The sequence below is a fragment of the Lynx rufus genome, unplaced genomic scaffold (genome assembly GCF_022079265.1).
Source record: "Lynx rufus isolate CCGP_SWC_20201006 ecotype Redwood Valley unplaced genomic scaffold, mLynRuf1.p SCAF_45, whole genome shotgun sequence".
Classification (NCBI taxonomy): domain Eukaryota; kingdom Metazoa; phylum Chordata; class Mammalia; order Carnivora; family Felidae; genus Lynx; species Lynx rufus.
The window spans coordinates 1,010,243-1,279,383 of NW_025814862.1; the positions used below are offsets into that span (position 1 = coordinate 1,010,243).

Consider the following 269,141-nt stretch of genomic DNA (forward strand, 5'->3'; position numbering starts at 1 on the left):
TGGTTCTGAGTCATATCACTGCTCCCATGAGCTCTCTCCCAGGCTGCTAGATGTCTACTATGCCCCCTCCCCCAGGAGCAGTGACTGCGGGACTGTCTCTGAGTGTCCCTGTGCTGTCCCTGAGCTGTCCAGTGACTGTGCAGAAAGGCCTGCCTGCTGAGCCCTTCCACACACATCACCTTGGAGATGGCTGTATCCTGGTGTCACTATCCTACCCATCCTTCAGGTGTGACTTCCTCCCAGGGACCCTCCCTGACCACCCCTGATCTGAATGTTGTCCCTTCACCACACTTCCATAGATATTTAGGAATTGTGCTATCACCTGTTCATGCCTCTCTCCCCTACCACCTGTCCTGCTCAATTCCGTGTGACAAGCGCCTGGCAGAAATAATCGTGTGTTGAAGTATAAATGAAAAAGCAAAGTTCTGAAAGAGGAAAAGACTTCTCCACTGTCACTCAGCAAATCCATGGTGAGATAAGACCTAGTTCACCTCTAGGCAGCAGCCTGGACATGGGAATGGCAGCTTTTCAGGAACCTGCTGTTCATAAAAACCGCACTGTTTTCAAAGTTGAGCATATTTGGGGGAAAGCTATTGTGAGCATTGCTGACATGTTATTGGCTCAGTGGTCCAGCCCTATCTTCGGGAACCTTCCCCCCCCCAGCCCTGCCCGGGAAGCACCTGGGCTGACCTCACTCTCCTGTCATCCAGCAGAAGACAGTGCATCCTGTGCTGAGTCCTCCAAAAGCAAACACAGCTCTGCTCTGAGAAGCCAGGAGCTGGGGCCCAGCCCTGAGCCTAAGGAGACTCTGCATGCTGCAAACGAAGACAGCCCCCACCCCCAGACCCAGCTCCTGATGGCACAACAGGGACTTCTTCCCCAGAGAGGAGAGTGGCCCTGACCCCACCAGACACAGGGAGGCATGCTTGGGTCAACAAAACTTGCCACAGTCCCCACAGTGTGGGGACACCTACATCGAGTCGGAAGACGGGCACAACCCTTCTGTGGTGACTGCTGGTGGGGGGGGAGGGACTGACCGGAAAGGCAGAGAGGGAAGCTTCTGAGTGCTGGAAATGTCCTATCTCTTGATGGGAAGTGGATTTCATGAGGGTGTTCACCTGTCCAAGTTCCTCTAATGGGAAACAAGATGTGTGCATTTCATTGGATGAAAATTATGCCTTATTTAAAAACAAAACAAAATAAATCCACCCCACCCCTGTTAGGGTGGCTGCTATAAAAAAAACAAAAACAGAAATAGCACGTATTGGCAAGGGTGTGGAGAAACTGGAACCCTTGGGCACTGTTGGTGGGAATGTAAAATGGTGGAAATTTTTCCTTCCTCAAAAATTAAAAATAGAGGGGAGTGTGAGTGGCTCAGTCAGTTAAGCATCCAACTTTAGCTCAGGTCATGATCTCACGGTTTGTGAGTTCGAGCCCACAACACTCTGTGCTGACAGTTCGGAGCCTGGAGCCTCCTTCAGATTCTGTGTCTCCCTCTCTCTCTGCCCCTCTCCCACTCACACTCTGTCTCAAAAATAAATAAACCATTAAAAAAATTAAATATAGAAATACCATAGGATCCAGCACTTGTAGTTCCTGGTATAAATCCCAAATAATTGAAAGCAGGATCTCAAAGACATATTTGCACACCTATGTTCATAACATCATTATTCACAACAACCAAGCATTGGAAGCAACTCAAATGTCCATCAACGGATGAATGAAGAAGCCTTATGATAAGCAAAATATACATATGACGGCATGTTATTCAGCCTTAAAAAGGAAGGAAATTCTGATACATGCTACACAGTGGATGAACCTTGAAGACATTATACTAAGTGAAAGAAGTCAATCACAAAAGGACACATACTGTATGATTCTACTTATGTGAGGTACCCAAACTAGCCAAATTCGTAGAACTGTCATTGCCAGGGGACAGGGAGAGGGATAGGGAGCTGGTGTTTAATGGGGACAGAGTCTCAGTTTGGGAAGATGACAAAGTTCTGGAGATGTGTGGGGCGACGGCTGCACAACAGCGTGGATGTGCTTCATGCCACTGAACTGTGCCCTCAAAAATGGGTAAGGTGGTAAATTTCATGCTATGTGAATTTTACCACAATAAAAAAATGGGAAAAAAATACAAACAAAAACCCAAAACCAAATAAAGAAAACCACAGTGATGGCAAACAGATGTCTACAAACAGTGTGGGCATTTTGCTCTGCTGCCAACGAGGGGCCCCAATGAACTATGGTAAATCCAGTGTATGAAACATTTGTTGCAAGTTTTCTCCTACTTCATTAGGTTGCCTTTTCCATTTGGTTGACAGAAGGGGAGGTTTTTTTTTAATGTTTATTTATTTTGGGGAGAGAGAGCAAGTGTGAGTGGGGGAGGGGCAGAGAGAGAGGGAGAGAGAGAGAATCTCCAGCAGGCTCTGCACTGCCTGCACAGAACCCAATGCAGGACTCGATCTCATGAACCATGAGATCATGACCTGAGCTGAAATCAATAGTCGGTTGTTAAACCGACTGAGCCACCCAGGCACCCTCAATCATACGGAACATTTTCAAAAGAAAGAGTATTTTAACAGGATAGTGTTCAGGCAGATGGATGGCAAATCTTGAAAGTTTAACTGTGTTTATGGCTGGATCTTGTCCAAGTGTGCATTTTAATACATTACTAAGTTAATTTCTTCTACTGAAGAGATAATTCTACAACCAGCCTGGGCTACCTGTGAAGTAATAAGCTTGTGTCATGATTTTTGGTCCTATTTAAGATTTCAGACATTCTGAGCTTGAAACAAATACCCTTCTTTCTAGGTCTGAGAAGCTGTAGGCTAGCAGACCCTGGACTTTTCCCACCAACTTTAATGGTAAGCATTCAATAATTAATCTGGGAAATCTGTCTGTCACATAATAGTTGTTGTTTTGTATCTTTGATGCCCAACATACTGCCCAGTATACAGTAAGTACTCAATAAACATTTGTCAAAGGGAGGAAATGGTTAAGATGGTAAATTTTATGTGTATGTATTTTATCACAATTTTTTAAAAAGCTGCCCAGTGAAAGGGGGCAAAGGGTCTTTGCAAAGCCCACTGTGTCCTCATCATCAATTTTTGCGTGAATGCTGAGGGGGCACCGAAATGCCACATGGCTCTGGCCCTTCCACGTGAGTCCGGCTTTCAGAGGAGCTACAAGTCACCAAGGGCTGACTCCAGTCCTGCTTCTCCACCGACTAGCTCAGGCCCTGGCCAGGCCCTCAGTGTTTTCTCAGCTCTAGCTCTTCCTGCCATCTCAAGAAGTGGCTTCCCAGGGCAAATCTAGAAATGCTACCTTAGGAGCAGACAGTGCTGTGAAAGACATGGAGCCATCGTCACATGGGTGGACTATTGTCACACACACATTTACACACACACACACACACACACACACACACACACACACAGAGATAGGTCAGGACAAGCGGTTCTATTGGGATCATTCCAGCAACACAGGGAAGTCTCCCCAATCAGCGTGCCTTTGAAGAACATCCCGTGAGCTCTGGACACAGGCCTGACTGACTACTGGGGCCCTCCAGCACAGCCCAGTCTTCTCAGTGAAATACATGTGACCCTAATTGGTCTCAGGCCCTGAGCAGTCAGAGCTGGGGACCATCAGGGCACCCATGAACCCTGCCGTCTCTCTGGGAGCCCAGAGGTTCACCCTCCCCACACCTTCCATTTTTTTCCACTCTGATTAAGAGCTAGAGATTTGAACTGACCATGTAAAACTCTACTACCAACCTGAATTTCTGTCATCACAGGAAGGAGGACTCTGTTCCTGGGGTTGGCAAACTTTGGAAAAGGCCAGAGAGGAAATATTTTTTGGCTCTTCAGGCCACATAATCCCTAATTGTACTGAGAAAGCAGCCACAGGCAATCCCTAAACAAACGTGTGACTGTGTTCCAATAAAGCTTTATCGTGGACACTGACATTGCAATTGCATATAATTTGCAGGGGTCATGAGATCTTCTTTTGTTTCGAACCATTTAACAATGCAATGGCCATTTTGAGCTCCTGAGCCATTGCAGAGTGACTGGGGGGATCGGGCGGTGGTGGGGGCGGGGGCTTCAGCTGGCTGGTGGCCTGCAGTGGGCCCTCAACACCCCTCTCCCCAGGGACTAGCCTAGGGCAAAATATGAAGTCACAATGACATCAGCTGCAGAGGAAGCAGAGTGGATAAACACAGAGACAGCGGGGCCAGAGGGTCAAAGCCCACGTATGCCTTGGCCTGGAGCTGCTCCCAGAGCTGACGTTGTCAGTCACTCAGAAAGTCAGCTGCTCCAGCCCCGCCCGAGATCTTCGACATCATTCTTTCCCTTTCCCGAAGCTGCTCACAAAACACACGTACTGATTCATGTCCCTGAAGGCCTGTAGTGGGCCTTTGTACTAGAAAATCAACCCAGAAATGACACGTCAGTCTCTGTCCCCCGGGGGGGAAGCCACTCTGAGCACACACTCTGGGTCTTGAGGCAGGTGGTGGCCCAGCCCCCTGACAACTCAGGGGCGACAAAGGTCCAGAGACACTCTGGCACGGTCTGTGGCACAGGGCTGAGTCGCTTCCGCACCAGCCTCGCCTCCCCTCCCTCCATCCATCCACGCACACCTGTGGCAGGTGTAGCGGGACCCGAGACCACTCCGCAGCTGCCGGCCCCCAGCTTACGCAGGAATTGCCAAATGTAGAAGAATGTCCCCTTTGACTCTTGTCCTGGTCAGGATCCAGAAACGCACCCTTAGATTTAACTTCTCTGTGCCTATTTTCTCGGATGCAAAATGGCAATGAGATATCTCTGGTCCTCATGGGTCGTTGTGGGGATTGGGACTGAAACAGAATAAAATAAAACCCCAGCCTGGCCTCGGAGAGCCGCTCCCTCTCCTTCACTCCACAGTCAAAGGTGTGAATTAATGAAACTGGCTTCCTGCTGCATCTATTCTGTAAGGACTAGACCAAAGCTGGTTGAAAGACAAGAATTGCCTGCAGAGGGCTTTAAGACAGTGCCTGGGAACACAGGCGCTCCACGGGTTCAGCTTTGACCTCTATAAAGATGACTGACATCTGACAGATCCGCTTCCTTAAGATGCAAGCAGCTGTCCTCAGCTCCATCCAGGACCAGGACAACGGGTGGCCAGCCCACGCCAGGAGGAATTTGGGCCAGGACACAGGGTCACCCTGTATCCCATGCATGGCTGCAGAGATGATACTTCAGCTGTAGCCCCTGGGTGCCTTGGGTGGGAGGCGGCCCTCAGGCAGGCTCCCCAGAGAAGCATGGGGATCAGGGAGTTCATGTGTAAGGGGGGTAGTGTTTCCACTGAGGAAGATAAAAAACTTCTGGAGATGCATGATGGTGACGGCTGCACCAGAGTTTGAATGTGCTTAATGTCACTGAATTGTGCCCTTAGAATGGGGAAATGGCCAATTTTATGTTATGTATATTTTACCACAATAAAAAAAAAAAAAAAAGAAGGAAAAATCACCTTGGGGGAAAAAGTTTTTAAAAAGAATACTGTCCGGGAGCATTTCCAAGGTTATGCTTAGGTTTTTTTTTTTTTTCTTCCTAAGCCAGGAAACATGTAACTTGGCGTTTGATTTATTCCGTTCCCATCTTATCAGCACTTCCAAAGAAGTGAAAACGGAATTGGAGCGCTCACAGCCTCTGAGCGAAGACAGGCAAAAGATGAAAGTGCCCAGCACCCGCCGCAGCCTGCCAACCCGCTTCCTGTTAGGCCTGCCCCTGCCCAGTACTGGGACCAGGACGTGGCCAGCCCCTCAGGTCCCTGAGCGGAGTGTGGGGGTTGTGACTTTCACTCAGGGTCCTCATGGCCTCTCTCCAACTCATGTTAGGTCAGATGGAAGCCCCGCCAGAAAGATGCTGTCCTGTCCGCACTGCGCTCCCGAGAGGCCTGTGACACACACACACTTTGCTAAGCCTGCACATCCAGGGGCTCTTGGTTAGAAGCCTCTTCGTGGCTCCCCCAGACCATGATGCTAGTAGGCTCCTCTGGGCCACATCCAGCCCAAGGCATGCCCTGTGTGTGCCCTGCACCCCAGGCACTGATTGGCATCTGGCTAGCCCTGAGTGACCCCACCCCCAGGCACTCACCCATGCTCTTCCCAGCAGGAGAGAAGGGCTTCTTGCCCGGGTCCAGCGCGGCAGTGTGGTGGCCACATGCATACAAATCTTCCTCTGTTCCCTGCACGTCATGCCAACCAGCAGCAGAATGCGTGAATGGCCGTCAGGGCCGAGGGCGGAGAGGCCGGCAGCACGGGCTTGGACAGGGAGGCTGAAGGGCCCCAGCAGAACCTTGGGGGACTGTTTGGTTGTTGTTGTTGTTGTTGTTAATAAGTGAACTTGCTTCGGAGTCTGGTATGGTAACATCTTTGCCCTAACATCTTGTGTGATGGGGATCTGCCCTGCACATCCCTGGGACCACTGGATTCTGAAACCCACACACCCGCAGCCCTAGGAGTTCAGTTCTGGGGAGAGGCCCCGCCCGAAACAAGCTGCTTGTCTAGGTGGAGTTTCCTAAACCCGATGAACCTGCAAGAAAACCAAGCGATGAGTAAGTAGTTTTCTTTCCACTGCTCTTTGCAACAACCTGCCATTTGTGATAAACATTTCAGAGAACAAGTTAAGCAGTGTTAGAGAAAACAGGAAAAATAAACTCCGAGTCTTTATATAAATATATATTCTACCAAAGCCTAAATTTAATCTATGAACTGGCACAAGACAAATGTAAAGGTCACCTGGAGTTCTCTGCGGCTACTCACACAGAAAATAATATCCCAATGTTGTACCAGTTGCTTCTATACAATACGAAACTTTGAACTGTTTATAAAATAATACAACAGACGCCCAATCACTCAAGAACATAGTTACTCTGCCCTTTGAAGCCTGCAGCTCAAGTATTACACAGGCAGGAAGTAGAAATCAGTGCTTTGATTTGTTTAAAATAAATTAAACACAAATGGCAACCATATTTCCTCTTATTCAGAGGAAGTTACAAAAGGTACAGAAGACCAAAAATACCAGGTGACTTTGAAATGAAGAGCCAGTCTCTTCATGTGAAAAAACAACAAAAAACAAAAAAAAAAACCCAAATACTCACCTTTAGCATATATTGGAAGATCTTACATGCACAAATTTTAAAGCGTTATTGCTGTTCAAAATAATTCAGAAATCACTCTGGGTTTCTTTCAGTTTTAAGAGTAAGTCGTTCAAATAAATGTGCCTCAACATTTTAGAATCGAGTCCTTTTTTTTTTTTTTTCCTTTCAAATCCAAACCTATACTGTGTTTCACTGCATTGGACCTAGCCACTTCCAAACCTATGCATGGAGGAAACCGTGAGAACTTGGTGCCAGAGGCAGAGTGTAGGAGGCGGAACAGAGTGCCGGGGTTCAGTCTGAAAGCCAGCCCTCCAAAGACAATGGGGGGCGTCTGTTTCTGAGCTTTAGGGAGGCAGGCAGCCCAGGGCAAGGGCCAGAAACCTGAGACCAGGGTTCATTGGCCTATCCTGTACTCCGCCCGTGCGATCAAGACAGATCCATCCATGCTCATTGTGGGCAGCACAGTGAGGGGGGCCCAGACCTGGCCTTGAACCTACCTGTACCGGGTGTGTGGCCTTGCGGGGTATCAAGAAAAGCAGGCACAAGGTGCAAATCCCCAGGGGCCTCCTGAGTCATTACTTTCATCATCCTAAGCCAGAGCAGCAAAGCATGGTATGGAAGGGCATGGGCTCAAAGCCTAGCGTCACTGTGCAGAACGTGGCTTCAGTTCTCTCATCTGTAAAATGGGGATAATTGTACCCACTTCAGAGAGTTGTGAGGGCAAAGTGATTTAATATTTATGAAGCTTTTAGAGTAGCGTTTGGCACCTAGAAAGCCCTCCAGATGGTGGTGGGGGAAACCACATGGCAGTTTGGTTCCTTCCGTGCAAAGCAGAAGGTGACAGTAGGCTGATGTGCAGCAGCCACTGTTTGTACATGTACAGGTTCACGTTGTTTACACGGTCCAGGCCTTGCTCACCTGTCTTCCTCTTCTTTATCTCTGGGGCACCTGCTTCTGCCCCTATTGCTCTCTGATCCTGCTTGTGCTTATGGGGAGTCCCGCCTTCACATATGTTCAGCATTAAATAAAGGCCTGTCTCTGCCTTGGATCCTTCATGGTCCAGTCACCGTCCCATTCCAGATTCAGAATGCCATCCCTGGCATTCTCCTCCATCTTCCTACCAACTTGGGGTGGTTGTTGCCTTCCCCAAACTTGTACTTCCACCTCTAATTCAATGACTCCCCAAATTGTGTCTCTGCAGCCCAGAAGCCCTCCCTGAGTTTCAGACCATCTATCCTTCTGACTGACCTTTAGATGTCCTGCAAAAACTTTCAAGCCAAAACAATCCATTCTCCGCTGAACTGGTTTTATGTTTTGTCAAAAATCAATTGACCACACCTGTGTGGGGCTATTTCTGGACTCTGTATTCTGTTCCATTGATCTGTGTATCCATCCCCTCTGCCATGCCACACTGTCTTGATGACTGTAGCTTTGAAGTCTTGAAATCAGATGGTGTGTGTCCTTGGAAAGCCCCATGCAAACCCATAGAAAGGGTTGTTCTTCTCCTCTGAAGTTGTCTTTTGGTGTGAACTTCAGAATTGGCTAGCCAGTGTTTACAAAAAAGGCAGCTAAGATTTTGATTGGGACTCAGTTTACTCTCTACATCCATTTGGGAGAACAGACCTCTTAAAATAATGACTACTCCAACCTATGAACACAATATATCACTCCATTTATTTAAGGAATTCTTTGATTTCTTTTCAGCAGTATTTGGCAGTTTTCAGCAAAAAGCTTTTGCACCTATTTTGTAGGTTTTATTCCTAGGTGTTTCATGTTTTCTGGCGCTATTATAAATTGAAATGGTTTTTATTTACATTTATTTATCTATTTTGAGAGAGAGAGAGAAAAAGCACACAATCAGGGTAGGGGCAGAGAGAGAGGGGAGAGAGAGAATCCCAAGTAGGCTCCACGGTGCAGAGCCCAATGTGGGGCTTGGACTCAAAAACTGTGAGATTGTGACCTGAGCTGAAATCAAGAGTCGGACGCCTAACCAACTGAGCCACCCAGGCTCCCCTATAAATTGAAATGTTTTTAATTTCAACCTCTGATGGTTCTTTGCTAGTACACAGCTAAGTTCACTTGTTAGTCTTAGCTTTTGCATAGATTTCATTGGGTTTTCCTCATAGAAAATCATGTCATCTGCAGATAAAAATGTTTTTATTTCTTCCTTTCCAATCTGTGTGCCTTTGATTTCTTTTTCTTGCCTTTGCCCTTGCTAGGACCTCCAGTACAATGGTGAATAGAAGCGGTGAGGTCAGACATCCTTGCCTTGTTCCTGATCTTGAGGAAGAGCATCCAGTCTTTTACCTTTAAGCATGGGGCCAGCTGCAGGCACTTGCTAGATGCTTTTTGCCAGATTAAGGAAAATCTCTTTTAATCCTGGCTTGCTGAGTTTCTTTCTTTCTTTTTTTTAAAATCACAAATGGGTGTTGAATTTTGTTAAAGGCTATTTCTAGATCTATTAAGATGATCATAAACTTTTCCTTTTTGAGTCTGTTGATATGAAGAATTCTGTTGATTGACTTTCAAATGTTGAACCAACCTTCTATTCCTGGGATAAACTCTAGTGACCATGATGTATTATCCTTTTTATACATGGCTGAGTTAAGATTCGATAATATCTTGTTGAGGATTTCACATCCGTATTCATGACAGACCTTGATCTATAGTTTTCCTTTCTTCTGTGTCTCTTTAAGGTGGGAATTTAAGTCCCTTCCAGATTTTTTTTAAGTTAATTTATTTATTTTGAGACAGAGAGAGAGAGAGAGAGAGAGCACAAGCAGGGGAGGGGCAGAGAGAGAGGGTGACAGAGGATCCGAAGCTGGCTCTGTGCTGACAGCAGAGAACCCAATGCGGGGCTCGAACTCACGAACCCTGAGATCATGACCTGAGCCAAAGTCAGTCGCTTAACCAACTAAGCCACCCAGGCACCCCACATCCCTTGCAGATTATTAGCTTGACCCTTTCAAGACTTGTTTTTAAGCTTTGTTGGGGAGGTTCAACATACACTCACTCTAGGGCTTATTCATCCCACTTCTAAAGTGGAACTCTTTGAGAGTCTCTACAGCATGCCAGCAGGTCCCTGAGAGCTGTCCGCTGAGGTTGAGCTCCTGGAATTGGCCTCCTTGCAGCTCCCTGGCATTTGCTCTTGGTCCATCTCCATGGCATCTCACATTGCACATGCACAGCTCAGTAACTCACGAATGCTCAAGGCACCTTGAGGATTTCTGGAGCTCCTTCCCTGCAGAATTCCCTTCTCTCCAGGACTCTGTCCCACAAACCACAGCTGAGTCCCTGCACTCCCAACTCCACTTCTCAAGGCAGCTAAGCTACCAGACACAGCTTGGGTCCTTGTTCCCCAGCTGTGGTCCACGCAGTAGCCCTGGACAGAAACCCACGGCAACATTAGCACTTACCTTTCTTTTTCTTTTCTAAGGGATCACAGCCTTATGCTGCCTAGTGTTCAATGTCTGAAAATAGCTGATTTATGAATTTGTCCAGGTTTCCATTTGCTTAGGGCAGCAGAGTACACGTGGTACAGTTACTCCAAACTGTTGACCTGATTTGGTATGGCCAATACTAGGACAGTCCAGTCATGGACCTGTGCTTGACCAGCCTTATGGCGGGCACTGCCCCAGAGAGCCATGTGTCCAGCCCCGAGAGTGGCCCTCACTAAAAGGGTATGTCTTTCCAAAATGCTGCTTCGGGGGCACTCCTTGCTGGTGGCTCTCTCTAGAGGTCTGATACAACAGGGATGAAGGAGGATGACCTACTTAGAAAAGTTCCAAAGGATAAATTATGAAAAATGATTTGCATTATTCAAAATAGATGTCAGTAGAATCATGTCAGTCATTTGAATACAATTGAGTCTGGGGCTCATTTCAATTAGTTTAAAAAAATTTTTTTAAATGTTTGTTTGTTTTGAGAGGGAGAGACAGAGTGTGATCAGGGAGCAGGCAGAGAGAGAGAGGGAGACACAGAATCTGAAGCAGGCTTCAGGCTCTGAGTTGTCAGCACAGAGCCTGATGTGGGTCTCGAACTCACAAATCGCGAGATCGTGACCTGAGCTGAAGCCGGTCGCTTAACTGACTGAGCCACCCAGGCACCCCATCATTTAACAATTTAAATGTAAGCCTATATTTGTTACACACTGCATAAAACAATAAAATTCATGATCGTAGAAGATTGGGAAAAATTAAATGCCAGTTAGAGAAGAATATCTAAATAAATGATGATATATTAACCCAAAAGATTATCATACAGCTATTAAAAATAAGTAAAGATGGAAAAGATATTTATGAGCAAAGCTGAGCAGAAAGAACCTAAATTTCCCATGTACAGTGGTTACAACAATGTAAAATATGTGTCGGTAAGAGAAAAGACTAGAAGAAAGTCTGGAGAAATGAAGGCAGCTATTGTGCTGTGATGGTGGAAATATGAGTGACATGTCCTTTTTTCATTTTTTTTCAAATGCTGTGATAAATTTTAATAATTAAAAAGGTTTTAGAAAAACTACCTAACGCTCAGCCAGCAGTCCTATTCAAACTTAGCAAACAATAATAATAGGAAAGAGCCAGGAAGTGACCCACCAGCTCCCACGAGGGTGAGAGCCAAGCCCTTGTTGGCAGACTTCCTGTGTACCCGGCGGGCAAAGCCCGTGCTGCCCTGTGGACTCAGCAGGAGTCAGAACACACAGCAGATGCGTTAGGAGTGAAGAGGAACAAAAGTACCGGTCCGACCCTCCAAACACAACACACATATTTTTGCCTTGTAAATGCCAATTTTTAAAAAGTGAACATTTATCCTGCTACAGAGTTGGAAGTTTACCATTTGAGGGCTTTCTATAATATATGAACAGCCTACAGATCTTCACTGTAGACAAGCCTGCAGGAATAGCAGTGACAATTGGGTGTCAGCACCACACAACACAGAGCACTCACTCTTGTTCAAGAGATCTTGAGAGAATATGCATATACTGTGACCACAGTCACCACATTGCTGAAAACAGTCCTGAGGCAAACCACATATGTGAACCCCATGCTCAGGTCATGGTCAGGAGCACCTGCAGCAACATCATGGGCTTGCTCTCACCATTAAGGTGATTCCATCAGGCTCTTTGCACGCACCTGGCACGCATGGGAAGCAATGTGCCTTGCTGCCTGCTGTGCTTTCCAAAGCACTTGTGAAAAGAGAAGGGTAGGAGCCAGGACCACTCAGCCTCTTGAGCCTCCCCTTCCTGCTTCATGAGAGGAAGGGATGTGCTGCCACTCCCCTGTGCTATGTGGCCCCTTCCATGAAGTCCACACCTCCCGTCTGTTCATTGTGCACATCTCCAGGGGTTCGTCTGACTCAACCTCAGCTTCCGGCCCCTGGCCCACTGTGCTGCTTTTCTACTACAGTCTCCACAGAGCTCTAGGAGACCCAGGGAAGGGGCATGGATGGCAAAGTTTGCAGATTTCAGCCATAGTGATCTTCATTAGTAGTGACAACGGTGATGATACCAGCTAGCATTTATTATAGCATTCACGTTTACAGGCATTTACATACATTTACATACATTTGTGGTTTGTTTGTTTTTTTAAATTTTTGAATGTTTATCTTATTTTTGCCAGAGAGAGAGAGAGAGAAGGGGAGGGACAGAGAGAGAAGGGGACAGAGGATCCAAAGCAGGTTCTGTGCTGACAGTCCTATGCAGGGCTTGAACTCAAGAAATGTGAGATCATGACCTGAGCCAAAGTCGGACGCTTAACCGGCTAAGCCACCCAGGTGTTCCTACGTACATTTGTTCATTTAAATTTCTTAACCACACTAGAATGATAATATTAGCATTTCCTGCATTTTGGAATGGAGGAAAACAAGGTGTAGAGAGCTTAAGTTGCTGAAATTGTGTTTCACCAGATCAGAGATTTTAGAGAGATTGGAACCCTCCTGCACAGTTGGTGGGAATGTAAAATGGTTCAAACTGCTGTGGAAAACAGTTTGGTGGTTCCTCAAAAAGTCAAACACAGAATTTACCACATGGACCAGCAACCCCACTCCTAGGTATATATGCAAAAGAATTAAAAGTAAGGACTTGAAAAAATGCTTGTACCCCAATGTCCATAGCAGATTATTCATAATTACCAAAAGGTGGAAATAACCAATTGTCCATGGATTAACAAAATGTGGTCTACCCATACAATGGAATATTATTCAGCCACAAAAAGGAAGTTCTGACATGGAGGAAACTTGAAAACATGCTAAATGAAATAAGTTAGACACAAAAGGACAAATAATGTATGATTCCACTTGTATGAGGTTCCCAGAACAGCTGAATTCATTCCGGTTTAAAGATGGATAATGGATGGCAGGTGCAAAACTAAAGCAAAATGGGTTTCTGCAGTAATTCGGGTGAGAAATGAAGACTTGCTTGTAAGTGGCTGACAAGATTGATTTGAGAGAGATTAGGAGACTGAACTGGGCATGGTGGTTCTTGGATTTGGAAAATAGAAGGAGGAACCAAAAATGATCCCTAGGTTTCTGGTTTGGTCAACTGGACAGGTCACTGCTCTGCTCACTGGTTTAATTATCCAGGAAGCTCCCATTCATCGTTTTCCAGGAGTTATTAGCAGGTAATGAGGAAGCAAGTAATGATTTTTAAAAATCATTTGAGGAATACTATACTACTCAGAAACCAAAGGAATGCATGTGGCAACATGGATAAATCTGAAGAATATTGTGTGAAAAAAAGGTGCCAGACAAGAAAAAGTATACATTGGATAACTCCATTTATGTGAAACTCTCGAAGAAGATAAATCTGATCCGCAGTGTCACAAATTTGATCAGTGTTTGCCTGGGGCTTGAATGTGGAAGCTGAGGGAGACTGGGGCCCAGGGAAGTTTTCCAGAGTGATGGGAATGTTGTATATTTTGATGGTGATGGTGGTTACATTGGCCACTAGCATTACAATTTACTTAAAACAAATGCATCTTATTGTATATAAATTGTACTTCAATAAATTTTATCTTAATTTTTTTTTAAGAATTAGAACTTTAGGCAAATGTATTCTCTTCCTTTGGAGCAGAAATTGTCCTAGATAAGGTCATGGAATTGAACTAGTAACAAATCTTTGCAGTCACATGGATTTCTACTTCTTGAACCTATTACTTAATGAATCTAAGGTTTAAAAAAACATATATATGTGGTTCCAAATCTGTGAGCTTTTCTTTACATCCCACTCACTGAAATAAGTTCAACTGTATTCTTGAAGTTAACAAAATTTAATTTCTTGGATAACTGTTGTTTTAGATTATACTGAGTGTCCATGACTGGGATTACTGCATTGCAGCCAGCAATGTGAGAGGACAGATGGAGCGTCTTGCTTTGAGAGGCATACAGCCTCTGCTTATGTGAACACCCTTATATTTAACCCTCGTTTTCAAAAGAATTGGATTTTTGCTGTGACTTGGGTATGATTAGGAAAGTGTGGATGGGAGCAATATGGGGCTGACCAGGGCCACACCACCTGCCAGGACACACACTGCCCCTGGCTCCCAGGGCCGTGCACAGGAGGACACTCCTAGCAAGACTCCCCCTCATCACTCAGACTTGAAGTCTAGCACTGCACTACCCAGCACTTCGGTTTCCTTAGTACTGTTTCCAAGTCATTTGGCAGTCCCAGACTGAACGGCACATTTTTTAGCGTCATCAATTGTAAATCAGAAGTTTTGGTTTCTGTTAGGGAACAGGTGCCCATGATGAAAAATTCAAGTGTCTCTCCCTCTCCGCCTATCCCCCATTACCAGGGGAACTTTTACAAGCAGATTGTGTACACTGATTGACATGGACAAGCATATGGGTAAATAGATACTTTGAAAAATGGTAGCAATCTTTATGTACCATTCTGGGTTTCCATTCTTTTTTCTGATATAAACTGTAGTTATTTTAGAAAATCCATAGTAGAGGGGCACCTGGGTGGCTCAGTTGGTTAAGCATCAGACTCTTTGACTTCATCTCAGGTCATGATCTCACTGTCCTGAGATTGAGCACTGCATCAGGCTTGGCACTGGGTGTGGATCCTGCTTAAGAGTCTCTCTCTCCCTTTTCTACTTCCCCTCCCTTGCTCTCTCTCTCTCTCTGTTTCAAAAAAAAAGAAAAAAGAAAAAGAAAATAAAAAAAGAAAATACAGAGTAACTATACTACTGTACATAAGTTTTTTTTTTTACCTTGGTTGCATACAAAATTTTTGTGAATCAACTTTATTAAGGTATTGTCTATATACAATAGAGAGCACTTAGTTTTTTTTTTTTTTCAACGTTTATTTATTTTTGGGACAGAGAGAGACAGAGCATGAACGGGGGAGGGGCAGAGAGAGAGGGAGACACAGAATCGGAAACAGGCTCCAGGCTCCGAGCCATCAGCCCAGAGCCCGACGCGGGGCTCGAACTCACGGACCACGAGATCGTGACCTGGCCGAAGTCGGACGCTTAGCCGACTGCGCCACCCAGGCGCCCCGAGAGCACTTAGTTTAAGTGAGTTTCACGAGTTCTCACAAGCGTGTATACCTGTGTAAGTAACCATTGTCACAATCAAGACATAGAACACTTCCATGGCCCGAAAAGTTCCTTTGTGACTCTTCCTGGTCAATCCCCTCACCTCCCAAACCATGCCCCAGGGAATCACTGACCTGTTTCCTGTCACTCCAGATTGGATTTGTCCTTTTTAGAGTTTTCTATAGATGAAACCACGCCATCTGTGGTTTGTTTGTTTGTTTGTTTTTACTTATTTTATTCAACATAATGTCTGTGAGATTTATCCACTTGTGGCATCTTCAGTAGTTTCTCCTTTTTATTGCTAATAGTATTCCGCTGCACCACTATACCACAATTGTTCATCACATGTTGATGGACATTTAAGTTGTTTTCAGGGTTTTTAAAAAAATTTTTTAATGTTCATTTATTTTTGAGAGGGAGAGAGAGACAGTGTGAGCAGGGGAGGGGCAGAGAGAGAGAGAGGGAGAGAGAATCCAAAGTAGGTTCCAGGCTCTGAGCTGTTAGCACAGAGCTGGATAGGGGGCTTGAACCCAAGAACCATAAGATCATAACCTGAGCCACGGTTGGATGCTTAACTAACTAAGCCACCCAGGCGCCCCAGTTTTTGACTATTATTAAATAAAGCTGCTGTGTGAGTCTTTGCAAGGACAGATGTTTTCTGTTATGTATTACATAGCAAGGAATTGCTGAGTTGTAAATAGGACATAAATGTTTAAGAGTGAAGAAAACTGCCCAACTTTTTCAAGCATACCATTTTCTTTTTTTTTTTTTAATGTTTATTTGTTTATTTATTGAGAGAGGGAGCTCAAGCAGCAGAGGGGCAGAGAGAGAGGGAGAGAGAGAAACCCCAAGCAGACTCCATGCTGACAGCACAGAGACCGAAGTGGGGCTCCATCCCACAAACCCATGAGATCATGACCTGAGCTGAAACCAAGAGCTGGAAACTCAACGGTCGGAGCCACCCAAGAACCCCACCAATCATATCATTTTTCATTCTCAACAGTAACGTATATCTCCTTGGCAAAACTTGACATGGTTGATCTTTTAAATTTCAGCAATTCGAATGGATGTCTCATGCTATCTCACTATGGTTTCAATTTGTATTTCCTTTATAACTAGAGATATTAAACATCTTTTCATGTGCTCATTGGCCACTGGTATATCTTCTGTAAAACACCTGCTCAAATCTTTTGCTTAATGCATAAGGAAGTTTTGCTTTTTTCTGATTTTTGAGTTATACATTCTTCATGGATTCTGCATAAAAGTCCTTTGTCAAATGTACAGTTTCTGGCTCATCTTTTCCTTTTCTTAAGGGTGCTTTTAAAATAAGTTTTTAATTTTGATAAATTTAAATTAATCAACTTTTTTTCTTTTATGGTTTATGCTTTTTCATGTTCTAAGAAATCTGCCAAGGTGGCAAATATTTTCTTCTGTGTTTTCTTCTTCAAGTTTTATAATGTTAGCTTTTATATTTAGCTTTATGATCTATTTCAGGTTAATTTTTGCATACTTTATCAGATAGGGATCAAGATTCATTTCTTCCCATGTTGATATCCAACAGTCCCAGCATCAACTGTTGAAGAAAAAACTGTCCTTTCCTCCACTGAATTCCCTTGGCAACTTTGTCAAAATCAATTGACTATGTATCTGTGAGTTTATTTCTGTTTCATTGATCTATATGTCTACCTTAATGCCAGTACCACACTGTCTTGATGATTATAACTTTGTGTGAGTTTTGAAATAAGATAGTGTAGGGGCGCCTAGGTGGCTCAGTCGGTTGAGTGTCTGACTTCAGCTCAGGTCATGATCTCGCAGCTCGTGAGTTCGAGCCCCGTGTCGGGCTCTCTGCTGACAGCTCAGAGCCTGGAGCCTGTTTCAGATTCTGTGTCTCCCTCTCTCTCTGTCCCAACCCACTCGCATTCTGTCTCTGTCTCTCTCAAAAATAAACATTAAACATTTTTTTTAAAATAAGATAGTGTAGATTTTCCAATTTTGTTTTTAATTTTCTTTTTTTTACATAAAAATTTATTTTATTTTATTTTTAAAATTTTATTTTAGATAAACTGAATTATTTACATTATTTAAGATATGTAAGAATTTTTATTTCTTTCATTTTCTTTTTCTTTTTAATTTTTAATTTTTATTTTTTATTTTTTCAATATATGAAATTTATTGTCAAATTGGTTTCCATACAACACCCAGTGCTCATCCCAAAAGGTGCCCTCCTCAATACCCATCACCCACCCTCCCCTCCCTCCCACCCCCCATCAACCCTCAGTTTGTTCTCAGTTTTTAACAGTCTATTATGCTTTGGCTGTCTCCCACTCTAACCTCTTTTTTTTTTTTTTCCCTTCTCGGATGTGGAGAAATGGGAACCCTCTTGCACTGTTGGTGGGAATGCAAACTGGTGCAGCCGCTCTGGAAAGCAGTGTGGAGGTTCCTCAGAAAATTAAAAATAGACCTACCCTATGACCCAGCAATAGCACTGCTAGGAATTTACCCAAGGGATACAGGAGTACTGGTGCATAGGGGCACTTGTACCCCAATGTTTATAGCAGCACTCTCAACAATAGCCAAATTGTGGAAAGAGCCTAAATGTCCATCAACTGATGAATGGATAAAGAAATTGTGGTTTATATACACAATGGAATACTACGTGGCAATGAGAAAGAATGAAATATGGTCTTTTGTAGCAACGTGGATGGAACTGGAGAGTGTGATGCTAAGTGAAATAAGCCATACAGAGAAAGACAGATACCATATGGTTTCACTCTTATGTGGATCTTGTTTTTAATTTTCAAAAGAGGTCTGATTAAAAAAAAACTTGGCTTCAGCCCTTTGCATTTCCACACACTTTTTAGAACAAACTTGCCATTTTTTACATAAAAACTTCTGGGATTTTTATTTGGGATTGTATTTAATCTATAGATTAATATGGGGGGAATTGAAAACTTAATATTAAATTTTCTGATTCATGAATTTGGTATATCTTTTCATTTATTTAAGTATTTTTGAATTTATCTCAGCAATATTTTGTAATTTTTAGTGTACCTCTCTTGCATATAGTTTGTTATATTTCCCCTTTAGTATGTTGTGTTTTTGATGGTATTGTAAATGGTATTTTTAAACTTTTAACTTCCAATTGCTTATATCCAGCATTTGAAGAAACAACTGATTCTTGAATATTAACTTTGTGTCCTATGATTAGCTTATTAATTCTTAATAGCTTATTAATTCTAGATTTTTGATAGAGTCCTTGGAGTTTTCATGGTACATGGTCATGTCCTATTTAAGATGGACATGGTGTCTATCAAAAAAGATAGTTTTACTTCCTTCCAGTTTGTATACTTTTCTTTTTCTTGCCTTAGCCCACTGGCTAGCATTGCCACTAGAATGTTGAATAAAAACAGCAAGAACATCCCTGTCTTGTTACTGACTGGAGGAGGAAGTGTTCAATTTGTCCTATAATATTAGCTCTATGTTTTTAGTATTTGCTCTCTACAAGGTTATGGAAACTCTCTTCCTTAATTTGCTGTGCGTCTTTTGTTGTTGTTTTGATTTGGTTTGATTTAATCATGAACAGGTGTTGAATCCTGTCAATGCCTTTTTTTTTTTTGCAACTGTTGAGATGATCATGTTTTCTTAAATTATTATTCTGTTAATATAGTAAATTACATTGATTTTTTTAAATGTTAAATTAATCTTGAGGTGCCTAGGTGGCACAGTTGGTTAAGCTTCTGACTCTTGATTTCAGTTCAGTTCATGATCTCATGGTTTGTTAACTCAAGCCTTGCATTGGGCTCTGTGCTGACAGCACAGAGCCTGCTTGGGATTCTCTCTCTTTTTCTCTCTCTCTGCCCCTCCCCCACCTGTGCTCTTGCTCTCTCTCTCTCTCTCTCTCTCAAAAATAAAATTAACCAAAAAAAATCGATCTTGCATTACTGGGATAAACTCCACTTGTCCAGGTTAATAGTCTTTTTTTATGTGTTGCTGGATTCAATGGGCAAATATTTTGAAAGAGTTTTAATGTCTATTTACATATGAGATACTGGCCTGTAGATTTCTCCTAATATTTTCCCCAGGTTTAGGTATTAGGGTGGTGCTGGCTTCATAGCATGAGCTGGGAAGTACTCTCTCCTCTTTTGTTCTCTCAGAGATATTGTGTAAAATTGGCACTATTTCTTCCATAAATGTTGGGTAAAGTTAATCCTTGGAGTCACATGGGCTTGGAGTTTTCCTTGTGGGAAGGTTTTCAAATATAAATTTAATATCTTTAGTTCATGCAGGGCTACTCAGATTTTCTCTTTCCTCTTGAGTCCATTTTGGTAATTTGAGTATTTAAGTAGTTTGTTTTATCCAAATTTTTGGATTTACTAGCATAAAGTTGTTTATAATTTTCTCCTATTTCCCTTTTAATGTTTGTGGAATCATTTCCTGCCTTATTGCCTATACTGGTAACTTAGGTCTCTTTTTTTCTTAATCAGTCTAACTAGAGTTTTATCAGTTGTATTGCTCTTTTAAAGAACCAGCCATTGGGGCACCTGGGTGGCTAAGTTGGTTGAGCCTCCAACTTCAGCTCAGGTCATGATCTCATGGTTCATGGGTTCAAGCCCTGCTTTGGGCTCTGTGCCAATAGCTCAGAGCCTGGAGCCTTCTTTGGATTCTGTGACTCCCTCTCTTTCTGCTCCTCCCCCATTCATGCTCTATCTCTGGCTCTCAAAAATAAACAGCAATTTTCTTTTTTTAATTTAAAGAAACAGCCATTGATTTCACTGGTTTTTAGCTACTGCTTTTCTGTTTTATTTTATTGATTTTGGTTCTTTAATATTTTCTTCTATTTGGGGTTTAATTTTTTTCCCTCTTAAATGTGAGGCTTAGATCATGGTTTATAAGGCCTTTCTTTCTTCCCAATACAAAAATTTAAAGTTATAAATTTCCCTCTAAATACTGCCTTAACTGCATCCCACAAATTTTATTACTATTTTTTTTAATCATCATTCAATTCAAAATATCTTCTAATTTTCTTTGTGACTTCTTGAACTTTGGGGTTATTTGAAAAATGTATTAATTTCCAGATATTTAGGAGTTTTTTCCAGATGTCCTTCTGTTATTAATTTCTAATTTTTGTTGTGGTCAGAGATCATACTATGTCAATAAAGTCACACTGATAAGGTTGCTCATGTATTCTGTATCCTTATACTGATTTTCTGTCTACTTGTTCTATCATTTACTGAAAGGTGTTGAGATGTCTAACCACAAGTGTGTATTATCTACTTATTTTAATTTGGTCACTTTTTGCTTCATATATTTTGAGTCTCTGTATTGGGTGTATATATATTTAGAATAATTATGTTTTCTTGGTAAGTGTTGATCTCTTATCAATATGAAAAATCCCCATCCCTATTCCCCCTGCCCCTGGCAACCACCATTCTACTTTCTGTCTCTATGAATTTGACTGCTCTAGGATCTGCATATAAGTGGAATCATAAAGCATTTATCATTTTGTGTCTGGTTTAGTTCATTTAGCATAATACATTCAAGTGTCATCCATGTTGTAGCATGTGTCAGAATTTCCTTCCTTTTTTTATGGCTAAATTCCATTGTATGTATATACCATATTTTGTTCATCCATTCATCTGCTGATGGATATTTGGGTTATTTCCACCTTTTGGCTATTGTACATCATGCTTTCAACTCTTTTCAGTACCTAAGAGTGGAATGGCTGAGTCATATGGTAATCCTATGTCTAACTTTTCAAGGAACTGCCAAACTTCCAATTTTCCACATCCTCTGAACACTTTTTCATGTTTATTTCTATATTTTTGAGAGAGAGGGAGAGAGCAGGAGAGGAGCAGAGAGAGAGGGAGACAGAGAATCCCAAGCAGGCTCTGCACTGCCAGCACAGAGCCTGACAAGGGGCTCAAACCCAGAAACTGTGAGATCATGACCCAAGCTGAAATCAAGAGTTGGTCATCCAACCAACTGAGCCACCCAGGCACCCCTTGACAGTAGCCATTCTAAGGGGTGTGAGATGATATCTCATCATAGTTTTGATTTGCATTTCCTTAGTGACTAGTGATGTTGAGCATTTTCCATGTGCTTAGTGGCCACTTGTATGTCTTCTTTGGAGGAATGCCCATTCAAGTACTTTGTCTATTTTTCAATTAGGCTGTTTGGTTTTTTGTTGTTGAGCAACATTCTTTTTTTTTTTTAATGTTTATTTATTTTTGAGACAGAGAGAGAGCATGAATGGGGGAGGGTCAGAGAGAGAGGGAGACACAGAATCTGAAGCAGGCTCCAGGCTCTGAGCTGTCAGCACAGAGCCCGACACAGGGCTCGAACCCACAGACTGTGAGATCATGACCTGAGCCGAAGTCAGATGCTTAACCAACTGAGCCACCCAGGCACCCCAACATTCGGTTTTTTAAAAATACATTTTAGGGGCATCTGGGTGGCTTGGTTGGTTAAATGTCTGACTCTTGATTTCGACTTGGGTTCATTAGTTCGAGCCCTGCATCTGGCTCTGCACTGTCAGCATGGAACCTGCTTGGAATTCTCTTTCTCCCTCTATCTCTGCTCTTCCCCCACTTGTTCTCTCTCTCTCAAAATAAATAAATAAACATTTTTTAAAAACCCACATTTTATCTTGATTTGTTTTGCCAACTGAGAGATGTTTTATTTTCAGCATCAGAAGCTCAAAATAGTAAAAAAAATAATATCATATTCAAGGCCACATTTTTTCTCCTATAATTTTTAACAATTATTGACATTCCACTGAAGTGACTCAATGTGTATAAATATGAGATTTACATTTCCCTCCATCATTCATGTAAGAATACACATTTAGCAATGTGGCAGAAGACCTAAAAGCATACCTGTTTGTATATAAACTAAAAACAAAATCTGTTTCTTCCTATCCCACTGGAACATTAGCATTCCTCATATTACTGATACTCATGATTTTGACCACAATTTCTAATAAATATGTGGCACCAACTCTGAGAGTAAGTGAATGGTTATCAGATCAACATACCACTCTTCCTCTCTGTTTCAAAACCATGACAGGAAATGGAAAAAAGGAAAACCCCTCAGAGTTTTTGAGCTGGTGACGGTGTCCCTGACCAGCACAGGAAGGAAATGACCATGGAGACACCTGTGCAGTGGCTAGAGCCAGGCTTGACCCTTCTGGATGTCATGCAAATAGCACACACACCCACTCAGGGCGGGTAACATAGTATGCTGGGCACCATCCCACTGGGTCAGCATAACATGGGAATTAGCAGTTCATCTCTCCCTCAGACTTTCTTTCTAGAAGCCTCATTTTGAATACAAACTGAAATACTTAAGGATGGCATATCTGTGGTTTGCTTCTAATTAATCCAGGAGTGGGGACAGGGGGCTGGATGAAACAGGATGGGTGTGAATTGGGACTTGTTAGGGCTGGGGCAGGATCATGGGAGGTCACGTGCTATTCTGTTTGTGCATATATTTGTATTTTTCTATAACAAAGTTGTTTTTAAAAAGGAAGTTTCCTCCCTTTTTTCCTCCTTGGCACTTTCTAAATATCCAAATGTTAATCATGCTCTCTAAGCAAAAACTAAAGAGTGATCATCTCAGCAGAAATGACTCAACCCTAATCAGCCAGAAGTCTTACAAATGGGGGTGCCTGGGTGGCTCAGTTGGTTAAGTGTCCGACTTCAGCTCAGGTCATGATCTCAGTTTGTGGGTTTGAGCCCAAAGTCAGGCTCTATGCTGACAGCTTGGAGGCTGGAGCCCGCTTCAGATCCTGTGTCTCCCTTTCTCTCTGCCCCCTCCCCTGCTCACGCTGTCACTCTCTCAAAAATAAACAAATGTTTTAAAAAGAAGTCTTACAAATGAACTCTATACATTTGTTCACTCCATGTATATTTATTGGGAAACTACACTGTACCAGGTCCCCTTCTGTCACCAAGGAGCAGCAGGGAGCAGATGTCCTATGGAGGGGCATGAGGGACACAAAATGTGGGCAGAGTGGAAAGCAGAGCCAAGTGAGGGTGGTCCTCAAGGGCTGGGGGTTCTGGGAAGCCACAGTGTGGCCAGGCCAGGCTGGGTTGGGTGGGTGGGCCTGCAGGTCTGGAGAGACTGTGGTTTGTATCCAGGAGACGTGGACACCTGCCTTTACATAGGCCTGACTAATCACTAACCACATCTTAACCACAGCTCACCATTTTACCAAGGGATAAAGAGGGACTCCACCCAACTGGGATGTTGGAGCCCCAGGGAGAAGACAGGAAGAACCCAGCTCTGGCCCTCTCCACAGCCTGGCAGCCAACAGGTGCCAAACAATTGGCCCAAGGAAGGCTGTGACATAGGTCATGCCCAGGGTACAGAGCTGGGCACTGCAGTAGCGGGAGGAGAGCACTTGGCCTCCAGTCCCCTGCACAGACAGGCTTATACCCTCTGAGAGGCAGAAGCTGACTTCCTTTCTCCTGGACTCCATAATGTCAGAACTGCCAAGTGCATGAAGGAGCCAAACAGTCCTCATGAGGACAGAAACCCAAGGCCCAGTAGGACAAGGGACTCTTCCATTGTGGCCCTGACTTTCCATATTCACACTAGAGCTGTTCACTTCTTCTTCCAGCAGATACTTACTGGGTGCCTACTCACCACCAGCAGATACTTACTGGGTGCCTACTCACCAGAGAAAGCAGACTCTGAGCAGCCCTGGGAGAAGTGAGTTGGGGACAGAGCCTACTCCAGACAGCAAGGACAGTCTGCTGTAGGGAAGGTTCTGCAGCATGTCCCGAATCTTAAGGCACCAAGAACAGAGTTGTCAAGATTCTTCAGAGGAGAGCAAGCAGGACCTAGGGACAACAGACAGACACAGGGTGCTGGGGGTGACAGAGAAGAAGGGGAGCTTCTCAGACTGCCGTTAGGTTGGGTGCATCCTTAGACTAGAGCTGTTAATATCCATATCACATAAAGAACTGTTATAGCTCAGTAGAAAAAGGAAAGTAACCCTAAAGAAAAATGGGCAGGGGCGCCTGGGTGGCTCAGTCGGCTGGGCTGGGTGGCTGACTTCGGCTCAGGTCATGATCTCGCAGCTTGTGAGTTCGAGCCCCACATCGGGCTCTGTGCTGACAGCTCAGAGCCTGGAGTCTGCTTCGGATTCTGTGTCTCCCTCGCTCTCTGCCCCTCCCCCGCTCATGCTCTGTCTCTCTCTTTCAAAAATAAACATTAAAAAATTTTTTTAAAAAGAAAAATGGGCAAAAGATACAATTTTCTCATGAAAACTGGCTACAGCCAGTGGACATTTTAAAGGATACTTACATTTGCAAGTAATAGATGCAATGTAAATTAAAGTGTCGCTAAAATAAGACTTTTCACCCAAGAGACTATGAAAAACTCAGAAAGGTAAAGTCCAGGACTGGTTAAAGGGAAATGGGCCTTCTGGAGCAACTGGGCAATGTCTGTTAAAACTCTGAAGTGTGCACGCACTTTGACCCAGTGATTCCACCTGGAAGACTCCAGCCTGCCAAAATATTCACAAATGTCCACAAATGAAAACATGCCCTCAAGGACCCCCACTACAGTGCTACTTTTTAAATTTTTTTAATGTTTTATTTATTTTTGACAGAGTGAGAGACAGAGCATGAGCAGGGGAGGGGCAGAGAGAGGGAGACAGAATCCGAAGCAGGCTCCAAGCTCCGAGCTGTCAGCACAGAGCCCGACGTGGGGCTCAAACTCTCGAACCGCGAGATCATGACCTGACCCGAAGTTGGACGCTCAACCGACTGAGCCACCCAGGCACCCCAACACTACTTTTTAAGAGCAGGAAATCTGTAGACAGCCTAGGCGTCCTGTAACAGAGGAAAAATTAAATAAATAGCGATGCATCCGTATAACAAGATACCATACAAGCATGGAAGAAAAAGTTGAAGGAATATGTCAACGGCGATGCCCTCCGGAAGACAGGATTGTAGGAGGAGACTTTATGATACAGAAACATCAGGAAAAAAATTTTTCAAAGCAAACAAGCTGCTGAGTTGGTGGTGTGGGTAAATGCTGAGTAAAATTTAGGTAAAATGGAAAACCATGTGTGCATGCACATATGTACATATGCAGAACAGTACTGGGTCTGTAAGGGTATGTGTCTGGATGCACGTGCCATGGCTTAACATCTTTATGACAAGCATGCTCACACATAACCTGTTTGATTCAATTTATTGTTTTTATTTTTATGTTTACTTATTTTGAGAGAGAGAGAGAGTGAGTGACAGAGAGCAAGCAGGGGAGAGAGACAGAAAGAGAGAGAGAGAGAATCCCAAGCAGGCTCCTCCACACAGTCCACGCAGAGCCCAATGTGGGGCTTGAACTCACGAACCGTGAGATCATGACTGGAGCCAAAACCAAGTCGGATGCTTAACCAACCGAACTACCCAAAGGTCCCATAACTTGTTTAATTTTAAAAAGGAAACTACCCAAGGTGGGCTGGAGCTGGTCACCGTTGTCCTATCTTAGTTTCTCACGGAGGGTTCCTCTTTCCAAGCAGCTCTGACTCCCAGCACCATGCGCATGTGAGGAGTCACCGGCTTCTTCCCTCTGCCCACATCTCAGCCCTGAGCTCCAACCCCATGTGACCAACTGTCTCAGCATTATCTCCCTCCACCTCTACCAGACCAAACACAGGGCTTCTCCTCCACATCAGGCCCTCCCTTCTGGTGCCCATCTCAGCACATGGCGGACCATCACCATCACGCTGACCCTCCCTCTCCCTGACCCACATCCACATGGTCAGCAGCTTAGATTCTAGCTGTTAGACACACCTTTGTCCCCACCTCCACCCCAGACAGCCTCAGTGTCTCACCTATATGACAACTCCTGCCCCCCACTCACCCTCCACGCTGTAGCCAAAATGGTGCCTGGGAAGGGGAGGTGGATCCATAGCTACTTCCTGCTTCAGCTGCTTACTAGCTGTCCATTGCTCCTAGGACCAAGGGAAATTCTATAACAAGGCCTGGCAACATGCCCAGCCCACCTCCGAGCCACAATCCCCTCCCTTAGGACTCTATCACCATGACCGCTTCAGGTCCCTGGCACTACACAAGCCCATCTCACCTTCTAGAACTCTCTTCTCCCTTTCTCCTTGGCATCCAGTTAGTCACACTTCAGACTTCAACTGGGTAAATCCTTCTGTGAAGGAAGCCTTCCTCCCCCTAGCAGTTTCTACTATTCAAAGTTTTCCTAATACCTCATCTCTGTGCTTCAAAGAATGCCTCTCTGTTTGATATTCAGTATTTGTGTGATGTGAGATTCATGTCTGTCCCCCATCGCTCTGAGCACCGTGAAAGTAGAGAATTGTCACTGCACCCAAACACCCAGCACAGCGTTTGCAGCAGAGACAGGGTGCAGTGAGAATTGCACGGACCAAACATTTACACAAATGTTTAAATACCGCACATATTTTTAAACATACACAAAGAGTATGATGAATCCCTGTGTGGCCACTATCCGGCTTCGCTAACTATCAACATGCTGCCATTTCTCTCTCCACCCGCCACGCCTTTTTGCTTCTTTGTTCTTTTGCTTGTTCTACTCACAAAAACTTCACTATGTACACAGTGACACTTTTACACACACACACACACACACACACACACACACACACGCATGGACAGGAGGAGCTTTGTGTATCTGCTCGGAACACACCGTGAGCAGCCATCACGCAGCACACGGGGAGTGCCACATAGGGCCATCTGCTTCCCACATACTCGGTTTCTCAAGAAGCCGAGACTGGACCCCTCAGAAGAGCTGCCTCGTACCTCAGGTGGAAAAGTTATTTGGCTGTAAGCCGAGTATCTCCCAGTGCGCTGTCACACCCTTCCCGACCCGAACAAACACAAAGAGACGCGTCCCATCAAGTCACCTACTTGGCTGAACTGTGCACCTGGTCACCCTCTGAGAAGCTTCCTTCGTGGGTATTTTTCTCCCCTACACAAAGCATGCCTACGAAGTAAACGGAGAATGACAAAAACAGGAAAGCCCAATTTTGCAGAGACTGAGGAGCCAAGGCCTGCCTGATAACGGGGCCCAAACTCGTAACTTGGATCCCAAAGAAAACAAACGATGCCATGGTTTCTGTGTCCACTTCCAAACTAAGAAATACACTGCAGGGAATAAATCACAGTTTCACAGATAGGAACTGCTAGCACTTACCGATCATATAATGAATAGGGACAAATGTGTTTATCCTTAACAGTCACAAATAATTTCACAGCTGTTAGTTTTGGCAGCCACCGCTTTGGAGGCAGTATGGGCTTGTGACACACATCTCCATCACCGGCTCAGGCAAAAATCCCATATGCCAAAGGTATGTAATTGTCCGGAGGAAAAAGAGGCTTACATAATAAGATTTTTAATACTTAAGAGTGCCTGGGTGGCTCAGTTGGTCAAGTGTCAGACTTCAGTTCATGTCACGATCTCACGGTTTGTGAGTTCAAGCCCTGCATTGGGCTTGCTGCTGAGTGCCGAGCCCGCTTCGGATCCTCTGTCTCCCGCATGCGCGCACTCTCTCTTTCTCAAAAATAAATAAACATTAAATTAAAAAAAAAAGATTTTTAATAGTCAACACTTAAAAGCACATGAAAGTATTTTTTTAAGACCCATAGTAAATTCAGAGATGTGTGAGGATCAATGCTTTATCCATTTACCAATCCAGATCACATGGCCGCTTCCCACTGACTCTGTCAGGACACTAGGCACAACACTGCAGACAAGCCCAGGTTGTCTGTGCTTCTCCTGTGGCCCCCACCGAACCAGCTTACCTCCAGCCCTTCTGCTCTAAATGCTGCCCTGCCCCCCACCCTCCAGCCCCCCAGCCACCAATAGGCTCCATCTCTACCACCATTATTTATACCTGAGAGTCTGGAAGGCCAGACACTGGCAAGTGACGCTATGTGGTCAGAGAGGTGGCCCTCAGCCTTCCCAGATTAAGCCAGTAGCTGAGAAACTCAGAGGTGTTTGAGTCATTGGATCTTATTTTTCGGGGGTGGGGGGAGGCATTTCAGAAAATTATCTTCTACACACATGCCAAATCTTTCCGAGTTTTCAAACTAACACCATTCGCTGAACCGACCGCACTGCTGCCTACCTTGGGATGCCGGCTCAGATGTTTCCCCCCTGAGGGCAGAGGCCAACGCTCCTTACTGCCTCGGCTTCCGCAAACCCAAGGCTGTACAATTTGTGTGTGCCCTCAAATCCTCCAGCAAATTCCCATTTCAGTTCCGTCGAGGAGAAAAGCTGCCCCTTATTTAACTTGAACAACAAAGAAGGATAAGAAGGTGTACCGAGATCTTGCAAACAACAAAAACAAAACAGTTTTGGCTGCTGAATGATTGCTGTTCCTAGTTAAGATCTCAAAGACAAATCCTATCGGGGGTGATGTGCCTAGTGGTCAGGAGCTGAGGTTCTGGGCCTAATATCCTGAGTTCAATTGCTGGTTCTGCCTCTCACTGACTAAGTGACTTGGACCAGTTACTCTACCTCGCTTCTACCTCACTCCATTACTCCCCCTCACTCCAACCTTCCTCCCCCTCGCTCCCACCTCACTCCATCTCAATCCAAATTTACTTCACTCCAACTTTATTCCACCTCACTCCACCCCATTCCAATCTTACTCCAACTTTACTATCAGTAAAAATAGTGATAATGATCACACCTAACTCGTGAGGTGTTGCAAGATTAAATGAGAAAATGCACATGAAGTACCTATGGACGCATAACCCCTGAACAACACCGGTTTGACCTGCATATGTCCACTTAGACAGGGATTTTTCTTGATAAATACCAAAGTGTAAATGTATTTTCTCTTCCTTACGATTTTTTTTTCTCCAGCTTACTTTCTTGCAAGAATACCATCTACAATACATATAACACACAAAATAATTAACTAAGTGTTCATGTTATCAGTAAGACTTCTGGTCGACAGTAGGGCTATTCATAATTAAGTTTTGGGAGAGACTTAAGTTACATATAGATTTTTGACTGTGGGGAGTTTGGTGTCCCTACCCCCATGTTGCTCAAGGATCAACTGTACTATGTTTATGAAGCATGCAATAAATATTAACCACTATTTTTATTAGTCTTTGAAGATTTGAAATTCAGTTAAAAATTATGAAAACTCAAACTTTATTTATAAATATATGATAAATTATATTTATAAATTTATAATAATTTATAAACTTAAAATAAATTTATAAATAAAATATATAAATCATTATTGCTACTTCATTTTATTTTAAAATGTTTATTTATTTTTGAGAGAGAGAGAGAGAGAGAGAGAGAGAATCCCAACCAGGCTCTGTGCTGTCAGCACAGAGCCCGATGTGGAGCTCCATCTCATGAACAGTAAGATCATGCCCTTGAACCAAAATCAAGAGTTGGATGCTTAACCTCACTGACTGAGCCACCCAGGTGCCCCAAGCTACTTCATTTTAAACAAAACATTAATTTGTTATTTACATTCATCTGAGCAGAGCTTTGAAATACTCCTGGGACACAGATCAGATAGTCAAGAAAAAGAAAAAGTCCCTCAGATAACTGTGTCACCTCTGGCAAGGTACCTAATCTCTTCATGCCTTAATCTTCTCAACTATAAAACAGAACTACAGTTAGCCTACTCCGAATAGTGGTGATAGAAGTCAATATGCCCCTCTTAATGCACCTAGCAAGTACACGATCATTGGAAAACAGTGTTTTAAGAGAAGGCAGGCCCCTGACAGAGCTCCACAGAGCTGGAGTCCTCCCGGTAGACCCCTAGGATCTTGGTTCCTTGTGGCTAAACTCTTAGGGTCAGCTATTCCATGAACAGAAATGGAGGCATCCAGGTGATCACCAGAAGTTATGACACCAGGCAAGAGGTTAGAGATCGCCCCGTCCCAAATCATTCTTTTAAAGATGGCCTTGCCAAGACCATTCAGGCATACATGAATGCTCAGTTTCTTCCACAGCCAGCTCACTGTCACCAGGCAGCCTCCATCTTGCCCTACAACTGGGGGAATCTTGTTCACTCAGTGCTCATCTGCCTCTTTTCTGGGAACTAATGGGGATGACAGCCAAATCTGCTTGTGCCCACCTCTAATTGTGCCCTTTTTTTTTTTTTAACTTAATCTGTATGTATTTCCTCTATATTTTACACTGCAGCAGTTCAGCTGTATCTTGGGAATTTAGAACACTGGAAAGTGCTCAGTAAATTTGTCAAATGAATCACCCCAACATCATGAAGTGAATACTGCCATCCCTAGTTGGCATGTGAGGAGACAAGCTTATCAAGGTTAAGTGAACTGCCATTCTGCTTAGCCAGTAAACTGCCAGTAGGTATCTCTACTCCTCCTCCTCAAGGCCCCATGCACCACCCCCCTCCAGCCTCCAGTTCCCACCCCACTACCCCCACACCAGTCTTCTTCTTGCATGCCCCACCATAGCCCAGCTTCAGCCTCCACTCTAACTTACCAACACCTCCTCCATGGAGAATAAAACTCAAGCTCTACCTCCCACCTCACACTCCAGAACTTAGTTCTACTAGTTGATCTAGTTTTATATTCCCACATCTGCATCTAGTGCTCTAAGCATATCACAAATGGCCTGGCCTTCCCACCCGTGCATCTTCTGTGCCTCAGATGCCCACACTGCTTAGGAACTTCTGTTTCCCTGAAATGCAGGCCTCTCTCCTCCAGGAAGCCCTCCCTGCCCTCACCCCCACCTCAGTCTCAATAAAGACACCTGTAATGCTGTACACCACATGGATAAAGACATAACCATCTAGGTATGCATCCATTTTCTTTATTCAACTACAAACACCTAGAAGGCAGAGACTAGGTCTTTTCTGGTCTTGAATGTTGAATACCTGGCAAAAGGTCTGCACTTGGTAGAAACTCAAATGTATTAATGACTCATTCCCCCCTGGTTTTCCAGACCCTGGAGTCATCCTACAGTAGGCTGTACTGGGGAGACACTGAAGCCTGTCAATTACTATCTTCAAAATCTCCCTGAAATCCTGCTTCTGTCTCCATCCCCACTGCACTGCCAGGCTCAGGCCCTCATTACTCCCAGGACTATGAGATTAACTTCCTTCCTCCAACATCCCCTTTGTATAATTACAATTCCTGTCTGGTTCCTGCCAGAGATACTTTGCTGAAATACACATCTGAGGTCAGTTCCCTGCCTGTAAGACTCTCTGCAGTCTTCCCTCCCTGGCCTGCAGGGGCTTTCAAGGCTCTCCACACTCGTTCCTTACCTTCCCCTTTCAAGCCCACCTATTCCCTCCCCACACACCCCAACACTGGTCTCACAGCTATTCCCAGAACTCTCCAGACACGACGACAGCCTGCCTGTAGAGGCTTTCAGGTATCCCTGTGCCAGGCGCACCTCATTCCCATCTCATCCTTCAAGGCTCATTTCAGAGGTCATCTCCTGGGTAAAACCTCTGCTGACTCTCCCCCTCCCATGCATAACTCACACCTGGCCTCCACTCTGTCCAGTACTGTGCTTTCAACATTACTCGTGTCACCACAAGTTCCAGGCTATCTCTTCCCTCACGGGATCCCTGCAGGTGAGCCAGGCCAGACACAGGCTGTGACATCCAATGCAAGCGCATGCATGAGTCAAATGGCCATCTCATTTCCTTCAATTTAATAACCTGTCGTGTTGAACAGAGGCGCACCCTCCCCCTTTTAACAATGGGAATAAAGAGCTCAGGAATATGACGTGCCTGGCCCAAAGCCACCGTGTCAGGCAGAGCTGGCCCTAGAGCATCCGAGTAGAAATCTTATTCACCAACAGTTAAACAAAACCTCCGCACTGAAGGCGACGGAGGGTGCTAAGAAACCACCGGCGGCTTAGGAGTGGGCCCCAGCTGTTCCACACGGGGGGGGGGGGGGCGGTCCGCCCCTTTGCCGCTCCAAACCGCTGAGCCCGGGTGTTCCTGGGAAGTCTCCGCTTTGGCAGCCAAGGCCAGAGCTCGGGGGAAAGTTGCTGTTCAGGGTCCCGCGACCGCAGGGACAGGCCAACACCCAACTGACGGCCCAGCACACCTGAGCTAAGGGCGTCTCCTGTCTCCGGCTGCGCTCCGCGCGCATGCACCGCCCACCGCCCACCGCCGCGCGCCGGTGTACGCGCCGCCACGCACGCCCCGCTCATGCGCAGCCCTCGCTCTGGCACGAGCCAGGGGCTTTGTGGCCGCTGCCTGGAGGCGTGTAGCGGCCAACGTCGTCGGGAATTGGCCCCAGATCCGGGAACTGCCTTGGTCCCGGGAGGCTGGAGAGGATGGAGCGGTCGCTGCGCATCCCCGCCCCCTCCGCCCCCCCTCTCCTCACCCCGGGGGGGAAGGCTGTTGGATCCGCTGGGGGCCCTGAGCGCCTTTAACAGGATGGGCGGGTGCGCCCCTCGGGTAGGGGTGCTGGGCAGAGGGCGGGAGATGAGCGGGCTGCGCAGCGGGAAGTGGGCTGAATGTGGGGGGAGGGGGGTGTCAGGATGCGCGGGGGCTCCCCCTCCACCACCGTCAGCAAAGCAGAGCGACCAGTCGAGATTTGTACTCTTTTGCCCCCAACCGTGGACTTCCTTGTTCATACTTGACTTAGCCAAATACGCAGCTAAAACTTGGGCTTTGTGGGTACAGTTGTCTTGTGTCTTTTCTACGTGGAAGGCAGCACAGGTGGTGCCTCGCATTGTGGACCTGAGCCAGACCCGCTGAGTCAGATTGAAGCTCTGTGGCTCACTAGCCCTGAGAGATTGGCCAGTTTACCTTATCTCTTCTGTGCCTCAGTTTCCTCAGCTGGAAGAAAGGGGTTAGGGATCGTACTTCACAGGCCAGGCTGTTGTGAAGATCAAATGAGTTAGTGTAAGAATGAGATTGGTGCCTGGCAGACACTATATGAGCTTGTGGGTGTTGTTATTACTCTTTTTTATTAGAGCTGTGTGTAACAGGATGTTTAATGGGCCTTTTCCTGTTACCCTAGAATTTATGAGTCAGGGCACAAAGATGACCCAGAGGTGTTTAGTATCCTACACAGTAAAGAGAATATTGGACATATAAGCAGAGCTTATTAAAGGGCTGTGGAACCAGACCTGCCAGAAGAGAGTATGGAGGAGTTTGGGGACGGTGATGGGAATATTACATATCTTGATTGTCGCGGTAGATTTTGTAGAGCTCTAAACCTAACAAGAATGAGTGTTACTTGTGCAAATTAAACGTCAATAAACCTGAAGAAAATTAATTTTTTTAAAAGACCTGTTAAGACAATGTAAGGCAAGCCACAGACTGGGGGGAAATCAAAACACATATCTGATAAAGAATACATAAAGAACTCACTCAATCCTGTAATAAAACTACAGATAGAACAGATATTCCAACAAAGAAGTTGTACACATGGCAAGCACATGAAGGATGCTCAGTCATCATCAGGGAAACACAAAGCCACAGTGAGACACCACTGAACCACGACACATTCACTCAAATGGCCAAAATTAAAAACCCTGACAACATCAAGTGTTAATGAGGATGCAGAGCAACTAGCATTCTAATACATTGTTGGTAAGAGTGCAAAACAGTACAATTTGGAAACACTTTGGTAGTTTCTTATAAAGTTGCCATACACTTACCATTCACACCAATCCTATTCCTCATTTACCCAACAGAGAAGAAACATGCCCATGCTAGACCTGTAGGTACTAAACTGTTCACAGAAGCAATATTAATAGTCAAAGCTAGAAACAACCTAAATGTTATCAATTAGTGAATAGGTAAATTGTGATAGATCCATACAATAGGTTACTCCTCAGCAAAAGCAGGAACAAACTACTGATACACGAAACAACATGGATGAATCTGAAATTTGTTAGGCTAGATGGAAGAAGCCAGACACCAAAAGACTACCTACTGTAAAATTCCATTGATAATGAAATTCTAAAGACAAAACTATAGTGACAGAAGCAGATCAGCAGTTGGGGGTCATGAATCAGGGGAGTCAATTCTCTGCAAATACTGCAGTCAATTCTTGGCAAAGAAGGTGAACTCTGGGAGTGGTGGGAATGTTCTACATCATAATTGTCGTGGTGGTGTTTATCGGGTTTCATTTGTCAAAACTCATTGAATTATACTCCTAAGATTGGTGAGCTTTGTTGTAAACAAAGTATACCTGAATTTTTTAAAAAACCAATTAGTTTTTCCTGAGAGGAAACTACAAGCAGTGGCCCTTTAGGTAGCGAGATCTTTACTCTGCAGTAATTCATTCTCCATGACCCAACACCAGAGAAGCAAGATCCTAAGGCAGGTGGAGGGGAGAGGTGGGTAATCAAGAGGCAACCACATCCCACCCTTCGTCTTAAGGTTCTAAGTCATAAACCCAGCTGGCAATGAGAGTGGGCAAAGGTTTACCTTGTATTCAATATTGAAATGGCTGGACTTTGAATAACTGCTAGGCATTAGGAAGTTATATGTTCTGCCCAAAATATGATTAAGGGGAAATGTGGGAAATTTGATAGGGATTGATTGAAGGCAACAGAGAAAGCAATTTATATACCTCCTGAGATGAGAGAATTGAATCATTTGATTGCATATGTCATTAAGTTAGTATAATAAACTACAGAACATAGAGTGTGTGACTCATCATACATAATAATGTATTGTTAAATAAGATTTAATGGAGTAAATATTAAAGATATAATTGGCTTTATTAAGTGATTCATGAATTGAGCAGCGTCTCAGCTAGCAAGTAGAGGGGGGCTCCAATGGGCCACAGAAAGGGAAAGGTTTTTAAAGGCAGGACAAGGAAGTCATAAACAGAAAAAAGGATTCTTTCAAGTGAGATCACCTTCCTTTGGGGAAAAAAAGGGTCTTAGTTAGATTACTTCATCTTCCTTTGGGAGATGGAGAGAGCCCATAGGACTGGTTACCTTATTGGTGCTGCAGAAAATTCCTGATGGACCAGTTAAGACTACATTTCTGGGAGAGCTTGAAACTGCAGTTAGGTTAGGTATTTAAGCCCTGGTTTGGTGATGTGGCTTAGCGTAAGTGACTCCATTTTGGGCCTGTGGTTTTCTTTTTAATGGTATTTTTCAAGTGTATGTAGGCACTGTTCCTGTTAATAAAATACAGAATCACTTAAAATATTACTGAACTCATACCTTTGTCATTATTTATTCTCTTGATCAGCAGGTACTCCAAGTATAACTGCTATAAGGGGGAGTCCCTACCCGCCCCCCCCCCCCCACCAAATTTTGTCTGTAAAAAGGAGCACTTGTCCTTGGGAGCACTGGTACAGGAGAACCATCCCAGTCCTTTGGGAACAAGAATGAGAATGGATCCTGCTGGGGACTGGAGATATCAAGCAGGAGAAAAGAATGAGGATAATGCCATGTTGTGGACATTATAGGTGAAGAACTTTTCAAGAAATTGGGAGTTTGGGAGCCTAGTTCTGATCCTGAGCGCAGCCTGACCTGCCATCCTACCCACAGGCCCAGACAGGCTGACCAGTCACTGTGGCCGTCCAGCTGTATCCCTATACCTAGAACACTAGAAAGTGCTTGGTAAATATTTTCAGGTAAATAAACACTTCAATGTTATGAAGTGCGTACTGGCATCCCCATTTTGCATATAAGGAGATGTGTTCACTAAGGTAAAGAGAATTGCACTTAGCTAATAAATGGTAGACTTGAAGGTGGGGTTGAACCTAGCCCTATTGAACTCAAGAGCCCAAGTTCATGAGTGCTGTGCTAGCGGCCTCCGAAACATGCAAGGTACTGAGATGAGAGGCATACAGCAGTGTGGCTGCTGCTCTGTGTTGAACAGGGATATGCTTAATGTAGAAGTGGCAAGGACCCAGGGTGGGAGGGTGCCCTTAGAGCCAGGCTCCTAGTGGCCAGCCATGTGATGATGGCAGGTGTCTGGGGCCAGGATACAGAAAAGGAAGATGCCTTGCCATCACCAAGGCCACACACAAGCTTGGAGAGGGGGTTGAGTGGGAAAGGTATACAGCTGTCAGTGATCAAGGCCACAGGGCAGCTGCAGGCCTGGTTCTACAAGGACTCTAAGGGGAAATCAAGGCTGTACACCCATCCACCAACATCTGCCTCCTCCTATGCACCCCAAAGACCACTTCCCAGCCAGTCTCCACTCTCCCTGCAGGCTATGTGGCTGGGTTCCCCACTTGGAGGCCACTGTGAAGCACACGTCCCACTTTTAAATGAGGTGAAAAGGTCGGCCATGACTTTGGGCATGCTTACCTGTAATGGTTTGTAGAATGTTTGCCCTAACACATCTCGGGGACACTCTTTAAGAGACTTTTACAGGTGACCTTTGAACAATACAGCTTTGAACTGCATGGATCCAGTTATACGCCGATTTTTTACAAAGCAATGCTGTAAAAGTGTTTGCTCTTCCTTAGGATTTTCTTAATAACATTTTCTTTTCTCTAGCTTACTTTATTGTAAGAATGCAGTATCTGATATGTATAACATATACAATATGTGTTCATCAACTAACTGTTCATGGTATCATCAAGGCTTTCAGTCCACAGTAGGCTATTAGTAGTTAAGTTTTGGGGGGAGTCAAAAGTTATGTGTGGATTTTCAACTGCACAGGGGTCAGTGCCCCATCTCTTGCCTTGTTAAGGGGTCCACTGTATTTGAGAAACAAAAATGAGCAATTATAAGACTATGCTTTTACTTCTACTTTCTTTGCTAATTCCCCAGAACATGGTTCACCAAAATGGACTTATTTTCTGAAATTTAAAACTTCTAAAATTTAGACTTGAAAATATGTACAGTAATGATAAAACTTGACTCTGACAGCATCCTATTTTTGCCTTTAATTTTCCACGACTCCCCCATTCCTCTTTACTGTGGATGCTAATCTTCTCCCTCCACCTTCAGAAGGCAGCCCCTCAGGCATGTTTCTCCCCTGGTATTGCTGAGATAAAGCTCCCTTTGTTCTAGTGGAGACAGTGATGTTGGGAGATGGCAGCCACGCCCTGCCTCCACACTTCCAAATCACGGCACCACTCGGAATACCCTGCTCTTTCCCATTGTTAGGAAAGACTTGTCCCACCTTCGTGGCCAGCGCTGGCTTTCTCTTTTGGGTGGGCAGCAACAGCGTTGTTACTGACAGCTCTCTCTGCATTTGTGTATTCTTTGGGTTCAATTTCCCAAAGGCCTAACATGGCAGACAGAGCTCGGAAGGCAGACCCTCAAGATTCCCTTCCCCAGGTTATTCAGTCAAACAGGACTCCTGGTGCTCCTGTGAAAGGCCTCAGCTGATGGAGTGAAGGTTATGATAAGCTGACCTTAAATGAGAGCTGTCATCCTGAATGGCTCAGGACACAATGGAATCCCAACAAGCCCCTTAGAAGCAGCAGCAAGAGGCAGAAGACGCAGAGCCAGAGCTGCAGTGGAAGGGAGGAGACAATGGGGGTGAAAGAGAGCCACCAAAGGGTGGAAAGGACTCCACCCGCCACTGGGGGCTTTGAGGGGGCCATGAGTCAGGGAATTCGAGCAGCCTCTGGAAACTGATAGTGATGTCTAATTGACAGCCAGGAAGGAAACAGGGACCTCAGTCCTGTAACTTTGTGGAACTACATTTTGCCAACAACATGAATGAGTATGGAAGGGGATGCATCCCAAAGCACCCAGAAAAGAGCGTGGCCCTGGAAGCACCTTGATTTCACCCCAGTGAAACTCGAAGCTGAGAAACACCTATGCCTTTTGAGTGTTGAATGGGAGTAGAGTATGCCATCCCAAAATGTGCCACTTTGACATGTGGATTATTTTGAGCTAAAGTCAATAAAGACCTAGCAGACTCAAGAAAAACTTTTACCTCTTTCTTCATTACTTAAAAGAATTTAGATAGGGGGCCTGACCCAGAAAGGGAGCTATTACCAGAAATGACTTTTTATCTGGAAGACTGATTTGTTTGACAGGACACACATCTAATTACCAAACATCTGCTCTTTTTACAGTCCTGCAAATTACCCTCCTCCCTTTTTTAACATATGTATATTAAAAAAAATTTTTTTTTTAATTTGAGAGAGTGTGTGTGTGAGTAAAGCAGGGGAGAGGTGCAGAGGGAGAGAAAGAGAAAGAATCTTAAGCAGGTTCCATGCTCAGAGCAGAGCCTGACACAAAGCTCGATCCCATGACCCTGAGATCATGACCTGAACTGAAATCACAAGTCAGATGCTCAACTGACTGAGCCACATGGTGAGCCATCCAGGTGCCCCTACCCTCTTCCCTTTTGAAGCCAGGACCCTATCCCATTCTTTAGCTCAGGATGGCAAATAAGCCTCAGTTGTGTAACTTGCCCTTGAGTCTCATGCCTGTGGGGCTCCTGTACATATGAAATTGTTTGTTTTTCTTCTGTTAGTCGGCCTCATATCAGCTTAATTAATAGACCAGCCAATGAACCTAGAAAGGAAGAAAGGAAAATTTTTCTATCTCTGTAGTGTGCACACTGTTTCCAAATGTCTCACATTTTTGTTAAGATCTCCAATTATGATATGAAGGTTGTAGTTGGTCACACTGACTCAAGCACTTGTCACCATTTGTTTTATTGTGGCTCCTGAGGACATGTTGGTACCTTTCTATTAATTTTATTCATTTCCCTTGCCATTATAGTAACAGTCTATTTTATGTACTGGAGGTTTGTGGATTCTCATTTCCATTCTTTGGTTAGATCCTGACAGTGCCATTCCCTAGCCCCATGAAATGTCACCATGTCCTTCTCTTGGTGAGTGTGCTGATAGCTGTGCCCAAGCGTTAGAGAGTCTGTGATATTGTGATTTATACTAAATATTTATTTGGTCTTCACCTTGTTCCCAGCACAGAACTCATAAAAAACTCTTGGAATTTTGTAAATGAGAAGAGTACCAAAGATGTCTTTTGTTATCTTATTGAGGTGACTTTTGGAAGCACCAAAAGTGGGAGCTGGTTGCCAAGGGAACCAACCCTGTAATTAGAAGGTTGGAACCTTCATCCCCACCTCCCTGACCTCCAGGAGGGGAGAAAGATTAGAGATTGAGCTCAAGCACCAATAGCCAATGATTTAATCAGTTGTGCCTATGTAATAAAGCCACCATGAAACCCCCAAAAGACAGGATTCAAAGAACTTCAGGGTTGGTGAACACAAGGAGATTTGGGGCAAGTGGTGCATACAGAGGGCATTAAAACTCCACACCCATTCTCCAGACCTTGCTCTGTGCATCTCTTCCTATCTGGCTGTTCCTGATTTATATCCTTTTATAATAAACCAATAATCTGGTAAGTGTAATGTTTCTCTGAGTTCAGCAAGCCACTCCAGCACAATACTCAAACCTTGGGAGGGGGCCATGGGAACCTCTGATTTATAGCCAGTGGGTCAGAAGCATAGGTGACAACCTGGACATGTGGTTGGCATCTAAGATGGGGACAGTCTTATAGGACTGAGCCCCTAACCTGTGAAATCTGATGCTGTCTCCAGGTGGATAGTGTCAGAATTGAGTTAAACTGTAGGACACCTAGGAGAATTGCTTGGTGTTGGGGAAAACTCCATGTGTCAAAATTGGGAGGAGACTCAGAGAATCGTATATATGCATCACTCTGAACAGTGCCTGGTGTACAGCATATGCTGGGTGAGTATGCTTGTGGCTACTGTCATCAATAAGTCACTGACCAGTCAGCTCAGATGGGCTTTGGCACTGTGCTTATGAAACCTGGGACACACCTATTTGGCAGGTAGGTACAGAAGCTGGAGGTGGAAGAGGCTGACCACACCTTCTGAGAACTGAGGAAGAGCCAGAGCTAGTTCTCACCATCCACAAAGCCAGCGGGGAGAGTAGAAGAACTAACATCAACAAAGACATGAATTCTTTTTAAGAAGCATAGCATTTGGGGGCACCTGACTGGCTCAGTTGGTAGAGCTTATGACTCTTGATCTCAGGGTCATGAGTTCAAGCCCCACATTGGTTGTGGAGATTACTTAAATAAATAAATTTAAACCTTTGAAAAAACGCTTTAAAAAAAAGCAAAGAATTTGCCTTGTGGACTGGGAGCTGGCAGGGGCCTCTAGGTGGGACCATATCTGATGTTTTCTGTGGGGTTCCCCTGGCCTCCCTGAGCTCAATTCAGGAGGCCTGTAGAGCAAGAGTCAAGGTTGGCCTTAATGGCAAGCCATGTCATGTCACTATACCTTCTTGCCAGTTAAAGTAGGAACACTCCTCTCCCTTCCTACATCCAGAGCTTGGCTGCCAGGCTCAGCTTATGTGCTGTTTCTTCTGAGAAGCCTCTCTGCTCCAGTAACCCTGCCAGACTTCTCACAGTACTGTGGGAAACCCCCAACACTAACTCCTGAAGTATCTTGCTTAGCTCATCAGAGCACAGCATCACCCTGGCTGGGAGTACCAGAAGGCTCTGGTCCCAGTCTCACCTCCCATTGATCCCTCCCTCCCCATCCCTGCTCTTGAGTGGACTGTAGGCTCCATCAAAAAAAGCTTTTTGACTTTTCTGTTTGGAGGTGCTTCCCACGCTAGCACAGGATGTTTGGGAAGGGAGAAACACCTCCAACCATGGAAAGGACAACGAGTCTCTGGCATTTGCTTTGGATCAGAGGGCTTTGGGCTGGATAGTCTAGATAACCTTCACCCTGAAAACAACCCTGCAGAGCAGGGGTGCTGAGGGAGCCACATCCCTCCACTGTGCAGGGAGGAGCACAGCTGTCATCACCTATCCCTTCCCCAGAAGCAGCCATCCAGCTTGGCTCCCCAGCATATCCTGTCAGGTGGCCCCTGCCCAGGCCTCTGAAACAGTTGGCTGGTGAATCCATGGTGTAAGCTAAGCCAACTACCCACAGCCAGCTTCCAAGCAAAGTTTGTTTTTGATTTTATGCTTATGTTTTTAAGCTCCAAAGGCTACTGGTTCTGGGAAGGACTGGGTCACTATGTGACTTTGGGAAGATCCTTTGCAGCCTCTGTGACTCCAGGTTGTAACTCTTGGCTTCCTTAGATCATGGTGTTCTCCTCATGTTGTTGGCACACACTTGCTAGCACCCTCTTCTCTGAAGCAAAGTGGTTAGGGCATGGCCCATGCTAAAGGAGAGGAGCCCTGCTGGTGCCAGGATGCATGGTGCAGTTGCAGCCCCTGGCCAAGGAATGGTGGGCAGGACTGGGCTGGCCGAGGTACCAAGAAGGCAAAGCAGAGTTGTTGGCCAGTAGCCCCCTCCTACTGACTTCCCTATCACTTTTGTTTGTATCTGTTTTATTATAAAGAATAACAGTTGCATTTGAAAAAGGAAGTTCAGGGGCACCTGGGTGGCTCATTTGGTAAGTGTCGACTTTGGCTCAGGGCATGATCTTGCAGTCTGTGAGTTTGAGCCCTGCATTGGAATCTCTGCTGTCAGCATAGAGTCCACTTCGGATCCTCTGTTCCCTTCCTCTCTGCCCCTACCCTACTTGGGCGCTCTCTCTCTCTCTCTCTCTCAAAAATAAATAAACATTTAAAAAAAGTTCAAACTGTAAGGAAAAAAGTCAAAGTTGCCCTGTCTCACTCCAGCCCCCTCCCTGAAGGCCACCTCCCTTCACCATTTCTGTTTCCAGTTCTTACTATGGTTACCTCTGTAACTGTAACCCATACACCCATGTCTTGATTTCTCAACTTTAGACGGTTTCTCTTGGCTGTGGTCTATGAAAAATATGAAATGAGCACATTTACATGATCCTTTGCCTTCCAACTTGTTTGTTATTACTTTTCATTCTTTGAATCCAGTGCTTCTCAAGGGCCCACTGAGTGCCTGCCTAAAATGCAGACTCCCAGGCCTGGGGCAAAATTATCTGAATGTGTGATGGGACCTAGGAATACCCATTTATAATCATCACCTCTAGTTAATTCTTATGTACGTTACAGTTTGAGAACCATCAACCTAATGCCTACCTCTATAAACTAAATACATCTCTTATCAGTTGGGATGCTTTTGTCTACTCTATCAGAAACCCAACTAAGGAGCGATATCAGCAAAAATGGAGAAGTGGGGAACTCCACATTCCACCATGCCATAAAACAATGATAACATGGGCAGAAAATTTCAGGATCAACTTTTTTGGAATTCTGAAGACTAGCCAAAGGCTTGCAGCAACCTTGGAAAAACCTATTCCAGAAGAATAGCTGATGGAATGAATAAGTCACAAGAATGAAAAGTATAGCATAGGAAATACAGTCAATGGTACCGTAATAGCATTGTTTGGTGCAGATGGTAGCCACACTTGTGGTGAGCACAGCATATAGTTCAAACGCTATGCTGTACACCTGACACTAATGTAACATTGCATGTTCACTATACTTCAGTGAAAAAAATCAAGGCTGAACTCTTCCCAAATTTGATGAATTTTAGTTAGTAATAAAAAAATGTCTAACAAAAAAAAAATCCCAGGGCCAAATTATTCTAGTAGTGAATTCTACCAAATGGCAGTACTCACCAAATTGATCTTCAGATTCAGTGCACTACTATCCAAACTCAATCTTAAAAACAATTTAAAAAGACTGACTCTAAAGTTCATTTGGAATTATAAGGGATAAAAAAAAGCCAAAACAGTCTTGAACAATGTTAGAAGACTCATAATTTCTGATTCCAAAACTTAATACAAAACTATAGTAATCAAGACTGTGTGGTACTGGCATTTAGACATATAGACCAGTGGAATAGAATTGAAAGTATAAAAATAAATCCATACATTTCTGGTCAATTGATTTTTGACAAGGCTTTTAATGGGGAAAAAAAATCTTTTCAACAAACAGTGTTGGAACAACTGGATAGCCACATAGTGAAGGATGATCTTGGACCCCTACTTCATATCATATATGAAAATTAACTCAAAATGGACTACATACCTAAATGTAAGAGCTAAATAATAAAACTCTTGGAAGAAAACATAGGTGAAAATCTGCATGACCTTTGATTAGACAGCAGCTCCTTAGACATGACATCAAAAACCATAAAGCAATCAAAGAAAAAAAATAGATAAATTGCTCTTCACCAAAATTAAAAACTTCTGTGCACCAAAGGGCATTATCAAAAAAAGTGAAAAAACAACTCAGAATGGGAAAAATATTTGTAAATCATATATCTGATAAGTGTCAAGTATACAGAATATAAAAAGTACTCTTCCAACTCAGCAAAAAACAAAAACAACAACAACAGCAACAACAAAACGACGACTCAATTAAAATGGGCAAGGAACTTGAATTGACAGTTCTCCAAAGAAGATATACAAATGGCCAATAAACACATGTAAAGATTCTGAACATCACTGATCATCAGGGAAATGCAAATCAAAGCCACGAGACACCACTTCACACCCATTTGACTGGGTAAAATAAAAAAGTAATGACAATAGCAAGTGTTGATGAGGATGTGGAGAAATTGGAACATTTATACATAGCTAGTGGGAATACAAAATGGTGCAGCCACTATGGAAAAGTTTAGCAGGTCCACAAAAAGTTAAACATAGAATTACCATATGACCCAGCAATTTCTCACCTAGTTATTTGAGAGAAATGAAAATATATGTCCACCAAAAACTTGTACACAAATGTTCATAGCAGCTATATTCATAGTAGCCAAAAAAGTGTAAATAAGCCAAATGTCCATCAACTGATGAATGGATAACAAAATGTGGTACAGTAGTCCCCCATTATCTGTGGTTTTGCTTTCTACGGTTTCAGTTACCACAGTCACTTTCAGTCTGGAAACAGTAGTGTCAGAAGAGCAGTAGTAGCCTAATGCTACATCACAATGCCTACATCATTCACTTCACTTCATCTTGCCACATAGGCATTTTATTAGCTTACATCATCACAAGAAGAAAAAAGGTGAGCACAGTACAATAAGATATTTGGAGAGAGACTACATTCACATAACTTTTATTATAGTATATTGTTATAATTGTTGTATTTAGTTACTAGTTACCATTGTTAATCTTTTACTGCATCTAATTTATAAATTAAACTCTATCATAGGTATGTATGCATAGGAAAAAAACAGTATTTATAGGGTTTGGTATTTTCCACAGTTTCAGACATCCACAGGGGATCTTGGAACATATCCCCCATGGATAAGAGAGAACTACTGTATATCCATAGGGTGGAATATTTTTCAGCCATAAAAAAAACTAAAGTAGTGACACAGGCTACAATGTGGATGAACCTGGAAAACGATGCTAAGTGAAAGAAGCCAGACACAAAAGACCACAGTTTATATGATACCACTTATATGAAATGTCCAGGACAAGGAAATTCATGAGACAGAAAGTAGATTAGTGGCTGCCAGGGCTTTACTAGTATTTCATGTTGTCAAGCTTTCTAGAGTTTGCCTTTGTTCTCTCATTATCAGGCTTCCATCTGAGACTTCCAGATTGGCTCTACAGCCATTGCGGTGGCTGGCATGGGTTTCTCTCATGGTCATGCTGGCCTACCACTCCCAGCAGCTTGGACCTTGTGCGGGAGGGTGACTGTGGGTTGCGGGGTCCTGGGCAGGGCCAGGCTGCTCTATAGGATGTGTGGTGGGGGCTGCTGGTGGGGGCTCTGCCCCACATCATCCAAGCCCAGAGAATCTTACTTTATTTTGTCCTTTTATTCTGAATGTTTATTTATTTTTGAGAGAGAGAGACAGACAGACAGACAGACAGACAAAGTGTGAGCAGGGGAGGGGCAAAGAGGGAGATAGAGAATCCCAAGCAGGCTCCACACTGTCAGTGCAGAGTCTGATGAGCGGCTCAAACTCAGGAACCGTGAGATCATGACCTGAGCCCAAATCGGACGCTTAACCAACTGAGCCACTCAGGCGCTCCTCGCCTTTCTTTAAGAAAACATGCTTTTTTATTCTGAAAGATAACATTCAACATAAAGAGCTTCACAAATTATTATAAAGCAAACATTCATGTAGTCACTCCCCAGGTATCTCCTCAGGGTCTCCAATGTCCTTCCACTCACCTTTTCCCAGAGGTTAAAGCCTATCCTCACTTTCATGGTAATCATTTCTTTGTTCCTTATAGTTTCACCATGTGTAAACGCATTCCTAAACAATATGGTTTAATTTTGCCTGCTTTTAAACTTTACAGAAATAAAATCTGGTTATCTATCCCTGTGGAGCAAATATCCCAAACCTCAGGGGCCTGAAACAGGGATAATTCTGTTATTCTCTGGCAAGAGCTAGAGTTGATTGAGCTCAGGGTGGGTGATTCCTGCTCAAGGCCTTGTAAATGGTCATGGGGGTGAGGGGCACCTTTGGAATGCCCTCCCTCTATCCCTGGTAGTTAATGCTAGTTGTTGGCTGGATCATCCACACATGGCCTCTATGTCTGGTCTGAGCTTGCTCACTACACAGCACCTGGGTTCCAAGAAGGAGCTGCTGAGGGAGACTGGGAGGAAGCTGTATCACCCTTTAAGACCTAGTCTGGAAGTCACACAGCATCATTCCTGTTTTGGCCTTCCCAGATCCTAGGGGAAGAAACATAGACACCTCACCCCCACCCCGCCACCTTTCAATGGCAGGGGCTGGGGGTGGTAAGTCAACATCCTGTGAGAAGAGCATGTGTGTGTACCCACATGTGCATGCTGGCATATTGCAATAGCCTAAAGATGGAGGCAGCCCAAGTGTCCATTGATGGATGAATGGATGAACATAATATGGTCCATCTATACGCTGGAATATCATTCAGCCTTAAAAAGGAAGGAAATTCTGACCTGTGCTACAACGTGGATGAACCTTGAGGGCATTATGATCAGTGAACTAAGCCAGTCACAAAAGGCCAAATACTGTCTGATTCTATGTGCATGAGGGACCTTGAATCAAATTCATAGACACAGAAAGCAGAATGGTGGTTGCCAGGGACCGGGGGAAGGAAGGAATGGGGAGTTATTGTTTAATAGGTACAGACTTTCAGTTTGAGACTATGAAAATGTTCTGGAGATGGGTGGTGGTGATGGTTGCACAATGTGAATGTACTTAACTTTGCTGAAATGCACACCCCAAAATTTAAGATGGTATGTTATACGTGGATTTTACCACAATTAAAAAAACTTTTTTTAATGTTTACTTATTTTTGAGAGAGACAGAGACAGAATGCGAGTGGGTTAGGGGCAGAGAGAGAGGGACACAGAGAATCCGAAGCAAGCTCCAGGCTCCGAGCTGTCAGCACAGAGCCCAACACGGGGCTCGAACTCATGAGCTGTGAGATCATGACCTGAGCCCAGTCGGACGCTCAACCAACTGAGCAACCCAGGCGCCCCTTTACCACAATTTTTAAAAAATTAAGTTACATTTCAAAAAGGAGAGAATATGTGATAAACAATATCTTCAGATATCCCTGCATTTATGCATCTTTGGAAAATATAGTCTGCCACAGAACATGCAACTTACAGTTTGGGGTCTTGTATCTCTTACCCAACATTGAATCTGTAAAATTCCCACAAGTTGTGTGTTGCTAAGTTTCCGAGGCTGTACACTATTCCCCCATGTGGATATGTCACAAAATTTATCCCATCTCCTGTGGATGGACATTTGGGGGCACTCTAGCTTGGGGCTAATAAAAACAGTGCTGCTATGGATATTCCTGCACATGGGCACTTGTTTCTCTGGCTCATGGGATAGATGCTCACTTAACTTTTTGAGATAATAGCAAACTATTTGCTGAAGTGCTTGTACCAACTCACACCCCCATCAAGTGTGCGAGAGGACCTATTTCTTGATCTCCTCCCTGACACCCTAGGGGCACTAGGATACATTTAACTGACACTGCTTGGTTTCTTTCCTGGCAGGGCCTGCCTTTCTCACCCCAGCTGCCCTGGGGGTGGGCTGGCACTTACAGAGGTGCATGTCTGCATCCTTCCCAGCCACAGCCCACCCAGAGGGGCACTCCCAGGACAAACTGGCTCCCAGGGATACACCTGGATGCTGCAACCCTCTTTCCTGGCTCGTGGCTCCTGTCTGCACACAGGGTTGGCATGTACTTCCATTGCAGTTTATCCCTCCATCTGATCCCATCACCTTCCTGTCTTCCAAAAACTCTTCCAAGTTCCTCAAAATTTCTGGTCTGCTGATGCAATTTTAAATGATTTTGCATGTTGCCTTGAGTTTGTTTATTAGCTCTCAGTATCATGATTGTTGTACATAATGGGACACACTATAATGGGAGGGAGGGGAACACGTGGGTGGGTTCTGTCTGCTGTCTTGAACCCCATCCTCAACCCAGGGTCTCTGATTCACCCCAGCCTCTCGGGCTCTGAGCTTGTGAGCCCTCAGAGCCCAGCATTCAAGGGGATGATCGCTGCCCCCTGGGAATAGGAGGCCTACTGAGTTTATGTCTACTCAGCTGAAAGACTACGTCTCACCTTTCCCAGCAGCTAGATGTGACCATGTGACTATTTTGGAATGGCAACTTCTGGAACCATAAGCCCTTGGCTTTGTCTCCTTGAGTTCTCTTCCAGGCACCACCCAGGCCAAGTCCAGCCATGCCGGTTCTTCCATTGTTCTACTGCTGTTTCCCCTAGCCTACCCCAACTGTGCTTGTTACTTCTCTGTCCCAGGGTCTCCCCTTGCCCAGAAGGCCAGTTCCCATCTTCACCCTAGTAAACCCTAAAAAGTAAACCCATGTAAATGGCAGCTCTTCTCTACAACCTCTCAAACTCCCAAGTAGGTGACCGCGTCTCCTCTGCCCAGCACTTCTCCACCCACTGTCACTCAGTTTATGCGGTCTGGGACAGTGTCTTTGTGGATGTTCACTTGACCAGCATATGCTGCAGGGGTCAGGCCCAGCTAAGGCCAATCACAACACAGGGAATCCCCAGCTCTGCCTCTTTGGTGAGAGTATGAAGAGAAGGGGGTCTGCAGGGGGCAAACAAGGGCAACTGAGGGGTTAATGTGCATACTCCAGACCCTGCCAGACTCCCTGGGCATGCAGGCTAGTGGCAGGCTGGGAGGCACCACATCCTCCCAATCCTGGGAAGGCGGCAGGCTGGGAGAATGTCCCCATGTCCTTGGCATGGTCAGCCTGGCCCTGGATGTCCAGCTCTGACTCACTCCTTGTTTGGGCAAAACGCTGGCTTGGGTGCCAAGTCCCGAGAGCTTGACAAAGGCAAAGGGAGTAACAAGATAGGATCTGAGGGTCAGCTCCTGGGAACAGTGTGGGTACCCAGCCTGTGTTTACAGCTGCTTCCTGCTCTGGCTCTCCGTCTGGTGAGCTGGGTGCGGCTACCGTCTGAGGAGGTGGGGGATCCTCTCCCAGCCCTCCGGGTGGACCCTGCACACCAGTCCTGAGTGTATGAAACAATCACAGGGCAATGAGGACAATAGCATGAAAGCCGGTGGCAGATAACAGGATTAAAACATTCTAAGGTTTTGGTCTTGGTGGGAGGAGAGCAACGATAGCAAAGATATTAATTTTAAGTTTATTCACTTCAGAAGGTGACTGCTGAAATAGGCAAAGAAGGTATCATTTGCAAACAAGTAAAGGAAAAAAATATGAAAGAGACAAAAACAATCCAAAAAAAGACAGAAAGGAGGAGTAGAGAGGGGGATCTGCACATAAGCTGTTACAAATAAATCCAAACAGGGGCGCCTGGGTGGCGCAGTCGGTTAAGCGTCCGACTTCAGCCAGGTCACGATCTCGCGGTCCGTGAGTTCGAGCCCCGCATCGGGCTCTGGGCTGATGGCTCAGAGCCTGGAGCCTGTTTCCGATTCTGTGTCTCCCTCTCTCTCTGCCCCTCCCCCGTTCATGCTCTGTCTCTCTCTGTCCCAAAAATAAATAAACGTTGAAAAAAAAATTTTTTTATAAAAAAAAAAAACAAATAAATCCAAACATACCTGTGATCACAAAAAATGTAAAGGGACCAAATGCTCCAGATACAGAGAAAGATTGCCACATTATATGAAAAGCAATCCAGCTTTCTGCAATTACAGGAGACCCTCCTGAAGCATAAAGAAATACAATATTGAAGGTCAACAGAGAGAAAGATACACCATGCAAAGACTAACTAAGAGTGAACTTGTGAGCTATGTCAGATGAAATACAATTTAAGGCAGCAAAGTCCAAAGTTGATTTGTTGGAAATACAAATATAAAGCTAAGTTTCTGGTAATATTAACAAGAAAAAGAGAAGGCACTAGTTAATAATAATAATAAAATAATAATAATAATAATACCAATAGGAAAGAAAAGGAGACAACCATACATGCTCCAGCAAGTAAACAGAAATAATAAGGGGCTATTTGTCAACTGTATGGCAACACATTTGAAAACAGACAAACTGAATAATTTCTTGGAAAACACCATTTTCCAGAATGGAATCCAAAAGAAATAAAAAACTGATTGTCTTACAATTAAGCTCAGGTCATGATCTTGTGGTCCGTGAGTTAGAGCCCTGCTCTGGGCTCTGTGCTGACAGCTCAGAGCCTGGAGCCTGCTTTGGATTCTGGGCCTCCCTCTCTCTGCCCTTCCCCTGCTCGTACTCTGTCTCTCTATCTCTCTCAAAAATAAACATTAAAAAAAAAAAAGGTTGGTATAAAATTACCTAATGTAAATCAACCCTGTTAACAGAATAAAAGAGAAAAACCACAGTAATATGTCAACAGATGCAAAACTGTCCAATGAAATTAAATACATTCAAAATAAAAAGTTATAAAAAGAATGAAAATAATAATAGAAGCTAATAAGGGGCACCTTCCAAGAAACTACAGCAGACAACATAGCAATGAGAGCATTCCCTACAAGACTAGAAGCCTGGCTTGATGTCCATAATGAAGACTTCTCTATGATGATCTACTGGACATCCTAACTGGTGCAGTAAAATAAGAAAAGGAAATAAAAGGTAATGGATTTAGAAAGAAAAACACAAAACTCTCATTATTTGCAGATGATATGACTATAAGGAAAACCCAAAGGCATCTATAGAGAAATTATCAGGACTAAATAAGTTTGCTGGATTCAAAGTAAAATTCATTTGCGTTTCTAAAAATTGGCAAAAATCTCTTAGAAAATAGTTTTATATTTATTTTATTTATTTTATTTTATTTTATTTTATTTTATTTTATTTTATTTTATTTTATATTTTATAGAGAGAGCATGCAAGCGGGAGAGAGAGGCAGAGGGAGGGAGAGAAGGAATCCTAAGCAGTGTCCATGCTCAGTGCTGAGCCTGACATGAGGCTCGATTCCATGACCCTGGGATCATGACCTGAGCCAAAATCACGAGTGGGACCTTCAACCGACTGAGCCACCCAGCTACCCCAAAAATACAACTTTAAAAATATACAATCTAAAATAGCAGCAAAAGGGTCACCTGGGTGGCTCAGTCGGTTAAGTGTCTGACTCTGGATTTTGGCTCAGATCATGATCTCATGGTTTGTGAATTCAAGCCCCACATGGGGCTCTTCATTGGCAGTGTAGCGCCTGCTTGGGATTCTCTCTCTCTCTCTCTCTCTCTCTCTTAAAATAAATAAATAAACTTAAAAAATAATGAAATAACAAAAATATAAAGAATCCAAGAATGAATTTTATGTATATATAAAAAGTATAATCCTAAAATTTGGTAAAAATATTATCTGTGGCCCTTCTTATGGGCCATTACTGCTCTAAACACTTTAATCCATGAGCTGGTTTAATCCTCACCATGTCCCAAGAAGAAGCTGTCCTTACCTTTCCACCTGGTAGCTGAGTGAACTGGTCTACCCACCTAGCATCTGGGCACCTGGTGGGAGGATTTAGGTACAGATAGCCCAGCCACACAACCTGGGCTCTAGCCACTATGTTTTCTTGCCTCTTGTTGGTATGCATTGCTTCACAGTAAACATAGTACCCACAGACACTAGGAAAGTTAATAAAAGAAAATTTAAAGAAAATAAGATCAGCTCACCACCCTTGTTCACCTGTGCTCCTCCTTGCTTCTATTCCTGTTCATTCCCATATGGTGTGGGCGACTCCAACTCTGGGTCCCACAACCCCTCCTCAGAGCCCAGGCAACCTTCACCCTAAATTCTCTCAAGTCTGGCCAATGGGATAAGAATTTTTCTTTGGCTTGATGTTGCCTTAAATAAAATTATTCAAAATCAGAGATTTTCTCTACTACTATAAGACATATTCCTGTCCTCAAAGATGCTTCCTGGGCCAGGCTGCTTGTTATGGCAAAGTCCTCCTTGCCAGTGACCCCCAGTGGCCTGCTATCTTTCTGCAGAGAGAGCTCTCCCCTTGGCCTCTTCCAGTTGGCAGAACTCCTGACTAATCTCCTCTGATGGTGTTGTGAATGTGCCAGGTATTGTCAGAGGACCTCCCACTAGCTCCAGGGAATGAGCTCACTTTGGCTGTCTTCTGTTGCTATGTTGGGGGTTGGGAGACACCAGATGTGTGTCATCTACTTCTGGTGGGTGGGGGACATACAATTCCTGACATTATGCTGCTCTTTCAGTTCTGGATCCCCAAACCACTTTCCTCTTACTACCTTTCAGAGTTCTCCTTTGGCTGTCTCTTGAATTATTTCCAAAATTTAACATTGTACTTGGTGGAGAGGAGTAAGATCTATGCCATCTTGTCCAGACCAGAAGCATCTTTTTACTTTGACCTATTTTGTATTTTCTATTAAAAATTTTTTTAATCTCAAAAATAAATAATTGAGGTGGGGGAGGCAGAAAGAAAGGGAGACACAGAATCTGAAGCAGGCTCCAGGCTCTGAGCTGTCAGCACAGCTCAAACTCACAAACCTTGAGATCATGACCTGAGCCGAAGTCAGATGCCCAATTGACTGAGCCACCCAGGTATCCCATGTATTTTACTATTTAGAATGAGTTTCTTGTAGACAACATATAGTTGGATCTGTTTTTTAAATCCAATTGAACAATCTCTGTCTTTTAATTGGGATGTTTAGACCATTAATATTTAATGTGATTATTAAGATGGTTGAGTTTAAATATACCAGCTTGCTATTTGTTTTTTTTATTCATCCCATCTCTTATTTGTTCCCCTTTTCCTAAATTTTTTTTTGTTTTTTTTGGGTTAAGTATCTTTTAAGATTCCATTTTATCTCCTTTGTTTGCTTGTTAACTATATTTCTTTGGTCCATTTTGGTTTTTTAGTGGTTGATTTATTATTTGTAGTATTGATTTTTTTGACTTAGCACAGTCTACATTCACATCATATCATATGATTTCACATACGCTTTATAGACTTTACACTAATATACTCAGCCTGTATGGTGACAGATGGTAGCTACACTTGTGGTGAGCATAGTATAACATATAAACCTATCAAATTACTATACAGTACCCGTGAAACTAGTAACATTGTATGTCAATTGTACTTCAATCATAATGATAATAATAATAATAATAATAATAATATATGTTCAGCCTTTGTGTAAATATTGCACTGTCAGCACAAAGCCCCATGTGGGCTTGAACTCATGAACCTTAAGGTCATGACCTGAGCCAAAGTCTGACATTTAGCCACTGAGCCACCCAGGCACCCCAGCAATAAAGTATTTTAAAAGAGGCTTTATTTATTTATTTTTTCAACGTTTTTATTTATTTTTGGGACAGAGAGAGACAGAGCATGAACGGGGGAGGGGCAGAGAGAGAGGGTGACACAGAATCGGAAACAGGCTCCAGGCTCCGAGCCATCAGCCCAGAGCCTGACGCGGGGCTCGAACTCACGGACCGCGAGATCGTGACCTGGCTGAAGTCGGACGCTTAACCGACTGCGCCACCCAGGCGCCCCAAAAGAGGCTTTAAAATAATTTAAAATTTGTCAAATTGACTCCCATATTTACCATTTCTGGTGTTTTTATTCCTCTGTGTACTTCCATATTCCCATCTGGTATCATTTACCCTGTGCCTAAAGGACTTCCTTTAATATATTTGTAGTGCTGGTCTGTTAGTGATGAATTCTGTCATCTCTTCTATGCTTAAAAAAGTCTTTATTTTTCTTTTAAAAATATTTTATTTTGAAGTAATTATAGATTCATAGGAAGTTACAAATATAATATAATAGAAAGGTCCTGTGTACCTTTCACTCAGTTATCCCCCGTGATTACATATTACATAATTATAGTGCAGTATCAAAATCAGGAATTTGACAGTGGTACAATGTGTGTGTGTAATTCTGTATCACTATGTACACCCAATGTGTATATGTAATTATATACATGTAATTTATCAAATGTGTAGATTCATGTAACCATGGCTGAAATCAAGATATAGACTACTGCAGGGGTGCCTGGGTAGGTAGCTCAGCTGGTTAAGCATCTAACTTCAGCACAAGTCATGATCTCATCATTCATGAGTTCCAGCCCCACTCTGGCTCTGCACTCTCTCCCTCTCTCTCTTCCTCTCTCTCTGTACCTCATAGGATTTTCTTTCTCCCTTTCTCTCTGCCCTTCACTCCTTCATACTTGCTCTCTCTCTCTCTCTCTCTCTCTGTCTCAAAACAAACAAACAAACAAACCTGTATATATAGACTACTCCATCACCACAAAGATCTGCCTTCTACTATGCCTTCATATCCATATCCACCCTCTCCCTCTGCCATAATCCCTAACCCCTAGGAAACACTAAACTGTTTCCATCTCGGTAATTTTGTCATTTTATAGAAATGGAATCAGAGTATATAGCAAATTGCGGTTGGCTTTTTTTCATTTAATACCCTTGAGATCAAAGTTATTGTGTGTATCAAGGGTTTGTTGGTCTCTTATTGCTGAGTACTATTCCACACTATGGTTGTGCCATAGTTTTTTTTTTAGCCACTAACCTATTAAGGGACTTTTGCATTGTTTCCAGTTTGGGGCTGTAACAAATAAAGATGCTATTAACAATTGTGTACGGGTTTTTGTGCACTCATAAGTTTTTCTTTCTTTGAAATAAATGCCCAGAAGTGCAATTGCTGGATTATAAGGTATACACTACCATATAGTCCATGTTTAGTTTTTTAGGAAACTGCAAAACTCTTTTCCAGGGTGGCTATACCATTTTATGTTCCCACCAGCAACGTGTGAGAGATTCAGATTCTCTGCATCCTCACCAGCATTTGGTGTTGTCATTATTTTTTTATTTTGGCTGTTTTAATAATTGTAATCTTATGTCATCCTTAGATATATAATGATCATGTCATAGTTAAAAATTTAATTTTAATTTCCCTAATAGTGGTTTGAACATCTTTTCTTTGGTTCACTTGCCATCCTTTTTGGCAAAAGATTTCTGTGTGTCTTTTGCCCCATTTCTTCTTTTTTTTCAATGTTTATTTATTTATTTTGAGAGAGAGAGCATGAGTAGGGGAAAGGCAGAGACAGAGGGAGAGAGAGAATCCAAAGCAGGCTCTGCACCATTAACACAGAGACCGATGCAGGGGTTGATCCCAAGAACTGTGAGCTCATGACCTGAGCTGAAATCAAGAATCGGAGGCTTAACTGACTGAGCCACCCAAGCACCCCTGCCCCATTTCTAATTTGTTTGCTTGGGGGGGTTTTAATTAAATATTTTCATTTTTTTAAATTAATTAATTTATTTATTTATTTTGAGAGAGAGAGAGACACAGCACAAGTAAGTAAGGGACAGAGAGAGAGAGTTGAAAGAATGCCATGAGGGGCAGAGAGAGAGAGTGAGAGTGAGAGACAGAGAGAGAGAGAAGTGGGGCTCACCTGAACTCGGGGCTCAAGCTCACTCAATGTGGGACTTGAACTCATTAATGGTGAAATCCTGACCTGAGTCAAAGTCAGATGCTTAAAGACTAAACCACCTAGATGTCTTTTTTAAAATTTATTTTAGAGCAAGAGAGATCGAGCACGTACGAGTGGGGGAGAGTGGCAAAGAGAGAGAGAGAATTTTAAGCAGGCTCCACACTCAGCGCACAGCCCAAGGTGGGGCTCTATCCCATGACCCTGGGATCATGACCTGAGCTGAATTCCAGTCCAATGTTCAACTGACTGAGCCACCCAGGTGCCCCTGGATTGCTTTTTTTTTTTTTAAATGATCAATTTTCAGAGTTCTCGACATATTGTGGATATTAGCCCTTTGTTGAATATGTGGAATGCAAATATTTTCTCCCACTGTGTAGCTTGTCTTTTCATCTTTTTAAAAGTATCTCTGGGTGCCTGGGTGGCTCAGTGGGTTAAGAGTCTGACTCTTGATTTCGGATCAGGTCATGACAGCATGGAGCCTGCTTGGTATTCTCTCTCTCCTTGTCTCCCTCTGCCCCTCCCATATGTGCACACATGTTCTCTCTCTCTCTCAAAATAAATAAACAATTTTTAAAAAGTGTCTCACAAAGAAAAAGTTAATTTTGGTAAAATTAATTGGTCATTTTCTCCATTTATGAGTATGCTTTTGTATCATGTCTATGTCCCAAAGATTTTCTCCTGAGTTACTTTCTTTTTTCCCCCTGAGTTACCTTCTAAAATTCTTTAGTTTTACATTTTACATTTAAATCAGGATTCATTTTGAGATTTTTATTTTTTATGGTGTGAGGTTTAGATTCAGGTTGGTTCCCCATCCCCTGTTGATATCTAATTGCTTTAGCATATTGTTGAAAAGATTATCCTTCCTCCATTGAGTTCCTTTTTATTTTATTGTGGTAAAACTTACAATCACATAAAACTCATCACTTTAACAATTTTTACAGTTCAGTGGCATGAAGTACATTCATATTGCTGTGCAACCATCACCACAATCCATCTCCAGAACTTTTTCATCTTCCCAAACTGAAACTCTGTCCCCATTAAAATTCCCCATTCCTGGGGCGCCTGGGTGGCGCAGTCGGTTAAGCGTCCCACTTCAGCCAGGTCACGATCTCGCGGTCCGTGAGTTCGAGCCCCGCGTCAGGCTCTGGGCTGATGGCTCGGAGCCTGGAGCCTGTTTCCGATTCTGTGTCTCCCTCTCTCTCTGCCCCTCCCCCGTTCATGCTCTGTCTCTCTCTGTCCCAAAAATAAATAAACGTTGAAAAAAAAATTTAAAAAAAAATAATAAAATAAAATTCCCCATTCCTTCCTCCCCTGGCCCCTGGCAACCACCATTCTGCTTTCTGTCTCTATGAATCTGACAGTATATACTAGGTACCTCATGTTAGTGGAATCATACAATACTCTTCCCTTTGTGTCTGGCTTAGTTCACTTAATGTAATGTTCTCAGCCATGCTGTAGCATGTTTCAGAATTTCCACATTTTGGCTGTTATGAATAATGCTGCTATGAATATTTGTGTACAAATATCTGCTCAAATCGCTGCTTCCATTCTTTTGGGCCATTGAATTGCCTTTGCATGCTTGTCAAAAATCAGTTAACTATACTTGTGTGAGGCTGTTTCTGGGTTCTCTGTTCTGTTCCATTGAACAATGTCTCTGTCCCCTAATAAGCAATATATTAACATCTATATCATAAGTCTCAAAATCAAATAGAGAGATTATTCCCACTTTATTCTTATTTTTCCAGAATTGTTTTAGCTATTTTAATTTATTTTCAAGTTTTAGAATAATCTTGTGTATATCTATAAGGAATCTTGCTGGGATTTTGAAGGGAATTGGCATTATAAACATCTTTGTCACATTGAGTCTTCCAATCAGTGAACACACAAAGCTTCTCCATGTATTTAGATCTTTGATTCTTTTCATCAGTGTTTTGCAGTTTCCAGCATACAACTTTTGTTCGCATTTTGTTAGATTTACATCTATGTACTTTGGTTTTTTGTTTTTTTTTAATTTTTTTTTCAACATTTATTTATTTTTGGGACAGAGAGAGACAGAGCATGAACGGGGGAGGGGCAGAGAGAGAGGGAGACACAGAATCGGAAACAGGCTCCAGGCTCTGAGCCATCAGCCCAGAGCCCGACGCGGGGCTCGAACTCACGGACCGCGAGATCGCGACCTGGCTGAAGTCGGACGCTTAACCGACTGCGCCACCCAGGCGCCCCTATGTACTTTGGTTTTTGAGGGATTGTAAGTGATGTTGTATTTTTAATTTTGGTTTTCATGTGTTCATTGCCAGTGTATAGAAGTGGAAATTGATTTTTGTACTTTGATCTTGAATCTTTGTATTTTGCTGAATTCATTTATTAGTTCTAAGGCCTTTTTAAAAAAGTTTATTTATTTTGAGAGAGAGAGAGCACATTTGAGAGTGGGGCAGAGGCAGAGAAAGAAGGGGAGAGAGCCATAAGTGCAGAACCCAATGTGGAGCTCGATCCAACAACCGTGAGATCATGACCTGGGCCAAAACCAAGAGTCAGATGCTTAACCGACCGAGCCATTCAGGCGCCCCTAGGCCTTTTTTTTTTTTTTTTAAGTTAATTTATCTTGAGAGAGAGTGCATGCATGAGCAAACATGAGCAGGGGAGGAAGAGAGAGAATTCCAAGCTGGCTCTGTGCTGTCAGTGCAGAGCGTGATGCAGGGCTCAATCCCATGAACCATAAGATCATGACTGGAGCTGAAATCAAGAGCAGGAGGCCCAACCAACTAACACTCAGGCATACCTATCTAGGACTTCCATAGCTGGATGGAAGGTTGTTGCTTTTTTTTTCTTTTAATGGCCCAGAATATGGTCTGCCCTGGCATAGGTTCTCTGGGCACTTGAAAAGAATGCATATTCTGCTTTGTTGGATAGTATTATATAAATGTTGATAAGATCCTGTTGTTTAATAGTGCTGTTGAGTTCTTCTATCTTCTTTCTGATTTTCTGTCCATTTGTTCTATCAATTGTTAAGAGAGGAGTTCTGAAGCTTCAGCTATAATTATCAATTTGTCTATTTTTCCACCCAGTTTTATCAGTTTCTCATTATTTCCTAGCTCTTTTGTTTGGTGCAAATGCATTTGTGATTGTTATGTCTTCTTGACACGTTGACCCTTTGTAATTAGGTAATATTTTCCTCTGTTTCTGGTAATTTTCTTAGTGAAGTCTACTTTATCTGATATTAATACAGCCACTCTGCATTTATTGGATTGATGTTTGCTTAGTAAATCTTTTTCTATCCTTTTGCTTTCAACCCACACATAACATTGTATTTGAAATGAGTTAGTTTTAAATAACATATATTTAGGTTATATATTTTTGTCTGCTCTACCAATCTCTGTTGTTTAATTGTATTTAGACCACATACATTTAAATCAATGTAATTAGAAGGATGCCTGGGTGGCTCAGTCAGTTAAGTGTCTGACTGCAGCTCAGATCATGATCTTGTGGTTTGTGGGTTCAAGCCCCACATCAGGCTCTGTGTTGACAGCTCAGAGCCTGGAGCCTGCTTCAGATTCTGTGTCTCCCTCTCTCTCTGCCCCTCCCCTGCTTGTGCTCTGTCTCTGTCTCTCTCTCTCTCAAAAATAAACATTAAAATTTTTTTAAAATAACGTAATTATTGATATGATAAAGCTTAAGTCTGCCACTTGATATTTGTTTCTGTTTGCACTCTCTCTTTTTGTTTCTGTTTATGTTTCCTGCCTTCCTGTGGTTTAGTTAAATATCTTTTAGAATTCCATTTTGAATTATCTACAGTGGTTTTTTTTTTTTTTTGAGAGAGACAGAGAGACAGAGAGAGCAAGCAGGGAAGAGGGGATAGAGGGAGAGGGAGAGAGAAAATCTTAAGCAGTCTCCACGCCCAATGCAGAGCCTGACACGGAGCTCAGCCTCATGACTCATGAGATCATGACCTGAGGCAAAATCAAGAGTTGGAGACTTAACCAACTGAGCCACCTAGGCACCCCTATAGTGTTTTTGCGTGTATCTCTTTGTATAGCTTTTTAATGGTTGATCCAGGATTACACTATTATACACATAACTCATCAAAGTCTACTGGTGTCAATATTTATCAGTTGGAATAAAGTGTAGAAACCTGCCTCCCTTTATGTCCTTTTATCCTCTCCTAATTATAGTATAAATATCTATATATCTCCTCTACATAGACCAAAAACCACTTGAGGCAGTGCAATAATTTTTGCTTCAAGCATCAAACATAACTTAGAAAATTCAAGAAGAGAAGGAATTTATTATATTTATCAGGATTTTGCTTATCATTTTCTTCTTTCCTGATATTTCAAGATTCCTCCTCTTATCATTTTCTTTCTGTTTAAAGAACACCCTTTAGTCATTCTTTTAGGGTACATCTGTGGTGATAAATTTCTTAGTTTTCCTGCATCTGAGAATATATTCATTTCCCTTGCATTCTTGAAGAATATATTCAGATATCAAATTCTGGGTTGACATTGTTTTTCTTCCAGCACCTAAAAAAATATATTACTTATCCTGTTCTCCATGGTTTCTGATGAGAAATCTTTGATCATTTGATTTGTTTTCGCCCTATAGGTGAGGGTGTCTTTTTTCTCTGATTCTTCTTAATATTTTTCTTTGTCTTTAGTTTTCAGAAATTTAATTATGATGTGTCTTAGTGTTGATTTTTTTTGGGTTTATCCTGTTAGGAATTCGGGCAACATCTTGAATCTGTAGGATTTTTGGTGTTGTTTTGTTTGCTACATTTAGGAAATTTTCAGCTATTATTTCTTTGAGTACTTTTTTTCTTTTTTTAAAATCCCTACCCTCTTTCTCTTCCCCTTTTGGAACTACAATGGCATGGATGTTAAATCTTTAGTTATCATCATACATTCATCATACATTTCCCCAAGGCTTTCTTTTTTTTAATTTTTCCAGTCTACATTCTCATCCTTGCTTAGATGCAATAATCCTATTGTTCAAATTTACTTGTTCTTTCTTCTATCCCCTCCATTTTGCTGTTGAGCAAAACTCTAATCTTAGTTTAGTCCCATCTACCTTGGTCAGAATGGGAAGCCCTCCTTGGCATGAGTAGAAGCAGAAGACAACTATAAGAAAATATAATTTAAGGGGCGCCTGGGTGGCGCAGTCGGTTAAGCGTCCGACTTCAGCCAGGTCACGATCTCGCGGTCCGTGAGTTCGAGCCCCGCGTCGGGCTCTGGGCTGATGGCTCAGAGCCTGGAGCCTGTTTTCGATTCTGTGTCTCCCTCTCTCTCTGCCCCTCCCCCGTTCATGCTCTGTCTCTCTCTGTCCCAAAAATAAATAAACGTTGAAAAAAAAAATTAAAAAAAAAAAAAGAAAATATAATTTAACTTGTATCTTCTACATATAGAAGGACTTTTTAACAGTTAAAAATAAAGGTAGGTAGGGGCACCTGGGTGGTTCAGTGAGTTAAGCATCCGACTCTTGATTTCAGCTCAGGTCATGATCTCATGGTTCGTGGGTTTGAGTCCCATGTTGGGCTCTACACTTACAGTGGGAGAGATTCTCTCTCTCTCTTTCTCTCTCTCTCTCTCTCTCTGTCTCTTTCTCTCTCTGTCCCTCCCCAGCTCAGTCTCACTCTCAGTCCCTCAAAATAAATAAATAAACTTAAAAAAAATAGAAGGCACAGTGAGAAAACCTAAATAGATTCAAATACTCAAAAATTCAAATTTCTGTAACATCCTGAAAAAAATCAGTAACAGATTTCATAGCAAATGGCAAAAGGTATGTGCCACATATATGACAGCATGTAATGTTTCTAACATATAAAATGAGAAAAACATCAATTCACCAAAGAAAAATTCACCAGAGGAAATAAAAATAAGCAATATAAATTAAAACAAAATTTTAACACATTGCTATTCAAAGCAAGTTAAAGATACCATTTTCTGCCATCCAATAAGTAAACTTTTAAAACTGTGGATACCCAGTGCTGGTGACAGGCAATGCAAATGCATACTCAGATAAGAGGTCTATGTGATACAACCTCCTGGATGTGAGCTAAAATTCTTGGAGGAATTTTTCCTTAGGAAATCACTCAAAATACCAAGACCTACTTTTGCAGCAGTATTATTTACAACAGAAAAACCATCATTTATCAAAGTATGTCTTGAGGGATGATTGCATAATTAATCATCATCATTAATGTTAATCCAGCATTCACCTTGAGCTAGGGAACACTGTCCCCTTGACAGCCCCTTGACAACCCTTTGATCCTTATCATCCCCATTTTACAAAACCTCAGAACAGATTTCCCTGGTCACATCCTGCTCATGGGAATGGTGGAGATAGATTCTATCCTGTCTCTGTCCAACCCCCAAGGCCATCTTCCGGGCAGTTAAAAACAATTAGTAATCATGAGGGTGTTTTTAACAAAGTGTAGACATGCTTATTATATGATGCTAAACAAAAAAGGCGGGTCTAGAATCACTTTATGATTTTAAGTGGAAAGAATATAAAATTGTTGTAAAATGCAGCATGCAGAGAAGGAAAGAATCGGAGAAGGAAGCGGTTTAGGGAGAGAAGGTGGACAGAGAGGCCATGGAGGCAGTGCAGGCATGAGGGGTGAGGAGTGGGAGTGGGGTGGAGGACTACTTCTGGCCCCTGGAGGCACTACTGTCATGGGCTAGCCTCCTCCATGCTCCCAAGGGCACCCTGGCCTATGCAGAGACCACCATTTGGTACAATCTATGACGTCATCAGGGGCCTACAGGACCCTGGGTCTCTGTCAACCAGAGCTCCCTGCCCTTCACTCCCCATCCCACTGGGGAAGTAAAAGCCACAATGTCCTCCAGTTTGAGCAAATAGCCAGTGGCACCTGTTCTGAGGACTGAAGTCAGATGAGCTGCAAAGGTCAAGGGAGCCAGGGAGGACATCTCAGGAACCCATAGAGTGATCAAGAATGGTAGCAGAGGACCCAGGATTGGTGACAGCCTCCCCCTCCAGACTTGCAGCCTCCATTGTGAGGGCTTTGTTATCAATGGGGAAAGTAACACAAGGAGAGGCCAATTCACTAGTTTGAATTGTGGATTCACTAGCTGTTTGTCAAAGGGTGCTCTGCATGTCCTCACAGGCCCTGTGCCCCTAGTAGGCCCCCAGAGCAGGGCCAGATGATGTGGGGATTCATGCTGCCTCTGGAAGCACCAAGAAAGGGCACCAGGAGGTGTTCTGTGATCAGACACTCTACAAACATCTGCTGCACTGAGGGAAAACATCCTTAACTGTTTCAAAGCCAAAAGATAGAAGGAAGGTTGTTTTTCACTTCCTGTGCAATTAAATTGGCTACTAGGAGCTTCCCAAACCCCAGTCCCTAGGAATCAGGAGCCTAAATTTAGACTGTCCTTGGAAGGTCACCAGATCACCCCTGGCTCTGGGTCAGTCGGCAGCTGCTCAAGATAAACTTTACTTTCTGCTGACTCAGGCCTTTCCCTCACACAATTAATGAGATCCTGCTGCACTTCCCCTGGGAAAGCAGAACAATAGCTGTAGATGAGCAGGTGGCCTTGGCTAGCACACTGGTCTGGGAGCTCCTCTCCAGAGATCAGGGATTCATGGCCCTGCCCAGGCCTGGACCCCTCTGACCTCAGCCTGCAGGCCCTGGCCCACTATCTTGCCCCAACCTCACCGGGCTCCATTTGCCCCTGCAGTCACCGTGCTCCTTCCCATCTCTGGACTATGACATGGAACTTCTTTTCTGGACCTTGGCTGAGCTGTCACCTCCTCAGAGATGGCTTTATCACTCTGCATCACACTGCCATCTCTTTACCCCATGGCCATGGGCACATCTGAAATGGCCCTACCCAGTTACTGGTTGAGGGCAGGAGCTTGCTGGGTGTGTTCTCCACCCAGAGACCATACTTGGTGCGCAGCAGGTTGTCACAAGACCACCACGAGTGGAAGGAAGGGCAGGTGCACACTCACGCCCCTCCTAGGTCTGGGCTGGGCTTTCTCTGTGCTGCTCTGGTTCCACCAAAGGCCTAGGCCACAACCAACACAGTGGTGTTGGGATAGAAATCAGACTGTGATAGGTGGAGACTGAAGCTTTTCCATCAAGTCCGCAAGATACTATGAAGCTGTCCCCAAAGAGACAAGGGCTCACTGGGGCCACCCTGGGGTGCCAGGCTGGAGGTGGACCCTGGGAGAGCCACGGTGAAGGAAGCAGGTGGGCAGGCAAAGGGGGAGATCCTCATGCTGGCTGCAGCTCCAAGCTGGCTGGAGGGGGTGGCAGTAGCCAGAAGTCAGCTACAGATCACAGGAAGCGCCTTGCCATGGACAGATGCATGAAGATGGTCACTGTGTGGAGGCTCATTCCTGGATACTGATGGGGAAAACCACTAAGCAGAAGGACAGTTCTAACTTGGGCATCTGAGAGTAGGGCTGGGGGACAGAGGCAGAAAGACATCCAAGAGCAAGTGATCTCAGCAGCACAACTTAGAAGATGAGCAGCCCCTACCTGAGGGACACACACTGCAGGCAGAAGAGGCCACGAGTGAGAGCAAGATCAGCCTGAGGGCCTAGAGAAAGACAAGTGTGGATGGAGCATGGAGTGTGTGCTGCTGGACTGGCCAGGCCCAAGGCAGGCAGGCAGGCAGGCACACATCACCCTGGGCAGCTCCCAGGAGTCAACGCTTTGATCACTTTGTCATGTGAGCCATGACAGGTTTCAGGCAGAGTGTGACCTGGGAGAGGGGCCTGCAAGCATGGCCTGGCTGCTCTGAGAACATACTGAGTGGGCAAGGATGGGGTCCAGACGGCCTGAGGAGGCTACAGCAGTCATCCTGGGAAAAGAGCAGTGTGGAGCATGGTGGGGGACTTGGGCAAGGTCCCTGGACTCAGGCCCAGAGGGAGCAGGATTGGGAAGGGGGTGGGTGGTGTAGCTGGGCCCCCTGGAGTGGACAAAAGGAGGGGATGTCCAGGAAGGTCTGCAGGGTGGAAGGGGAATGGCCCATGAGTCTGCAGCAGGAGGGAAGCAGTGAGGTGATAGCTGGGAGGAGGCAGTGGTCCTCAGAGCCCCATCCTGTGCAGGGATAAGGAGGTTGGGGGTGAGGAAAAGGTTAAAACTTCTCCCCTCTCCCCACCTTCACACACAGGGCCCAACAAACTTGCCTTGGGTGCCTCTCCATGCTAGCTGAACCGGGCATTGGCCTTATCTCAGAGCCAAATGAGGGGGGGAGGAGAAGGAACCAAGTCCCAGGAAGGACAGATTTATCAAAACTCCTAGGCTGTGGCTGGCCTCAATGTCAGGCCTTCTCTGTGGAGGGCCTTGTCCAGCAGCACCAAGCACCTTGGACCAGAGGAAAGAACCCAGGTCCCAGCCACCTCAGTCCAAGACATTACAGATTTTTCTGGAAACAAAAGGGCTGATGGGGAGTGGGGAGGGAGCTGCCAGAAAGGGGCTGGTGCCCTCATGGGGTTCTGGGCTGCAGGGTCTGTTGCCCCCACCTGAGTCTCAGGGGGACCCAGTGTCCATCCCAGCGGGCCTTTCGAGAAACGGCTGGGCCATTGTGCAGAAGAATGCCCGGAAATCCCGCGCCTCCCGCCTCCAGCGAGGATGGGGGCTCTTCCTCCTGGCCAGGAAACTCCAAGTTAGCTTCCGGAGGGTGGCCTGGGGCCTGGGGTGCCAGGGGTACCACTGCCACTGGTGGGAGGGCAGAGCACAGCACCTCTGTGTCCCTTGTGTTTCTCCTCCCTGAGGGCTAAAGGACGCCCCCAAGCCCCCGGCCACAGGCTGCTCCTAGGAGGACAGCATGTTTGTTGAGTCACTGGAGAACACTGGGGACTTCCTGAAAGTGGTGTCGCCTGAGCTGGGCCTCAAAGAATGGGGGATGGAAAACATCTCAGGAAGAGCAGTAGCCAGCACAAAGGTTGGGAGGTCCGGGAATCCTCGGCGTCAGGGGCAGAGTGGGGGTCTCCGGAGGCGGCAGAAAGGCCCCTGTTCCACCTGCTTCATATTGGGGAAGGTGATAGAGTGGGCAGTAGCGCTGGGCAGGACCTTGGGTTGGAGACCCACACACGCCTGCCTGGACTTGTGGTCTCTGAGACACAGTGCCAGGACTCAGACAGGAACTGCGCAGTAAAGGTGCAGAGAAGGGACTGGGGATGCGACTGGACTCCAGGGCGAGATTCCTGGAGTAATAGGCGGAGCTGTCGGACAAGAGTCTGCAACGCAAGCCTCTGCAAGGCGATGATGGTGAGGGGTACAGTGGAGCTGGCTTGGGTGGTAGAGACCTCCCAAGGGCTCATTCCTGGATGTAGCTGGAGAAGTTGGTGCAGTCATACAGCTCCCTGAAATGGAGAGGCTGGGACACAGGGAGTGGGGGCCCACAGAGCGCGCGCCCAGCTACCCCAGGTCAGTCCGGAGCCAGCTCTGGACAAGAGCCGGGCGGCGGCCGGGAGAGGAGTGGTCCCCGCGCCCTCCGCTACCCCCGAGGCAGTTGTTTCCCTAACTCCGGATGCCGGGGGTGGCTGTGATTGGTTGAGGGTCGACGGCCGGTGCACGGATTGGCTACTCGCGGACCAGAGGCTGGATCCGCAGCGCAGGGTCCGCCCCCGAACCTTCAAATGGGAAGCCCCCCCAGGAGGCGCCCGCAGTTCTGAGGCGGTGGAGCAGACTTGCTGGAGCGGCGGACGGGAGGCGGTGAGCCGGCAGTGAGCCGGGCGCAGAGGCACCAGGGCCCTCTCAGGCTACAAAGCCGCTCCACCGAGGCACCGCCGCGCCCTCCCGGAGGCCCGGAGGCCCGGGGGCCGTCGGGCGCCCATCTCGCCTTCAGCCATGGGGTCGGCCGCGCTGGAGATCCTCGGCCTGGTGCTGTGCCTGGTGGGCTGGGTGGGCCTGATCCTGGCGTGCGGGCTTCCCATGTGGCAGGTGACTGCCTTCCTGGACCACAACATCGTGACGGCGCAGACCACCTGGAAGGGGCTGTGGATGTCGTGCGTGGTGCAGAGCACCGGGCACATGCAATGCAAGGTGTACGATTCGGTGCTGGCGCTGAGTACCGAGGTGCAGGCGGCGCGGGCGCTCACCGTGGGCGCCGTGTTGCTGGCGCTCGTCGCGCTTTTCGTGACCCTGGCGGGCGCGCAGTGCACTACCTGCGTGGCCCCAGGCCCGGCCAAAGCGCGCGTGGCCCTCACAGGCGGCGCGCTCTACGCGCTCTGCGGGCTGCTGGCGCTCGTTCCGCTCTGCTGGTTCGCCAATATCGTGGTCCGTGAGTTCTACGACCCGACCGTGCCCATGTCGCAGAAGTACGAACTGGGCGCGGCGCTGTACATTGGCTGGGCCGCTTCGGCGCTGCTCATGTGCGGCGGCGGCCTCGTGTGCTGCGGCGCCTGGGTCTGCGCTGGCCGCCCCGACTTCAGCTTCCCGGTCAAGTACTCCGCTCCGCGGCGGCCCACGGCCAGCGGCGACTATGACAAGAAGAACTACGTCTGAGGGCGCTGGACTCGGCGGGGCCCCTCACGCCGGCCACTCCCGCAAGCGGGACGACTGGCCAGGGGCGTCGTGCATGGACCGCAGCCTACGCTAGGTGGTGCGGCGCACAGTCTCCGCGGAATGGCTGGTTCTGCCCCTGGACGCGGCGCACCGGCCGACTGAGACCTTTCACGCGCCCGCAGCCCGTTCTCTCCTACGGCCACTAGCCGGGCCCTGCCCGGAACGAGAGCCACGCACTTGGAAGGACTTGCTCGGTTTCTTTTTCGGTGCGCAGAACTTGCTCCGATGTGAGTGGGGCGCGGGGTTCCTTAGGCTGAATGGACAATGGACCAAAATGCCGCTTTCCTCCCCAACCCTCAGGGTCTTGGATGCCGCCATCCTCCCCAGCGGCTCCTGCTGATTCCAGCCAGGCAGACGGAAAGCCCAGGGACCCCAGCCTGGACTGCCGGAGGGCTGTATACAACCGACCTTTACCCCAAGATCGGGGCCTGAGCCCAGGGGGCCTTGAAAGACTTGGCCTGGACCTCCCTGCCTCACCCCGGCAGCTCCCCAGGAGAGGATTATGGGCACTAGATCCTGCGTGGGGAGCCAGGGCCCTGCCCTCCTTTGCAGCTTGTGGGGGAGGGTAAGAATTTGCTTAGTAAATGGTTTGAATACCCTCCCACCTGTGTCCTGTCCTCTGTCCAGTCACTGCAAGTGCCCAGCAGCACCCCTCATCCACCCATCCACCCACCCACTCCTCCCTGAAAGGCCTTTTTGGAGACCTCCCAGGGCTGTCCCTGGGACCCAGAAGATGTATGGCCTTATCCCTGGTCCTCCCTGCCACTCAATCACCTTCCCACTGGGTGGGAAAAATAGCTACAGCTCATAGCAACCCAGGAAGGTGAGATCTGTAGTTAGAAGAGCCTGGGGCAGGAGGGTGATGCCCAGAAGAGGATGCAGGTTGGAAATTACTCCCCCCATCCCAGGTCCCCCAGCCACCAGCCAGAGTGTGGCATTTTCAGATGCAGGAAGTGCTGAGGGTGGGCTGCCAGGCTGCTGGCTTTGAGGAGAGGCCTGGCTCCATGCACCACAGGTTGGGTGTTTTCCACCAGCGCTCTCAGGGCTTGCCTATCTGTGGATCACAGCAAATGACCAGACATCTGTAAAACACTGACTGGGACCTTTCAGTCAACAGTGCAGCAGGAACGGGCAACTCCAGGATGTGTGCTTGGCTCCAGCAGAGCTAGCTGTAGGTCCACAAGCACGTTGCTATGGGGAGGAGGCACTTGTGCAGGTTGCCCAGAGAGTACCCGGGCCAGGCTCCAGACCCTTGTCCTGGCTCTTCTGCCAGTCTCAGCGCAGACTCTGCAGGGCCCGTACTCATGTAGCTGGCCTGGCAGCCAGCCCAGAGTTGTACTGACCATTAGCACCTCTGTGCCAGCCCCTGCCAGGAGCACCCTGTGTAACCGTCCTCCTGTGAGTGGGACCCCTGGGAGCCAGTACTCGCCTGGGCCAGGAAGCCAGGGGTTGGGGGGGGGGGTCACAGGAGAACAGAGCACACCAGAGTTATCTATTGCAGTCACTGAGAGCTCCTTGCTTCCAGCCCCATTCTAGGTGCTTGGAATGAAAGCAGTTTTACTTCTGCCAAAGGCCAGGGCAAAAGACAGCCGTGGATGGGGGGAGGGAGGAGTCTGTGGGGAGGAGCTCCAAGCCCAGGCAGCAGAAAGGCTTGGCATCTGCCCCCAACCCTGGCCTTGGGGACCCTGTCCAGAAATGCTTGGGCCAAATCCAGTGGCAAGCAGTCTCCCAAGCCTGGCCAGACTCCCCACTGTGGGGAAGAACCCAAGAATATGGGCTCAGGACAGCTGCGACGAACACTGCTCTGAATCCCAGCGTTTGCAGCAGAGCCAGTGAGTTGAACTATTGGGTGGCCTGAGCTCCTTGCAATGGGATGAGCTGTAGCGAGATGGGTCCCATAGCATAGAGGTCCTCAGTAGCCCCCCCGGGCCTGTGTAGCCAGGACCACAGAACAACCCTCAAATGCAAGAGTGTGTGAATCTGGGGCCTTGGCTCTTGGTGGGGCTGCTGAAACAAAGGTCCTTAACTCCTGGGGCCAGCCACACTGGTGTTTGGCCAGGAGTGCAGGCCCAAGGCTACATCCCACACAAGCCTAGAGCTTTCTGACTTCTTTGGGACCCAGGCATCAGCACAGTCCCAATGATGTGAATGGCCAAGGTGGGCAGCTTGAGGGCCCTGAGGAGTTAGGCTGCTGCTGCCTGACTCATGCCAGGCCAGCCAGGAGCACATTCCATTTACTAGAGGTCAGGCAGGAGGAGCCAGCCTCCAATGCGGCCAACCTTTCCAAAGGTTATGCCCCTTTCCAAAGTTCACCCTTAGACCTGGCCACCCATGTCCTCAGTTCCAGGCCACTGGGGCTTTCCACCAACTTAAAGCCTACCCAAACCACTCTGCTTCCTCCTGCCCAGGGCCCCAGGCACCACACCCAGGTGGCTGTGTCACTCTAGCCTGCTTCCTTGGCACCCTCACTCCAGGCACAACAGCCAGATAGCCTCAGACACTTAGGTCAACAGCTCTCTCTTACCTAAAGGGCAGGAATGGCATCCTCCTTGCCTCCAGATTCCCTCAACCCTTGCCAGGGCTCTGGGGACATCTGGGAGAGTGGGACCACCAACTGATGGCACAGCTCCCGACTGAGAACTCTTGCTGTTCTGAAGACTCTGAAAGTTGCCAAGGTCCTGTCCTGCTCGAACCTTCTGTGACCCGGATGCCAGTTAAGCCATCTCCGTCCAGGGCCCCTTAGCCAGCCACACCCTTCCCAGGTGAGGACTGTGCCCTTGCTATCTGCTTGACTCTCCCAGCAGCCTGGGGGTGCTGTGTGTCTATGGGGGTGCCAGGACAGGAGGTGCTGGAGGGTAAGATGGCTGTGGGAGGGTGGGCCTGGCAGGGGGACACGGTCAAGAAGGTGGGCTTGAGATGTTGCCAAGGCCAAGTGGACAGGAAGAAGTGATGGGAGAGCAGAGTGAGGTCCTGGCTGGCATCACTGGGCAGTGGTCAGCGCAGGAAGTATGTAGAGGCCCAGGTGTTGAGGCACCCGACATCCACCACCCCCTGCTTTCCAGGGAGCCTGTAGGCCACCGCCCCCCCCCCCCCCCACATGCTGTTTACTGCTGGGCCTTGAGGTTACCCAGGACACAGGAAAAGGCTCCTCCACATCCACAGAAGGCTCAAGACAAAAACAAGTGCTGTCCCTATGACCAGAGCCAAGACTGAGGCACCAAAGCTAAAACAAACATTTTATTCCATTAAAAACCCACTGTGGGTGTCTAAAACCATGTCCATAACTTATAGTCTAAATAAAACCCAGTTAATATAAATTAGGAGAAGGAGGACGCATCAGAAGAAATCAAACTCTAGAAAAGAAAAAAAAAAAGTAAATTTCAAACAATTCTAACGTCTTTCCAAATTAAGCAAACTGCTCAGGCCTTGCCTTTGACATGCTGGGCTTGCTTCTGAGTAGCCTCCACCACTCACACAGGTGAGGAGTGGTGACCATGGGTGGAGGGCCGCCCCAGAACTGAAGTGCCCACTGGCCAGGTCCAGGCTGTCATTTGCTTGAGAACCTCCAAGGCCTCATGGCCCTCCACCACTATATCGCCCTGCAGACCCTGCCAGTGCCCTGTCCAGTCTCAGCCCCGTGGTACCTTCACAAGGTTTCTCCCCTGGCCTGGAACGTCTCCCCATACTGTCCCCCCACCCACCTTCCTGGCTGGCTCACTGTGCACACTGTCATGGTGGCAGGGCACACAGCAGCACTGGCATCATCACTGAGCAGGCCGCAGGGGAGGAGTATGCTTCAAATACCAGCCCCCCACCCAAAAGCCCCCACTTGTAGCCTTTGATTTGGGTCATAAACTTACACCCTGCCCCCATCTGAAGGCTCAGTGCTCATTGTCCAAGGGGTGTTAGCCCCACTTCAGATGAGGAACCCGTCATAGCCTGGTGAGGTACCCAACAGACCTTGCTGAAGACCCGAAGGGTCTGAGTCCAAAGTTCCTCCCCAACACGTGCCCCTTTATGCCCTAGCCTACTCTGAAAGAGGGACTGTGGGGTCCCTGAGACCCCCTATATCATTCTCAGCAGAGCCCACTGGGGCCCTGACAGGGGAAAGGCACCTGCCCTCCACAGTTTCCAACTCACTATGGATGGTGGGGGAGCAGGAAGACCCTGGGCCAGAACAAGGGCACCCCTACCTCAGAGTCTTGACAAGGCCTGTCTACCACAGCAGTGGCTCCAGCCCAGGGCTCAAGGAGATGCAGGGCTGGGTGTGAGCATCCACTGTGTGGGGGGCCCTTCAAGAGAGATGGCATGAGTGGCACTGGAAAGAGCCCCAGCTGGTGAGCATCATTGTGGACTGCCAGTGACAGCCTCATGCTGGTGCAGGCCCACAGAGATGACATTTTATAGTTATTGATGAGTGGCTGCCAACAGCTTTGTTTTCTCCTAAGTCAAATGCACAAGAGCCCAGATAGGAGCCTCTGTGGGCTCTTGCCCAGAGCCTGATACAATGCTGCAAAAAGCAGCAAAGCTCCAGGTGTCCCTCCCCTGCCCCCCCTCGCCCACAGGGGTCACCCTCTTTCCCAGCAGTGCCAGGAGGCCTGTATTTCATTCACTGATGCCCAGCCCATAGTGTGGTCAGGAGAGGGTAAATGCCAGCTCTTGCTGAAGGAGTCCCAGGAAGCTTAATGAAATTAGCTCTTTCAAAAATGCCCCGTTGTGGCACTGCCGCCAGCCCAGGGACATCCTTGGGAAAAATGTGTTGGTCCCAAATCTTAGAACACTGCTTGGGTCTGAAACCCAAGTAGAAAAGCCTGGCTTGAGGAGGAAAAACTCAAAGCAGGGAATGAGGGGCCCTCTTTACACTTCAACAAGGCTGGCTTTGTGGCAGGGCCACCCCCAGCCTCTTCTGGGGAGCCCCCCTGAACTCTCCAGCACCCCACCCCTCCCCCACATCTCACCATCAGGACAGGAGAGAAACAAGTGCATCCAGAAACTTGCTCCGATCCTCTGCTTTCAGTTCAATTACTGAAGTAATGAAAGAAAAACACCTCGTGAGGTGGAGGAGTAGGGCTGAGGGTGAGGGAGCAGTAGGAAAAACAAGTCAGGGTGTTTGAACTCCTTCTTCCGAGTCATCCAAGATGGGAATCACCCTCCAGCACATTTCAAAATGTACTCAGCTCCTTGAGGCCTGGAAAATTTTGAACTCAGAGGTTGTACTTCACTGTCTGTATTTAATCCTCAGAAACTGCTGGCTGCCCTGTTAGTGAGGCTAGCTGGGCTTATAGTCTATGGGGAGGACCCTCTGGGCAGCTAGGAGATTGGCAGTGACAGCCAGTAAGGGGGACATGGGATGTGACAGTTTAGAACAGATATAGGCAGAGACAGGCCTTCCCATCCTGCTGGACACAGAGCCCTGCCCCATCATGGGTTGCAGGAGGCCCTGAGTCTTGCTCTGGCCAGTCTCTCGGCTTCAGTGCTCTCCTCTGCACAACAGGGACACGATGTGAACTGCCTCCATTTCTGGGGGGCCATCAGACTCAGACAAGCACATGGACCCTCATCAAACAGGGCAAAACTGGACCAGCCTGGTCCTGTGAGCCATCTGTAACCCCAGGCCAAGTGTACCCAGGTGGATGCTGGCCTGGCTCCCTCTGCCGTGTCCCTCCTCACTGCTCTCCACCCATGGGGGAAGCCGAGTAACTCCCAGCCCGCAAATCTTCTGTGAGAAGCTGGGACATCTTGCAGGCCAGCCAGCACCAACATCTCCCACATTGGTGTGTGCTGCTGCTGGGGTTGAACCCACCCAACATAGAGCCACAGCCCAAGTGGGCCCAGCATGAAAGAGCTGGCTTTAGATGACTGAGGCAGCTGGGATAAACACTGGGTCACTGATGGTAGGAACTCATTGTAACAAATCAGCTGATGGTGATGAAAGACACTGTCCTTTCTCACAGATGGGGGTTATGGGCTGAAGTATATTCTCCCCAAGTTCTTGAGTAGAAGGCCTAGCCACCAGCGCCTCAGACAGCATGTGCTTTATTTGGAGAGGGGGCTCTTGAAGGTGTTTAGGTTCAATGAGGTCATATGGGGGAGCCCTAATCCAGTCTCACTGGGGCCCTTATAAGGAGACAAAGACACAGACAGAGGGACAACTGTGTGAGGACACAGCCAGAAGACGGCCATCTGCAAACCAAGGAAAGAGGCCTCAAAAGAAAACGATCCTGTGTACACTTTGATCTTGGACTTCAGCCCCTACAACGGTGAGAAACGTACTTCTGTTGTTTAAACTTCCTAGTCTACGTATGATGTTAAGGCAGCCCGAGCACACTAATATAAAGGGTGAGGGGTCACCATGTCTGTTTTACTTAAAAATCTGTCAGTGAGAATAAAAAGTAAATATGGCTAAATGTCAACCATGTTCCACGCTGGCCTATGGAGAAAACTGTGGGGTGTTGTGGGGGACACTGGCCAGCTTGCAAAGCCACCCCCTGGACTGGGCTCTTCCATTCTCTGGGTTCATGCAACATAAGGGTGGGGCCAGTACCTGGGCTGTCACAGGACTATGTGGGACCCTTCATGATAACACAGATAAGAGCTGCTGGCCTGCAGTGGTGGCCAGCATAGCCTTAGAGGCAGTGCTCTTGGGTTGCCATAAGCCCTGTTTCCATACCCACTACCCACAGAAGAGGCAGGTGACCCTGATGGGTGAGGCTGGCCCAGGAGGCTCTAGAGGCCAGTCTTCGGGAGTCCTTTGTGAAGTGGTCTCAAGGGCTGGACTGTAAGGCCGAAGCCAGGCTTATGGCTCTATGGGCAATACCTGCTCTCTCTCTGCCCTGGGAGCCCACCAGAGGCAGGGGCATCCTAGAGCTCCCTGAGCCACCGGGTTCGGGGCTGGCTCCAAAAAAATGAGGGCTGCTTGCAAGGTATTTCTAGCGATGCCAGCTTCCCTAGTTCAAGGCCAGCGCTGACCTTGAAAGGGCGCCAGTACAGCAAACTCTTACCTGAGAGGTCAAAATGGTTGTGCAGCGTCCGAGAATTGGTGCCCTCTGCTGCCTTCTCAAACGCCCGCCCAAAAAAGCTGCAGACATATAAAAGGTCTGTTGGGAACCCATCCACTGTAATGGACCTTCCTAAGTCCCCAGAACAGACATTAGACTTGGCCCAGACTCCTCCCTGGCCGCCGGTTCTACCTGTTGGCACTCATACTCCTTCCTGGGCCACTGTCCTCTGAGGTCTCACCCACACTCACTAGATAGTCACCTTCTCTTGCTGCTGTTCAGCATCCAGCTGGACCCTGTTCAGCCCTCAGGGCATGAGTGTCCCTGGGCACCTCCCAGGGTATGCCCTGACTGTAGCCTCTCTCGTGCCTGCCACCGTGCCGGCAGCTGGGACAGAAGCAGAGGCTCAATGGGAGGCATGCTGGGATGGGAGTCTCGGCCAAGGCTGGGTCACACACAGGGTGGAGATGGGAGGAACCTGCAGGGCCGGGCTACAGTGTGCGGCCACAACTCAGGGGCGCAGGAGCATCAAGGGTGCAGGTGTGCGGCAGGGAGGCACACCCAACCCCTGGGGGCTCAGGGTTGCTGCAGGTAGTAAGGGCTGGCGGTGGAGGGAGAGCATCATGGGGAAGGGACTCGGGCTGGTCACAGTCAAGGAGAACAGGAAGAGGAGGGGCGAGTGCTTCAAACCTCTGTGGCAACTCTCACTCGAGACTGCATACCAGCCAGAGTGAACCACTAACCACAGTCACATACAGCAACAGATTGATGACTGGAGTGAGGACGCAGGCAGCTGTGGTGGCCTGTGGGGGAAGGGCTTGCTGGCTGTCTTGGGAACACAGCCCAGGAGCCCCTGGCCAGCTCCACCCCATATGACTGAATCCAAGACCCATGGCATAGCTTTGGAAAGCAGCCCAGCAACATGGAAGCATTTGTCTTAAAAAAAGTCCATTGTCTCTCCCAACTTGCTACCTAAATGGCCTTTGCAGACACAGAAGGAGGTCAAAGCTCACAAACCAGAGCTAGGATTGATCCAGATCCAAGACCAGCGTCTTCCACAGCAGAGGCCAATAAGAGCTAACTGGGAAAACTGAGGAGCACAAGACACTAGTGGTCCTTGGTCCCCAAGCTGCCCCACTTGGGGGCTAGGTGTCTTGCTGCCAGCTGTCACTCAGTATCTGACCAAGGTCACCTCTTGGGATGTGTTGGGGAGCACTGAGACTCTGCCAGAGAGGCAAAGGATGGTCACACATAGCCCCTGGGATTAGTCACAGGGCTCTCTGGCCATGCAGAGCATGAAGGGGGCAGCAGGGAGAACTGGGGAGCCCCTCAAGGCCCTGCCTGTTGGCCAATACAATGTCTGGATGGAGTGGGCAGGAGAAAACCTGACCTTGCTGCAGGAGGAGAATAAGAACTCAGCCCAACAGATGCAGGGAAGACGTTTAGAAGACGGTGGGAGAAGCTTCTCAAAAGCACAAGAAGATGAACCTATGCATTCACAAACCCACTGGTACAATGTCCACAATAACAAAAAGTTAAAAACAGCCTGAATATCCAATAGAAGATGACAGGTAAACTGTCACCTTCATTTAACAGGTTTCCTACTGCTAGAAGTCACTTTTGAAAAAATGTGCATAAAGGGCTGATACTTGGTGAGAAAACAAAATGCAGAAGTACACCACTGACGAAAGTCCAAAACGTTTCCTAGACGCTAAATAAAGAAAAGGTTGAGGGAGGACAGGGAGCCATCACCCCAGTCTGGGTGACTACAGCAGTTCTGCAGGCTTCTGCCAGCATGCGGGCGGTGGGGGGTGGGGGGGTGGTGGTGGTGTGCTGGATTCTCCACCTGCTGCCCAAACCATGGGGGTGCAAGTGAGCTCAACTTTGGAATGGCAACTCTGTGCTGGCAGGCAGCAGCCTGGGTGTGCACGCCCCTGCACATACTCTAGTGAATGATCTTTGGTATTTCAGCTCTTACAACTAAACTTTTAAATGTTTGGCAAATGTCTGAAGTGGGGATTTAGTGAATAGTGACTCTGACTCACTGGGGTGGGGGAAGGGATGGGAGACACTGCCTGGATCTCCTCAAAGGTTAGTGTGAGGCCCCAACAAGATGGTGATCACTCATGAAGGCTTTGAAGGCATTGTACAGAGTTGGTCTCAAGGATCCTTACTGGTGAAGCCTAATTTCTGGGGTGGCTGACCTGAAACCCCTCAGATTTTCAGTATAAACCATTTGTACCTCAGAAGAGGGTTCTGGCCCAGGAAGGGCTGGGGTTCCTGCCCAAGGCCACACAGAGCCAGGATACCTTATCACACCTCGCTGTAGGTGTGGAGCCCATTCTGGATCCTGGAAGAGCCAGACACTCTTGTCTGGGAGGCCTTGAACAAACTAAAAGAATTCAAAAGTCCAGTCAAGGGGTAAGACAGAGGCTCAGTGGCTAACCTGCAGCCCACATATTTAAACCCTCACAGTCCCGCCACATGGTGGAAAAGGCTATCCTTGGTGTGGCGGTGAGGGCAAAGATCACCCAACTCAGCAGAACCCATGGGCCAATAACACCCCTTGAGATCCCAACTCCCAGGAGATGCAGAACCCGGCTCACTTCTTCCTGTCTGAGCTGTCGGTCTCTGGGGGGATGCCCACCACAGTCACAGTGCCCTGCTCCACACTCAGGGGTGCGGCCATCACCAAAGGCAGCAGCTTGCAGCGCCGGTTCTTTGTCTGCGGAGGTAAATTGCACCCTTAGTCACAGCCCCATAGGGCAAGCGCACCACTCCATGCCTAGAAGCTCTAACAGGGCCAGCCACCCACTCTCCAAAAACCTCCAGGGGCTTTCTCTCACCACAGATGCTCAAGTCCCCATGCAGCTGCCCCCCACGCTGTGACACCCTATTCCTAGCCTCCTTCTGTGCCAGCGTCCCTTGGTTGTTCCCTCCCTCACCTCCTTTAGGTCCTGAAGCAGTTGTCACCTTCTCCAGGAGGACCCCCCCAACCAACCCCCCTCCGTCATCCTGCTTCAGCTTCTCCATGGCGTGCCACCATCTGACACCATACATAATCTTTCGTCATCTGTCCCCTTGCCAGCATGCATCCGCCTTCAACATGGAGACTCATGTGTTTCCTTCACTGCTGTACCCATTGCACCCATACCCTATAAAAGAGGTGACCAACTATCCTGATTTGTCCAGGACTGAAGGGTATCCAAGGGTCATTGGTCACCCTATGATATCAGAGCCTGGCTGGTGGTGACTGCTTAAGGAATATTTGATAAATGATGGGTCCTGTGAAGCGGATATTCATTCATCCTTTTTACAGATGAGGAAACTGAGGCCAGAGATCAAATAATTGACCTCACATCACACAACTGGTAAACAAGGAGGCTGAGATTTAAAAGAAGCCTAGACAGGGGCGTCAGGGTGGCTCAGTTGGTTAAGCGTCCAACTTCGGCTCAGGTCATGATCTCGTGGTACATAAGTCTGAGCCCCATGTCAGGCTCTGTATGGACAACTCAGAGCCTGGAGACTGCTTCAGATTCCGTGTCTCCCTCTCTCTCTCTCTCTGCCCTGCCCCCACTCACACTCTGTCTCTCTCAAAAATAAATAAACACTAAAAAAATAATAATAAAAGAAGCTTAGACAACTTTAGAGCTCATGTTTTGTCCCTAGTCCAACTTTTGTCATTATTTGACTGTCTTCACATAATACTCAGATAATCATTTTATAGGTCAGTTCAGTGGTATGAGATAATGTCAACATCCTATTAAACATTTTGTTTAGAGTAGCCCCTAGTGTAAACTGTCATACAGGAAGCAGAGTAAGACTTTGATTGTTGACATGTGTGGGATCATCCCTTTTGTGATCATACCCAGGGGGTGTGTTAGCCTGATGTTAGCTGGGTAGGGGTGGGTGTCCCAGGCCAAGGCAAAGAAGGCTGTTAGGCCATACAAAAGATGGAACCACACATAGAAAAGGGAAAGCCAGCTCAGAAAACAAAGTTTTGCTAGGAAGCAAGTCTGTGCTACAACCAACTTCATCTCTCCCTGATCTGCCACAGCTGAACATAAGCTGTAGCCTCACATTCTCCATGAGGTCCCTTCCTACTTGTCCAAGAGACCAGGATGGCCAAGTAACAAAATCAGAGCTTCTAGGAACTAGAAGATTCCGAAGGGTCAGCTGAGGAAAACACAGCTCAGAAAAAGTGAGCGTTTTCCTCAGACCCCACAGCTGGTGCACGGCCACCAGTACCTCAAGGCCAGCCTCTAACGCCTAGTCCAAACTCTGCTCTGGGCATCTACCTTCTGGCACCCACCCACCCAGTTCCTCACCGAACACACAAAGGACTTCAGCAGGTGTCTGCTGAGCAGGCTCAGGGATGCTGGCTTGGAAAATAGCACAATGTCCGGAGTGCCCTGCAGGGGAAGGACACAGAGACAGTCAGACGGGGCTGCTGGCAGGCGTGGCCTGGTGCTCAGCTGTCCACAGGAAGCCTGACCTCCATGAGGGAGCAGTAGAGGAAGGGCCCCTGGGAGATGACAAGGTTGGTGCAGAGGCAGCTGGCGATGGTCTGCTGCGTGGCTCGCAGCTGCTTCTTGGCGAGTTCCAGGCCATGGTAGAGTTTGTCCAGGTTACTCCTGTAACACGGCAGACACACAGCTTCAGCATAGAGTCACAAACAGAGCACTTGGCTCCTGGGAGGGTATATGGGGATGAGAGTTTCTTTCTTTCCCTCCTGAGTTCCCTTTCATATGAAAGGAAGGAATAAAACATACATAAACCCAGTGACAAACATGAGATGTGGGAGGGGCATCAGAAGACAGGAAACTGAAAGCCAACAGAGGGAAGACACTGTCCAGCAGGACCTGGAAGGTGTCCAGAGGGCTCTGACAGAGGGGCCAGGGCAAGGTCCAAGAGGAGGATCAGGGACACCTCACCTGACGGATGGATTATTACCCTTCCCCCCACGAAAGGAGGGTTCTCCTCTAAATACATTAAAATGAACTCTGTGGAGAAGTGCACCAAGAAGTTAAAGGTCTCAAAGTGTCATACTGGCTCTCGACCTGCCAAGATGAAGCAATGCCTTCTAGCCTGTATGCTATACCCAAAGACCCAGTGCCTCACCAGGTTTCCACAGCTCCCCCTCTTGATCATGAGGACCACCAGGTATTTGAGAAATGCCTATGCCCAGAAAAAGTGACCCTAGATGAAACAGAGATAATTTGGAGAACAAAAGAAAACTTGAAATGAATTCTAATTAAAATCTTCAAAGGAATTTGGGCAACTAAGATATTTGTAAACCAGTAACAGGATGCCATGAAAAAGGAACAATCAGAAACTCAAAGTGTTTGTGGAAAGTAAAGTGATTGCAAAAAAATAAAAAATTCACTCAAAGGATAAAGTCAAGAAGCTTCCTTAACACCAAGAATAAGACAAACATGGAAAACATAAGGCAAAAATCAGACAGAGCATTATTCCAGGAAAGAAAGAATAAAAAAAACACATATGTATGTTTGAGAGGAGTAATAAATAGTACAAAAGAATTCCCAAGCTGAAAAATCTGGGGCTTTGGATCAAAAGGGCTCGCCTGAGAACCCAGTACAATCCATGAGGCAAGATCTACCCAAGACACATCACTATGAAATCACAAAACACTGAAAATAAAAGAAAAAATCCTGCAAGCTTTTTTAGGTGGGGTATGAGGCATTGATAAAGAAACAAGAACTAAGATAGCTCAGACCTCAATTAGCACCACTGGCTGCTAGAAGACAGGAGAGCAATAAAATCCACATTTAACAGGAAATTACCTTCAACCTTGAATTGTATACAAGCTATACCAGGGACCAGGTGAGGGTAGAATATATTGTCAGATGTGCAAGAACTCAGAACATTTACCTCATATGTGCTCTTTCTTTAAAGAAAGAGAAGTATGCTCTAAAAAAATGAAAGGCTGAAAAAACCAAAGACAAGGACCCTAAGAAACACTGGCTCCAACCCAGGGCAGAGTCAGTGCCTGGGACTGGCACAGTCAGTGCCAAACATCAGTGGTGGCAGCGAACAGCAGGCCTAGAGAGCTGCAGGTCCAGGCTGGTGTCAGAAGGCAGAAGCCCAGGCTCTCCTAGACAAAAGGGACTCAAGGAATAGCTCCTGGAAGTAGAGCTGAGGAAAAAACTGGATATTATAAAGAAGGCAATTAAGAGTTCCAGGAAAAACAAAGAGCATCATCAGAAAGTAACATAATCACTGCACACGAGTGATTCTGGAACATTGATTTTCATCTTTTAGAATCAAATCTATAGTCAAGGATGAGATGACTTGCATTCTATTCTCTAACCAAGTGTTATTAACCCTAAAAATATAAAAGCATAGATTTCACAAAGTAGAAGGTATAGGGAGGAGAAAAGTAAGAATGCTAATATCTTTTTCTTACAAAGTAGGGAGAAAAGAGACAATGGTGATAGAGCAAGATGCAAGTATGTTACAGTTACAAAGGAGCTAAAAACAGTGGCACAGGAAGGGAAAGGAGCACAAAAGAGGAATAAATATTCTGTCATAGCAGGAAGTCAGTAAACAATGTCTAAAACTGCTCCATCAACTCTGGGATGAGGGCATCAACAGTTGATACTATAGTTTTGGGATTTCCTTATATTTCTAGATAAAAATAGAGCAACCACATTGTAAAACCAAAAATCTAGGACTCTCACGACAAGAGAATAAGGGAACACTGTAGACCCCAAAATATAAGCAGGGGGAATAGACCACCAACTGGCCATAAGACTGGTGTATCTTTGGGAGTTAGTGTGGGAGGGAGCAGAGAAGCAGCAAGAGCTAAGAATGTTTAAAAACACCAGGCAACTGGGGCACAGTGGTTCAAAGTGAGAGTTTTACCCTGTCCAATAGCAGGTGAGTGCAGGAGCTGTGATAAAGTGCAAGGGGACATGGTAAAGACTAGGGGGCCGTAGCAGTCTAGCTCTGACCAGCCAGAGCTCCTTTCCACTCTGGGTCCCTCACTGAGGAGAAACTGCCAAGATGGAATCAAAATTGAGTAAGACAGAGACAATATGAAAAAGGAAAAAGAAGGTACAGATAAAAATGTACCTGGGATTGTAGTGGAGGTTCTAGCAGTTGGAAAGGAAGAAGTAAAACCATCTCTATTTGCAGATAACATAATCTTGTATACAGGAAATCCTAAGAAATAACTAAAACCTATTACAACTAAAAACAAACAAACAAAAAAACTATTAGAGCTAATATATAAGTTCAATACTGTTGCAAGACACAAGATAAATATACAAAAAGCAACTGTATTTCTATGCAATAGCAATCAGTAAACAAAAATAAAATTAAGAAAACAAGTCCATTTACCATAGTGTCAAAAAGAATAAAATATTTAGGAATAAATTTAACAGGGGCAACCTGGGTGGCTCAGTCGGTTAAGCATCCAACGCTTGATCTCAGCTCAGGTGATGATCTCAAGGTTCGTGAGATCGAGCCCCAAGTTAGGCTCTGTGCTGATGGTGTGGAGCCTGCTTGGGATTCTCTCTCTCCCTCTCTCTTGTCCCTCCCCTGCTTGTGAATGTGCTCTCAAAATAAATAAACATTTTAAAAAAAGAATAAATTTAACAAAAGAAGTACAAAAAGAATTTATTCTCTGAAAAATACAAAACGTTCTTGAAAAAAATTAAAGAGGATCTGAGTTAATGGGAAAACATCCCATGTTCATGGACTGGAAGACTTCCTATTGTTGAGACAACAATACTCCCCAAATTTATCTATAGGTCCAAAGCAATATGACTTCTTTGCAGTATCTGACAAGCTGATCCTAAAACTCATACGGAACTTCAAGGAACACAGAATAACCAAAACTAGCTATAAAGCTACAGTAATGAAAACCATGTGGTATTGCCACAAGGACAGATACACCAATTGATGGGACAGAACTGAGAGTCTAGAAATAAATTCTCATATTCACAGTTCACTGATATTCAACATGGGTGCCAAAATGATTCAGTGGGGGGAAAGAAGTCTTTTCAACAAAAGGTATTAGAACAATTTGGATGTACACATACAAAAGGATTAAGTTGAACCTGTTCCTTGCACCAGACACAAAAATTAACCTCAAATGAATCATACACCTAATGTAAAGGCAAAAACTATAAAACTCTGAAGTGGTTTCTTAGATATGACATCAAAAACATAAGAAACAAAAGAAAAAGGATAACCTGAATATGACTGAAATTAAAACCTTGTGCTTCAAAGAACTGTATCAAGAAAGTGAAAAGATAACCCACAGGATGGGGGAAAATATTTGCAAATCATGTATTTGGTAAGGGATTTATATTTAGAATATAGGAAACAATTCTTACAGCTCCATAATAAAGACAATTTAAAAATAGACAAAGGACTTGAATAGACAGCTCTCCAAATGAGATCTACAAATAGCCAATAAGCACATGAAAAGCTGCTCAACATCATTAGCCATGAGGGAAATGCAAATCAAAACCACAATGAGATCCCACTTCACGTCACTTCACACTAGGATGGCTATCGTGGGTGTGGAGAAATTCAAACTCATACACTACTGATGGAATGTAAAACGATGTAATCACTTTGGAAAACAGTCTACCCATTATTCAAAAGATAAAACAGACTTACCATACGACCCAGAAATTCCATCCTCAGGCATATACGCAAGAGCAATGAAAACACGTCCACACAACTTATATATGTGTATTTATGGCAGCATTATTCATAACAGTCGAAAGGTAGAAACTACCACTGACCAATGGATGAATAAAATGTGGTATATCCATACCATAGAGTCTTATTTGCAAGAAAAAGGAAGGAAATTTCTTCATGTTGCAACATGGATGAACCTTGAGAACACTAGTCTAAGTGAAAGGAGTCAGTCATAAAAGGACATGTATTGTTCAATCCCGTTTATACGAAGTGTCCAAAATAGCAAATCTATGAAGACAGAAAGTAGATTAGTGGTTGCCTAGGGCTCAGAGAGATGGGAGATTTGGGAGGTGATGGTTAAGGGGAATGGGGGGCTTCTTTCTGATGCAATGAATATGTTCTAAAATTAGGTAGTGGTGATATTTGCACAACCTTGTAAATATACTAAAAGCCACTGAATTGTACACTTTAAATGGGTGGATTATATGGTGTACGAATTATAACTCAGTAAAGCTGTTTAAAAAAAGTATGTCAGGGAACAGGGCAGGAAACCCCAGAAAGCAGACCCCTACATTTTTTAACACTGCACAGCAACAGAAGTGGCAGTTCTCTGAAGTTAGAAAGCTGTCTGAATCATGCCTCCTCTGAAAGTCAGGGAAGCTAAATTTACACACAAAAAATGAGAAACAGACAAGGAGCAAGGTCAAATCCTCTCAAAGTTACTATCAGAAAAAAGGGAATAGGGAGAATAGCATACCTATATCAATAATGAAAGTACTCTAGAAAGATGTGCCCCCAGAAGGTCAACACTGTAATGTTCTATTTCAAAGCAAGCTCAGACACATTAAAAACAAAATATAAAATGAGACATCTCAGGAAATGAAATAAAAAAATTAGAAATAAGAGGCAAATAATTGATAAATGAAGATTAAACTAGAAAAAAACTCACAAGAATGAATAAACACCACAAATAATGACTGAAGAGGTCAAGGAGGTAAGAAACGATGATTAAAAATCAAAAAGAAAGGAGAAGGAAAGGGTTTGAGAGGAAGATGGACAGGAAATGTGTCACATGCTCCCCTGGTGGACTGCGATTACTTTCTGCAGGACACAGTCACCCCCATGCCCCTGGGGTTCCTGTGACTTGCCTCCTTGAAGAGTATTAGGATGAGGGATAGTGGCCCACTACCTGGAGAGACTGTCCAAAGCCTGGATGAAGTTATCTGTCCCTGAGCCGTCCTTCTCGGGACTCTCCATCAGTGACATGGTGGCAAAGACCACGTCACTGGCCAGGAACTTATGCTTGAACCCGAAGTGAATGCTGAAAGTCTGCACGCGCATGTCCTTCATCCTGCAATGGGAGCAAGCAACATGGCTGATATCCCTGTGTGCATGTGGGAGTGCTCTCAAGTTGTGGGTGCTCTCACTGCCAGGCTGGGCCAGCAGATGTATGGCTGTCTCTCCCTGGCTCCTGCTAATGCACAAGGCAAGACCACTGTGGTCCAAGAATGGAGAAGACCTGACATAATAGCCCTGTAACCTGGGGCACTGAGTGCCTTGTCCAAAGCTGTCCTATTGGTTGGGGGAAAGAGCACAGATGTGTGTGCAGCCCCTCCCATGTCCCAGGATGCTAGAAGCAGCCACAGGACCCTCTAGGCAGAGCGCGCCTGAACCTGGCCTCAGGGGGCCCTTCCCACAGCTATTTCCTGTGTCCAGTCAGGGATAGACCAGGTTGACCTAGAGGTCTACACCTCAGCCCCAGGATGTAAGGACCCGGACTTCTCTAGACCTGGACCTACTTTTAAACCAAAGAGAACTCAAAACTTTGGGAAAGATTAGACAGGTCATATTTGCTTGTGTATTCTTGTTTTTGCGTTATTTTAGGTTAAAGCTGAAGCCTGAACAAAGCTTAATGCCAAAAAACATGTGTTTACCCAAATTTATTTGCAGACTCTTCGATCATCTCCCGCAAATTCTCCTTCAAGGAGACGTCCATGGACTGGAACTTCTGCTTCACCTGTTTCAAGGGGAGGCTAGAAAGATCACAAGCACCAGTCACATGAGTAACCTGGCTTCAGATGGAGGTCACCAAGCACCAGTGGGACTGAGAGCACCCTACAAGGAGTCCCAGTGCTCATGAGAGGGGTCTTCATATGTAGGCCTTTGGGCAATATTCTGGGGTCTCCGAGTGAGACACTTCAGGTAGAAATAGGCAGCCTCTGAATGTTGGTCACAACCAAGGGGAGGGACCTTTCCCCTGGTGGGAGGAGTGGGGGGGCCTCTGGGCCAAGGCGGTCACTCACCCCACGTCTGCAAGGAACTCCTGGAGACGCTTCTGCCCATGCACAGACCAGAGCTTGAACCTGGCTGCAGTGTAGCATGTGTTGCATAGGCTGTCATGGAGGGACCAGTGCTGGTAGAGTGCCAGGCGGAGGCTGGGCCCAGTCAAGGAGGCAGTGGCTGGGCAGTGACCCGTGGCTTGGGCAGTGCACGGCCCTACCCATCCCCAGAGAGCCTGCCTGCACAACCAGTTACACCTCCTTAGCTTCATTTGACCCGTATGGAGAGCTTATAAGGGGGTGTCTGCACACCATTATCACTGTTGGACAGACGGGGAAACTGAGGCGCAGGGGTTCTGAGAGTCTAGGTACTGTGGTGACAGAGACAGTCCTCATGGCTACACAGGGCAGTCCATGCTGTCATCACATCTGCTCCCTGCATGCTACACCTAGCTTGGCCCTCTCCCACACCCGCCTCTCTGCTGGACCCCCCCTGAACAAAACCCCCTCTTCTTAAACACACTGTTTACTGCCAGTGGGACTGTGAGCATGGCTGTGTGTGAGGGTGATCCTGTCCCCACCCCACTGTGTGCCCCTTCTTCCCCGTCCCAAGGGTCTAAGCAGGATGTCAGGCTGGTTCTGCCTGCCTCCCAGTGTCATGCTGGTGCCCTGACACCATTTCTGCCAACACATCTCCCCTTGAGGCTTGGCTCTGACCACATGGTGGGCTCTGTCCTCAGTGCTGCCCAGCCTGATGGCTGGGACCTGATCCCTGGACATCCTGTGTCAGGCCCTGGTGGGCTCTCCAATCCTGGGAGCTCAGATGCCTCACATTTAACACCTCTTCCTAGACATGACCTTCTACTCACCTATCCAAATCCACGTTTATTGGTCCCCATCCATCCCAGCAGGCATAGGACAGCATCATTCCTGCCATCACTACCTACCACTGAAGCAGCAGGCCCCAGCCCTGCCTTATACCTATGGCTGCCAGTCTGTCTCCCTGCAACCAGCAGTCCAGGGACCTTTTAAGCATAAAGAATTGAACTCAACAACCTCCTCAACCTCCCACTGCCCTGGGCTCTCTGACCTTCAGACTCCACTCACCTCTCCAGTCCCTTCCTCAGGGCCTTTGCACAGCCACGGTCTTGGCCCAGGCTGTCCTCCCTCCCACCCCGTGTGTCTGAGTCTCAGCCTGAGATATAGCCCCCCCCAAAGGCCTTTCCTGAGTATTGCCACCCAACAACCCCCTGGTTACTCCATCAATGCCCCACCTTCTTATGGAACATTTGTGCTCTGTAATCACATGCTGGCTTACTGCTTCCTGACGCGCTTGGCAAGAGTCTGTGCTCATCATTAAACTGCCCGCACTGCACAGACAGGCCCTGCAACACACCAGGCCTACAATGAGCCGTAAATAAATAGATGATGCTTCTGAACACAGCACTGGCATTTAGGAGCGAAAGCCATACAGAAGAGCCAGGACAGAGTCCGCTCCCCAGTACCTGGTGCTTTGCCCAGCCTGGAGAGCACACCAGGACCCCTTTCTCAAAGCCTCTTGTTTCATCCACTGCCTGCCTGGGTACACAGTAGACACAGCAGTACAATCCAGGCCTGCGACTTCACAGCCACAACCACACCACCCCCAGGGGGATGTGGGCTGGGCTTGCAGAGGTGATAAAGTGGTGTGTGGCTGAGCAAAACTGAGGGCAGGGGTGCTGCCTGTGCTTAGCCGGCCTGAACAACAAGGATACTCGTACTCGAAGGAGATCCGTGTACAGTCCACAGAGAGGGAGTTCTCCTCATCCTCATTCCGGTGGTTGTGCCGAGACACATGGCGCTGCAGGATGCCAACATCCGTTACGTACTTCATCCTGGAATGAAAGCACTGCCAGCCGCCTGGGTGGACGCCTTCCTCCCTCACGTGCAGCCAGGCCACGTGGCTTCCCTCCTTCCCTCGGGGGACCCCCCTCACAGGCTAAGGGGCTAGCCTACTATACAGGCTGTTCCTGTCAGGATGAGGAAGGTCCACCACCTCTGCAAAGCCAAATGTGGCTGTGGCACCAGGGCCTTGGCAGCTAGGTTCTAAGCCCTTCCTCCACGACGAGGATCCAGGCCCAAGGGGGCATGTGAGTAGACAGGGCTGGGAGGGGTGGGTTTTGGCCGCAGCCCCCTGCCCCCTTGCACTCTCCTCTGGGTGGCAGCTGTCCTGCCCTTACTTATTTGAGGCTTCCTGAGGGCAGGCACTGCGGGAGGCCAGAGCCCTGTCCAGCAGTCACAGTCAAGTGGACGGACTACATAGTGACAGTAGTCCACAGCAAAGGGTGTGGATCCTCTCAAGCACAGCAGGAGAGGGCAGACCCCAGTCCAGGTCCACCTGCAGATGGCCACTGAGCAGGACAGTGACAGTGGAGCCTCATGTGAGGGGCTGCCATAGGCCAGGGACAGTGCCTGGCGCTGCACACAACACATGCCATCTTTAAGAGAGAAGGGGGAACAAGGCCCAGCAAGGTATCCATGCCTGTGAGACTCAGAACCCTCCTGGTCCCTAGGCTACACCATATGACTCAGGTGGGCAGAGTGGGGTGGAGAGGCAGGGAATGGGGGTGCTGGGGCCTCTGTAAACTGCACAAGGAGTGTTCTTGGACAGGGTTAGGGTAGGGGTCCCTGTCAATTCTCTTAGAGTCCTCACCTGATGGCCACCAGAATGCGGATGAGAGGGGGTGCCGGCACCCCATGCTTCCCAGGTATTTCTATTCTGGGGCAGCCCTTCAGCTCTCCATCAGGAGTGATGGGGAGCACTAAAGCCCGCTCACCAAGGGGCAAAAGAGAATTCGGCTCCATGCCAGCCCTCCTGGCAGTCCTTGCCAGCCTTCCCCTTGCCTTTGAGATCACATCCACCCTCCCTGGTAGGACTCCTGGGGTCCTCACCTCCTCCTCCCAGAGCCCCCATGTCTACCTTGCAAGGACCACATGGAGAGCCAGGATACTGAGCTCCCTCCTCTCACCTCTGGCTCCACCTGCTGGGCTCCCCGAGGGTGGATGAAGCATACACACAAGGCCTAGTTCTAAGCCCTTCCTCGGTGACAAGGATCCAAGCCTAAGGCCAGCCCCCTCCTCATCAGGGCTCTGCCACCCATCTTCCCACTGCAAAACTGGGCTGCAGCCAGGCCATGCACATGGCCACAGCACAGGCCAACCTCTGACAGCCTGAGTGAGTGCATCCTTACTGGGTGATCTTGTCTTGCACCCACTGGTCCGTTAGTCCAACAATGGCCCACCTGGAAGAGAAGAGTGCAACAAAGCTCACAGGAGCATGGCCTGGCCCAGGCCCACCGCCTGACAGTCTCTCCTCTGCAGGGTATAAGGTTATGGAGCCAACTCAGGGCTCGCAGCATAGCAGCACAGCAGTGGGAGCTTTTGGTGCACAGGAGGGAGCGCTCCCAGGGCAAGGATGGCAGGCCTGACGTGGTCTCTGGGAGCTGGCTGACCCCAACACTCTCCACCCTCATCTTTCTGGAGCAGAGCTGCAGCAGACTCGGTGCTCAGTTGCTGGTGGGTCCTGGTGTGTCACTCCACCCCCAAGCCCCTCATGTCACCTGCCCCTCTGCAATATGGCTTGCAGCACAACAGACCCTCATCAAGTCCATGTCTGTTGTCCTGGTATGAAATGGCAGGACATAGAGTCACAGAATTTAGGCCTCATAAGAGCCTTCCAAGGTCCTGTCTCTAAGCTCATCTTTTGTGGATGAGATGATGGAGGCCCAAGCTGGCCTGACCTCCCCAAGGACCATGGCCAGCCCATGGCAGAAGGAACCAAGACCTCAGGTATTACCCTCTGTCAGTCCCCAGGCAGCGTCCTTCAATAACCCCCTCTGGGACCAGAGCCAAGAATAGTCAAAGATGCTGGGAGAAGTGAGATGGAGAGGCCCTGGAAGGTTCATGTGGGGGCAGGGCATTCGAGCACCCCACCATATCTGTCAGTGCAGTGAGTCCCTTCTCAGAAGGTCTTCTTCAAAACATGCCACCATGGGGCGTCTTCCCAAGCCCACCCTTTCCTCCTTCCAACCTTCCCATGCATATATTTTGTATCAGATTATTTTGTATTTGTTCTTGTGCTATATCTGGAGTTTTCTGGAGGCATTTCAAGGGGGCATATTCTGACATCAATGCTAAACTGGAGGTACTTGTTGTGAGTGGGCCGTCAAGGGTGCCCCCAAGCACACAGCAGGGGGTGCAGGTGAGGCTAAGAGAGCTAAACCTGAGGATGGCAGGTAGGCATCTGCTTAGGGTGATGACAGAGCACCCTGGGGCCTAGGTGTAACCAGGGCTTTGGTCCTGCCCCAGCCCCCGGCTGTCATAAAACCCTGATTCAGCAAAGACCATTACAATCCCCACCATGGGCTCAGGCCTGGAAAGAATATCCCCTCCTCATCTCGTAGAGGAGAAAACCAGAACTAGAGCAGAGGACCGAGGGGGTGGAGCAGGCCGGACCTGTATTTTTTTCCCTCAGACTCTGGGTTTAGTTTTTAAACCAACCTGTGTACAGCACCCCAATGCGCTGGGTGCTCCTGCTTGCAGCCAGTGCAGCAAACTCAGAGGTGGGCTAAGGGTTATTCCTGTACCAGTTTTCACAGCACACCAGGGAAGCAAAGCTGCCTGACGAAGGCTGCTATAGTCAAATCTCCCACTCCTACTGTCACCTGAATTTACGAGGCAGCAAGGCTGAGTGGTAGGGTGGGAAGGTTAGAGTTGCACTCGGGCCCCACCCCCGACCCTCTGCACCCGACAATGCTCCCTACATTTCCCCTAGGAGTTTGTATGCAGACAAAAGCCTCAAAGGAAGACAACCAGGGCTATGCCTATTCCCAGAAAAGGGTTGTGTCCAATGTTCCTGGTGGGGACCACACAGTGATGTCTTCTTCCAGACCCTGTTCTCACTGTGGAAGGACAAGGCTACTTGGAGAAGAAAGCCCCACACAGCACTGGTCTTGACTGGGGCCTACATACCACAGCATGTCGTTCAAGTCCTTTGACATCATCCACGCCAGGTCAAACATCACCATGGCTGACTGAAAGAAAGAAAGAAGCCTGAGGTCCAAGGCAGCTGTGCTCCTAGGCAGGGTGTGCACCAGGGCTGGGTTGTCCAGGATCCCAGCCAAGCCCCTGCAGATTGAAGGTTTTCCCAACTAGGGAAGGAAGCATTGGTGGATTCCAGGCCAAACCAAGGGAGGAAGACAGAGGAACTCAAGTCATCTGCATGGTCTCCTCTGTTAACTAGTCATTTCTATGTACATACTTCATCATGCAAGGGAGAACACCTGAGTACAGCACTGTGCTAGTGCCTCTACACATCTCACTGAACCCTCAGTGATACCTGGGGAGGCAATGAAGCCAGGAGGTTAGGGACCTTTGTCCACACACTCCTCCTGGCTGGCTGGCAGGCTTACACACACTCTCAGGAAGGCTGGATGAAGCAGGGCCTTGGTTCTCATCACCTGGTCATTACAGAGGAAGGGTGCTTCAGGACCTCTGTGAGGAAGATCTTTCTAATAGGGCTGTCTGCAGACAGAAGCAACTAACTCCCTGTGAGCATAGTCTGGGTTTTGGTAGGAGACAACAAGGGGTATCAGTGTCTGACCAGAAGATTCTAAAGTCTCATTGGCTGTGCGATGCTGGGCTGCCCACCAGAGAGGATTTCCAAGGGAATGATTCACAAATCTGGAGGGAGCTGGGCGTCTGCTGCCCCACCCACCTCCCACTGCTTGGAATTTTCCATGTGCTGGGGCAGAGCAGAGAGGGAAAAAGATGATCTTTCAAAGGACAATGAGACCTTGATACTAAAAGGGATACTGGAAATATGGCACTCAGAGTTCAAGGCCCCAGGGCCAAATGCTAACACCGAACACATATTTTACTGGAAACTAATTTTCTAGGGATCCTTACAGCCTTGAGCTCTACTCAACAGTACCAGAGTCAGGGGCACCTGGGTGGCACAGTTGGTTAAGCGTCCGACTCTTGATCTCGGCTCAGGTCAAAATCTCACAGTTCATGAGTTCAAGCCCCGCATCAAGGTCTGCGCTGATGACGCAGAGTCTGCTGAGGATTCTCTCTTCTTCTCTCTGCCCCTCCCCTGCTTGTGCATGCTTTCTCTCAAAATAAGTAAACAAACTTAAAAAAAAATTTTTTTTTTAATTAAACAAAACAAAGCAAAAAAATCCCTGCCACAGTCAACACAGTAGGTTTTCCATGTGAAATTCTGTTCCATAACACATGCAGTGATGGGCCTCAGTAATTATAAACAGACTTGTTCTGTATTTTTGATGGTGGACAAAAATAATAGCTGTTGTCCTTTGGGCACCTATTGGGTGTGCAGGATCATCCTAACAACTGCCTCTGAAATGAGGGCTGTTCTCTTCCTTTTATGGAGGAGCAAAAGTTTAAGTCTCAGAGAGGCTGCCCCACATGCCCTAGGTCACACAGCAGAAGTTGTGAGGCTCAGATTCAAATCAGGCTTTTATGGTTCTAAAAATTTTTTTTTTTTAACGTTTATTTTTGAGACAGAGAGAGAGCATGAACGGGGGAGGGGCAGAGAGCGAGTGAGACACAGAATCTGAAACAGGCTCCAGGCTCCGAGCTGTCAGCAGAGAGCCCAACGCGGGGCTCAAACTCATGGACCGTGAGATCATGATCTGGACCGAAGTTGGACATCTAACCACCTGAGCTACTCAGACACCCCAGGCTTTTGTGGTTCTAAAACATATGCTCATTTCTCCTCATGTTTTAGGTCACTGACCCTTGAGTCAGAACTTTATGGTGAAGTACACCTATTCGTACATACCGACGTCCCATGATATTCATACTGTTCATAGTCAAAGAGGATGTCTCTTCTGTAATGACATAAAATGCAGTTCTTCAACAGGAAGCAGTACAAGGAAGACAAACATTTGGAAAATGCTAAAACTTGACAGTAATCAAAGAAACACATTAAGTCACAGTACTCTTTGTATTCGCTTATGGACTGTTTCAGAATGCACATGTGCAATGCAGGAAAGGGAGCAATATTGACATAAAAGGCTTGTGCCAATGAAAGAAGTAAAATGGCATAGAATAATCTTAGAATCCCACTTTTATCCTAAGACAACAATTCAAAGGAACAAGCAAGACAACACTATGTGCACAAACACAATTGTTCATTGCAGCCTTATTTGTCATGGCAAAATACCAGAAGTAACCTCCAGTTTGAAAAGGAGATTGGCCATATAAGTATAATGCAAGTCATAAAAGTGTTGGAACTATCAAAAATGGTTAGATTAAGTAAAAACAATGCAAAATTAGGTGCGTGTTATGATCACATAAAAAATACACAAGTATGGATACCCCAGGAAGATTGATTCAAAGCCAGAATCTCTTCCAATCATTGAATATGGATTATATTCACTTTCCTTTTCATTGCACTTCCCAAAATATATTTTCATTGTCCTTTCATGAGGGAGTAGCCAAGTACAACGCCCTCAGCTGGAACAGCAGAGACTTTCAGGGACTGGATCAAGTAACGAATACTCAACTCAACGGCACTGTGGCACGGTCACCTCAAGCTACAATAATCTTTCCATTTTTTTATTTTAGAGTGCTTCAATTTTTTTTAATATTTATTTACTTTTAAGAGAGAGAGAATCAGCGCATGAGTGGAGGAAGGGCAGAGACAGAGGGAGGCACAGAATTCGAAGCAGGTTCCAGACTCTGAGCTGTCAGCACAGAGCCTAAAGTGGGGCTCGAACAAATGAACAGTGAGATCATGACCTGAGCTGAAGTCAGACGCTTACCGACTGAGCCACCCAGGTGCCCCTGGAGCACTTCAATTTTTTAATTTGCAATATGAAGAGGAATTATAGATAATTCAGTTTTCTTCTCATTCACATTTTCTATGAAAACTTTTATACAATTAGCATCTATCTCATTTAGGAAGAACTTACAAATAAAACTATATCTGGAAAAACAACAAAAATAAAAGACAAGGGGCTGTTATTCCTAACAGAGAGCAGAAGACCTCTGGGCCCAGTCCTGCCACTTGTAAGACCACAGCATGATACAGAGGGGATCCAGAGCTCTTCTCCGATACAGGGAACACATGCTCACTCCTGGAGCCACCAGCCCAGAGACTCTAAACTAACTGAATTGGGGGTGCCTGGGTGGCTCAGTTGGTTAAGCATCCAACTCTTGATTTTGGCTCAGGTCATAATCTCACGATTCATGAGATTGAGCCCTGCGCCAGGCTCTGCAATGACAGCACAGAGCCTGCTTGGAATTCTCCCTCTCTCTGCCCCTCCCCTGGTTGCATGCACTCTCAATCTCTTTCTCTCTCTCTAAATGTATTGTCCTCAAATGCAAAAAAAAAAAAAAAAAAAAAAAAAGTATCCAGTCGCCATGGAAAACATAGGTATCCCAGAGGGATTGCAGACTCCATGGCACAGAGTGCTGCTTGAAGTACACACTCACCTCCGAGCCTCCCACTCTCTTCGCTGCCTCCTCTTCATGGTTTGTGCCACTATCTCCTGATGTAGGGACAAAGAGAACAAAAGGTTGAGCAAATAGGGGAGGCTGGGTGGCTCAGTTGGTTAAGCATCTGACTCTAGCTCAGGTCATGTTCTTAGAACTTGTGAGTTCGAGCTCCACATCAGGCTCTGTAGTCAGAGCCTGGAGACTGCTTCGGATTCTGTGTCCCCCTCTCTCGGCCCCTCCCCTGCTCATGTGCTATCTCTCTCTCCTTCAAAATAAGCATTAAAAAAAAAGTTGAGCAAATAAGCCAGGAATGTACCCCTGTAGCCCGAGAAGGTTCCGATCAGGCAGAAGCCACTGGGCATGGACCCCTGAGGGAAAACATGGGTCATTCATTCCCATGTCCTGAGCTCAGCCTGGTCCTAGAGAAGAGAAGAACTGAAGTGGGGGACGATTGAGACCTCTCTAGTCCACTGGCACTACAGACACCATATGGTGGACAGAAGCAGATGCTTCCCCAGTGCCTGCTCAGGCTACACTCTGTCCATGTGCTCCGTCTGTCCACTCCAGCCTTCCATCATCCCCATCACTGTGTGATCCAGAAGTGCATAGCTACTTCATACTGGCTTCCCCGCCAGATCACTAAGCACTAATGTTACCAATATCCTTCCACGTACCAGCCACTGGGTTTTTGTTTTGTTTTGTTTTGTTTTGCTTATAGATCCTAGACTTGGAGCTGAAGAAGCCAGCAACCTGGAAACCCCAACAGGCACAGAGAAAAAAAATCCTCAACAAAAGCCAAAGGATCCTGAAGAGCAGCCTTGAAAGACAAAAAACTTTTAGACAATAATTGGTCTAATCCAGCCACCACGACCAAAAACTGTGGCCCCACCCCTATCCACTTGGCAAAGACGAAATAGAAGCCTAGACTCCCACCCTGGTGAATACCTCCCACCTGTAACACTTCCACCTTTCACTTGTAACATCTCCCAACATGCTCACTGGGGTGGTATCAGAGGAGGCCAAGTAGTGAGCCTAGACCTTTCTTGCCCAGTGGTAACAAGGAGCCACTCCTCTTGGTGGTTAATGGAGGTTAAGTGGAGAATCTTTACTTCTATCTCCACCTGGCTATAAAGAGACATGCTGCCCACCTGCTCCTTTGCCAGAATGATGTCAGAGAAAGCAGGTAACACAGAAGGCTTAATTAAGATCCAGAGTCTCAAAACATAATATAAAAATGTCCAGGTTTCATTTGAAAAGCACTCATCACACCAAGAGCCAGGAAAATCTCAAATTGAACACCAAAACAGGAAATCCATAAATGATAATGCAAAGATGACAAAGATGTGAGAATTATCTGACAAAAATTTTTAAAGCAGCCATCACAAAAATGCTTCAATGAGTAATTAAAAACACAGTTGAAACAAATGAAAAAAATAGGAAGCTTTAGTAAATAAGTAGAAAAATGAAGAAGAACCAAAATGAAATTTAGAACTGAAAATTACAATAACTGAAATAGAAATTCAGTAGAGGGGCTCAAGAGCAAAATGGAGGAACAGAGGAAAGAACCAGCAGATACGATGATAGAAAATATCCAGTCTGATTAATAGAGGGGTAAATGGACTGGAAAAACAAACAAACAAACAAACAGTAACATGTGAACCTACAACAAAAGACCTAACTTTCCTGTCATTGGTGCCCTGGAAGGAGAGGGGAAAAAAAAGGGTGAAAACACCCTGGAATAAATAATGCCTGAAAACAAAGAAATATAGCTCAAAATCTGGCAAGAGATATAAACCTACAGATTCAAGAAGCTGACTGAATCCCAATAGGTTAAACCCAAAGAAATCCACACCAAGACACATCGTAATTAAACTTCTGAATATTAGAGCCCCCATTTTTTTTTTTAATTTTTTTTTTTCAACGTTTATTTATTTTTGGGACAGAGAGAGACAGAGCATGAACGGGGGAGGGGCAGAGAGAGAGGGAGACACAGAATCGAAAACAGGCTCCAGGCTCTGAGCCATCAGCCCAGAGCCCGACGCGGGGCTCGAACTCACGGACCGCGAGATCGTGACCTGGCTGAAGTCGGACGCTTAACCGACTGCGCCACCCAGGCGCCCCCCCATTTTTTTTTTAAATCTCAAAAAAAGCAAGAGAAAAATGACATCTTATGTATAGGATAAAACAGTATGAATGCCAGCAGATTTCTCACTAGAAACCACAGGGGCCAGAAGTAGCATAACATTTTCAAGCACTGACCAAAAACAGCTGTTAACCCCAAATCCCATACCCTGTGAAAATATCTTTCAGGAATGAAGGGAAAAGTCAAGAAATTCTCAGGAAAAGGAATACTAAGAGAATTTACTGCCAGCAGAATGCCTCTAAAAAAAGTTAAAGGACTTTCTGTAAATAGAAAATGACAAAAGAAAAAACCTTGGAACATCAGGATGGAAGGAAGAACGGGTAAATACAATAGGCTTTCCTTATCCTCTTGAGTTTTAGAATAGAATCATGTTTGACTGTTGAAGCAAAATTTATATCATTGTATGAGGTGGATCTAAATGTACACAGAGAATATAAATAAGAAACTCACATAAACAGAGAAGAGTAAGGGAAGTAAAGGAAGGTAACGTTTCCATATTTATAGCCTGTTGTCTCTAAATCTCTGAGTGTACACTCTTATTAATAAAAATATTTCTGGGGCGCCTGGGTGGCTCAGTCGGTTGAGCGCCGACTTCGGCTCAGGTCACGATCTCGCGGTCCGTGAGTTCGAGCGCCGCATCGGGCCCCTGTGCTGACAGCTCAGAGCCCGGAGCCTGTTTCAGATTCTGTGTCTCCCTCTCGCTGACCCTACCCCGTTCATGCTCTGTCTCTCTCTGTCTCAAAAATAAATAAATAAACGTTAAAAAAAAAAAAAAAGTTTTTTTAAAAAAAAATATTTTTGAGAATATATCTTGAATCCACGTATATTTACAAATCATGAAGATTTAATTACCGTTGAGGTAGTCTCAGAGGGCTAACTTACCAAAATCAAATATGTAGCCCTAAACTTGGATTACAGAAAACACAAGGATAGAGGAGCAAGTAAAAGTATTCCACAAACAAGTGATAAATACTAGACAACTGGATTGGCCTCCAATGTCATTCAAAACAAAACAGAAACAAAAAAAAAAAGATAAAACAAAAAGAGTGGGGTCCTGGTCTAGGTGAAAAGACAATTAAGAGGGGTGTCTGGCTGGCTCAGTCAGAGAAGCGTGTGACTCTTGATCTCAGGGTCATAAGTTCCAGCCCCATGTTGGGTGTAGATATCACTTTATTAAAAAAAAAAAAAAAAAAAAAAAGAGAAATAGCTAAACGCAAATGTGCCAGCCCTGGTTGGATGACACTTCAGAAACAAAAGCAGCTGCAAAATCTATTCTGGGGAACAAGTGAAATTTGAATATGGGTTGAATATTAGAGGACACCGTTAATTGCTTACATACAATAATGGTATTGCATTTATAGAGGAGAATGATCTTAGAAGATGTGTTTTTTTGTTTTTTTTTTTAACATTTATTTATTTTTGAGAGACAGAGCATGAGCAGGGGAGGGGCAGAGAGAGAGAGAGGGAGACACAGAATCCGAAGCGGGCTCCAAGCTGTCAGCACAGAGCCAGATGCGGGGCTCGAACTAACAAACCGCGAGTTCATGACCTGAGCGGAAGTCAGACGCTTAACCGACTGAGCCACCCAGGTGCCCTGAAGATGCGTTTTAAAGTCTATTTATTTAGGGGCATCTGGGTGGCTCAGTCAGTTAAACATCCAACTCTTGATTTCAGCTAAGCTCATGATCTCACAGTTTGTGGAATCGAGCCCCTCATTGGGTTCTTTGCTGACAGTGTGCAGCCTGCTTTGGATTCTCTTTCTCCCTCTTTTTCTGCCCCTCCCCTGCTCGCATACATGCATGCTCGCTCTCTCTCTCAAAATAAATAAATAAACACTTTAAAAAGTAGATAAAGCTTATTTATTTTGAGAGAGAGAATGCATGTGCCTGGGGGCGGTGGGGGACAGAGAGAGAAGGAAAGAGACAGAATTCCAAGCAGACTCCACATTGTCAGCACAGAGCCCAATGAGGGCTTGAACCAACAACCTGCAAGATCATGACTTGAGCTGAAATCAAAAGTCAGATGTTTAAATGACCAAGCAACTTAGGTCCCCCTGCAACTTATTCTCAAATGATTAAGCAAAAGAAAAAAATACACATATATATACATATATATATATATATATATATAAAAGAAGGCAAATGTGGCAAAATGTGACAAATGTGCAAAATTGCTGAATCTATATGAAAGGTATATGGGCATTCATTGTACCATCCTTTCAACTGTTGTATACATCAACAATTTTTTTAAAATAAAAAGTCGGTGGGAAATTATGCATGTTACACATGCATAATTATGCATGTGAATATCATAGAAAGCATTCACAAACTCAGATTCTAAATAGATGCATTAAACATGTCAATGGAGGCTCTGACATGTTCTGACATCTCATCAGGACCAACGACATTCTCTTTACTGACAAACCCTCCCGTCAGTTCTAGCTTGCCTGTTCTTCCCTCAGAGCCCTCGTGTCTGGGGACACTGCACTGGATGTACCTTCTAGGGATATTCTTGGTTCTTTCCTTCCTCATTCAGGTCAAGTGTCCATAGCCACCTTCATAAAAGCAGCCCATTCCCTGTCCAGCCCCTTACCTTGCTTTATTTTTCCTGATATGACACAGCTCTCCACCTGAAACCATCCTTGACCTGTGCTCATTCCTGATGCCTCCCCCACTGGAAAAGAAGCTTTGTGAAGACAGGAATTTGTTCTCTCCCAGAGACACCAGGGCCTTACTGACACCTGGCACAGAGTAGGTGCTTAAATATATTAGTTAGGATGGAGAATTCTAAGACTCTTATCTGCAGAACGTGAATGTTTCCAAAGAAAATCCCCCAGATACTGATATTTGGAGCCTGATGAAAAGCAGTTCGTTAATAGTTAAAAGAATGCTACAACAAAAAGGAGCTTTAGATAACAAAAAAAGAGCTGTTAGAAATCAAAGATTAGAAGATAAAGACCAGATGTTGGCCAGAGAGTGGAACAGATAAAGAGCTAGACAAGATGAAAGAGAATCTAAGAATGTATCTGAGGTCTCTGATCAGACTACCCAAAACTCTAGAGAAAGGATGGCTCAAAGGCAGGGAAGGTAAGGAGAAAACACTCCCAGGACACACCCCTCAGATGGACAGAGTGTACTGAATGTCCCCAAAATGGCTCAAAAGAGCTCTGCTAAAGCACCTTATTGGGAAATGTCAGGCCAAGGATGAAACATTCCAGAGGCAAATTTCAGCATGGACACCCAGGACTGGGAATCAGAGGGCATCAGCTTCTTCCACAACACTGAACACTAGAATAAAACATGGCCCTATTAGAGGAACAACCACCTCCCACCTTTAATTTTCCATGTAGCAGAAGCCACCAGTGTTGGGCAGGCCACTTCTGTTGGCCAGGCCCCAGATCGGGTAAACATCTCAGACCCAAGACTCACGAGGCTCAAACAACTCTAATCTTTGCACACAAGATGCTTCCCCTGGAATCACCACTGGAGACTGAGCCTGGCTGAGGGCCATAGATCCATGTCGTTCCTTCATGATGACTGCAGAGAATCCGGAGGGGAGTGGGGAAGGGAGAGGATGTTTATGCTATTTATCGTTTCTCTGTATTGCTGCCTTTTTTTTTTTTTATGTTTATTTACTTTGAGAGAGAGAGAGAGAGAGAGAGAGAGCATGAGCGAGCATATGAGCAGGGGAAGGGTAGAGAGAGGGAGAGAGAATCCCAAGCAGGCTCTGTACTGTCAGCGCAGAGCCCAACACGGGGCTTGAACCCACAAACTGCAACCCCACGACCTGAGCTGAAATCAAGAGTTGGATGTTTAACTGACTGAGCCACCCAGGTGCCACTTTCTGTATTGCTCAGCAAAGAGCTGAGCTATCCTAAGTTTCATTTCATCTGATGAAATTCTACTGTACAGACAAGGATGCCAAAGCTCAGAGAAGTTCGGTAGCCCGCCTGAAGCCATGCAGCCAGGGGATAGCAGAGTCCAGGGTCAATACTGGTGCCTGCTGAATCCCAGCCACCCCTGGACCCCGAAGGCTCCAGCCTGAGCTCTGACCTCTGGGAACGACGTTACTCAAGACTGTGGTGAGGCCAAAACCCACCTCTTCTAACCGTGTGCGCTTCACAGAAGGCTCTGACCCATTGTCACTTTCATTTCCTGAATGCTCTTCACCTTCTTCTTCATCCCTGAAGATATCATCATAGGCAGGAACTTCGAGATCATCATCTTGTTTAATGAGTAGTTTGATCTAAGATTAAAACAAAAAGCAATCGAGGCTCTCTTCTCTCATTGACAGAAAACTCTCCATTACATGTTTTCTCTTACAGAATCTTATTTCCCAATGAGCTGACTCATTAAGGTTTCTGTACAAAGAGCCACTTGAGAATTTCAGACTTCTCAAACATTTTCTTGCTTTCATTTCCTCTCAGAGGCATTGGAGTTGCACCATGCGATATGCAAAAATTCCAAAAATTAAAAACTATCCAGTCATGTAAGTCTGGGGAAAAGACTCCCTCTCATGCCACACTCCAAGCAAACAAAATGAACACCGCACAACTTGGACTCTGAGAGAAGACAGGGAGGTGTGCGATCCCCAAGGGAGTAAAACTGCTGTCTCTAAAAGCAGTTCCAGGCTGACTTCACTTAGAGTGGTCCTTCACATGAGAACATCAGGGCCAACACTTTGATAACATGGGTGGGATCAACTCAGAGAATGGTTAGGTGGCTGTCCTGTGCCAGGCTCCATGTTTGCTGCTGGGGGTTCAAAGAGGAAGCACAGCATGGCCATGTTAGGCTAACAGTGGTCTCTTACACTATTGTCTTGTTGGTCCTCACACTACCCTTTGGATGGGCAGGGCAGGCCCTAGCCCCACTTGTAGGGCTAACGCCTCTAGATCCCCTAGTATTCAATGACACCAGGCTGGGCCTCAGCTCCCAGGGCAGGCTCAGTGCAGGGTTCTGGTCCCTACACTTTCTAGGTTAAGTGAATTCCAAAATGCATTCTGAGCGCCTCCAAGACTTACTTAGGTGCTATGTTTCTCACCACAGATAAGCAAGACCAGATTCTTGCCCTCAGGCTGTTCTAACTCTTGTAGGAGAGGTGGATACATGCCTTGCTTAGAACATCAGGTGCGATGTTGCCCATGGCATAAAAGGTACAGACAAAGGATAGAACTTGGGGAAGACATGGGCCCCAAAGGCCTAGTTACCTGGGTGTCATTATAGACATTCACGACATTAACTGGCCTGTGGGTGTCACACACAAAAAATATGGCATCTTCATCAGGCTGAAGGATATCCAATAGGTCTACATTAGCTCCACAGTTTATGAGAATAAAATAATGGAACTGAAAAAAAGAGAGAGACATTGGGAAGTAAGTGCCTTGAGTAGATCCTTTACCTTCAGCATATTAGGTCTCTGAGTCCTTCTGCTGAGACATATCAAGCCCCTGACACCAGTGAGGCCCTGATGGCAAGGGGCTTTACACAGCTGGCCTGTGTGAAGTGCTTTAATATACTACATATGCCATTTCATTTCCATGATGACACCTTGAGATAGGCCCCATGGGCAGCCCTGTGGCTGTCTCTGCTTCACCAAGGAGCACATGGAGGTTCAGCATGACTCAGTCTCATGCACAGGGTCAAGAAGTTGATGAGGAGCAGAACAAGACTTCAAATGCATAAATGGGCCTCTGCAGGGGTACCTGGGTGGCTCAGTCAGTTAAGCATTTGACTTCTATGTCTCTCTCTCTGCCCCTCCCCGACTCACGCTTTCTCTCTCTCTCAAAAATAGATATTAAAAAATAATAATAATATGGGGCATCTAGGTGACTTCGGCTCAGGTCATGATCTCACTGTTGGTGAGTTTGAGCCCCGTGTCAGGCTCTGTGCTGACAGCTCAGAGCCTGGAGCCTACTTCAGATTCTGTGTCTCCCTCTCTCTGCCCTCCCCTGCTCATGCTCTGTCTCTCTGAAAAATAAATAAGCATTAAAAAAATTTTTTTAATAAGTAAATAAATGGGCCTTTGAAGATCTCAGTTACTCTACTGTGCTGCCTCTCTGTACTGACAGTGCCGTACAGGTTTAAATTTGTAACAAGTCTCGGGCACCCCATGCTTAATAAGCATCTAAATATCATTTTAAGTCTTACTATATCCTATCTCTATAGAGAACCTTTTGCTTATAAATATCAGGTTGGTACAGGTAGCTCCTTCCGTGATGACAGGAGCTCCAGGCAAGGATTATCTCTGGACAGTCCTAAATGTTGCCACAGACTCCAGAGACCCTCTTCCCTACTCCAGTCCCATCCAGTGGGATCTAAAATGTCCCATCTCTCAGCACAACCGCATGCAGAGGTGGTAAGAGTCCTGGCCTCTATTGTTTAAATTGCAAAGGGAGAAGATATGTTCCTGGATTACCAGTTGGAACTGGGATACTTTCTCTTGGAAAGATAATGTAAAATAGCCACCTAATTTTAACTAGGCCATATCAAAATCAAACTGCTAAACTCTAAGCACCTTACAATGAAATGTCTGCAACACAAATTCAAAGTTAGACGGTGTCCACATTCACTATCTTTTTTGGTTATCAATTCTGTCTCTACAACTTGAGAGTAAGTCACTCTGCATATATCTCATTTTTTCCTTCCATATTGGCTAATGTAGTTGATACTTAAACATACAAGCAACCTATTGAGGACCTAGAAAGAATGCTAGTGTTACATTGCAACTGAATAAAAAAAAAAAAAGACTAATGACTCTAAAATGCTTCTATCATACCTGTTCTTTATGCTCAAGAAATGCAGTTTCAAGTTCTTGCCACCCAGAAACCGGAACCAGCGTATACGGCACGTGATCACACTGGAACAGAGCCTGAGAGAGATCATTTCCAAAAGTTATCATATTTAGGACATCTGCAATTTACTTTGAAATGCACTTAAAAAAAAATAAGGTTGAGAAACGAATGACCTGTGATAAGTTTAGTAAAATGTTAATGGAAGAAACTAGGTGATAGAAATATGAGTGCTGACTATATCATTCTGTGAACTTTAATGAATTTTTGAAAATCACCAAAGGAAAACATCGAGGGTGGGGGAGGCTTATTTTATTTCTAGGTCTTCGGAGAAGTAGTTCCTGACCCAACAGCCTGATCAAAGGTCATGTAAAAATTGCACCATATTCAAAACCGAACCAATGATCTTCCCTAATAGAGAAAAGAATCCTGTATTTCCTATATTGCTTATGACACCACTGTGCCCTCAGTTGTCACAGACTCCTCTGAAACCCCACATTTGAGAAGCCACTCCAGGTCTAACGGTCTCTCCAATGCAACCATTTTTCAGCCAGGTTATTGCAAAAATACTAACTGCCTTTTGCCGCATCCTTCTCTAACCCACCCAATACTCTTGCCAGAGAGGCGACCTCTAAAAGTCCCTCTCCCCAGATTTCAGTTGCTCCAGCACCTTACCCTAGCCTGCACTCTCTCCTGGCGGGTGGGGAGAAGAGCGGTTCCCTATGCGCTCCTCACCTCCTGCGCCGACTCCCAGCCCATCCTGCACTCCCAAACTCTTCCCGGGGCCCCGCCTGCTCCCTCACCCTTTGGCCCTGGCCCTTCCCTCCCAAAGTACGCAAGGCTCACCTGAAGAATCTTGCAAGCGCACAGAGCGTCCACGTCCGAGGCCACAAAGAGAAGGACCCTCTGTCAGGAAAAGAGAGGGCCAGTTGAACGCAGAGAACAGAACGCGGGCCCCTCGTGCCCTTCCAGGGCCGCTCCCCCGGATCCCCCCCCCCACAAGGTCACGAGATGTAAGAAAAAGGGTCACCTGGTTTTGAACCACCTCGTAGAACTCCTTGCGGAAATCGGACACAAACATGGCCACGGCGGCCGGACACCCAGAGCTGGCGCTGAGGATCCAAGAGCTCCGGCGGCGGTCAAGACTCCCGCCAAACAGGGACTCTTCCGATTAGCCCAGAAGCCAACCAATACCTACTTAGTTCTCAGCTTTTCCCTCTTCCCGATTGGGCCATATTGGAGGCGGGCCTAGCGCTCCGCCAACCGGGCTGGAAATGTTAGGCCCGCTCCTAAAGGAGCGTCATCCACAAGCAAGACGCAAACAATGTTGCCCACTTCAGTTCTGACTACCTTTTACCCACAAATCCGACGTTTGGTGGACATCTTTAGTTTGGGAAGAGAAGCCTATTGCCTCCCACTGGGCCCTCCAGGAAAAGGAAATCACGCCATAAATTCAATTCACTTACACATTGAACGAAGTCGTCGGTTTACGATTTCGGTAAACTCTCGGCATAGTTCGAAGGCAAATGTGTAGCTTACTTCCGCCAGCTTCCTCGATGGCTGACGCAAACGCTGGAAGGTCTACGTGCATTCTGGGTAGTGTAGTAGATAAGGAGAATGGGCCCCACTAAATTGGTCTAGAGGGGAGTACTATAAAAATGTAATTTTAAAAAATTACACAAATTACCCTAGAGTGAACAAAAAATTATGAAATAGTATTTTAGTAAATATCCCAGTGAAATTTTAGGCCCTAGAGCCATTGCCTGGCCTTTTCTCTTTTGTAGCCGACCGCTGTCCTCCGTACCTACCCCCGGGTCCCGGGTCCTGCACTTCCGGTGAGCCTCCCAGGGCGTCGGAGCGGAAGCGGCGGCGGCGGCTTCGGCGGCTGTGAGCTGAGAGGGTCGGCGGGCTCCCATCCTAACGTTCTCTGGGTGAAGCGGCATCTGCCAGGCAGAGGTGTCCACCATGGTGAGTGTGGCCTGTCAGGGTCTGGGAGCTGGGGCTGGGGCCTGGAGCCAGGGGCCGAGGCCGGGCCCGGCGGGGCGGACAGAAACGGCCACGGAGATGCCGAGTCACCCCCGCCGGGCGAGTGCCGGACCCTTGACCACGATCGGCCTCAGCTTATCTCCGGTAGTCCTGGGCATGGTTCGAATTTCCTCTCAGTTGGACTTGAACTCCTTCAGGGTGAAAACTCTTCTACGTTTGTGTCCACTCACGGGTCTCATAAGTGCTATACAGGTGACAGGTTTCCATTCCACCAAATTAATTGAAAGGTTGGGCGTGAGCAGCAGAGTCAGCCCCCCCTAGGGAGAAAGCTTGGGAACCATTCCGGTGGGCCGGAACACTCAGCCCTTGAGCCAGTTCCTCAAGCGCAGTACCTCTTGGTCTTGGCTGGGTTGTAATGATGCCTTCGGCTATTTAAGTGATTCAGTGGATAACAACAGTAGTAGCTAATTGTTGCTGGCGCTTTTTCTCTTACACTTCTTTCAACGCCCACAGTCCCTTATTACACCTTATCCCATTTAATCCCTACTATGCCCTTGGAGACAAGGACGATTAGTATGATTTTAACCATGAAAAAAAACAAGGTTTAAAGAAGTAGGTAGTTTACTGGTAGTCAAAGAAGCGGGTAGTGGAAATTTGAGGCCAAGTCTGTCTGGATGCAATGCTGAGTCTCATTACCGTTGTACAGCATTGCCTCAGTGTCATTTGCTTATTTTAGCAAAAATAATGACTACTAGGTTTTGTCCCAAGTATTTCACTGTTGAATCATGTTTCCATTCTCAAGTTCATCCTCATCCAGTTAAAGACCCTGAATACCTGATAGGTCTAGGCAGTATACTAGACATTGGGATTATGAAGGAAAGTAGGACTTGGGGTAGGGAGCAGCAGAGAGGGGCAGAAGGTCAGGTTCATGGGTGGATTGAAGGCAGATTGTTAAGGGTGTTAAATACTTCGTGGGGATTTTCTGACTTAATGAGGAACAAAAGCAAAGAGAAAAAATGCCTTGGATGGGGTGGTGTAGTGAAAGCCTCAGGGAAGCCCCACTCCACTGCTCTACCTTCACATTTGCTATGCTTCTGGCCAAGACTTTGTTGAACAGAGTTCTGCTTAAAGGAAGGAGAGACAAAGGTTTGAAAACCACTGTGCTAAAGCCCCAGGGATTGAAGAGCCATTTGAGATTTTAAGCAGTAACTTGCTGTGTTTGCATTTTAAGAAGACTGCAGATTCATCTTGCTAATTTTGATTTTGGAATTGCTAGTAAACTACCTAATCAGGCTTTGTCTCTACTTGATGTATATTTGGAATCAAGTCAAGAAATATTTGTCTATTGTGAAATATTTTTTAAAACTTGTAAAAACCACATAAATTTACCATCTTAACTGTTTTAAAGCATAGATTCTGTAGTGTTAAGTATATTCGCATTGTCGTGTATTAGATCTCCAGAAGTTTTTCATCTTGCAAAACTGAAACTCTACCTATTAAACAACAATTCCCCCCATTTCCCCTCACTTACCCCCTGGCAACCAACATTTTAATTCTTGTCTCTATGAATTTGATGGCTCTAGAGACCTCCTATAAGTGAAATCATATAACATTTGTCTTTTTGTGACTGGGTTATTTCTCTTGAGCATAAAGTCCTCAAGGTTCATCCACGTTGTAGTATGTGATAAAGTTTTCTCCCTTTTAAAGGCTGAATAATATTCTATTATATGGGTGTACTACATTTTGTTTATCCATTCATCTGTTGATGGACACTTGGATTGTTTCTATCCCTTAGCTATTATGAATAATGTCGCTATGAGCATGTGAACATCATACAAATATCTTTTCAAGACCCTGCCTTCAATTCTTTTGGGTTTATGCCCTATAGTGCAATTTTATATATGGTTGGGGGGATGTCATGGCAATTGCAATACTTTGAGAAGACTCCAAATTGCTGTGTAAAATGTTTTCTAAGCCTCACCATAGTCCACAAGTTAAGAGCTGGGATATTAACTTTGGTGGCACAATATCTTGGCTCTACTTATTAGCAGGAGGGACTACCATGGCATAACACCATGAGAGCACATTGGAGGGGCATCAGTCCAAACCCTGGGCAAAGCAGGGAAGGTTCCTGGAACCAGGAAAGGATGGTCATGGAAGCCAGGGGAAAGGGACGGGGTGCAAATGCTGGGTGCCTGCTCTTCCTGTTGTCTGGAATGCCATTCCCTGTTTTTTACCTGGCTCCCTCCTGGCACTCAAGTCTTTGCAGAGTCCCTTCCTGACCACCCATTTAAAATAGCATTCTCAGGAGCTCTTTCCCTTACCCCGTCTTGTCCTTAGAGCATTTATCAGTATCAGACGTGGAAACATTTTCTCTTACTTGATTCCCTTGTCTTGAATGTCAGCTCCTCCAGGGGCAGATGTTGTACCTGTTTTGTTAGTGAGCAAACATCATTAGAGTGTTTTGCTAGTGCTTAGCTCAGAGCCTGGCAGATAGTGGGCACTCAATAGATGTTTTGGCGGAGGCATCTAGGTGGCTCAGTCGGTTCAGCTTCTGACTTCGGTTCAGGTCATGCACGATCTCACGGTTTGTGAGTTCGAGCCCACATTGGGTGAGCTCAAGCCCCGCTCCAGGATCTGCACTCTCTCCCTCTCTCTCTCTGCACCTTGGGGGATTCTGTCTGTCTGTCTGTCTGTCTCTCTCTCTCTCGCTCTCTACCCCTTGCTCACTCAGGCACTCAGATAGATAGATTTCTTTAAATTAACAAGAAGAGGGCAAGTGTTTCTGTTGGAGAAACCAGGTGTGGCCGGTATAGGAGATTGTAAGGGCTGTCGGTAGCCAGTCCCTGAGGTGTATGTGAGATCTGGCCTGGATCCTTGGGGAGCGGAGGCATGGGAGACTGAAAGAAGTTAATGACAGGCTTGACGTGGCCAATCATATATTTTAGTAAGATTTAGTAAGAAAGCAGTAGACTCTAGATTGGAGGGATGATACTGGGCATGGCAGAATGTGTAGAAACAGATTTGAGATTCACTGTGCCACCGGGAAGTGCTTCAGGCAGACTGCTCTGGTCCATCAGGATTGCCGTGCATCTTGCCCTTTATACACGTGCAGCAGCATCAACTACCCTGACCTGTTTGGGCTTTTGACGTGAAGAGATGTACCTTTGTTCTGTTCTAACTCCAGTATCTCTTTCCTTCCTTGTAGTTCTCCTTCAACATGTTTGACCACCCGATTCCCCGGGTCTTCCAGAACCGCTTCTCCACGCAGTACCGCTGCTTCTCCGTGTCCATGCTTGCAGGGCCTAATGACAGGTCAGATGTGGAGAAAGGAGGGAAGAGTATGTGCTCGTTTTTATTTTGAATAGTAACCTTTCCTGCCCTCAGCCTACAGTGCTTGCAGTCTTCAGGAGCCCTTGTTTTGCATGTGTAACCGGAAGCTAGTTACAGTGAGAGTCTTGCTTGCCCCAGACTTCCTAAGGGGGGCCTGGGGTGGGAGGGAGAGTTCTAATTATGATTAGATTTATGGCTAATAGCTATCTGGTTCCCGCAATAAATTACAGCAAGTAAAATTCCTTATCAAAGATCATTATGAAATTCTGGCTACTTTACAAGTATCGTGTAGTACGTTTTAAAGATATGACAGCAACTAAATTTTGGCTTTGTGCTGCCTTTTTAATTTTTACTTTCTTAATGTTTCTTAAATGTTCTTTCCACAGTAATTATGCCGCCCTCAGCCCTCGATCAACTCAGTAAGTATTTTCTCCATGACCTGGGAACTGAGGTCATTTAAGTATGGACATCAGAAACTTGGGTATATGTTCTTCAGTATGTCCAGACGTAGGCAACCTTCATTGTGTCTGGATGGGAAGTGTCCCTGGAGGTTGCATACTGGGCTGGACTGCTGGGCCCACGGATGCCTGGTGAGGTGATGGCCAGTGGCGGCCAGCTGTCCAGTTGGGGGCCAGTGAGTACTCAGCTCTAGATTTCTCCCCTATGAAGAGCCTCTCTACTCTCCTGACACCGACCCCCCCACCTCCACACACACACACTTTATCCAGATCCCATCAGGACAAGGAAAGTTTGAACACAGTGCTTTTCACCCTGCAGAGGCAGCTGACTCTGTTGGCTGGGTTCACTAGGTTTTTCCCTAAAGGAGGCTGTCAGCTCCCAAGAGAATGCTGTGCATAGGCTTTTCACCTCCTCCCCAAACATGTTTCTTTAGTTCCAGGCCCAAATTTCTAGCCCTGTCTGCCCCACTGCATCGACAGCGCATTATCTTCTGCCCCAGAACCTGCCCCTCTCATCAGGTTCTGTCTCTTATAGCAGGAGCCAGAAAGTCCCAAGGGTTGTGAGAGTGGCCACACTTCCTCTTTCCTCAGCCTCTCATCCCCTGAGAACAACCCATAGAGACACCTCATGCCCCTGACTACAGGCACAGTCACTGCTTTTTGAGATTCAGTGGTGTTTCTGGTGTGAATTCCTCCCATCCAAGGGAGGACAGTGGAGGTCACCAAAGCACAGGTCCACACTTGGTATCTGCTACATGTGGGACAGCACTGTAGAGAAGGGGTGCAGCCTGGCCTGGCTATAGACTAGTGACTTGGCCTCTGAACTTCAGTGTTCTCATCTTTAAACAGGGACACATGGCACCTGTCCATCAGAGCTGCTATGTGGCAGGAGTGCCTCCTCTAGATGGTGCCCTGTGGCATGTGTATAAACAGCCCAAGCCCATGTGACACCAGTCAGAAAACAGGAGGTGGCCTTTAGCCAGCATCGCTTAACCAATGCCAGCAGTGGCAGTGGCCACACACAGTAGAGGCCTTGAATTCTGGCATTTGCTTAGCCAGTGGGTAGATAGAGCACCCTGGAGTTCATAGCCCTCAGGCTGTCATCATAGAGGAGGGAACAAGGGCCCCCCAGAGAGTCTGCCCTTCTATTTGAGCTGACCCAGGATCTGAGTGCCAGGAGTGACCTTTGGTACAAGTGTCTAAGAAGTGACTTGGATTGGGACAGTAGAGTTTAGATCAGTGTTCAGATCTTTTAAGTCTTGGAAGAAATTTTGTCTAAATGAAATCTTACAGGGAGTCTTAATTTATAAAAGTGTCACTACTCAATTTTGAGGAGGTGAGGGAGTGCAGAGGGCTCAGAGCCTCAAGGCACTTCTCTAAATCAGGAAATGCACTTTGAAAACTACTAGACTGAGGAACACAGGGGTTTCCTCCAACGACAAGAATCTTGGATCCTTGGCTACAGCCTGATCTACTTCACCCTGACTGACCATGGTTCTGCTTCACAACTCCACAGCTGAGAGGTGCCCTGGGGACAGAGGGCCTGGCCTCTGGGCCCTTGGCCATTGTACTCCAGCATCCAAGGCACCCTTGGTGACTGGCGGGGGGTGGGGCGGGTGAGGGGGTACCCACACCCACTGCTGCCACTTCTGAAGGCTCTTCTCCCTCATCTGTGGCTTCCTGCCCAAACTTCTTACTTGATCTGCATCACCAGAATCCTAGGCAGAGTCTGCCATACCTCCTGGTGCTGAATGGAACTTTTGTTGCCATGTTTAAACCGACAGGCCAAAGTGGGCTTTAGCGGTTAAGCCAGATCAACCTGGGCCAGTAGCCTGGGTTGAATCCCAGCATGGTCACTCCTGGGCTGTGTGATCCTGGGCTTCTTGCTGACTGGGCATGTTAGTTCCCCATAGATGAAAAGGGTAATGATTGTCCCTACCTCACTGTTCTGGGAAGAGTAAGCAAGAGCCTGGCACATGGCAAACAGTGTTGCTTGTCACTGCATCAGTCTGTTGCAGAGCCCTCCGCTAGGTCCCCGACTCTTGGGTTCTCCTGCTTCACATTGCCTGCACCTCCTACACTCCTGAGTCAGCCTGCCAATGGTCCTGTTGCCTGCCTCTGGCCATCCATGGGGCTTCAATTTGGGACCACTAGAGTGAGGGGACGGACGGACTGTGTGGTGACCTTGCAGAGAGACACAGTGCTGAATGCTTCCACCCTGCATAGTGTCTGGCCCATCCCTTCTCCTCCTGACCACATTCACACCCTGTCCTGGTGCCCCAGCCTCACCCAATTGCCAGCCATTCCCAAACTGGCTGGGTTTCATGCCTTTGTTCAGGCTGCTTCCTCTCTGGCATTGCCCCCCTGGCTGGCCTGCCCATGACTCTCACAGAGCACTGCAACATCTAGGTGTACGTGTTTATTTCTTTTCCACCCTTCTTTTTTTTTTTTTTTTAATATGTGAAATTTATTGTCAAACTGGTTTCCATACAACACCCAGTGCTCATCCCAAAAGATGCCCTCTTTAATACCCATCACCTAACCTCCCCTCCCTCCCACCCCCCATCAACCCTCAGTTTGTTCTCAGTTTTTTCTTTTTTTAATTTTTTTTTTTAACGTTTTATTTATTTTTGTGACAGAGAGAGACAGAGCATGAACGGGGGAGGGGCAGAGAGGGAGACACAGAATCGGAAGCAGGCTCCAGGCTCTGAGCCATCAGCCCAGAGCCCGACGCGGGGCTCGAAGTCACGGACCGCGAGATCGTGACCTGAGCTGAAGTCCGACGCTTAACTGACTGAGCCACCCAGGCGCCCCTGTTCTCAGTTTTTAAGAGTCTCTTATGCTTTGGCTCTCTCCCACTCTAACCTCTTTTTTTTTTTTTCCTTCCCCTCCCCCATGAGTTTCTGTTAAGTTTCTCAGGATCCACATAAGAGTGAAAACATATAGTATCTGTGTTTCTCTGTATGATGCTTCTCTGTATGGCTTATTTCACTTAGCTTCCAGTTCCATCCACATTGCTACAAAGGGCCATATTTCATTCTTTCTCATTGCCACGTAGTACTCCATTGTGTATATAAACCACAATTTGTTTATCCATTCATCAGTTGATGGACATTTAGGCTCTTTTCCACCCTTCTAACTAGAAACCCTTGCAGGCATGGATTTTGTCCAGCACATGGGTGGCAATGAAATTATTTATGAATAAATGAGTTAACGTATCACTTTTTAAAATTGGGGTTTCAGAAAACTTCAAGTGTGAGCCGGTACTGTGTACCTGGGTCACCAAACATTCCTGAGCTCTGGGCCAAGTGATATGTCAGGGGAGCATGGGGTCTACTGGGTGGGTAGGCACCCAGGGGCCTAAGCACCTTGTGGGTTTGAGTGCCTGCTCTGGGGAGCACCCAGGGAGGCTGATTTTCAGAGGAGCGCATTCAGAGAATAGAACTCCCTCACCGAAGCTCTGCCTCAGCCTCTCTCTCCTCTTCAGGCCGACTCAACATTACCTACCCCATGCTGTTCAAACTGACCAACAAGAACTCAGACCGCATGACGCACTGTGGTGTGCTGGAGTTTGTGGCCGACGAGGGCATCTGCTACCTCCCACACTGGGTGAGTGGGACTGTGCCAGTCTCTGAGAGTCTGAGAGTCTCAGGTTGGGGCTTTGAAGTAGGGAGGCCCCCAGCACGTGGGAGAGCCTCGCCCCTGGAACAATGACATGGCTAATAGAGAAGGGTTTCGGAACAAGGTTCTGCATGCTGGGGGGGTGACCTTTCTTTGACAGTAGACCAACTGGTAGCCTAGAAACCACAGCCACCTGTTTACCTGCCATTTCCTAGGCAAGGCTTTTGTGAAAATAATGAAGCAGGAGTATTTTTGAAGTGGTCTGTGTACAGAATTTTAGGTTTCTATTTTGATTTATTTTTTTAATGTTCATTTATTTATTTTAAGAGCACAAGCGGAGGAGGAACGGGGGGAGGAGAGAGACAGAGAGAGAGAGAGAGAGAGAGAGAGAGAGAGAGAGAATCCCAAGCAGATTCTGCACTGTCAGCACAAAACCCAATGCAAGGCTGGAACTCAAAAACCATGCATGATCTGAGCTGAGATCGAGAGTTGGATGTTTAACTGACTGAGCCACTAGGGCACCCCTGGAATTTTAGGTTTTTATACATTTGCTCCCCAAGTCTAATTTCTCCCCCAGTTTTGTCACATCATCGTGTGTGTGTTTAGATATTTGTCTGTAACTGAGTCTTTCCAAAGTGTATCACTTCCTTGCCATAAAAACAAAGTCTCTTTTTTGCACTCAAACTTTCTCTTGAGCCTGGGTCCTTCCTTAATGGTAGGCCCGGCCAGCCTCTTCCCCACGGGAGCCCTGCACTCCCATCACACCTGCTTCCTGGTCCCTCCTGTGTTGTTTCCCAGCCTCTGTCCCAAAGGAGCTCTTACTCACGCCTCAAAGCCCAGACTCAATTTGCTTCCTTGCTCAGTTGCCCTTCCCAACACTTGCTACTTGGTACCTTATTGTCCTGTAGGTCTGCAGGTGCCCCTCCTGGGCTGGACGACTTGTCCCACTCATCGGATAGAGTGATGTGGGTGGCTGAAGTGTTGCACACTGACAACTTCTCAGGGCCACTCTGGATCCTCAGAGCTGCTCTGGGACCCATGTGTAGAGGTAAAAGAGGAGGTGGTAACACTGGGGTACACCGTACCTCCAAAGTTCTCTCTCCAACCCACAGACTTGGTGGCCCCTTGTCCAATCTCCCAGGATGCTTTGGACCAGAAAACTAATTGGATCCTTTTTGCCAAGAAATATCATATTCCCTGGGAAGCTTCTTTAGGTAGCATAGACCTGCCTCTTCCTGGGCTGGCCTTCCAGCTCTTGGCCAGAGCAGATGATTGCCTAGGGGTTTCCAGTTGCTGCTGCAGAGCTGGCCTAAGGATCTTTTGACCCTCAGCGGTACGTGAGCAGGTGCTTTCTGTTAGGTGCTCTGTCCCACCCAGAGCTCCCAGGCCTCTTCAGGACAAGTCAGCCTGGAGCAGATGCTGGCCTTTCTTCTAGCACCTGAGGCCTCATCTGCTGGCCTAGATCGAGATCTCCGCCCAGGACCACTGGGAGTGCGTGGAAGCCTGCTGCCTTGTGCCTGTCCTACTATGTGTCCTACATTTGTTGGAGCGACCACACCAGCCTGAAGAGTGTCCTTCAATGAGAGTGTGTCAGGACCTCTACAGGCCCACAGGGCCCTGCTCACCCTCTAGCTTCACTCATGACCTCTGCCCTCCTTGGCCCTGGCCTACCTTCCTCTTACCTGTATCTTGTCCTTGGACTGTTAGAGTTACCTCCTAACCGCCTCTGTGAGCCACAGTGCTGGTCCGTCAGTGCCGCCTGGGTGAAGCGTTCTTGAAGGGATGTGATGCCTGGGACTGGCTCCAGGGCAGCCCAGTGTGGGATGCGGTCAGGGAGTGGGGTGTTGAATGAGGAGCCGAGGTTAGCTGTGATCTGTTGAACCCAGGGATGGGTGTGTAGAGGCTCACTCATATGGTTCTCACTGCGCTTTTTTTTTTTAAGGTTTTTTTTTGTTTTTTGGGGTTTTTTTTGGTTTGGTTTTGGTTTTTGGCTTTTTTTTTTTTTAAGCTACACCCAACATGGGGCTCAAACTAAACCTCAGGATCAAAAGTTGCATGCCTTACTGACTGAGCCAGCCAGGTGCCCCTGGTTCTCTCTGAGCCTGGGTGGCTCAGTCGGTTGAATGTCTAACTTCGGCTCAGGTCATGATCTCGTGGTCTGTGAGTTCAAGCCTGGCATTGGGCTCTGTGCTGACAGCTCAGAGCCTGGAGTCTGTTTCAGATTCTGTGTCTCCCTCTCTCTCTTTGCCCCTCTCTTGCTCATGCTCTGTCTCTCTTGCTCTCAAAAATAAGTAAAACATAAAAAAAAATTGTTTTTTAAATAAATAAAATTAAAAAAAAAAAAAAAGAAAGCTTAAAATAAAAAAAGCAAAAAACCACTCCCAAGACATGCAGGGTTCCTCATTCCTGGCCCACCCTCCTTGTCTCAGACCCTTGAGTGTCAGCCTTATGGTCTCTTGACTTCCTGCACACCAGGTACTCACAAGCCTTTGTTCGTATCTTTCTGCCTTGTTCCTCACCCAGCACCCACCACACAGGGTGGTTTCATAGAAGTATGAAGTTATCTTGTCAGTTTTATGTGACCCCCTGTAGCAGACACCTCTGGGGACTTGTCACCACCCTGCACCTGCCTCAGCTATATGGCCATTCCATGTGAGGTAAGCCCACCTGGTGCCATCATTATCCTACTCCCGTTGCAGCCGTGTTTGCTCCAAGGCCTTGTAAGTTGTGTGTGAGACAACTCAAAGGTATGGAGGGGTGAGCTTCCCTGGGGAAACACTGTCCCTAGGAGACCTGGAGCTAGTGGCCTTTCCTTCTAGGGGACCATCTTTTCTTAGAGGCTGACAGAGACACATTGCTGGCTGCAGGCACCTAGGTAGTACCCCAAGGCCTCCTTCCTTTCACGCCTTTGACTCACTTGCTGGTTGGCTTTACCTTCTTTCCTAACATCAAATCGCAATTAAATTACCTGTCCCCAAGTCCTCATCTCAGGCTCCTCTTCCAGGGACCCAAGGAAGAGCCATCAGAATGCCAGACTTTGGCCTGCTGAGTGTGTGGTTAGATGATGCTCGTGCTGACCACTTGATTTCCAGGAGCCTCATGTAGCTTTCTTCTTCTTTTAGATGATGCAGAATTTGCTGTTGGAAGAAGGGGGCTTGGTCCAGGTGGAGAGTGTCAACCTTCAAGTAGCCACGTACTCCAAATTCCAGCCTCAGAGCCCTGACTTCCTGGACATCACCAACCCCAAAGCAGTGTATCCTTTTGAGATAAGGGTTCTTCTGGACAAGGGAGGGGTGTGCTGGCAATCTGTAAAAAGCGAGCTCTTTGTTGAGCATGCGCCTACTTTGGGGACCACACATTTGTTTCTGATTGGAGTTGTGGTTTGAGAATAATCGTGTTTAGCCAGCATGTCCACCCTGGCCTGGATCTGGGCTTGGGCCTGGACAAGCACACGCGGCACTCTTTGGGCCTCTTCTGGACACTCTCCAGACACTTCCTTGAGAGCGAAGTGGAACCCTTCCTCCAGGTAGACTGGGGCACCTGGCACAAAGCTCAGTGTATTTGGTGGAAGGAGGCTGGCTGGTTTGCCTCTAAGGCCCAAACCCTCACGGGCCCCTCGTGCCCCACCTCAACCATGAATGCTACTCAGCCTCACCTTTTACCCAGGGTTAATGCTTTTCACTCCAAACCATTGGGAGCAGTGACACAGTACATTTTTCTGTAAGCAAGAGAAAAGAAAAGGTTTTAGGTTTTAGTGGTTTTTGATAATGTTCTCTGAATGTGAGCCAGACATGGGTGTTGATAATTTAAGAAACAACTGGTGTGGGCAAGGAGCATGCTGTGTGTGGTCTGTGGTCTAGACCTCTAGATTGGAGGCCCTGGCTTGCTTGTTGAGATCTTGTTATAGGGCAACCACTCCACTATCTATTTTTAAAAGGCTCGATAAAACACAGTTGAACAATACAGACAGGTAGGTAGTTTAAAAAAAAACAAAACTGCTTCTACCCTCCCTACTTGCACACTGTCCCCAACCCCAACCCAGGAGCAAGCTGATGTCGGCTACATCCTGGACGTGTGGGCTGTGAGTCTCCTGCTGACTATGTCTGGACCAGTGTATTGAGTTCCCTATGACTTGGTCCTGGACATGGTGTGGGCTTGGGGAGCTGTGCTCGCCACACTCATTGTTGGAGGCTTCCCGTTTTACAGGCAGGGTGACATACTGTGACGTCTGCTCACCTGATGCCTCAGAGCACTGCCTTGGAGGTGCTTGTCTGGTGATCAGTGCCCAGGAGGGTCTGCCTCAGTGACCATGCCCCCTTTTGATCTTCTCTGGATTTTCATGTGTGTTGCGGTGCAGACTTTCCAGATTGTTTTCAGAGGCTGTTTCTATCCGCATGGTTAACTTGTTAGTTCATGGAGAAAGAGTGTCAGTTTCGTCAGCGGAGAGGCAGTCTGGTGCTCCTGAGTCTGGCTGACAGGCAGGATAAAGGCACTCTTAGTAAAGGCAGACTCAGCACAGAGCCAAGAAGGTTGGGCACGTAGAGCTGTGATGCAGAAACCAAGTGGGCTGGCTCTGACAGCTGGGCTGGAGCTAAGGGAAGGGCACCCCAACAGCATGGCATTTTATGCAAAGGAGCGAAGACAGTGTACACAGAATGCCCTTTCACAAAGCTGTTATCATCTTGAAAGGCTATCTGACCAAGAGAAGGGATCCTGGACAGGCTGAGTCTTCTCCCCTCAAGTCAGACTCTTGAGAGCCTTGCCTGGTATGCCATGTCACAGTGCTAGGTTCTGGAGGAGTGTATGTTTGCCCATTCTATTTAAAGTAATTCTCTGAGTTGACAAGGATGATATGGTTAAAGTATTCCGTGTGATTAGGCATAACTCCCTTGCCTGGGCATTTGGGTTATTCAGTTTTAGAGAAATTATTATTATTTGCAATTATAAAAAGGGTTTACAGGTTACCTTTCCCTCTTTAATTTTTATTTTTTTAGTTTTTATTTTAGAACATAACTGCCCTAAAGTTTGGTTACCACCCAAAAGATAGAAGAACAAGTGTCAGAACATCTTTGATTTTTGATGAACTTTTGAGGGGGCCTATTTATGATTCATTCAGTCTTTTTTTCTTCCATGCTCCCATAGGATTTTTAAGATCAACTTGTTGAGTGTAATTTACATACAATAAAACTCCCAGTTTGGTCAGTTGACAAACATGAACACCCATGTACCCAGAACACTTCCATCTTCCCAAAAGGTCTGCTGTGCCCTTGCCTGCCCCTCCTCACCTGATATCCAGCTCTAGGAACCTCCCTGCTGCTTCCCACCCCTCAGAGAGCTGCCTTTCTTGAGGGAACACTTTGTGGCAGGTTCTTTCCCTCAGCAGTGTTGGTGAAATTCATCCGTCTAATGAGTTCACCCTCTCTTATTGCTGAGTAATATCTCACTGTATCCAAGCCGTGTGTTTTATCACCAGCCTAGTATATGCCTGTCTGGTATACTTTATGACAGTGATCATCTAAACCTTTATAGAACTTGTTTCAGATTTAAGGTACCCATCTTGCCATGTTGCCTTAACAGTGTGTGTCTGCAGATTAGAAAACGCATTAAGAAATTTTGCCTGCCTGACCACAGGGGATGTGATTGCCATCAACTACAATGAGAAGGTGAGTGTCTCAACCACGGGGCCAATAGGGCCCAGAGCCAAGGTCAGCGTAGGTCACACCTGAAGACTTGCAGTGTCCATTCTGATGTTTGAATGGGGGGTGGGGGGAGGGATCTTTCTTTCTTTCTTTCTTTAAAAATATTTTTATTTATTTTTGAGAGAGAGAGAGAGTACAAGCGGGGCAGGGGCAGAGAGGGAGGGAGACACAGAATCCAAAGCAGGTTCCAGGCTCTTAGCTGTCAGCACAGATCCTGACCCGGGGCTCAAACCCACGAGTCATGAGATCATGGCCTGAGCTGAAGTCGGTTGCTTAACCGACTGAGCCGTCCATGGGTCCCCATTTTTGTTTAAGTTTATTTATTTATTTTGAGACAGAGAGCATGTGGAGCATATACACACAAATGGGGGAGGGGTTGAGCGGGAGAGAGAATCCCAAGCAGGCTTCCTGCTGTCAGGCTGTCAGCACAGAATGAATGGGGGTTCTTTTTAGGCAGGGTATGCATGGCTTTTATCAGGATTGCTGCCTACTCTTTGCTTTTTAAAATCCTTATGCGTTCATGTTTAAACCCCTGTAGTAATTCATTCAGCAGCTCTGTTTTGAGGATTGATTGCATTTACAGGTGAATGAGCTTAACATTATTAATCATAGTCTGTATCCCATGGGGCCAAGGGTACTGATTGTGCCTCCATTAGAACCTCTCCACTGCACCTATGATCTGAGCTAATCCCTTTGCTGGTCTGTGGGAACACAGAAGCAAAGTAGCCTGGGTCCTTGTCCTTGTGATTCCCTCCCTTGGACGGGCCCTCAAGGAGCTGGCCCTGCAGGGTGCTCCAAGTGCTGTGGGGCACAGGGGAAGCAGAACCTGGCTTTGCCTGGGGACATTGTCACCTGACACCCAAGCAGAGACAAGAAAAGCAGATATAGACCCTTAAGGAAATCAGTATTGGCATTTTCAGATGCAAACATAAAGTACTTATGTGTAAAATGTTCAAAGATATTTTTAAAAACAGAATCATAAAATTTAGCAATCAATAAAAGACTACCAAAAATAACCAGGAGGGTTTGAAAAACAAAGAGTTAAATAACAGCTGACAAAGAATTAATGAAATGAAAGCTAAATCTGGAGAAATGCCTTAGAATTCTACACGGAGGGGCACCTGGGAGGCTCAGTCGTCTGATTCTTGGTTTCGGCTCAGGTCATGATCTCATGGTTTGTGAGTTCGAGCCCCACAGCAGGCTCCATACTGATAGTGTGGAACCTGCTTGGGATTCTCTCTCTCTGCCTCTCCCCTGCTCACTCTCTCTGTCTCTCTCTGTCTCTCTCTCTCAAAAATAAATAAGATTAAAAAAAATTTCTACACAAGAGATCAAGGCAATGAGCATAGGGGGAGACTGAATTATTGGGTACACTGAGAGAGTCACACACACTGAAAATCCCAGCAGGAGAGAATGATGGAGCCACAATATTGTGAAGAGATAATAAATGAAATTGTTTTAGAACTGGCTTTCAGCCCACAGTAACAGGGAGTATAGTATATATCAAACAGGGTGAGTTGCATATACCAAATAAGCAGAGAGAAGGTACTTAGAAAAGAACGGTAAATAGTAAGCCTTTGAACAGCAACTGTTACAGCCAAAAATAGCAGAATACAGTTTGCCCTTGAAGAATATGGGGTTAGGGTCACCAAACCCACAAATAACTTTTCAGTCCCCAAAATTTAACTACTAATAGCCTACTGTTGGCTGGAAGCCTTACCAAGAACATAAACAGTCGATTAACACATATAGTTTATGTTATATGTATCGTGGAGCTGGACAAAAGAAAATGTTGTTAAAAGAGTCACAAGGAGGGGTGCCTGGGTGGCTCACTTGGTTGAGCATCTGACTTTGGCTCAGGTCATGATCTCATGGTTCATGAGTTCCCAGCCCCTAATCAGGCTCTGTGTTGACAGCTTGGAGCCTGGAACCTACTTCAGATTCTGTGTGTCTCTCCCTCTGCCCCTCCCACGCTCACACTCTGTGTGTGTCTCTCTCTCCCCAAAATAATAAATAAACATGAAAAAAATTTAAAAAAAGAAGTCACAAGGAAGAGAATATACATTTAAGGTATTGTGCTGTAAAACTGCATGTAAGTGGACCAGCGGCAGTTCAAACCCATGTTGTTCAAGGAGCAACTGTATCTTCAGAGGCTGACAGAAAGTAACTGTCACCAAAATCTTTAAAGAATGCAGGCAAAATCAAAATATTTTCAGATAAACCAAATCCCAGAGAGTTTATTTACTAATGGAACTTCAAAAGCATGTGCTTCAGGAATAAGCATTCTCCTAGAAGGAAAGACCAGCATGCCAGAAGGAATGGTGAACAAATAAACTAGCAAATATGAAGTAAATCTTGGTAAATGTCGCCACATAAAGCAGTAATAACGTTTGAGAGCCTCGAGCAAGAACATCTAAAATATTAGAAAAGAATAAGCCTGAAGAGTTGTTCAGAGTGAAAGTGTCTGCAACCCAAGAAAAAGTTCAATCAGTAAAACTAACTGGGAACTCCACATACATGTTGAACTTTTAAGAATAATACAAAACACTAGAAATCGTCACGGAAGTATAGGAAGTATACCTCACGCAATATATTCTAGCATTTCTATGGTGCTCCTTCTAAGATTTTTCTTTCCCAGCTCTGGTTGCAACATAGTTGGTATTATGGTCCATTAATTCCTTGTGACCTGCAGTTTGAAAGCAGTACTGTAGCAAAATGAGAACATGTTCCTCCGGAGACAGGGGTGCATGTACAGATTTCATAGCAGTTTTGGTAGTAGTGTGGTGCTGGCAAACCCATTGGAGTCAGCCCAGATTTTGACTGGAGAAATTGCGTTACATCCGTACAGTAGCATGCATTCATTTCTGTTCATCTTTTTTTTTTCTCCCAATTTTTTTAACGTTTATTTTTTTTTTAATTTTTTTTTAACGTTTATTCATTTTTTTGAGACAGAGAGAGACAGAGCATGAACGGGGGAGGGTCAGAGAGAGGGAGACACAGAATCCGAAACAGGCTCCAAGCTCCGAGCTGTCAGCACAGAGCCTGACGCGGGGCTTGAACCCACGGACCATGAGATCATGACCTGAGCTGAAGTCGGCCGCTCAACCGACTGAGCCACCCAGGCGCCCCAACGTTTATTTTTGAGAGAGACAGTTTGAGTGGGAGAGGGGCAGAGAGAGAGGGAGATGCAGAATCTGAAGCAGGCTGCAGGCTCTGAGCTAGCAGCACAGAGCCTGATGTGGGGCTTGAACTCATGAACGAACCATTGAGATGATGATCTGAGCCCAAGTTGGCCACTTAACTGACTGAGCCACTGAGGCGCCCCTGTTCATTTTCTATTAAATAATGAGGAAACTTTTAAAAACAGACTGGGCACACGAAGCCTTCTCACTTTACTTTGGGGACCCTCCCCCTAATGTTGAGGCTTTTGTTTAATGGTGGGACTCTCCAGACTGTTCTTTGTAAAAGCAGGACATACTCAGGTAAACAGAAAACCAGAAACGATGCATGAAAAAGCAGATTCTGCCACTTTTTGTTCTTACCCTTCTGAATGTTTGTTTGTTTGTTTGTTTTTTGTTCATGTTTATTTATTATTGAGAGCCAGAGAGAGACAGAGCATGAGCAGGGGAGGGGCAGAGAGAGGGGGAGACACAGAACCTGAAGCAGGCTCCAGGCTCTGAGCTGTCAGCACAGAGCCCAACACAAGGCTTGAACCCACAAACCGCGAAATCATGACCTGAACCGAAGTCAGACGCCCAACTGACTGAGCCACCCAGGCACCCCGCTTCTGGATGTTTTGATACACATTTTTGACACACTTGAGATCATCTTGGACATACAGCAATATGACTTTTTTTTTAACTTCTCCCATTGACTGCATGGTGTTCTGCTGGCGACTATAATTTCTATATATGTGAACAAATATTATTCATTTAGCCAATTTATTGGTAGGTATTTTGAGAATGCACTATTATTAGCAATGTTGGAGTGAGCATTCTCAGAATTTTCTCTTTGGGTATTTAGCTAATTATTTGCTTAGAATAAATTCCTAGAAGTGAACTTCCTGGGATAAAGGTTGTGTCTTTTGCAATTTGATGCATAACTACCTTGTCTGATTTGAACCACTTATGGGCATCAAAGCAGCCTTCCCCCACAAAGGCAGCCCCTTTGTCATAGCAAGAGGTGCATCTGGGGGAGGGGGTCATGGAGGTGAATGATGTGTCTGTGAGCCTAGTAGGGAGCCACAGTAACATGAATGACGACAGCCCCCAATGCTGCCATGAACTGTGAAACTGATTTTTGTTTTTTTCCTACAGATTTATGAACTGCGGGTGATGGAGACCAAGCCTGACAAAGCCGTGTCCATCATTGAGTGTGACATGAACGTGAGTACCTTTGCTGCTTACAAGTGCGCTTGGGGTGAAGGAAGATGGGCAGTTGATGGCCCCTGCAGGCCAGTTCCCCTCGAGGGTGTCATGTAGCCCCTGGGACTGTTTGGGTGAAAGAGGAGGAAGATGATATCAGAACATTATAAGGAGGCTGCTGACCTTATGATCCTTCTTAGACCAAGAGAACTGGCAGAGTTGTAGCCAGTTCTGAGATGGCTGCACCCACCAGCATCTTAGACATGCTAAAGAAGGAATATTCTTTTTTTTTTTTTTTTTTTAATGTTTATTTTTGAGAGAGTGTGAGCAGGGGAGGGGCAGAGAGAGAAGGAGACAGAAGATCCGAAGTGGGCTCTGTACTAATGGCAGAGAACCCAATGCGCAGCTTGAATTCATGAACTGTGAGATCATGACCTGAGCCCAAGTCGGATGCTTAACCGCACTGAGCCACCCAAGTGCCCCTAAAGAGTGAATATTCTTAAAAGCTGAGGAAACTTGGGGCACCTGAGTGGCTCAGTCAGTTAAACATCTGACTCTTGATTTCAGCTCAGGTCGTGATCTCACAGCTTCATGGGTTCGGGCCCCACGTCAGGCTCTGCACTGTCGGCAGTGTGGAGCCTGCTTGGGATTCTCTCTGCCCCTGCTCCACTTGCACTGTCTTTGTCTCTCTCAAAATAAATAAATACACTTAAAAAATAAAAAGCTAAGAAAACTTAGCTCCTGTGTAGGAAGCAACTACTGGTACACACAACAGCCTAGTAGATCTCCAGGGAATGCTGCCGAGCAAGAGGGGCCAATCCCAAAAGGTTATATTCTGACATATGTTATATGTCCCATGTGTATTACATTCTTGAAACTGGCAAGACTTTAGACTTGGAATACAGAGTAATGGTTGCCAGGAGTTAGGAGAGAAAGCCAGGAGAGAGGCGGGTGTGGTTGTAACAGGACAACTCAAGGGGTCCCTGTGATGTTGGAACAGTCCAGTATCTCAGCTGTGGGGATGGAGACATTGCCCTACACTTGTGATAAAATTGTGAGGCCTTAACATGCACACACCAGTGAGTCAGTATAAAACTGGAAAATCTGAACAGGAAGGTGGGATCATGTCACTGTTGCTATCCTGGTGGTGATACTATATGCAATTTTTCTAAAACACTACCATTGGGAAAACTGGGCAAAGCATACAGGGCAACTTTCTGTAGCATTTTTTACAGCCACATGTGAACCTACAGTTGTCTCCATTAAACTAGAAAAGCTAAGGAAGCCTAAGTGTCTCCACATCTCAAAACTACTTTTCTGACACCACAGGTAGACTTCGATGCCCCACTGGGTTACAAGGAGCCTGAAAGACAAGTCCAGCATGAGGAGTCTGCTGTAAGTTGTTTCACCAACATCCCTCCCCAGCTCCAGCACTGTTTGCCCTCTTTGGTAATGGGACTTTTGTGGGAGGGCGTCCTGGGTTTGTCCTGACAGCTGATTCTCGTTTGGCCTCTGCTGGTGCTGACATGGCCACGTGCCCTGCTCCCGTGGAACAGTGTGTCCCAGCTGTTGGGGTGCAGGGTTGGCAGTAGCAATGAGAGGCCCAAGAGAAAAGCTGGGGTATCCCTGCTGAGAGGCTTATCGCATGATTTCTGTCCCTATCAGGAAGGCGAAGCTGACCACAGCGGCTATGCTGGAGAGCTGGGCTTCCGTGTGAGTACCAGGCCACACATTTAACTTTCTGTATGCCCACTGTGCCATCTGGGGACCTCTGTAGGGACTGGGGCTCTGGGCATCCGTGTACACACATATCTGGCACTTTCTCGGTTACGTGGCACTTTACATCCATTTTCTCCTGGAATCCTCCTAACAGTTTTACAAGGTTTTTCCAATTTTTCTTCTTCTTTTTGAAGATTTCTAACTTACCAAAAAGTTAAAATAGGACACACGTATTCTTCTCTTAGATTGACCAGACATGACGACATTTGCTCTATCCCTAATAACATGGCCTCTGTGAAAGGAAGTTGCAGTGTGACCTCCCAGCGCTGCCACCAGCCAGCCTCCCTGGGAAGAGGTAGAGATGGCTGGTGTGCTGGCACCAGGGTGCTGGGAGGCAGCAGAGGAGATGGACTAGAAAGTAGAGCTGTGGGGCATTGCAACAGAGGCCTTAGCCCACCCCACCCCTGGGGCCCTGAGCTGGGTGGCCCTGCAGAAGCTAGGGTCAGACCTTTTGACCTGTCATTAGCTATTGGCTGCCCCTGTAGGGTGGCTGTGTTTGGGCCAGGAGGCTCCTTTCATCTCACTGTAATCCTCTGAGGAGCTGGGTGGAGAGTTCTCGGCTGTCCATACTCCAGCAGCTGGGGAGTGAGGGCTTCAGTTCTTAAGGGTTCTGGACAGCCCACCTCCAACACACATCCCTGCAGCGATCTCTGGGCAAAGGGCATGTGTATGCTCACTAGCTCTTGCGCACTTTCTTGCTCACCTGTCTAGGCCTTTTCCGGCTCTGGAAATAGACTGGATGGGAAGAAGAAAGGTGTAGAGCCCAGTCCCTCCCCAATCAAGCCTGGAGACATTAAAAGGTGGGTCTGTCCTGACTCTGCTCCCGCCTGATGCTTTGTCATCCTACAGGGAGGCTCTGTGCCAGATTCCTGGGGTGGGGCCACCTCACTGGAGCTCTAGAGACCAAGCCTGGACCAAGGAGGCTGGCAGTATTAATGGATGACCCCTGCCTGTTCTCCTCAGTGGGCTGGAGCACCACCAGAGCCACTGTTTCTGGAGGGGTGGGGAGGGGGACAGTGGGTATTGGTGCCCTTCCTCAACTGCCAAGCCTCTCCCACAGCCTCCATTGGTGCTTCCAGTTCTGCCTCCACCTGTTCCCAAGTAGTACCTGATCAGCTTGCTTTCCTGTTTCAGGTCATTCCACTACCTGTTTAGTAATCTCCCTGTTTTCCTATTTTGTGACTTCAAATAATTCAAGTCACATTATGTCAACTTCCCTCAAACAGGAGGCAGGAACTGCCTTACTTAATGTGTTTCTGTTTAGGGGCCCAGAGACTCTTAGAGCAGTTTCCCTCCTCTGGTGGCCTTCATGGAGGTAGCAGGGATATGTCGTCACCTGTCTACTCTGTGTGTTAGAGCAGAAGGAGAATGCTGGCAGTGTTTTTACCCAGTCTCTTAAGAGAGCTTAAAGAATTCAGTGTGAATGTAGCCCTTGCAGGCTCTATGAGGCTAGAGGACAGAGATGATGAGGCCCCCAAGCCTCCAGGTGACCCCTCCCTGCAGGCCAGGCCCCAGGTCTACAGGCCTCTTCCCCAGTTGCCTTCAGGTTACTTCAGGAAGGATGCTGGGGAGCACCAGAGGGCTGCCCCAAGGCCAGAGTGGGTACAGCAGTGTACCCCAGAATGAGAGTTGTCGGGAGGACACTTGGATCTTCTGCCTGCCTTCCTCTTGATTGTCAAGAATGAATTTTAGGGGTGCCTAGGTGGCTCGGTCAGTTGAGTGTCCGGCTCTTGATTTTGGCTCAGGTCATGATCTCATGGGTTGTGAGATCGAGCCCTATGCTGGGCTCTGTGCTGACAATGCAGGGCCTGCTTAGGATTGTCTCTCTCCCTCTCTCTCTGCCCTTCCCCTGCTTATGTGCATGCTCGTTCTCTCTCTCTCTCTCTCTCTCAAAATAAATAAATAAACTTTAAAAAAAACAAGGTATTTTAATGCGGGGTATCTGGGTGGCTCAGTCGGGTAATTGTATGAGTCTTGGTTTGGGCTCAGGTCATGATCTCATGGTTTGTTAGTTTGAGCCCCATGTTAGATTCTGTATGGACAGTATGGAGCTTGCTTGGGATTCTCTCTCCCTCTCTGCCCTTGCCCCGCTTGTGTGTGTGTGCTCTCTTTCTTCCACACCCCCCTCTCAAAAAATAAACATTAAAAAAAAAATGAATTTTAATGCTTTTTTTCTCTTGAAACTAACACTTCTCCTCCTTGCTCTCCTTCACAGGGGAATTCCCAATTATGAATTTAAACTTGGTAAGATCACTTTCATCAGAAATTCACGTCCACTGGTCAAAAAGGTTGAAGAGGTGAGTTTATTTTACTGGTAATGAGAAGTTTTATTTGTTAATGATGACTGGAGAGTTCTTTCCATTCTGAATAAGGATGTTTCTGTCATATTTTTCCCCATGCCTAGGGCCCTCCTCTCCCTGGCAGCCTGATTGTCCCGTTGAGACTATGCGGGGAGTGTGTAGGCCACAGCTCTGGTGTCACCTGGCAGTGGTGATCGACACAATACCAGCTCACAGAGCCTTGACCAAGTGCCATAGTTAACTACTTAATCCCCAGCCCCATCCCTTGAGGTGGCTGCCGTGATTGTCTGCATTTTTACACATGTGAGCCTGAAGATGTGTGGAGGTGAGGGCACCCAGGGTTCAGGGGCAATTCGTGTTATTTCTAGAACACCAGCACTTCAGACCTACCACTCTCCTGGTTCCTTTTCCCTAAGGCTCAGTGTCTTGGGGAACTAGAGTAGGCTAGAGGGCAGATGTTCTGTGAGCCCACTCAGGATCCTGGCTGCAGGGCCATCACCAGCCCCTTGGCCACTGAACTCTTCCCCTCTTCCTGTGGGGTGGTTGGGGATAGAGACCACTACACCGTTTACATATTTCCTACCCCTTTGCATCCCGCCCTGGTCTTAATGTTCCTTGAATTAACACGGTGTTGGGAAACTTCCAGGCTCAGAGGAACCAGTGTGGTTCCCCAATGAGACCTTACCCTCTGACTCCTCCTTGAGTGCCTTTCCAAGCCTTTGCCAGCTACATGCTGGGGCTTGCTGCCTCCAGCTTGGAGGCCTCAGCAGGGCCGTCCTCCAGGCTGACCTGTGACCTGACTGCTGGAGATACAGGAAAGGGAGGGCGAGGCACAGCTGGAGCTGTTTAATCCATAAGTACTGGAGAAGAAATGTGTGGCTGATGATGGGATTGAAGGCACATGCTTAGCGCTACCCCATCCTGAACCCTCAGGAAAGCTGTGGCACAAGGTAATAAGGTAATAAAGACATTGGCAAGAAGAGGAGGCAGCTGCTACAAAACTTTGAAAGCCCCAGAACAGAAGGGGTAACTGACTTCGCAGGCCATGGAAGCCACATTCTGAGCTGGCTGTGGGGAAAGCCAAGAGGCAGATTGGTGTAGAGAGTAGAGCTCTGAAAGGCACCTCTGGAAATGGGGGACAAAGATGGAATGTGTGTCACAAAGAACCGAACCACAGCACCCCCTCTCCCCAACCCCCCGCCACTATCCCCTTAACCTGCTGGGGATGTACCTGCCTGACCCCAGGAGAAAGCTGGAGGCTTGTCTTCTGGAAGAGGCATCACGACAGGTCCCGAGGCTGGGGCCATCAGTACAGTGGATAGGACTGAACTAAAAGAGCAAATGAGTAACAGTTTGCATCCTGAATGTTGTCACCCTTGATATCCTTCCCTTGCTTGGCTCACACACTGGCTGCCAGACTTGCTTATTGCAGTTGGAGGAGCTTTCTCTGGACAGTCTGATGAACCCTGAAATGTGCCAGCCAGCTCACCCCAGAGTGAAGACTGTAGTCAGGAAGTTTCTGCTGCTAACCTCTAAATCAGAAGAGTTCTGAAAAGAGATTAGAGAAACTAAAGGGGCAGGAACCATCAGGGAAGTAATGTCCCCAGACTAAAGGGCACAGAGTTTACAGATTGGAGGGCCCCCTGAGCATCCAACACTGTGAATGAAAATAGCCCCCTACTGAGACAAAGAAGAGAATCTAAAGCTTTCAGAAGGCAGAAAGTGGCTGTACCACAGATTAAGAATGGCATCATTTTAGCAGGACACAGGAAGCTAGGAGATCTTGGAGCAGTGTCTTCAAAATTCTGAGAGGGAACTTTTCTAAAAAGTTCTGTACCCAACTCTTACAGGCTGAACTATATTCCCCCAAGTCCTGTGTTGAAGCTCTAACACCCAGCACCTCAGAATATGACTGTATTTGGAGATAAAGGCTTTTATGGGAGGTGATTAAGTTAAAATGAGGCCATTAGGGTGGCCCCCCAACCCAGTCTGACTGGTGCCCTTGTAAGAAGAGGAAAGTTAGCTGTACAGAGGGAAGACCATGCGTGTGAGGACATTGCAAAAAGACAGACATCTGTAAGCTAAGGAGCGAGGCCTCAGAAGAAACCGAACCTGTCAACACTTTGATCTTGGACTTCCAGTCTCCAGAACCATGAGAAAATATCTGTTGTTTAAGCCACCCAGGCTGTGATATTTTGTTATGGCAGCCCCAGCAATCTAACACCAACCAAACCTATCAGGGAAACGTGAGAGTAGAAAAGGCTAATTTCAGATATGTAGGATCTCACAAAAAGGTATTCCTCAAACACCCTTTCTCAGGAAGCATCTGGAGGATGTACCCTACTAAAATGAAGGAATAGGGGCACCTGGGTGGCGCAGTCGGTTAAGCGTCCGACTTCAGCCAGGTCACGATCTCGCGGTCCGGGAGTTCGAGCCCCGCGTCAGGCTCTGGGCTGATGGCTCAGAGCCTGGAGCCTGTTTCCGATTCTGTGTCTCCCTCTCTCTCTGCCCCTCCCCCGTTCATGCTCTGTCTCTCTCTGTCCCAAAAATAAATAAACGTTGAAAAAAAAAAAATTAAAAAAAAAAAATAAATAAAATGAAGGAATAAAGTAGAAATAAGAAAGCCTTAGATCCAGGAAATAGGGAGCCCTGAAGCCATTCGTAGCACCAAGAGGATGGCCAGTCCAGGTAGGGCAGCTTAAAGGCCCCATGAGATGCACCTGCAAACAGACAAAAACAGCGGGATGCCTGCTGTGATTGAATGTATGCAGAAGAGAGAAGCCAGACACAGGGACAGCAGGACAGGACAGAAGGCTCTGCAGAAAAGGAAGGCTGATTGGTTTAGCTATGACTCAACTTGACATGGTTGCCACCACACCAGTACACTCCTGCATGGAGGTCAGGAGGGGCAAGTGCAGGCAGGGGCACGTCCTATGGAGTGTGAAATCCTCTTGCACAGATAACGCCTCCAAGTGACTAGCAAATACAAGCTGATGAAAAGATACCTGCTGTTTTCAGGAGTTCAGAAAAAAACAAGCCCTCTTTCTTTTGGTGGGAAAATAGCTTGATTGAATGTTTCTGAGGGCTGGTTAGTGACCATAATATTAAAAGCCTTAAAAATAACACACAGTCCTTTTATGGAAGAATAATACTTCTTAAAAAAAAAAAAAATCAGAGTTGCGTACAAACACAGTAAGCTGCTCACCACAACTGTTTACAATACCGCAAACCTGGTAGTAACATCCAGTGGTGGAAGACTGCCTCTCCCACATGATGGAATTTTCTGTAGCCTACACGAGAAAAGAAATTCATTGACTTGAGACTCGGGAAGTATAATAGGTCATATATAGTCATATATAATAAAGTGGCTGGAAATACTTTTGGGTGGTGAAATTACAGATGATTCTTCTTTTGGGGTGTATTTTATATTTTTTACATTTTTCCATTTTGAAAATGTGATTCTTCTGCAAAAGGATGTACATTCAACCTGAGAATAAAGGCTGTGGTAGAGGCATAGCTGTGATTCTGTGGTTTTGTTTCTCAATTCAGTAGACTATGATTTATGTTTCCACTTCAAAGACATTTCTTCTTATGTATAATGTGGAAGTGAGGAAAATGGGTGGCTGGCACATGAGTCAACAGAATAAAGCATTTATTCTAAGCCTCCAAGGAGTTTCTGAAAATAGTATTTTATCTTCACACTTAGGATGAAGCTGGAGGCAGATTCGTCGCTTTCTCTGGAGAAGGACAGTCGTTGCGTAAAAAGGGAAGAAAGCCATAAGTTGGGACTGTTGGCTGATTGGAAAATAAAATAATCAATTGCAACATAATGGCTTTTAGTTACTGGCTCTGATGGGATTAGACTGTTGCAGAGGATGCTGTCACTTTGTGTTTTGTTTAGAGTTACCTAAGAATTACTGAGTCTGACCTGGAAGTGGAACAATCAGACTTGGTGGTTGATTTTGGGAAGGAGAAAGCTCACTCTGAGATCCCATAGGCAAGCCTCCTCCTTGCCCCTTCTTGTTTTCAGCCCTTGCGGGTGCTCCCACTGCCTTAGCCAAAGCAGAGTTCCCCAATTCCTGATAAAAACCAATGGAGGGGATTGGGTTGCTCTAACTTGAGGTGTTGTTTCTCTTTTTTCACTTAATTCTCTCTTTTCCCAGGTTGATAGCTTAGAACATTGCCTTTGGCCTAGAAAAAATGGCTAGATATGTGCTCTATAAATAGTGGTTATCCCATTACTCTGGCTGCAATTTAAGTATATGAGGAAGGGTGTTTCTATTTTTATTTTACATATTGATTTTTTTTTTTTTTTCAAAAGAACCATCAGAAGGTGGATTCCTGATCTGAATACATTTCCACTTGTATTTTGATTTCATATGGAAATATGAGTGAATAAACCTAAATGAATCTGTTCTACAGTAAAACAACTTCGTGATGAAGCACAAATACGAATTAGAATAAATAAGTGCTAAAGGTACATTCCTCCTTCTCCTTCCCTACCTCCCACTCCCAGTTTTAATGTATTAAATTATCCAAGGTTCTGCTGGCCTATCTTTTTTATTAATATTAATTTGGTCTCAGATCACTTTCTATAATGTGAGATCTTTTGACATGTTAATCTAATTTAATCTCTTTTGTTCCTTGAAAATAATTTTACATCAAGAATTTCAAATAAAAATGGGCAATGACTAAAACCTGGATTGCTTCCAAATGTTTGATTAGGTACCAACATGGGTTGCCCCAACCGGGCCTCCAACCAGAAGTTGGAGGAAGACTTGCTTGCAGGTGTCCCTTGTTCCATCCTGCCATTAGAAAAGAGCTTCTGTGTAGGACTTCTGGAGAATGTAGGGAGAAGTGAGGTTCTCTGAACCCTGTGTTGGGATTGTCAGCCCGAGCAGGGTCTCCTCTTGTACCAGGACTCCTGCTTGAAAACAGGATTCCATCTCTGGACAGAGCTCCTTGAACACTCAAGAGAGGATGCCCCCTTCAGGATGGTTGCTCCAGGGTCCACCCACATATCATCAAGTCAAGAGAATAGATGATTGTCATGAAGACAAGAGCTGGACTATTGCCCAGACTGTCACCACTGATGATGGACAAGGTATTAAGAGGCATGAAGCACTGCTGTGACTTTCCTGACCCTCCACTTAAGGGGATCTCTCTTTCATTAGCTGAAATAGAAGCCCTCCTTGGTGGGTAGGCAGCCTCCATTTGCAGGATCACACTGGCTAATGTATCATTTGATGCATAATGAATATTAAAGTAAGGCACTGGCCTTGGGTTTTTGTCTTTCCTAAGCAACATCTACAGTGTATGCAATAAAACCATTCCTGGTGCTTTGCTGGAGCCACACTTCTTTTTGCCTGGGCTGCAGGTGGCCTTCTGGTGATATAGAGGGGAGGGGTCACCTTGTCATTACTGCTGCCCCCTGGTCTGCAGCCCTCTCTGTCTTCAAGCTTGGTCTATGAGCCAGCTTGGCAGGACTCCTGGTAAAATTGCAGCATTCTGGCCCACCTTGAGAGTCTGACCCTGTCTCATTCCTGGGGTGGGTCCAGCAACTGCATTGTAAGAGGCTCCCCAGCGGATGACTAAGTTTTCCCAAGTTGGAGACCCACTGCATAGGTATTGCAGGACTACTCAGATTCACTAGCTTCTTTGCTTTTATTTCCTCTTGTGGACCTCTTTTGTTTACAAACTTTCCATGTCTTCCCATGTCTCAGAGTAAAGCCTTCATTCCTAATCAGACATACAAGATGCCCCATACTTACTTATTAAGGCTTCTTCTCTGCCCCTTGTCACACGCAGCCTCCATGCCTTGGACCAGCCTGCCACTGTGCTGGAAACATCCTTCGCTAGCCTCCACTACTAGCCTGGGTTCCTTCAGGACATCATTGGGCTCCCTAGACCTCCGCCCAGCCAATACAGGTTATTTTGTGAGTTCACCCTCACCCTCAAGTGGACACTCAAGTGAAACTACTGTAGCCGCAGACATGGCAGCTTCGTCACATGGAGTTGATGCTCAGTATGTGCTTATGAAAATGAGCCCTATCTTTTGAGGATTATGAAAATGAAACCGGCCTGGACCCCGTGGTTTCAGAAATAGGTAACGAAGTGCTACCTGGGCCGCCCGCCAGGCACCAGGCAGCTGTCATTCCTTTGGCCTCCAGGATGGACTACAGACTCTTACCCTCGGCCCCCCCCCATCCCTTGGGCCTCATGGGCCCCGCCTTTCCACGTGCCACCGCCCCCGGGTGTTATTGGCTGTTCTGCCCTGATGTCTTGTGTATTAGCTCGTGACTAGGAGGTGGGTGAGGAGTTATCGGCATATCTCTGAGTTCATTGGTTCGTCAATCCGTCAATCATACGGTGCGGGCTTTCTTCAATTTTCATTGGCTAGCGAGTTCAGAGGAGGGATTCGGCAGTCGCCCGGTAATGGCGGATGGTGGCGGATGGCGGGTAAGTGCTGGGGGCGCCCGGGAAGTGGGGGGAACCTCCTCGGACCTTGTGACCGGATTATCCGAGCCTTCTTCCAAGGAGGAGGCGGGATGGGCATCTGGGCGGGCAGCGCAGAGGCCTCCGGCTCAGGCGAGCTTCTCACTGCAGCCGCCGCGCCCCTGCGAGACCTACAGCGCTGAATGGAAGCTCTGCCGCAGCGCGCGGCACTTCCTGCACCACTACTACGTCCACGGCGAGCGGCCAGCCTGCGAGCAGTGGCGGCGCGACCTGGCCAACTGCCGAGAGTGGGAGGAGCGCCGGAGCGCGGAGGCCCAGGTGTGCCAGGGAGCCAGGGGTGGCGCTGGGCCTAGGGGGTGTATTGCTGAAGCGTCCGAGTGCACGGATCACGCCCTTCCCACGTTCCAAGTCCTGAGACGCCGGAGAGGAGTACTCACTGGGTCCCTCCTCTTTTTGTGCTTCCTTTCTTTTGAGAAATACGAAAAATTAGCATACCATCGGGGCTTTCATACATTGAAGACAAAGGAGGAAAGTTTAGAGTTTGGAGGGAGAGAGTGTTAGTGCAGGCCTGCAGAGAAGGGGATATTGGGGAGGCCTGAAAAACCAGAAACCAGCCTTAAGAACCTTCACCCAGACCCAGGCGGGCACATATGAAGAACAGAAAGAAGGTCCAGGTGTTTGGAGCAGAAGGAGGGTGGGCTGTAGAGAGGTAGGGGGTGAGGCTGGAGAGGTACCAGGTGGTATCTGGTGGGCCTTAAAAAAGGGTTTAGATTCAAGTGTAAGCGTGTGCTGGGAAGTATGACTTGATTTGTATCTTTAAAAGGTCAGTCTGACTGCCATGGTGGGAGAATGTATTATGGAGGGGCAAAGAGACCAATGAGGAGATAGTTCTAGTTTTCCATTCATTCAGCAGATACTTATCATGATGGGAGCTCTTAGAGATACAGGAGTGATGAAAACCGAGCCCCTGCCCTTCTGGCACCTTCCGTGCCTTCGAGCTGTTTTTGGTTGGGGAGATGGAGAGAAGCTTGAAGGTGCAGTGCTCATGGGAAAGGGGTGAGGGCCCAGCAGGATTGGGGACTGCTTCAGCATGGTTAAATGTATGTGATTATTGAAACAGACAAACAGATATGGAAACCAAGCTCCTGTATAAAAGAAAGTGATGACAAATCCATAAGTGGAAATCAAAAAATTTTAAACAATAGCTTATAGCCTATACAGGAAGAGGTTAATGACTTTTTTTTTCTTTTTCTTTTTTTTTTTTTTAAGAGAGAGCTCATATATCAGTAAGAAAAATGGGGAGTGCGTGGCTGGCTCAGTCAGTTAAGTGTCAGACTCCTGGTTTAGGCTCAGGTCATAATCTCATGGTGTGGGTTTGAGCCCCAAGTCATATTTTGTGCTGACACTGTGGAGCCTGTTTTGGATACTGTCTCTTACCCCCTCTATCTACCCCTCCCCTGCTTGCTCTCCATCTCTCTCTCTCTCTAATTAAACAAACATTAAAAAAAAGATTAAATGGGGATTATTTCAGAATAGAAAAGTTTGGCAAAGGGCAGGAAGAAGGAATTCATTCAAAAAAATCAAATGGCCTGGGATACAAGGTCAGATGACCAGTGGTTTCTGCCCAGTGACACATCAGAAGTGTCTGTAAGGATGTGGAGAAGCAGGGGTACGTGTGCAAGTGTTTGTGGAGTGTTATGTGTTCTGATTATCCAACAATTCCATTTGATTATCCAAACGAATACCTTTTGACCCCCTAGTTTTACTTCTGAAAGTCCATCCTAGGGAAGTAATTGGGTAACAGTGCACAGTTAAAAGTTTAAAATATCCATTGCATCACTATTTGTGATAGCACAAAACCTGAAAGCATCCTAAATGCCACTAATAGACATTTAACCAAATAACTTCCTCCAAACAGTGGGGTATTACATAGCCATTAAAAAGAATAAATAGCGAATCTATCTGGGCAGGGAAAGGAACCTGTAGTGTATGGTTTAGTGAAAAACTGAGGAAGTACAATAGCCAGTAGATTATTCCATCATCAGGGAAATGTGTAGCATTAAAATTTAGTTCTAAAATTGTGTTGAGGAAGCTGTGAATTTCACCTCAGTTCCAGAAGTCTGGGAGTTTTTCATGTTCTTTGCATTGCTGATTGCTTTTTAAACAAGAACAAAAACATTGAGACAGTTGAGCTCTAGCAAAGACAATTAGAGAAGGTGAAATTATATGTGTAAAAAGGCTAGTAGAACACCTGGTGCCTACCAAGTGCACCTTTCATGGTGGTAAGGTACTGCCCTGTGTTTATTTGGCAGGGAGCAGGTGGGGGGAGGTGCGGGAGTGGCAGAGAAAAGCCTGCTGGTTGAGTGTCACCTATTGTCTTTCATCTAGATTCCTCCATGCCTGTCTGGGGCTCCCTGCTCATGTGTCTCTTGCCTTACCCTCCCCACTCTAGCCACTCTTTCAGACTCTTGTTTCTCTTCTCAGCCCCATCCTGGTCTCAGGAGGTAAACCTGATTAGGTCGACCGAAAGCATCAAGCCCTGAGACCCAGGAGAAGACATTTTAAAATTTACTCAAATTATGGTGAACTGCACAATAGTTTTTCACAGTAGCTTGGGAGAAAGTATGATCTATATGTGTGTGTTCTAATACGGAACAATCGCCAAGGTTTATTAGGTGGAAGCAGCCAAGTTTGTCTGACTTGTGTTTGGGAGGGTGCTATGGAGGAGGGAGGTTCAAGGGCCATGTGAGCCAGAAGTGATTGGGGTCTCCTTTGCACAGCAGTCCCTCTGTGAGAGTGAGCGTGCGAGAGTCCAGGCTGCACGGAAACACACCCTCGTGTGGGCCCTGAGGCAGAGCCCTCCTGCAGACTGGCACCTCCCTCTGCCACAGGAGGAGAAAGACCAGTGACGAGCACTCCTGAATGGCTTCCCCTGATCTAAGTGGGGCTATCGCAGGACCCTAAGGACAGTGACTGGCCAAAAGAGTCTAGTCGGTCCCTGAGAGCTTCTACCGCCCAGAACACAGAGCCTGAGGTCTCCAGCCCTACTTGCGCACCCTTCACCTGCATTCAGAGTGAACTGAACCTGAACTGCACCTGCTGCTGCAATGCTCTGAAAGACAATTTCACCCACTGCACAGCTTCCAGGATGCCAGACACCACTGCAGATCCCAGTGAGCAGCCAGGTCAGGCTGGTTCGTGTTCCCCTCTTGGGGACAGCAGCATTCTCAGGTAAATTCTTGAGTGGTAGCCCTGACCCAAGTGGTCATGTAGGGGGATCAGAATGAGGTAGCTAAATGGTTGTGTTGTAGTGAATGCCTTTCCTGGTCCTGGATTTGGTGAAACTGCATTGCCAGCCCCTGGTGCTTACACAGAGCTACAGCCCACTCAGTTCCTCTGCGGACACAGGTGGGGTGTTTCTTCTCCTACGAGATAGGCCTCTTGAAGACTCTGGTTTTTAAGAAATGCACACAGGTACAGAATACACAAGCTTGCGTTAAAAGGGTTCATAGACTCTTGGCTTAAGAAAGCCAAGCCCGAGACACAATGGAATTTTGGTCTCTTTCCTTCAGAATATCCCTTGGTCATTTTTAGAAAATGTAGATTATATCAAAAGCCATTTCACATATTTTATTCCAAACAAAAGCTGACCATTAAATCCACAATTTAATAGTTGAGATTGTTATATTTAGCACCTGACATTGTTGTATTGGGAGAGTTTTGGGATTTTGTGTGCTTATACTCTTGTAGATGTTTTAAAAATATATGCATATGAACCAACAAGAACTCTAGTTCTTGAAGAGGTCTTTTTATTACTAATAATTTTGCATCTTGTGACTGCATAGCAGGCCCCATTGTATGGTGCTGAGGGTGAGGCTGGCTGTGTGCCCAGCACCCTCCCTGCTCCTTCCTGGCCAGTGAGGCCCACCGCATTTTATTTATTTTTTAATGCTTATTTTATTTTTGAGAGGGAGAGACAGAGTGTGAGCAGGAGAGGAGCAGAGAGAGAGGGAAACATAGAATCCGAAGCAGGTTCCAGGCTCTGAGCTGTCAGCACAGAGCCCAATGCGGGGCTCGAACCCACGAACTGTGAGATCATGACCTGAGCTGAAGTCGGACACTTAACCAACTGAGCCACCCAGGTGCCCCGGGCCCACCGCATTTTAGTACTTCTTCACGACTGGGCCCCAACCTGGCCAGAAAGGACATGTTTTAACTCCACCATCTTTTAACACACTCTTCGGGGCAAAATAATCCCATCACTTCAGAAAGGCATACATTAAAGAAAACTTTGCCTTTTCATGTGCATTTTCTCCTTTGCTATGCCGAGTCCCTGTGACTGCATGTACCTGTAAATGTTAGGGGATCTGCGCATAGGTCCTCAGTAGCCTTTCCTGAGTGTGTATGTACTTGTGAGTGGGGGGCGAGGGGAGAATGTGCACACAGGTCCCCAGTGGTCCTTCCTTGTGACTGTATACCTGGGAGTCGTGAGGGGTGTGCACATAGGTTCCAGTAGCCTCCCCCTGTATGTTTGTACCTGTGAGGTGAGGGGGGGAGTGGTGTGCACCTAGGACCCCAATAACCCCTTCCTGTGTGTGTATGTACCTGTTGAGTGGTGGGGATGTGTGTACACAGGTTCCCTATGGTTCCTCCCTGTGTGTGTGTCCCTGAGAATGGTGTGGGTGTGCACATAGGAGCCCAGGAACAGAGGTGAGTATAAAGAGCCCATCCCAGGGTGGGGTGCCTTCACATCTGAGTCAACCAGGGTATCTCTTTTGTGGTGTGGCTACTTTCTGGAGCATTTTAGGCCAAGAAGGAGAGGGAAGGCTGCTGGCGATCTACGGGCATCCTCTTCACTCGGAAACAAGGGATATTTGAATTTTCCAATCTGCATATGATCCCTTGGGCTTCCTGGGGCAGGGCTGCAATAGCAGCCAGCAGTCCTGAAGGGCTCACCTCAAGGGATCCACACTCTACGTGCTTCTTTAGGGCCGGGGGCTGCCTGCCACTGACTGCTCTGTTAAGAAGTCTTATTCCTTCTCTGCTACTCAATGAGTTCCACGTTGACAAATAATCATCATTGCACAGAATGTTCCTACACCTGCTCCTGTGTTCACCCTTCACAACATCTGAGCACCTGCTACATGCCAGGAGGGCTCAGGCTCTAGGATTGCAGTCTTGAAATGGGCAAGTTACTTCAAAGAGTTTTAGTTGAGTTTAGGAGACAGACAAAACATTTAAACATCATTAAATAAGTCTAAAGTAATGTTAAGTGCTGTGAAGAAAATAGAGCAGGATCTCTTAAATTTCTTGCATGAAACCCATAATAACAAGGGTTTTATGATCTCTACATACTTTGTATACAGCATATATGGTTGAAACAAGTTTCACAAAACAATCCTTGTATAGTGTGTGGTACACTGACATTTTCAGTTCTGTGCCACTGAAAATAAACTGCTGCACATGTGGCAACTTGGGTGAAACTCAAGGAAACCATGCGGAGTTAAATGGATACATATGATAGTTGCATTTATGTAACACTGGTGAGATGATGTAATTATAGATGGAGAATGGTTACTGCTGCCAAGGGTTAGGGATGTGGATGTGGCTATTAAGGGGCACACAAGGGCATTCTGTGGTAATGGAACCTTCACATATACAGAGCTGAATGTGTGATGACATTTTGTAGTGCTAGGCATACACACAGATGATTGCAGACATAGTGGGAAACCTAAATACACTCTAGGCTGTACCTATGTCAGTCTCTGGGTACTGACACTACTTGGTGTTTAAGATGTTGACACTTGAGACTGGGAGAACCACACACAGCCCCTCCCTGCATCCTTATTTCCAACCTCCTGTGAATCTGTAACTACTTCAAAATAAAAAGTTAAAACTGCTGGCCATGACCCCATGAATTGATTATATAACCTAATGGATGAAAACTGTTCGAAAAGCACTACTGCAAAGCACCTGCAGTGGGCAGGGAGGTGGGGAAGGCAACATCGGAGCCCAGACTTGGATTAAGAGGCTTGAGCCTTGTAGAGAAAGGGGCACACAGGCCACAAGGAATAAGTAAGTGCCATGTGCAGACCAGGGGAAGGTGGATGGGGGGCTGTAAGGTGTAATCAGGGTGGTCAGGAGCCAAATGGCTGACCTGGCTTGTGCTTCACAGAGCCCTCTGGTTGCCTTGCAGAGGAGCTTGGCAGGGGCAAGGGGAATGCCCACATGGAGAGATGAGTTGGCTGCTGCAGTGGAACAGGCAAAAGTTGGCAATGGCATGGACCTCAGAGGTAGCAATGATGTGAAAAGTGGCTGGATTCGGTGACTGGCTCATAGGTAGAGCCAAAGAACTTAGAATCCTTAGGCAGGTTTTTCTCCGGTAAAAACATTTATCTAAGTAAACCAGAAGTGAACCACACACTAGGAAAACCTGAAGTCTTACTCAATTGTTTCCCCAGTTTATCAGCACTAAGGTAGTGAAGAACCCAAAGCTTTTCTGAGGTGGCTAGCAGGCTCTATTTGTTCACTTGACCTTCACTATTTATGGCCTGAATTGTGCCCCCCCGCCCCATTCCTATGTTTAAGCTTTAACTCCAAGTATGTCTGAATGGGACTTTATAGATAAGATGCTGAAAGAGGTAATTAACTTAAAATGCGATCATTAAAGTAGGCTGTAATCCAATTTGACTGGTATCCTTATTAAGAGAGGCACAGAAGGATGATGACCCTGTGAGGACACTGAGAAGGCAGCTCTGCAAACTAAAGGAGAGAGGTTTCAGGAGAAACCAATGCTGCCAACCCCTTTGATCTTGAGAGTTCTGGCCTCCAGAACAACTGTTGTTCAAAGCCTCTTGGTTTAGGGTACTTTGTTCTGGCAGCCCCAGCACATTAATACGTTCACTGTTCTAGACTAACAGCACTTGAATAAGAGGGGTGCCATGTGCTCCTAGGGGACACAGCAACTTTAGTGTGTCCCAGGCTTGCTCCAGTCTCTTCAGCCTCCCTTCCCAGCCTAAAACCCAAAGCTGGCCCTGCCAAAGATACGAGGAAACCCAAGTGCTCCATCTGCCCCAACGAGAAGGTTCTGCCTGTCTGCACAGGCGTGCGATACACAGTACAAAACCTGCATATCCTTCATTTCTCCTTGAGGTACTTTGTGCCTCTTGCTGGTGGTGTCTGCCCCACAGGATTGGAATCTTTTTACTCAAAGTCTTGGCCATTCATTCCCCAATACCAGACAAGGAAGGGTAGCATCTCTCACCCCCATCCATTCTCAGGTGAATTAATTTTGACTCTAACATAAAACAGACACTTGATTAAACATTTATTTACAACGTGCTTGAGTCCTGTTCTGGCTCTAAAGGTAGCCTGCAGCTCTACCTCTTAAACTCCACCTGTGTATACACCTTGGTGATGTCATGGTACCTGCCTTCAGGGGGCTGGTAGTTGGAGACTGGTGGCGTGTAATCTGGCCCTTCTTTTTCAAAGGGGAACAAATTGGGGTCCCGCTTGGTGGCCTCCGCATGTAGCTCTGGGGACAGGAGTTGCAGCTCCTGCAGAGCTTCCTGTTGGGCCTCAAGCATGGACTTGATGGCATCTCTCTCCATCTCATGCTCTCGATGCTTATACAGGGACCACTTCTTCAGAAGCAGAGCTCTCCGCTCACTCTCCTCAAAAGGAAGCTCCATGTGAGGCCGCTGTCTGGGAACACACAAATCCAAAGGTGTGAAGTTGGGGATCACCAGTGTCACTGGCCAGGCAGTCTGGGTGACTGCATATGACCCAGCCCTCCCCACTGCCAGAAACAGATGAGACTTTGAGAAAAACATGGAAGTTAGGGACAAAATAAAGAATGGAATGTCGGTGTAACAGCTGTAACTGACGCTGGAAGCCAGTGCTATTTGCTTTATGTGGACGCAAGAAACAGCGATGCTCTAAGAAAATTGGTAGCACTTCCTCTGCCCCAGGCTGAGACTACCTTTGGGGAGAGGTGACTTTTCAGTGAAGTGGTGTTATGAAAATGGACACCCAAATCCCAGGGAGTCAAGAGCCCAGATCAGCCCACTAGAGTACCAAAAAAGCATGTGCCATGTCCCGTAGGTATGGCAAAGTGCTACTTTATAAATGGTACACTTTTTACAAGGCAGCACACAACAAGCCTACACACAACACATGCCAACTATGAGCATTTGTATCATAAAGCTTGAGGCTAAGTGTTTTCTACCATCAACATGGGGCAAGGGCTGCAGACCCAAGACCCAAGTCATCAGTCATATAGCTAAAACTCCTCTTGCAAGAAAGCAACAATATGAACTGGCTTATCAAACAGTTATTCCGAGTTTCTTTCCCATTTCAGCCATTCAAGAGCACCACGAAAGAATGCTTTTGCCAACTGAGGTGCCTGCGTGGCTTAGTTGGCTGGGTGTCTGACTTCAGCTCAGGTCATGATCTCGTGGTTTGCCAGTTCAAGCCCTGCATCAGGCTCTCTCCTGTCAGCACAGAGCTGCTTGGATCCTCTGTGTGCCCCCCCCCCCCGGCTTTTGTGCTCGCTCACTCTCTTGAAAATAAATATTTAGGGGTGCCTGGGTGGCGCAGTCGGTTAAGCGTCCGACTTCAGCCAGGTCACGATCTCGCGGTCTGTGAGTTCGAGCCCCGCGTCGGGCTCTGGGCTGATGGCTCAGAGCCTGGAGCCTGTTTCCGATTGTCTCCCTCTCTCTCTGCCCCTCCCCCGTTCATGCTCTGTCTCTCTCTGTCCCAAAAATAAATAAACGTTGAAAAAAAAAAAAAGAAAATAAATATTTAAAAAAGTAAAAAAGAATGCTTTTGCCAACTCCCACAAGACAGTCAAGGAGAAAAGGACTCAGACCAAGACCTAGTCACCCCACACCCACTCACCCCTTCCTGTCACAGGCATGAAATGCAGACAAAACTAGCCAAAGATGATGGAACTCTTTTTTTGTCCTGAGAACCTCAACCCTAGAGGACCCTTACCTTGCTTTATCCAAGAGCTTCACAGGTGTTATAAAATCTTCAATGGGGATTAGCTCCTGGCTAGCTTTCTCCAGTCGTCTGATTCTCTTTTTCAAACGGTCCTTTGCTGCTTGGTCTTTTTTAGGATCTACCTTTTTCTTCTTTCTCAGAGGTTCCGCTCTAATGGAAAAGCAAACATTAGACATTTTCCTCTTCAGGCTCAGGAACATGCTGAGACATGGCACTAGGTGAAGTGCCCTGAACTTATACTGAGCTCTCCACTGGGGAAGGAACTATGCAGGGGTCTAACCTCACCAGTGGAGTGTGTAAGGGAGATGGCCTCCAATCCAGGATTCTTGTGAGAACTGTGGGTACTGTTAAGCCAGGAAGGGCTAGAAAAACTTCATATGGCATCAGGATATAAATTAAAAGTACTCATCTTTAGTGTTGGGTTCAGGTGTGCCTTGGGGTTGCAATGGAAACTGAAAATACTAAACGGATGAATTAGAAAATCATTATAAATCCACGTTATAAATGGATTTGTGATTTTTTATTAGAAGTGATTTTAGTAAGACTAAGTATAATAAAAGTGACTGGCGTATCCCTATTTACTTTTCAGGATTTCTTAACAAATTTCCCCATCCTAGAGCATTGACAAAAGTCTGATGTACTCCTGAGAACATATATCCTCTGGTGATAATATACTACTAAAAATTAAATTCTCTAGCATCAAGACTGAGCTTTGTGAATCAAGTCCCTAGAAAGTATCCGGACTCCTAGGTGGGAAATCTAGTCCTCATGCCTCTCCCCACCTCTCCAGGGAACCAGAAATGGAAGGCCCATGGAGAAACAAGTCTATGCTGTGTCCTTTAAAACATACAAGAATCCCTCTAAAACTAATTTTTATTTAAACCACTTTTAAGTTAAATTTTTGTTTTGTGTTTACAGACAGCAGTATTCCACATATAGAATGCTGAAAGACAGAAAAGCATCTGCCAAAATTTTACTGAGAAAATTTGCAGGAAATTAATTTTGCAAACAATGTCCAGTGGTCTCTTGCTTTCTTCTGTTCATATGCACATCAGTCTCCCGCTGACACCCCCAAAGAGGTCAGGCCCACGGTAGTTTACCTCATGGGAATGAGTTCCCAGAAGGAAAATAATGAAGTTCGCTGGTGGGTGTCTCTAATCTGTGTCTGCCAAGTTCCCAGAAGCCTGAAAGAGATAGGATATATAAATGTCTGATTCTCCCCACTGAACAGGAAAAAGGGAAAAAATTATGATACTCAAAATCTGGGGCCCTTGTAACTATTGGATGTGACGACGAGGTCAATGTGGGAGACTTCAACCCCCCCCCCCCCCCCGTTCACACTAGAGAGCACTTGGGCAGGGTCCCTGCTCGCCAGGGTCCTTGGTTTTCCAACCACAGGAAGAGGCGCCATCAGCTAGCTCCTCCCGAAGATAAAGTGGTCAAGAGTGGTCAGGGAGGGAGCGCAGGCGAGGCACCCGCCCGAGACACTCCTGAGGTCCGCACTCACCAGCTCCCCGAGCGCAGAGCGCGGGCGGAAACTCTCAGCGCTGCTACAGCCATGGCCCCTCTGGCAGCCGACCGGCTGCTTCCGGGCGCACACCCTTGGCTGTCCGTCCCGCCGTGCGCCGCGCAAAGGTCCGGCCTTCCCGTGGCTCCGCGTTCCCGCGTTCCGGCTGAGGAGGGCTGGATTGCACCTGGCCCGCCCCCGACGTGGCCCCGCCCCGCACGTCCCGACGGCGCGCGGGCAAGCTCTGAGCGCTTAGCGCCTCGCGTGACGTCTTCCTTTCCGCCTATGTTTGCGGCTGAGAGCTTTCCCCGGCTGAGGGCACGACCCCGCCAGTGGTTCCCCTAATTAGTCGGCCTGCGCCCCTGTGAGGGCCAAGACCCCACAGTGCAGCCGGAGTGGCCGAGAGGGCGTCCTTATGGGTCCAAGTGCCCCCGTCTGTGAAAACGGCCCCGATCTTCCATAAACGCGTTCGTCTCGGCATCCCCCTGACCCTTCCCGGGACTAGTTCGTTCCCCCGTTTTCGTCTGAGCCCGGGGCTGCGGCCCCTGCCGGCAACAACATCCCGGCTCTGGCACGTGGCCTGGCGCTTTCGAGATGCCCAATAAACGCGTGTTGATGAATGACGGAAGCTAGCTAATTAGTCGGACTCGGAACCAGCGAGGTAGAGAGCTGGAGAGAGGCCGTTCACGCCATCCTGACCCCTCCCGACTCCGGCGGCCCGGGCTGCAACTCGAGGCCCTGTTCGCCCGCCGCACTCCCAGCCGACCCCCTCGGCGGCAGCCGCGCCAGGGCGGGCCCCAAGCGTAGCCAGCCTGCTTTGCCCCTACCCAAGAAGGAGCCTGGCGGCCCCGTCTGCGAAGGGAGCGGTTTCCCGCCGGGGCGATTTGGCAGGTGCGCGCCGTGACTTCCGGCGTTGCCCGGGAGCCGCCGGAGGAGGAGCGGCGCAGGGGATGCGGCTGTGGCGGCGGCGGCGGCGGCCGAGCGCGGGGGGCGGCTGTGGCGGCGGAGGGGGGCGCGGGCCGGCGATGGCGCGGCGGCGCTGAGGGCGCTGGGCGGGCGGCGGCCGGAGGGCGGCGCGGGAGGAAGCAGCAGCGGTGGCTCCATGGCCCGGGCGCGCTGAGGGACACGGCTCTCGCCTCAGCCCAGCGGCGGCGGCGGCGGCCGAACAATGAAGCTCCTGAAGCCGACCTGGGTCAACCACAATGGTGAGTGCGCGCAGTGGTCGCGGAAGGCCGAGCCTGGAGTGGGGTCGGGGTCTAGAGTAGGGTCAGAGCCGCGCACAGGCCGTGCCCGCCTCGCCCCCCGACGCGCCCGGTGCCCGGTACCCAAACCGCGGGGTTGGCGAGAGCGGACTTTGTCCTCGGCACAGGGAAGCCGGCGAGCTCGGGCACGTGCTCCGCTTGCCCTCAGCGAATCCGCCTTCACCCCTGGCACTTACACTGAGCCCTCGGTCGCCCACCCGTGGTCCGTGGAGGAGCCGCGGCCTGCCTCCGGGGAGCGGCCCTGGGCGCCAGCCAGCTCCTGCCACTCGTCTGCATCAGCCAGGATGTGCTCAAATGGTCCAGTGTCTGAAACTGGGGTCCAGTCCCCCTTGTGGCCTTTCAGTGGCAGGGTGAACACCTGAAATATGCGTATCTCTGCCCTGGTGAAGGGGCTGTTACTGCCAGGATCTGGTGACAGTGCCCCCATTTGGGGGACTGTGGCTCGGGCCCCAAGGTCCCACAGCTGAACGAACCACGTTTGTTCTGTACGGAGACATCAGGGTGACTTGGGTTGGAGCTCATAAGGCGAGTGGTGATCTAGGAGAGGGCTTTCCTTAGCCCTGTGGCAGTGGCTCCAGAGCACACCCTTGGGGAACAGACTCTTTCAATCCTCTGGTTGTGTACAGATAAGCACCCAAAACTGGTAGCACAGTTTGTCATAGTTGTACTTGATTGGCACTACTGCTGCAGGAATTGGCCTTTGCTCCCCAGGGAGGTGAGGAGAAAGAGCCACCCCCCTCCCCAATCTCCCTGCTGATAGCACTGAAGCCCAGGGAGCACTTCTCCAGCCTAAGGCCTGAAGCCCTGATTCCAGGCTGTCTCTGCTGACAGGAAAAGGGTCACCCTGATTCTGTGTTGTTCCTCATTTCTACTTTGCAATGTGACTAGAGGGAGCTAGTGTTTTCTTTGAGAGCAAGTAGAAGCCCCTTTTTTATACATGTGTAGCTTTTTAGTTTTGAACTTAATCCCAGGATGTTTTCTACTATTGCAACTGAACTGAACTGAAACTGTATGTCCTTACAGTCAGAAGTGCTCTTTCCTTCCATCTTCTTGTGTGACATCTTTCTCATTTTTCAGTGTCCCGATGAGGTCACCTTTTTTGTTGTTGTTCCCATTTCTCCTGTTGTATTCCATTGATGTGCCCTGTCCCTGTGGGTTTACGTTTCATATTACTCACCCTCCAGCCCCAGCCCCAGCCCCAGCCCCTGCCCCAGGGCAGGGCCTCATTCTATATTCCCTGCTAAACTCAGCAGTACCTCCCACACAAAGGGTATGTGGTAAATATTGGGTACAAGAGGTATGCTGAGGTTTCCATAATTTACAAAGACACAATTAGGTTTACTGTGCATGAAAGCAAAAGTGGTGAACTTGAGTTTCATTTCTCCTGTGCTGATCTCCAAGAGCATTTCCTGATGTGTAGCATGTAGATCTTTCCCTGGAGAATTGGGCAAATGTTCGTTAATTATAAATTATGGTGCTTGTGAGTCAGGAAAGGAAACATTTTGTTATGAACTTGTTTGCTGTGTAAGTGAAGATCTGAAGGAATTTTTATTTTAAAACGCTTTGTCTAGATCAATTTTTGTGTATGGTCTACCCCTCTTCAGTCTCTTTTACTTCTTGCCATATAATTTCTAACTTTGTGATAAACTCCTTTGTAAGACACAAGTTTTATGCTATGTAAGCATAAGTATGTCAAGATGCTTAAGCGATTAGGTACAAATGAGAGAGAGTCTGCAACCAGGCCAGCAGCCAAACATCCCAGCCTGGCAGAGTGGGCAGAGCAGTGGGCTCTGGCCTCTTGTTGCTATAGTCTCTCTCTCTCCATGGTCCTAGAATAGAACAGGATGATATCTGCTCTGCTTTCTTCACAGTACAAATGTGATCTTTGGTAGCAAAGGTAGACACAAAAGGTAGACACAAAAAAAGGTAGAATATAAAGTGCTTTCGAAATCTAAGAGACAATAATAAATTAAGACTGGTGGGATAGGATATAACTTTCTTTTAAAATATCCTGAAATCAACCTGTGTCTCTTCAAGTGTTCAGAAGGACTGTCAGGGTAGATTACCACTATCTGAAGGACATGATAGTGATCTAGATCACTACTGAGCAGTCTTTTAAAGACTGGTGAATAGTAGTTGCTGCAGGGAACAGGGGCTGCTTAGCCAGAAGCCAGAGTTGTGGCTAGTGGCCAGTAAAATCACACTTACTTTGGATTAACAAACCCAAAAGACCGTGGTGCTTTGGAGAGTGCATCCTTGCACTTTCTGCCTTCCTGATGCTGCATTCATGTCTCCTGACCAGTTCTGTGGCTTGAACATACTTTTTCTGGTGTCTGAGAGTCCAACGTTTTTATTTATTTTTGGGACAGAGAGAGACAGAGCGTGAACAGGGGAGGGGCAGAGAGAGAGGGAGACACAGAATCGGAAACAGGCTCCAGGCTCTGAGCCATCAGCCCAGAGCCCGATGCGGGGCTCGAACTCATGGACCGCGAGATCGTGACCTGGCTGAAGTCGGACGCTTAACCGACTGCGCCACCCAGGCGCCCCTGGTGTCTGGGAGTCCAAAGAGGGAAGGAGCAGAGAGCCCAGCATATTACCTGTGGGGGCAGAATCCATTCACACATGGTGGAGAGGACAGCTAGAATAGAGCAGGTTAAAGGCAAAGGAAGAAATATCTGTTGGCGTGTAAGCATTCTTTTGGTCTCCATCTTCCTGGTTAATAATATTGGTAAGACCTTTCCTCTAAGCTAGGTTTCTCAACCTCAGCACTATTGACACTTTGGGTCACATAATTGTTGTGAGGACCATACTGTGTGTTGTAGGATGTTAACATCCCTGGCCTCAATCCATCGGATACCAGTACCACCCCCACCCCCAAACACACACACTCAATTGTGACAACCACAAATGTCTCCAGACATTGCCGGTATCCCCTGGTGGCCAGAATCACCCCCAGTTGAGAATCACTGCTTTAAAGTGACCAGTAAATTAATAAATCTTGAGGTGTGTCATATCACAGTGAAATGAGCCTTGAACATGGAATCAGACTGGATTCAAGATGCCATCATTTATTACCTGTAAATACTTAGGCTTGTGACTCCACTTCTAGGCCTTGGTAAAGTTGAGGAAATGTAAAGATTTGTTCCTGTTATTTCACCCTGTACTCAAATATGAAAGACTGTCTTAAATTAAGATATGTAATAAAAGCTAATAATATTTATTACTTACATAGGAGTTATGTACCAGCCACTGTTTATACCCGTTTTACTCTGTGTTCTTGGATATTGTATTCCATATATATTTAATTTTATTTTAGGCTTGGCCAGAATAAGGTTCATTTATAAGTTAGGTTAGTTTGTATTTTAGAAAATTTCATGGAAATTCATGGTTCTTGGGGTACCTGGATGGCTCAGTCAGTTAAGCATCCGCTTTTGATCTTGGCTCAGGTCGTGATCTCATGGTTCGTGGCATTGAGCCCTGGGTCTGGCTCTGCACAGACAGCATGGAATCTGCTTGGGATTCTTTCTCTCCCTCTCTCTCTGCCCCTCCCTCCACAGGTGCATGCTTTCTCTCTCTCAAAATAAATAAATAAACTTAAAAAGAAAAAAAAGAAATTCATGGTTCTTCCCATCCCTGGGCCTTTGTTCCTGAGAGTTTCTGGAATTTTTCACCCCTGAGCAGATAGCGTTCATGCTCAGCTCTTCAGGGAAGCCCATTCTAACCAGAAGGGCCAGACTGAAAGAACTCTTGTCCTCCCTTGGCCTCTGGCTCACACTTTGATGGCATTGTTGTAAAAAGGCATTTGGCAAATTTTCAACACTGGGATAATTTGTCAGTTAATCACATTGCTTTATGGTGTATGTTTTTGCTTCTGCCCTTTAATTGGATTATTTTTCCCCCTACCCTCTGTCCTTTCAGAAGGGATTTCAAGACATCTTCCTGAGACATATACTGCATCTGGGTGAAAATAAATAAGTCAGCTTGAAGGAGAAATGCAAGCAGGATAGTACAGTAATGAAGTCAGCAGCGGGTGTGGAAAGGCCCTGCGTGGTTGCTAGAGGGTCACTGCAGACTTATCTCTGAGGATAGCCTGGGAGGGACCCTAATGGTGATATTTTATGATTGCAGTGGTCGTTAAGATAAGCTTTGCAGTTTGTTTATGTCAGGGGTTCTCAAACAGGCCAATGTCTGGAAACACTTTTGGTTTTTACAACTGAAGTGGGGGTGCTACTGGCATCTAGTAGGTAGAGGGTGGGACTGCTGCTGAACACCCTACAGCATGCAGGACATTCCCCCATAGTAAAGAACCATCTGGCCCAAAATGTTAGTGGTGCTGAGATTGAGAAACCCTGCTCTACATAAGAACTTTGTTTTGTTTTGTTTTTTTAAATATGAGAGAGAGCACGCAAGTGGGGGAGAAGGGCAGAAGGGAGAAGAGAGAGAGAATCTTAAGCAGGCTCCATGCTCAGCACGGAGCCTGATGCAGTGTTCGATCCCATGACCCTGGGATCGTGACCTAAGCCAAAATCAGGAGTTAGTCACTCAACCAGCTGAGTTACCCAGGCACCCCTAGATAGAACATTTTTATTGTTATTTGTATTTTTATGTATTTGTCTCATGGTTCCAACTAGATTATAAGTTTCGTGAAGACGAGAATTTTATCTTTTATTTTGGAGTCAGATAGTCTTGTTCTTGAATCTCTGTGCTCTGCTGCTCACCAAATATGTGTTACAGAGGTTCTTTTAATTTCATTTCCTGACTTGTTAAATGAAGCCAATAACACCTGTCTCACCTGCTACCTATCAAGGCTCAGGAAACCCAAGCTCTCTCCATAAGTCATTGAGTTATGCCTGAAGACAGTAGGTTGATTTAAAAAAAGAACCAGAATACATTTGAAGAAGATTCAGAAGAAAACTGGGTGAGATTTTAACTTAGATAATATACATGTGGATCTTTCACTTATTTATGGATGAAACTGAGCCATTCTGGAGAGAAGTTGGTGATCAGAGGTAAATAAGGCTACCCCTATATATGGAAGGCTGTGTAGTGGGTGGGAGAGAAGGACGTATAGACGACATTCTACGATGCAGGTGGAAACCAGGAGCTACACAAGTGAGCCACAATAGTGCTGGGGACAAGGGCCTTGTTTGTGGGTGAGCCTTGATGGGGTTGGATTGTGGTGGTGGAAAAGGCACTGCTGCTGTGGAAGTGTCAGAAGGAAAAGCCTGGGGAAGATTGAGAGCATTTTGTGAAAGGGAGTAGATGAAACAAACAGATAGCAAGTGGTTCAGAACACCTCTGGCTTAAAGAAAACCCATTTGGGTCAAACCTTGCTGCTTTTGAAAGCCATACCTGTTTTGATGCATTAACTAACCTAGGATAGACCAAATCACAGGGAGGCTGCCCTGGCTAGAGCTACTATAATGAGAGACAAACAAGAGGCAGCAAGCCCCATTTGAAGGCCAGGAAAAGACCTTCATAGGAGTGGTCTCTAGGTCTGCTGCATCATCCATCAGAAGGTCCTGCACAAGAGAGGCACTCAGTGAATTCATCCATTCAACAAATAATGAGTACAGATTGTGTGCCAGGGGCTAAGTGCTGGCAATGTAACAGTGAACCAAGCAGCATAGCAGGATCTTTTGAGGAGCAGCAATGTGATGCATTTAGCCAGTGAGACTAGAAGGGCTATCTGCTGGGAGCATCCTGTCGAAGCAGACAGGGAGAGGGAGGAGAGGAGCACATGGGGGAGACAGCAGACATCATAAACAAGCAGTTGCAGAGAACATTAGATGGGTGAGTGTGTGGAGAAACAGCCGACAGATGAGGAGCACTGTGGTAGGGTTGGAGGGTGGGAGAATTTTTTTTTTTTAAGTTCATTTGTTTAATTTGAGAGACAGCACCAGCAGGCGAGGGCAGAGAGGGAGGGGGACAGGGGAAGAGAGAGGGAGAAAGAGAAAGAATCCTAAGTAGACTGCGCTGACAGTAGAGAACTCAGGGCTCGAACTCATGAGCTGTGAGATCATGACCTGAGCCAAAGTCAAGAGTGGGATGCTTAACTGAGCTAACCAGGCACCCCAAGGGTGGGAGAATTTTAAGTAGGGTGCTTTGGGAAAGACTGAGTGCAAAGGTAACATGAGCAGACTGTTGCAGGAAGCAGACTCTTAAGAGTGAGAGGCCTTGCATGCAGAATTATTAACGGAGGAGCATCTGGGTGACTCAGTCGGTTAAGCGGTTAAGCGTCTCATTTTGGCTCAGGTCATGATCTTGCAGTTCATGGGTTCAGGCCCTACATCAGGCTCTGTGCTGACGGCTCAGAGCCTGGAGCCTGCTTCGGATTCTGTGTCTCTCTCTCTGCTCACACTCTGTCTCTCAAAAATTAATAAATGTTAAAAACAATTAAAAAAAAAAAAGAATTATAGGGGAGTGCTGGAAGCAGGACTGGACAGGGAGAAGGTGAGTTGAGATGCAAGTGCAACAAAAGCTGCAGCTGACCTTGTTAGCTCTGCAGCTAGTCCTTGTGAATTGTCCTGAATTGAGGTGAAGGGCCAGGTCTTTCCATTTCCATGTCCACAGTCATTGGGCACAGGCTCTCTTGAGGAGGGGACCTGACCTTGGTCAAAGCAGTTCTTCCACTGAGGTCAGGTCCCCTTATGGAGAAGGTCTGAGCTGGGAGCTTTCACAGGCTGCCAACATTCCCATAGCTGGGGGCAGGTGCTTCATTCCTGGAGGGAGGGGGCCTAGCCAGGTACCACTACATCTGTGACAGGCCCGTTGGAGGTGAGGAAGGCTCCTCTGAGGGACGAGCATTACAGGCAGAGAGTACTTGCCTGGCAGGTTTGAGGAATAGTATGGATTTCTTGTGATTGGAGCTGCACATGGACAAGAGCACCAAGGAATGAGGCCGGAGAGAGCAATGGGCTGACTGGGAGGGCTTGGTGGCTGCTAGGCCTCAGTTCACAGTGCCTTGTGAGCAGAGGAGTAACATGGTCTGACTTGGGTCTTAGAAATCCCCCCTATTGCTGCACGGGGACTAGGATGGGTATTGGGGCAAGGGAGGAAGCTGAGAGACCCATTAAAAGGCAGTTGCAATGATCCAGGCAAGAGATGACTGTGGTTTGGACCAGGGTGATGATAAAGGAGTGATGATGGAGGTAATAGTGCTGGTGAGAAACAGCTGGATTCTATATGAGTATATATGTTTTTTGGTATAATTTACATACATTATTTTATAAAATTATAGTGAAATGTACAGACAATTCGTATACAGACAATTGGATGAATTTCGGCAAATAAATACACTCTCTAACTCATTCCCAACTCAAGATACGGAACATTTGCACCTCCCTAGAAAGTTTGAGTTACAGATATATTGTGAAGGCACAATGTGGAATGTGAAATGGAGTGACTCCCAGGTGAAGGGCAGGGTTGCTGTCCAGTGAGATCAGTAAGACTGTGAACAAGGCAAACAGAGATGAAGAGCCAGGATTCAATTAGAGGAGGTAGACCAAATGAGGCCACCACACAGGGCCTTCCCCAGGTGCCCATTTAAGTAGCTTCTTTATCTTCTCCCTTTTGAAAACACTATAGAGTTCCATTCTAGAGCTGTTGTTAAGGAATAGGACAATATTTTGGCTAGTTGCCATATATAATTATACTAGGATACATCTTATGGTGTATACGTGTTTCTAGATAAGCATTTTGTGATTGGGTATTTTTAATTTGTAAAATTATTTTTTTTATCACAGTAATATCTGTTCAGTTTAGGAAAAAATAGAAAATGCAAAAAGGAAAACAAACATATTGCTAAAGCTTTTTAAATGGTCTTTGATACTATTTGGAAAAAAATAACTGGGTGGCTTGGTGCTTTTTAAAAAAAACACACACGTTTTGGGGCGCCTGGGTGGCGCAGTCGGTTAAGCATCCGACTTCAGCCAGGTCACGATCTCGCGGTCCGGGAGTTCGAGCCCCGCGTCAGGCTCCGGGCTCATGGCTCAGAGGCTGGAGCCTGTTTCCGATTCTGTGTCTCCCTCTCTCTCTGCCCCTCCCCCGTTCATGCTCTGTCTCTCTCTGTCCCAAAAATAAATAAACGTTGAAAAAAAAATTTAAAAAAAAACACACACGTTTTATTTAGTGTACATAACACATTGCAAAAATGTCTGCATTCTTTAAAATCTTAGCTAAATCCCTGATACCATAGCAAATTCAGTATTTTTATTGTGTAGCCTCCCTTCAGATCTTGCATTGCACATATAACTGGAGTAATTAAAATGTTGCTCTGCATTTTCTACTTAAATATTATTGTAGGTTTGTTATTTATATTTTACTTTTTTTTAAATGGAGATATAATTAACATGGCGTTAATGTTTCAGGTGTACAATGTAATGATTCCATGTTTGTATATATCGCAAAATGATAACCATAATAAGTCTAGTTAACATCCATCACCATACGTAATTACAGAATTTTTGTCTTGCAAAGAGAACTTTTAAGATAGTAAATCTTTCAAGTATGGGATACAGTATTATCAGCTGTAGTGTTATTTTCTTAATCGTTAAAGCTACGTTTTCCTCCCTGTGGGAACATTGTTTTTAATTGCTTTTAATTTTCTAATGGAACTGTATAGAAGAGATTATTATGTTTACAGAAATCCATTTGCAGATAACTTTTAAGGAATTTATCTGTTCTGCAAAAATAGAGGAGAAAAGAGTATGAAGAAATAGATAATGACTGTTACCAAAGCTTCCTTGATTATGTATTGGCAAACAGTACTGGAGAAGTCAATGATATACCTGTCACTTTCTTCTTTAGTTTGTGGCAAATACACACACACGGTTACATGATTTCTACAGCTTCCTTCCTGTGCTGTTTTGAATCTCTCAGCCACCTGATACCTATGAGATGTCATTGTGGTAGTGCTTACTTAAGGAGACTGGAGGAGAAGTTTTTGTGGTTGAAAGCAGTAGAGGTAACAGCAGCAGATGGCTTTGTGAGCCAGCCAAGACTGTACTTCCACTTGCAGGTGTTTGGTGACATCTGAGTCCCCACTTCAGGAGATGAGGAGCCTGCTTTTCACAGATTGGGATGCTAGTGATACTGAAAGTGTTTTTTGAATTTTGGGCCTCTGCTGTAGGCTTTCTCCAGCCATTAACAAGTATTTATTGAGTGCCTACTGTGTGCCAAGCTACAGCTCTAGGTACCATGGTGACTCTGTGACTGAAACAGACAAAAATTGCTGACCTCTTGGAGTTTACATTCTGGTGGTTGGGGTGGACAAACATGCAATAAAGGAAATTATACAGTATATAAAAAGTTGTTAAGAAAAAAAATAGATGAGAATTGGGAGTGGTTGTGCCAAGTTGAGGAGTAATACTTTCAACTAGGGTGGTTAGAGCAGGACTCAGTGAGAGGGCAACATTGAGCAAAGACTAAGAAAAGGTGAGAAAGGATTGTGTGTGTGTCTGGGAAAAGAGCTTCCAGCTGAGGAAGGAACCAGTGCAGGGTGCTGAGTGGAAGCGCACCTTCACAGTCTAGGAACAGAGGGGAGGCCTTGGCTCTGGGCCAGTGACTGGTGAAGAGGCAAAAGATGAGGCCAGAAAAGTCGTGGGGCTGGTGGGGCCGTTGTGCTGGGCCTGTTGGTTCCCCTGTCCCAGGCATAGTCTTAGCCAGTGGGTAGATGACAGGTAGAGTAGGTTTGAGCCAGAAGATCAGGAGTTCTGTTGTAGAGAAGATGAAGATGAGATGTCTGTAGACAGCTGGATAGAGGAGCTAGCTGCACATTAGAGCGCTTAGGTGCAGAGAGATATTTGGTTGTAGATGTAAAAGTGCATATTATCACCTGCAGAAGGAATCAGTTTTATTTACAACCACTTATGTTTTGATATTTTCCTTTTACTTTTATATTACTACATACATACACGCACATATTTAAAAACAGACCATATATATGTGTGTGTTTATTTATTATTGAGATAGTTGTAGATTCTCACACAAATGAAATAATACTAGGAGATTCTTTGTACACTTTGCCCAGTTTCTCCCACTAGTAACATTTTGTAAAACAACAGTATAATATCACATTGACATTGATATTGACACAATCCATCTCTTATTCAGACTTTTCTACTTGTATTTGTATTCATTGGGAGCAGGGGGCGGGGGGCACATTAGTTCTATGCAGTTTTTCACCTATGTGGGTTCATGTATCCACTACCATAGTAGACACTGAGCAGTTCTATTTCCCAGGAAAGCCATTTGGTCCAGGACTCTTATTTGTTGGGAGATTTTTGATAACTGATTTATTTTCTTCACTAGTTATGGGTGTGTTCAAATTTTCTATTTCTTCCTGTTTGAGTTTTGGTAATGTGTGGGTGTTTAGGAATTTGTCCATTTCTTCCAGGTTGTCCAGTTTGTTGGCATGTAATTTTTCATAGCATTCCCTGATAATTGCTTGTATTTCTGAGGGATTGGTTGTAATAAATCCATTTTCATTCGTGATTTTATCTGTTTGGGTCCTCTCTCTTTTTGAGAAGCCTGGCTAGAGGTTTATCAGTTTTGTTTGTTTTTTCAAAAAAACCCGAACTCTTAGTTTCGTTGATCTGTTGTTTTTTTTTTGTTTTTTTGTTTTTTTGGATTCTATATTCATTTCTGCTCTGATCTTTATTATTTCTCTTCTTCTGCTGGGTTTGGGGTTTCTTTGCTGTTCTTCTTGTTCCTTTAGGTGTGCTGTTAGATTTTGTATTTGGGGTTTTTCTTATTTCTTGAGATAGGCCTAGATTGCAATGTATTTTCCTCCTAGGACTGCCTTTGCTGCATCCCAAAGGGTTTGGATTGTTGTGTTTTCATTTTCATTTGTTTCCATATATTTTTTAATTTCTTCTTTAATTGCCTGATTGGCCCATTCGTTCTTTAGTAGGATGTTCTTTTTTTTTTTTTAATTTTTTTTTTCAACGTTTATTTATTTTTGGGACAGAGAGAGACAGAGCATGAATGGGGGAGGGGCAGAGAGAGAGGGAGACACAGAATCGGAAACAGGCTCCAGGCTCTGAGCCATCAGCCCGGAGCCTGACGCGGGGCTCGAACTCACGGACCGCGAGATCGTGACCTGGCTGAAGTCGGACGCTTAACCAACTGCGCCACCCAGGCGCCCCAGTAGGATGTTCTTTAACCTCCATGCATTTGGAGGTTTTCCAAACCTTTTCCTGTGTTTGATTTCAAGTTTCATAGCAGTGTGATCTGAAAGTGTGCATAGTATGATCTCAATTCTTGTCTATTTATTGAGGGCTGTTTTGTGACCCAGTAAGTGATATATCTTGGAGAATGTTCCAGGTGCACTCGAGAAGAAAGTATATTCTTGCTGCTTTAGGATGAAAAGTTCTAAATATATCTGTCAAGTCCATCTGGTCCAGTGTATCATTCAGGGCCATTGTTTCTTTATTGATTTTCTGTCTAGATGATCCGTCCATTGTTGTAAGTGGAGTATTAAAGTCCCCTGCAATTACCACATTCTTAACAATAAGATTGCTTATGTTTGTGATTAATTGTTTTATATATTTGGGTGCTTCCGAATTTGGTGCATAGACATTTATAATTGTTAGCTCTTCCTGATGGATAGACCTCGTAATTATTATGTAATGCCCTTCTTCATCTCTTGTTACAGCCTTTAATTTAAAGTCTAGTTTGTCTGATATAAGTATGGCTACTCCAGCTTTGTTTTGGCTTCCAGTAGCATGATAAATAGTTCTGCATCCCCTTACTTTGAATCTGAAGGTGTCCTCGGGTCTAAAATGGTATCTTATAGACAGCAAATAGATGGGTCTTGTTTTTTTTGTGTGTCCATTCTGATACACTGTGTCTTTTGATTGGAGCATTTAGTCCATTTACATTAAGTGTTATTATTGAAAGATAGGGGTTTAGAGTCATTGTGTTATCTGTAGGTTTCATGCTTGTACTGATGTCTCTGGTATTTGTGGTCCTTGCAACATTTCACTCACAGAGCACAGAGCCCAATGCGGGGCTCGAACTCACAATCTGTGAGATCATGACCTGAGTGAAGTTGGTTGCCCAGCCGACTGAGCCACCCAGGCGTCCCTGTCTCTCTTTTTTTCGGCTTCCTCTTTTTCCATAATTTTATCTTCTAATTCACTTATTCTCCCCTCTGCCTCTTCAGTCCATGCTGTGGCCGCCTCCATTTTATTTTGCACCTCATTTATAGCATTTTTTATTTCATCATTACCATTTTTTAGTTCCTTGATCTCTGCAGCAATAGATTCTCTGCTGTGTTCTATGCTTTTTTCAAGCCCAGCAATTAATCTTATGACCATTATTCTAAATTCTTGTTCAGTTATATTGCTTATATCTGTTTTGATCAGTTCATTAGCTGTCATTTCTTCCTGGAATTTCTTTTGAGGAGAATTCTTCCATTTTGTCATTTTGGCTAGTTTTCTGTCCCTTACGTGTTTTAAAAGCTTGTTATGTGCTCTACCCCTGCGAGCACTGCTATATTAAAGGGGGGGTCATACACTGTCCAGGGCCTCGCCCTTCAGAAGGTGTTTTTTGGAGAGTGTTACTTGCTCTCTGTTGTTGTGACTTTGGTTATTTTATTTCCCTACTTGTAGTGGTGTTTTGGACCCTCCACCAGGTGTGCTTTGATTTGTTCCTTGGAGTAGCCCTATGGCTCGTCAGGTTGTCCTGGTGTATCCCTGGTAGCGACTCAGTCTCTTTTCCTCCCAGCCTCTTGGGGTTCAAAGTCCTTTGGCTTCAACCCTTCTTTGAGAGACGTGGGAAGTTTGGATCCCCCTACTTCTCTGCCATGTTGGTCCCTCCCTCAATACTGAGCAGTTCTAATTAATACTTGTTATAACCCTCCCATGCCCCTGTACATTACAGACAGGTAGGTAGGTAGATGGGTAGAGTTATACAGATATATAGATACATAGATTGATTTGGTTTGGTTTGGTTTTAATTAGCATTTTTTTAAGTTGTGGTAAAATACACATAACCAAATTTACCATCTTAACCATCTTTCAAGTGTGTAATTCAGTACTGTTATGTATGTTCACAGTATTGAGTAACCAAGCTCCAGAACTTTTTCATCTTGCCAAACTAAAACTATATACCCATTAAGCAACAACTCCCCATTCTCCGTCCCCCAGCCCCTGGCAACCATCTTTCTGTCTTTATAAATTTGACTGCTTTAGAGACCTCATATAAGGGGCATCATACATTATTTGTGTTTCTGTGACTAGCTTATGTTAATTACCATAATATTTGCAAGGTTCATCCACTTTGTAGAATGCGTTAGAATCTCTTAAGGCTGAATAATATTCCATTGTATATATACACCACAGTTTGCTTATCCATTCACCCATCACTGGACACTTATACTGCTTCTACTTCTTAGCTATTGTGAATATTGCTATTATGAACATGGGTGTACAATATCTCCTCAAGACCGTGCTTTCAATTCTTTTGGATAAATACCCAGAAGTAGAATTGCTGGATCATGGGTAATCCTATTTTTAATTTTTTAAGGAATGTCCATACTGTCTTAAAAGCAGATGTCCCATTTACACTCCCACCAGCAATGCACAGGATTCCAATTTCTACACATCTCCACCAGCACTTGTTACTTTCTCTGTCTCTTGTTAATAGTAGTCAGCCTAAAAGATGTGATAATCTCATTCTGGTTTTGATTTGCATTTTTGTGGTAGCAAATGATGTTGAGCATCTTTTTGTATGCTTATTGGCCATTTGTACATCATCTTTGGAGAAATATCTGTTCAAGTCCTTTGCCCATTTTTGAATGGGTTTTTCTGTTTTCTGTCATTGAGCTTTCTCTATATTTCTGGACATTTAATCCCTCATCAGATTATGTGGTTTACAAATATTTTCTCCCATTTTGTGGGTTGCCTTTTTATTCTGTTGATAGTATCCTTTGGTGGGCAAAAAGGTTTTAATTTTCAAGAAGTCCAGTTTGTCTATTTTTTTTCCTCTTAATTCCTGTGTCTTTGATATCATGTCTAAGAAAACATTGCCATATCTAGTGTCAAGAAGCTTTCCCCCATGTTTTCTTCTAAAAGTCTTATAGTGTTAGGTTTTATATTTGAGTCCTTGACCCATTTTGAGTTAATTTCTGTATATGGTGTAAGGTTCCAGCTTCATTCTTTTGCAGGCAGATGTTCTTTTTTCCAGCACCATTTGTTGATAAAACTGTCCCTTTCCCATTGACTGGTCTTGGCACCCTTGTTGAAAATCACTTGACCACATATGCAAGTGTTTATTTCTAGGCTCTCTATTCTGCCACACTGGTCTATTTATCTGTCTTCATGCCAGTAACACACTGTTTTGATTACTGTAGCTTTGTAGTCAGTTTTGAGATCAGGAAGCATTAAGACTCCAGCTTTGTTCTTTTCCAAGATTCTTTTGGCTATTTGGTGTCCCATGACATTCCATAAGAATTATAGGATGGGTTTTTCTATTTCTCCAAAAATGTCATAGCAATTTTTTGTTTTGTGTGTGTGTGTGCATGTTTTTTTTTTTTTTCAAGTAAATGCAGGGCTGAAACTCATAACCCCAAGATCAAGAGTTGCACACTCGACCAACTGAGCCAGCCAGACACCCCTGCCCTTGCAGTTCTGTTAGGGATTGAATTAAATCTGTAGAATTTTGGGTATTGTTGACATCTTAACAGAATTAAGTCTTTCAGTTCATGAACACAATATGTCTTTCCATTTATTTCTGTCTTTAATTTCTTTCAGCGCTGTTTTCTAGTTTTCACTGTACAGCTCTTTGGCCCCCTTGGTTATGTTGATTTCTAAGTATTTTTTTATTCTGTTTTAAATGGAATTGTTTTCTTGGTTCTGTTTTGTATTTTTCACTGTTAAGTGTATAGAAATGCAACTAAGTTTGTTGATTTTGTGTCATTCAGTTTTACTAAATTCATCTATTCTGTGGAATCTTCAAGGTTTTCTATATAGTAGATCATGTCCTTTGCACCCATCTTATATTTTAATACTGTTTTGTAACTTTTTTCACTTAATAAATGTTTCAAACATTTCCCCATGTTTCATTTTTAGTTACAGATTTACCAAAATTTGTTAAAACCAGGTATTAATGGACTATACAGGAGAGAAGTGATTCCAGGAACAATGTGTATTGGGTGAAAACCTCAAATTCCCCCAAGCTTCTATTTCAGCAGGGCATGCTCACATCACAGATGTATCATTGGATCTGCCTCGTGAGCTGTCAGAGCATAAAGGCTCGAAGACAGGAGCCCAAACCAAAGGTCTGAAGGCCACTGAGAGGGCCGGCTACTCTCATTTGGGCCCTTCCTGCTGCTCTCTGGCCATTGCTCTTTGTTTGGACTTTAAGTTCCACATGTGGGCTCCTCCAGGAATCTTTTCCTCTGTTGCAAGGGAGGAGGATTCTACCTTACCACACCTGGTCAGAATCCAGCTTCTGAGATTGACTCTTTATTCCTGCTATATGCAGAATAATATTCCTGCTATATGCAGACTGTGCTGCAGTCGTCAGATCAGCAACCCCAGGCAGGGGACAGGGGCCAACTGTCATGGCTCCGTGGAGAGAGTGACAGCGGGGTATTGTATGTGGTCTGAGGAGGGGTTGCAAGAAGGTGTCCAGGAGGGGGGACCTGGAAGCAGAGCCCCAAGGAGAATGGACTTTAGTGGGTGTGCAGGGAGAGGATGCTGGCCATTGTCATTCAGAGGATGTGACATTGCTTGGCAGCTCTAGGATCCAGGGAATGGATTACTTTCTCTTTTGTCTCTGTCACAGTACAAAGAAAGATGGAATGCAGGAGGCAGTTGGGAATTCATCTTTATCATTGTGCTATGCCACAGTAAGGGTTTTCTAACTAGTCAGGCCATAGATCCTTTTCCTCAGCTGTACCTCAAAGCCCTTTAGAAAAAAGGAGGTCTGTTTCTACTGAGGGAATGTGAACCACTGTTTTTCTTGGACTGAAGAATCTAGTGCTAAAAGGAGGTAGGGAGCCAGCACTATGTTCGTGGCTTTGTGTAGGTGCACTACCGTATTTCTTCTGCTTTGTGGCACATCTCTACAAAAGCAAACATGGTGCCCATTACCTCAGTCACACCTTTCACCAAAGCACATCTTGATCTCACAAATGTTCACGTGTGAAATGTGACGTCTTCAAAGCAATGTGACATGGCCTCTTAATCTCTCTCAGAAGGTGCTTGTAAGGGTGACTGTGTCTTCCCCATTGTTCTGATTAAATAACTTATGAGCAATAGGGCTGAGAATTCCACCAAGGTGCATTCATTGCTCTAACCCAGGCCTATTTCCAGCCCTCAGTTCTGTCTTCCCTTGGAGCCTTAAGGCCCCCTCCAGCTTAACAGTTCCCTCCAGTCTTAACAAAAGCCCATTCCCTACAGCTTTGTGGAACTGAAATGTGAATCCGATCGTGGCATTCCTTTGCTTCAGAGATAGCTATAGAAGATGGTCTGCTTTCCACAGTGGTGCCTTGCTGGGCCCTGCCCCTCTCCCAAGCCTCCTTTCTCCCCACACTCTGCAGCAGCTTGTCAGGCTTATTCTGCATTTCATGCCATATCCCCTCTGCCTGACATTCCCTTCCCTCCTCTTCTGGCTGACTTCTCCTCAACCTTTGGGACTCACTTCAATTGTGATTTCTGTAGGAAGGCCAGGCTTAGGTAGCATTCCACCTGTGCAGACATCCATCACTAGGAGCTTCCTGAGTGCATAGCTGAGCCATTCACAGCTTTACTTTCCCTCGACTTAGTCCAGTAGCAGGCTCATAGCAGACAACCACCAAGGTGGATGGATGAGAAAACATCCTATTGATGCTATGAGTGGGTTAGTGGTCAAGACTCGTGCTATGACGAGTACCTGCGCAACAGAGCCCCTCTGCTAAGGTAGCCTGTACTCTGAGTGTTCTTGGGGAGTCAGGCTTGTCTTTGGCTTGCACTTAAGTGATTTTGATGTACTTCTTTTTTTTATTTTTTTTTTTATTTTTTTTTCAACGTTTATTTATTTTTGGGACAGAGAGAGACAGAGCATGAACAGGGGAGGGGCAGAGAGAGAGGGAGACACAGAATCAGAAACAGGCTCCAGGCTCTGAGCCATCAGCCCAGAGCCTGATGCGGGGCTCGAACTCCCGGACCGCGAGATCGTGACCTGGCTGAAGTCGGACGCTTAACCGACTGCGCCACCCAGGCGCCCCTTGATGTACTTCTTGAGGGGACATACAATGTCTCATATACTTAAGGAACTGAAAAGCACTCCTATAGTCAGGTGGATACTCTTCCCTGATGGCCTTCTCAAGACTCGCTGAGTCAGCTAGAACTTTTTTGGTGAAAATGACAAGTATGCAGATCCAGTTACCTTAGGCAGAAAAGTGAATGAATTAGCATTTTGAGTAGTCTCTTGTATAAAAAACTACCCCCAAAACCTGCTGGCTTAAAACAATAGCTGTTTTATTATTTATTTGTGATTGTGAAACCTGGCCAGGCCCAGCAGGGACAGCTCAACTTAGTTCTGCATAGAATCTGCTGGGGTGGCTAGAGCAGCTTGGGGCCAGAACAGGTCAGTCTGGGTCCTGTGCCAGGGCCTTGATTCTCACTGTTGTCTGGGTTCTTTGACCCTTTTTATGTGGCCAGCTTGGAGGTCTCTACATGGTGGTCTCAGGGTACTTTAACTTCTCACATGGCAGCTTCTCCAGAAATCAAAAGTTGAACTGGACCTGTTTGAGGCTTAAGCTCAGAACTAGAACAGCATCACTTCAGTCACATTCTGTTAAAACAGGTCAGAGAGCCAGCCCAAATTCAAGGAGAGGAAAACACACAAGGGCAGGAGTCCTGGGGAAATGTGATTCAGTGGAGCCTAATCAGATAGCTGCCTCCCCCGGCCTGTGGGACTGAGGTGTCTGGGGTGATCAGTGCTCAGTATAGCAAGTCCAAGGCCAAGCCCAGGTCATCGGGACTAGTTGTGCACATATGCATAGCTCTCACTGGTGCTCTGTCTCTCTACTTCACCTTTCATCTGTAGGCTTTAAATCACTTCCCTGCAGGCAGTGTCATCCTAGCCCTCCAGCATCTCCAGGAGTATCCCCTCCTAGCTTCCCCTGGAGAAGTACATTTCCATACTTGAATCTCAGGCTCTGGAAAAAGCAGCTTGTGTGGCCTTGGGCAACTTTCCTAACTTGTGTGCCTCAGTTTCCCCCTCTGTCAAATGAGGATGTCAGAACTATCTACTTCAGAGGACACTGTGAAACTTAGAGAATATCCTGGGCTGTGCTGCCTGCAGGGCTTGAGTGGCACATCAGATGCTCATTAGAGCATGTCATGGACTGGGAAGAAGAGGTCCACAGAGCTTACCCCAGTGTGACTCTGCCTCTCCTGGAAGGAGTAGCTGGCTGGTACCTCCAAGGACTGGCCCATTGCAGCTTCCTGGGAGGTCCTGAGTAGAGATGGTGGTGCTAAGGGGGTTGACACTCCTTGCCACTGTCCTCACCATACTGGGAGACATCTGCTCTTCCGAATTTCACGAGGCTCTTAGTGGTACTAATCGTTGCCTTCCTCTGGTGTCTGGCAGGACTCTGAACCTCACTTAGTCTCAGCAGTAAGTGCCGTGGTCTGCACAGCCTGGGCCCAGAGCCCCTACTGTCCTTTCTTGTTTCTTGAGGCTTCCCTATCAGGCATTTGTCATGGCCCAGATGGGCAAGAAATCCACCTTCTTGCTACTGCTTCCCTCCCAGGTCCTCAGCCTGTGAAAAAGTGTGGTACATTCTCAGCAGCAGCATTTCAGGCTCTCTGGCTTAGCACACCTGGCAGCCACCTGACCCAGGAAGGGTGTGGTGTGCCAGTGTAGTTGTGAGTGCACAGGCACAGGGGTACCAGTTTGAGCATTCCCAGTTCTTCTCACCTGTGTTCTCAGCACCTGCCTTCTTTTACCTACTGTATATTGTTTTCTGGATTCTTCTTTTGAAGATGAAGATGGGACTAATTAGGGTCTGCCATCTAGACTATGGAAGAACAACTTGCAATAACTCTCTCTCCTCATGCCCCCGGAGTGTGCTCCACTGCTGGTTCTGGCTCCTTCAAAGCTATAAGAGTACTGAGCTGTGTTGGGGCTTGTCTTGGGAACCCTTGGAGTAAAAGCTCAGATCAGACCAGGGCTGAATTTCCTATATGTTTGGGACAGCTTTGAGTATGCATGTGCTCTAGGAAGGCGATCGGTAGCCACTTGGCTAAGTTTCACCTTTCACTGTAGAGCTCCGACTCTTGAGTATGTACCTGGAGGTGAACGAGGGTCTCAGGGACCAGACTGGAGCTGCCAGTATGATGTCAGGGGCTTGTAGCAGGCTGTGTTGTCTTGGATTTCAGTAAGTAGTAGAGACAAAATAACATGTAATGTGATTTCCAACTTTCCTAGGGTTTCTCCTTGTTCTCTGAGACAAAATGGGTCCCTTGCATTTGGCACACCTGCTTGATACTGGCCTTGCACAGCTGTTTTCCCCACTACCACATGACAAGAAAGAGAGCACATTTCCCTTTGTTTTGTGGAAGCTCAGGCTCAATTTGCCTGTAGGGGTATGGCTATCCAGAAGAAGGTAAGGTGAGCTGGCTGTTTCTTGGGGCCCATGCTGGCCATTGCCTTTTTGAGTACCAATATTTTATTTTCTACACTTAGGCACTAGCCCTAGCAGGATTTTGAGCTCTTAGGCAGCCACCACCTGCCTCTGCCCTGCCCCTCCCTGCCTGCACTTGCCACCTTGTGATTCTAGAGCTGGTAACCCTCGTTCTGGTGTCCATGCCAACTCCTCTTGGGTAACAGAGACAAAGCATGCTCAACTAAGATACTCCTCAGCAATAGCACCTTGACTATATCAGTGATTGCTGGTATTCATCATGCATCTAATTTGTCACTAACCAAATGTTACTGAGCCACCACTCACCAGACCTATGCTAGAAGCTGAGAATGTGGTAACGAACACGGCAACAATTGACATGCCACTCTTACCATGAAAGCAGATGAGGGAGCCAGACAAATGCCCACAGGCCCCAGGCCCCAGGAATACTTCTAGTCTGCTGGGTTTCAAGCTGTCACGACGCCTTTGCCAGTCTGGTCCACCAAGCTATAGCTAGCTACCTAGCTTCATGGGCTCCTGGTAGGGTCTGCACCCTGCACTCTAGGAGCTAGTAGCTATAGTCCTTCCCCCTAGACAGACTGAACATCTGGTTGAATGAGGGCTCATCCTGTAGAGGAAGTTCAGCCAGAGGAGATGCTGAGAATGCTGACTTTCCACGGACTTTGATGCAGCACAAATGTATAGGAGGTCTTTTGGAATCAGAAGCATGATGAGGGAAGTGATGTGTGTGATCGCAGTCAGCTACTGGTCCTTCCCAGCTGTCAGTGAAGCAAAAAGGCCAGGGTGCTTTATGTGTCCAGGCTGTCAGCCAAGTGCAGATCCATGGGATGGGGAGATGGCTGGAGGTATAGCTGTTGTGACTCAGCTGTTGCCGTGACCTGCTCATAGCCTTTACAACTGTGTGTCCTCAGAAGGTGGCCAGCTCTTGTCTGCTGGACATTTGTGCAAGTGCCCAGGCGATCTGTGGACTCAGTTGTTCTAGTGACAGAATGCTTTGTGCCACTTTTAGACTAAGCTATTTAATGTCACTTGGAGAGTCTTCAGCAGTTTATACTTTAACTGAAACTGTTAGATCACTCCACTCTTACAGATAATTTATCAACAGCCTATTATTTTTTCCTAGGAGCAGTGATTAAAGATATTACTCAGATAACCACCATTTCAAAATTTTTGACTCTGTTGATATTGTCCAATGAATACAAGCCAAGGTAGACGTTGTGTGTGTGTGTTTTTTTCTTTGTTTCTAGGCAAGCCAATTTTTTCAGTTGATATTCACCCTGACGGGACCAAGTTCGCAACTGGAGGACAAGGTACGTTCACAGAGTAACAGAGGGAGTACTCACAGCCCTGCCACCTTACTCTGCTTCTCCTGGTTGTCCACTGAGCTGAAAATAGAACACTTCTGTTTTTCAGTATGGATAAGATTCCATTTAAAATGTATAATTATAATCTATTATCTGAATAGGTTAAATAAAAATTCTTTTTTGGCTCTAGTGTGCTTGCTCTGTATAAATACTTTGGTAGTGGGTGTATCTTTTTAATTCCTATTCATTGGGCTAATATTAAAATCAGTTTGCATCCCCAAGCCCCAACTTATTGAACACGGAGAGTGGCAGGTGGTCCCGGGGGTAGAGCCCCAGTCCCAGAGGCTAAGGTTGGTTCCTCATCTTTGTTCTGGCCACACTTGCTCATCTGAAAAGGAGGAGGAGGTGACTGAACTATGGAGGTAGTCGTGTAGTTATTAGGCCCATTTTCTGGGTTCAGAGGAATTTGGCTGAGTTAGAGAACAAGTATGCTGTAGGCAAGTAAAATGCCCATGCCATTTGAAAATACGGTCCATAGCGTTGTCAGTGTACTACATCCAGTGTTGCGGTGTCACAATAATAGCCCTGCTTAGAAAGACAGTCATTTATCAGGCCACTACACCAAGATATATATATGGTGGCATAAAATAGCATTCCCAGAGCCCAGTCCCTGGTAGCTTCACCCCAGAGCAGTGTCTTTCTCTGGCCAGCGACTCCCTGGATAAGAGTGCTTCTGTGAGTTCCAGGTCCTCAGGCTGGGTGCTGCAGAGTGGGCTGTCTATAGACTTCCTGCTGCAGGGGTATGCAGGGAGGTCTTGATTTCCTTCCTGCATGCTGTGGGCTGCACCCAGAAGGTGCCCATGATGTCACCTACGGCCACTGGACTAAGCTGAGGGACTGGGTTTTTTCCTCATCCATAAGAAGAGGCATACCTTCCCACCCTTCTCAATAGAGTAAGGTCAAGAAGAGCTGTTTAGGAAATATTTTTACATAGTGGCCAATAGGCAGTTTCAGATATGCCTTATGGTAATTCTTATCTGTCCATTCGTAGGCATTTAGTGGTTTTTACTCCTCTAAACTAGTTCAATGAGGGGCTAGACTTTTCATTAGGTATCAGTAATGGAAAGCTTAGAAAGAAAAATCATTGCCAAGATGCACACATAAATTTTTTAGCAGAATACTGTATCACTTTATAATACTAGAACAGTAAATGCCCTCTTTCAGTTGATCTCCCATCTGCAGGTGAAAGCAAAGGGCAGATAAGGTAATGAACCTTTTTTCCTATGTTCAGAGCACATTTCATTCAGCCATGGAACCAGGCAACATCTGGAAAGGGACCGAAGTACCAACAGGGATGTGCTGCTATCCTTGGGTCCTGAAAGGGTCCTGGGACATCAACTTTTCCAGCTCTTCATCTTACAGATGAGGAATCTGGGTCTTGGGCCTGGATGAGGACCTTCTGGGAGTCTGGAGAGATCTGTGTTAGAGGCCAGACCAGACCTCAGTGCCCTCCTGTTTTTTAGTGCAGAGTTCTTTTCAAAGTCAGGTTGGCCTCAGCCTACTACTAAATCCACATCGGTTTTGATCCCCATAAACACTTGTTTTCTTCATCTTTTCCATATATTAGTAGTGCAAATTTAGTCTCCTCCAATCTAGTCCATTATGGTTTATGAAAGCTAAATGAGGACTGTGTCTCAGAGTTAATATCAAATTTCTACTTATTGCACATTGAATTATTTTTGCTCCTTCATTCCAGGACAGGATTCTGGGAAGGTTGTGATCTGGAATATGTCTCCAGTCCTCCAGGAGGATGACGAGAAGGATGAAAATATTCCCAAGATGCTTTGCCAGATGGACAATCACTTAGGTATTACAGAGTGGCCCTTTGCAGGCTTTGCGTGTTGGCAGAGTGCCCAAGGTTAGCACATGTGTTTGTAATTAGAAAGATAAGGCCCCGTGCGGCGGTAACTCCCCTCGGCCTGCTGTCTGAAGGCACAGATGTTGGCTGCACACCTGGGTGAGTTATTCGGCAGAAGACTCGGCCCGCCCACAGAACCATCTTTGGACAGTCTGCAGGTACCTCTGGTGATTTCCTGCTCATGAGTCGTTACTGCCTGATACCATGGGGCTTTGGGGCCAGCGACCTGGAAGCAGTAGGGTTCTGGGGAAGGGTGTATTAAAGACAACTCACCAAAATGTCTCAAGATTGCCACTGTGTCACTCTGAGGCCCTCTGCCAGGACCCTTTTGTTGGTCAGACAGTGTTGTGGTTTCCTTTCCTACATTTAGCACCTTAGTTTCCTGCCTCTGAGCAACAGGGTGACTGTATCTGGCTCTGGTTTCCAACCTAGTTGCCTCCCCGGAGATGCTCCGTTAACAGTTATGTCCTCCCTTCCTTGACTCTGTGTGTTCTTGCTCTCCCATCTGTCTCTCAGTGCCTTCCGACGTGGAGTACAAGTCACAGGCAAACTGTTTGTGGGCTACAACTTGGATAGTGTCCCTTGTATTGCAGGGCTCCCAAAGGCCCAGCTGTGAGTTGCTCTAACCCATCAGGGGCCAAGGAGGCATTTCTGCTGGTCTTAATTTATAAGTGCAGAACCAGTCAACCTGCAGTGCTGACAAGTTTGGAAAATCCAAATTTAAAAGGGCTACAGATGGGATGAAGTCAGAGATTTATGCTCTAACAGGCTGCTCCCCTGAAAGTTTTGGGAAGGGCATCTCAGCCTTTTTAGTACTTGCCCTCATTTTAAGAATTCTCCCTGCTAAGAAACATATCTCATCATGAGACAGCCCTTTTGAAATAATGAGATTTAGTTATCAATTTTCATGGAAACTTACCTTCTCCTATTGACTGTTTGATCCAGCACTAACACTTCTCAGGTTGTGCAGAGTGTCGCCCTCCAAACTCTGTCCTGGTCATTTGTTATTACAACACAAGTAGAATAGTATTTGAACTGGATGTTCTTCTGGGGCTTACCCACAGTGGATGCCTTGAATAGTTGAGACAGAGTAGGTTTTATAAACCCTTTGCATCTTGCCAGACTCTGCATAAAGCAAATGGGCGTGACTATTGGATTTTCATCACCCTATTTTTTTTTCTTCCCAGCATGTGTGAACTGTGTGCGGTGGTCAAACAGTGGGATGTATTTAGCTTCTGGGGGAGATGACAAACTGATTATGGTGTGGAAACGGGCTACGTAAGCATCATTTTCCTTTCTTCACATTTTATTTTTAGAAGCTTCTTGGCTGGTCTTAATCACAGTCACCTTTTCCCACTCTGGCACTGAAGTCCATAGAGCTCCAACTTCCTGAGTAGCAGGAAGACACGTAGGCCAGGAGTAGCTGGGGCCTGACCAGGGTGTCAGGAGGCCACCTACCTGCCTGGAGACCTGCTCAGTCACCCCCTTACAGGGCTGCAGAGTTTCTACCTGAAAAGCTCATCCTGTCCATTGCTGATGTTGGTGGTTTTGTTGGTTTTGTTTTCCAAATGAAATTTTCCAACATACAACATAGGTAAACATCAAGGTGCTCTGATGGAATTTGGGGGAGGGGACCCAGAGCCCACCCTCTTTGCCATTCACCTCATTCTCTGTCAGCCTCACCCTGGGATAGTAAGGAGTACCCCTTCAAAGTCCTGCTCTGTACCCACAATGAACTAACCATCACCTAGAAAACATTTTCTTTAAACCTAGACTGAGTCTCTCAGGGTGGGTCCTGGGACTCTGTTTCATAACCAGCTCCCCAGGTAACTCTGGGGGCTGGTCAGACTAGGGAACCAGACCCTAGCCCACTGCCTAGCCAAAGTGGCCCCATGGACATGGCCATGAGAGCAAAGGCATGCTGTCTCCTTTGGTGCACTCAGTGAACTTTTTCTGTGAGTCTATAAGAGTTCTATGGGAGCAAAGGATGTTAACAGAGGCTCTGTGCATCAATGGTGTTAACACCACCTTCATGGGGACCCACCCAACTGCTCACATGGCAGGAGCTATGAGTGCTTTCCAAGAGGGCTTTAAAAAGACTGTTGGTTTTGCTGCTTTAGTCAACATAAATAACATATTTAGTATATAATTTGGAAATCTGAAAAAAATATATAAAAGAAAATCACCATCCCACCACCCGAAGAAAGCCAAAGTTAATATTTTGGTATTTTTTGTGTGTCTTAACCATTTTCCACGCATAGATGATACCCATGTTACATGTATTCTTTTCCTTTACATACTGATATCTAGCATATTATATAAGATGTCCTGTGGCCTGCTTCTTTCACTTAATTATATATGGTGAACATTTCACCATGCAGTGGATAGTCTTTTACCACAAGATTTGTGATGGCTATTTGGTATTTCATAAAGTGCATGGAACATAACTTACCTAATCAGCCTCTGTTGTTCACCAATTCAATGCTTTCCAGCCATTGTCTGGTTTTGCTTTGTTCTGTCTGCCATGATAAGCTGTGCTGCAGTGAGCATCTCTGTGCAGTGCCTAGAGCATGCCTGGAGTGCCTTTCTGACTCCTCTTTCACACAGGTACATCGGCCCCAGCACTGTGTTCGGCTCCAGTGGTAAGCTTGCCAACGTGGAGCAGTGGCGATGTGTCTCTATCCTCCGGAGTCACTCAGGCGGTGAGTGGGGCTGCCTGTTGGGGTGGGCGGCCCTGGCAGCTGTCTGAAATCAGCAGCAGCACCTCCACGGCCCCCGTGGACTGTTTTGGTCCTTAAAGCAGCCTTGCGTCTGGGCCGTCCCTCCCCATCACCATCGGTCACACCCAGCCTGTCCCTCAAGGTCTATGCAGTTACCATCCCCACTGCCTGCCTCCAGCTGCATTCAGTGCCCCCACTCCTGCCCTCATGGGGTATATGTTTATATCTTCAATGTAGAATCCCCACGTTCTGCTGTTTTTCCTGGTGAACTGAATCACTACCTTCATCAGTGGATCACTAAGTCTGTAAGCACACTTTATTTATTCCACAGAAACGAGCACACATAAAAAGGGGCTCAAGGAAAAGTTTTTCACTTGACCTTGAGTAATTTCGCAAAATGTTTAATAGATTTGGAATGGAAAGGGACAGATTTGGACTGAAGAGGAAGAAGGGCGGTCAATAGCTGTCATAAGCCATGTGCTGTACACTCAGATGCCAGGGATACTAGAGGGACTATACCTCAGAATAGAAGCCTGTGGTCTTGCCCAAGAATGGCCTGAAGTGTTTTCCTAGTCAGGGTGACAGCAGAAGCCAGAAAGGCCTGACGTGCATGGTGGGTTGGCAGCATTTCACCACTGCTAGATCTTTACATACAAGGCAAGGGAGCAGCACAGAGTGGGGCTGGCTGAGTATCAAGGACCAGGACACAGATGGTTCTTGCTCCCTGTTAATGAAGGTGGCCTTTATCGTAGAAGAGACAGGAGCCATTAAAAGCTTTGAGGTATAAGAGTAAGAGGGGGATCATTCTGACAGGTATAGAGAAGAGCCTGTTTTAGTGGTTCAGATGAAAACTGCAAGGGCCTGAACCAGGCCTGGGATAATTGGGATAGAGAGGGAGAATGACTTGGGAAATTCTTAAGACAAAGCAAGTGAGGGATGAAGGAGATTCCTAGCTGGTGCCTACATTGCCAGTGGTGTCCTCTCTCAGGCCATAATGATAGTGGGCTTACAGGGATGGACACCAGTTCAGTGTGGTATATGCTGAGTTTGGGGAGCGGGTATGGGGAAGAATGTCACAAGACCCATTGGAATTGAGCCTGGAGCCCTGGGAGAAGATGGGACAAGAGTGAGAGGTTTGGAAGGCATCAGCTATAATCTGCTGACAGGATATGCTCTGCAAATACTCTACAGACATGTTAAAGGTGAACAGACTTACCTCTAGGTGACCATAGATTAATTCTACATTTTTGAAAACTGACAGAGTAGCATTGTGTAATTGTTGATAGCCATAAAAACATGTAACTTAACCTCACTTATTCACAGTTGCTCACAGCAAGGTCTATCTAGTTGGGCTCCTCTGGAACTTGGAGAAAGTGTCCATGCAGGTGTTCAAGTGTGGGGTAAGGCCTCAATGAGACCTTTGATGGGTTTCCTAACCTGAGACTTGGGCTGAGCCATAACCTCGACTTCTCTCCAGGGCTCTCCTTTACCAGGCAAGTAGGGTTGCCCACTGCTTATTCAGTGGTCCTGATAGCAGTGGTGGGCAGAACTGTTGGAAGAAGAAAAATCAGTGGGAAAGCAGAAATAAATAGAAAACACTGGGTTTTAAAAGCAAAGCGTGAAAAACATACACTTGGCATACTTAATAGGGGGATAGGAAGAAAAGACCTAGATGAAATTAGAAGTAAAGGGTCTAGAAAAACATTTAACCTAGAGGGAAAAAAATCATCAGAGTATAGCATAATGTTTTTTAAACTAAAAAAATAAAATAAAATTCCAAAAAAATATAATCTAGAAAATGCAAGTTTTCAGAATTGATACCATAAGGTTAAGGGAAACTTCTTAAAGTAGTTAACCAATGAAGAAGTTGGAGTCATCAGAAATGACTCCTAATACTAAATTATTTGTTGACTTGTTGATGCATTGTTTCAAGCTTTTAAGAAAAATTATTCCAAAATGTAGAAATATTTATTCTTCAAAGGAAGCTATAACTCTGGGTTTCTAAAACTTAACACACACACACACACACACACACACACACACACACACACGAAGCATAGATGAATATGAAAAAAGATAGAAAAATAAGAAACATAATGCAGGTGAATTTGGTAACTTTGGAAGAATTTTGTGTAAAAGTAATCTATTACTCTTAACAACATACTAGGAGGTTAAATAAGAAAAGATAGTTGGGGAGCCTGGCTGGCTCAGTCAGTAGAGCATGCGACTCTTAATCTCAAGGTTATGAGTTCAAGCCTCACATTGAGCATGGAGCCTACTTTTAAAAAGACAGTCTTCTTAGGAGGTATTCTGAAAGGAATATCAGATAATTCAGCATCAATTTCTAAAAAAATGTTTTTAAAATGGCCATAGGAAGTTATTTCCTTAACCTGAAAGTGTCCTATGTCTTTTTCAAACCAATGGCAAATATTATAACTCACAGTTGTTAGAACTTAAAAAACATTGAAAAGTACTTAGGACTAATAAAAACAAGTCATTGGATTGGTCTTCTATAAGAAAAAACTTTTTTTAATTTTTTTTTAACCCTTATTTATTTTTGAGAGACAGAGCATGAGCAGGGGAGGGGCAGAGAAAGAGGGAGACACAGAATCCGAAGCAGGCTCCAGGCTCTGAGCTGTCAGCACAGAGCCCGACACGGGACTCGAACTCACAAACCCTGAGATCATGACCTGAGCCGAAGTCAGACACTTAACCAACTGAGCCATCTAGGCTCCCCAAGAAAATTTTTAATTATTCATCTTTCATTAGTAATAGCAAATTAGAATATCTAATCATAAAAAGAGAACTCTTATACAGCAGGAACAAAAGTTGTAAATACCCAGAAATAATCTTACCAAGAAATATATGAGGTCTGTAAGACTTAAACTACAAACCTTTTTTGAGAGAGATAAAATGACCACTTGATAAATGGAAAAACTGAATAAAATAAAGACGCAATTTTTTCCTAAATTCTTTTAACAAATATTTATTAAGCACCCAGTATGTTCTGAGTACTGTTCAACCCTCAGAGAGTTTACATTCTTTTAAAAGAGACAGACAATAAACTAGTCATGTCAGAAACTAGAAGTTAAGTGCTGGGGAACAAAATAAGACGAAGTTCTCAAGGAGGCCTCACTGAGAAGGTGACATGCAAGGGGAGACCAGGTAGAGGTTAAGGGACAACTGTGTGCACATGCAAAGAACTTACCAAGCTAAAGGAATAGCCAGGGCAACAGCATTGGAGTGTGGATGTGTGCTTGGTGTATTCAGAGAACTAGGACACAAGGAGTGAACAGGGGAGGGAAGCAGGGACAGGACTTCTAGGCCTCTAGGAGGGGCTCTTCTCTGAGTGAGATGGGAAGGCTCAGTAGGGCTTTGAGCAGAGAAGCAAGGCCTGTGGCAGCTGCATGGACTATGGACGGCACTAGAGAGACCACTGATGAGGCTGCTTACATAATCTTGGTGAGAGACGGTGGACCTGGGCTGTGGCAGTGGAAGTCACAAGGAACAGTAGTCAGAGGCAGAGTTCCTGGTGGATGGGATGTAGGGTATGTGAGATAAGCAAAGGAATCAGGACGGCTTCCTTGACTGTGGCCTGGAGGGTGGTAAGGATGCATATGCCATCACCTGATGGAAAGTGTGTAGGTGGGACAGAAATGTTTGCTGGGGGAAATGTTTAGAAATGCTTTGGGGCATGTTTGGTTTGCATTGTCTAGCAGGGGTGTAAGTGTCCTGCTGCATAGGCATTTTGATATGTGAAAGTTGAGTACAGGGGAGAAGCATAGGTGGGACTGGAGGCCAAGGGTAGAGGTTGGGCTTTGGGGTGATGAGGAACAAGTGAAACAGGCTGAGTCGGAGAGGAGGCCAGTTTAAGACAGTAGAGAGAGCATTTGAAGGAAAAGTGATTAAGCAGTGCATCACATGTTGCCTGGGGGTCAGGTAAGGATGAGGATATTGACCATTGGACTTGATGGCATGGAGGCTGCTCATGGCCTTGGCTACTGCTGTTCGTTTTGGTGTTGTTGGGTGGAAGACTCATTGGAGGATGCTCAAGAAAGACTGGGATGGGGAGGGGAGGAAATAGCTAGATTGAACCAGGCTGGGTTTTGTCAGGCACATGTGAAAACACAGGAGAAGAGCAGAGGGTTATGGTGGACTCTAATCCGAATAGGGAGACAGCAGAAGGCCCATAGCACCTGCAAGCCCTGTTGGAGTTGAGAGGGAGGGAGCTGGAAGCACTAGGTTGATGGTAGGAGTGTGGGAGGGTTGGAATGAGACCAGGGAAGAGTTGCAGTGATCTGTCAGGGAGGGTCTCTGGGCATGACTGGGAATGAGTGCCTGAGGTAGTAGAAGCCAAGGTCACTGGAGGAGGCTGTGAAGTTTAAGGATCCAAGAGCCTTGTGTCAAAACAAAACAAAAGATTATCCTCCTAGAATCAGCAAGGATGATGATGAGAGTTTCTGGAATGACATGTGACCAGAAATATAACTCTTTTAAGTGCAGGAGGGTGTCAGATATATGTAGATGTGCAATGGGAAGGAGAGGGAGTGGTATAGTCTGAAGACTGAAACTCCAAAACAGGGGTTTAGGGAGAAAATTATGTCACTTATGTGGATTTACAGCATAACTTAGCAGTGACTCTGAAAGGCATTCGGAATTATAAGGAAGGTTGTGGAAGAAAACATTCAAAGCTTCAGTGATTTAAAATGTCATGGGTTTGGGACCAAAACTTAACCAACATGGAAGTCAGGTACATGTACCTAACAACTTGATGTATTGTGAAGGAGGCATCAGTTATCAATTATGGAGATTCTATCACAAGTGATAGAATAACCATTATACAGTTTGTGGATGAGGGGAGAGTAATATAGAGCTTCACTAAGTACAGCATGCACTGAAATAAATTCCAGATATTAAAGAGAGAAACATTCTAAATAATTAAAGCAGAAGAAAACAATTGGATTGTTGCAGAAGAATTGAATATTTATCAAACCTCTAGCAGAGAGAGTATTTTTGAAGGTTAACAGGCAATAAAAGACATCACTAAGGAGAGTAACAGACTTTACGTCATAAATCGCCTGCGGTGTTAGGAAGTTAAAACTGATAGAATTTGCAGCTAATGCCTGTATTATCAATAGTCTATGAAAATTGCTAAGAAAATGAAATCTCCTTTCTGGAATTCTCAGCTGACTACTTCTCTGCTCTAAGACTTAGGTACTGCAGTGAAATTCTGATGTTTACACATTTGCCCCTCCTGGCCTGGAAGCTCCTAGAGGAGGTTCCTATTCCTCATTTTTATAGGCACTACATTTGTGTTTGTCAGACCTGCTGCACAAAAAACCTCCCAACAGACGAGAAAGGAAGAAAATAGTCTAAGAAGACAACTTTGTTAGACAAACATGTGAAAAATCTTCACTTTCATTACTAATCAAAGTGAAGTTAAAATATAAAAATGTACTTCATAAGTTAGAAGGGAAAAATCATAACCCTCAAGCTAATAGGAGAATTTGAAATGGACATTCTGCTTATAAAAGTGTAAAGTTCTAGAGGTCTCTGGAATGCAGTCTACAGGGTTAAGAGAGTCTAGACTTAGGAAAACCTTTAGGCCTTCTACCCAGAGTCCCACTTTGCCACATCAGTCACAAGAAATAAACCAGAGTGTAGAGAGTGGCGTATGGCTGTGTGTTCATTAGCATGAAAACATGGAAGCCAGTTATAGTTCATTGTTAAATTAGGTCTATTTATGGTAGTGAATGCTCTCAAAGACAAAGGATGCAGGGGCGCCTGGGTGGCTCAGTCGGTTAAGCGTCTGACTTCGGCTCAGGTCATGATCTCACGGTCTGTGAGTTCAAGCCCCACGTCGGGCTCTGTGCTGACAGCTCAGAGCCTGGAGCCTGTTTCAGATTCTGTGTCTCCCTCTCTCTCTCTGACCCTCCCCTGTTCATGCTCTGTCTCTCTCTGTCTCAAAAATAAATAAATGTTAAAAAAAAAATTTTTTTTTTAATAAAAAAAAGACAAAGGATGCAGAGCAAAACAGGAGAAGCCCTCAGGATCACATAGGCTATTAGAATACTAAATGCATGGGGTGGCTGGGTGGCTCAGTCAGTTAAACATCTGATTCTTGATTTCAGCTCAGGTCATGATCTCACAGTTCAGGAGATTGAACCCCTCACCGGGCTCTGCTGTGACAGCGTGGAGCTTGGTTGGGATTCCTTCTCCCTCCCTCCCTCCCTCCCCCTCTCTCATGCACACTCTCTTCCTCTCTCAAAATAAACATTTTTTTAAATTAAAAAGAATACTAAGTGCAGCACACTAGTGTGTATGCTGTGTGAAATACCAAGTACAATACCATGTGGGAAAAAATGCATTAAGCTGTCCCTGAAGATTTTTTTTAAAAATAGAAAAAAACCAAATAGAACTTTTGAATATTTTGCTTACACATTTTAAAAAGTCCTGTGAGGAGAGGACTAGAAAGCTGTTAACTTGATGCCGTGTTTCTGTTTCTTCATCTCTCATCAGCCATTCTCATACCTAGCACTGCACCAGGCACAGAGGTTAGAAAAAAGTCACACCTGGATGGCGAGATGGGCCTGGTCATTGTCACTGTCACAGCTGATCTGTATCAATGCCTTGGTGTGTGCCTGGCACCATGCTACAGCACTTTTTCACATTTAATCCCTGTAATAACCCTCTGAGCTTAGTTTTTTGGTTTTTTTTTTAATCTGCATTTTACACATGAGAAAACTGAGTCACAAAAGAAGTGAATATGAATAATTGTGTTTGGGGGCTCTGTAGGGGAGGGATGCTCTGGCAGGATCTTGGAGATTAGCTGGTTCGTGCGAAGGGCTTGAAGATGGTCCCACTCATTTGGTACCTATTGAGTGCTGTGTGCCAGACATTCTGCCAGGTGCTGTACCTGTAGTGCTCAAAGGGCTCTCAGGCCCAATTGGGATCAGAGAAGCAAGCTTAGTGAGCCTGAGGCCACAGACCCAGCAGGTGTCAGAGCCAGGGTTCTACGTAGCCCCAACCTCTCAGCTATGATCCTCAGTTGCCTCATCTGTCAAAGGGGTGATTGAGGTCACTTGGATGCTTCAAATGTCATGACCAATTCAAAAACATTAGTGGGGAAGTTTTGCAAAGTGGTTTTTAAGAAATAGTCTGGTTATGATCTCAAGTTTCCTCAGACACGGAATGCTAGGGGTACCGGCCCACTTGGCAGACAGGCGTTGCTGAGTACCCCCCTAGCCAAGTCTGTGCACCAGGTAAGAGACTCACTACCAGCCCTCTGTCTTCCAGATGTAATGGATGTAGCATGGTCTCCCCATGATGCCTGGCTGGCCTCGTGCAGCGTGGATAACACTGTCGTCATCTGGAACGCTGTGAAGTTCCCAGGTCTGGGCCTCTGACTGGGTGGTGGCAGAAATGGGCCGCTCATCTGGAGCAGCGTGGGCTCTTGGTCTCCTTAGGCTGGTGGCAACAAGTGTCTCATAGTGGATGAGGATTCACATTGTCTTGTCAGAGACTCCATTCTTTTGTTCTGCATCATTGACATTTGTTTAAGGTTTTAAAAGAGGTTTATGTTAAAGAAAATTATAAATGAGTGTTAGCATGGATGTGCTGCAGATCATGAGGCTGATAGGATGGCATCGCATGTACTTGGGCACCTGGCACCCTCACATACACATATGCCCTTGAGGGTATGGCTTCCCGCCACTGGGGTCCGGCCTTCGCTCAGTTGCCATCTACTCTCTGAAGCCTTTGAGCACATACAGGCTAACAAATCCAGTTTTGCAAAAGATTGTTTTTCTTATTAATGTGTTTAAAGTCACAACAGATGGCATAACCTGGCATATCACTGCAGATTATAACTGGTAAGATACATATCCTCTTTCTGCTAGTATCTGGAATATGTTTTCTTCATGGGCCAAGAAGCATCCCCTGTGACCTTGATCCAAGTCATTTTCTCTCTTTATAAGCCACCAAGATGTGTAGGTCCATTTTCATCCTGGTCATGGAGTGCTGGAGTAGTATTTAGATTATAGATCCCTAGGATGTGCCGTCCCACACACCTTTGTCTCAGTGATGACTTACAAAGGACTTTTAGCACGGTGCCCTTTCCCCTGAGCTGTCAGGCCAGCTCCTTATGGGGGAGCTGCCAGGGAGGTTCACATCAGAAATGCTGATGTCAGAGCCCAGGTAGGCATGACCTTCTGTTCAGAAAGGGAAACCACTGGCAGAGCTACCAACTACAGACAAGTCCAAGAGGCAGAATTTGCCTCTGGCCCAAGCCTGTGTCCCTGCTTGCCTGCCCTTTAGGGGGCTCATGCATCGTGCCTGCCTCCTGGGTGCAGTCCTTCCTTCAAGTTGCTTTGCCTTGATAGAGATCAGATTAGGGGGCTCTTCTGCTTGTGCCCAGGGGTGGGAGCTGACGAAGATAGACTCCTGAGGTCCCTTCTCTTGGCTAACCATTCCATAGCCCATGGATTGCAGCTCATGTTTAGACAGACTCATCATTTTCCCCTAGCTAATACCTTTCCAATCTCTTCTTTTTCTCCACAGAAATTCTCGCTACTCTGAGAGGCCATTCTGGGTTGGTAAAGGGGTTGACCTGGGACCCTGTTGGTAAATACATTGCCTCTCAAGCTGACGACCGCAGCCTGAAGGTGTGGAGAACGCTGGACTGGCAGTTGGAGACCAGCATCACCAAGCCTTTTGATGAGGTAAGGATCCAGCCCAGGGAGCTTGGTCCATCAGCCCCCACTGGCCTCAGTGCACAGAGGAGGAACTGGCTGGGGTCCAGACCTCATGGGTGAATGCGGAGTTCCAGGGCCTGAGCAGACTGGTCAGGGTTCTCTGGGGCAGGCCCTCTGCCCCAAAGAGTCAGATGATGAAAATCTTTCATTTCTCAGATGGTACTAAATGTCCAACTTTGAAGTGAGAAAAAGCTGAAGAAAACCCCTTAGCAATGCTCCCTCACCATTATGCCACACAGGTGGAGGAGACCCTCTCTTTTATTTTTCCTAACTGTGCTGTGGCTTTACTCACTGACTTGCACTCTGCAGGCCATCCAACATCTTTCTAGGCTAGCGTTATGAGTACAGTGTGCACAATGTCTAGAGGTTGAACTGCAGTGACTTGTAAAGTATTTTACTGTCTCTTCCTTTATTTGGGTTCTCATTTCATATGGAATCAGATCTTAAGTGCCTACTGTGAGAAGGGCAGTATTAGGTAAATGAAATGAAAGTGGACTAAGATGGAGTCTCTCCCTTGAAGCTTAGAGCCTGGTGGGAAAGATAGACTTTCACATCAGTTGTGAGCATGGTGGTGGAGTTGTTCAGAATGTGCAGAAATAGCCCAGGAGCAGTGATCGCATCAGGGAAGGCTTCTCAGAGGAAGGGCTGTGAGCAAAGTTTTGCAGGAGGAATAGACGTTCCCCCACGGTTCAGGGCTGGCTGTAGAAGGAAGGTGGAAATCATGTATTCTGTTTTCCCCAAACCAACAGCACCACATTAGCACTGTTATTCACCCTACTTAATCTTGCCCTTCTTGGCTATAGTCTGGAACAGGGGACATGGGCCTTCATGCCTTTTGGGGCTCCTCCTCAAGGTTCCAGTGACTAGTCAGTGGGGTCCCACAAGCGAGGCTCCTGTGGGCAGTTATGGAAGATGGGCAGGGGTGTTTGGAGTCCCAGTGGGAGCAGACAGGACTCCTCAGCCTCTGGGGTCAGCCTGTCCTGCCTGGGTCTGTGACCCAGCTGGAAGTTGAGGCAGATGTGTCACTGCATTCAGGCCCCACCTTGTCCTGCCCTCTTCTGGGGCTATGAGGCCAAGATCTTGACTCTTAAGTCTTTAAAACTGCCCTAAGCCAACCTTGAGCTTTAGGGGGCTGGTTTTATGGCCCATATCATCTTACTTTGCAGTAATAATAATGTGGAAAGATGTCTTGTTTCAGCCCTAGACCAGGTCAGGTAAACAGTGCCTTTCTGCTATGTGTCTTATAGTTGATATGGACTTTATGAAGCTCTTCTCCTTTGCTAGTAACACCACCAGGCTTCAGTTGAGGAGGCAGGCTCGAGAGAGCACATAGTGGCTCATGGTTACTGGCTGCCTCACAGAGACTGGCTCCTGAGGGTCCATAGGACTCTTCTTCCACGGAAGTGAATGTTCTGCAGACCTCATGTGGTAGGGTTAACATGCTGGGCAGAAGAAAGTGGTCGGTGACCAGATAGATTTGACCCATGCAGAATTGAGAGTTAAAAGAGGTGGCTGTCCTGCAGATCCCCTGAGGCCTATGCCACTGTGTGGTGTTCAGCTCCCGTAGGGGAGTGTAGGATGCTGCAGCTCCCAGTCTCATCTAACAGCACCTTTTTTGTTACATCTTCTGGAGAGACTGGAGTTACAGCTATTCATGTAGCCAGAAGCTTGGGTACATGCTCCGCTACCATACATTTATAAATCAGAATTCACCTCTAGTCTTGAGGCCACAGTGTTGGTCACACAATTGGCTTTGAGCTCCTTCCAATTGCAGATGTTTCTTTCAGTGTGGAGGGACAACCCATGTGTTGCGGCTCAGCTGGTCACCTGACGGGCACTACCTGGTGTCTGCCCACGCCATGAACAACTCTGGCCCCACTGCCCAGATCATTGAACGGGAGGGCTGGAAGACCAACATGGACTTTGTCGGGCACCGGAAAGCTGTGACTGTTGTTGTGAGTGTGCTTAGCCTTAGCCTGGGAGGTGCCTTGCCTCAAGGCTGGGTCAAATGTGGGACTGTGGTGGTGGGCTCTGAGAGTCAGCACATGCCACATCCTTGTTTCATTTTAAATACTTACGTTTCACAGTTTTTGAAGTGATTTTACAAAACAATATATATTCACATGTTTTAATGAGTATCACCAAAATCAATCTGTGATTGGGAACACTGTAGCTCCACACTAGCCTTTTTACACATTTGGGTCAGGTCACGGTGCTCAAGCAGGCTGTCCTGACAAGTGCCCCACGAGCCAGACTCGGGAGCACAGGTGCAGTCCATGTGCCTGTTGAGCACATGTTCCTGCACCCCAGCACTGGACAGTCATAGCTATGAGGCCGTGCTGTGGATCACCTGAGTCTGGAGTTGCCCCGCCCAGTCGACATGGGAGCCAGCAGATGCAGGCTACTATTAACGAGGATTTTCTCAGCACTGGGCAACCAAAACGAAGAAAATAAGTTGGTGGGCTAAAGGTTGGTAAAAGTGAAGGATCATCCAGGACTCTGATCTCAGTTTTTTTGTATTCCTTAAAATGGGCTCATCCTTACCATTGTTTAAATTCATGATAAATATTGTATATTGTAGTTTAAAATATTTATAACTTTTATACAAATAAAATATTACTTCCTTAATTTTTTTTTGTATTAGAGCCCATGTAGGACTTTGTTCAAAGCCAAGCCCTTGTTACTAAAATATTTGAAAAATCACTGCTTCGGGTTAGCACGGTGCTTCCACATGACTCTGTCAAGTGGTCCTCACAGGCACTGTTTAAGAGTAGTTTTGTGAGATCATGGTACTGAGGCCTCTCAGCCAACCCAGGGTAGCCAAGACTCAAGCCCAGGATGCACACCTCCAGGTTCTATGTTTCTGGTCTCTCTGCACCTGGCTATTCTTGCCTAGCCTCTGGGATTAGAACCCCTCTGGGCCAGGCCAGCTGACATCAGGCTCCCCGGAGCCACCTTTCCTCCTCAGTTGTCCTGGCGTGGGGATTCCAGCTCTGACTCTAGAGTTCCCACCCCTTTCAATTCAGGAATGTGGCAGGGAGCTCTCTGTGTGCTTCCAGCCTTGCCAAAAGCAGCACCCAGGTTACACTGAGGATAAACCCCAGAGTGCACTTTAGCGTGACTTAGCCATTGTCCTGGCCAAGTGAGATCATGCGGGGCTGATCAGCATCTGCTAGTTTTGACTCCGAGCAACAACTACAGTGAAGGGGAAGGGATTAATGGAGTAGACATCTGACAGTCCCATTGACCTCTGTCAGGACCTTATCCCTAAAGCCACATCCTGGAACTGGCCTTGCCCAGGCCAGGAAGAATTCAGAGAGCAAGCTTCAGTAGCTCCCATGCCATCAACCTGGCTGCAAGCCCAGAAATGGAGAGTTGGTAGAGCCAGCCTCAAATCCTTGTCTCACCACTTACTCATTGGGTGACTTGGCCCATGTTTCCTGGCCTCTCTGAGACTCCATTTCATCCTCAGCAAAATGCCTCCTGGGTAGTTATGAAGATGAAATAAAGTATGATAAGTGCCTGGGGCTGGGAGAATGTCAGTGTGGGTTTCCCACCAACAGACTGGTATTGTGCTATATTTCTGATACTGGGCATAGGGTTTGTGCTTGATGCTTGATTAATTATTTTAACATTTGTTATTTGGTTTAGAAATTCAACCCAAAAATCTTCAAAAAGAAGCAGAAGAATGGGAGTTCTGCAAAGCCCAGCTGCCCATATTGCTGCTGTGCTGTTGGCAGCAAGGACCGTTCTCTCTCTGTCTGGGTGAGCCCCCACTCCTTCCCTCCCCACCTCCCCCACCAAGACCTTTTGTGGCTCCTGCAGGGCAAAGGAGAAGGAACTGGTGAAGGAGGCAGAGCCCAGAGGCTTGGAGTGACTCCCCTACCCTCCACTTTCAGTGGTGCTCAGTGTGTGTTTCTGCCCCAGATCTGGGGTCAGGCCCTCTCATTACCCCAGGAGGAAGGAAGTGCTGAAGACTAGGCTTGGGGCGAGCTAGGAGAGGACACCCTGAGCCCCAGTCAGAGCAACTCTTATGTCCAGATTCAGGGAATACCTTCAGTTGGCATGCTATGTTTGCTTCCTTTTAGAAAAACTTTGTGTCCTTATATAACCTACAGCAAATGTATTCACCTGAAGTATACAGGTCAATGCACTGTCATACATGTTTACACCAGTGTAACCACCACCCCAGAACCCCTCATCCCTGCCCAGTCAAGAACCTACTTCCCAACACCCCTTGGCCAAGGCAGCCACTCCAACAATGTCTGTCACATTGATGAGTTGTGCAGTGTTTACTTTTTATGTCCTGCATTGCTTTCACTTGGTATAATATTGTTGAGATTCATGTGTGTTGTCGCATTTAGCATTAGCATTTAGCTAATTTGGCATTAGTTTATTGCTAACTAATTACAAGTTCCCTGTAAGCAGAGTGGACTTATAGTTGTAGACTTGAAGGTTATCCTCTGGCAGCATTTATTACAGTTCTTTGTCACAGAGAAATTGATTGCTGTGTGTACACTGATTTTTTTTTTTAGGCCCGTATTCATGTGACATTTCAGAACCTGAACCCTACCATAGGTAGTTCCAGGTGTGTTACTCCTGGGCTCCTTCTGGCCTGGAGTTTCATTTGTGGTGCTTTACCCAAAACACCACTGATCATATATTCATTTTCTTAGAATGCTGAGGTCAGATGTTCATAAAGGTTCCAGATTTCTGAGTGGTCTGTAGGCACATTTTTGGGAGGAGAGACAGTGCTATTTTTTTCTGGAAGTGGAATTAGAGTAAGGACAAGAGTCTTCTTGTGGATTCCAAGTAGTTCAGACTCCCTTTCCTCGGGACTAGGGTGGCCACAGCAACTCTTCCCCTATAGAAGCAGCACTTGATGGGAGCCACGCAAAAGATGTTCCCTCCCACCCACCGCACTGTGGCCCCAGGACCTTGTCAGCAGGGTGGCCAGACACTAGTATATGAGCTGTGGGAACAGGGAGACAGCACATAGCCCAAACTTTGAGTGACTAGATATAAGTGTGCATGTGGTGAATCTTGTGCAGTCATCAAAGACAGGTTTTTACAGGGTGTTTAATGACATAATGTATTAAATAAAAAAGTTATGTGCCAAAGAATAAAATATTTGCACAAGAAAGACCGAAAGAAAATAACTCATCCAAGTGTTAATAGTGGTTAACTTTAGATCTGGATTCAGGGCAACTTAAACTGTTTTTGGTGTTTCTGAACTATCTGCACATACTTTGTAGAATGAGCCCGTGGGATGTATGTAACTGGTTATACCCAGCTTTGCATACGTATGTACCAGAACTCCTTGGGCCAAGAGGAGATGTGCTGGCTTCTCTGAGGCTGTTTTCCTGTCCTGGGCACTACTTTTGCTGCCTCATCTTCTGCCCAGGCCTTGGCATCCCATCCCTTGCTTGTAAACTTCTGCTCAGGTCATGGCCTTTCTGGAACCCCATTCTCCCTTCTAGATTGTCCATTTATGAAGCCATCTCCCCAGCCAGACTACAGCGAGCCCTTCAGACAGAGACCACACTAAAATGTCAGGTTTTGGTTTGCACAGGTTTGGATCTTGCTGGTTGCTATTTGAATAGAGTTGAATATGCCTTGTATGTCAACAAAAACTCAGACCAAGCTTCTAGGACTGTTGGTATTAACAGAACTGAGTGCACGAAAAACAGTTTTTGTTCATTACATTAACCTTTGCTGCTTCTTTCCTTCCAGCTCACGTGTCTGAAACGGCCTTTGGTTGTCATCCATGAGCTATTCGACAAATCCATCATGGATATTTCCTGGTAAGATAGATTCTTATTACAGCGCACAGGCTAGGAAAAGAGAAGCTACACACAGGAACATGAGGCCTTCCAGATGTGACTGGGGTCAGGCAGTCAGGGCCACCCCCCTCCCCAGGTGTGGTAGCCAGAGCAAATGATTCAAGAAAGGGCAGCTTGGGCCTGATATTGGGAGAGTGTCAGCTGCTGTGCTTCCTGCTTTGTTGGCATTTGCCCCTGGAAAATACTTCCTCAGGCAAACTGACATTTGGGGAAAAAGTGCTGTGATCCTGGTCTTACTTCACTCTGTCATTGCATGAACCAGATTAGCATAAGTATGAAGACACATTTGTTGCTTCTCAATGACCTCATTTAGATGTATATTCCCTCATGTTTTTTTAAAACATGGTTTCAACAAACTGAGGGTTGATGGGGGGTGGGAGGGAGGGGAGGGTGGGTGATGGGTATTGAGGAGGGCACCTTTTGGGATGAGCACTGGGTGTTGTATGGAAACCAATTTGTCAATAAATTTCATATATATATAAAAAAAAAAAAACATGGTTTCAAAATAAATAAAAGTGAAATTCTTACAGAATACATGGTGAGAGATACTTTGTACATGTGCAAAGAACTAAAGGGCACCAGAACCTTCTGCAGTGTGATTGTCTCCCCTGCCCCCACCCTACCAAGGAATGCCATAGAAGGGAACAAGGGGTTTCTGGCATCTGAGAAGAACCCTGCATGCTACCCTCCCGGTCCAGCCTTGGAGGTGTGGTTAAGCCCCATAGGGACTTGCTCCCAGACTGCTAATAGCCATCTTTTTCAGGACTCTGAATGGGCTGGGCATCTTGGTGTGCTCCATGGATGGCTCTGTGGCGTTTCTAGATTTCTCCCAGGATGAGCTTGGAGACCCCCTGAGCGAGGAGGAGAAGGTAGGAGTACACCTCCAACTGGTAGCCTGAGTGCTGCGCTTGCTCTTGGGCCACAGAAATGGCCACCACAGCCCCTTCGATTGGACCCTCTCCTTAGGACATACACAGACACATTGTTTCTTAAAGTATTCTTGGGTATTTGTCTCGTACAGATGGTAATTTTTTTTTTTTTTTTTACAAAATAGATTAAATAAAGATGAGGCTCTCATTCATGTCAGAAATCAGTTCTGGAACTAAGAAACAACTTTGGGCATCTGTTCTTGAGGTGATAATTAGCCACACACTGGGATGTTTTCACATGTGGGAGATAGCAAGAGTGACTCCTAAGGGTTCCTGTTCACGTCCCTTTCCCCATTGTGTCATACAAACATAGTTGCCATAGAGCAGTAACACTGATGGTTTCTTAGCACTTGCTGCACGCCAGACTCTGGGCCATGTATTTTGCATGTATTATTTCATTTGAATTCTATGAAACCCTTCAAGGCAAGGCTCATTCATTTATCAACAAGGTAACTAAGCCTCAGAAAATAGTGTGACTCTTCGCCAAGACCATACACAACCCTTAATTATGAGAACAGAACCATGGGCCAGGCCCATAGGCTTCCTCCCCTCTGTGCTCTCTGCCCAGGACAGGGTGACCCATGTGCCCTTCTTCAAGAACTTTAGGAAAGGCCCTGCTTTATGGACCATAGACTTAGAAGGCAGACATTTCTACAGATGGGCCTTTGCCACCACTCAGTGGAATGTATTCATTTGTCTGAAAGGAGCCTTGTGAAAGCCCAGAGCAGGTGGGCAGCTCTCCCCTTCGAGCTGCAATTACTGGTAGAGGCTCCCTCATAAGCTACTGTGTGGACTTCATGCTATGAAGTAAACCCCTTGGGCATAGGGGTCTGCCTTGATGACAGCACCTAAAATGGCCTGGCACCCCAAGAGTCACTTGTCAATGAAGGGATGAGTGTCTCAGTGGCTTCAGGTCTTTCTGCCTTGTCACTGTCATCAGGTAACCTGGGATCCCTATGCACTCTCCTCCCCATTGGAGAGTCTGGTGGAGGGCAGTGGTGGGGAGGGCTACAAAATAATGCCATCTAGCTTACCTTTTCCCAAATGGCAGGCAGGGACCCCATGTTTGAGACACACAGGTAAACATTTGCCAGACTCTGAATTCTCCTCCAGATTCCAGGGGAGGGACTGAGGGCAGAAGGGACAAGTAGCAAAGGAGGGAAGTTCCCACACCAGGCCCTGCAGAAACGAATCCCAAGGCGTGACCTCCCCCTGCCCAGCATCCTCTGCTGTGAGGCATATGTCCTGCTGGCCTCCGTGTTGGTCATTAGGCCTTCCTTGTGAGTCTACTCTTCATCACACCAGTCACTCTAACGTGCTGGGGATGCTATCCGTGCCAACATGGGGTCCTGTCCGGCTTGTTGTGGCATTGAATTAATGAGACCTAGGAAGGTGAAGGGAGGGACCCTGCTCAGAAGGGTCAGGACATGTTGGGGGACAGGAGAGGCAGAGAAAGATTTCCCCAGGTTTGCTATGCCAGACATTCCCTTACTCTTAGATACTGTTAGCAGCCCCATGGTAACTTCCATTCACATGGAACTGATGACAGCAAACAAGAATGGTGTGAGAAGGCTCTGAACTTCAGTGTCTGATTCCCAAAAAGTGTTTGGGGTACTTGGGGTGATTTAAGAACCTGGGACCACTGCCCAAGACCCTTTCCATTCTCAGAACCAGGAGAGTCAACACGCAGCTCACCCACTGGTGGGCACTAGCCACCACGTTGCTGCTCACAGCTGGTCTGTTGCACTTCTCTTTGCTTCCCCTAGAGCCGCATTCACCAGTCTACCTATGGCAAGAGCTTGGCCATCATGACTGAGGCCCAGCTCTCCACAGCTGTCATCGAGAACCCAGAGATGCTCAAATACCAGCGCAGGCAGCAACAACAGCAGCTGGACCACAAGAGTGCCTCGGCCAGAGAGACAAGTTCAGCTACCTCAGTTGCTGGCGTTGTCAATGGGGAGAGTCTAGAAGACATTAGGAAGGTGAGGGCTCGTCCCCATAGCCCTGAGGACATGGGTACACACCCAGGGACAGAGCAGGGGGAACAAGCGGTCTGAACATAGTACAGACACAATTCGGTAAGCAGGTGTATGCTGTGCCTAGAACAGGACCCAGGGGTAAGCCAGTTTGGGGCCACTTGGCCCATTGCCATCAGCTGCATGAGGTAGTAATGGGGCCTAAGGCACTTTATCAAAGGCCTCTGTAGAGGATATCATTTTTTATAGGAGCTTCCAAACCTCACTTCTAGCCTTTCTAGGAAATTTTAGATACTGAGAACAGTGGGTGTCAGGTTCTGTCCTTAGGATATATCAATGGGTTCCCCCTTCTTCCTCTGGAAGCCCATGTCTCACTGGGGGAGGGGGTGGAGATGGGGCAGGAACAGAGCAGGAAACGTCAGGATCACCTGGGGAACTTAAATGATCTCCAGGACCTATACAGGGCAACAAATCTGTAATTTGGACACAATGTGTGCCTGGGAACCTTTGGTTTTATGAGCCTTCAGTAGAAGAAATGACTCTGATGAAAGAAGATTTGCACATCACAACTTAGAGACAAGAGTGGCTCACGGATACAGGTTTCATTTGTTTGTTCCCTCATTGAGCCCCCTGGCTGCTGGTTGAGAGTGGCCAGACTGGCATATGCTCACTGCCTAGGAAACCTGGCCAGGCCTGCAGTGCAGGTGATGAGAGCAAGGTACTGAAGCCAGTTCAACTGGGAGCTTTCTGTCATTGCTGCTTTACCGTGCAGGAAGTTGAATGCTCACCCTGACAAAAATGCTTGCTCAGTGGCTGGGTTTAGTTGGACCAGAAGGCCATAGAAAAGGAAGTTAGAATTCATTTCCTTAGAAGCCATATTTTTTTATATGTGGAGGTGCTTGGCAGAAACTTTTCCATTCATATATGTCACTCTATTTTGCCAGAATCTTTTGAAGAAACAAGTTGAGACTCGGACTGCAGATGGTCGCAGAAGAATCACACCTCTCTGCATAGCACAGCTGGACACCGGGTACTTATTCACTCACCGAGCTTTCTGTGGCTTTATCTGGGGAGTTCTTCCTCTCTCCTTTCACCAGTTAGCACTTTCATAATCAGGGTCTTCACAGGCTCTTGGGTCAATCCGACCCCTAGAATCTGGAAATGGGGGAGTAGAGCCCAGCTTCCCACCAGCCTCAAAGCCCTGTGCTTCCTGCAGAGCCCTTATGCACATTTGACTCATGCAGAAGGTGGGCTGGGAGGAGCCTGTGACAGGCTGGAAGGCAAGGGCACCTTCACAGGGCCTGTGTGTCCACACGGCCAGTTCTGCCTCGTTGTTGGTGGGGCATTGAAGAAACCAGGGAGAGAAGTCGGACTGATTTTTTTTTTGTTTCATTTTGCCCTTTTATACACATTTTTGAATAGTAAAAACCCAAAGAAGGATATAAACATTACCCTTAATCTAGTCTCTCAGATATAATTGCTGTTAACATTTTGGTATCTGTATCTCCGGTCTTTTTCCCCACCTGTTCCTGTATCTTGACCTTGCATCCATTTTAATAAATAGTCCTCTGAAGCAAAGACTTGCTGATTGTCCAGGTTCCCAGGTTGTGAATGCACCATGATTTACTTGACCAGCCCCTTAAGTGTAGACTTGTAGTTTGTGTCCAGTGTTTTGTGATTGTAAATTAATCTTTGAGCACACCCATGACTGTTACCACAGGATACTTCCCAGAAGTGGAATTACTGGACAGAGAGTAGGGCTCTGAGGCACATTTCCCTGAGGGGGAAAAGTAGGGGAAAAGTGGACTCAGTCACCATTTGCTGTTGTCTCAGAGTCTGTAGTCAGGCTTGCTTTTGTATTAGTCATTCTCCTCAAAACAATGCATGTTGATTCAAAGGATGGTAAGGCCCTGTGGGAAAGAAATAGTCCCCCCGCTGTCAAAGTGATTTCAGGTTTTATACTTATTCAACCAATGTGCTCAGGGTGCTACCCACACTAGTCCTCTGCACTTTGCAGTTGTTTTGAAGTCTGAAGAGACCTTCTGTCATATGATGTGCTGATCTGACCTCCTCATGTTGGGGGTGTGGGCTGTGAGGCCCTGGAGGGCAGAGACCTGACCAGATGGAGCCAAGTCTCCTGACTCCTCCCAGAGAGTGGTTTTCCTTTGATCAAGCCTTTTTCTGTTGTTCACCTACCAGGGGTAATGCTACATGCTTACTTTTTATTAGGACCAAATGAGACAGGTACATGTGACTGTGCTTTGAACACTGTGAAAAGCTGTGGAAGTGAGGGTAATGGAGGTGGTGGTGATGGTGACATTTTTCTTCCAAGCATCCTTTCAGGCCCTACCTGATGAGGAGATAGAGGTGTTAGGTGGCTTTCCACCTGGCCTTAAGCTAGCTTTCTGCCACAGGACACCTATTTCTGGCACCAGAACTTGATTCTTTTGGTCTTAAAGGCTTTTTTGCCCTCTTGACTCCCGTGTTAAAACAAGTAGCAACAGAATAGGTAATGATTAGTTTAATCAAGCAAGAAAAGAAAAAGCACAAATATTTTAAGTAGAAGTAATCACAGATAAAGAATAAATCAAAAGGACAAAAGACTTCTTTACTGAATTCTGTGTAAATAAATTTGAAAGTAGGTGATTTTGAGGAAAATAAAATTATGAAAACTGAAGAAAATCTATACAAATGAATTATTATAGAAGAAATAGAGGACGATGTCCCAGAACTAACCTACCAAAAGCCACCAGACTAAGAAGGTTTCACAGAGAAATTATAAGAAAGTTTCATTCTAATAATTAGAGGAACAGATCATTCTAATACCATTCAAAATACTTGAAAATACTCTAGTGCATTACAAAACCGTTTTTGAAATGAACACAGATTTACATCAAAAACATGACAAAGGTAGAACATAATAAATTCCTGATCAATCTCATTTCTGAACGCCAATGCAAAAATGCTAAATAAAATAACAGAAACTTACAGTGTGTTAAAATGTTAATACGCTATGACCAGGTAAGGTTTATTTCATGAAAGCAAGGTGGTTCAAATTTGGGGAAATTTAATTTGCTTCTGCATATCAAAAGATCAAAAGAAATATATGGTCATCTCCATAGATGCCTAAGAGACATTTTTATTAAATTCAACATTGTTCTGATTTATTTAAACAGATGGGCACTTCCTTAACTTGATAAAAACTACCTTATTTTAAAGTAAATTCAAAAACTAAGTATGCATCTAGTCTGGTAACTATAATGTAACATTGTTCTGGAAGTCCTAGGTCATACAATTAGTCAAGAGAAAGAATATATTGGAAAGGAGGTGGTAAGATGTATCATTATTTAAAAGATGGTGTGATCTGCAAGAGAATCAACTGGGAAAACTGCCATAGATAATAAAAGAAGATAATAAAGTGGATACAATCAACACAATGAGATCCGAGTGGCAGCAACTACCTTTAGAAGATCACTTTCACAAATGCAGTGCCTACAACGTAACAAGAAATGTAGAAGGTCTTTATGAAGAAAAATTATAAAATCCTACTGAGTGACCTAAAAGAAAATTGAAAGAAATAACTAGAAATGTACATCCATTTCTTCCCTAAGATGATTTGACATTATAAAAATGATAAATCTCTCTCAACATGAGCCCATACAAATAACCAACAGGAGTTTTCAGAATCAGACAGGCTCATTCTAAACTTGTGTGGAAAAATAAGCAGGAATAACTGAAATATTTCTGAAAAAGAAAATCAGGGAAGACTAGCCCCACCAGAAATTAAAACTTATAAACTGTAATAAAATGGGTACTGACATATGAATAGACAGAGTGGTGGAATACAGTAGAAAACGCAAAAGTAAGCCCAAATATTTATGGGAATTTATGTGGCATTTTGCATCAGTGATGAAACATCAGCTAATGTAATAAATTACATTACATCAGAGAGAGAGAGAGAGAGGAAGAAAGAGAGAGAGAGAGAGGGTCAGGACTACTTACCTATAGAAACAAAGTTAGATCCCTACATCACAACTTAAAATTAGATACATTCCAAGCAACTCAGATTTTTTTTTTAACTTTTTTGTTTAAAATTTTAGAAGATTCTTTAAAAGAATATTTTTATGATCTATGGCACAAAATTTAGTCCACACAAAAAACATTTTGGGTGCAAGGAAAATTGTACTACAAAGAGTCAAAACAGCATCATGGGGGCACCTGGCTGGCTCAGTTGGAAGAACATGCAACTGTTAATCTCGGGGTTGTACGTTCAAGCCTCCTGTTGGGTATAGAAATTAGTTAAAAATAAAGTCTTTACAAAAAAAAAAAAAAAAAAAAAACCAGCATCCTGGGGAAAATACTTCCTGCTCGTGTAAGGAATTTATTAGATATGTAAATAGGTCTTGGAATCAATAGTAAAGACAACCAGATAGAACAATAAATAAGGAATATAAACTGTTCACCAGATAAAGGAAATCATATGCTTCCGCATGAAAAAATCTCAACCTCGCATCACAGTAATTGCAAATTATTAAAACTATAGTAAGGTACCATTTTTCATCAAATTGTCAAGTATCAAAAAATTTGGTAAAACTGTTGGTGACAGTTTGGGGAAGCAAGCACTCTGATACACAGCTGGAATTTAAACCTCTAAGGAAGGCACTTTAGAACTATTTATCAAAACTCATCAATGAACATTCCATCTGCTGCTGAAATTCCACTTCTAGGAATTTATCTCATGTAATCTGTGAAACACCTGTTGTACTGATGATTATGACAGGGTGCATCTTTGAGCAGCTACTATGCGTTCTAAGTGTGTGCTACACTAACCACGTTAGTCCCAGTCTCAGGAGGGTTCTGTGAATTTCTGTTTTGCAGATAGAAACCTGAAGCACAGAGTGGTTGAAGTGCCCAAGGTCCCAGAGCTTGTTCATGGCAAAGGAGTAAAACCTGGCCAGGTTGGCCCGGGGCCCTTAGCCTTAACACTGCAGTATCTTGCCACCTGTGACAGCAGTGTCTGTTACAGAAAAAGCTGGGAGACAGCGCTGGCATTCCGCAGTAGAGGCTGGTTAGGTAAATTATCGTATATCCACACAGCCCATAATGAAAGAGAGTCCTGCTCTGTGTGCTGCATTTCATGAGTTCTGAGACACACGCCTGCATATTTTAACATTTCTGAGATTAGGGTACATCTTATAATCAGGAGCTTCTGACAGTTACATTTGGTAATAACCTCTTCTTTCTTAGATACTTCTTACTTAGTGAAGTATCAGTTCATCTTAGGTTCGATTACACATAATGTATGACATAATTTTAGTTTTCTTTTTACTTTTCTGTGACTTGGCACATTTTCTTCCATGAAAATACTTCACCTTTGGACCCAGAAAAAAATCACTTCAAACATAGAAAGTACTTGATGTGTCTGATTTCCCAGGCTGATTTTTGTTCTTGACAACAGGGACTTCTCCACGGCATTCTTTAACAGCATCCCACTCTCGGGCTCCCTGGCGGGCACCATGCTCTCCTCTCATAGCAATCCACAGCTACTGCCACTCGACTCCAGTACCCCCAACTCCTTTGGCGCCTCGAAGCCCTCCACAGAGCCTGTGGCGACAGCTGGTGCCAGGCCGGCTGGTGATACTGTCAGTAAGGACAGGTGAGTGGGCATGCCAAGGCTTGCTCCTGTCCCTGGGGAAAGTTCAAATTTGGACACAGTTCTGCTGACACTTCATGGCTCCTTCGATAAAAAAAAGAAAGGTGCTTGATTTTTGATGAGGTCCTGCTTGGGAGGGAGACCTTGTTCAGGTGAGTCTCTGATGCACAGGGCCATGAGGACTTCACCTCCTGGGGCAAGATGCAGTCCCAAGATGCACTCCTCACTCCTAAGGGTGCAAACCACCCAGGGATGCATTGCCTGCCCCAGGGTCAGCCCCACTTTCCAGCAGTTCTACATTTGAAGTGGCTTAGGCCCCCACTGCACGGTGGAGATCATTGCCACACCAGTCATCTCAGGAAGGGTGTCTGGGGAAGGATAGACAGCTCCAGATCTGTGAGACATTTTAACAGTTGGCCTTGCAGGTCCTGGGAGAGGAGGAAGGAACTCCAGGATGCCTGCCAGGTGTCTGTTGTGGGGTCCAGGTGGGTGGATGTGGTCAGTAGGAGTCCCAGTGGCTTTGGGACTCAGCGTGTGTGATGTGCTTGGGCATGGGGGAAACTTACAGGCTCATGCCTAGGCCTATTCTCTGTGGAGAAGACAAGGGCTATGAGATGAACACTTGGAGGAGAGTATGAACATCGCATATTGCCAAGGCGGGATGAGAGAGGGGCTTCCCAGGCCACAGTGTGTTTGGCTGAGCATGAAGGCTGGGAATAGACATTGACTTCAGGACCCTGGGTGGGGACTTTTCTTGTTAGACCATTAGTCAAAGTAGGAAAAGCTGCTTTGGTTTGGAGTGGTTTGGGATGGAAATGCTGTATTCAAGTTGTGGAGGTAGGGCAGTATAGTGAGAAAGGTTGTAAGAGCCACTTTCTAGGCCTCATGCTACCTCTAGAATCTCTCACAACAATACAGTGGGGCAAATGTGAGTGCATTTGCTCATGACCTTCTCACTAGCCAAACTTCCTGATTTTTACAGATGAAAATATTGAAGAAATAAGAATAGTAGATTACATCTTGAAATTGTATTTATAGAAGTTTGATATCTGTGGCCCTTTTATTTGGCTCCCGATAACACAAATGTAGGACTCCCAAATGCTTGATGGATTGTGCTTAACGTACTCTCCCATCTTCTTACTCCCCACCCCCAGTGTGAATGCTACCTCTACTCCTGCTGCATCGTCACCCTCCGTGTTAACAACCCCGTCCAAGATCGAACCCATGAAAGCATTTGACTCCCGATTCACGGAGCGGTCTAAAGCCACGCCAGGTGCTCCTGCCTTGACCAGTGTGACTCCAACAACTGTGGAAAGGTAGGTGGTGGCTGTGTGGGCCCCCGAGAGACCAAGTAGGACACAATCTCAGCTAGCAGTGCAGCAGCCACTTTCCCACCAAGCAGCCTGCTTTCCCATGCAGGAGCACACTCTAGTCCCTGTAGACTCAGAAGCCCCTGAGTCCAAGGAGAAAAGAGCAGGTTTTCCAAGTGGGAAAATGATTGGAAGAAGCCATGGCGGGTACAGAACAGACACAAAGAACATCGAGGGCAACAACACCACAAGGGCTGGTCAGTGCAGAGGCTCTGTGGAGTTCAAGGTCATTGTTTGAATGGAGCCGAGTTTGCCTAGAAGAGGAATGGGAGATTGGGTGGGGAAATAGAAGGCTGTGATACTGCCGCATCATGGAAGTAATGGCCTGCTCAGACACTGACCAGGTGTTTGGGAGCAGAGATAAAAATGATAGAGAAGAGGTCTTCATGCAAGTATATAAGCTTCTGAGCTCTTACAAGCTCTATGCTACTCGCCCCATTCTCTGCATCTCCCTTAGCACACGGCAACCAAGCCTCATGGGATGTAGCCTATTTCTTGGAATTACAGTCCTCCTGAGGTGGCTAGAGCAAGTGGGTCTGTTGGCACAGAGCTTTTCTGATTCCTGGGGAGTGTGTCCCCAGCTCCATGACCATGAGTCCACCACGACACAGAGTTCACTGCATAGCCCAGTGAGGTAGGGGTTTGGGGGAGTTAGAGGTGGGCTGGGCCAGCTTCCTACAGAGGTGCCAAGGCCTTAAGTGATGTCCTCTTGAGGTTGCACCCCAGCTTGACACGACAGGCTCAGCAGCACCCTACCTAGCCTTTGCCACTATCAGCTAAATGCAGGACATTTGTCACAGACTCTTGCAGTTACCACACAACCAACAGGCACTCAACAAAGGGAGCATTTGTGATGAGACCTGACCTTGCAGTAGACTATGTCTTGGAGCTAAAGCTGTAATATGCTGTCCCCAGGACTTGACTCATGATCTCAAAACTGCTTGTCTAATCAGAATTTGTTCTCCTTGGAGAACGGCCTCTGGAGACCAGCATGGGAGGACTCTCAGGTCAGCTACTGCATCTTTGACCTTGGTGCAGGACCTTGTATTCTACTCTATAGTGTGATCATGCCTGTTTTAGTATACAGGTATTCCACACGATCTCTTTATCTCGCAGTTTCTCTGTCTAGTAGTATGGAGGATCTGAAAACCTTCCTGCTGCTCAGTACTTTGAAATGGTGGATGAACTGCAATACATATCCTTAAAACATGTAACCAGTTGATGATAAAGTAAGGGAAATCCCCTGGAGCCAAAATCTAAGAGTAAACAAAATGACCAGGGTGTTGGGCTGGGAGGGGTTACCTACATGGTAACCTTGAGTTTTAATGGCCACAAAGATTCAAGACAGGGCCTTGGGCCTGAGCCATGTAGTGGGTTGGAACTAAGACACTAACATTAAGTCAAACTTCTTGACAAAGTATACCTCTAGTGAGAGAGAGGACAGAAAAAGCCTGAAGGGCAGCATGAGAACATGGCCAAGAAGTTGAAATATCTCAGCCAGTCCTCAGGGTTAGGAAAACAGACTGTATAGCCACAGGCCTGCCCTCCTGTGGATTGGGGATGTTTAACACTAACCACGTCATCTCGAAACCATCAAGCAAAGAAATGAACACAAAAGGAGATTTTTGACTAATTAACACCCAGAGGCCCTTGGCAAAACCAGTGCAAATCCCCACTGCCATTTCCCTCACCCCAGCAAGTACAGCATTCCCACTGACAAAGCACTGCCAAAGAGGGACTCAAAATCCAAAGTAACAAAACACATGAAGAAACAGTGTATTACATACAAATGTCAGGAGACATAATGAACAGGTTTAGACTTTTTTATAAATTTGATCATAGAAGAGAGAATTGCCAGGTAAAGACTGTAAAGTAAGTATACTTAAAGACATGAAAGATAAAACAAAATGTGAGGAAAGGTTAGTAAACATCCCACATACAAAAATTAACTTAAAATGGGTCAAAGAACTAAATGTAAGAGCTAAAACTTTAAAACTCTTAGAATACAGATGTAAATCTATATGACACTAGATTAGGCAACTGTTTCTTAGATATAACACTTAAAGCACAAGCAGCTAAAGAAAAAATAGATTGGATTTCATCAAAATTTAAAACTTTTGTGATTCAAAGATCATAATCAGCGTAGTGAAAAGACAGTCTACAGAATGGGAGGAAATATTTGTAAGTCACATCTGATAAAGATCTAGGACCAAAATGTATGAAGAACTTATAACTCAACAATAAAAAGACTAATAACCCAATTTAAAAATAAAGAATTTGAATAGAAATTTCTCCAAAGATACATAAATGACCCATAAACACATAAAAAGACTCTCAACATCATTAGTCATCAGGGAAATGCAAATCAAAACCACAATGAGATACCACTTCATAACCACCAGGATGACAATAATCAAAAAGTCACATAGTGAAAAGTGTTGGTGAGGATGGGAAGAAATCAGAACTCTCATGAATTGCTGGTGGGATTATAAAATGCTGCTGGGTGGGATTATAAAAGCTGCTTTGGAACACAATCTGATGGTTTCTGAAATGGTTAAACATAGAGTCCCCATGTAACCCAGCAATTCCACACCTACATATATACCTAAAGAACTGAAAACCTGTATTTATTTTAAATCTTGTACACAAATGTTCATATCAGTGCTACTCATAATAGCCACAAAGTGGAAACAACTCAAATGTCTATAAATTGATGAATAAACAAAATGTGGTATATCTGTACAATAATACAAATAGCTATTTGCATAGTAATACAAATAATAATTTGGCAGTAAAAATGAATAGAGTACTTAAATGTTATGCCACACAGACAGACCTTGAAAACATGCTAAATAAAAGGAGTCAGTCACAAAGGACCACATATTCCAATTCCATTGCTATGAAATGTCCAGAATAGGCAAATCTACAGAGACAGAAAGCATTAGTAGTTGCCAGGGGCTGAGGAGAGAGGAGGTTAGGATGTCACTGGTGGGTACAGAGTTTCTGTATTATGAAATTACTCTGGTGTTAGATAGGGAAAAAAAAAAAAAAGAAACAACTACTGAATCTGTATCTTAAAATGATGAATTTTGTGGTATGTGAATTATGGCTCAAAAGAAATACTGTACCGTAAAAAAGACCAGATAGACTCGGAAATAAGCCAGAAATTACTTTTAGCAAAGAAAAATAAAAATCATTGCAATTGAAAAGCCACAGTAAGCATGTCCAACAGCAGATGAAACCCAGCTGAACAGAGCATTACATCTTAGGAACTGACTGGTGTGGAGGTGAGAAAGTGGAATGTAAGAAAGAGAGGCTAGAGATAGGAGGGCAGACAGAAGGAACAGTGTGCCCTAGTAAGAGTTCCCCCAAAGAGGGCATGCTGTGGGGCAGTTTTGTCAAGAGGGAGTATCTGGTATTTCACAGGCTTAACTCAAATGTTGAAACCTCAGTTTGGAAACAGAGTGAGTTCTGAACAGAATAAGTAAAACTAAATCCCTGCCTTAGAGAAACTAAGAGCACCATAGACAGGAATTTCTTCTTTTCATTGAGGAAGGCACCCCACATTTGTCTTGCAGGTTTCCATGATCTTTGTCATACTCTTTTCCATCTCTTAGAGAGTACAAACCCTGATTGGGGAAGCATATAGAATACCCCTTGAAACAGGCTACTAGAAAGCAAAGTCTTGACTGCATGATCTGGGCCCTGATGCCACCACGATTGGTCCCTCAGCAGCTGTGTACCTGAGGTTTCACAAGACCTTTCAGCCATACCTCCAGCTCCAGGAAAAACTATAGAATAGAGTAAGGGAGCATCAAGTTTGTCATTCCCAGCTTCTCACTTGAAAATGGCAGCGAGTGAGCATTTACTCAGGGCTGAGTTTCCTGCCTCCAAGGCAACAGGAATGTCTGGTGAGACTCCAAGAGCTCGGTGCTAAATCCTAAGGAGTTATGATTGGATACTTATATAAGGAAAACAGAATAAAATACACTATCTTTAATAAAGGCTTTACAGAAAATGTAGCTTTCTTGATACGGCTGTTTCTTGTATTGATTCTCAGTAAAAGCCAAGGGGAACCCTTTCAATTACCCATCAGCATAGGTCTTCCTTGGGGGCACAGTGTCATGCATGGTAAGGAGCAGCACTCAGAGCTATATACCGTGAGGTTAAGTCCCAACTCTCTACCTTGTGGTGGGGTGATCTTAAGCAAGACACATAAGCTTTCTCAGCCTATCTCCTCCTAAGCAGAGTGGCTCTCCGAGGAGCACTACCTATAGGAAATATAACTTGAAAATTGAAGAGGGATGGAGTGCCTGTAAAACCATGCCTTGATCTTGGTCTCATAGTGAGCAGCACATATCAGCTCCTGTTACTCCTTCATTATACTTCATGGTGGCTTGGTAGTTGGTCACTGCAACCTGCCTGGCACTTCTTTGCCAAAAGTGTTAGGTGAGTCTTGGGGCCTAATGCTATCCTCCCAGGTTCAGGGTGGCAGTCCTAGTTGAACCTGCGGGCCCTCTACTTCACCCTGCCTTAAGTCGGTTCATCAGTCAAAGGTACAGAGAGGGGTACAAGTTGGCCTGTGTGCAGGTAGAACCTATGATGGAGCCCATGTGTAAGTGGGGCAACTCTGGCCAACTGTGCTCTTCAGCTCTTCTTCAGCAAGTATCTTAATCTAGGGGACAGCTGCTGTAGATCTATATAACCTGGTATCCCTAGGGGTACTGGGTGACCAATGGTAGTGGCCCATACAGGCTGGGAGGCCCCTGAGGTCAGGGGCCCTGAATGGGGTGTCAGAGGCAGGAGGTGGGGAGACTACCGAGGACTCTCATAGAAGTTTCAGCCATAGAGAGTGGGACCACCTGAGCTGGTATAAGGCTAAGCAAAGTGAGGTTCATGCACTGGTATTGAGCTCAGAAAGTGATCAATTTAGAAACTTGTGTGGCAGTTTGACATTGCTGTGACATTCTTACTGTATTTTATAAAGCTATAATTACACAAAGTCTAAAAAATTTTGAAAGGATTTTGGGAAACACTGATTTAAGGTTTCTAGAACATCAAGCTACACCCAGAAGTGGATGTTTTGTCCTGCTGTAGAGCATTAGAATGGGGAGCAGGAAAGCAAAGGCTTTCATGGAGCAGAGTTAGGAGGTTCTGGGTTTTCCTAGTTTGATACATGGGTACAGATGGAAAAAGTTTAGGATTTGTACACACTGGTGTGCCTGTCTGCCTTTCTATGACCTGGGGTTACCAGGAGGAAGAACAGCAGAAGGTAGTGCCCAAAGGAAGTGCTAACAGTCCTAGGGCCTATGGTCACACTTTCTGGTTAGCAGAATGAATGCAAGCAGGTATGAGGGCTCTCAGACTAGGTTGGAATATAATTCACCATGAACTCCTTGAGGAAAGGTGTTCAGTGATGGTGTCTGACCCAGGTATTCTGTCATGTCCAAAGATATCTATTGCAACATTATAATAGAGCACATTTACCCAACTGCCTCAAAAAAGAAGTATTGAGGAAATAAGCTATTGATTTTGTAGCCCCTAATTAATATCTATGAAGACTGAAGTACTATAGAAAAATAGTTCACATGGAGTGTTATTTGGAAAAACCAGGATATGAAGTTGTATTAAAGTATAAAGACAATTAGAAGGCTGTTGGAACACCTGGGTGGCTCAGTCATTAAGCATCTGACTTCACTCAGATCATGATCTCACATTTCATGGGTTTGGGCCCTGCATCAGGCTCCCTGCTGATAGTGTGGATCCTGCTTGGGATAGTCTGTCCGTCTCTCTCTCTCAAAATAAGTAAACTTAAAGAAATGAAGGCTGTTGCAAAAAATAAATAAATAAATAAATAAATAAGAAGGTATTATATTTAATTGTATACCAATAAATTAGATAAATGAAATGGAAAAATTCCTAGAAAGACATGAACTACCAAAGCTGACACAAGAAGAAATAGACAATTTGAATAGACCTATAACAAGAGTTTGAATTAGTAAACAACAACCCACAAAGAAAAGCCTAGACCCTGATGGCTTTACTTCTTTATTCTACCAATCAATTAAAGAATTAATACCAAATTCTTCATAAACTCTCTCAAAAAATAGGAGAGGGGTACCTGGCTGGCTCAGTCAATGGAGCATTTGACTTAGGATTGTAGGTTCGAGCCCAAACTGAGTATAGAGATTACTTAAAAATAAAATCTTTTTTAAAAAAATAGGAGAGAACATTTCCCAACTTATGCTCGGAGGCCAATCATCAGGATACCAAAAGCAGACAAAGATATCACAGAAAAGAAAAATACAAACCAATATTTCTTACGACTGTGGACACAAATCCTCAAAAATACAGCCATATGTATATACATGCATACATATATATATATGTATATATGCATGTATGTATATATATATTTGGCTCAACATATAAAAATCAATTGATACAGTATACTATATCAATAGAATAAAAACAGACACCACACGATTAAATCTAACACCCATTCATGACCTAAACAAATAACAGCAAGCTAGGAATAGACTAACTCCATCAACATAATAAAAGGACATCTTTGAAAACCCCATTCAACTAACGTCATACTTAATGGAAAAGACTGGAGGCTTTCTTCCTAAGGAAAATGAACAGGAACAAGACATTGTACTAGAGTTTCTAGGCTAAATGACTTCAAGATTGGAAGGTACAGGATCAATCTATAAAAATCAGTTGTATTTCTCTACACTTGTAAAGAACAATCAAAAAACGAAGTTAAGACAATAATTACAATTGCACAGAAAAGAATTAAATGTTTATGAGTAAATTTAACAAAAATACCGTATAAAGCTTATATTTTGGATGCTACAACTCATTGTTGTACCAAAGACCTAAGCAAATGGAAAGACATTCCATTGGATGTCTTAATATTGTTAACATGGTAGTAGTACCAAAATTGATCTACAGATTCAATGCAATCCCTTTCAGAATTCTAGCTAGCTTAGAAATTAACACTCTGATCCCAAAGTTCATGTGGAAACTCAAAGGCCCCAGAATAGCCCAAACAGTCCTGAGGGGAAAAAAGCAAAATTGGAGGACTCACACTTCCTGAGTTCAAACCTTAGTGCAGAGCAATAGTAATCATGATAGTGTGGTACTAGCACAAGGACAAACCTTATAGGTCAAAAGAATAGAACTGAGATCCTGGAAATAACTCACATTTCTGTGATCAGTTGATTTTTAACAAGGGCACCAAGACCATTCAATGGATGGAGAAAGAGGAGTTTTGTTTTTTTTTTTAAGTTTGTTTATTTTGAGAAAAAGTGGGGGAGAGAAGGAGAGAGAGAGAATCCCAAGCAGGCTCTGCACTGTCGGTGCAGAGCCTGATGTGGGGCTCAAATTCACAAATTGTGAGATTAGGACCCGAACCCAAGTTAAGAGTCAGATGCATAACCAACTGAGGCACCCAGATGCTCCTGAAAGAACAGTCTTATCAACAAATGTTACTGGGACAGCAGGATATCCACATGCAAAAACATAAAGTCGGGTCCTTACTTCACACTGCATACAAAAATTAACTCAAAATAGATGAAAGAAATAAATGTAATAGCCAAACTACAGAACTCTTGTGACTTTGGATTTGCTAATGGACTTTTGGAGATGAAAGCAAAATCAAAGCAAAGAAGAAATAGGTAAATTGTATTTCATTAAAATTTACCACTTGTGCTTCAAAGGACACTATCAAGATGGTGGGGAAAAAACTAGAACTGGGAAAAATATTTGCTAATCATATTTCTAATAAAGGACTTATTTCTAGAATACAAGTATTCTTACAACTCATGCAACTCAGTAATAGATTAATGACACAATTTTTAAATGGGCCAAGGATTTAAATAGCTGTTTTTAAATATGATATACAAATACCCATTAAGCAAGTGAAAAAATACTCAACATTATTAGCCATTGGGGAAATACAAGTAGAACCACAAGATTCCACTCCACACTACTAGGAAATCAAAAGATAGATAATAAGTATTGGCATCAATGTGAAGAAATTGGGACTTTCGTACACTGCTGTCGGGTATATAGAATGGTAGACACTTTGGAAAACAGTGTGGCAGTTCCTTAAAAAATTAAACATAGGCATAACACTTGACAGTCCTCAGTAAATACCCAAGAAAAATGAAAACCTGCCTACGCAAATAACATTTATTTGAACGTTAATATGAATGTTCAAATAGCCATTTGACAAAGGAACTTCTTTTAAATGTTTTGAGAGAGAGAGCATGAGTGGAAGAGGGACAGAGAGAGCAGGAGACAGAATCTGAAGCAAGCTCCAGGCTCCTAGCAGTCAGCACAGAGCCTGATGCGGGACTCGTACTCATGAACCATGAGATCATGAGCTGAGCTGAAGTCAGATGTTTAACCAACCAAGCCACCCAGGGCCCCGACACAAGAATTTCAGTCTTCAGTAAATATCCAAGAAAAATGAAAACATGCCTATGCAAATAACGTTTATTGAATGTCTTTATGAATGTTCCTATCAGCATTATACACAGTAGCCAAAAACTTTAAACCAACCAAATGTTCATTAACGGAAGCAAGGTGTGGTTATCCATATAATGAAGTACTATTCAGTCATAAAAAAGGAGTCGAGTACCAATACATTCTACAGCATGGATGAACCTTGAAAACATGTGAAGTGAAAGAAACCAATGCTGGATGTCACATATTCTGTGATTCCATTTATAGGAAATGTCCAGAATGGGGACATCTCTGGAAATGGAAATAGATTAGATCATCCCATCAGGGGAGATCTATGAAAACAGAAAATGGACTAGAATGGGAGAATTGGGGGGTGGTAACAGATACAGAGTTTATTTCTGAGATGATGAAAATGCTCTGAAATTGCTATTGCGACTGTTGCACAACTTTGTGAAGATACCAAGAACTGTTGAATGGTATATTTTAAGTTCATCAATTGTGTGGTATGTGGGTTACATCTCAGTAAAGCTATTCACCAAAAATAAACACATTACACACATACATATACACAGATTAAAATGAAGAAGTGCAAGAAAATGCATGAGACATTTTCTATGTCAGCAGCACCTAGGACTTGGAAGTGGCTTTTTTTTCATAGGCTTTTGTTTTGAAACTTTAAAACCTTGAGCAACATGGAAAAATAGTCCATTGAACATCTTTGTACCCTTCACCTAGATTCACCGGGTTTTGTCATGTTTGTCAGTTTTGATTTTACTTTTACTCTACAACACATATGATAAACACATGACACTTCTTCCTATGAGAGGCACTTCCTAAACAAGGATGCTGTCCTACATAATCACATTCCATTATTACACTCCACTGGGTATTTAGTCCTATACTTTAAAGCTTTTTAACAATTTTTTATGAAGTACTGTCCATTGTTTAGAGTTCACTCTTTGTGTTGTATAGTTGTATGTGTTTTGACAAATGCATAATGTCATGTATCCAGCATTATAATCATGCACACTAATTTCCTCTCCCTAAATATCCCTTGTACTGTAGCTATTCATTGATCCCTTCCTCCTCCCTGAACACCTGACAATCACTGGCCTTTTTACTGTCTCCATAGTTTTGCCTTTTCTAGAACGTCATATAATTGGAATCATACTGTATGTAGCCTTTTCTAACGGGCATCTTTCACTTAGCAATATCTATTTAATGTTCTTACATGCATTTTCATGGTTTGATAGCTCATTTCTTTTTTTTTTACCAAATAATATTCCATTGTATGGATGTACCACAGTTTGTATATATCACAGTTTATCCATTCCCCCATTGAAGGACATCTTGGTAGTTTCCATTTTGGGGAGTTATGTATAAACAATATATAAGGCTGCTATGAACATTCATGTAGAGGTTTTTGTGTGAATAAATGTTTTCAACTCGGGCAAATACCTAGGAGTGCCATTGCTGAGCCATGCCATAAGACTAACTAGGTTTAGCTTTAAAGAAACTCCCAGGCTATATTTCACAATGACTGCATTCCCACCAACAGTGATTGAGTTCTTTTGATCACATCCTTGCTCAGCATTTGTTATTAGTTTTTTAGGTTTTAACCATTTTAATAATCATTGAGTGATCTCTTATTTTTTTAATTTTCAATTCCCTGATTTTCACTTCTAATGTTGACCATCTTTTCATATGCTTATTAGCCATCTGGATCTTCTTTGGTGAGGTGCCCCTTTAGATCTTTTGTTTATTTTTTAAATTGGGTTGCTTGTTTTCTTACTGTTCTACAAATTCTTTGTATATTTTGGATACAAGTCCTTACTCAGATAATGTGATTTGTAAATATTTTTTCCCAGTCTGTGGCTTATCCTTTCATTCTTTTATCAATGTCTTTCTCAGAGCATAATTTTCTAATGTTAAAGAAGTCCAACCTAACCAAATTTTTTCTGTCATGGATCATGCTTTCAGTATCATATCAAAAACTCATTGCCACTGTAGTCAATAGTATTGTAGTAATTTGTGTGGTGACAGATGGTAACTACACTTACCCTGGTGAGCTCTTTGTAATGTAAAACCAAGCTCATCTAGACTTCCTACTGTGTTTTTTTCTAAGTTCTCATTTTATAGTTTTGCATTTTCCACATAGATCTATGATCCATTTTGAATTAATGTTTGTGGAAGATGTAAGGTATGTGTCTAGATTCAGTTTTTGCATGTGATTGTCCAGTTGTTCCAGCATTATTTGTTGAAAGACTATCTTTTCTATGCCTTTGCCTTAATCAAAAATGAGTTGACTATATTTGTATGGATCTATTTCTAGGTCTTTTGCCTTTCCATATAAACTTTAGAACCAGTTTGTCAATACATACAAAATAATTTCCTGGGATTTTTATTAGGATTCCATTTAATCTCTAGATCAAGTTATGAACAATTGACATCTTAACAATATTGAGTCCTTTATCCATGAACATAGAATATCTCCATTTTTTAGTTCTTTGATTTCTTTCATCAGTTTTATAGTTTTCCTCATTTAGAATTTAGATATATTTTGTTAGATTTATATCTAATTACTTCATTTTTGATGCTAATGTAAATAGTATTGTAATTACAATTTCAAATACCAGTTGTTCATTACTGCCATGGACTTTTGTATGTTAACTTTGTATCCTGAAGCCTTGCTATAATTGCTTATTCTGTTTTTGTTGTTTTGATTCTTGGAGATTTTCTACAAAGACAATTATGTCATCTGCAAATAAAGACAGCTTTATTTCTCCTTCCCAATCTGTATGCCTTTTATTTCTCTGTCTTACCTTGCTGCATTAGCTAGGACTTTTACTACAATATTAGAACTAATGAGAGGGGACATCCTTGCTGCCTTCTCAGTCTTATGAGAAAGCATCTAGTGTCTCACCATCAAGTATGATGTTAGCTGTAAGTTTTTTTGTGGATATTCTTTATCAGATTGAGGAAGTTCTCTAATCCTGGTTTGCTAAGAATTTGGTTGGGTTTGTTTTTTTGTTGATGTTGGGTTTTTTTTGGGTTTTTTTAATGTTTATTTTTGAGAGAGAAAGAGAGAGCACGAGTTGGGGAGAGACAGAGAGAAACAGAGACACAGAATCCAAAGTAGGCTCCAGGCTCTGAGCTGTCAGCACAGAGCCCAACATAGGGCTCAAACCCATGAACTGTAAGATCATGATCTAAGCCAAAGTAACCAACTGAGCCACCCAGGCGTCCCTAAGAGTTTTTTTTTTGTCATGACTGGATGTTAGGTTTTGTCAAATGCCTTTTCTGCATCTATTGATCATAAGATTTTTCTTCAGCTTTGTTGGGCGTGATGGATTACATTAATCACTTTGGAAGTCAGCTATGCTCACCACTATACCACCAATGCTACATTAATCACTTTGAATGTTAAGCTAGTATGCATTTCTACAGTAAATTCCATTTGGTCATTGTATGTAATTCTTATACATTGTTGGATTCAATATGCCAATATTTTGTTGAAGATTTTTACATCTATGTTCATGAGCGATACTGGCCTATAGTGTTGTTTTTTTCTTGTAATATCAGTATCTGATTTTTTATTTGGGTAATATTTGCCTCATGAGTGTTAGGATCTACCTCCTCTTCTTCTCTTCTCTAGAATATATTGTAGAGAATTGGTATAATTTTTTCCTTAAATATTTGGTAGAATTCACCAGTAAGACTGTGGACCTGGTACTTTTTTTTCTTGGAAAGTTACTAATTGTTGATTCAATTTCTTTAATAGGCCTATTCAGATGAGTTCTTTTTCCTTGTGTGAGTTTTAGTGGATTTTTTTTGTTTCAAGAAACTGGCCCATTTCATCCAAGTTATCCAATCTGTGGGTATATTCATAATATTCCTTTATCTTCCTTTTATTGTCCAGGGGATCAGTAGTGAAGGCCCCTTTGCATTTCTGACATTAGTGATTTGTGTCTTTTCCCTTTTTTTCTTAGCCTAGCTACAAGTTTATTAATTTTATTGCTCTTTTCAAAGAATCAGTTATTTATTTCATTGATTTTCCTCTGTTGTTTTCCTGTCTTTAATTTCATGGGTTTCTCTTCTAGTTTTTATTATTTATATTTTCTATTTGCTTTATATTATCTTGCTTATTATTGCCTTAATATATTATTATATTGCTACTTATTATTTATTTGCTTCTGCTTGTTCGTCTTTTTCTAGTTCCTAAAGGTAAAGTTTAGATTTTTTATATCAGGTCTTTCTTCTTTTCTAAAATATGCATTCTCTGCTACAAATTTCCTTCTAAGCACTGCTTTGACTGTGTTCCACAAATTTTGATAAATTGCACTTTTTCATTTAATTAAATGTTTTTACATTTCTCTTGAGACTTTGACCCATATATTGTTTAGAAGTCTGTGGTTTAATCTCTGGGGATTTTCTGGTAGCTTTCTGTTATTATTGTCTAGGTTAATTCTGTTGTGGACCTGAAACATACTTTGTATGATTTTTATTCTTTTAAATTTGTTGAGGCCCTTGGGTGGCTTAGTCAGTTGAGCAACTGACTTCGGCTCAGGTCATGATCTCACAGTTTGTGAGTTCAAGCCCCCCATCAGGCTGTGTGCTGGCAGCTCAGAGCCTGGAGCCTGCTTTCAGATTCTGTGTCTCCCTCTCTCTCTGCCCCTCCTCTGCTCACGCTGTCTCTCTGTCTCTCAAAAATAAATACGTGTTAAAAAAAAATTATTTTCTAAGTATGTTTTATGAACCAGAATGTGGTCTACCTTACTGAATATTCTTTGTGATCTGGAGAAGAATGTGTATATTATTGTTGAATGAAGTATTTTATAAATATCAGCTAAATTCAAATGATAGTACTTTTCATTTAATTATTTCCTTATTGATTTTCTGTCTCCTGGATCTTTGAATTACTAATAGAGGTAGAGTGAAATCTCCACTTGTAATTGTCGATTTGTCTACTTCTTGCAGTTCTATCAGTTTTTGCCACATGTATTTTGACACTCTCTTGTTAGGCATGTATACATTTAGGTCCCTTTTATCATTATGTAATGCTCCTCTTTATCCTTAATAATTTTCCTTAGTCTGGTGTCTACTTTGTCTGAAATTAATATAGCTACTCCAGTTTTATTTTAAGTAGAGTTAGAATGGCATACGGGTATATGTTGGAGATGTTGCAGGTTCCAGACCACCACAATAAAGCAAATATTGTAGTGAAGCAAGCTAAATGAATATTTTGGTTTCCTAGTACATGTAAAAGTTGCTTATACTCTATGGTAGTCTAGTAAGTGTTCAATAATAGCATTATATCTAAGAAAGCAATGTACATACCTTAAGGGAAAAAATACTTCATTGCTAAAAAATGCTAACCATCATCTCTGCTTTCAGCAAGTCATAATCTTTTTGCTGGGGGAGGGTCTGCCTCAGTGTTAATGGCTACTGACTGATCAAGGTGGTGATTGCTGAAGGCTGAGGTGGCTGTGGAAATTTCTTTAAATAAGACAATGAAATTTGCTACATCGATTGACTCTTATGAGCAATCTCTACCTCTTATGAACAATCTCTCTAGCATATGATGCTATTTGATAGCATTTTACACGCAGCAGAACTTCTTTCAAAATTGGAGTCCATCTTCTCAAAGCCTGCTACTGTTTGATCAACTGAGTTTATGTCATATTCTAAATCCTTTGTTGTCATTTCAACAGTCTTAACAGCATCTTCAGTTCTAGATTCCGTCTCAAGAAACCACTTTCTCAGGGCACCTGGGTGGCTCAGTCAGTTGAGCATCTGACATCGGCCCAGGTCATGGTCTCGTGCCTCATGAGTTTGAGCCCCACATCAGGCTTGCTGCTGTCAGCACAGAACTCACTTCAGATCCTCTCTCCCCTTCTATCTGTCCTTGCCCCACTTGGGCTCTCTTTGTCTCTCTCAAAAATAAACAAACATAAAAAAAATCACTTTCTCTGCTAAACCATGAGAAGTAACTGCTCATCCATTCAGGCTTGATCCTGAGATAGTAGCAACTCAGTCACATCTTCAGGCTCCACTTCTCATTCTAGATCTCTTGCCATTTCAACCACATCTGCAGTTACTTCTTCCAATAAAGTCTTGAACCCCTGAAAGTTATCCATGAGAGTTGGAATTTACTTATTCCAAACTCCTGTTTATGTTGCTATTTTGACCTCTTCCCATGAATCTTGAATGTTCTTAATGGCATCTAGATGATGAAGGTTTTCCATTTACCTTGTCCATATCCATCACAGGAATCACTGTCTGTGGCAGTTATAGCCTTAGAAAATGTATTTCCTTAATAATTAAGACTTGAAAGTCAAAACTACCTTTTGATCTATGGCCTGCAGAACAGATGTGCTAGCAAGCATGAAAACAACATTAATTTCATATATCTCTATCAGAGTTCCTGGGTGACTAGGTGTATTGTCAGTGAACCAGTAATATTTTTTTTTTTAATTTTTTTTAACGTTTATTTATTTTTGAGACAGAGAGAGACAGAGCATGAACGGGGGAGGGTCAGAGAGAGAGGGAGACACAGAATCAGAAGCAGGCTCCAGGCTCTGGGCCATCATCAGCCCAGAGCCCGACGCGGGGCTCGAACTCACGGACCGTGAGATCGTGACCTGAGCTGAAGTCGGACGCTTAACCGACTGAGCCACCCAGGTGCCCCGAACCAGTAATATTTTTAAAGGAATCTTTCTATCTGAGCAGTAGGTCACAACAGTAAGCTTAAAATATGTAGTAAGCCATGTTGTAAACAGATATGCTCTCTCTAGACTTTGTTCTGTTTATAGGATATAGGCAGAGTAGATGTAGCATAATTCTTAAGGCCCTAGGATTTTTTGAATGGTAAGTGAAGATTGACTTCTACTTAAAGTCACCAGCTGCATTGGCCCCTAACAATAGAGTCAGCCTGTCCTTTGAAGCCAGGCATTGGCTTCTTCTGTCTAGCTATGGAAGTCCTAGATAGGGATGCCTGAGTGGCTCAGTGGGTTGGATGTTCGTCTCTTGATTTTGGCTCAGGTCATGATCTCATGGTTTGTGGGAGGATTGAGCCCTGCATCAGGCTGAAAGCACAGAGCCAGCTTGGGAGTGTCTCTCTCTTCTCTTCTCTTCTCTTCTCTTCTCTTCTCTTCTCTTCTCTTCTCCTCTCTCTCTCTCTCTCTCTCTCTCTCTCTCTCTCTGTATCTATCTCTGTCTCACCCTCTCTCTCTCTCAAGATAAATAAAAAAAAATTTTTTTTAAGTCCTAGAGGTGGTTGGGTGGCTCAGTTAAGCATCCGACTCTTGATTTCAGCTCAGATTGTTATCTCACAGTTTGTGAGTTCAAGTCCCATGTCCAGCTGTGTGCTGATAGTGTGGAGCCTTCTTGGGGTTCTCTCTCTCTCCCTCTCTCTCTGCCCCTCCCCTGCTCGTGCTCTCTCTCTCCCTCTCTCAAAATAAATAAGCTTTAAAAAAGTGTAAAAGTCCTAGATAGCATCTACTTTCAATACAAGGCTGTTTCATGTATATTGAAAATCTGTTGTTTGATGCAGCCACCTTTGCTAATTATCTTAGCTAGATCTTCTGGATAACTATCTGCAGATTCTACATTAGCACTTGAAGCTTTGCCTTGCCTTTTTAGTTATGGAACTAGCTCCTTTCCTTAAATTCATGAACTAACCTCTGCTAGCTTCAAACTAGTTATTCTACCCTTATTATACCTGAGCCCTGTCTAATTGGTGGTGAGATTTGGGGGAGGAGACACATTCTCTTATCTTGTGATTAAATCTTTTGTTTTTTGGACCAGAGACCCTGGGCTATGACCTTCAGATGAGTTCCTTAACCTGTGTGTGTGTGTGTGTGTGTGTGTGTGTGTAAGGCTACTCTGTAGTTGGTTAATTGCCCTGCCCACAAGTTATATAGGACTCTAGTAAAGTAGTTCCTCTTAAAGGTAGGCTTTTGTTAAGGAGAAGGGAACTCTGGGTGTGTTTCAACTGGTTTTCTTCCCCCCCTGCCAGCCCAAAGCACACAGGGGATTTTTCCATCGCTGATCTTCACCCATGAGAGCCTGTTGGAGCTCCTGGAAGTAAAGTTAACATAAGTGTGGGTACCCTTCTGCCACTGGACCCCCCAAGAGTTTTAACTCACAAGCCAGCCCACACTCAACCTCTAGCAGTGTACCAGTTATTTTAAGTCTTCCTACCAGTTAGGGCTCCAGGGGCTTTGGCTGCGGGTGAGCTATAGCTTTATGTCTTCACCTGGTGTCTCCAGTTTTCAGGGTGGCAGTTTGCCTTGTGACCTTACTTCTCTGACGAATCTAAGAAGAGTTGTTGATTTTCAGTTTTTCAGCTTTCCTCTTACTTTGAAGATGAGAGAGACAACTTCCAACCCCTTTGCATGTTGGAGCAGAAACCAGAAGTCCTTTCTTACAATTTTTATTTATTAACTTTTGGCGATGAGTATGGATTTTATTCATCATTATAAATGTAATAGACACATGGAGAAAGCCATGGATGTCTGTTTGCGCAGGTTGAAAGAGCAGAACCTTGTGAAAGACCTGAGGCCCCGGGACCTCCTGGAGAGCAGCAGTGACAGCGACGAAAAAGTCCCTGTGGCCAAGCCCTCCTCGCTGTCCAAGCGAAAACTGGAGCTTGAGGTGGAAACAGTGGAGAAGAAGAAGAAAGGACGACCTCGGAAGGAGTCTCGGCTCATGCCTGTTTCTCTGTCTGTCCAGGTGAGGCCATCGGGCCCATGCTGCCTCCCCCAGCCTACCTCATAACCTCAGTGCTGGAGTCCCCATGTGCCCAAGTGGGATAAGAGAGGCTGTGCATGCCACAGTGTGCCTTATCAGTTGGGAATAGTTGGCGAGACATGCGTACCCCCAGAGGTAGTATGGAGGCCATGCTGCCCCACACCTGGCGCTCAACCCACTCAGAGTCCTTGAGCAGTGCCCTGAGGTCAGCTATTCATCTGGAAAGTGAGGATCTTTAGAGCATTCATCTGCACTTTCACCCTCACAGAGTGGGTGGAAATGCCTGGGGAACCAGCCCGGTGTCACCTGTGGGTGACTCACCTTTACCTGACATTGCCCTACAGTGCTGGGGTGGGGCTCAGGGACATTTCTGCTCTTGCAGTCCCCAGCTGCCCTGACCGCAGAGAAGGACACCGTGTGTTTGTCTGTACCAGCACCTGCACTGAAGCTGCCCATGCCAGGCCCCCAGAGAGCATTTACCCTCCAGGTGAGTAGGTTTCCTGTCTCCCCCAACAAGCGTGCACATTCTCTCCACTCTCCCCCTGTGTAAACCCTCAATTGTCACTGACTTAGGGCTGCGTTCCAGGGGCTCTCCATCTCTTTCTGGGGGAAATTGTAGCTGATCAGGGCCCATTACTAGCCTCTTCCCCAAGGGCCCCCTTGCTGCCTGCCCACACACATGCACATTTCTCTTCTCTGTGCTTCGCTCTTCCAGTCCTGCTGCCATCTTCTGGATGGCCAGCTCCTTCAAGACTTGTCTCAGTTGTTCCTTTTGGTAGCCTCCTTCAGCTCCACATTCAGCCTTTGGTAGCCTCAGACTTGATATAGTTGGACTGCATCATAATGGCCTGTCTCTCAACCAGCTCACTGGCCCTGTCCTCTTCCCAGGACCCAGCAGAGTCATCATCAGAGCTGTTTGAGCTCTTGGAGTAGAAGCTTATGACCATGTGCTTGTTCAAAGCACAGCTCTAGAGCAAAGAATCCTTTATACCCAGAGCTCTTCCATTCACTCAGTCTAGCCCCTGACCTTGGACGTGCCATAGGTTTATGCCTCTTGTTCCTCAGCTCAGATGCACATCCTTGGGAAACCTTCTAGGGCCCCGCATACAGGTCACTTTCTACTGAGCATACACTGCCCCACCCAAGCTGGTCCTCATGGGATACCAGAGGTGTCAGCCCTTCCCACCACAAGGCTTTCTGGGCCTAAAGGTAGGGACCTACATGGTTTGTTCTTGTTGTTGATGTACTCGGAGACAGGGCACACAAACCCTTTTCCAAACTCTAGCTGCCCCACCCCATAACCCAGGGGCTTTACCACTGAGTGCCGCTTAGGGCTGTTCTTGGTTTCTGGGGATCTATGAAGGGACCCGTCTCCCAGCAGCATCCAGCCCTCTGCCCCACCTCACCCACTTGTTTGGCCATATGAGTGCAGACTGTTCAGCTCTTCTCACTTGGTTTTCCATATGGGCTATCCATCCATCAGCTCCCTAGGCATGAGAGATGAGGCTGAGCCAGCTCCCAGCCCTCTCCCTTCTCTGGGGGCCACACATCTGGACCTCCATCCTACTTGTCCCACCCCATTACTACATATGCCACCACCGTCCTGTTGGCTAGCCAGCTCTGTCTACTTCTCTGTGTCTTTTTCCTGCTGCGGGGTCTCTGAACATCTCATCTGTCACATGACCCAAGTCTCAGTGGGCCCACCATCACCTGAAAAGACATTTTGTTTGTTTTCTTCCATACAGGTGAGCTCCGATCCCTCCATGTACATTGAAGTGGAGAATGAAGTGACTGCTGTGGGGGGCGTGAAGCTAAGTCGTTTGAAGTGTAACCGGGAAGGGAAGGAGTGGGAGACGGTGCTCACCAGCCGGATCCTCACTGCTGCTGGCAGTTGGTAAGGGTGAGGGTCTTCGCCCAGCCCAGCCTTTAATGTCAACCAAGCACCACGTGCTATGCTGTGTGGCACTGTTACTGTCTGAGGCATGGTGCATTGCCCTACGTGCTAGCTCTCACAGAGGCCTGTACCATGCCTTGCCCTGGGCTTAGGACGTGTATCTGTCATCTCAGTCCCCACAAGACCTAATAAAGCCGGCATCATTATCACCATGTTACAGGTGGGGAAACTGTCTTAGAGGGTCACCCAAGGCAGGATTTCAACCCAAATGTTATGATTCCCTTATCTGGTCAGGTTCCAGGCTGAGCTCTGCCTGGCTCTCTCTGACGTGGAATGGTTCCTTCTCTGGACCCCAGATTTTCATCCAGGGAGAACAGGATGGATTTCTGATTGTCCTGTGAGTCCCCAGCCCAGCCCTGTCCATATTCTGTATGAGGGGAGAGCTTAATTCAGTGGTTAGTCATCCAGTGTCTTCCCGTGGGCTTCCAGGACACAATCCCCTGGAGCTGTTTTTACATGTGCTTGATCTGAAAAGAGGACCAGTGTTTTCCTCAGGTGTCTGTTGAAGTATAGGATCTGCCGTCAGGACCATGTATTTGGTACTATTATAAGGATTTTACAAAGATAATTGGCTTAGATACAGTCATTTTAACTAGATCCTTAATTAGTTATCATGAGACTGCATGTAAAATGCTTTCATAGTGCCTACAAGTACTCGGCCTTCCATCTTAGGTCACGGTTCCCATGGGCTCTGAGCGGGTGCATAATGTTGCACCTAGAAGGAACCATCATTCTGTACCTCCTTTTTATTCTCTGCCAAGATGAGTAGACTGAGCTTCTCAATCCCAGGCACCCATGAATGACTAAGAGGCCTGTGTGGTAGATACTGCTGTGGGCTCCCCCTGGATCAACATTAGTCTGAGCTCAGAAAAGCTCAAGCAGCCGCTGAAGGGAAAGAGAACACATTCTCTTTAATCAGGTCTCATTTAGGCTAAGCTCCCATGAGCCCTGCTACCCTGATCCTTGTGGCAAGCCCTTGCTCTACCTCTCCCTCTGCTGCTTCTGCTCAAAGGAAGGTCACAGCAAGTATAGGTGGGCACAGAAAGAGGAAACGTTCTGCATTTCAAGGCTGCTGCCTCTGCCACAGCTCCCTGTCATCATGACACCTGTCCCTTCTCTACCTTTTCAGTGACGTGGTATGTGTCGCCTGTGAAAAGAGGATGCTGTCAGTGTTCTCCGCCTGTGGTCGCCGTCTCCTCCCTCCCATCCTCCTGCCGTCCCCAATCTCCACTTTGCACTGCACGGGTTCCTACGTCATGGCACTCACGGCTTCAGCCACATTATCTGTCTGGTGAGAGGCAGGCCCAGGGTGGGATGGGCTCCAAGCAGGATAGGGCTGTGCAGATCCCCTCTCACTGCAGGGCAAAGAAGGAAGCAAAGGAGGCCACTCAGCAGAACAGTCCTTGGACACTGTAGGTCTGGGGGTCTTAACGCCTGAGGGGCCCTAAGCAGTCATACACTGCTTGTGATAGCCATCCCGTGTTGGGGGAGGGAGGATGTGCAAGGAAGTGGGGCAGGCTGCCTACCCCTGCCACCATCCTTAAAGGAGCAAACCTCATGACAAATCATATGCCTGATTGCATGTGCCAGGGTCCAGAAATGGGATCTCAGCTGCCAGAGCCTGGCCACGCTTCTCCCAGAGTTGGCATGGTGTTGGTGGCAGACCCCACAGCTCTGTTGCCTAAGCCCTCATCTGTAGACTTGTACAGAGGTAGTGTAGTGACACATGGGGAGTGGAAGCCACTTGTGGCACAGAGCCCCTGTCTGGGGAAGCAAGGGCTGGCTCTATACCAGGAACCGTAGAGTGGGATCTGACCACCAAGGCACACTCTGATGTATTTACTCCAACTGGAGAGTAAGCTGTTCCCTGTCTCTCTCCTAGGGATGTTCACAGACAGGTAGTTGTGGTGAAAGAAGAATCGCTACACTCCATCTTGGCAGGTAACCTCAGCGGTGGACCACCCCTTGTTCCCAGGGGGTGGGGAGGGGGTGGGGAGCTTCAGTTCCTGACATGAACCAGGCTCTGGGCCCAGCCTGAGGCATTCAGTGTTGGAGAAGGTGCATTCTCTCCCGGGGCACATTTGAATGGGTCTCTGAGAGGTGACAAATAGCCTAGTGGGTGGCAGTGAGACCAGCATGCACAGAAGAGCAGCAGCTGCCTAGTTGCTGAGTCAGTGTGAAGGCACGTGTTGCTGGGACAATGGGAGCCGTGGTTTACGTTTCTCCTTAGGTCATATGCAGGCACCTGCTGATCAGAACACACCCAGAACCCATTCTTGTACTGTCTCCCTAGGAAGTGACATGACAGTGTCACAGATCTTGCTGACACAGCATGGAATCCCAGTGATGAACCTGTCCGATGGGAAGGCATACTGCTTTAATCCATCACTTTCTACATGGTAAGTAAGCCAGCCCCTAGCCCTGCCCTTCTGGGAGAGTGTCTGTCTGAGCTGGAACAGACTTCTGGTCCTGGCAGTCAGGCCTTCCTGGCCTGGCTTCTCCTCACAGTAAAGCCCTGTGGTTCGGGCAACAGTGGCAGCCCTGCTGGGCTCTATCTGCTTTATACAAGGAAAGAGAGAGCTTAAACCCACCAATAATGCCCCACTGTCCCTGGGCAGGGGTGCTTTCCTTCTGCATTATTCTCTGAGGTCACTTTGGAATGGGCATTTGAAAATTAAAAATTTTTGTAAATTAAGAAAATTGGTTGTCAATACACATGTCCAGCCTGGCGTCCTTAGCATTGTCAGCATAGGTGAGTGGGCTTCACAACAACATTGCCACCACTCATCAATTTTTGTAGCTTAGCAAGAGCCAAGTAGCGCTTCCGCTGACTTTGTGAATTAGTAAGTTTGCACCATCACTCGCCATGTGTCATGGTCTGTCTTTCCTCGGCCCATTTTGGAGTTTAGAGCTCTTTTCTGTATTTGTCAAATCTCTATTCCTGCAAGATCTTAATCGAGACATGTGAAGCCTATACATTGTGTACCAGCCACTCTTTTCTTCTGCCTGCACCTTTGGTCCTTCATACCCAAGCCAGCTATTTGTCCTCCAGCCCTTGTCTGTCAAGAGTTGCCAGGCACAAGTTTATCCTGCCACTGAGATTTCTTTCTTGAGTTAAAAACAAACAAACAAACAAAAAAAAAACAGGTCCCTGGCTAGCTCAGTTGGTAGAGCATGTGATCTTGAGGTTGTAAGTTCGAGCCCCACATTAGGTATAGAGATTACTTAATATTTTTGGGGGCACCTGGGTGGCTCAGTCAGTTAAGCGTCCGACTTCGGCTCAGGTCATGATCTCACAGTTCGTGGGTTTGAGCCCTGTTGGCCTCTGTGCTGACAGCTCAGAGCCTGGAGCCTGCTTCAGATTTTGTGTTTCCCTCTCTCTCTGCCCCTCCTTGGCTCGCACTCTCTTTCTCTCAAAAATAAACAAACATTTAAAAAAATTTTTTTAATAAATAAATAAAAATAAAATATTAAAAAAAAAACCTCCCCATTCATAGCTCTTCCAAGTTACAAACCCTTGTATATTATATGTGATTACTGTAATTATGGAAATAGGCTGTTTCTTTTTTTTTTTTTTTTTTTTTTTTTATTTTTTATTTTTGGGACAGAGAGAGACAGAGCATGAACGGGGGAGGGGCAGAGAGAGAGGGAGACACAGAATCGGAAACAGGCTCCAGGCTCTGAGCCATCAGCCCAGAGCCTGATGCGGGGCTCGAACTCACGGACCGCGAGATCGTGACCTGGCTGAAGTCAGACGCTTAACCGACTGCGCCACCCAGGCGCCCCTAGACTGTTTCTTTAAGAAGAGAAATGTTGGCTCTGTATTTTGGAAACATTTTTACAAAGGCACCCAACTTTTTTTTTTTTTTAATTTTTTTTAATGTTTATTTTTGAGACAGAGACAGAGTATGAGCGGGGGAGGGGCAGAGAGAGAGGGAGACACAGAACCCGAAGCAGGCTCCAGGCTCTGAGCTGTCACCACAGAGCCCAATGTGGGGCTCGAACCCGTGAACTCTGAGATCATGATTTGAGCCGAAGTCAGACACTTAACTGACTGAGCCACCCAGGCGCCCCAGCACCCAACTATTTTAAAAGTGTGGGTAGAATGTTTTCTTAACAAAAATGTGAAAGTCCTGAGAAGCCGATTGCTTGTGATGCTGTAGAAGCTCAGGAAGGCTATGGCCTGGCATTCCTGGAAGCTTCCAAGGGCTAGGCCAGGTGGGCCCCAGGCAGACAGGCATCCGATGCACACTTCACACACAGGCCTCTGTCCTCAAGTGCTGAGACCATGGAGCTCAAGTGGTCCCAGCAAGAGCCCTGTTGGTGACCTTCACCATCATCAGTTTTGCCTCATAATGAAACCTGTCCATGAGTACTCTATGGAGAGAATGCAGTGACACTCAGCCTCTGCTGGTGCTCTGACCACAGGTCATGTGGTGCTTGCTCCTTGGTGGCCTCACTGCCAGCCTTTCTGGTGGACCTCTTGGTTTTCCTGACCTCTGCTCCTACTGTTGCCTCCCCAGGAACCTGGTTTCTGACAAGCAGGACTCCCTGGCCCAGTGTGCAGACTTCAGGAGCAGCCTGCCTCCCCAGGACGCCATGTTGTGCTCCGGACCTTTAGCCATAGTCCAGGGCCGTGCCTCCACGTAGGTGACCCAATTTGCTGGGGGAGGTGGCTGGGTCACACAAGCACAGTCCCACCCAGGCCTGCGCTCTGACTGCCCATCTCCTTTGCCTGGCTACTGCTTAAAACAGGCAGGCTCGAAGGTGCCAAGGATCGTGGGCCCATATTAGGTAATAACACACAGTGCTGGGTCACAAGCCCTGTCACTTCAGAGCACAGATGGTGGTCTGAGTTGCTATGTGTCATGGACATGATGATGGGCAGTATTTTGAAGGGCAGTGGGGGAATGGGCTGCTGGCCTGTCACCTCAGGGGCCTTGATAGGAGTTACAGGGTGGGATACACCCAGGATGCTAGACAGACCAGGAGGCCTGTGGCTGGGACCTGGGGATGGTTTGGCCAGTGTGGAGTCTGACACCTGCCTCTTTACTGGCTCCTCACTGGTGTCCAAGGGCACAAGGTGGCAGCCTCCTGCCCCATGCAGTGCCCACTGCCTCATGATGCTTGCTCTGCCAATCTTTGCAGTTCAGGAAGACAGGCAGCCCGACTCTTCTCCGTGCCTCATGTAGTGCAGCAGGAGACCACCCTGGCCTACCTGGAGAATCAGGTTGCAGCAGCACTCACCCTGCAGTCCAGCCATGAGTACCGCCATTGGCTACTCCTCTACGCTCGGTACCTTGTGAATGAAGGTGAGGTTTCTGGTGGTCCCTCCATCTTCCTGGGTCTGGCTCAATTTCTATCCCAACATGATCTTCCAGAAAGCCCATGAATCAAGGCAGAGATGCAGTGGCCTAGGACTGTCTGCACTCTCCTTCCTCCCAGTCTCCTATGTTTACCCCCAGAGGCCCTGGACTCCAACTGCCCCATCAGCAAGATGGCCCTCAGCCCCCATCTCTTAGCCTGAGCTTTAGTCAAAGCAGCTCAGCAGGCATCCAACCCTATTATAGACTCTGAGACCCTGAATTGGGTAGGCCCTGAGGACCAGGAGGACTGGCAGTAGGAGGGGGTGGGGGCATAGGATGCTTGAACAGACATGCTCCAGAGGAGCAGAAGGCTCAGACTCTTGCCTTCCCTCATACCCTGGAGCTTCAGTGGTAGCTGGTCACCCCAGAGGAGGGCTTCTTCTGGCAATATCCATTGAGCCTGCATCTCTCTTCCTCCAAGCCCCTCCTGCCCTGGAAGGGCCTGCCTGATGTCCAGCACCTCTCCGTGGCCTTCTAGCCCAGCTTTCCCTGCCAGTACTTCTGATCTCTCCCACCACCCCCTCTTCCCTTTTCGGTCAGCAGAAAGCTCGGTGTGTTGGAAGAGGTGGACATCCTGTTGTCAGGGCGCCCTGCAATAAATAGACTTTCATCTCTCTGCTAGGCAAGTGTGGGGTTGTTTCTTACCACCTTCCTCCCACTTGAGCTTGTCCTCCAGGGTTGTGGCTTGGGAACTAGCACTCCCAAAACTCCCTGCGTGACCACACAGCTCCAGGCCTGGTCACAGAACTGCCTTCCCCACAGCCTCTCCTGGCCTTCTTGGTTTTGGTTTGCTTTTGACCTCACCCTCCCTATTTTGTTTATAATTTAAAGTACAGAAAAGAGAAAAAAAAAACGTGCCGAACCCCTACAGGTGTCACTTCCAGAGCTCACATGTCACATTGCCTCTGATGACATAATTGTGTGTATATATAAACCTCTGATGACAACAAATATGGCTGACCAACTCAAAGTCCTTCCCAGCAGACTCCAATGATGAGTTTAATTTGTCTCTTCCCGCCCAGTCTGCATGGTTGCCCAGCCTGTGTGGTCACTGAGTCTTCTAAATACTCAATCTTCCCAAGCCCACACCTTTCCTGGGGTGCTCCTGTCACATCTGAACCTCATACCCCAATCCCCTGGGGAGACCTGTCCTCTGGCTCCTCTAATTTACTTCATCCTGGGTGTTGATCAGGACTCATCCTGACACCCTGAACAAAGTCACTGCCTCCTCTGGGGCCTGCACCTACTTGTGGGATCACTTCTGCTTGCTTCTCTTTTCCATCTTTCACACATCTGTTCCTGCGTCCAATAATACAAGTCACCTCTGTTCTATTTCTTGCTTCCTTGACTATAAAAGGACTAAAATTTTAAAGGGAGACCCCTTTCACTTCTAAAATTCCTCAGATTCCAGCATCACCCTCTTATTCTCCACCCTTATCTTTGGGCGATTTCATCATACCCTATGGCTTCAGCTGCCACCAGTGCTAACAGGCCCCCAGATTCTGCCACCAGCATTTGTGGCACTCCACGTGGCTGTGCCATAACCTGTGAGTTGATGGGCCGGTGACTGCTTCTCCTATCTCCTCTGTTCCATCACCACCTCACTCTAAATTCATACCCTTGCTATCTCTTACTTCCCGAAGGTGCCTCCTGACCCTGCTGATCTCCTCTCACTGTCAGCATGTCTTGTCTGAAACAAATCTGACCAGCCCACTCCCCTCCTTCCACAATTCCCACATTTTCCCATCACCTTGGGGAGTTTGTCCCAGAGCTGGCCACATCTCATTTTTCCCATGGGCCCACCACATAGAGGGGCTGCTGTATATGCTATCAAGGGAGTGGGTTCGTGAGTGAGTCTGTCATTATGGGTGTCAGTGCCCCAAACTGAGAGTCGTTCAGGAGGCTTTTTGCCCAAAGCAGCCAATAAAATAAACATTTGTTCAGTCTATTTTGATATACACAACAACTTAGCATATTCTTGATTTTTTATTTCTTTTTGTAATGTGTTCCTATTTCTGTTTTGTTTTGTTGTTTTTTTTTTGTTTTGTTTTTTCCCGTAATTAGGGTTTGAATACCGACTCCGAGAAATATGCAAGGACTTACTGGGTCCGGTTCACTACTCCACTGGAAGCCAGTGGGAGTCAACGGTAGTGGTAGGTGCTGCTTTCATTCTTGCCACAAGAATTCTGTCTTAAAAAGTGAAGGTAGAGATGAAAAATAAGTCAAAGTGCTTTGAAATTCTTCCCCATTAGACTTCTTCAGCACACCGCCTTGGACCCCAGCATCAGTGAGAGGCTGAGATGTCAGTACTGCACTTGTGGGCAGGAGCTGGGTCTTTGGCATCAGGGGCCTAGAGAGTGCTCGGCCACGCATGCACGTGTGCTGAGGAAAGCTGCCTGCCAGGGGCTGTGGGTTTGTTCAGTAGAGAAGATGAAAGATCTTTCCCTGCTTTCCTGGAGCTCCCAGTCTGCTAGTGAGGCAGACAGAAGCAAGTAAGCAATTCAATCAACAAGATAGTTTTAGACCATGGATTATGCTAAGAAGGAAATAAGCAGAGCAATAAGCCGAAGGTGCCTGGGAATGAGCAGCCAGGGAGGACCCAGAAGGGGACTTTTAGGATGAAACCCAGGGATAAAAATGAGCCAGCTCTGCTGAGACCTGGGAGTCTCCTGGTAAAAGTGATAGTGAATGCAAAGAGGGCGTGGTACATGGGGGCCACTGTGGCTGGAGTATAGTAGGCAAAGGAGAGGGTGGTGTGAGATTAGGTGAGACAGATGAACAGGAAGGAGATCATTGAGACCTTGTGAGGAGCTGGAGCTGTTGGAGGAGTTTGTGCAGCGGTGACATGAAGTGACCCAGATCAGTCAGCAGGAGTGATATGAACTGATGTAGCAAAGCAGTAAGAGCTTGTTTTTTGCAGCAGTCTTGCAATAGGTGAAGGTGACTTGGATTGGCACAATGGCCATGGAGAGAGGAAAGGAGAAAGATTCAAGTTGTATTTTGGAGGCAGATCCAACCAGACTTGGTGGGTGGATGGGTGGATATGGAATAGATTAAGAGAGAATAATGAGGATGCATATAGTTGCCTCCAGAATTTTTGGCTTGCACATACGGCTGCTAATTCATTGAAAGGAACAGGTTGGTGAGGGATGGGAGTTGTAGATATAAGTTAGCTCCCCAGCTTCTTCTTTAGTCACTGAGCAAATACTGATGGAGCACCCGCTGTGGCCAGGCATGGGACAGTGAGCAGTGAACAAAGCTGACAGGCCCCACCTTCATAGGTCTACATTCTTGTGCAGAGAAGCAGATTCTAAACAACTGAGCAAATACATGTATTGTGATGGGTGGGGGTGGTGCTATGGACAAACATAAAGAGGGCAAGGGGATACTTTCAGGATGCTATTTTATATTGGGTAATCAAGGAAGCCTTAACTAACTGAGCAGAGAGACCAGAAAGGTGAGGGGCAAAGCCCCACACATAACTGGAAGAAGAACATCCAGGCAGAGGGAACAGCAAGTTCAGAGGCCCTGAGGTGGCAGGGCTTGCAATGTGGAAGGAATAGCTGAGCAGAATAGCAATGGGAGGGTGAAAAGGGCTGTAGTCAGAAAGGTTGGAGGGTCAAACCTCATAGGTTCTATAGGCCATGGTGTGTGCTTGGCCTGTGTGTTTTATTCGATTTTTATTTTGTTGTAATAGATCTTAATTTGGTCAGTTAATAGAATCCTACCTTCAAAGTCCCAGTTCCCCTTACACCTTTGAAGGTATGGTGCCACAGTTTTAACATCCACTGTTGTTGCTAAAAATCACTGCTGTAAATCTGATTTCCATTGCTTTGTAAGTTCTTTTGGGATCCTCTCTTATTGTTCTGAAGTTTTACAAAGCCCATAGTCTGTTTCTTTCATTCATACTGTGGATTTTTCTTGGTTCTCTTCTTCAGTTATATCTTCCTTTCCATTTTCCCCATCATCAGAGAGATGTAATGTCCTCTCTTTTTAAAATCTTCTGTATAATTTTTTTGTAGTTTCAGTTTTCTCCCCAGATTTTCAATTTAGTCTTTTATCTGCTTGAGCATAGTAAGTTTAGTTGTTTTAAAGTTGTATGTCTGATAATTCTGGTATCAGGAACCCTTGTGGATCTGTTTCTCTTGTCTATAGATGTGTCTGTGCTTTCTCATTTATATTCCTATTTCCTTACACGTTTGATTATTTTTAACTGTCTGCTGGACATGTTATTTGAAAAATTATTTGTAGGAATGATATGAGGACTTAGGTAATGTTCCTTTATTTCATGGAGTACTTTTATTTGCTGCTGCCAGTTCTTGAGGCATCAGTACTGCAGGGTCCCCTCAACCCAGTTCAGGGATTTAGGTTTTCTGGGCTGTCTTGGAATTCAAAGCCAGATACTCATTTGTGCAGGGTCTGGTTTACTTCCAGTTTACCCTTATTCTAGGGTACATCCCCTTGGGGTGGCAGCAGAAGGTGGGGGATGACTTACCAGGAACTCCCACTTTTCATTTTGGCCCCTGCTTTGATCCCCCTATGCCCTCAAGTCTGGCAGAAGCTTGCTCAGCCTCTTTCTCATCAATAAATGTTCCTAAGGCAAAGGTGTCATTCTCTGGCCTTCTACCTTCTCCACATGCCAGCTTAATCCTTTGTCACTAGCACATTAGCTGTCTGAATTCTGTTTCTGTTTGTGTAGCTAGGTCCCCAACGGGAAGGGTTCTGAATTATCAGTAAGAGTAAAGCTGTTTCTTTACCACTAATCACCTCCGGAGCACCCTGACAGGACATCTTCTTGGGTGAGAGATAGGCTGGCACATGTCTGACCAACCCTTCTCTGGGCCAAGTTGTAGAGGTTCACTCTGTGATCCAGCAGCCACTCTGGGAGCCTTAGCCTAGGATGTCAGCTGGAGCTCTGCTACGTAGCAGTTTTCTGTCTCAGCCTCAGGGTAAGCATGCTAGGCCAATATGGTGCAGATGGAAGGGGGCACAAGCAGGCCACCAATTATTAGCCATGTGCTCTTTTCTCCCACTCCTTCCTGCTGCTTGTTCGTGCCAGCTCCAAGCAGGATACCTCATTGGAGCTTTGTCTAGGAGAGCCTGGAGCTCTCTTCACAGGAGGGAAGGTGTAGTCCTACCTGCTTTTTACCTTCTGTAAATTACCTAATATAGCTGGTCTGCTCACGGTCTCTGGTATCCATAACAAATGCTTTCAGCTGCAGGTAAATGATACTCCTTCTAATGGTGCTGAAATCTTTTTTTTTCTCTCTCTCTAAGTCATCTGGAGGTAGGTGGTACCCCTATATCTCTGTGATTCTCCTGGCCTTTACCTCGTGGTCACAGGTAGCTTTCATACCCAAGTTCAAGGAAAGAGGATAGTAGGAAGCCAGTACTAGCAACATCAGAAAAGGAAAAGCTACCTGGCACAAAAACAGACACATAGACCAATGGAATAGAATAGAAACCCCAGAACTAGACCCACAAACGTATGGCCAACTAATCTTTGACAAAGCAGGAAAGAACATCCAATGGAAAAAAGACAGCCTCTTTAACAAATGGTGCTGGGAGAACTGGACAGCAACATGCAGAAGGTTGAAACTAGACCACTTTCTCACACCATTCACAAAAATAAACTCAAAATGGATAAAGGACCTGAATGTGAGACAGGAAACCATCCAAACCCTAGAGGAGAAAGCAGGAAAAGACCTCTCTGACCTCAGCCGTAGCAATCTTTTACTGGACACATCCCCAAAGGCAAGGGAATTAAAAGCAAAAATGAACTACTGGGACCTTATGAAGATAAAAAGCTTCTGCACAGCAAAGGAAACAACCAACAAAACGAAAAGGCAACCAATGGAATGGGAAAAGATATTTGCAAATGACATATCGGACAAAGGGCTAGTATCCAAAATCTATAAAGAGCTCACCAAACTCCACACCCGAAACACAAATAACCCAGTGAAGAAATGGGCAGAAAACATGAATAGACACTTCTCTAAAGAAGACATCCGGATGGCCAACAGGCACATGAAAAGATGCTCAACGTCACTCCTTATCAGGGAAATACAAATCAAAACCACACTCAGATATCACCTCACGCCAGTCAGAGTGGCCAAAATGAACAAATCAGGAGACTATAGATGCTGGCGAGGATGTGGAGAAACGGGAACCCTCTTGCACTGTTGGTGGGAATGCAAACTGGTGCAGCCGCTCTGGAAAGCAGTGTGGAGGTTCCTCAGAAAATTAAAAATAGACCTACCCTATGACCCAGCAATAGCACTGCTAGGAATTTACCCAAGGAATACAGGAGTACTGATGCACAGGGGCACTTGTACCCCAATGTTCATAGCAGCACTCTCAACAATAGCCAAATTATGGAAAGAGCCTAAATGTCCATCAACTGATGAATGGATAAAGAAATTGTGGTTTATATACACAATGGAGTACTACAGGGCAATGAGAAAGAACAAAATATGGCCCTTTGTAGCAACGTGGATGGAACTGGAGAGTGTGATGCTAAGTAAAATAAGCCATACAGAGAAAGACAGATACCATATGGTTTCACTCTTATGTAGATCCTGAGAAACTTGACAGAAACCCATGGGGGAGGGGAAGGAAAAAAAAAAAAAAGAGGTTAGAGTGGGAGAGAGCCAAAGCATAAGAGACTCTTAAAAACTGAGAACAAACTGAGGGTTGATGTGGGGTGGGAGGGAGAGGAGGGTGGGGGGTGGGTATTGAGGAGGGCACCTTTTGGGATGAGCACTGGGTGTTGTATGGAAACCATTTTGACAATAAATTTCATATATTGAAAAAAAAAAAAAGAAAGAAAGAAAGAAAAGGAAAAGCTACCCAGAAGTTAGTCCATGCTTCACAGGCAACCAGCAAATCACTTGAGCACACTCGTTGCAAGGGCGTCTAGGGAAGTGAGAAATTAAAGAGTATGTAGAAGAGGTCTTAGAGCAGGTGTAGAAATAGCCAACTCCTGACCTCAGCACTATGCTGAATTTATTCTTTTTAAAAAAGCAAAACTGCTTTGTAGTCTCTTTATCGAGATACTAAGGGCAGGTTTGAATATGAACACTGTACTCTTGTTGAGTTTCTTTGTGAGCACTTTTATGGTAAGAATTGATCCTTAAAATGGAACTGGTTCTCAAGGTAGCTGGGAAAATGGAGCGGTGGATGGAAGGTGGACTGAAAACCAGCAGTGCTGACTCAGCAGCCAGCCCTCCCAAGAGGCTCATTAGAAAGCATCATTTAATATATTTAAGAGCCATTTATACTCCCTTTCTTTGAACTGTTGAAATACTTTATTGCCATGTGTTCTTACTGGGTTTGTAGGAACTCTTTATATACTGGGAAATTACTCTTTGTGATATGAGCTACCAGTTTGCTTCAGGAGACCCCAAAGGTCCAGGCTCTTTCCCTCAAAGATCATTGTTCAGTGTCGAAGGGTTGGACCAGTCTTCGTGGTGGGACCTGTGACAATGGCCAGAGAGGTAGTAATGAGCTGTGTCCCACGCTGCTGCCTTAAACAGTAGAGAGACATACTGAGAGCCCAGAGTGGGAGGTGGTACTTGGTCGCAGTTGGTATTGACATAAGCCTTCAGGCCAGAGGGCAGATCCTCTTGCAGCTTGCCCCTGGTGCCGCAGGCAGGCAGTACGTTCTGCTTTGTTTATGCAGTTTACTTCATCCCCTTTTATCTTTTTTTAATTAAAATTTTCAGGTTTTTAATTTAAAATTTTAGGGGCGCCTGGGTGGCGCAGTCGGTTAAGCGTCCGACTTCAGCCAGGTCACGATCTCGTGGTCTGTGAGTTCGAGCCCCGCGTCAGGCTCTGGGCTGATGGCTCAGAGCCTGGAGCCTGTTTCCGATTCTGTGTCTCCCTCTCTCTCTGCCCCTCCCCCGTTCATGCTCTGTCTCTCTCTGTCCCAAAAATAAATAAACGTTGAAAAAAAAATTTTTTTAAAAAAATAAAATTTTATTTTGGCTGGTAATATAGTCACATAGTTCAAAAATTAAAAGGTACAATAGTTTTGAAATAAGCTTTGTTGTTTTGGTGGGGTTGTTTTTTGGTTTTTGTTCTACTTGTACTTGCATTTATTTTATGTGGAATTTACTCCCAGGCCATAAATTTTTGTTCAGTTTCTTCTGGGGTATCTTTTTCTTCCGTGCAGCCTCCTCTTCTGGTTTAGGAACAATCTCCTTTTCAATAAAGATCGGCTCAGTGTGTCAGGAAGAGCTCATATATGGGTCAGTCCAAACATGACCTCTGTAAGTTCTGCGCTGCATCTTGGGGTTTTGTTCATCTGAATGTGCTGCTCAATGACCAGAGAATCTACATCCAAACCCTTAAGTTCAGCATTACTCTTAGCATTTTTAAGCATGTGTAGTAAAAATTGAGCGCTCTGTTTGAGCCTCTGATTCTGTGTCCAGCCCCACTCTTTGGCCTGGGCATACCTACCAACTCCACCATTGTAGTAACAGAATGGCACACATTGCTTCTATAAAGTGACAGTCTTCAGATACTTGGTGACTTTTCGGATATGCATACCCTTGATGCTTGTGCAGGTTCACATGCATTCATAAAGTGAACACAAAGCTTTGAACCTCTTGATTTGCATGATTTTGTAGGACTTTCTGGGTCAAGTGAATAGTGACCATTTGCAGAGATCACCTCAGACCACTTCTAGGAAGAGCAGAAATAAGTCTTGAAGTCAGAAACTAAAGGCTTCTCTACCTTTTGTCTTCTTTTTCAAAATTCTTACGGCTATTCAGAGTCCCTTGAGATTCCATATGAATTTTAAGATGAATTATTCTATTTCTGTGAAAAACACCATTAAGATTTTGATACGGAGTGCATTAAATCTATAGAATGTTTTTGGTGTTACTGACATCTTAATATTAAATCTTCCAATCCATGAACAGAGGATGTCTTTCCGTTTACCTTTAATTTCTTTCAGCAATATTTTATAGTTTTCAGTGTACTAGTCTTTTACCTCTTTGGTCAAGTTTATTTCTAAGTATTTTATTCCTCAGAGACTATTGTAAATGGAATTGTTTTCTTAGTTTCATTTTCAGAATGTTTGTTGTTCGTGTACAAAAATGCAACTGATTTTTGTATAATTTCTTATTGTGCAAATTTGCTGAATTCACTTATTCTAACAGGTTTTTTTATAGAGCCTTTGGGGTTTTCTACATATAAGATGATGTTGTCTACAAACAAGAAAGATTTATTTCTTCCTTTCCAATTTGGATGCCTTTTATTTCATTTTCTCTCCTCATTGTTCTGGTTAGAACTTCCAGTACTCTGGTAAAAGCTAGGATTCTTGCCTTGTTCCTGACTTTGGAGCAAAAGCTTTCAGTCTTTTGAGTGTGATGTTTTCTTATATGGCCTTTATTATACTGAGGTGGACTACTTCTGTTACTAGTCTTTGGAGTGTTTTTGCAATGAGAGAGTGTTGAACTTTGTCAAAAAAATTTTTGCATCAATTGAAGATTGTTAATAATTCTTTAAATGTTTGGTGAAATTCACCAACGAAGCCATTTGGGCAGCCATTGGGTCTTTTTTTGTTGAGAGATTTGTGATTACTGATTCAATATCCTTGCTAGTTATAGATCTGTTCAGATTTTCTATTTCTTCATGATTCAGTCTTGGTAGGCTGTGTGTTTCTAGGAATTTGTCCATATTGTCTAGGTTGTCCAGTTTTTTGGTGTACAATTGTTTGTGTAAAATTGTTTATTTATAATGTTTACTTTTATGGCATCAGTTGTAATGCCCCTGTTTCATTTCTGATTGTGATTCAAGTCTTCTCTCTTTTTTTTTTCTTAATCCATCTAGGCAAAAGTTTATCAATTTTGATGATCTTTTCAAATAATATGTTTCGATTTCATTATTTTCTCTATTTTTCTATTCTCCATTTTATTTTCACTTGTGTGATTTTCTTCTGCTTGATTTGGGTTAGGTTGCTTTTATTTTTCTAGTTTCAAAGATGGAAGGTTTATGTTACTGATTTGAGGTCTTTCTTTGTATATTCTTAAAGCTATGAATTTCTGCTAATGACTGCTTTTGCTGCATCCTGTCGTTCTTGGTATATTTTCATTTTCATTTGTCTCAGATATTCTCTAATTTCCCTTGTGATTTCTTCTTTGAACCATTGGTTAACAATATGTTGTCTCATATTTGCAGATTGTCCAGTTTTCCATTAGCTTTTGATTTCTGGTTTCATTCCATTAATTGGAAAAGATACTTCTATGATTTCAATCTTTTTAAACCTATTGATATTTGTTTGTGACCTAACATGTGGTCTTTCCTGGAGAATGTTCAGTGTGCACCTGAGAAAAATGTATCCTGTTGTTGGGTGTGATGTTCTATATATGTATGTAAGGTACAATTGGTCTATATTGTTTTTTAGGTCTTCGTATTCCTTATTGATCCTCTCTCTGGTTGTTCTGTCCATTATTGAGAATGGGATATTCAAGTGTCCTACAGTTATTGTAGAACTATATATTTTTCCTTTCAACTCGATGTTTTCTTCATATATTTAGGAGCTCTGATGTTTGGTGCATATGTTTATAATTGTTACATCTTCTTTGGGAAATTGACCCTTTTATCATTATACAATGTCTCTTGTATACTTTATGAGAGACAGAGAGACACGTATACATACATTATACTTTTGTTTCTTGTAATAGTTTTTGAAATAATATCTATTTTGCATGAAACTAGTATAGCCATCTCATCTGTATTTTGGTTACTATTTCCATGAACTGTCTTTCTCTGTCCTTTCATATTCAACCTATGTGTGCCCTTAGATCTAAAGTGAGTTCCTTGTAGGTAGCATATGGTTGGATCCTGGTTTCTTACCCATTTTTTTAATTGGGGAGTTTAATCCATTTACACTTAAAGTAATTACTGACAGATAAAGACTTAATATTGTCATTTTGTTACTTATTTTCTGTATGTTTTATAGCTTTTTATCCCTCATTCCCTCCTTTACTATTTTACTTTGCATTTAGTTAATTTTTTTAGTGACATGTTTTGATTCTCTCCTCTTTTCATTTTGTGTATATTCTATAGATATTTTCTTTTTGATAACCATAGGGAAAACAAAAACATTCTAAAGTTCTAACAGTCTATTTTAAACTAATAACAGTTTAATTTCACTTGTATACAAAAACATTGCCTACTCCTTTACAGTTCCACTGCATCCACTTTGTTATTGAAGGCACAAATTATATCTTTTTATATTCTATAACCTTTAACATAGATTTATAATTTCTTATGCTTTTGTCTTTTAAATCTTATAAAAGAATAAAAAATGGAATTACCAAACAAATGTACACAATATGGGTTTTTATATTTGTCCTTGTTTTCACCTTTACCAGAGAACTTTATATTTTATTGTCTAGCATCCTTTTATTTCAACTTGAAGGACTCCCTTTAGCATTTCTTATAGGGTAGTTCTAATCATAATGAATCCATCAGTTTATTTATCTGGGAATGTGTTCATTTCTTTCTTGTTTTTGAAGGATAGTTTTGCTAGATATGGTATTCTCAGATATCAGTTTTTCTCTGGCCTTTAGTGTTCCTGCTGAGAAATCACTGATTGTCTTATTAAGGATGCTTTTTACATAATGAGCCACTTTTCTTCTTTCAAGATTATCTCTTTGTCTTTGACTTCACATAATTTGATTAAAATGTGTCACAGTATGAGTTCATTTGGGATTTTCCTACACGGAGTATTTGTTGAGCTTGGATTTGCAAATCCGTGTCTTTCCTCAAACCTGGGAACGTTTCAGCCATTATTTCTCCAAATAAGTTGTCTTCCCCTTTCTCTCTCTGTTATTCTTCTGGGACTTACATAATGCATGTATTGGTCTGCTTGATGGTGTCCTATAAGTCTCTTATGCTGTTTTCTCTTTTCTTCGTTCTATTTTCTTTTTGCTGTTCAGATTCAATAATTTTAAATAACTTGAATTCAAGTTTATTTATTCTTTCTTCTGTCTATTCAAGTCTACTGTTGAACCCCTCTAGTGAATTTTTCTATTTAGCTACTATGTTTTTAAGCTCCAGAATTTGGTTTGGTTCTTTTTTATAATTTCTGTCTCTTTGTTAATATTCTCATTCTGTTCACATATCATTTTCCTAATATGTCTGTTCATGTTCTCTTTGAGAATATTTAAGACAATAGTTTTAAAGTCTTTGTCACATAAGTTCCAAGCCTGTGTTTCCTTAGGGTCAGTTTCTGGAGGTTTATTTTGTTATTTTGAATGGGCCATGTTTCTTTGAATGCCCTGTCATCTTTTGCTGAATATCGGGCATTTGAAAAAAAAGGCCACCTTTCCAGTCTTTGTAGACTGGCTCCCCTACTCAGCTGGTCATGAAGGCTCTTGGTCCTCCAGCCTTTTCTGGGGATGCCTTTTTCCCAGGTCTTTGCTTGTGCTTTTCTTCCATTTCCCCATTTACGTAGCTGCTTTTAAGTGTTTCACTTTCCCTAGAAATCTCACTCCTGCTTCTTTTCATAACCTTAGATGTTCTGTTGTATTCTACTCATCGTATCCTTTCCATAGGCATCCACAGGTCCACAGTTCCCCTACAGCTCTCAGTCACCACTTTGCCCACCACTGCCCTTTTGCAGCCTCCATCATGATATCTAAACTATGCCATTGTTCCCATCAGCACTCTCTGTTCATTTAGGTTTTCTTTAATGGCTTTCAATACAGTTTTATAACTTTCAGCACATAGGCCATCCATGTCTTTTGTTAGATTTATTCTTAGATGTTTTATAATTGTGGCTATTCTAAACAGTATATTGTCCTATTTATGTTTTCTAATTATTCATTGCTGCTGTATATATATATAAATGCATTTGGTTTTGGTATTTTAGTCACCAAACATCTTTCTACACGTTTTTGTTATGTTTATTATTATTATTATTATTATTATTATTATTAATTTATCAGTAGTTTTGTGTTTTCTGTGTAGAGTAAGCAGCCAAATCATCTTAAATAGTTGTTTTATTTCCTGTTTTCCAATTCTTGTGCCTTTTTTCTGTAATATTAAAACCTATTAAATTAATAAGCTTTCTAAGATTAAATTATCCTCAATTTCTTGGATAAACAATAACTTGGTCATAGTATCTTTTCATTCACTGTTAGAACTAATTGCTAATAATTTATTAGAGATTTGTACACCTGATTTCATGGGTGAAATTGGCCTGGGATCTTTCATTCTCATTTTATTTTTGTCTGGTTTTAGAATCAAGGTTATTTTGTCTCATAGAATGTATTGGGGGTAGTTCCTCCTTTTTTGTTCTTTGAGTTTATATAAATTTGGAAAAATCGGTTCCTTGGAAGTTTCTTAAACATCAGTTTACAAAACTAGTATACCTGTTATTTTCCTTGTGGTAAGATTTAACTGCTATTTTCTATTTATTTTTGAATTGATTTAGATAAATTATATTTTCCTAGGAATTAGTCCATTTTCTCTAAATGTTCAGTTTTGTTGGCATAAAGTTGTTGATCAATAAATGATCAGACAAATGACTTGTCTTTATTCATCTTTTCTATCAAAAGTTTTTAATTTCATTGATTTCAATTCTTTATTATCTCATTTTCTTTTTAAAAATGTTTTTTCTTGGGGTTCCTGGGTCACTCTGTCGGTTAAACATCCAACTTTGGATCAGGTCATGATCTCACAGTTCGCAAATTTGAGCACCACATCGGGCTATGTGCTGTCAGCACAGAACCCACTTCAGATCATCTATCGCCCTCTCTCTCTGCTTATCTCTCTCTCTCCAAAATAAAATAAATAAGTTTTTTTGATGTCTTTTTTTCTTTCTTTTCTTATTTTATTTTATTTTATTTTAGTGTGTGTGTGTGTGTGTGTTGTTTTTTTGTTGTTTTTGTTTTTCTGATACCTAAGTTGGACTCGGGTAATTGGTTGTCATTTTTGTGTGTACTCTGATAGATGTTTTATGTTTTTAAGTATCCTTATAAGAGCCCCTCTTCTGTTGCATTTCACCATTTTCGCAGTATATAGTGTTTTTATTGCCATTCACTTGTAAGTCATTTTTAGTTTCAATTAACAATTTCATTAATTAACTTAATTGATTAATTAGGTTCATGAGTTCTATTTGTGTCTTAGTTAGAGAACATGAGCTATATCAGGGGTTGGCAAATTTCTTCTGTCAGGGACCAGAGAGTAAACATGTCAGGCTTTGCAAATTCATGCAGTCTCTGTACAACTGCTTGACTCTGCTGTTGTAACATGGTATATAAACAAAAGGACGGGTGTGGCTGCATTTTGATAAAATTATTTACAAAAACATATAGTAGGCTGTATTCGACCATGCCAATCTGCAGTCTACAATGATGCCTATTTTTTGAGGTTTACTTTTAGAGCAATTTTTTGTATTTCTATGTGCCAAAGAACGTGTATTTTCATTTTGTATATGTCCATTAAGTCTTATTTACTAAATGTTCAGTTCAGATTACCTGAATCTGCAGCTTTTTCCCTTTCTGACCCATCACTAGTTGGTTTTGTATTAAAATCTCCCTGAGGGTGGTTTTGTCCCTCTCTTTGACTTTCTCTTTCCTCAGCAACTTTTTTGTCACGAAGTCCTCTTTGGTAATTGTAAAATACTGGCTCTCTTTTTACTCTTTACTAACGTATCTCTCTCCAACTTTTAACCCTTCTGCATCCATGTTTATATGTTTCTTACTAACATTGGATGGCTGGCTTTTATTTTATCTAATCTGACAAGCTTTTTTTTTTTTCCCCTCATTGCTAAGCTCAAACCATTTACATTTTTTGTTTTCTTGGTTTTCTTAAGGCTAATATAAACTTTAGCCATAGTTGATCACATTTCTTTTCATGTCTCTTAGCATTGTCTGGATTTATCTTCTCTTACTTCAAGTATTTCCTCCAAAACATTTTCACGGTGGATCTTTTTTGTGGCAAACCTTTTGAGGTCTTATAAGCCTAAGAATACTTTTCATTATACCCTTTAATATGAATACCTATTTGGGTAAAAAAGTTTAGGTTATGAGGTTTTTTCCCAGTATATTATAAATACTACTTTATTGTGTATCTTGGTATCTCTCCTTTTGTAAGTAATATGCTCTTGTTTTTTAGAAACTTTCAGAATGTTTCTGTCTTTGATATCCTCAAATTCTGTATATTTTATCCTAACATGTCTAGATACCAGCTTTTCCATATCTTTTTTTCCCCCAGTTTTGTGAAAAATGTTGTTGGTATTTTAATAGGGATTGCATTAAATCTGTAGATTGCTTTGGGTGATCTGGACATTTTTACAATATTGGTCCTTCCAATCTATGAACATGAAATATCTTTCCATTTATTTGTGTCTTCAGTTTCTTTTATCAATGTTTTACAGTTTTTGTGGAGTACAAGTCTTCCTAGATATTTTATTGTTCTTGGTGCAGTTGTAAATGGGATTGTTTCCTTATTTTCTATTCTGCTACTTCGTTATTAGTGTGAAGAAATGTAAGATTTCTATATATTAACTTTTTGCTGTGATTTTACTAAACTCATTTATCAGTTTTAGTTTTTTGGTGGAGTCTTTAGGGTTTTCTACATATAATATAATATATTACAATAGTGTAATATATTATAATGGTATAGTATAATAGTGTCATGCAATCTGCAAATGGTGAAAGTTTTACTTCTTGCCAATTTAGATGCCTATTTCTTTTTCTTATCTGACTGCTGTGGCTAGGACTTACAGTACTATGTTGAATAAAAGTAGAGAGAGTGGACACCTTTGTCTTATTACTGATCTTAGAGGAAAAGCTCTGTTTTTCACCACTGAAATATGTTAGTTGTGTGGTTTTCATATATGACCTTTATTATGTTTCCATATCTTACATGATCAGCATTCATGGAGGCTTTCAACCTAAGGCCATTTGATTTTATTATATGAAATCCACCTGTATTATTTCCTTAAATATTTCCTACTCTCTTCTTTCTCTCTTCTGGGACCCATTATGTAGATATTGCGCCCATTTGCTGCCTCCTTCTGCCTTTACTTTTCCCATACAATTTCTCCTCTTACTTCCCCTCTCTTGCCTCTCTCCTCAAGCATGATCTGTGGTCCTCCATCTGACTCTACTCTGACTTGGTCTTCAGCAGTGTCTGTTCTCCCGCAAATCCCATCTCCTTCAATGACTATGTTGCTCATACTTAATATCTACGCTTGGTTCTTTTCTATAATTCCTTGTCTTGTTACCATGCTTATTTTAACATCTTGGGCCTTCCTTCACTTCCAATGGTCAGTGTTGTTGGTTGGTGGTTTTTTCTTTGCAGCAGATGTGCTCCTCAGGGTTCTGTGCAGTGGAGACCCCTCCTCACAGTACATGTTGCAGGAGAACCCAGGCAGACCATGGTGCCAGTGCACCCAGGCATGAAAGATTCCTGGCAAAGCCCAAGGGCAGAGGCCCCAGGATTATAAAACCAAGGCCAGCCACTGCCTCCCAGGTGCCTCTTCTCCCTTGAATTTGACCTCAGTCCCCTAGAGAAAATCCACATGAGGGAACAGCCATTCCTGGATGGCTATCCACCTGTCCCTCTACCCTAATATCCTACTTCTGTCCTAGTCTGGAAGGCCAAGCTACCATGGCCACTAATCAGTACAGTTCAAGGCCAGTGGTGGTTATGCCAGCAAACTTAGGGGACACAGAGGAGCAGAACCTACCCTGGTTTCCTTTGCTGTATCCTTGCACTGTGTCCTTTCCCTACTCCCTGCCACTCCATCCTACATGCCCCAGCTCACGCTTTTGGCTTGCCTAGGACTTGCCAGCATGTAGAGAAATTGCTCTCATCCATCTGTAGTTTCTCCAGGGGGTCTCTGGGGGTCAGATGGGCAGACAAAATTTCTCTGCCAGGCCAGGGAAGCCCCCCCATCTTTCAGGTCTCCTCACTGACACTTGAATTTAACTGTCACTCTTTGTGTCCACAGGGTCTCCGGAAGAGGGAGCTGTTGAAGGAGCTACTGCCAGTCATTGGGCAGAATCTCCGCTTTCAGCGCCTCTTCACCGAGTGTCAGGAGCAGCTCGATATCCTGAGGGACAAGTAGCCTGCCTAGGCCTCCCCTGGCTACAGCAAGGGCAGGGCCACACTCTCGCCGCTGACAACACAGAGGACCACCTCTCACCTCGTCAGGCTACAGAAGGACGAGGAGACACTGGCAAGAGGTGGGCTGTCCCGTGCCAGCACCAGCCCAGCTTCCTGGGCAGACTTCCCCTATTTCCTGGGCCTGTTGCTCCCTCAGAAGGGGGAACCTCTGCCAGCCATTCATCCCTCCCTCCAGGACCCCTGTGCAGAGCTGGGGCTGGGGCCCTGCCCTGCTGCCCTGGGGTCAGTGAGGCACTCCCAGGCCTGCCGTCTCCAGCACGGTCCCAAGGTGGACGCTAGTCCCTGCCACTGCAGGCACCGTGCTGCTTCAGCTATGACGAATGAGCCATTTGTGAAAGAGAGAGAACCCCGAAATGTTAGTGTATTATGCGGTCAGTAGACTGACCCCGAGACCTATGTAAAAGGAAAGCCTATTCCAACACGGACTATTTTTGTACTAGAATTTGCTAACTTGTAATATGGAATTTTCCTTTTGGCCAATAATCAGGATTTCCCTATAAGTCACTTGGACATTGGTCACTTGTAGGAAATTGAAACTCTAATTATGACAGCTACATTGAAAAATAATTGTACTGAAATTAACTTGTCTATCTTCATTTGGTTTTAATTTTTAAATGTTTGTAAAAAGAGACTGTTTTTTGGGGGAATGGGGCAGAGGGGTGGGCGATTTCTTTTGTAAGTGTAAAATAAATGAACACGCATTGGATACCAAATCATCCTGGCTTCCCCTGCCTTTTCCTTCTAACTTCCACCTTCCCCTGAAATGGGCAATAATGGAACATCAGAACCAGAAAGGATTTTTGATGTCATCTATTGGCCCCAGCCTCTCTGTGCAGAAATTCTTTCCCACTGTGGAGGTCACTTCTTTGAAGGATCTGAGGCTGAGCTGGGGGTAACCGATAGGCCACCTCACATAAGTCTCTTCCCAAGCCATGCCTCAAAGTTCTTCTGGTGGTGGGGCCCCTTGGTCTCTGATCATACTGGCAACCAAGAGCTACAGCTGACTTGCCAATTTCATGGAAGGAAATCAGTAAGTACAGGCTTGAGTTTTCTGAAGAATTACCTGAAAGCTTGGATTTTCTTAGAAAGTGGTCCAGAGGCTGACCCACAGGAGAGGAAATAACTAGAATCACGGAAACCTCAAGTGTGGTAAGGACTGAGCACCTTTACCTCTGTGTTATGCACCTCACTGTTGCCTCCCTGCCAGCTGTGTGGGATCTCAAGTCTGGAAACAGAGACCTGGATTCGGAATTAGAAGGCCTGGGTGACTTTGGCCACTGATAACCCTCTCTGGATGCTTCCTTACTTAGTGTCCATCTTACTGCCTTCTCATTCATGTCAAGTGGCTGGATGAGACACCAGCATACATGCATGCCTGACCAAGCCAGAGTACAGAGTGCATGTGGGTATGAATACCTCAAAAGCCAGGCTACAAGTATGAGCCCTTCTTTAAGGAATGAGGAACCAGAGATGCTATGTGGGTCAGTCAACTCCCCAGACAACTCTGCAGCAAAGCATTAAGAAATTTTTGGAGCCACAGAATGCACATGGCCTCAGGACTGACAGGCTTGCTGAAGTCCAAACCAGCAAAACTCTGGGCCTTGCTTTTCAGCTGTCAAATGGTGATGAGGTTAAGAAAACCTGCATGGTTGTAAGGACTAACTGGGATCACGTAGTTAAAGTCCTGACACTTAACAAATACCTCCTTGAAGAAAATTTTGACAATCAGTGTTTTAACATTCTTATTTGGAGAGGAGAAGTTAAGCAGAAAGATGTCAGGGACTTCCACTTCCAGCCAAGATGGAGTAACAGAAACCAAATCGACCGTCCTGCCTGAACCAACCAAAAAAGCCAGTCAACATACATGAAACGATGATCTCAAGACACTGAATGTCAGAAAGCAAGGGACAGTAATCCTGGGAAATAGGAAAAACAAACAAATTGAGCCCTATGACTGCTCCAGTTTACTATCCAGAGAGAGAGTTTCCAGTCTGCAGCAAAGGTAGGGTAACCTGAGGAAACCAGCAGACCTACTTGAGTTGAAGAAATAAAGCCTAGAGCCCAGGGAGACCAAGGCAGCTAGAGTTCACAGGACATAACACCAGAAAGGAGAAAACTCCATAGAGAGAGAACCCTGGAACTCAGCAGAGGAAGCCCTACCCTATCCGTGCATATTGAACTGAGCACTGATCAGTGTGTGCAAATGAGGAAATAGCCAAGGCTAGGCAAAAAACCACCTGAACAGATTAGAGTGAAAATTGCCTAGGTTTTACTCAGGGTTAAGAACAGCACTTGTTCCTACGAACCAGACTAGAAAAACATAACTCATAGGCCTGGTTGAGGTAGAGTACTAAGGAAGTATTGCCTCAATATTGAAGAATAATTAGAACAGTGCTCCGGATTCATCTAACAAAAAAGCAAGACCCAAAAGGATCAAATTGTCCAGCTAATTAATTACATTGCAAAGCAAAGTTCAAGAGGATTTATAACAATACTAAAGTATGCAACATCCAACAAAGTAGAGTTTACAATGTTGGCATCCAAACAAAGACTACCAGGCACACAAAGAAGCAGGGACACGATCCAAAATGAATTATAGCATTATCCATTATGATCAAAAAATTAAGTGCAAACATAACAAGAAAGTCACAAGCTTCTAAAGATGAAATAGATTAGACATCGCAAAAGATTTGTGAATGTAAAGCCATAGCAATAAAAATGTTCCAAGACAGAAAAAGTCCATAAGAGGAAAGAAAAAAAATAGTATTAATAAGCCATGGGACAACATCAAATGGCTCAGTATACAAGTAATTGAAGTCCTCAAAGTACATGATAGAAAAGTGAGTGACAGAAAAAAATATTTGGAGAAATAATGGCCAAAAATTTGCCCTATCCTTATCCTTTGTACTCTTCCTGGTGACCCCTGTGCCACTGTCCCTTTTCTCCTCACACCTACCCCTAATGCCTGATGACCTCCCTACTCCATCTACTGATGCCCCACACCTTCCCACTACCTCTGCCCATAGACCTTGTTTGTAAGCAGAACACTGTGGGCCTGTATTGTCCAAGCCTAGGACTCCTTGCCTCTCAAAATTCTGACCTGATCATATTGGGCACCTCCCAACTTTAGCCTCCAGATCACATGGGAGGAGTCAGAGCATTTTACAAATTAGGTTGGTGCAGTAAGAGGTTATATATACACACAGCAGATACACTCAAAAGAAAGCAAAGTCCATCATCTCTTCACATATGGTATCTACTCTCCCTGTCCTTTCACATACATGGCAAATATTATTCTCCACATCGTTCTTCATCTTTTTTTTTTATATATATATGAAATTTATTGACAAATTGGTTTCTATACAACACCCAGTGCTCATCCCAAAAGGTGCCCTCCTCAATACCCATCACCCACCCTCCCCTCCCTCCCACCCCCCATCAACCCTCAGTTTGTTCTCAGTTTTTAACAGTCTCTTATGCTTTGGCTCTCTCCCACTCTAACCTCTTTTTTTTTTTTTTCCTTCCCCTCCCCCATGGGTTCCTGTTAAGTTTCTCAGGATCCACATAAGAGTGAAACCATATGGTATCTGTCTTTCTCTGTATGGCTTATTTCACTTAGCATTACACTCTCCAGTTCCATCCACGTTGCTACAAAAGGCCATATTTCATTTTTTCTCATTGCCACATAGTATTCCATTGTGTATATATACCACAATTTCTTTATCCATTCATCAGTTGATGGACATTTAGGCTCTTTCCATAATTTGGCTATTGTTGAGAGTGCTGCTATGAACATTGGGGTACAAGTGCCCCTCGTTCTTCATCTTTAAATGTTATTTCTGTTTTGGTTTTAAGTTTCTAATTTTTGTGAAAATTACTATTCTTTTGTAACTTAAATTTAACTTAATTACTTCTGTAATTTTTTAAAGTTTGTTTTTGAGACAGCGTGCACATGAGCAGGGGAGGGACAGAGAGAAAGGGAGAGAGAATCCCAAGCAGGCTCTGCTCTGTTAGTGTGGAGCCCAATGTGGGGCTCAAACTCATGAACTGTGAGATCATGACCTGAGCCGAAATCAAGAGTCGGACGCTTAACCAACTGAGCCACCCAGATGCCCCTTTAATTAATTATTTTAAACTTAGGACACTTTACTAAAGATACATGGATGGCAACTAAAACAAGTACATGAAAAGATGCTCAACATCATTAGTCATTCAGAAAATGTAAGTGATAGATGATAAAACCACAATGATATAACAACATATACCTATTAGAATGACTTAAATTGTTAAAAATTACAATACTGAGTATTCATGAGAACGTGCAGCAACTGGAACTTTTGTACATTGCTAGCAGGAAGACAAAGTAGTCACTTTGAAGTTTGACAGTTCCTTATAAAGTTAAAAACATACACTAACCATAGAACTCATGTATTCCATTACTAGGTTTTTGTTTTGTTTTTAAAGATACAGAACATTTTAATCAACTCAGAATGCCTCATGTTGCCCCTTAAAAATTTTTACCGAGATAAATAATTCACATAATATGCAGTTCATCTATTTAAAGTGTACAATTCAGTGGTTTTTAGTAGAGTCACACGTATGTGCAATCATCACTGTGATCACACATAAGTGCAATCATCACTGCAGTAACTATTAGAACATTTTCATCACCTCAAAAAGAAACTCCATACCCTTTATTATGCCCCATTCCCATAATCCCTAAGCAGCCATCAATCTACTCTTTGTCTCTATCATTTGCCTATTCTGGATATTTCATAATAAATGGAATCACAGAATATGTGGTATTTTGTAACTGGCTTCTTTCACTTAGCATGTTTTCAAGATTCAACCATGTTATAGCCTGTATTAGTGCGTCACTCCTTATGGCCAAATAATATTCCGTTGTTTGGATGTACCATATTTGGCTTATCCATCCACTGATGGACACTTGAGTTGATTTCACCTTCTGACGATTATGTGTAATGCTGCTATCAACATTGTTTACAAGTTTCTGTATGGACATGTTTTCATTTCTCATTAATATATACATAGGAATAGAATTACTAGGTCATATGGTGACTAGTTAACTGAAGAACTTCAAGACTGCCTTCCAAATGGCTGCACCATTTTACATTTATACCAGCAGTATATGAGGGTTCTGATTTCTCCACATTCTCACCAACGATTCTTGTTACCTGACCACCCAAGTGAATGTGAAAAGATATCTCACTGTGGTTTTCATTTGCATTTCCCTAGTGACTAAAAACATTGAGCATCTTTTAATGTACTTATTGGTCATTTAAATATCTTACTTGGAGAAATGTCTATTCAGATATTTTGCCAATTTTTAAATTGAATTATTTTTCTTCATTTTTGAGTTGTAAGAGTTTTTTATATATTCTAATACAAGTTCCTTATCAGATATAAGGTTTAAAAATATTTCTTCCCCTTCTGTAGGTTGTACATTTACTTTCTTGATAGTGTGTTGAAACATAGAAGTTTTCAGTTTTGATGAAATCTAATTTGTTTTTTCATTTGTTATTTGTGCTTCTAGTCTCATATATAAGCAACCATTGCTAACATCTGAGGTTATGCGAATTTACCCCTGTGTTTTCTACCAAGAATTTTATAGTTTGGGCTCTTATATTTAGGACTTTGATCCATTTGGTGTAAATTTTTATATATGGTGTGAGTTAAGAATCCAGCTTCACTATTTTGCATGTGGCATTCCAATGTCCCAGCACCATTTATTGAAAAGACTAGGGGCGCCTGGGTGGCGCAGTCGGTTAAGCGTCCGACTTCAGCCAAGTCACGATCTCGCGGTCCGTGAGTTCGAGCCCCGCGTCGGGCTCTGGGCTGATGGCTCAGAGCCTGGAGCCTGTTTCCGATTCTGTGTCTCCCTCTCTCTCTGCCCCTCCCCCGTTCATGCTCTGTCTCTCTCTGTCCCAAAAATAAATAAATGTTGAAAAAAAAAAAATTAAAAAAAAAAAAAAAGACTATTTCCCCCATTGAATGGTCTTGGCCCTTTTGTTGAAAATCAGTTGGCCATAGACACATGAGTTGTTTCTAGACTCTCAGTTCCATTCCATTGATCTATATTTCTTTATACCAATATTACACTGTCTTGATTAATGTTGCTTTACAGTAAGTTTTGAAATCCAGACATCAGTTTGTTCTCTGTATTTATGGGTCTGTTCCTGCTTTTTATTTATTTTTTAGATTCCATATTAAATGAAATCATACGGTATTTGTCTTTCTCTCTTAGCATAATACTCGTAGGTCCATCTCTGTTGTCACAGATCACAAGACCTCATCCTTTTTTTATAGCTGAGTAATATTCTATTACACACACACACACACACACACACACGCCACATCTTTATCCATATATCAACGGGCACCTAGTTTGCTCACAAATTTTGGCTATTATAAATAATGCTGCAATAAACATAAACATAGGGGTACATATATCTTTTTGAATTAGTGTTTTTATTTTCTTTGGGTAAATACCTAGTAGTGGAATACTATTTCATATGGTAGTTCTATTTTTTAATTGGGGGGGGGGTGGGAACCTGCATACTGTTTTCCACAGTGAGTGCACCTATTTGCATCTCTACCAACAATGCACAAAGGTTCCTTTTTCTCCACATCCTCACCAACACTTGTTATTTCTTGCTTTTAAATTTTAGCCATTCTGACAGATGTAAAGTGATACCTCACTGCAATTTTGATTTGCATTTTCCTGGTGATTAGTTATGTTGAACATCTTTTCATGTGTCTGTTGGCCATCAGTATGCCTTATTTGGAAAAATGTCTATTCAGGTCCTCTGCCCATTTGTTAATTGGATTATTTGTTTTTCAGGTGTTGAGTTATACAAGTTCTTTATATATTTTATATATTAACCCCTTATCAGATGCATCATTTGCAAATATATTCTCCCATTCAGTAGGTTGCCTTCTCATTTTGTTGATGGTGTTCTTAACTGTGCAAAACTTTTTATTTTGGTATAGTCCCAATAGTTGATTTTTGCTTTTGTTTCCTTTGCCTGAGGAGACATAGATAGAAAAATGTTGCTATAGCCAATGTCAGAAAACACTGCCTATGTTTTCTTCTAGGAGTTTTATGGTTTCAGTTCTCACATTTGGGTCTTTAAATCCTTTTGAGTTTATTTTTGTGTATGTTTTAAGATACTGTTTTTAAGTAATCTTTACACCCAATTTGGGACTCAAACTCACAAACCCAAGATCAAGAGTTGCATGTTGCACTGACTGAGCCAGCCAGGAGCCCCTATCTTTGTGTACGTTTAAGACGTGGTCTGGTTTCATTCTTTTGCATGTAGCTATCCAGTTTTTCCAGCACCACTCATTGAAGAGATTCTTTTCCCCATTGTATATCCTTTATCATAGACTAATTGACCATAAAAGCATGGGTTTATTTCTGGGCTTTTTATTCTGTTCTATTGATCTATGTGTCTATTTTTGTGCCAATACCGTACTGTTTAGATTATTACAGCTTTGTAGTATATCTTGAAGTCTGGAATTGTGCTAACTCCAGCTTCGTTCTTTCTCAAGACTTCTCTGACTATTCAGGGTCTTTTGCAGTTCCATTCACATTTTAGTATTATTGGTTCTAGTTCTGTTTTGGGGTTGGGGGGAAGTGCCATTGGGGTATTTAGATACAGATTGTGTTGAATCTGTAGATTTCTTTGGATACTATGGACACTACCAATATTAATTTTTCCAATCCATGAACATAGAATATCTTTTCATTAGCATCATCTTCAATTTCTTTCATCAGTGTTTTATAGTTTTCAGAGTACAGGTCTTTCACCTCCTTGGTTAAGTTTATTCCTAGGTATCTTATTCTTTTTTTTTTTTTTTAAGATTGTTTTTAGGTTTTTTTTTAATGGTTAATTATTTTGAGAGAGAGAGTGCACAAGCAGGAGAGGGGCAGAGAGGGGAGCAGACAGAGGATCCAAAGTGGGCTCCATGCTGACAGGAGAGAGCCTGATGCAGGGCTTGAACTCACCAATCACAAGATCATGACCTGAGCCGAAGTCAGACGTTTAACTGACTGAGCCACCCAGGTGCCCCCTAGGTATTTTATTCTACTGGTGCAATTGTAAATGGAATTGTTTTCTTAATTTCTCTCTCTGGTACTTTATTATTAGTGTATAGAAACATAACCAACTTCTGTGTATTAATTTTATATCCTACAACTTTACTGAACTCATTTATTCTAATAGTTTTTTGGTGGAGTCTTTAGAGTTTTATATGTATAGTATCATGTCATCTGCAAACATAGTGACAGTTTCACTTCTTCCTTACTGATATGTGTGCCTTTTATTTCTTTTTCTTGTCTGATTGGTGTGGCTGGGACATCTAGTACTATATTGAATAAAAGTGTGAAAGTGGACATCCTTGTCACTGATCTTAAAGGAAAAGCTCTCATTTTTTTCACTATTTAGGATGATGTTAGCTGTGGGTTTTTCATAAGTGGCCTTTATAATGTTGATGTATTTTCCCTCTAAACCCCCTTTGTTGAGAAAGTATCCCTTAATTTCTTTCAATAATATTTTGTTGCTTCCAGTATATAAACTTTTCAGTTCTTTTATAAAATTTATTCCCAATTATGTTATTCTTTTTGATGCTATTATAAATGGAAGTGTTTTTATTTTTGTTTTTGAGAGAGAGAGAGAGAGAGAGAGAGAGCATGTTAACAGGGGAAGGACAGAGTCGGGGTGGCAGGGACAGAGGATCTGAAGCGGGCTCTGTGCTGACAGCAGAGAGCACCACGAGGGGTTTGAACCCACGAACCACCAAATCATGATCCGAGCTGAAGTCCAACGTTTAACCAATTGAGGCACCCCTATAAATGGAAACATTTTTAAAATTTTGCTTCCAGATTGTTCATTGCAAGCATATAGAAATACAATTGATTTTTGCCTGTTAATCTTTTATCCTGGAACCTTGCTGAATTCTTTTATTAGTTTTAATACTTTTTACTGAACTCCTGGAGATTTTCTACATACCAGATTATGTCATCTGTGATTAGAAATAGTTTTACTTCTTTTTCTATCTAAATGCCTTTTATTTCTTTTTCCTGCCTAGTTGCTCTGACCAGAACCTCTGGTACAAGGTTGAATAGAAGTGGCAAGAGTGGATACCATTGCTTGTTACTGATCTTAGAGTGAATGTGTCCAAGTCTCTCACCATTAAGTATTATATACTAATTGTAGGTTTTTAAGATGATTTAAGATCTGATTGAAGAAGTTCTCATCTAATTATAATTGATTTTTTTGTATATTGAACCATCCTTGCATTCCTAAGATAAATCCCACATGGTGATGGTATATAATTCTATTTACATGTCACTGTATCTGTGTCCATATTCAAAAGATATATTGGTTTGAAGTTTATTTGTGAGGTCTTTTATGGTTTTAGAGACAGGGTGTCACAGAATGAGTGAATAAGTTGTGAAGTATTCCCTACTGTTCTATTTCTTTGGAGAATTTGTGAAGAATTTATATTAATTTTTTTAGTGTTTCATAGACTTAAGCAGTAAAGCCACCTGGGCCTGTGCTTTTTTTGAAAATAGGTTTTTTGTATTACTAATTCAATCTTTTTACTTGTTAGAGATCTATTTGGATTGTCTATTTCTACCTGAGTTGATTACAATAGTTTGTCTTTCTAGAAATGTGTTCATTTTATCTAAGCTATCTCATTTGTTGGCATACAGTTGTTCATAGTATTGCTTTATAATTTTTTTTATTTTTGTAAGATGGTAATTTCCCTCTTTTTTTCTGATTCTAATAATCTAATTTTCTCTCTTATTTCCTTGATCAATATAGCTAAAGCTCATCAAATTTTTTAACTTTTGCAAAGAAACAGCTCTTGATTACCTTTATATTCTCTATGGTTTTCATATTCTCTCTTTCATAAATTAGTGCTCTGATCTTTATTACTTCCTTCCTTCTGCTTGTTTTAGGTTTAGTGTATTCTTTTGCAGTTTATGTAATTAAATTAAAGCTATGAAATTTCCCTGTAAGTACTGCCCTAGCTGCATCCTATGAGTTTTAGTATGTTGTGTCCTTGTTTTCATTTATCTCAAATTATTTTCTTTCTCTTTTGATTTCTTCTTTGACTCATCAGTCATTTAGAGTGTGTGATTTAATTTACACATATTTATGAATTTCCCAATTTTATTTCTGTTATTGGTGTGATTTCATTCTACTGTGGTCAAAAAAGTACTTTGTATTATTTCTATCTTTAAATGTATTGAAACTTGTGTTATAGTTTATCCCAGAGAATGTTCCATATACACTTGAGAATAATGTATATATTACTGTTATTAAGTGGACTCATGTTGCTCTTTTATAGCCACAACAATTCCCATTCACCCCATCATCTCTTTAATCTGTTCTCCCTTTCTGCAATTTTGTCATTGCAAGAATGTAAAATAAATGGAATCACATAGTATGTAACCTATTGGAATTGGCTTTCTTCACTCAGGATAATTGGAGACTAATTCAAGTTGTTTTATATATCAATATTTCATTTCTGTTGCTAAATACTAGTTTGTGGTTTTGCTACATAGTTTTTATAATCATTCACCTATTGAAGGACATCAGAGCTGATTCCAATTTTTGATTACTATATGTTAAAACTACTAAATTTTTTGCGGGGCGCCTGGGTGGCGCAGTCGGTTGAGCGTCCGACTTCAGCCAGGTCACGATCTCGCGGTCCGTGAGTTCGAGCCCCGCGTCGGGCTCTGGGCTGATGGCTCGGAGCCTGGAGCCTGTTTCTGATTCTGTGTCTCCCTCTCTCTCTGCCCCTCCCCCGTTCATGCTCTGTCTCTCTCTGTCCCAAAAATAAACGTTGAAAAAAAAAAAAAAACTACTAAATTTTTTGTATAAACCTACATCTTTGCTTTTCTTTTTTCTTTTTTTAAATGTTTATTTATTTTTAATAAAGAGAGAGAGCACAAATAGGGGAGAGCCAGAGAGAGAGGAAGACACAGAACTGAGGCAGGCTCCAGACTCTGAGCTGTAAGTACAGAGCCCAACATGGGGCTCAAACCCATGAACCACAAAATCATGAACTGAGCCAAAGTTGTACACTTAACGGACTGAGCCACCCAGGCGCCCCATCTTTGTTTTTCTTAAAATAATGCCTAGGAGGACAATTGCTGGGTTTTATGGTAGATGCCTGTGTCATTTTTTCAATAAACTGATAAAGACAATTCAATGAAGAAAGAAAGAATAGTCCTTTCAGCAAATGGTGTTGTAAGCACTAGATATCCACATGCAAAAAAAAAAAAAAAAGAATCTAGACTTTAAAAATGCTGCTCTAAGTCAATGTTTTTTAATACAATTTTATCATTTTTAAAATATTTACTTATTTTAGGAGAAAGAGCACAAGCAGGGAATGGGCAGAGAGAGAGGGAGACGGAGAATCTCAAGCAGGTGCTGCTGTCAGCACAGAGCCCAATATGAGGCTTAAACATCATGAATTGTGAGGTCATGACCTGAGCCAAAACTAAGAGTCAGGTGCTTAACCAACTGAGCCACCCAGGCGCCCCAGAAGTCAATGTTAAAAGATTAAAAATACAAGCCTCATACTCAGAGAAAATATTTGCAAATAAGTTATCTGATAGTAAGGACTTGTATGCAATGTATATAAACTCTTCATAGAACTCTCAAAATTCAACAATAGGAAAACAAGCAACACAATTTAAAAATGCACAAATGATGACAGACACTTCACCAGAGAAGTTATACAGATAGCTGTAAGTATGTGAAAAGATCCTTCAATTAGGGAATTAAAAATTCAAAAAAACAATGAAATAACTAGTACACATCTATTAGCTTGGCTAAAATAAAAGAACTGACAAAAAACAAAAACAAAACCCTGGCAATACCAAATGCTAACAAGGATGTAGAACAACAGGAACTCTCATCTATTGCTGGTGGGAATGAAAAATGGTACAGCCACTTTGTTGTTTTGTTTTTTTTTTTAAGTTTATTTATTTTTGAGAGAGTGAGAGCATAAGTGGGGAAGAAGAAGAGAGAGAGGGGGACAGAGGATCTGAAATGGGCTCTGTGCTAACAGCAGGGAACCCAACATGATCTCTTAACTTGTGTTTTTCTATAGGAACATCTTTATTTTCCCATCATTTCTGAAGAACACCTTTGCCAGATATAATCTTGGATAACATTTTTTTTCCTGTCAGCACTTTGAGTTTATAATCCCACTTTCTCCTAGCCTATAAGGTTTCTGCTGAGAAATCCACTGATAGCTTTATGAGGGTTCCTTGTAAGGTACAAGCTTCTGTTCTTATCCTGTTTTTACGATTCTCCCTCTGAATATGATTTCTGTCATTTTTATTAGAATGTATCTTGAAAAAGATCTCTCTCGAGCCAAAGCATAAGAGACTGTTAAAAACTGAGAACAAACTGAGAGTTGATGGGGGGTGGGAGGGAGGGGAGGGTGGGTGATGGGTATTGAGGAGGGCACCTTTTGGGATGAGCACTGGGTGTTGTATGGAAACCAATTTGACAATAAATTTCATATATTGAAAAAAAAATAAATTTAAAAAAAAAAAGAAAAAGATCTCTCTCTTTTTTGAGAGAGAAAGAGAGAGAGAGAGAGAGAGAGAGAGAGAGAGAGAGAGAAAGCACCAGTGGGGGCAGAGGGGCAGAGGGAGACTCTTAAGCAGGCTCCATGTTCAATACAGAGCCTTACACAGGGCTCAATCCCACACCCCTGGGATCATGATGTGAGCTGAAATCAAGAGTTGGATGCTCAACCGACTGAGCCACCCAGGCACTCCTTGAAGAAAATCTCTTTAAGTTGAGTTTGTTTGGTGACCTATGAACTTCATTAGCTTAGTAATCTAAATCTCTCCCCAGATTTGAGATGTTCTCAGCCAGTATTTCTTTCTGCCCTCTTCTTTCTTCCCCTTCTGGAACACCAATCATTTACAAATTCTTCCTTTTGGTGGTATCCCATATATCATGTAGGCTTTTGTCACTCTATCATTTTTTAAAAATTCTATTCTGACTAGATAATTTCAAAGTTCCTGTCTTGAACTTACAGTTTCTTTCTTATGCTCAATCCATTCTAATGTTGATGTTCTCTATCTCATTTTTCATTTCATTTATTATATTCTTTAGCTCCTGAATTTTTGTGCAGCTACTTTTTATTATTTCTCTCTTTTTTAAAGGTTTTATTTTTTTAAGTGATGTCTACACTCAACATGAGGCTCAAACTCATGATCCTTAGATCAAGAGTCACATGCTCTTCTGACTGAGCCAGGCAGTGGCCCCAATTTCTATCTCTTTTTTAAACTTTTCATTTTGTTTGTGTATATTTTCCTGATTTCACTGAAATCAGGTTTTTTGTAGCTCAATGAACTACCTTAAAACAGCTATTTTTAATTCTTTATTAGTAAATCTCAGATCTGCATGAGTTTGGAATTGATTACTAGTAAATTGTAGTGATCCCTGAGTGGTGTTATGTTTCTTTGATTTTCCATAGAAGTTTTGTGTTGATGTCTTTGCATTTGAAGTAGCAGTCACTTCCTCCAGTCTTACTAACTGCACACAGGAGAGAAATACCTCTGTCAGCTCTGCTAGTGATTCTGAGGCTTTCTTGGTCCTTCTATGGACATGCTTACTGTACACTTTTTGCTCCCTTTGATGGCAAAATTATTAAGTTTGTATGCCTTTTCTCAACCCTGCAATGCACCAGGGTGGGTGCTGACAGTCTCTTTTTTTCTTTCCCAAGGGTGGTAGAAAAAAATTTATGTTTGTTGTGTCTCCCTAGCCTGCAGTTTGGGCTGCTTTCTTTGCATGCTCACAAGCCATCTGCCAGAGCTTGCTCTTACCACCACCATTGAGAACAAACATAGGGAGCCAACCATAGGATGTGGCATGTGGGTGAGGTACACGGAGTTCTGGGGGTGCCTATGGACCAGATTGCAGGCATCTGCAGGTGAGACATCCTTAGCAGCTTGTGGGTGGGCTTTTTGATGGAGAATTCAATGTGGTTGATAGGATCTTCATTCCTTTAATGTCCTCCAGGAGTCCTATCTGCCACATTCCCAGCCTCTTCCTGGCCCTCCAGTTATGTAACTCATGATTCAGTACTCTGGCTGGCATGAGGAATAAATAGGCCCCTTTGGCAGCATACTGCACAGCTAGGAAAGCCAGGTGCTCACTCAACACTCTCACTTTCCCCTGCAGGAGAAACCACAAGCTGAGAAGATATCTTGGCCCTGAGCTGTGCCACCTTGGAGAAGGGGTGATGCAGATAAGTTAAACTGTTCCTCTTACCTTCTCCAATGCATCCAAATTCATATTTTTTTGCTTCAGTGGTATGATGGAACTTCTCCACTGGAAACTTGGACTTCCACAAAGACTCTTTCCTATAATTGATTGTCTAAGACAGTGTTCTCCAGGGGCTCCTGGACCATGGCCAAGAGGGGCTGGAGTCAGTTCTTGGGTCACTGCAGGGTTTCTGTGAGGACTAAGGTCCATATGCCTATTACCTGATGCACAGTGAGCAAGACTCCTCCTGGATCCATTGGTGTGTAGTACTGGATCCCATAGACTAGAGATGGATGCCAAATTGTTGTTGTTGAGGAGGGTCACAAATGAGAGGAATATTATTAAGCCATCTTTCTGATGCCACTCCCTCATTTATAATATAAGCATTTACTGCTAAAATTCCCCTCTCAATATTGCTTTGGCTACATTCCACAAATTTTGTTATGTTTAATTTTTATTTTTGTTCAGTTCATTGTATTTTTAAAAATTTCCCTTGAGCCTTTGTCTTTCATCCATGGATTATTTTGAAGTATATTGTTTAGTTCCCAAGTATCTAGGGATATCCTGTTATCCTTATACTGTTGATTTCTAGTTACTCAACAAATTTTAAATTTGTTGAGGTTGTTTTATAACCTAGTATATGGCCCATTTGATTTATATTCCATAGGTGCTCGAAAAAAATGTGCATTTTGTTCTCACATGGAGTATTCAACACAACTCTATGAGATCCTGTTTGTTCCTCTTTTCTTCTCTTAGCTGATTTTAAAAACAATTGTATGAAACAATATGTTTATAATGTTTCTTTGGGCATATAACTTATAGAAATATAAAATACTTGCCAATAATAACACAAAGGAAATGGGTGCAGCAAAACTGTACTGAGCTAAAGAAATTACTCCAGATGCCAACTCAAATACACAAGAACAAATAAAGAGAACTGGAAATGATAATAAAGAAGGTAAATATTTTTTAAAGCTATAGATATGTATTTGCTCTCTTTCATTTTCTTATTTTAAAAGCCATTAAATTATATGAAGTAATAATTACAACAATGCATTTAGAGCTTAACATGTGTGAGGTATAATATATATAACAGTAATATCACAAAAAGGGGGAAAGGAATAGTGCAATATAGTTATGTTTATGTATCTTACTGGAATTAAGTTAGTATAAATCTGAACCTGCCTCTGATAAGTTAAAATGTGTATAGTAAGTCCTAGAGTGACCACTAATGATATAACTTTAATATGTGTGTATATGTATGTGTATGTATGTATGTATGTATGTATGTGTGTGTGTGTGTATATATATATAATTGAAAATCATTGAAGATGTTCATCAAAAAGTTAAACATAGACTTGTCATATGATCCGTTAATTCTACTCCAAGGTATAAACCCTAAAGAATTGAAAACAGGGTATGCCAGTGTTCATAGCAGCATACTTCACAATAGCCAAAAAGTGGAAATAACCTAAGTGTCCAATCACAGATTAATAGATTTTTTAATGTGGTATATACATACAATGGAATATGCAACTAATATCATTCTGATACTAAAACCAGATAAAGACATCACAAGATTTCAACAAGGTGTCAAGACAATTATATGGAGGAAAGAAGTTTTTTTCAACAAATGGTATGGGGACAACTGGATAGTGAATCATAATTTGCTGGCTTCAGGTTGACAGCAATAATAATAATATATTGTGGGATTTAATAACGTGTATGACAACAATAGCACAGATTACAAGGGGATAAATTTGAAGTATGTTTAAATTATTTTTTTTATAAAATTTTTAAATTATTTATTTTTGAGAGAGAGACATGAGAGAGAGTGTGAGTTGGGGAGGAACAGAGAGAGAGAGGGAGACACAGAATCCAAAGTGGGATTCAGGCTCCAAGCTGTCAGCACAGAGCCCGGATGCAGGGCTTGAACTCACGAACTGCGAGATCATGACCTGAGCTGAAGTTGGAGGCTTAACCAACTGAGCCACACAGGCACCCCATTAAATTATTATGCTATATGTGAAATGCTATTGTATTACTTGAAGGTAAACAGTGACAAGTTAAATATGTATAAAGTCTAGTGCAACCACTAAAAATAAAACAAAAATAACAGTTATACTTATTAAAGCCACAATGGAGATGAATGGCATTATAAAAATACACTGTTCATTCCAAACAAGCAAGAACAAAAATAAGTAAACCAGGCAGGAAAAAGTAGTAAAAAATACAGATAGGACAAATAAAAAAAAAAACAGCAAGGTGGTAGACTTAAATCCAAGCTAATCCATAATCAAATATAAATGGTAAGAAAAATCTAAGTGGTATAAACACTCTGAATTAAAATGCATGGATTTTCACTTTGGATAAAAAACAGCAAACTGCTATAAATACTGCCTATAAGAAACCCGCTTTATACATAAAACAAATAGGTTAAAAGTGAATGGATGGTACGTGACATTGTGAATATAACTAATGCCACTAATTGTGCACTTAAAATGGGAAAAATTATGTTATATGTATTTTAACACAATAAAACAAATAGTAAAGTTAAAAAGTGAAAGATTAGAAAATAAATTATGGTAACAGTGTAGAAAAAGATTAACATAGCTAGTTTGACTGCTATGCTTTGATAGCATCTTACAAGGTTGGTCCTCGGCTGTTGTCTGGAAACTTAGATTTCAGGAGAATTTCTACCATTAACTGGTAATAGAGGATTGTTGAATCTAAACTTTTTGTACAAACAATATGGTATATGCTGAACACTTGCTTTCACCCTGGCAGTCTGGAATTTGATTATTCACCAGAATAAAGTTATCTTGTGATCATACCCCAATCAAAATCTTGGGCATTTAGTTTCTAATGACCTCTCTTGATAAACAACATTTCACGCAGGTTGTGACATCTTTTGTTGGCAGAACTAAGCATGTCCTGTGTGACTCCACTAGGACAAGACTCTAGAACCCCGCACTTAGTTTCCCCTGAACTGCACCCCAGCGTGCACTTGATTTATAGATTAAATTTATTCCTAACCAAATTTCAATCAGCTTTTTTTGAGAAACTGCCAAACTGATTCTGTAATTTATTCAAAAATGCAAAGGAACTAGAAAAACAAAAAGATTTTGAAAAAAAGAACATAGTTGAAAGACCTACACTGATTTTGAGTTACTTTAAAGCTAGTCATATTGGGGTGCCTGGGTGGCTCTGTTGGTTAAACAGCCGACTTTGGTTCAGGTCATGATCTCATGGTTCATGAGTTCAAGCCCCGCATTGGGCTCTGTGCTGACAGCTCAGAGCCTGGAGCCTGCTTCAGATTCTGTGTCTCCCTCTTTCTCTGCCCCTCCTCCACTCACTCTATGTCTCTCCCTCTCTCTCAAAAATAAATAAATATTTAAAAAGTTTTTTTAAAGCTCAGTCATTAAGACAGTATGATATTTATACAAAAACATATAAATAGATGAATAGAATAGAATAGGGCATGCAGAAATAGACCCAAAGGTATATGGTAAATTTATTTTCAACAAAGTTGTCAAAGTAACTCAATAAAGAAAACATAGTATTTTCAACAAATGGTGCTGGAACAATTTGACATCCACTTGTTTAAATAATGAACTTCAGTTCACACCGTATCATTTTTTTTTTAATCTCAAAATGGGGTAAAGACCTAAATACAATATTTTTTTTATAAAAGCAACTGGGATTCTTTTTTTTTTTTTTTTAATTTTTGTTTTCAACATTTATTTATTTTTGGGACAGAGAGAGACAGAGCATGAACGGGGGAGGGGCAGAGAGAGAGGGAGACACAGAATCGGAAACAGGCTCCAGGCTCTGAGCCATCAGCCCAGAGCCCGACGCGGGGCTTGAACTCGCGGACCGCGAGATCGTGACCTGGCTGAAGTCGGACGCTTAACCGACTGCGCCACCCAGGCGCCCCAAGCAACTGGGATTCTTAATGATAACACAAAGGAATGAAATATGAAGAGAAATATAAAATATATGTCATCAACATTAAAACATTGGAGTGAAGTAAAGGAAGATAGAAGAGTAAGAAGAATCAGGAATCTGTCTCTCCACAATCTGTCTTTCCACAAAAATTATACTGGCAGAAATCATCTGATGTAAGTATTTTGGAACTCGAGTCTATATGGATGATTACAGCTTCCTGGGGAAAGCTTGGCTAGTAAATTGCAGTTTATTTTTATTAATTTCAGTTTTAGCACAGTAATGGCTACCCATTTTCCATCCATTGAAGCCTACAGCAAGCAGGCAAATCTATGTTCCTGGTGTGGCTCTCTGGAACCACCACGGACAATAAGGACCTTGTCCTCAAATATTAGTGTTTGGTATTCCCACTGTGAGCAATAAGGGCTGCAATAAGCAATTCCCACTGTGCCCACTGTGGGCAATAAGGACTTTGTCCCCAAATATTGGTGTTTGGTATTCTGATTTTTTTTTTAAGGCAAGTATTTTTGTTTAGTTTTTATTTTAGGGAAAGAGCATGTACACAAGCCAGGGAGAGGGGCAGAGGGAGAGAGAGAGAGAAAGAGAGAATCTCAAGCAGGCTCCACACTCAGCATGGAGCCTGATGCGGGTCTCAAGCCCATGATCCTGGGATCATGACCTGAGCTGAAACCAAGAGTAGGATGCTCAACTGACTGAGCCACCCAGGTGCCCCAGTATTCTGATTTTTGACTGCTGCTTTTGACCACTGAGATGCAGCCCAGAGGCTGGCCACTGTTGTTTTAACTTGCACCAGTTGAAATTCCTAGCAAGGGACTGAAGAACAGTCCCTGGGGTATTTTTTCTCTCTGTTTCTTTTTACCTTTTTTTCCCCTTCAAGAGTCAGACATTTAAGGATTATGACATTCAAAATCAGACATGTATACAGGGAAATTTAGAAAATTTCTATGTATACCCATGGAAACAGTGTCAGAAAAGAACTGAGAAGATCTCGAGCTTTCATCTCAGGCTAATCACAAGCAAAGACACCCTTGAACAACTTTAAAAACAGAGAGAGAGAGAGAGAGAGAGAGAGAGGAGAGGAGAGAGAGGGAGGGGGGAGGGAGAGAGAAAATTCTGGAGAAGGGGAACAATCTGATTCCAGAGTTTCCACATTATGAAATTCAAATGTCCAGTTTCAACAACAAAAAATCACAGACATACAAAAGGGAAAAAGAAAAACAGTAAAGTATAGACCATTTAAAGGAACAAAATAAATCACCATGAGCTGTCTCTGAGGAACCACTGACATCGGCTTATTAGACAAAACATTAAATATGACTTTCTTGGGTCACCTAGGTGTCTCAGTCAGTTAAGTGTCAAACTCTTGATCTCAGCTCAGGTCTTGATTTCAGGGTCATGAGTTCAAGTCCCACACTGGGCACTGCGCTGGGCATGAAGTCTAGTTAAAAACTTTCTTAAAGGGGCGCCTGGGTGGCGCAGTCGGTTAAGCGTCCGACTTCAGCCAGGTCACGATCTCGCGGTCCGTGAGTTCGAGCCCCGCGTCAGGCTCTGGGCTGATGGCTCAGAGCCTGGAGCCTGTTTCCGATTCTGTGTCTCCCTCTCTCTCTGCCCCTCGCCCGTTCATGCTCTGTCTCTTTCTGTCCTAAAAATAAATAAACGTTGAAAAAAAAAAAACTTTCTTAAAGATGCTAGAAGAGCTAAAGGAAAACATGGGAATAGACAGGAAAATTATGTATGAACAAAATGAGAACATCAATATCAAAAAGAGGTAGAAATTTAAAAAGAAATTCTCAAACTGAAAAGTACAATAAATGAAATAAAAATTCACTGGAATGTTTTTTTTTTTCCAACGTTTATTTATTTTTGGGACAGAGAGAGACAGAGCATGAACGGGGGAGGGGCAGAGAGAGAGGGGGAGACACAGAATCGGAAACAGGCTCCAGGCTCCGAGCCATCAGCCCAGAGCCTGACGCGGGGCTCGAACTCACGGACCGCGAGATCGTGACCTGGCTGAAGTCGGACGCTTAACCGACTGCGCCACCCAGGCGCCCCATGGAATGTTTTAAAAGTATATTGGAGCAAGCAGAAGAAAGAATTGGCAAACTTTAAGATAAGGCTATTGAAATTATTTAGTTTAAGGAATAGAAAGAAAAAGGAATGGAGAAAAGTGAACTGAGCCTAAATGACCTGTGGGACACTATAAAACAGTCCAACATATATGTTGTGGGAATCACATAAGTAGAAAATAGTGAGAAAGGAGCAGAAAGAATATTTGAGGAAATAAGGATTGAGAACCTCCCAAATTTGGTTTAAGACATGAATCTACAAATCTAAGAAACTCAACAAATTCCAACTAGTATAAACAAGCCAACAAAACCCCCCACACATTATAGTCAAACTATGAAAATCCAAAGACAATCTTAAAAACAGCAAGAGGGAAACAGCTCCTCACCAGAAGGAATCTCAATAAGGTTATCAACTGATTTCTCATGAGAAATCTTGGAGGCCAGAACGTAGTGTGCTGATATATTCAAAGTGCTGAAAGAGAAAAAAAAAAAAAAGAACATTATTATTTCTATATTCAGCAAAACTGTCCTTCAAATATGAAGGAGAAATTCTGACATTCTCGGATAAACACTGAGGGAGTATGTTACCACTAGAGCTGTTCCACAAGAAATGCTAAAGGGAATCCTTCAAGTTGAAATGAAAGAATGCTAGACAGTAACTCAAAACTATATGAAGAAATAAAGATTGGTAAAGCTTGTGGATCCTTCCTGTGCTGCTTCTCTCTTTTGCTCAGGCCTGTGGTGCTGGCAGGATGGGCAAGTGTCATAGTTTTCATACTTCCAGGAAGTTCCATAGCCAACGACAAGATCAGAAGTGATAAACATGCTAGAAGGCCCATTTTGGCACAGCCCTGAAGGCCAACCCTTTTGGTGGCACTTTCCATGCAAAAGAATTGTGCTGGAAAAAGTAGTCCTTGAAGCCAAATAGCCAAATTCTGCCATTAGGAAGTGTGTCAGGTTCCAGCTAATCAAGAATGGCAATAATAATAATAATAATAATAATAATAATGAACTATTGGGACCACATCAAGATAAAAAGCTTCTGCACAGCAAAGGAAACAATCAGCAAAACTAAAAGGCAACTGACCCAATGGGAGAAGATATTTGCAAACGACGTATCAGATAAAGGTTTAGTATCCAAAATCTATAAAGAACTTATCAAACTTACCCCAAAAACAAATAATCCTGTGAAGAAATGGGCAAAAGACATGAATAGATACTTTTCCAAAGAAGACATCCAGATGGCTAAAAGACACATGAAAAAATGGTCAATATCACTCGTCATCAGGGAAATACAAATTAAAACCACAATGAGATACCACCTTACACCAGTCAGAATGACTAAAATTAACAACTCAGGCAACAATAGATGTTGGCAAGGATTCAGAGAAAGAGGATCTCTTTTGTACTGCTGGTGGGAATGCAAACTGGTGCAGCCACTCTGGAAAACAGTATGGAAGTTCCACAAAAAATTAAAAATAGAATTACCCTATGATCCAGCAACTGCACTACTAGGTATTTATTCAAGGGATATAGGTGTGCTGTTTCGAAGGGGCACATGCACCCCAATGTTTACAGCAGTGCTATTGGCAATAGCCAAAGTATGGAAAGAGCCCAAATGTCCATAGATGGATGAATGGATAAAGAGGATGTGGTATATATATATAATAGAGTATTACTCAGCAATCAGAAAGAATGATCTTGCAATTTGCAACTACATGGGTGGAACTAGAGGGTATTATGCTAAGCAAAATTAGTCAGAGACAAATATCATACTACTTTACTCATATGTGGAATTAAGATACAAATAGATGAACATAAGGGAAGGGAAACAAAAGTAATATAAAAACAGAGAGGGAGACAAACCATAAGAGACTCTTAAATACAGAGAACAAACTGAGGATTGCTAGAGGGGTTATGCGTGGGGGGATGGGTTAAATGGGAAAGGGGCATTAAGGAAGACACTTGTTGGGATGAGCACTGGGTGTTATACACAGGGGATGAATCACTGCAATCTACTCCTGAAATCATTGTTGTATAATATGCTAACTTTGATATAAGTTAAAAAACAATAATAATAAATTAATAAATTTTTTAAAAGAATGGCAAAAAAAATCACAGCCTTTGTACTCAATGATGGTTGTTTGAATTTTATTGAGGAAAATGATGAGGTTCTGGTTGCTGGGTTTGGTTGCAAAGGTCATGCTGTCAGTGACATTCCTGGAGTTCACTTTAAGGTTATCAAAATAGCCAATGTCTCTCTTTTGGCCCTATACAAAGGCAAGAAAGAAAGACCAAGATAATAACTTTTGATGATGAAAACATGGCAATAATAAATTTTCATTTACCAAGAAAAAAGGAAATAAAGATTAGTATGTGACAATTATAAAAGCTAGTGCTATTGCAATTTTTCCTTGTAACTCCATTTTTTATTTTCCACATTATTTAAAAGACAAATGCATAAAAAGAGTTACTATTCTATGGCATTGAGCACCAAAAATACAAATATATAATTATTGACATCAGTAAAAGGAGGAAGAATGAGCTGTATAGGAACAGATTTAAGTTGATATTAATTCAAATTAGATTGTTATAAATTTAGGATACTAAATTTAATCCCCATGGTAAGGACAAAAATGTATTTATACAACATACACAAAAGGATATAAGGGAATAAAGATTTTACTACAGACGGGTGCCTGGGTGGCTCAGTCAGTTATAACTTCAGCTCAGGTTATGATCTCACGGCTAGTGGGTTCGAGCCCCGCATCGGGCTCTGTGCTGACAGCTCAGGGTCTGGAGCCTGCTTCAGATTCTGTGTCTCCCTCTCTCTCTGCCCCTCCCTCCCTCCCTCCCTCCCTCTCTCTCTCTCTCTCTCAAAAATAAATAAACATTAAAAAATGTTTTTAACTTTACTACAGAAATAATCAACTGAACACAAAAAAGGCCATAATAGAATGAGATACATGAAAGGCCTATAAAGCATATAAGAAAGCAGTAGCAAAATAGCATAATTCCTTCCTTATTAGTTTCTACTTTATGTAACTAAATTAAACTCTGCAGTCAAATGAGAGATTAACACAATGGATTAAAACACATGATCCAACTATATGCTTCTGATAAGTGGCTCACTTTCAGTCCAAAAACTCAAATTGGTTGAAAGTGAAAGGACAGAAAAGGATATTCCATGCAAATAGTAAATAAAAGAGAGCTGGAATGATTATACTAATATCAGACAAATAGACTTTAAAGAAAAAAGATTACAATAGACAAAGATATTGTATGTTAATAAAAGGTTTACTACAGAAAAAAGATACACTATTTACAAACCTAATAACAGACCCTCAAAGTATATGAAGCAAAAATTGATAGTACTGAAAAGGGAAATAGTACTACAATAACGGTTGGAGACTTCAATAGCTATCTTTTAAAAAGAGATAGAACAACCAGACAGCTGATAATAAGGAAGTAAAGCAATTGAACAACACAAGAAACTAACTAGACCTAACAGACATAAACCAACACTCCACCCAAAACAACAGAATATACATTCTTCTAAAGAGCACTTGGAAAATTCCTAAATAAATTAGGTCACAAACAAGTCCTGATAGATTCTTTAAAAAAATTTTTTAATGTTTACTCATTTTGAGAAAGAGAGAGAGCACGAGCAGGGGAGGGGCAGAGAGAGAGAGAGAGAGAGGAACAGAGGATCCCATGCAGGCTCCACAGTATCAACACAGCCTGACATAAGGCTCAAACCCACGAACTATGAGATCATGACCTGAGCCAAAGTCAGAAGCTCAATCAACTGAGCCACCCAGGCATCTGCCTAATTGATCTTTTAAAATAGATATCATATAATGTATTTTTGCTTACAATAAGAAGATGAGGGGTACCTGGGTGGCTCAGTTGGTTAAGAGTCCGACTTCGGCTCAGGTCATGATCTCGCAGTTTGTGAGTTCAAGCCCTGCATCGGGCTCTGTGCTGACAGCTCAGAGCCGGGAGCCTTCTTCGGATTCTGTGTCTCCCTCTCTCTCTGCCCCTCCCCGCTCATACTCTGTCTCTCTGTCTCTCTCTCTCTCTCTCTCTCTCTCTCTCTCTCTCTCTCTCAAAAATAAATAAACACTGAAAAAAAATTTAAAAAAAAGAAGATGAAGTTAAAAATCAATGACAGAAGGAAAAGAGAAAAATTCACATACATGTGGAGATTAAACAACACACTCTTCAACAACAAATAGGTGAGAAAATCATGAGGGAATAACAAGTACTTGAGTCAAATAAAAAAGAAAACACAACATATCCAAACTTATGGGATACCACAAAAGCAGTTCTCAAGGGAAATTTACAGTTGTGAATACCTACATTAAAAAGGAAGAAAAATCGGATGCCTGGGTAACTCAGTCGGTGAAGCATCTGACTGCACCTCAGGTTATGATTTTATGGTTCATGAGTTCGAGCCCTGCTTCAAATGAGCATGAGCCCCACTTCTCTCTCTCTCCCTCTCCATCTCTCTCTCTTTCTGCCGCTAGTGGGATTATCTTCCTCTCTTTTCCTATCTCTCTCTGCCCTTTGTTCACTTGTGCTCTCTCTCTCTCTCTCTCTCAAAAAAAAAAAAAAAAAAGGAAGAAAGATCTCAAATTGATAACCTAACTTCTCCAAATCAAGGAACTAGAAAAAGAGGAGCAAACTAAATCCAAAACTAGTAGAAGCTAATAGTGACATAATTAAGATTAGAATGAGTTTAAAATAGAGAATAGGAAAATAATATAGAAAAACTATGAAACCAAAAGTTAGTTCTTTGAAAAGATCAGCAAAACTGACAGCTTTAGAGTGAGAAGGAAGAGGCAAAAAACTAAAAATATTAAACTGGGGACATTACTACCAATCTTACAGAGATAAAAAAAAATATAAGTATCTGTAAAAAATTGTATGTCAACAGATTATATAATTCAGAATAAATGGACAAATTCCTTGAAACACAGTTAGCTATCCTGACTCAAAGAAAATCCCAAAAGACCTATTATAAGTAAAGAGGTTTAATTAATAATTTAAAACCTCCCAAATTTCACAATGAGTGAAATCGTATGGTGTTTGTCTTTCTCTGATTTTTTTGCTTAGCATTATACTCTCTAGCTCCATCCATGCCATTGCAAATGGCAAGATTTCATTCTTTTTTATGGCTGAGTATTATTTCTTTGTATATATATTCTACATCTTCTTTATCCATTCATCGGTCCATGGACACTTGGGCTATTTCCATAGTTTGGTTATTGTAGATAACGCTGCTATGAACATCAGGGTGCACATACCCCTTTGAATTAGTATTTTTGTATTCTTTGGGTAAGTATCTAGTAGTACAATTAATGGATCATAGGGTAGTTCTATTTTTAACATTTTGAGGAACTTCCATACTGTTTTCCAGAGTGGCTGCACTAGTTTGCATTCCCACCAACAGTGTAAGAGGGTTCCCCTTTTTGCACATACTCCCAACACCTGTTGTTTTTTGTGTTAACTGTAGCTATTCTGACAAGTGTAGGATGACGTCTCATTGTAGTTTTATTTTCTAATGTTTATTTTATTTTGAGAGTGGGGGAGCATGAGTAGAGGAAGGAGAGAGAGAGAGAGAGAGAGAGAGAGAGAGAGAGAGAGAGAGAGAGAGAGAAAGAGGAGAGAGAGAGAGAGAAAGAGAATCCCAAGCAGGCTCTGTGCTGACAGCACAGATAGATGCGGGACTTGATCCCACAAACCATGAGATCATGACCTGAGCAGAAATGAATGATCAGTCACTTAATGACTGAGCCACCCAGGTGCCCCTGATTGTAGTTTTAATTTGTATTTCCCTGGTGATGAGTAATGTTGAGCATCTTTTCATGGGTCTGTTGGCCATATGGATATCCTCTTTGGAAAAATGTCTATTCGTGTCTTCTGCCCACTCAACTTTTTAATTGAGTTATTTGATTTTTGGTTGTTGAGTTTTATAAGTTTTTTAAAAATATATTTAGGATACTAACCCTTTATCAGATATGTCATTTGCAACTATCTTCTCCTATTCCATGGGTTGTCTTTTAGTTTTGTTGATTGTTTCCTTCACTATGAAGAAACTTTTTATTGTGATAAAGTTCCAATACTTTATTTTTGCTTTTGTTTCCCTTGCCTCAGGAGACCTATCTGGTAAAAAGTTGCTATGGCTGATGTCAAAGAAGTTACTGTCTGTATTCTCCTCTAGGATTTTGATGGTTTCCTGTCTCACAATTAAATCTTTAGGCCATTTTGAATATATTTTTCTGTATGGTATAAGAAAGTGGTCTAGTTTCATTCTTTGGAATGTTGCTGTCCAGTTTTACCAATACTATTTGTTGAAGAGACTGTCTTTTTTCCTTTGAACATTCTCTTCTGCTTTGTTGAAGATTAATTGACCATGTAGTTGTGGGTTCATTGCTGTGTTTTCTAGTCTCTTCCATTGATCTCTGTGTCTACTTTTGTGCTAGTACCATACCGTCTTGGTCACTACAGCTTTGTAATATAACTTGAAGTCTAGAATTGTGATGCCTCCAGATTTTCTTTCCTTTCTTTTCTTTTTTTTAGTTTCAGGTGTAGAATTTAGTGATTCAGCACTTACATACAACACCCAGTGCTCATCACATATGCCCTCCCTAATCCCCATCACTCATTTAACCCATCCCCCCACCCACCTTCCCTCCCAGGAACATCATTTTGTTCTCTTATAGTTAAGAGTGTTTTATGGTTTGCCTCTCTCTTCCTCCCTGCCCATGTTCATTTGTTTTATTTCTTAAATTCCACATATGAGTAAAACCATATGGTATTCGTCCTTCTCTGACTGACTTATTTCACTTAGCGTAATACTCTCCAGCTCCATCCATGTTGTTGCATGTGACAAGATTTCATTCTTTTTTATGACTGAGTAATATTCCTTCTATAGATAGAGAGATAGAGAGAGAGAGAGATAGCTCTATACACACACACACACACACACACACACACACACACACACACACCCTATCTTCTTACCCATTAATCAGTAGATGGACATTTGGGCTCTTTCCATAATTTGGCTATTGTTGATAATGCTTCTATAAACATCAGGGTGCATGTATATCCCTTCAAATCAGTATTTTTGTATCCTTTGCATAAATACCTAGTAGTGCAATTGCTGGATCATAGGGTAGTTCTATTTTTAACTTTTGAGGACCTTCATTTTTAAGGACTTTTTGAGGACTGGTACAGAGTGGCTGTATCAGTTTGTATTCCCACCAACAGTGTAAGAGGGTTGCCCTTTCTCTGCATCTTCACCAACATCATAGGGGGAAAAAGGAGACAGGCAAACCAAGAAACGCACTCTTAGCTATAGGGAACAAACTGATGGCTACTAGAAGGGAGATGGATGAGAGGATGGGTTAAATAGGTGGTGGGGATTAAGGAGTACATTTGCGATGAGCACCAGGTGTTGTATATAGGTGCTGAATCAATAAATTGTACACCTGAAACTAATATTACACTCTGTTAAATAATTGGAACTCAAAACAAAAACCTAAAAAAATAATTTAAAACTTCCCAACAAAGACAAATACTGGGCCATATGGCTTTACTAGTGAATTCTACCAAACATTTAAAGAAGAATTAACAAAAATCCTTCTCAAAATTTTCCAAATAAATTAAAGAAGCAGTGACCTCTTCCTAACTCACTCTATGAGGCCAGCCTTATCTTTAAACCAAACCCAGATAAATACATCACAAGAAAAGAAAATTATAGATCAATATTCTTTATGCATACAGATGCAAGAACCCTCAAAAAAATATTACCAAATCAAATCCAACAGCATGATCAAGTGGAATTTATCCAAGGAATGCAAGAGTGAGTCAAGATAAGAAAATCAATGTAATACATACCCTAACAGAAAGATGGGGAAAAAAAATCCTAATTGGTATGGGAAAGGCATTTGACAAAATCCAGAACCCTTTCATAATAAAAACTCTCAGAAAACTAAGAACAGAAGTAAAATGACCCAATATGATATAGGGTATCCATTAAAAAGTCCACAGCTAATGTCATACTCAGTGGCTGAAAATGAAAACTTTGCCTCCTAAGATCAGAAACAAACAAGCTCAGGATGTGTACTTCCACCACTGTTGTTCACATTGTAGAGGAAGTCCTAGCCAGTGCTGTTAAACAATAAAAATAAATAAAAAGCATCCAGATTGAAAGAACAGGGTAAAACTATATTTGCTGATGACATGATCCTATATATAGAAAATGCCAAGTGATCCACAAGAAAGCTACTAAAGTGAATACACAAATCTAATAAAGCTACAGGGTATGAGACTAATTCTCAAAAACCTGTTGTGTTTTATGGTGCACCAGCAATAATCCAAAAAGAAAATTAAGAGATTCTGTTTTTTGTTTTAATTTGCTTCTTGTTTGTTCAAATTTTTATTTAAACTCTGGTTAGTTAACATATAGTGTAGTATTGTTTTCAGGAGTAGAATCTAGTGATTCATCACTTACACGTAATAGCCAGTGCTCAGCAAGAAAGCACTCTCCTTAATACCCATCACCCATTTAGCCTATCCCCCACCCACATCCCTCCATCAACCCTCAGTTTGTTCTCTACCTTTTAGAGTCTCTTATGGTTTGTATCCTTCTCTCTTTTTTTCCTTTTCCCTTATGTTCATCTGTTTTGTTTCTTAAATTCCATATATGAGTGAAATCATGGTATTTGTCTTTCTCTGCCTGCCTTATTTTGCTTAGCATAATACACTCTAGCTTCATCCACATTGGTGTCAATGGCAAGATTTCACTCCTTTTGATGACTGAGCAATTATATATATATATATATATATTTATATATATATATAATAAATATTATATATATAAATAATATATATATATAATAAATATAATATATATATTTATATATATATATAATAAATATTATATATATATATAATAAATACATATATATATGTATGTATATTATAATACTATTATATATATATATATATATATTTCCATAGTTTGTCTATTGTTGACAATGATGTTATGAACATCAGGGTGCGTGTAACCCTTAATCTGCATTTTTATAGGTATGTACCCAAATACCTAGTAGTACAATTGCTAGGTCATAAGGAAGTTCTATTTTTAACTTTTTGAGGAACCTCCATACTGTTTTCCATAGTGGCTGCACCAATTTGCATTCCCACCAACAATACAAGAGTGTTCTCATTCTCTGAATCCTCACCACCATTTGTTGTTTCTTGTGTTGTTAATTGTAGTCATTTTAACATGTGTGAGGTGGTATCTCATTATGGTTTTGATTTGTATTTTGCTTCTGATGAGTGATGTTGAGCATCTTTTCATGTTTCTGTTAGCCATCTGGATATCTTCTGTTAGCTATCTAGATGTCTTCTTTGTGAGGTGTTATCTCATCATGGTTTTGATTTTCTAATAGCATTCCCCCAAATTAATATTTAGGAATAAATCTAATCAAAGAAGTAGAAAACTTGTACACTGAAAAACAAAAAATGTGTTGCATCTGTAAATCACTTAACTAGTGATTTACACTTACCTAGTATTGACATCTTAACAATATTGTCTTTTGATCCATGAACATGAGTTGTTTTTTCCCATTACTTATGTGTTCTCTAATTTCCTTCAGCAATGTTTTTATAGTATTCAATTTACAAGTCTTTTACCTCCTTGGTTAACTTAATTCCTCAGTGTTTTTTTTTTTCTTGTTGATATTATTGTAACCAGAATTGTTTTCTTAATTTCTTTTTTCAGATTGTTCACTGTTAGTGAGTAGAAATGCAATTAATTTGTTTATTGATTTTGTATCCTGCTACTTTGCTGAATTTATTAGTTATAATAGTTTTTTCCCAATCTTTAGGGTTTTCTACATATAAGATCATGTTACCTACAGAGATAATTTTATTTCTTTCTTTCTAATTTGGATACAATATAATATTATTCAACCATGAAAGGAATGAAACTTTGAAATATGCTACAACATGGAAGGACCTTCAAAATACTATGCTAAATGAAAAAAGTCAGACACTGAAGGGCAAATACTATACTATTCCATGTGTATGAGGTACCTAGAATTGGCAAATTCATAAAAGCAAAAAATAAAATAGTGGTTTCTGGGGCTGGGAAGGAGAGAATATGGAGTTATTTTTTAATGGGTTCAGAGTTTATGTTGGGAATGATGAAAAAATCTTGGGTATACACAGTCAATCTGATACACAACATTGTGAATACATTTAATGCCATTGAATTAAATACTTATAAATGGTTAAATGATAAATATTAAGCTATGTATGTTTTACTACAAAAGAAATGAAGACATTTTGTTCTTCACAACATTGTAAAGAAAACAAAAAGGCAAGCCCCAGTTTGGGAGAATATACTTGTAAAATGTATAATCAATACAAGGCTTATATCTAGAATATTAAAAGATATTTTACTATTGGGGCACCTGGGTGGCTCAGTCAGCTGAGCATCGGACTTCGGCTCAGGGCATGATCTCACAGCTAGCTCATGAGTTTGAGCCCTGCATCAGGCTCGCTGCTGTGAGCACAGAGCCTGCCTTGGATCTTCTGTCCCCCACTCTCTCTACCCCTTATCTACTTGCATGCTTTCTCTCAAAAATAAATAAATCTTAAAAAAAAAAAGAGAGATTTTACTATTTAAAAAAATTTGGGGGGTGGGGAGCTGGGTGGCTCAGTTGGTTAAGCGTCTTTTTTTTTTTTAATGTTTATTTGTTTTTGAGAGAGAGAGAGCACAAGTGGGGAAGGGGAACAGAGAATGAGACACAGAATCTGAAGCAGGTTCCAGTCTCCAAGCTATCAGCACAGAACCCCACACAAGGCTCAAACTCGCTAACGGGGAGATCATGACCTGAGCCAAAGTCCTACACTCAGCCATGACCTGAGCCAAAGTCTGACGCTCAGCGGACTGAACCACCCAGGTGCCCCAAGCGTCTGATTCTTGATTTTCGCTCAGGTCGTGCTCTCACAGTTTGAGGGAGAGAGATAATCCCAAACAGGCTCTGAGCTGTCAGCACAGGGCCCCACATGGTGCTGGATCTCACGGATCGGATCCTGAGATTATGTCCTGAACATCTCAAAAGTCGGACACTTGACTGAGCTACCCAGCCTCCCCAAAGATATTTTACTATTCAGTAAGATGAGCCAATTAAAAGTGGGCAAATATGGGGCACCTGGGTGGCTCAGTCGGTTAAGTGACCAACTCCAGCTCAGGTCATAATCTCCCCGTTCGTGAGTTTGCGCCCCACGTTGGGCTCTGTGCTGGCAATTCAGAGCCTGGAGCCCATTTTGGGTTCTGTGTCTCCCTGGCTCTCTGCCCCTCCCCCACTCACACTCTGTCTCTCTCTCCTTAAAAAATAAATAAACATTAAAAAAATTTAAAAGTGGGCAAATAAGTTGAGCAGATATTTCACCAAAGAACATACACAGGTAGTAAATAAGTATCTGAGAAGATGTTCAGCATCATTATTATGGAAATGCAAATTATTAAAATTAAAATAAGATACCTTCACACATCTCCTAGAATGGTTAAAATTAAAAAGAGTGACCATATCAAGTGTTGATGAGCATGTAGGGAAAACAACTCTTACATGCTGCTGGCAGATGTAAATGATAAAACCCCTTTGGAAAACAGGTTGGGCTTGGAAGTTTCTTAAAATGTAGAAGGTACAACTACTGTATGACCCATCTGTTCCACTTCTAGGTTTTTACCCAAGAGAGATAAAAGCATAACATCCAAACGCCTGTACAGAAATGTTCCATAGCAGTTTCACTGGTAGTGGTCAAAAACTCGGAAACAACCACAATGTCCATCAACAGATGAGTGGATAAACACACTGTGGCCTATCTATATAACAGAAAGTTATTCAGCAATAAAAATAATACAAGATTGTTACATGCATCAAAATGGGTGAATCTCAAAATAATGATGCTGAATGAAAGAAGCCAGACCAAAAATAGTATATGGTATATGCTTCCATTTATATAAAATCCTTGGAGCACCTCAGTCAGTTGGGCATCCGACTTTGGCTCAGGTCATGATATCATGGTTTGTGGGTTCAAGCCCCTCATGGTGCTCTCTGCTGTCAGCACAGAGCCTGCTTCAGATCCTCTGTCTCTCTCTCTGCCCCCCGCCCCGCTCACACATGCATGTGTACACTCTTTCTCTAAAAAATAAATAAACATTTAAAAAACATGAAAAAAAGGGTCACAAGGAAACTTCTGTGGGTGAGGGATAGATTCATCATCTTGACTATGCTGCGGGTTTCATGGGGGTATATTTATATGTCTGAAACTTACCAAATTGTACTTTAAATATGTCTAGTTTGAGATATTTCAGTAAAGCTGTAAAAAAAAAAACTTGTTGGGTTGTTTCTTTTGGCTTACTGTTCCATGCAGATATTTTCTAGACTCTTTTATTACAACAATTTGTACTGAAATATTGTATACATATATATGAAGATACATACATACACACATACATACATGTTGTAGTGGTTCTAAAAATATGTTCACAAATTCCTTGATTTTTGTGATGGTTAATTTGATGTGTCAACTAGCTTGGGTCACAAGATGGCCAGATCTCTGATTAAACATTATTCTGGGTGTGTCTGTGAGGGTGTTTCTGGATGAGATTATCATTTGAATTGATAGACTGAGTAAAGCAGAATTCCTTCCCCAATGTGGACAGGTCTGGTCCAATCCACAGAAGGCCTGAATAGAACAAAAGGCAGAGCAAGAGAGAATTTGCCTCCTTTTTTTTTTTTTTTTTTTTTTTTTTGAGACCAGTCTGCTTCTGCCTTTGGACTTAGACTGGAACTTACACGATTGGCTGTCCTGGT

The 269,141-nt window shown here is 44.3% G+C and overlaps 5 protein-coding genes and 2 pseudogenes across 8 annotated transcripts; 4 read left to right on the forward strand and 3 right to left on the reverse strand.

Annotated features, from left to right (window-relative positions):
• Positions 1-66,044: 66,044 nt before the first annotated feature.
• On the forward strand, positions 66,045-67,502 carry CLDN5 (claudin 5). Its single transcript, XM_047098238.1, has one exon. The coding sequence runs from the start codon at positions 66,197-66,199 to the stop codon at positions 66,851-66,853; it is 657 nt and encodes a 218-aa protein (XP_046954194.1). The 5' UTR covers positions 66,045-66,196; the 3' UTR covers positions 66,854-67,502.
• A 2,635-nt stretch (positions 67,503-70,137) lies between these two features.
• Positions 70,138-103,485, reverse strand: CDC45 (cell division cycle 45). Its single transcript, XM_047098269.1, has 19 exons — positions 103,329-103,485; positions 103,145-103,204; positions 102,286-102,378; positions 100,718-100,855; positions 99,610-99,756; positions 93,366-93,421; positions 91,708-91,756; positions 89,877-89,938; positions 88,097-88,147; positions 86,621-86,740; positions 84,891-85,022; positions 84,522-84,620; positions 83,777-83,938; positions 78,407-78,545; positions 78,240-78,323; positions 76,518-76,636; positions 73,915-73,991; positions 71,872-71,938; positions 70,138-70,266 (listed from the first exon to the last, which is right to left on the reverse strand). Exons 1-18 carry the CDS (start codon positions 103,377-103,379, stop codon positions 71,874-71,876), a joined length of 1,704 nt encoding a protein of 567 aa, XP_046954225.1. The 5' UTR covers positions 103,380-103,485; the 3' UTR covers positions 70,138-70,266; positions 71,872-71,873.
• Positions 103,486-104,146: 661 nt separating this feature from the next.
• Positions 104,147-129,663, forward strand: UFD1 (ubiquitin recognition factor in ER associated degradation 1). 2 transcript variants are annotated; one of them, XM_047098209.1, is made up of 12 exons: positions 104,147-104,266; positions 107,493-107,625; positions 108,004-108,036; positions 111,563-111,684; positions 114,819-114,949; positions 117,287-117,359; positions 121,712-121,780; positions 123,089-123,154; positions 123,425-123,472; positions 124,250-124,338; positions 125,754-125,835; positions 125,943-128,266. In XM_047098209.1, exons 1-12 carry the CDS (start codon positions 104,264-104,266, stop codon positions 126,030-126,032), a joined length of 939 nt encoding a protein of 312 aa, XP_046954165.1. In that variant the 5' UTR covers positions 104,147-104,263; the 3' UTR covers positions 126,033-128,266. The 2 variants fall into 2 exon arrangements, with proteins under 2 accessions (XP_046954165.1, XP_046954164.1); XM_047098208.1 differs by lacking the exon at positions 125,943-128,266 and adding an exon at positions 129,545-129,663 and having other exon boundaries at positions 104,151-104,266.
• A 565-nt stretch (positions 129,664-130,228) lies between these two features.
• LOC124525662 (protein HIRA) lies at positions 130,229-235,963 on the forward strand. 3 transcript variants are annotated; one of them, XM_047098205.1, is made up of 28 exons: positions 130,229-130,315; positions 130,758-130,942; positions 131,647-132,297; positions 132,445-132,612; positions 164,956-165,018; positions 166,769-166,879; positions 168,118-168,208; positions 169,538-169,632; positions 176,947-177,042; positions 178,210-178,370; positions 180,191-180,358; positions 182,055-182,168; positions 184,137-184,207; positions 185,010-185,115; positions 186,942-187,157; positions 188,096-188,181; positions 192,610-192,807; positions 193,959-194,120; positions 211,178-211,382; positions 211,783-211,887; positions 213,146-213,294; positions 214,484-214,645; positions 215,237-215,295; positions 215,648-215,753; positions 217,878-218,000; positions 218,503-218,666; positions 220,785-220,873; positions 235,699-235,963. In XM_047098205.1, exons 4-28 carry the CDS (start codon positions 132,477-132,479, stop codon positions 235,813-235,815), a joined length of 3,153 nt encoding a protein of 1,050 aa, XP_046954161.1. In that variant the 5' UTR covers positions 130,229-130,315; positions 130,758-130,942; positions 131,647-132,297; positions 132,445-132,476; the 3' UTR covers positions 235,816-235,963. The 3 variants fall into 3 exon arrangements, with proteins under 3 accessions (XP_046954161.1, XP_046954162.1, XP_046954163.1); XM_047098206.1 differs by lacking the exons at positions 130,229-130,315; positions 130,758-130,942; positions 131,647-132,297; positions 132,445-132,612 and adding an exon at positions 143,863-144,009; XM_047098207.1 differs by lacking the exons at positions 130,229-130,315; positions 130,758-130,942; positions 131,647-132,297; ... (1 more) ...; positions 164,956-165,018; positions 166,769-166,879 and adding an exon at positions 166,892-167,088.
• Positions 139,605-143,598, reverse strand: MRPL40 (mitochondrial ribosomal protein L40). The gene is made up of 4 exons (XM_047098210.1): positions 142,805-143,598; positions 142,398-142,481; positions 141,289-141,447; positions 139,605-139,998 (listed from the first exon to the last, which is right to left on the reverse strand). Exons 1-4 carry the CDS (start codon positions 142,855-142,857, stop codon positions 139,674-139,676), a joined length of 621 nt encoding a protein of 206 aa, XP_046954166.1. The 5' UTR covers positions 142,858-143,598; the 3' UTR covers positions 139,605-139,673.
• Positions 226,817-227,366, reverse strand: LOC124525710 (60S ribosomal protein L17-like; annotated as a pseudogene).
• A 21,025-nt stretch (positions 235,964-256,988) lies between the features above and the next one.
• LOC124525718 (40S ribosomal protein S23-like) lies at positions 256,989-258,539 on the forward strand (annotated as a pseudogene).
• The last annotated feature ends 10,602 nt before the right edge of the window (positions 258,540-269,141 follow it).

Excerpts from the sequence above, each read along its gene's own strand:
- CLDN5 (XM_047098238.1), top strand. The coding sequence starts at position 66,197 with ATGGGGTCGGCCGCGCTGGAGATCCTCGGCCTGGTGCTGTGCCTGGTG.
- CDC45 (XM_047098269.1), bottom strand. The coding sequence starts at position 103,379 with ATGTTTGTGTCCGATTTCCGCAAGGAGTTCTACGAGGTGGTTCAAAAC. Across the intron at positions 103,205-103,328 it reads ACGAGGTGGTTCAAAACCAG|AGGGTCCTTCTCTTTGTGGC; the intron begins GTGACCCTTTTT and ends TTTTCCTGACAG. Across the intron at positions 93,422-99,609 it reads AGCGCACACGGTTAGAAGAG|GAGATAGTGGCACAAACCAT; the intron begins GTGGGTTTTGGC and ends TCCCTACATCAG.
- UFD1 (XM_047098209.1), top strand. Across the intron at positions 107,626-108,003 it reads TGTGGAGAAAGGAGGGAAGA|TAATTATGCCGCCCTCAGCC; the intron begins GTATGTGCTCGT and ends TTCTTTCCACAG. Across the intron at positions 108,037-111,562 it reads CTCAGCCCTCGATCAACTCA|GCCGACTCAACATTACCTAC; the intron begins GTAAGTATTTTC and ends TCTCCTCTTCAG.
- LOC124525662 (XM_047098205.1), top strand. The coding sequence starts at position 132,477 with ATGGAAGCTCTGCCGCAGCGCGCGGCACTTCCTGCACCACTACTACGT. Across the intron at positions 185,116-186,941 it reads CCCTGAGCGAGGAGGAGAAG|AGCCGCATTCACCAGTCTAC; the intron begins GTAGGAGTACAC and ends TGCTTCCCCTAG. Across the intron at positions 214,646-215,236 it reads TCAGCCACATTATCTGTCTG|GGATGTTCACAGACAGGTAG; the intron begins GTGAGAGGCAGG and ends TCTCTCTCCTAG.
- MRPL40 (XM_047098210.1), bottom strand. The coding sequence starts at position 142,857 with ATGGCTGTAGCAGCGCTGAGAGTTTCCGCCCGCGCTCTGCGCTCGGGG. Across the intron at positions 142,482-142,804 it reads GCTCTGCGCTCGGGGAGCTG|GCTTCTGGGAACTTGGCAGA; the intron begins GTGAGTGCGGAC and ends TATCTCTTTCAG. Across the intron at positions 141,448-142,397 it reads TGGGAACTCATTCCCATGAG|AGCGGAACCTCTGAGAAAGA; the intron begins GTAAACTACCGT and ends CTTTTCCATTAG.